Source organism: Ranitomeya imitator, chromosome 4 (assembly GCF_032444005.1).
Source record: "Ranitomeya imitator isolate aRanImi1 chromosome 4, aRanImi1.pri, whole genome shotgun sequence".
NCBI classification, from domain to species: Eukaryota; Metazoa; Chordata; class Amphibia; order Anura; family Dendrobatidae; genus Ranitomeya; species Ranitomeya imitator.
In genome coordinates, this window is record NC_091285.1 from 53,220,056 (window position 1) to 53,463,848 (window position 243,793).

The window sequence follows — 243,793 nt, forward strand, 5'->3', positions numbered from 1 at the left end:
GAAATGTGAATAGCATAATGGCTTGTGAAATCTACGAAAAAACACATGAGATGCTCAGCACAAGATTTGGTCAAAAATTGTGAGCCCATCCACCAAACGTCATGGTAATCTCAGATCGGATGGGTCCCTGACCTGACTGCCTAGTGTGAACACTTACCTTTGGCTAATAACGTGGTAAAGCCTGCTTATATAGGAAGGTCGGAACCAACTGTGTTTGGATGTAATTAAAATAACAGCATGGTGAAGGGCGGGGCGTTCAAGTCAGAAAAAATAGTACATAGTAGATATAGAAAAACTGACTGAACAGCAATCTAGTCTGAACTGGTGCATAACCAAAAAAGACATATAGCAAAAAGATAAATGGCTGCACTCACAATTTTTGGCCAAATCTTGTGCTAAGCATCTCATGTGTTTTTTCGTAGATTTCACAAGCCATTATGCTATTCACATTTCATGTATCGCACATTTCCTTGCTTTAGTACAGTGAAATTGAGTGCAGCCATTGATCTATTTGCTGTATTTCAAAAGTGTACCGGCATCTTTGTCAAGTGAAAAAAACAAATAATGAAACATCATGTTATGTCTTATGTAAAGGAAGTGGATATACCGTGCACATAGTTTGATGAGGCTAAGGCTGGGCTCCCATAGCGGTTTTGTGCAGCTGGCATAAACCGGATACAGACAATGACAGAGTTGTGGACTAGCGGCCACAGTCAAACAGGAAATTGTAACGTGCAACATTTTCTATTTGACTCCTAGACCAGTCTGATGTAACCAGTGATGAATCAGATGCAAAAATTAATCCCATTGAAAACATTAATATCAATTTCTCCCTGACATTCTGTTTCAGCAAAGTTTAATATCTTTCTCAAATCAGCGGGGCTTTATGACAGTCCCCCCTATCAGAAGTCAAGTAAAATCAACCCCCCAAACTGTAATCATGAGCCTGCAGGTCTTTAAAGCAAAAATCCATCAACACCTTTTGATCTTCTATCCTGAGTTATTAAGTGCTCTGGGCATGACAGAGCACTTCCCGAGCAACTGCCTCTTGAGGGTTTTCCATGGCCACCACCAAGTTCTTTAGCTTGTATGATAACTCCACTGTCTGATTTCCTCTCCTGAAACCTGAGGTCACATAGACAATGAGCTATCAATCAAGATAAAGAGGCTGGTGCTAAGGAGGCAGTGACTCCTTAAGTGCTCTGTCACACCCAGAGCACTTAATGCCTCATTTTCTTTTGAGTGAAATTATTATTTTCTCAGGTATGCAGAAGCAGATAGAAGATATACAGGTGTTGACAAATTTACGTTTGAAAGACCTCCATACATATGGTTTTTCCTATCACCTATCCATAGATGATACAGTGGTATCTCAGTACCTGGTCTACTGCTGCTGAAGAAAACAGTTGTCATGTGGCAGTAGATTTGTTCCAGTGTCCCAGAACTACTTTAGACCCTGTGAGTTAGGAGGACTCATTGTGCATTGTACTGTGCTGTCATCTACTGGTCAATGTATGCAGATGACAGGTGATTACTCTCCTCACAACAAGCTGCCATATAAATGGCTGGGAGGAGCCTCCCAGCTCAGTGCACACACTTCCTGTGAGCTGGTGCATGGCTGGGAGGAGCCTCTCAGCTCAGTGCACACACTTCCTGTGAGCTGGTGCATGGCTGGGAGGAGCCTCCCAGCTCAGTGCACACACTTCCTGTGAGCTGGTGCATGGCTGGGAGGAGCCTCCCAGCTCAGTGCACACACTTCCTGTGAGCTGGTGCATGGCTGGGAGGAGCCTCCCAGCTCAGTGCACACACTTCCTGTGAGCTGGTGCATGGCTGGGAGGAGCCTCCCAGCTCAGTGCACACACTTCCTGTGAGCTGGTGCATGGCTGGGAGGAGCCTCCCAGCTCAGTGCACACACTTCCTGTGAGCTGGTGCATGGCTGGGAGGAGCCTCCCAGCTCAGTGCACACACTTCCTGTGAGCTGGTGCATGGCTGGGAGGAGCCTCCCAGCTCAGTGCACACACTTCCTGTGAGCTGGTGCATGGCTGGGAGGAGCCTCCCAGCTCAGTGCACACACTTCCTGTGAGCTGGTGCATGGCTGGGAGGAGCCTCCCAGCTCAGTGCACACACTTCCTGTGAGCTGGTGCATGGCTGGGAGGAGCCTCCCAGCTCAGTGCACACACTTCCTGTGAGCTGGTGCATGGCTGGGAGGAGCCTCCCAGCTCAGTGCACACACTTCCTGTGAGCTGGTGCATGGCTGGGAGGAGCCTCCCAGCTCAGTGCACACACTTCCTGTGAGCTGGTGCATGGCTGGGAGGAGCCTCCCAGCTCAGTGCACACACTTCCTGTGAGCTGGTGCATGGCTGGGAGGAGCCTCCCAGCTCAGTGCACACACTTCCTGTGAGCTGGTGCATGGCTGGGAGGAGCCTCCCAGCTCAGTGCACACACTTCCTGTGAGCTGGTGCATGGCTGGGAGGAGCCTCCCAGCTCAGTGCACACACTTCCTGTGAGCTGGTGCATGGCTGGGAGGAGCCTCCCAGCTCAGTGCACACACTTCCTGTGAGCTGGTGCATGGCTGGGAGGAGCCTCCCAGCTCAGTGCACACACTTCCTGTGAGCTGGTGCATGGCTGGGAGGAGCCTCCCAGCTCAGTGCACACACTTCCTGTGAACTGGTACATGGCTGGGAGGAGCCTCCCAGCTCAGTGCACACACTTCCTGTGAGCTGGTACAAACTAGTGATGGACAGTCCGGCTCTTTTTGGTGATCTGGCTCTCATGGCTCCTACTAAATATGGATTTTCAATAGGTGAATACATATTTAAGCTGAGTTTAATGAGGCCGAATCCCCGCCCATCCACTGCAGAAACTCTGCCTACTTGCTGTAATTTAAATGGATGAGTGGGCGGAGTTTGGTTCTGGGGCGGGGTTACTTCTGGAATTTTATGCCCAGTGAGAGCCATTCAGAGAATTGAGTGGCTCTCATTGCAGTTCCCACCATTCACAGCAGGGAGCTGGTTCTTTGTACCTGATCCACCGCCAGTGGAAATACATGTCCCAGCCGGCCCCTTCAGCAACATCTGGCACCTTCCTCTTGGCTCACCACAATACAGTGACTCTCTCCATCCAATATCACAAATACTTGCTACTATGTGTTGTTATATCAAATAAAATCACAATAAAATACATTTAAGGCCGTGGGTGTAACATGAAAGAACGTGTAAAAGTTCACAGGGTATCAATACTTTTTCAAGGCACTGTAACTTGCTGATTGTTGTGGATCCAATTGCTGAGACCACAAGCAATCCTAAAAACAGTCTGCAGAGCCCGATCTCACTACAGTATAGCAGTGGCCAAGTGAATATTGCGCCATTCATTCCCTATGAGACTTCTGGGAAAAGCTCAGCATTTTACTCAGCTATCTCTTGGCAGCTCCATGAAGAATGAATGGAAAAGGAGTGCACATGTCCATTGTTTGCTCCATTCAGAGGAGGTATCTCATTGCCATGCTATCGAGATCAGAGGTGGTCTCCAGTGGTCAGACCCCTACCGATCAGCAAGTTATCAATTATTCTGTGGATGTGATTGTGTTAGAGCCATTTCTGCGGTTCAAGCCATACTTGAAAAGGCTAAAATAATAGTTCTTCATGACAAGGTCATACTTTACACTCATGATATTCATGGTGTCCTCAGTCAGGTACGGCCTAGACACATTTCAATGGCCCGGCAACTTCACCTTCAATGTGCTCTTCTCATTCCACTAAATGTAGAAGTCAAACAATGTACAGTTTTGAATCCAGCTACAGTTCTGCCAGTGAATTCAAAAGGTGGAAAATATGGGTAAAATTACTTATTCTTACATTCTGTGACAGAGGATAAAATGGCCGGCATCAGGGTCGGACTGGCCTGGCGGGGTATCGGGGAAATCCCCGTTGGGCCCTTGTCTCTGGGGACAGGAGAGGAGAAGAAGGAAAAAAAAAGTCTGCAGTTTTTAGGGGCACAGGCCCTTTAAAAGCGCAGACAGAGAAAGTGCAGGGGTGCGCGCACGCAGCGTTCATTACCTGAACTGCGGCGTCGCGCGTCCCGATAGTAGTTGTCAAGTGTGCGCCTGTCGGCACCGGCATATATGACGTCAGTAGGGTCTGACTGGGGTGTCTGGGGCCGACCAGGGGAATGGACTCTAGGGGCCCACCCTGCAGCTAAATGCAAACATCTGTCATTCGTAATCTCCATTACAGTGGAGCATTGGCTGTAAAACACCGGCAGCTCCTGCCCATCTACTGTGCGCCCTGATATCTGGGATGTATAATTACTGTAGTTTAGATTAATGGGGTTATTTGGTTAAACAAGTAATCACCGATCCATGGGCTCCACAGGATAGGTGATCACTCAGGTCCGACCATTAGAAACTGCACCGATCGGAGGAATGAGGACGTTTTATCCCTGATAGGACACTTATCCTCATTTTAAACTAGAACGGCAGGTGGGATATCTGACCACAGCTCTATTCATTCTCTTTGGGGCTTCTATAAAAAAACAAATGCAGCCGCTGAGGAAATTAATGGATCAGTGATCAAGTCAGACATGTGACTCCAGTCTAATAGGGATAAAAAGTTCCACATTTTGCTGAATGGGTCCAAGTAGTCAAACCCCACCAATCAATACATTATCACTTATCCTGTGGAGAGGTGATTACTTTTTTCCACTGGAAACCCCCTGTAAGTGCATCTCTGCTGCTGTGTACAAAGCATTTAATCTCTAATGGAAATAAGGAATCTTCTCCTAATGAATATCAGAGAGAACAAATGACCGCCATACGAAACACAATCCTCTATACCAAGACTAATACTACCCCATACAGAGAAGAAATACCACCACACCATGACCAGACTACATATTGACCGAATAATAATACATACAAGGGACAAATAATGCCACACCATGACCAGACCACATATTACCACCATATAGTCACCGAATAATATAACATATTACCAGCATATAAGGACCAAATAATACCACAAAGAAGGAGAAATACTGCCACACCCTGACCAAACCACAAATTACCACCACATAGTCATTGAATACTACAATTCTTATTATGAATACAAACCACAATAATAACAACACTGTTATTACCACAAGTGACATTCTATTCAGTACCTCTTTATATACTGTGTGTGTACAGGTAATACAGTGATCACCAGTGACATTATACACAGGAGTTCTGAATATCTGTATATAGTGTCTGTGTATAGGTAATACAGTGATCACCGGCGACAGTATACACAGGAGCTCTGTATATAGTGTCAGTGTACAGGTAATACAGTGATCACCAGTGTCATTATACATAGGAGCTCTGTATATAGTGTCAGGGTACAGGTAATACATAGAGTTGAGCGACTTTTAGTTTTTTAGGGTCGAGTCGGGTTTCGCGAAACCCGACTATCTCAACAGTCGAGTCGAGTGGAATCGGCCGATTATCGCGAAAAGTCGGGGATCGACCGAAACACGAAACCCAATGCAAGTCAATGGGGGAGCATAGTCGGCAGTGAGTGGAGGTCAGGAAAACATGTACAGTGCCCATTTTAATGGCAAAAACATCCATTCTTGTTACTGAAGCTTGTCAATCTTAATTTACCTTATAATAATAGTAAGTATTGGAAATTGGGGGTCATTTGGCTAAAGTTGTGGGGGGTAGGGCTGGTTCAAGTATTTAGTAGGCCCAGGAAATCTGGACCACGTCACGGCAGTGGAGCAGGGAGAGGTAAGTATTTCAACTTTGCAAGTGCTGTGATCCTGAGCAAGCAGGGGGGGCCCACTCGTTGGCATTGACACTTTCACAGGGCCCCTCAAAGTACGGCGGTGTGTTTGCACGGCGGGGGGCGCCTCCCACCGGCAGCGACACTTTTGCGTACTATGAGGGGCCCTGTGCCAGTGACATCGCCAACGAGTATTACTCCCCCCACCTGATGAAGGAACCTGCACTTTCATCTGCACCTTCCTCTTTGTCCCCGTGTAAGGTGGTATGGTATGCGGGAAGAGGAACCTGACTTTCAGCAGGGTCACAATCTTGCTGTGTAGCGTGCATGGGGAATGTTGCGTTATGGGTCAATGTACCAGCAGACTCATCTATCACTGGCTGGGCAATGGGCAGGATGAGGAGGAAACACAGATATAGGCCCAAAGAATAAAGTGGGCTAAATGCAGTTCAAAATTGGTAACAGGACTAACCAGGGGGCATTGCAGTGGAGGACAACTGTAATGAGAGGCTGACACAGAGAGTAGGCCCAAATCAGTAAGTAGTCTAAATGCAGTTCAAAATTGGCAACAGTAGTAAACAGGCGGCACAGCTTTGTTCAGTGGAGGAGAACAGCAAGGAGCGGCAGACACCGATAGTAGGCCCCAACCCAACTAGTAGGCCAAATGCAGTCTAACATTAACAACTACTTAACGAGAGCCTGAAAATGGAATTTCAGGACAGGAAACCAGGAGAACAGCAAGGAGCGGCAGACACTGTTAGTAGGCCCCAACCCAACTAGTAGGCCAAATGCAGTTGTTCCATTTAACAACTATTTAACAAGAGCCTGAAGATAGAAGCTCAGGAAAGGCAACCCGGAGAACACCTTGGAGCGGAAGACACCGTCTCTACAACCCAGACCCAACTTGTAGGCCTAATGCAGTGTTGTTTCAACAACTACTGAACGAGAGCTAGAAGATCGAAGCTATGGAGAGGCAACCTGGAGAACACCTTGGAGCGGAAGACACCGTCTCTACTACCCAGACCCAACTTGTAGGCCTAATGCAGTGTTGTTTCAACAACTACTTAACGAGAGCTAGAAGATCGAAGCTATGGAGAGGCAACCTGGAGAACACCTTGGAGCGGCAGACACCGTCTCTACAACCCAGACCCAACTTGTAGGCCTAATGCAGTGTTGTTTCAACAACTACTTAACGAGAGCTAGAAGATCGAAGCTATGGAGAGGCAACCTGGAGAACACCTTGGAGCGGCAGACACCGTCTCTACAACCCAGACCCAACTTGTAGGCCTAATGCAGTGTTGTTTCAACAACTACTTAACGAGAGCTAGAAGATCGAAGCTATGGAGAGGCAACCTGGAGAACACCTTGGAGCGGCAGACACCGTCTCTACAACCCAGACCCAACTTGTAGGCCTAATGCAGTGATGTTTCAACAACTACTGAACGAGAGCTAGAAGATCGAAGCTATGGAGAGTAGTGTTGAGCGATACCTTCCGATATCGGAAAGTATCGGTATCGGATTGGATCGGCCGATATTCAACAAATATCGGATATCGCCGATACCGATACCCGATCCCAATGCAAGTCAATGGGACCAAAATATCGGAATTAAAATAAACCCTTTCTTTCCTTGTAGGTTCATTCTACATGAAGGAAAACAACAAAGAATAATGCAGGATGTATTTGGGGAGGTGGCGGAGACATTAAAGTCATAGAGGTTTAGCCCAATCAAATAGAATAGCCTTATTTATTTTTTTTTTTAAAGACGTTCGTAGTGACAAAGATATTGACTATGTAATTTTTTTTTTATTTTGTCAGATATTGATGTTTCACTATTCCACGCCCTTCCCTTTTTTTTTTTTTACTTTTCCCACACTTTCATCTTCATCATCATCAGCATCTTTGACATCAACTTCTTCACCTTATTCATCTTCTTCTTCATCTTCTACCTATTTTTTTTTTATTACATTCTTCATATTCATTTTATTCAACTATTATTATTCTTCCTATTCTACATATTCATTTTATTCAACTATTATTATTCTTCCTAGTCTACTTCTTCATCATATTCTCATTTGTGACAGGCATTCCCGTAGTTGTTATCTATAAAAGTTTGAAGATTACACCTTCCGTTCTGCCAGTCACAAAAGTTAAATTTGTCTGCGTTCAGTTTGGCCTGCAGCATCAGGCTTTATCCAGGGGCACCACGAGGAGGAACGGACTCACCCCCATACACTGCTTAGTCTTCTTCTGCATATAATTTAGATAATATCTTTTGCTCTGATATTAAGTGTTATGCTTAATGTTCTTCTGCTCTTTGTTCTGCAGCCTCTTGTTATTTTGCTTCTCGGTCTTCCATGTCGTCGTCTCCAGGGTCGTCGTCTCCAGGGTCGTCGTCTACGCCGTCGTCGTCTACGCCGTCGTCGTCGTCATCGGGGTGGTCTTCCGGGTCGTCGACTTTAGGGTCTTCAACTTGGAAATGTAGCAGAAGGTACAAGAAGGCTGAGAAAATGCCAAGAACCAGCTGATGGAACTGGAACTCGGATGGCTACCCGAAGGTTCAAGAGCCTATGGAACTACCGAGGACCAGCTGACGTTACTGGAACCCGGTTACTAAGCAGGAGGTACCCGTGCTAAAAAGCACTACCAAGGACCGCCTGACGTTGGCGGAACTCGGATACCCAGAAGGAGGCACCTAAGCCAAAGGCTCTGCCCGGAACCAGCTGACGTTACTGGAACCAGGATGGGGAGCAGAAGGTACAAGAGCAAAAGACACTGCCAAGAACCAGCTGACGGTACTGGAACCCGGATGGGTAGCCGAAGGTCCAAGAGCCAATGGAACTACCGAGGACCAGCTGACGTTACTAGAACCCGGTTACTAAGCAGGAGGTACCCGTGCCTGAAAGCACTACCAAGGACCACCTGACGTTGGTGGAACTTGGATACCCAGAAGGAGGCACCTAAGCCAAAGGCTCTGCCTGGAACCAGCTGACGGTACTGGAACCAGGATGGGGAGCAGAAGGTACAAGAGCAAAAGACACTGCCGAGAACCAGCTGACGGTGCTGGAAGCAGGATGTGGACCAGAAGGTCCACAGGAGAGGAGAGAACAGCTAGGCCGCGAGGCAGCCGCAGTTACCGAACCCCAACAGTTCTACAGGGGGAGCTTGGCCTACTGGCACTACAGAACCAGCCTTGACTACCAATTCACGCAGCCCACATAGGAAGCTCCTAAACTGGAGGCACCCTGGAGTTGGCTAACCCGACCGCAACACGACGGGGCAAGCATAGGCGTCTCAGTGAGCTTGACACTACCCGGAAACAGCTGACGGTGCTGGAACCAGGCTGGGCACGAGGGAGTACCCGTGACAAAAACACTGCCGAGAACCAGCTGGCGGTGCTGGAACCCGGATGCGTCGCCCCAGTGTGCAAGAGCCAATGGCACGACCGAGGACCAGCTGACGGTGCTGGAACCCGGTTACTAAGCTGTAGGTGCCCGCGCTTAAAAGCACTACCAAGGACCGCCTGGCGTTGGCGGAACTCGGATACCCAGGAGGAGGCACCTAAGCCAAAGGCTCGGCCCGGAACCAGCTGACGGTGCTGGAACCAGGTGGTGGACCACAAGGTCCACAGGAGAGGAGAGAACAGCTAGGCCGCGAGGCAGCCGCAGTTACCGAACCCCAACAGTCCTACAGGGGGAGCTTGGCCTACTGGCACTACAGAACCAGCCTTGACTACCAATTCACGCAGCCCACATAGGAAGCTCCTAAACTGGAGGCACCCTGGAATTGGCTAACCCGACCGCAACACGACGGGGCAAGCATAGACGTCTCAGTGAGCTTGACACTACCCGGAAACAGCTGACGGTGCTGGAACCAGGCTGGGCACGAGGGAGTACCCATGACAAAAACACTGCCGAGAACCAGCTGGCGGTGCTGGAACCCGGATGCGTCACCCCAGTGTGCAAGAGCCAATGGCACGACCGAGGACCAGCTGACAGTGCTGGAACCCGGTTACTAAGCTGTAGGTGCCCGCGCTTAAAAGGACCGCCTGGCGTTGGCGGAACTCGGATACCCAGGAGGAGGCACCTAAGCCAAAGGCTCGGCCCGGAACCAGCTGACGGTGCTGGAACCAGGTGGTGGACCACAAGGTCCACAGGAGAGGAGAGAACAGCTAGGCCGCGAGGCAGCCGCAGTTACCGAACCCCAACAGTCCTACAGGGGGAGCTTGGCCTACTGGCACTACAGAACCAGCCTTGACTACCAATTCACGCAGCCCACATAGGAAGCTCCTAAACTGGAGGCACCATGGAGTTGGCTAACCCAACCACAACACGACGGGGCAAGCATAGGCGTCTCAGTGAGCTTGACACTACCCGGAAACAGCTGACGGTGCTGGAACCAGGCTGGGCATGAGGGAGTACCCGTGACAAAAACACTGCCGAGAACCAGCTGGCGGTGCTGGAACCCGGATGCGTCGCCCCAGTGTGCAAGAGCCAATGGCACGACCGAGGACCAGCTGACGATGCTGTAGGTGCCCGCGCTTAAAAGCACTACCAAGGACCGCCTGGCGTTGGCGGAACTCGGATACCCAGGAGGAGGCACCTAAGCCAAAGGCTCGGCCCGGAACCAGCTGACGGTGCTGGAACCAGGTGGTGGACCACAAGGTCCACAGGAGAGGAGAGAACAGCTAGGCCGCGAGGCAGCCGCAGTTACCGAACCCCAACAGTCCTACAGGGGGAGCTTGGCCTACTGGCACTACAGAACCAGCCTTGACTACCAATTCACGCAGCCCACATAGGAAGCTCCTAAACTGGAGGCACCCTGGAGTTGGCTAACTCGACCGCAACACGACGGGGCAACGCATAGGTGTCTCAGTGAGTTTGACAGTACCCGGAAACAGCTGACGGGGCTGGAACCAGGCTGGGCACGAGGGAGTACCCGTGACAAAAACACTGCCAAGTACCAGCTGACGTTGCTGGAACCCGGATGCGTTGCCTATTAAAGATTGTCTTCCTAGAGCCCCAACTAGCGGTGTTGGAGCAAAGGGTAAGCAGGGGGAGCAGAGTGTAGGCCGAAGCCTGCACTGGAGGCAGCTTTGTGTCTGCGTTGCGTTTGCAGGACACTTTGCCTGCTACACAGTGGGGGAACAGCTGGCGTTGCTGAACCCCACTGACACAATGGCGGGTGTTTTTCTCTGTGCAGCTAGCACTTCCAGTCAAAAACTAGCGGTGTTAGAGCCCAGGGGCAGCAGGAGGAGGAGAGGAGCAGAGTGTAGGCCGAAGCCTAGTTGAACCAATTTCAAAGGAAACCTTTAACCCCCCCTCAGGTGTTACAAAGTACAAGAGCCACACCTTGTACTTGCACACGCTGAATGAAAGACGTACACAATTTAGCCCATTCTACAGTCAAACTGTAGTGGAGGCGTGACTTGTCTTTTTAAGGAGACGCAGCACAGGTGTCCCAAATAACGCCTTGGTGCTTGGCGCAGCTTCCTGAGCGTTGTTATTTGCTGTACAGGAGTCTGCGCTCTTGTGTTATCCCTTGGCAATGCCCTGTTAGCGCTGCCCGTCTTATGACCTCATTTCATGTTGGCCGGTGCGGTTAACGATGGCCATAAATCCCAGACCCACAGTGCCTTTTCATAAAGTCAAACTGCGGTGCTGGGATTCGTGGCCTTGAGCAGTAAATATTTTCGCCGCTCACACACGTTCTTACACCTGCTTCAGACTGGGCGGTCTCTGCTGATCCCTTCTCGCATGCCGCGGCCATGAGGCTGCATAGTCTGAAGAAGGCGGAAGGAGATGAGTGACGACAGGCGAACATATGCACTGCTCGTGCCCATAAACCACACCCTCGCTGACAAAATAAATAAGACACCGAGGGGCGTTGTTTCGAGCAGGGCGGACGCACAGGTGCAGCCAGCTAACCAATGATGTCAAAAGACGGGAAGCGCTACCAAGGGGGGTGCTGCGTATCATTAGAAAGGAAAGTCACACCTCAGGGAGAGTGGAATGGTCTCAATGAGACACATTTTGTACGTGTTGAGTTCCACGTGGGCAAGTAGAAAAAGTCAGCCACCTTGTACAAATGCAGCATTACTGCTGTACAAGGTGGCTGTTATACATAGAAACACCTGGGGGTGGGGGGCAGGCTCCCTTCAATTTCAGTTCATGTGCCTGCGTGGCGTTTGCAGGTAACGTTGCCGGCTACACAGCAGGGGAACAGCTGGTGGTGCTGAACCCCACTAACACATTGGCTGGTGTTTTTCTCTGTGCAGCTAGCACTTCCGGGCAAAAACTAGCGGTGTTTGAGCCCAGGGTCAGCAGGAGGAGGAGAGGAGCAGAGTGTAGGCCGAAGCCTGCACTGGTGGCAACTTTCGGTCGGTTGTGCCAGCGTGGCTTGTGCTGGACACGATGCCGGCTACACAGCAGGGGAACAGCTGGCGGTGCTGAACCCCACTAACACATTGGCTGGTGTTTTTCTCTGTGCAGCTAGCACTTCCGGGCAAAAACTAGCGGTGTTTGAGCCCAGGGGCAGCAGGAGGAGGAGAGGAGCAGAGTGTAGGCCGAAGCCTAGTTGAACCAATTTCAAAGGTAACCTTTAACCCCCCCCTCAGGTGTTACAAAGTACAAGAGCCACACCTTGTGCAGCATTAATGCTGCACAAGTAAAAGTTTGCTCTATTAATTTTTCTCCTTGCACATGCTGAATAAAACAGTCAAACAGTAGTGGAGGCGTGACTTGTCTTTTTAAGGAGACGCAGCACAGGTGTCAAAATTTACACCTAGGTGCTGGGCGCAGATTCCTGAGCGTTGTTATTTGCTGTACAGGAGTCTGCGCTCTTGTTATCCCTTGGCCATGCGCTGTGAGCGCTGCCTGTCTTCTGACCTCATTTCATGTTGGCCGGTGCGGTTAGCGATGGCCATGAAACCCAGACCCGCAGTGTCTTTTCTTTAAGTCACACTGCGGGGCTGGGATTCGTGACCTTGCGCAGTAAATTTTTTTGCCTGTCACTCATGTCCTTACACCTGCATCAGACTGGGCGGCCTCAGCTGATCCCTTCTCGCATGCCGCGGCCATGAGGCCGCACAGTCTGAAGAAGGCGGAAGGAGATGAGTAAAGACAGGCGAAGATATGCACTGCTCGTGCCCATCAATCACACCCTCGCAGTCAAAATAAGTAAGACGAGGAGCATTGTTTCAGGCAGGGCGGACGCACAGGCGCAGCCAGCCAACCAATGATGTCAGAAGACGGGAAACGCTACCAAGGGGGGTGCTGCGTATCATTAGAAAGGAAAGTCACACCTCAGGGACAGTGGAATGGTCTCAATGAGACACATTTTGTACGTGTTGAGTTCCACGTGGGCAAGGAAAAAAAGTCAGCCACCTTGTACAAATGCAGCATTACTGCTGTACAAGGTGGCTGTTATACATAGAAACACCTGGGGGTGGGGGGCAGGCTCCCTTCAATTTCAGTTCATGTGTCTGCGTGGCGTTTGCAGGTCACGTTGCCGGCTACACAGCAGGGGAACAGCTGGCGGTGCTGAACCCCACTAACACATTGGCTGGTGTTCTTCTCTGTGCAGCTAGCATGTCCGGGCAAAAACTGGCGGTGTTTGAGCCCAGGGTCAGCAGGAGGAAGAGAGGAGCAGAGTGTAGGCCGAAGCCTGCACTGGTGGCAGCTTTTGGTCAGTTGTGCCAGCATGGCTTGTGCTGGACACGATGCCGGCTACACAGCAGGGGAACAGCTGGCGGTGCTGAACCCCACTAACACATTGGCTGGTGTTTTTCTCTGTGCAGCTAGCACTTCCGGGCAAAAACTAGCGGTGTTTGAGCCCAGGGTCAGCAGGAGGAGGAGAGGAGCAGAGTGTAGGCCGAAGCCTGCACTGGTGGCAGCTTTTGGTCAGTTGTGCCAGCGTGGCTTGTGCTGGACACGATGCCGGCTACACAGCAGGGGAACAGCTGGCGGTGCTGAACCCCACTAACACATTGGCTGGTGTTTTTCTCTGTGCAGCTAGCACTTCCGGGCAATAACTAGCGGTGTTTGAGCCCAGGGACAGCAGGAGGAGGAGAGGAGCAGAGTGTAGGCCGAAGCCTAGTTGAACCAATTTCAAAGGTAACCTTTAACCCCCCCTCAGGTGTTACAAAGTACAAGAGCCACACCTTGTGCAGCATTAATGCTGCACAAGTAAAAGGTTGCTCTATTAATTTTGCTCCTTGCACACGCTGAATAAAACACGTACACTATTTTGCCCATTATACTGTGAAACAGTAGTGGAGGCGTGACTTGTCTTTTTAAGAAGACGCAGCACAGGTGTCCAAAATAACACCTTGGTGCATGGGCGCAGCTTCCTGAGCTTTGTTATTTGCTGTACAGGAGTCTGTGCTCTTATTATCCCTTGGCCATGCACTGTTATTGCTGGCTGTCTTCTGACCTCATTTCATGTCGGCCGTTGCGGTTAGCGATGGACATGAATCCCAGACCCACAGTGTGTTTTCAAAAATTCACACTGCGTGGCTGGGATTCGTGGCCTTGTGCAGTAAATATGTTTGCCGCTCTCACACATCCTTACACCTGCTTCAGACTGGGCGGCCTCATCTGATCCCTTATCGCATGCCGCGGCCATGAGGCCGCCCAGTTTGAAGAAGGCGGAAGGAGATGAGTGAACACAGGCAAACATATGCACTGCACATGCCCATCAATCACACCCTCGCTGTCCAAAAAAATAAGACACCGAGGGGCATTGTTTCGAGCAGGGCAGACGCACAGGCGCAGCCAGCTAACCAATGATGTCAAAAGACGGGCAGCGCTACCAAGGGTGGTGCTGCGTATCATTAGAAAGGAAAGTCACACCTCAGGGACAGTGGAATGGTCTCAATGAGACACATTTAGTACGTGTTTAATTCAACGCGGGCAAGGAGAAAAAATCAGCCACCTTGTACAAATGCAGCAGTACTGCTGTACTAGGTGGCTGTTATACATAGAAACACCTGGGGGGGTGGGGCCAGGTTCCCTTCAATTTCAGTTCAGGTGCCTGCATGGCGTTTGAAGGACACGTTGCCAGCTACACAGCAGGGGAACAGCTGGCGGTGCTGAACCCCACTGACACATTGACTGGTGTTTTTCTCTGTGCAGCTAGCACGTCTGGGCAAAAACTGGCGGTGTTAGAGCCCAGGGTCAGCAGGAGGAGGAGAGGAGCAAAGTGTAGGCCGAAGCCTGCACTGGTGGCAGCTTTTGGTCTGTTGTGCCAGCGTGGCTTGTGCTGGACACGATGCCGGCTACACAGCAGGGGAACAGCTGGCGGTGCTGAACCCAACTAACACATTGGCTGGTGTTTTTCTCTGTGCAGCTAGCACTTCCAGGCTACAACTGGCGGTGTTATAGCCCAGGGGCAGCAGGAGGAGAAGAGGAGCAGAGTGTAGGCCGAAGCCTGCACTGGTGGTAGCTTTTGGTCTGTTGTGCCAGCGTGGCTTGTGCTGGACACGATGCCGGCTACACAGCAGGGGAACAGCTGGCGGTGCTGAACCCCACTAACACATTGGCTGGTGTTTTTCTCTGTGCAGCTAGCACTTCCGGGCAAAAACTAGCGGTGTTAGAGCCCAGGGTCAGCAGGAGGAGGAGAGGAGCAGAGTGTAGGCCGAAGCCTAGTTGAACCAATTTCAAAGGTAACCTTTAACCCCCCCTCAGGTGTTGCAAGGTACAAGAGCCACAACTTCTGCAGCATTAATGCTGCACAAGTAAACGGTTGCTCTATTAATTTTGCTCCTTGCACACGCTGAATAAAACACGTACGCTATTTAGCCCATTATACTGTCAAACAGTAGTGGAGGCGTGACTTGTATTTTTAAGGAGACAGGTGTCAAAATTTACACCTAGGTGCTGGGCGCAGATTCCTGAGTGTTGTTATTTGCTGTACAGGAGTCTGCGCTCTTGTTATCCTTTGGCCATGCGCTGTGAGCGCTGCCTGTCTTCTGACCTCATTTCATGTTGGCCGGTGCAGTTAGCAATGGCCATGAATCCCAGACCCGCAGTGTGTTTTCAAAAATTCACACTGCGTGGCTGGGATTCGTGGCCTTGTGCAGTAAATATGTTTGCCGCTCACACATGTCCTTACACCTGCTTCAGACTGGGCGGCCTCAGCTGATCCCTTCTCGCCTACCACGGCCATGAGGCCACCCAGTCTGAAGAAGGCGGAAGGAGATGAGTTAAGACAGGCGAACATATGCACTGCACATGCCCATCAATCACACCCTCGCAGCCAAAATATGAGTCAACGAGGGGGGTTGTGTCGGGCAGGGCGGACGCACAGGCACAGGCAGCCAACCAATGATGTTAGAAGACGGGCAGCGCTACCAAGGGGGGTGCTGCGTGTTATTAAAAAGGAAAGTCACACCTCAGGGACAGTGGAATGGTCTGTAATGAGACACATTTTGTACGTGTTTAATTCAACGCGGGCAAGGAGAAAAAATCAGCCACCTTGTACAAATGCAGCAGTACTGCTGTACTAGGTGGCTGTTATACATAGAAACACCTGGGGGGGTGGGGCCAGGTTCCCTTCAATTTCAGTTCAGGTGCCTGCATGGCGTTTGAAGGACACGTTGCCAGCTACACAGCAGGGGAACAGCTGGCGGTGCTGAACCCCACTGACACATTGACTGGTGTTTTTCTCTGTGCAGCTAGCACGTCTGGGCAAAAACTGGCGGTGTTAGAGCCCAGGGTCAGAAGGAGGAGGAGAGGAGCAAAGTGTAGGCCGAAGCCTGCACTGGTGGCAGCTTTTGGTCTGTTGTGCCAGCGTGGCTTGTGCTGGACACGATGCCGGCTACACAGCAGGGGAACAGCTGGCGGTGCTGAACCCCACTGACACAATGGTGGGTGTTTTTCTCTGAGCAGCCATCACTTCCGTGCCCCAACTGGCGTAGTTAGAGCACAGGGTCTGCAGGAGGAGCAGAGTTTAGGCCGAAGCCTAATTGAACCAATTTCAAAGGTAACCTTTAACCCACCCTCAGGTGTTACAATGTTGAAGAGCCACACCTTGTGCAGCAGCAAAGCTCCACAAGTTAAAGGTTGCTCTTTAAGTTTTGCTCATTGCACACGCAGAATGAAAGACGTACACAATTTAGCCCATTGAACAGTAGTTCAGTTCTGTATTGGAGGCGTGACTTGTCTTTTTAAGAAGACGCAGCACAGGTGCACATAAATAACGCCTTGGTGCTGGGCGCAGCCTCCTGAGCGTTGTTATTTGCTGTACAGGAGTCTGCGCTATTGTGATCCCTTGGCCATGTGCTGTGAGCGCTGCCTGTCTTCTCACCTCATTTCATGTTGGCCGATGCGGTTAGCAGTGGCCATGAATCCCAGACCCGCAGTGTGTTTTCAAAAATTCACACTGCGTGGCTTGGATTCGTGGCCTTGTGCAGTAAATATGTTTGCCGCTCACACATGTCCTTACACCTGCTTCAGACTGGGCGGCCTCAGCTGATCCCTTATCGCCTACCACGGCCATGAGGCCGCACAGTCTTAAGAAGGCGGAAGGAGATGAGTTAAGACAGGCGAACATATGCACTGCACATGCCCATCAATCACACCCTCGCAGCCAAAATATATGAGACAACGAGGGGGGTTGTGTCGGGCAGGGCGGACGCACAGGCACAGGCAGCCAACCAATGATGTCAGAAGACGGGCAGCGCTACCAAGGGTGGTGCTGCGTACCATTAGAAAGGAAAGTCACACCTCAGGGACAGTGGAATGGTCTCAATGAGACACATTTTGTACGTGTTGAGTTCCACGTTGGCAAGGAGAAAAAGTCAGCCACCTTGTACAAATGCAGCAGTACTGCTGTACAAGGTAGCTGTTATACATAGAAACACCTTGGGGTGGGTGGCAGGGTCCCTTTAATTTCAGTTCATGTGCCTGCGTGGCGTTTGCCACTGCACATGGAAAATGGTGGCTCCTAAAATTATGCTCCTTGCAAACGCTAAAGTACACACTCATATAATGTGTCCCCTCACACCGTCAAACCGTCCCGGAAGTGGGACTTTCCTTTGTAATGTGACACAGCACAGCCGTCATTCCAACCCCCTTGGTGCCGTGCGCCACCTCCTCAACGTTGTTTGGTTCTGTCACGGAGCCCGCGCTGTAATGTTATCCCTTGGCCATGCACAGTTAGCGGTGCCCGTCTTCTGACATCATTTAGGTGTCAGGCTGGCAGTGCCTGTGCGTCCAAGCTGCCCGAGATCCAACCTCGCAGTGTCATCTAATGTAATCCCACTGCAGGCCAGGGATCCATGGGCATGCGCAGTGTATATCATCGCCTCTCACTCACCTCCTTCCTGCTTCTTCAGACTGTGCGGCGTCACGGCCGTGGCATGCTATTAGGGATCAGCTGACGCCGCCTAGTCTGAAGAAGCGTGAAGAAGGGGAGTGAGAGGCTAGTATATGCACTGCGCATGGCCATGGATACCAGGCCCACTGTGGGATCACATTAGACGACACTGCGAGGTGGGATTTCGGGCAGCGTGGACGCACAGGCGCAGCCAGGACGACAACAAATGATGTCAGAGGACGGGCAGCGCAAACTGTGCATGGCCAAGGGATAACATAACAGCGCAGGGTCCATGACGGAATCAAACAACGCTAAGGAGGCAGCGCACGGTGCCAAGGAGGTAGCAATGACGGCTGTGCTGCGTCACATTACAAAGGAAAGTCCCACCTCCGGGACGGTTGGACGGTGTGAGGGGACACATTACATGAGTGTGTAGTTCAGCGTTTGCAAGGAGCATAATTTCAAGAGCGACCTTTTCCTTGTGCAGTATTAGTGCTGCACAAGGTGGCTCTTTCAGTAACAAACGCCTAGGGGGGGGGGGACAGGTCCCCTTACATTTTAGTTGTGCCAGCGTGGCGGTCGCATGACACGTTGCCGGATACACAGCTGGGGATCAGCTGACGTTACTGAACCCCAATAACAGAGGAGCGACTGTTGACTGTGCAGACAGCACTTCCAGGCACCAACTGGCGGTGTTAGAGCCCAGGGACAGCAGGAGGAGCAGATTGGAGGTATTGCCGCACACACAGCTGGGGATCAGCTGACGTTACTGAACCCCAATAACAGAGGAGCGACTGTTGACTGTGCAGACAGCACTTCCAGGCACCAACTGGCGGTGTTAGAGCCCAGGGACAGCAGGAGGAGCAGATTGGAGGTATTGCCGCACACACAGCTGGGGATCAGCTGACGTTACTGAACCCCAATAACAGAGGAGCGACTGTTGACTGTGCAGACAGCACTTCCAGGCACCAACTGGCGGTGTTAGAGCCCAGGGACAGCAGGAGGAGCAGAGGAACAGAGTGTAGACCGAAGCCTGATTGGAGCAAGTTGAAAGGGAACCTTTAACCCCCCCCTAAGACGTTTGTAGCTGAAAGAGCCATCTTGTGCAGCACTAAGGATGCAAAAGGAAAAGGTTGCTCTTTTCATTATGCTCCTTGCAAACACAGAAGTAAACACTAAAAATATGTCCCCTTATACCGTAAAACCGTCCCGGAGGTGGGAATTTCCTTCGTAATGGGACGCAGCACAGCTGTCATTCCTATCCCCTTGGTGCCGTGCGCTGCCTCCTCAGCGTTGTTTTAAGCTGTCACGGAGCCTGCGCTGTTCTGTTATCCCTTGGCCATGCCCAATTAGCGCTGCCTGTCTTCTGACATAATTTGGTGTCAGGCTGTCAGTGCCTGTGCGTCCACGCTGCTCCAGATCTCACCTCGCAGTGTCGTCTATTGTAATCCCACTGCGGGCCTTGGATCCATGGACATGCACAGTGCATATCCTCGACTCTTACTCCCCTCCTTCCCTCTTCTTCAGACTGTGTGGCGTCACGGCCGTGGCATGCTATTAGGGATCAGCTGACAGCGCACAGTCTAAAGAAGGCGGAGGGAGATGGGCGAGAGCCCGAGGTGAAGATATGCACTGCGCATGCCCATGGATCCCAGGCTCGCAGTGTGATTCAATCAGAAGACACTGCGAGGCGGGTTCTCGGGCAGCGCGGGCGCACAGGCGCAGCCATCCTGACACCAAATTATGTCAGAAGACAAGCAGCGCAAACTGGCCATGGCCAAGGGATAACAGAACAGCGCAGGCTCCGTGACAGCTTAAAACAACGCTGAGGAGGCAGCGCATGGCACCAAGGGGGTAGGAATGACGGCTGTGCTGCGTCACATTATGAAGGAAAATCCCAGCCCTGGGACGGTATAACGGTATCAGTGAACACATTTTATAAGTGTTAAGTTCTGCGTGTGCAAGGAGCTAAAATAAAAGAGCTACCTTTTCCTTGTGCAACATTACTGCTGCACAAGATGGCTCTTTCAGTAACAAATGCCGAGGGGTGGGGGGGACAGGTTCCCTTACATTTAGGTTCCCTTACATTTAGGTTGTTGTGCCAGCGTGGCGGTCGCAGGACACATTGCCGGCTACTGGGGATCAGCTGACGTTACTGAAACCCAATAACACTGGGTCGTATGTTTAGACTGTGCAGCCTGCACTTCTGAGCCGCAACTGGCGGTGTTGGAGCCCAGGAATAGCAGTTCAGGTGGTAGAAAGATGAACACATCAGGAGACCTGGATGACACCCAATTACTTAATCAGGCAGAGGAGTGGCAAATTCCTGCGAGATCCAGGCCTGGTTCATTTTCAGGAAAGTAAGCCGGTCAACGTTATCGGAGGATAGTCGCATGCGACGGTCTGTTAGTACACCACCTGCGGCACTAAAGACACGTTCCGATAAGACACTAGCCGCAGGGCAAGCCAGCACCTCCAATGCATACTGGCTTAGCTCTGGCCATGTATCCAGCTTAGAGACCCAAAACTTGAACGGGGAAGAGCCGTCTGGGAGTACACTAAGAGGGCAAGCCATGTAGTCTGTCACCATCTGATGGAACCGTTGCCTCCTGCTGACTGGAGCCGCCGGTGATGGTGTAGACATTTGGGGCAAGCACACAAAAGTTTTCCACAGTTGTGCCATACTTAGCTTGCCTTCGGCAGAGGCACTGCTTCTGCTCCCTCTTTGTGCAGAGCCTCCTCCTCCACTGCCTCGACGCACTGAGCTGCTTTGTAAAGCACTAGCAGCACTCCTCTCAGTTGGACTGGAGAAGATGATGGAATTCACCAGTGTGTCGTGGTACTCCCGCATTTTACGCTCCCGTGTCAACGCCGGGATGAGCTTTTGGACATTGTCACGGTAGCGAGGATCGAGGAGGGCGTACACCCAATAATCAGGCACGTTGAGAATGTGGTCGATGCGGCGGTCGTCTCTCAGGCACTGCAACGTGAACTCAACCATGTGCTGCAGACTGCCAACTGGCCCAGAAACGCTGTCCCCTGCTTGAGACATGATCTCTGCCCGCTCTTCATCACCCCACCCTCGCTGTACACACTGACCACTGGACAATGGTGTAACTCCCTCCTCTGGACGTAGTTCTTCCTCGTCCATTGACTCCTCCTCATCCTCCTCACAAAGGGTCCCCTGCCGACCCCTTTGTGAGGAACCACGTGGCGCTGACTGTCCAGAAGCTGATGGAAAAGGTGACTCCTCATCCTCCACCTCTTCCACATCATCCCTTATCCCTTGCAGGGTTTCTTGAAGCAAGCAGATAAGGGGGACAGTCATGCTGACTAGTGCATCATCTGCATTTGCCATCCGCGTGGAATAATCAAAAGGATGCAAAACCTGGCAGACGTCCTTCATAGTGGCCCACTCTGTGGTTGTGAAGTCTGAGCGGCGCTGACTGCGACTTTTTTGCGCCTGATGCAGCTGGTACTCCATTACTGCTTGCTGCTGCTCACACAACCGCTCCAACATATGTAACGTGGAATTCCACCTGGTAGGTAGGTCACATATGATGCGATGTTCAGGAAGGCGAAACCGACGCTGCAGAGCAGCAATGCGGGATCTTGCCAAGCTGGAACGCCGCAAGTGAGCACACTCTAGGCGGGCCTTGTGCAGAAGTGCATCAAGATCCGGATAGTCCCTCAGAAAACTCTGCACAACCAAATTGAGCACATGTGCCAGACATGGGATGTGAGTGAGGTTGCCAAGGCCTAAAGCTGCCACCAGATTTCGGCCATTGTCACACACTACCATGCCTGGCTGGAGATTCGCTGGCACAAACCACACATCGCTCTCCTGCTTTAGGGCATTCCAGAGCTCCTGCGCTGTGTGGCTTCGATTCCCCAAAGAAACTAATTTCAAGACGGCCTGCTGACGTTTGGCCACGGCTGTGCTCATGTCAGTCGTAACAGGTAAATGTTCACGGGTCCATGTGGAGGTGGACTGTGACGGATCCTGCAGCGATGAATCTGAGGAACTGGTGTAAGAGGAGGAGTCAATGCGTACAGACTGGATTCCTGCAATCCTTGGAGTGGGCAGGACACGTCCTGCGCCACTCGCACGGTCTGTACCCGGCTCAACAACATTAACCCAATGGGCAGTGACGGAAAGGTATCGCCCCTGTCCATGTTGACTGGTCCACGCATCGGTGGTGAGGTGGACCTTGCTACTGACGGCGTTCAGTAGCGCATGTTTGATTTGTCCCTCCACATGCTTGTGCAGGGCAGGGACAGCTTGCCTGCTGAAGTAAAAGCGGCTGGGCACCTTGTACTGAGGGACTGCCAATGCCATCAAGTCACGGAAGCTGTCAGTCTCCACCAGCCTGAATGAGAGCATTTCAAGGGACAGAAGTTTGGCAATGCCTGCATTCAGAGCCTGTGCTCGGGGGTGGTTTGCCGAGAATGCCCGCCTTTTCTCCCATGCCTGTACTACCGATGGCTGTAGACTAGGCTGGGAGTGTGAGGATGACTGGGAACGTGGTGCTGTGGGTGGAATTACACTAGGTCTCTGGACAACAGTGCCAGAGGTTCTTCCATGGCGATCCAAGGAGGAAGCCGAACCAGCTGTGCGTGAGCTGGAGGAAGAAGCAACACGAGCTGAAGAGGTGGTAGCTGCCGCTGTTGGTTGGCCTAGGTCTTCAGTGTGTTTTTGGAACTCCACCGCGTGCCTGGTCCGCACATGTTTCCACATATTTGTGGTATTGAGGTTGCTGACACTTTTACCTCTTTTTACTTTCTGATGACACAGCTTGCATTTGACAAAACAAATGTCATCTGCAACTGTGTCAAAAAAGGACCAGGCACTGCAAATCTTGGGAGCGCCCTTTTTGGCTTTTGAAAGAGACAGGCTCCTAACTGGTGCCAAAGTGGAGGCTACAGGCTCCGCAGTCTTCCCCCTCCCTCTCCCTCTTTGGCCCGTTAGGGGAATCTCTTCCTCTGAGCTGCTCCCACCACCTTCCTGTTCCTCACGCCACGATGGGACCTCATCATCTCCACTACCCTCTGCCACCAACTGCTCCTCCTGGGTAGTCTCGGCAGCACAGTACGCATCAGAAAGCGGCACCTGAGTTTCATCATCAGATGCGTACTGCGCTGTGGTCACCGCAGGCACTGACCCACCCGCCTCTTCAGAGTCAGAGAGACAAAGCTGTTGGGCATCACTGCACACTGCCTCTTCTTCCATTTCTCCAATACTGCTTGGCTGGCCCCCTGTTTCCAAGCCAAGAGATTCAGAGAACAGAAGTAGAGACGGCTCCTGTCCTGGGCTCTCTGACTGCCTGGCCAATTTGGCAGGTGGTGAAGAGACAGATGGCTGCTCTCCAGTGGTCTGTGCCTGAGAGGATGTGGCACTAATTGAAGTCGATGCATTAGCTGCCATCCATCCGACAACGGCTTCAATTTGATCTTCACGCAGCAGCGGTGCACGGTGCTCTCCGACAAAGCTGCGCATGAAGGACTGTTCCCTGCTGAAACTGGGTGATGGTGAGTCACCGGTGCCCGCAGCAGGCACAGAATCACCACGTCCTCTCCCTTCTCCTCTCCCTGCTCCACGCCCACGCCCACGACCCTTACTCCCTGCCCTCTTCATCTTGGTTGACAGATAAAGATAAGCAGAAAAGTACTAAGGCCTTAGTGTGCTTATTCCTGAAATGCTCCTCCTAACAGGTGTAAGAAACACTAATGTTGTAAAGTGTGGACTAGACTTTATTATTGATAAAATGTGGCCTACACAAGTGTTAAGTGGTGTTTGGTGAACTTTACTTTTTTTTGGGGTGGCAGATCGGGCTACAGAGCGAGTTTAACTCACACGGAGACCGTGCAGACAGCCGTAAATGGCGCTGCAAGGCCCAAAAACCCTCCTCTAGGTTATCCTATCTAGTGTTTTTCCACTATTTTGCTGGAGACGGGTGGAAAGACACTAATAGGAAATTGTTTACAAAATTTTCAACAGGCTGCACTAGTTGAAAAAAAAGGAAAAGTTATTTAACGGTATGAGGCAGTGACAAACACTGAGCTGAATACAACGGGCTGTCGCTGCACACAGACTACAGGGCGAGCTGCGCTCACACGGAGACCGTGCAGACAGCCGTAAACGGCGCTGCAAGGCCCAAAAACCCTCCTCTAGGTTATCCTATCTAGTGTTTTTCCACTATTTAGCTGGAGACGGGTGGAAAGACACTAATAGGAATTTTTTAAATAATTTTTAAACAGGCTGCACTAGTTGAAAAAAAGGAAAAGTTTTTTAACGGTATGAGGCAGTGACAAACCCTGAGCTGAATACAACGGGCTGTGGCTGCACACAGACTACAGGGCGAGCTGCGCCCACACGGAGACCGTGCAGACAGCCGTAAACGGCGCTGCAAGGCCCAAAAACCCTCCTCTAGGTTATCCTATCTAGTGTTTTTCCACTATTTAGCTGGAGACGGGTGGAAAGACACTAATAGGAATTTTTTTAATAATTTTTAAACAGGCTGCACTAGTTGAAAAAAAGGACAAGGTATTTAACGGTATGAGGCAGTGACAAACCTTGAGCTGAATACAACGGGCTGTGGCTGCACACAGACTACAGGGCGAGCTGCGCTCACACGGAGACCGTGCAGACAGCCGTAAACGGCGCTGCAAGGCCCAAAAACCCTCCTCTAGGTTATCCTACCGTGTTTCCCCGAAAGTAAGACCCTGTCTTACATTAATTTTACCCCAAAAAGTCCCACCCTGTCTTACTTTCGGGGGAGGTCTTACATTAGCCGAAAAAAAGAAAGACAATTTCTTTTTAACCAATAAATTAACATTTATTAACATGCTGAAGAGTCGGTCATCACCAAACAGTAGAATAAAACAAATGTAGCGTATCAAGAATATCTTGTTACTACCGTATTACCGTATGACGGTATTTCCATGTATAACATGTAAAACAACGAACTAACAACAACAAACAGTCTGAATGAGTTATACTGGAAGATAAAACAAGATTTATTCCATCACAACCAGGTCATCATCTTCAGGAACATCATCATAAACATCAACACTCTGAGGTTCCTCTGGATTTTCTTGGGGCTCTTGGGGCTCCATTTCCGCCTGGATCATTGGCCCATACCTGTCATGTGTTGCAACGGCACTGTCCTGAAATGAGCAGGTCTTGTCCAGGTAGCCAGCTCGCAGTGCATTAGCAACGCAGGTGTCAGTTATCTTTCCCCATGAGTTCTTCACCCAGTTAACAATCTCAGGCAGTTTTGGCTTAACAAAGTTCCCACGGACGTTCCTCTCCATACGGTTTTCAATGTAATCATTGATTTCTGCACGGAGATTGTCCTTGAAGGGCTTGTTAATGGCGATATCCAGAGTCTGGAGATAAGCCGTCATCCCTGCCGGAATCATGATCTGGTCGATTCTTCGCTCATGAAGGAAGTTCTTCATGTCCTTGGCGCGGTGTGTGCTGGCTGCATACCAGATCAGCATCCCTCTTTTGTTCCCGCGCATAACAAGCGGCAGCATTAAATCAAGCCACTTCCTTATAACCGCTTGTGTGGCCCAGGCTTTTTCAGTTTCCAGCACATAAATGCCAGACACCCTCTCAATCTTGTCCTTCTTGCCCTTAGCAATGAGTAAAGGTGGGACTTTACTGCCATCCAAACGAATCGCCAAAATGCAGGTGACACGTGCACTTTCATAAGCGGTGGAGGGAACGTACACAGAGGAGGCACCTCGTTGTTCAATGGTGGTTTGAGCTGCTTGGCCCATGAACACGGCAGTTTCATCCAAGGCAATAATGTTGGAGAGACCGTAATTTGAGAAGTCAGTGTCATCCACAAACTTCTTGTATGCAAATGCACGCTTAACAATCTCCGCATCTTCCAGCCTAAAGAGGGTCGTGGATCTTCTCAACGACAGGTCATTGCGCTCAAGAAAGTTATCCACCCAGTGCTGTGATGCCTTGAATTCCTCTGGGGAAATTTCAAACTGGGGTGCAACAGCAAGGGCATATTCCTGAATCTGAGCCCTGGTCACCACCAATGTCTTCGCTCTCCTGTCAGCAACCCACTCACAGACCAGGCTTTCCAGCTCGGTATACATTGGTTGCCGACCACATCCAACCTTGCGCTTTTTAGCCATGCCGCTCTCCACTTGCTCACTGAGGTGACCGTAATCTGCTCGCCATTTACGCACCAATCGTTCACTCAACATTTTTTCCTTGCAGAATTCTGCCATATTTTTGCCCCAAGACTCTTCCACTATTCTTTTTTTATACTCCACGGAGTAGCTCTTTCTTTTACCGCTCCCGGAAGCGCTCATGTCTAGGGGTAAAAATATACGGTACCGTATCAGCATTGTTTATCATTCAGTATCTCTTTTACAGTACAGTACTTAACGTTACACCGTTCAACTGGAAAGCAGACAACAAATCAAAGTACGGTAACAGTAACACACTACGGTACGGTACTGTACGGTAATTGCCGTATACCCTCTGCCTGCATACCATAACAGTGCCGGATCCCACTGCACACAGCCCCATACCCCATAACAGTGCCGTATCCCACTGCACACAGCCCCATACCCTATACAGTACATGTTTCCCTACTTGGTTTTTAAATGCTGGACGTTTTCCTCTGCAGTGCGGCTGTGGGTGCGGAAGGCCTGTGCTGCAGGGAACGCTGTGCCAATCAGCAGGGAAACAGCGGTGACGTGGGGCTGGGGCGGCCAATTACAGCCCGAGCTGCTGGGCCAATCAGCACTCGAGCTGATTGGCCAATCAGCGCTCGAGCCGGGGGCCGGCGGTGACGTGGGGAGCAGGGGCGGCCAATGAGCTGTTGAGCTGGGCGGATTGCGGGGTTAACACGGCGAGTTAACCCCATGAGCGCTGGACCCGCCCAGCTGCACCTGAGGACACCTCTGGAGCCTGGGGACCCAATGGGGGACAGCGGCGGCCCAAAGGTAAGGGCCTTACATTTCACAGCAGCCCCCCCAACCCTGCCTTACATTCGGGGGAGGCCTTACATTGGAGGACCCCCCTGAAACCCCCACCCTGTCTTACTTTCGGGGGGGTCCTACTTTCGGGGAAACACGGTATCTAGTATTTTTCCACTATTTTGCTGGAGACGGGTGGAAAGACACTAATAGGAAATTTTTAAAACATTTTTCAACAGGCTGCACTATTTGAAAAAAGGACAAGTTATTTTACAGTATGAGGCAGTGACAAACCCTGAGCTGAATACAACCGGCTGTGGCTGCACACAGACTACAGGGCGAGCTGCGCTCACACGGAGACCGTGCAGACAGCCGTAAACGGCGCTGCAAGGCCCAAAAACCCCCCTCTAGGTTATCCTATCTAGTGTTTTTCCACTATTTGGCTGGAGACAGGTGGAAAGACACTAATAGGAAATTTTAGAAAAAATGTGCAGCAGGCTGCACTATGAGCAAAAAAGGACAATGGATAGAACTGTGTGAGGCAGTGTGAACCCCCCCTGAGCTGAATACAACCTGGTATATGGCTGCACACAGACTACAGAGTGAGCTGCACACACACACACACACACTGAGACCTTGCAGAACGCTGTTAAAACAGCGCTGCAAGGCAAGAGCAAGGTGAACTGAACAGTGAACACAGCGTTTGCTAAATTAGCCTTGGAAAAGCAAAATAAAGCAATTAGCTATCTCAACTGGCCCTCAGTTAGAACACAGCGTCCTGTCCCTAACTGAAATCACAGCAGAGTGAGCGCAAAATGGCGGCAGCGTTTTTTATAGTGCAGAGTGACATCATTTCAGCAGCCAATCACAGCCTTGCCAGTACTTACATGCCCACCATGCTAAACAGGATGTGCCCACACTTCCATTCATTCCTCATTGGCTGCTGCGTTCAGTTTGAATTATGGGAACTTCCAATTCCGGTATCCGATACGCGGGAAGTATCGGAATTCGGTATCGGAATTCCAATACCGCAAGTATCGGCCGATACCCGATACTTGCGGTATCGGAATGCAGAACACTAATGGAGAGGCAACCTAGAGAACACCTTGGAGCGGAAGACACCGTCTCTACAACCCAGACCCAACTTGTAGGCTTAATGCAGTGTTGTTTCAACAACTACTTAACGAGAGCTAGAAGATCGAAGCTATGGAGAGGCAACCTGGAGAACACCTTGGAGCGGCAGACACCGTTAGTAGGCCCTACCGAAGTAGTAGCCCCAATGCAGTTTTCAAATTCCTATAGGCTGTAAACCAGACTATTGACGCTCAGCTTTTTTCAGAGGACAGCTGGATTGAGTGGCGCAGACAGACACAGGTAGTAGGCCTTAAACAAAAAATTTGGCTCAATGCAGTTTAAAAAAGGTTACAGGGGTACACAGGCAGCATTGTTCTGGTCAGTGGAGGACAATTTCAATTATGGACCGCAGACAGACTTAGTACGCCTACAATTAAAAAAAGGATGCTCTATGCAATTTAAAATAGGTTACAGGGGTACACGGACAGCATTGGTCTGGTCAGTGGAGGACTATTGGAAGGAGGGACCGCAGACGGGCTTAGTAGGCCTAACATGACAAAAGTAGGCTGTAGGCACTTTAAAATAGGTTCCAGGGGTACACGGGCAGCATTGGTCTGGTCAGTGGAGGACTATTGGAAGGAGGGACCGCAGACAGGCTTAGTAGGCCTAACATAACAAAAGTAGGCTATAGGCACTTTAAAATAGCTTCCAGGGGTACACGGGCAGCAGTGGTGTGGTCAGTGGAGGACTATTGGAAGGAGGGACCGCAGACAGGCTTAGTAGGCCTAACATAACAAAAGTAGGCTGTAGGCACTTTAAAATAGGTTCCAGGGGTACGCGGGCAGCATTGGTCTGGTCAGTGGAGGACTATTTGAAGGAGGGACCGCAGACAGGCTTAGTAGGCCTAACATAACAAAAGTAGGCTGTAGGCACTTTAAAATAGGTTCCAGGGGTACACGGGCAGCAGTGGTCTGGTCAGTGAAGGACTATTGGAAGGAGGGCCCGCAGACAGGCTTAGTAGGCCTAACATAACAAAAGTAGGCTCTATGCACTTTGAATTATCTTGCAGGGGTACACAGGCAGCATTGGTGTTGTCAGCAGAGGACGATTGTAATGAGTGTCTGACAGTTAGTACTCCCAAAAAATAAATAGATGTTAATGTCTCGCAATACAACAAAAACAAAAAACAAAAGGGTGGCATACTTAGGTACAGGGGTGGGCTCCTCTGCTGTGTTTCTGACCTAGTAATTTGGCACAAAGTATTTACTGGTGTAAATATAGGACACTGCCCCAGACTATTTTAAGTAGCATCATACATGTCAACACAGGTATTGTCAGTGCCAGGCATTGAAGGATGTCAGCGCATAGACTAAACATTGGTGGAGCTGTGAGAGATAATTTTGCAAATCGTAGAGCACTGTTTGAGCTGGGGGGGGTGGGAAACTGTCTTGTGGCCGGCGGTACAGGCCCAGGGCCCCTCATGTTACAACGGTGTGTCTGACGTTGGTTGCGCGCCACCACCGCCAGAGACACTTTATTGTACTATGAGGGACCCAGTGGCAGTGCCATCGACCAAAAGCGTGCACACCCACCTCTTCAGACAAACGGCACTCTCACGGGTGCTTGCGCCAAATGGCGAGACCACGGCCCCGTGGGGGGAGTTTGGCTATTTAGGGAGGTGTAAACATGTCGTATGCTGGACAAACAGCTGCTGCAAATTACGAGATTGGAAAACTCAGTCAGAGCAGTCCAGAAGCAAGACCTTTTCATTGGAAAGCTAGGTGTCAGCCGGGAAAGGTGGGGCAAAATAATTTGAAATCCAGTAGTGGTTCATTTTAATGAAGGTTAGATCATCAACATTTTGGGTAGCCAGACGAGTCCTTTTTTCGGTTAATATTGAACCAGCAGCACTGAATACTCTTTCTGATAGCACACAAGCTGCTGGGCAAGCAAGCTCCTGCAATGCATATTCTGCCAATTCTGGCCAGGTGTCTAATTTGGATGCCCAGTAATCAAATGGGAATGACGGTTGAGGGAGAACATTGATAAGGGATGAAAAATAGTTAGTAACCATACTGGACAAATGTTGTCTCCTGTCACTTTGAATTGATGCTGCAGTACCTGTCCTGTCTGCGGTCACAGCAAAATCACTCCACAACCTGGTCAGAAAACCCCTCTGTCCAACGCCACTTCTGATTTGTGCACCTCTAACACCTCTGGTCTGCTGCCCCCTGCAGCTCGTGTGAGAACGATCACCGGCGCTGTGTGCTGGGAATGCCTGAATCAAACGGTCAACAAGAGTTGATTGTTTGGTTGCTAATATTTGTTCCAAGTTCTCATGTGGCATAATATTTTGCAATTTGCCTTTATAGCGAGGATCAAGGAGGCAGGCCAACCAGTAATCGTCATCGGTCATCATTTTAATAATGCGTGTGTCCCTTTTGAGGATACGTAAGGCATAATCCGCCATGTGGGCCAAAGTTCCAGTTGTCAAATCTGCGGTTGTGCTTGGTTGAGGGGCAGTTTCAGGCAAATCTACGTCACTTGTGTCCCTCAAAAAACCAGAACCCGGCCTTGCCACGCCACCAATTTCCAGTGGCCCCGGAGAAGCTTCCTCATTAAAAAAATACTCATCCCCATCATCCTCCTCGTCCTCCTCCTCCTGTTCGCCCGCTACCTCGTCCTGTACACTGCTCTGACCAGACAATGGCTGACTGTCATCAAGGCTTTCCTCTTCCTCTGCTGCAGACGTCTGCTCCTTTATGTGCGTCAAACTTTGCATTAGCAGACGCATTAGGGGGATGCTCATGCTTATTATGGCGTTGTCTGCACTTACCAGCCATGTGCATTCCTCAAAACACTGAAGGACTTGACACATGTCTTGTACCTTCGACCACTGCACACCTGACAACTCCATGTCTGCCATCCTACTGCCTGCCCATGTATGTGTATCCTCCCACAAATACATAACAGCCCGCCTCTATTCGCACAGTCTCTGAAGCATGTGCAGTGTTGAGTTCCACCTTGTTGCAACGTCGATGATTAGGCGATGCTGGGGAAGGTTCAAAGACCGCTGATAGGTCTGCATACGGCTGGAGTGTACGGGCGAACGGCGGATATGCGAGCAAAGTCCGCGTACTTTGAGGAGCAGGTCGGATAACCCCGGATAACTTTTCAGGAATCACTGCACCACCAGTTTTAAGGTGTGAGCCAGGCAAGGAATGTGTTTCAGTTGGGAAAGGGCGATGGCAGCCATGAAATTCCTTCCGTTATCACTCACTACCTTGCCTGCCTCAAGATCTACAGTGCCCAGCCACGACTGCGTTTCTTTCTGCAAGAACTCGGACAGAACTTCCGCGGTGTGTCTGTTGTCGCCCAAACACTTCATAGCCAATACAGCCTGCTGACGCTTGCCAGTAGCTGCCCCATAATGGGACACCTGGTGTGCAACAGTGGCAGCTGCGGATGGAGTGGTTGTGCGACTGCGGTCTGTGGACGAGCTCTCGCTTCTGCAGGAGGATGAGGAGGAGGAGGAGGGGGGGCGAACGGCTACAGCCAACTGTTTCCTAGACCATGGGCTAGGCAGAACTGTCCCAATATTGCTGTCCCCTGTGGACCCTGCATCCAGCACATTCACCCAGTGTGCCGTGATGGACACGTAACGTCCTTGGCCATGCCTACTGGTCCATGCATCTGTTGTCAGGTGCACCTTTGTACTCACAGATTGCATGGACGATGCGCTCTTTAACATGCTGGTGGAGGGCTGGGATGGCTTTTCTCGAAAAGAAGTGTCGACTGGGTAGCTCGTAGCGTGGTTCAGCGTAGTCCATCAGGGCTTTGAAAGCTTCGCTTTCAACTAACCAGTAGGGCATTATCTCTAACGAGATTAGTCTAGCTATGTGGGCGTTCAAACCCTGTGTACGCGGATGCGAGGATGAGTACTTCCTTTTTCTAACGAGAGTCTCATGTAGGGTGAGCTGGACTGGAGAGCTGGAGATCATGGAACTAGCGGGGGTGCCGGTGGACATGGCAGACTGAGAGACGGTTGGAGACGGTATTCTTGCCGGTGCCCTAGATGCAGTGTTTCCTACTACGAAACTGGTGATTCCCTGACCCTGACTGCTTTGGCCTGGCAATGAAACCTGCACAGATACTGCAGGTGGTGCGGAAAATGGTGGCCTTACAGTGACGGAAGGGATGTAGCGTTGCTGACTAGCTTCATTGGCCGAGGGTGCTACAACCTTAAGGGACGTTTGGTAGTTAGTCCAGGCTTGCAAATGCATGGTGGTTAAATGTCTATGCATGCAACTTGTATTTAGACTTTTCAGATTCTGACCTCTGCTTAACCCCTTAATCCCATATGACGTACTATCCCGTCCAGGTGACCTGGGACTTAATTCCCATGGACGGGATAGTACGTCATATGCGATCGGCCGCGCTCACGGGGGGAGCGCGGCCGATCGCGGCCGGGTGTCAGCTGCCTATCGCAGCTGACATCCGGCACTATGTGCCAGGAGCGGTCACGGACCGCTCCCGGCACATTAACCCCCGGCACACCGCGATCAAAGATGATCGCGGTGTGCCGGCGGTGCAGGGAAGCATCGCGCAGGGAGGGGGCTCCCTGCGGGCTTCCCTGAGACGATCGGTACACGGTGATGTGCTCACCGTGTACCGAGCGTCTTCTCCCTGCAGTCCCCGGATCCAAAATGGCCGCCGGGCTGCATCCGGGTCCTGCAGGGAGCACTTCCGGGTCAGGATCAGGCTGCAGCTGCAGCTCTAATCCTGCCCGGCTGTATGTCAGATCACCGATCTGATAGAGTGCTGTGCACACTGTCAGATCGGTGATCTGTGATGTCCCCCCCTGGGACAAAGTGAAAAAGTAAAAAAAAAAATTTCCACACTTGTAAAAAAAAAAATAAAAAAAAAATTCCTAAATAAAGCAGAAAAAAAAAATATTATTCCCATAAATACATTTCTTTACATAAAAAAAAAAACAAAAAAACAATAAAAGTACACATATTTAGTATCGCCGCGTCCGTAACGACCCGACCTATAAAACTGGCCCACTAGTTAACCCCTTCAGTGAACACCGTAAGAAAAAAAAAAAAAAAACGAGCCAAAAAACAACGCTTTATTATCATAACGCTGAACAAAGAGTGGAATAATACGCGATCAAAAAGACGGATATAAATAACCATGTTACCACTGAAAACGTCATCTTGTCCCGCAAAAAACGAGCCGCCATATAGCATCATAACCAAAAAAATAAAAAAGTTATAGTCCTCTGAATAAAGCGATGCCAAAATAATTATTTTTTCTATAAAATAGCTTTTATCGTATAAAAGCGCCAAAACATAAAAAAAATGATATAAATGAGGTGTCGCTGTAATCGTACTGACCCGAAGAATAAAACTGCTTCATCAATTTTACCAAATGCGGAACGGTATAAACGCCTCCCCCAAAAGAAATTCATGAATAGCTGGTTTTTGGTCATTCTGCCTCACAAAAAAATCGGAATAAAAAGCGATCAAAAACTGTCACGTGTCCGAAAATGTAACCGATAAAAACGTCAACTCGTCCCGCAAAAAACAAGACCTCACATGACTCTGTGGACCAAAATATGGAAAAATTATAGGTCTCAAAATGTGGAGACGCAAAAACTTTTTTGCTATAAAAAGCGTCTTTTAGTGTGTGACGGCTGCCAATCATAAAAATCCGCTAAAAAACTCGCTATAAAAGTAAATCAAACCCCCCTTCATCACCCCCTTAGTTAGGCTAGGTTCACATTGCGTTAATGGGTTAACGCTAACGGACAGCGTTGCACGGCGAAAATGTCACAATTAACGCCGTGCAACGGGTCCGTTAGCACAACCATTGACAGCAATGTGATTTTCAGGTGTAGCGCATCGCTAGAGCGTGCCATTTTCGGCTCGCGCTAGCAAGGTGCCATTCTTTTGTGGCGCGCCTCAGACGCTGCTTGCAGCGTCCGCGGCGCGCCCGAGGTCCGATCCCCGATCTTCCAGAGCGGGGACGTTAACGCGACCACTAAACACGACACCTAAAAAGACATTGCGTTAGCGCAATCCGCTAGTGCTAAACGGATTTCCCTAACGCAATGTGAACCTAGCCTTAGGGAAAAATAATAAAATTAAAAAAAATGTATTTATTTCCATTTTCCGGTTAGGGTTAGGGTTAGGGTTAGGGCTAGGGTTGGGGCTAGGGTTAGGGTTTGGATTACATTTACGGTTGGGATTAGGGTTGGGATTAGAATTAGGGGTGTGTCTGGGTTAGGTGTGTGGTTAGGGTTACAGTTGGGATTAGGGTTAGTGGTGCGTTTGGATTAGGGTTTCATTTATAATTGGGGGGTTTCCACTGTTTAGACACATCAGGGGCTCTCCAAACGCGACATGGCGTCCGATCTCAATTCCAGCCAATTCTGCATTGAAAAAGTAAAACAGTGCTCCTTCACTTCCGAGCTCTCCCGTGCGCCCAAACAGGGGTTTACCCCAACATATGGGGTATCAGCGTACTCGAGACAAATTGGACAACAACTTTTTGGGTCCAAGTTCTCTTGTTATCCTTGGGAAAATAAAAATTTGGGGGGCTAAAAATCATTTTTGTGGGAAAAAAAAGGATTTTTATTTTCACGGCTCTGCGTTGTAAACTGTAGTGAAACACTTGGGGGTTCAAAGTTTTCACAACACATCTAGATAAGTTCCATGGGAGGTCTAGTTTCCAATATGGGGTCACTTGTGGGTGGTTTCTACTGTTTGGGTACATCAGGGGCTCTGCAAATGCAACGTGACGCCTGCAGACCAATCCATCTAAGTCTGCATTCCAAATGGCGCTCCTTCCCTTCCGAGCTCTGCCATGAGCCCAAACAGTGGTTCCCCCCCACATATGGGGTATCAGCGTACTCAGGACAAATTGAACAACAACTTTTGGGGTCCAATTTATTCTGTTACCCTTGTAAAAATACAAAGCTGGGGGCTAAAAAATCATTTTTGTGAAAAAAAAAAGAATTTTTATTTTCACGGGTCTGCGTTATAAACTGTAGTGAAACACTTAGGGGTTCAAAGTTCTCACAACACATCTAGATAAGTTCCATGGGAGGTCTAGTTTCTAATATGGGGTCACTTGTGGGGGGTTTGTACTGTTTGGGTACATCAGGGGCTCTGCAAATGCAACGTGACTCCTGCAGACCAATCCATCTAAGTCTGCATTCCAAATGGCGCTCCTTCCCTTCCGAGCTCTGCCATGCGCCCAAACAGTGGTTCCCCCCCACATATGGGGTATCAGCGTACTCAGGACAAATTGGACAACAACTTTTGGGGTCCAATTTATTATGTTACCCTTGTGAAAATACAAAACTGGGGGCTAAAAAATTTTTGCGAAAAAAAAATAAATTTATTTTAACGGCTCTGCGTTATAAACTGTAGTGAAACACTTGGGGGTTCAAAGCTCTCAAAACACATCTAGATAAGTTCCTTAGAGGGTCTAGTTTCCAAAATGGTGTCACTTGTGGGGGTTTTTAATGTTTAGGCACATCAGGGGCTCTCCAAACCAACATGGCGTCCCATCTTAATTCCAGTCAATTTTGCATTGAAAAGTCAAATGGCGCTCCTTCCCTTCCGAGCTCTGCTATGCACCCAAAAAGTGGTTTACCCCCACATATGGGGTATCGTCGCACTCAGGACAAATTGCACAACAACTTTTGTGGTCTAATTTCTTCTCTTACCCTTGGGAAAATAAAAAATTGGGGGCGAAAAGATCATTTTTGTGAAAAAATAAGATTTTTTATTTTTACGGCTCTGCATTATAAACTTCTGTGAAGCACTTGTTGGGTCAAAGTGCTCACCACACATCTAGATAAGTTCCTTAAGGGGTCTACTTTTCAAAATGGTGTCACTTGTGAGGGGTTCCAATGTTTAGGCACATCAGGGGCTCTCCAAACGCAACATGGCGTCCCATCTCAATTCCAGTCAATTTTGCATTGAAAAGTCAAATGGCGCTCCTTTCCTTCCGAGCTCTGCCATGCGCCCAAACAGTGGTTTACCCCCACATATGGGGTATCGTCGCACTCAGGACAAATTGCACAACAACTTTTGTGGTCTAATTTCTTCTCTTACCCTTGGGAAAATAAAAAATTGGTGGCGAAAAGATTATTTTTGTGAAAAAATATGATTTTTTATTTTTACGGCTCTGCATTATAAACTTCTGTGAAGCACTTGTTGGGTCAAAGTGCTCACCACACCTCTAGATAAGTTCCTTAAGGGGTCTACTTTCCAAAATGGTGTCACTTGTGGGGATTTCAATGTTTAGGCACATCAGGGGCTCTCCAAACGCAACATGGCATCCCATCTCAATTCCAGTCAATTTTGCATTGAAAAGTAAAATGGCGCTCCTTCCCTTCCGAGCTCTGCCATACGCCCAAACAATGGTTTACACCCATATACGGGGTATCAGCGTACTCAGGACAAATTGGCCAACAATTTTTGAGGTTCAATTTCTTCTCTTACTCTTGGGAAAATAAAAAATTGGGGGCGAAAAGATCATTTTTGTGAAAAAATATGATTTTTTATTTTTACGGCTCTGCATTATAAACTTCTGTGAAGCAATTGGTGGGTCAAAGTGGTCACCACACATCTAGATAAGTTCCTTAGGGTGTCTACTTTCCAAAATGGTGTCACTTGTGGGCGGTTTCAATGTTTAGGCACATCAGTGGCTCTCCAAACGCAACATGGTGTCCCATCTCAATTCCTGTCAATTTTGCATTTAAAAGTCAAATGGCGCTCCTTCCCTTCCGAGCTCTGCCATGCGCCCAAACAGTGGTTTACCCCCACATATGGGGTATCAGCGTACTCAGTACAGATTGTACAACAATGTTTGGCATCCATTTTATCCTGTTACCCTTGGTAAAATAAAACAAATTGGAGCTGAAATAAATTTTGTGTGAAAAAAAGTTAAATATTCATTTTTATTTAAACATTCCAAAAATTCCTGTGAAACCCCTGAAGGGTTAATAAACTTCTTGAATGTGGTTTTGAGCACCTTGAGGGGTGCAGTTTTTAGAATGGTGTCACACTTGGGTATTTTCTATCATATAGACCCCTCAAAATGACATCAAATGAGATGTGGTCCCTAAAAAAAAATGGTGTTGTAAAAATGAGAAATTGCTGGTCAACTTTGAACCCTTATAACTCCCTAACAAAAAAAAATTTTGGTTCCAAAATTGTGCTGATGTAAAGGAGACATGTGGGAAATGTTACTTATTAAGTATTTTGCGTGACATATCTCTGTGATTTAAGGGCATAAAAATTTAAAGTTGGAAAATTGCGAAATTTTCAAAATTTTCGCCAAATTTCCGTTTTTTTCACAAATAAACGCAAGTTATATCGAATAAATGTTACTACTAAAATGAAGTACAATATGTCACGAGAAAACAATGTCAGAATCGCCAAGATCCGTTGAAGCGTTCCAGAGTTATAACCTCATAAAGGGACAGTGGTCAGAATTGTAAAAATTGGCCCGGTCATTAACGTGCAAACCACCCTCGGGGCTTAAGGGGTTAAGGTAGTTGAACATTTTTGACAGATGACTTTGCGCTGATCATTTGGATGTTGTTTAAAAAAATGCCAGACTGCACTCTTTCTACCATTGGATACCTTTTCAGGCATTGCAGACTGAGCTTCTTTAACCGGATGGCCACGCTGTCCTCCAACTGGTTTTGGCTTTGCCATGCGTTTTGGGCCAGATACGGGCCCGGAAGATGGAACCTGTTGCGATGTTGATGCCTGCTGCGGCCCCTCCTCCTCTGCTTCAGAACTACTGCCGCCTGCACCCTGTTCCCCCAATGGCTGCCAATCGGGGTCAACAACTGGGTCATCTATGACCTCTTCTATCTCATGTGCAACTTCGTCTGTGTTACCGTGTAAGCCGGTGGTATAGCGTTTGTGACGGGGCACCATAGTCTCATCAGGGTCTGATTCTGGATCAGTACACTGCGAGGGCAATGTGGTGGTCTGAGTCAAAGGAACAGCATAGTAATCTGGCTGTGGCTGTGCATCTGTGCACTCCATGTCCGATTCAACTTGTAATGGGCATGGCCTGTTAACTGTTTCACTTTCTAACCCAGGAACGGTATGTGTAAAGAGCTCCATGGAGTAACCCGTTGTGTCGCCTGACGCATCCTTCTGTGTTGTTGTTTTTGCTGAACAGGACAATGGAGCGACTTGTCCCTGAGCGTGAACATCCACTAACGACGCGCTGCTTTTACATTTACCAGTTTCAGAAGAGGAGGCAAAAGAGCTAGAGACTGAGTCAGCAAGGAAAGCCAAAACTTGCTCTTGCTGCTCCGGCTTTAAAAGCGGTTTTCCTACTCCCAGAAAAGGGAGCGTTCGAGGCCTTGTGTAGCCAGACAATGGACTTTTTCCCACGACCACCTGATGCTCCACTACCATCATTACCAGCTGGCAATGAACGCCCACGGCCACAACCTCTTCCACCAGACTTCTTCATTGTTTTAAAAACGTAACCAAAGTAACGGTATTTGTTACTGTAAAACAACTTACAAGGTGAACTCAAACTTCTGTAGGATTTAGATATCCCTTTATAGGTGGGTGAGACTGCAAGGAAAATCAGGCACAATGTTACACACTCGGTTTTCTGTGGCACAAAATGAGACAGATGTCACACACGCAGGACTGGCACTGAAGCACAAATGCCAATATTAATCTCCCACTATTTTTTTTTTCAGGGAGAATTTAAAAAACAAAATAATAAAAAAAAACCTAGGATTTCTGTGGCCCACAAATTGAGAGAGATGGCACACACGACTGGCACTCAAGCACAAATGCCAATATTAATCTCCCACTATTTATTTTTTTTCAGGGAGAATTTAAAAACCAAAATAAAAAAAAACAGACACTAGGTTTTCTGTGGCCAACAATTTGAGAGAGATGGCACACACGACTGGCACTGAAGCACAAATGCCAATATTAATCTCCCACTATTTTTTTTGTTTTCAGGGAGAATTTAAACCCCCCCCCCAAAAAAAAAAAACAGACACTAGGCTTTCTGTGGCCCACAATTTGAGAGAGATGGCACACACGACTGGCACTCAAGCACAAATGCCAATATTAATCTCCCACTATTTTTTTTTCAGGGAGAATTTAAAAACAAAAATAAAAACAGACACTAGGCTTTCTGTGGCCCACAATTTGAGAGAGATGGCACACACGACTGGCACAGAAGCACAAATGCCAATATTAATCTCCCACTATTTATTTTTTTTCAGGGAGAATTTAAAAACCCCCCCAAAAAAAACAGACACTAGGCTTTCTGTGGCCCACAATTTGAGAGAGATGGCACACACAACTGGCACAGAAGCACAAATGCCAATATTAATCTCCCACTATTTATTTTTTTTTCAGGGAGAATTTAAAACCCCCCCCAAAAAAACAGACACTAGGCTTTCTGCGGCCCACAATTTGAGAGAGATGGCACACACGACTTGCACTGAAGCACAAATGCCAATATTAATCTCCCACTATTTATTTTTTTTCAGGGAGAATTTAAAAACCAAAATAAAAAAAAACAGACACTAGGCTTTCTGTGGTCAACAATTTGAGAGAGATGGCACACACGACTGGCAATGAAGCACAAATGCCAATATTAATCTCCCACTATTTATTTTTTTTCAGGGAGAATTTAAAAACCAAAATAAAAAAAAAGACACTAGGCTTTCTGTGGCCCACAATTTGAGAGAGATGGCACACACGACTGGCACTCAAGCACAAATGCCAATATTAATCTCCCATTTTTTTTTTTAAAGGGAGAATTAAAAACCAAAAAAAAAAAACAGTATTGCAGACACTAAGCTTTCTGTGGCCCACAATTTGAGAGAGATGCCACACACGCAGGACTGTCACTCGAGCAAAATTGCCAATATTAATCTCCCATATTTTTTTTTTTTAAGGGAGAATTAAAAACCGAAAAAAAACAGTATTGCAGACACTAGGCTTTCTGTGGCCCACAATTTGAGAGAGATGCCACACACGCAGGACAGTCACTCAAGCACAAATGCCAATCTTAATCTCCCACTTTTTTTTTGTTTCTGGGAGAATTGTCAAGAAATCAGGCCCAGTATTACACACTAGGCTTTCTGTGCCCCAAAATTGGAGAGCGATGGCACACACAGGACTGGCACTCTAGCAGAAATGCCAATCTTAATCTCCCACTACTTTTTTTTGTTAGGGAGAATTGCCAAGAAATTAGGGCCAGTATTGCACACTAGGCTTTCTGTGCCCCAAAATTGGAGAGAGATGGCACACACAGGACTGGCACTCTAGCAGAAATGCCAATCTTAATCTCCCACTACTTTTTTTTGTTAGGGAGAAGTGCCAAGAAATCAGGGCCGGTATTACACACTAGGCTTTCTGTGCCCCAAAATTGGAGAGAGATGGCACACACAGGACTGGCACTCTAGCTGAAATACCAATCTTAATCTCCCACTACTTTTTTTTGTTAGGGAGAATTGTCAAGAAATCAAGCCCAGTATTACACACTAGGCTTTCTGTGCCCCAAAATTGGAGAGAGATGGCACACACAGGACTGGCACTCTAGCAGAAATGCCAATCTTAATCTCCCACTACACTAGGTTTTCTGTGGCCAACAATTTGAGAGAGATGGCACACACGACTGGCACTGAAGCACAAATGCCAATATTAATCTCCCACTATTTTTTTTGTTTTCAGGGAGAATTTAAACCCCCCCCCAAAAAAAAAAAACAGACACTAGGCTTTCTGTGGCCCACAATTTGAGAGAGATGGCACACACGACTGGCACTCAAGCACAAATGCCAATATTAATCTCCCACTATTTTTTTTTTCAGGGAGAATTTAAAAACAAAAATAAAAACAGACACTAGGCTTTCTGTGGCCCACAATTTGAGAGAGATGGCACACACGACTGGCACAGAAGCACAAATGCCAATATTAATCTCCCACTATTTATTTTTTTTCAGGGAGAATTTAAAAACCCCCCCAAAAAAAACAGACACTAGGCTTTCTGTGGCCCACAATTTGAGAGAGATGGCACACACAACTGGCACAGAAGCACAAATGCCAATATTAATCTCCCACTATTTATTTTTTTTTCAGGGAGAATTTAAAAACCCCCCCAAAAAAACAGACACTAGGCTTTCTGCGGCCCACAATTTGAGAGAGATGGCACACACGACTTGCACTGAAGCACAAATGCCAATATTAATCTCCCACTATTTATTTTTTTTCAGGGAGAATTTAAAAACCAAAATAAAAAAAAACAGACACTAGGCTTTCTGTGGTCAACAATTTGAGAGAGATGGCACACACGACTGGCAATGAAGCACAAATGCCAATATTAATCTCCCACTATTTATTTTTTTTCAGGGAGAATTTAAAAACCAAAATAAAAAAAAAGACACTAGGCTTTCTGTGGCCCACAATTTGAGAGAGATGGCACACACGACTGGCACTCAAGCACAAATGCCAATATTAATCTCCCATTTTTTTTTTTAAAGGGAGAATTAAAAACCAAAAAAAAAAAACAGTATTGCAGACACTAAGCTTTCTGTGGCCCACAATTTGAGAGAGATGCCACACACGCAGGACTGTCACTCGAGCAAAATTGCTAATATTAATCTCCCATATTTTTTTTTTTTAAGGGAGAATTAAAAACCGAAAAAAAACAGTATTGCAGACACTAGGCTTTCTGTGGCCCACAATTTGAGAGAGATGCCACACACGCAGGACAGTCACTCAAGCACAAATGCCAATCTTAATCTCCCACTTTTTTTTTGTTTCTGGGAGAATTGTCAAGAAATCAGGCCCAGTATTACACACTAGGCTTTCTGTGCCCCAAAATTGGAGAGCGATGGCACACACAGGACTGGCACTCTAGCAGAAATGCCAATCTTAATCTCCCACTACTTTTTTTTGTTAGGGAGAATTGCCAAGAAATTAGGGCCAGTATTGCACACTAGGCTTTCTGTGCCCCAAAATTGGAGAGAGATGGCACACACAGGACTGGCACTCTAGCAGAAATGCCAATCTTAATCTCCCACTACTTTTTTTTGTTAGGGAGAAGTGCCAAGAAATCAGGGCCGGTATTACACACTAGGCTTTCTGTGCCCCAAAATTGGAGAGAGATGGCACACACAGGACTAGCACTCTAGCAGAAATGCCAATCTTAATCTCCCACTACTTTTTTTTGTTAGGGAGAATTGTCAAGAAATCAAGCCCAGTATTACACACTAGGCTTTCTGTGCCCCAAAATTGGAGAGAGATGGCACACACAGGACTGGCACTCTAGCTGAAATACCAATCTTAATCTCCCACTACTTTTCTTTGTTAGGGAGAATTGCCAATAAATCAGGGCCAGTATTACACACTAGGCTTTCTGTGCCCCAAAATTGGAGAGAGATGGCACACACAGGACTGGCACTCTAGCAGAAATGCCAATCTTAATCTCCCACTACTTTTTTTTGTTAGGGAGAATTGCCAAGAAATCAGGGCCAGTATTACACACTAGGCTTTCTGTGCCCCAAAATTGGAGAGAGATGGCACACACAGGACTGGCACTCTAGCAGAAATGCCAATCTTAATCTCCCACTACTTTTTTTTGTTAGGGAGAATTGCCAAGAAATCAGGGCCAGTATTACACACTAGGCTTTCTGTGCCCCAAAATTGGAGAGAGATGGCACACACAGGACTGGCACTCTAGCAGAAATGCCAATCTTAATCTCCCACTACTTTTTTTTGTTAGGGAGAATTGCCAAGAAATCAGGGCCAGTATTACACACTAGGCTTTCTGTGCCCCAAAATTGGAGAGAGATGGCACACACAGGACTGGCACTCTAGCAGAAATGCCAATCTTAATCTCCCACTACTTTTTTTTGTTAGGGAGAATTGCCAAGAAATCAGGGCCAGTATTACACACTAGGCTTTCTGTGCCCCAAAATTGGAGAGAGATGGCACACACAGGACTGGCACTCTAGCAGAAATGCCAGTCTTAATCTCCCACTACTTTTTTTTGTTAGGGAGAATTGCCAAGAAATCAGGGCCAGTATTACACACTAGGCTTTCTGTGCCCCAACATTGGAGAGAGATGGCACACACAGGACTGGCACTCTAGCAGAAATGCCAATCTTAATCTCCCACTACTTTTTTTTGTTAGGGAGAATTGCCAGGAAATCAGGGCCAGTATTACACACTAGGCTTTCTGTGCCCCAAAATTGGAGAGAGATGGCACACACAGGACTGGCACTCTAGCAGAAATGCCAATCTTAATCTCCCACTAATTTTTTTTTTAGGGAGAATTAAAAAAAAAAAAAAAAAAAAAAGGATTATAGACACTAGGCTTTCTGTGCCCCACAATTGGAGAGAGATGGCACACACGACTGGCACTCAAGCACAAATGCCAAGATTAATCTCCCACTATTTATTTTTTTTCAGGGAGAATTAAAAAAAAAAAAAAAAAGGGACTGTCCTACAATTACTATCTCCCTGCAGTAATCTCAGCAAGGTATGGCAGGCAGCAATAACAAGGAGTGGACTGCTGCACAAATTAAATCAAAATTGTGGACAAACAAACAAGATAGCTGTGCAGAAAGGAAGGAACAACAGGATTTGTGCTTTAAAAAAAGCAGTTGGTTTGCACAGCGGCGTACACACAGCAATGCAGCTATCAGGGAGCCTTCTAGGGCAGCCCAATGAGCTACAGCGCTGAGGGAAAAAAATGTAGCTTCCACTTTCCCTGCAAACAAAAGGTGGTGTTGGACAGTGGAAATCGCTACAGCACAAGCGGTTTGGTGGTTAATGGACCCTGCCTAACGCTATCCCTGCTTCTGACGAAGCGGCAGCAACCTCTCCCTATGCTCAGATCAGCAGCAGTAACATGGTGGTCGGCGGGAACGCCCCTTTATAGCCCCTGTGACGCCACAGACAGCAAGCCAATCACTGCAATGCCCTTCTCTAAGATGCTGGGGACCAGGACCTATGTCATCACGCTGCCCACACTCTGCATCCACCTTCATTGACTGAGAAATGGCACTTTTCGCGTCATTGAAACGCGACTTTGGCGCGAAAGTCGCGTACCGCATGGCCGACCCCACACAGGGATGGGGTCGGGTTTCATGAAACCCGACTGTGCCAAAAGTCGGCGACTTTTGAAAATGAACGATCCGTTTCGCTCAACCCTAGTAATACAGTGATCACCAGTGTCATTATACACAGGAGTTCTGCATATAGTGTCAGTGTACAGGTAATACAGTGATCACCAGTGACATTATTCACAGGTGCTCTGTATATAGTGTCCGTAAACATGTAAAACAGGGATCACCAGTGACATTATACACAGGAGATCGGTATATAGTGTCAGGGTTCAGATAATACAGGGAGCTCTGTGTATAGTGTATAGTGTACAGGTAATACAGGGATCACAAGTGACATTATATACAGGAGCTCCGTATATAGTGTTAGTGTACAGATAATACAGCGATCACTAGTGACATTATACACAGGACCTCTGTACACAGTATACAGTATATACAGTAGTGTAAGTGTGGAAGTAACACACTGACTCACGGGTGATGTTTGTAGTTGAAATCTTTCATCTTCATCCAGTGCAGATCATCATTTCTTCCAGCAAGAACTCATCTCTGCAGAAAATAACACAGTTATCTATAGCTGATCGCTTACAGAACACTTTCCCCACTATTTTCTTCGACTTCTACACTATGTCAGATGAAGAGGAAAAAAAGACATAGTGCCACCCTGCACAGTAGTAGGACCCCTTTTTGTTCTCCCTCATGGAAGACAGTAACCTGAAAAGTAAATTGCAGCAGTAATAATGTCCCCGGATTGACCCATACAGTAATTATGTCACCCTGTTATTTACTCTCCCCATCCTGGACCCCAATGTCCACTTTAATATGTAAGGTCCCTATCCTGGGCCCCTTCCAGTAATAATGTCCTCATCCTGGGGCCCTGTGTCCACTTTAATCATGTCCCCTCTCTGGGCCACCATGTCCACCCCTATGGCCAGTGCCCAATCACAGAGGAGGGGGATTCTTCTCACCTTCTTGCGCTCCCCAGCGTCCTCTTGTGGCTTCATATTCAGCGTGGGTTTTAAAATGACTGCCGATTGCCGCTGTGACGGGGCATTCTGCTCTGACAGGCAGCGTGCTGACATCACATAGCAGTAACATTAAAAGGCCCCGGCCTATCAAAGGCTGCAGGAGTCATTTAACAAAACTGCTATGTGACATCGACGCATGGCCTATCACAGAGCCGAGCTTCCGGCAACAGCAGCAGCCGGTATTCATCTTGATGTGCGTTGTCACCAGGGTCAGCTCCAGGTTTTCATGGGCCTTGGGTGATAGCATATCAATGGGCCCCTTTAATACATGCCACGATTCCTGATGCACAGATAAAAAATACAGGTATAGTACAATATATGGGCACCACATAGTCCGTCATACAGTATTATGGGCACCACATAGTCCTCCATGCAGTATTATGGGCAACCACATAGTCCTCCATACAGTATTATGAGCATCACATAGTCCGCCATACAGTATTATGGGCACCTCATAGTCTGCCATACAGTATTATGGGCAAACAAATAGTCCACCATATAGTATTATGGGCAAATCATAGTCCTCCATACAGTATTATGGGCACCACATAGTCTACCATACAGTATTATGGGCAACCAAATAGTCCACCATACAATATTATGGGCACCTTATAGTCCGCCATACAATATTATGGGCACCACATAGTCCTTCACACAGTATTATGGGCAACCACATAGTCTGCCATACAGTAGTATAGGCACCACATAGTCCGCCATACAGTATTATGGACACTACATAGTCCGCCAAACAGTATTATGGGCACCACATAGTCCACCATACAGTATTATGGGCACCACATAATCCGCCATACAGTATTATGGGCAACACATAGTCTGCCATACAGTATTATTGGCACCACATATTCCGCCATACAGTATTATGGGCACCACATAGTCCGCCATACAGTATTATTGGCACCACATAGTCCGCCATACAGTATTATTTTATTTTTTTAAATTAAACGCTCATTAAGGCCTCTTTCACACTTGCGTCGTTACGGGTCGGTCGCTATGCGTCGGGCCGACGTACCGACGCACGTGGTAAAATTTGTGCACGACGTAGGCAGCGGATGCAGTTTTTCAACGCATCCGCTGTCCATTCTGAAGTCCGGGGAGGAGGGGGCGGAGTTTCGGACGCGCATGCGCGGTAGAAAATGGCGGACACGATGGACAAAAAAACTTTCACTTGAACGTTTTTCGTGCTGATGGTCCGCCAAAACACGACGGATCCGTTGCACGAAGGATGCGACGTGTGGCCATCTGTCGTAATCCGTCGCTAATACAAGTCTATGGGTAAAAAACGCATCCTGCGAGCACATTTGCAGGATCCGTTTTTTCCGCCGCATCCGTTTTTTCTCATAGAGTTCTATTAGCGCCAGATTGCGCCTGATGGCCACATGTTTCATTCATTTTTTGCCGGATCCGTCGCTGTGCGTTTTTTCGCCAGACAGAAAAACCGTTCCTCTGTATGTGTTTTCCGTCTGGCGGAAACAGCTTTTTTGACGCATCCGGCAAAAAATGGATGAAACGTGTGGCCATCAGGCACAATCCGGCGCTAATACAACTCTATGAGAAAAAAACGGATCAGGCAGAAAACAACGGATCCTGCAAATGTGTCCGCAGGATGCGTTTTTTACCCATAGACTTGTATTAGCGTCGTGTTTTGGCGGACCGTCGGCACAAAAAAACGTTCAAGTGAACTTTTTTTGTCCGTCGCGTCCGCCATTTTCTACCGCGCATGCCGAAATTCCGCCCCCTCCTCCCCGGACTTCATAATGGGCAGCTGATGCGTTGAAAAACTGCATCCGCTGCCCACATCATGCACAAATTTCATAACATGCATCGGTACGTCAGCCCGACGCATAGCAAGGGACCCGTACCGACGCAAGTGTGAAAGAGGCCTTAATGAACATTTAATTAAAAAAAACGGCGTGGGCTCCTGCGCAATTTTCTGCGCCAGAGGGGGAAAGCCGACGGCCTGGGGCCAATATTTGTAGCCTGCTATGAATATCAGCCCGCAGCTGTCTGCGTAGCCTTTACTGGCTATTAAAATAGGGGGACCCCCAAAAAAATTATGTGGGGTCCCCCTATATTTTATAGCCAGAAAGGCTACGCAGACAGCTGCGGGCTGATATTCATAGCCTAGAGAGGGGCCATGGATATTGCCCCCCCCCCCCCGGCTACAAATACCAGTCCGCAGCTGCCCCAGAAATTCCGGCACTTAGCCCCTCTCTTCCCACTCAAGTGTAGCGGTGGGATATGGGGTAATAAGGGATTAATGTCACCTTGCTATTGTAAGGTGACATTAAGACGAGTTAATAACGGAAAGGCGTCAATAAGACGCCTATCCATTATTAATCCAATAGTAATAAAGGGTTAATAAAACACACACACATTAGGAAAAAGTATTTTAATATTCTTCATTTAACCATACTTACCATACTTTAGCGCCTACAAAAAACATAAAATAATAAACCGTATACTACCCCGTACCTCTTTCCACTTTTTTTGTTTTTCCCGTTTACTTATGTCTTGTGATTTTTGTATGATTAATAAAATTATATTTCTATATTTTCATGAGTTGTGCATTATGTTATAGGTTTAGTATGTAGTATGTATGTAGTATGTATGTAGTATATATGTATGTATGTAGTATGTATGTATGTAGTATGTATGTATACATGTAGCATGTATGTATGTAGTATGCATGTAGTATGTAGTATGTATGTAGTATTTTTCTTTTTACATTCAACACATTAGCCAGATGATGGGACTACTACTGTCCCATCATTGGCTAATGTGTCTATCACTGTCACTATAGTAGGCATCGTCTGATGGGAGTTGTAGTCCCATCGGACGATGCCTGCACACATGCACAGACCCCCGGCAGCCTGCACAGACCCCCGTCAGTCCGCACAGAGCCCCGGCAGCCCGCACAGAGCCCCGACAGGCCCGCACAAACCCCCGGCAGCCCGCACAGACCTCCGGCAGGCAAGAACAGACCCCCGGCAGCCCGCACAGACCCCTGACAGGCACGCACAGACCCCCAAGAGGCCCGTACAGACCTCCGGCAGCCCTTACAGCCCCCAGGCAGGCCCGCACAGACCCCTGGCAGGCACGTACAGACCCCCGGCAGCCCTCACAGCCCCAGACAGGCCCGCACAGACCCCCGGCAGCCCGCACAGACCCCCGAGAGGCCCGTACAGACCCCGCCCACACACACACACACACACACTCCACTATAGTGCATCATTGCGCTATGGGAACTTCCGATTCCAGTATCCGATATCGCGAACGAATTGGAACTCAGTATCGGAATTCTGATACAGCGAATATCGGCCGATACCCGATATTTGCAGTATCGGAATGCTCAACATTACCTATGATCTAATGTCAACTTGGATTAATTATATATGAATTTTTTCTGATTGATATGCGTCACTGTATGTTAATCTTGCTTGAATTTTTAAATCTGTTTTAATATTTGAAATAAATACTTATTATTTTATTTTTGAGTGCACTTAATTTATACACTATATACTAAGTGTACAAGTAATTTGCACAAGCAATAGTCTTTACAGAACTCCTGTGCATATGTCACCAGTGATCACTGTATTACCTGTACACTGACACTATAAACAGAGCTACTGTGCATATGTTACTGATCATCACTGTATTACCTGTACACTGACACTATATACAGAGCTCCTGTGTATAATGTCACCGGTGATCACTATATTACCTGTACAGTGACATTATATATAGAGCTCCTGTGTATAATATCACCGGTGTTAGGAGTCGAGTTTCCTCTGCTGCACAGGGGGAATCTCGATCCGTGTCTGCTGCGGTCTCCCATTCTGCTTCGGCCGCAGTGGGCTCTGCTCAGCGGAGGCGTCGCTCCCAGCGTCTCGCTGGGACTGATTCTGTGCAGAGGGTTACTGCTGCCTTTTCTGGCTCTCCTGTTGTACCCTGCACTGATCTGCGGCGAGCGGGCTTCTCTGGGACTAAGTCCTTATTTGCACACACTGAGCATGCCCAGGGCAAGATCTCCCGTTGGAGATCGAGGGTCACATGCTCAGGTACTGCAGCACATCCCATTGGTCCTCTTGGCAGGTCCTGAAAGGGCAAAACTTCTGGAGCTGCTTCCTGTGCTGCAACTATATAAACTGCGCATGACCGCACGGCCATGCGCTAGTATTGTCTTGATATAATGTGTGTGTAGATGGATGTATGTCGATGGATGAAAGCTCCTAAGTATCCCTCCCTAGTGTTGTTGACTGCTCGCGGATGATGGTAGCTATCTAGCGCCCGACTAGCCATCTGCACGTAACACACATCACAGCGTCCAGTTGCTGTGTCCGCCAGTACGGCGCCATGCGCTTCCTCTGCGCTTTCCTTACCCAAGCCTGGGTGGTTAGTGGCGTCCGTCAGTGCGGCACCGCATGCACTCTCGTGCCTTCATACTCTATTTTATTAGTTTCCTTACACACCCAGTTGCGGTGTTGTGCCTGCAAGTGGTCTAATCGGACTTCAATCCTGAGTTGGGGTTGTGTTCGCTGACTTCTTGCTCGCGCTCTATGTGCGGTATCGCGGTCCTGTGACTCAACAGGATCGCTTCCTTCACGCAGGGTGAAGTTAACCCGTGCGTGTATACTTATAGTACCGCCATATAGTCCGTCTTACTAGCAGCAGGGTTTTTACCTGCACGGTGGACCTCGGACTGCGAACGCACCTAGTTTCATATCATCTATACTTGGTGCGTTCCGCCAGTCCTTAACATAATACTAGCGCCAAGGTCTGGCTAGTAATGACGGACGATCAGCGTCTACAGTGGTACATCCAGCAGCTGGAGGGAAGGTTGCCGGCTCTAGAGCGTTCAACCTCAGCTATGGACGTTGCTGCTGTCGCTGTTCAGGCTGCAAGTGTGGCTGCAGCTACCTTGTCCACTGCCGCCCCTGTACCGATGCTATCTCGCCTCCCGCTACCAGAGAAATTTTCTGGTGACAGTAAGTCCTGTAGGGGTTTCGTGAGTCAGTGCTCAATACATCTCGAGCTTCTGGCCTCTCGTTTCCCTACAGAGCAGACTAAGGTGGGCTTTATCATATCCTTATTGTCGGACAGGGCGTTGCAGTGGGCTATGCCGCTGTGAGAGCGTGGCGATCATGTGGTGCAAAGTGCTCCGTTATTCCTGAGCACTCTGAAACAGGTTTTCTTGGGACCTCGTGTCACCCATGATACGGCGCTCCAACTGTTGGCATTGACTCAGGGCTCGTCCTTGGTCAGCCTTTTTGCCGTCCACTTCCGCATTCTAGCATCTGAGCTGGAGTGGTCGGATAAAGCTCTTATCCCTATATTTTGGAGGGGGCTGGCTGACCACGTTAAGGACGCCCTGGCCACTAGGGAGATTCCCGCCACACTGGAAGAATTAATAACAGTATCTACTCGTATTGACCTCCGTTTTCACGAGCGGAGGTTAGAGTGAGCCCAGTGTAGGCAGAGGTTTCGGCTGGCTCCCACCTTCGCCAAACCTTTGGAATCTCCAGTCCAGGCTCCTGAGTCCCATGAACCTAAGGTAGTGTCACGAGCGGGATCTAAGTCCCGGTCCGCTCGTGCACTCCAGGTTTGCCATGTATGCCAACAGTCAGGACATCTTGCCACCAGATGTCATCAGCGGTCGAGGAAACGTCAGCGTCTAGTGGTAGTAGGTGGAGGTGCACTAGACACTGTGACGTTTGCCTCCAAATTGTCCTTTAAGGGGACAATTACTTTTTGCTCATCCTCCCACTCGGTAGAGCTCTGCGTGGATTCTGGGGCGGAGGGCAATTTTATGTCTTCTGCCTTCGGCCAACGTCACGCAATACCCCTGGTTATGCTATCTCAACCAGTAACGGTACGAGTGGTGAATGGGTCGACACTCCCCGCACAGATAACACATCAGACCATTCCTTTTACTCTGTCCATGTCACCATCCCATCAGGAGATTATATCTCTGCTCATCATTCCTGAGGGGATTGATGAGGTCCTGTTGGGGATACCTTGGTTACGGTACCACTCTCCTCACATCGAATGGTCCTCAGTCAGAATTCTGGGATGGGGTGAATCATGTGGGGGTAGGTGTCACCGAGAGTGCGTTCAGGTTGCTACTACTGAGGTACCCGCAGATCTATCCTCTCTTCCCAAGCAATATTGGTCTTACGCAGACGTGTTCTCCAAAAACGGCGGAGACCCTTCCGCCCCATCGCCACTATGACTGTCCTATCGATCTCTTGCCTGGTGCGGAACCTCCCCGGGGTCGAGTTTATCCATTATCTCTCCCGGAGACGGAGGCCATGTCTCAGTACATTCAAGAGAATCTGGCAAGAGGGTTTATCAGGAGGTCAGTGTCACCTGCTGGGGCAGGGTTCTTCTTCGTGCAGAAGAAGAATGGGGAACTACGTCCATGCATAGACTACAGGGGTCTTAACGCTATCACTGTTAAGAACAAGTATCCTTTGCCCTTGATATCCGAGCTCTTCGATAGGCTTCGGGGAGCTAGAGTATTTACTAAATTAGATCTGCGGGGTGCTTATAACCTGATTCGCATCCGTGAGGGGGACGAATGGAAAACGGCGTTTAACACCAGAGATGGGCACTATGAGTATCTGGTGATGCCCTTCGGGCTCTGTAATGCCCCAGCCGTTTTCCAAGACTTTGTCAACGACATCTTCCGGGATATGCTTTCCACCTCAGTTGTAGTCTATCTGGATGATATTCTCATCTTTTCTCCAGATATTAACTCCCACCGGAGAGATGTTGGCAGAGTCTTCGACCTCCTACGGGCAAACTCTCTTTATGCTAAGTTGGAGAAGTGTATGTTTGGGCAGGAGTCTTTACCGTTCCTGGGCTATATCATCTCCGCCCAGGGATTGGCTATGGATCCTGCCAAACTACAGGCTGTGATGGACTGGCAAGAGCCCCATTCTCTTAAAGCGGTGCAGCGCTTTATGGGGTTCATTAACTATTACCGCCAGTTCATTCCCCACTTCTCAACTCTGGTAGCTCCCTTGGTAGCCCTCACCAAGAAGGGAGCGAATCCCAAATTGTGGTCGGAAGAGGTCTCCAAGGCCTTCACTTCTATTAAGTCCCACTTTGCTAGCGCTCCCATCTTACATCGTCCCGATGTGGATAAGCCATTCCTAATGGAGGTGGATGCCTCATCCGTTGGTGCTGGAGCAGTCCTCTATCAAAAGGATGCTCAAGGTCGGAAGCATCCATGCTTCTTCTTCTCTAAGACCTTCTCGCCAGCGGAGAAAAACTACTCCATCGGGGATAGGGAGTTGCTAGCAATGAAGTTGGCCTTTTCAGAGTGGAGACGCCTTCTGGAAGGTGCGCGGTTTCCCTTCCAAGTTTACACGGACCACAAAAATTTGGTCTACTTGCAAACAGCCCAGCGGCTAAATTCTCGCCAAGCCAGATGGTCCTTGTTCTTTTCCCGGTTCCACTTTTCCCTTCATTTTCTCGCCGGGGAGAAGAATATTCGTGCTGACGCTCTCTCTCGCTCCCTTATGTCAACTGAAGAGGAGGAAGAGGAGCCTCGGCTTATTGTCCCTTCTGAGAGCCTGAGAACCGTAGCGCCGGTTTCGCTGGAGTCTGTGCCACCGGGCAAGACTTTTGTGCCCATTAATTTGCGACCGGAGGTTCTCTCTTGGGCTCATGCGTCCAGGGTGGGTGGACACTTTGGGACAAAGAGGACATCTGAGCTACTGGCGAGGACGTACTGGTGGCCGCATATGGTCCGGGATGTCAGGGATTATATTCTGGCATGTGTCTCCTGCGCCAAAAATAAATCTCCGCGTCAAAGGCCAGCTGGGTTGCTCTATCCCTTGCCGGTGGCAGATAGGCCCTGGGAGATGGTCGGGATGGACTTTGTCGTGGGTTTACCCAAATCTCGCGGCTGTACCATCATTTGGGTCGTCACCGATCATTTCTCAAAAATGGTGCATTTGGTGCCGCTACCACGGTTACCTTCTGCACGGGCCTTGGCAGCGTTGTTCATTAAACACATCTTCTGCCTACATGGTATGCCTGACAAAATTGTCAGTGACCGTGGTCCCCAGTTTGCGTCTCGGTTCTGGAGAGAGCTTTGTCGTCTTCTCAGTATTGAGTTGAATCTCTCTTCCGCTTATCATCCCGAGACGAATGGGTTGGTAGAGAGGGCCAACCAGACCTTGGTCACATACCTGCGACATTTTGTTTCAGCCAGGCAGGATGACTGGGCATCCTTGCTATCATGGGCAGAGTTTGCGCTGAACAACGCCGTAGCCGACTCCACTGGACAAACCCCATTCCTCCTCAACTATGGTCAGCATCCACGGGTACCTGTGCCTATGCCCGTGTCTTCCGCAGACTCCAGGGTGGCAGACTGGGCTGTGGAGGCACGAGATATTTGGGACCGCACTCAGGATGCCATTCGGGCCTCTAAGGAGAGAATGAGGTCCTCCGCCGATGCTCATCGGCGCCCCGCTCCGACCTTTGCTCCTGGCGACTTAGTGTGGCTCTCCGCCCATAACATCAGGCTGCGTGTTGAGTCCACTAAGTTTGCTCCTCGCTACTTGGGTCCCTTCAAGGTCCTCGAACAGGTTAATCCTGTGGTCTACCGTCTGGCCCTTCCTCCACGCCTTGGTATCACCGACACCTTTCATGTGTCCCTCCTTAAGCCCGTATACATGTCCCGGTTTTCTGAGTCATCTGCCGAGACATCGGGTTCGTCTACGGATGATTTTGAGGTGAACGCTATCTTGGGGTGCAAGGTGGTACGTGGCAAAACATTTTTTTTGGTGGACTGGAAGGGTTACGGTCCTGAGGATAGGTCCTGGGAGCCTGCTGAGCACATTCGGGCTCCGCAGCTTATTGCTGCCTTCGAGCGTAGCGAGGCCCAGGGAGGGGGGGGCCCTAGGAGGGGGGGGGTAATGTTAGGAGTCGAGTTTCCTCTGCTGCACCGGGGGAATCTCGATCCGTGTCTGCTGCGGTCTCCCATTCTGCTTCGGCCGCAGTGGGCTCTGCTCAGCGGAGGCGTCGCTCCCAGCGTCTCGCTGGGACTGATTCTGTGCAGAGGGTTACTGCTGCCTTTTCTGGCTCTCCTGTTGTACCCTGCACTGATCTGCGGCGAGCGGGCTTCTCTGGGACTAAGTCCTTATTTGCACACACTGAGCATGCCCAGGGCAAGATCTCCCGTTGGAGATCGAGGGTCACATGCTCAGGTACTGCAGCACATCCCATTGGTCCTCTTGGCAGGTCCTGAAAGGGCAAAACTTCTGGAGCTGCTTCCTGTGCTGCAACTATATAAACTGCGCATGACCGCACGGCCATGCGCTAGTATTGTCTTGATATAATGTGTGTGTGTAGATGGATGTATGTCGATGGATGAAAGCTCCTAAGTATCCCTCCCTAGTGTTGTTGACTGCTCGCGGTTGATGGTAGCTATCTAGCGCCCGACTAGCCATCTGCACGTAACACACATCACAGCGTCCAGTTGCTGTGTCCGCCAGTACGGCGCCGTGCGCTTCCTCTGCGCTTTCCTTACCCAAGCCTAGGTGGTTAGTGGCGTCCGTCAGTGCGGCACCGCATGCACTCTCGTGCCTTCATACTCTATTTTATTAGTTTCCTTACACACCCAGTTGCGGTGTTGTGCCTGCAAGTGGTCTATTCGGACTTCAATCCTGAGTTGGGGTTGTGTTCGCTGACTTCTTGCTCACGCTCTATGTGCGGTATCGCGGTCCTGTGACTCAACAGGATCGCTTCCTTCACGCAGGGTGAAGTTAACCCGTGCGTGTATACTTATAGTACCGCCATATAGTCCGTCTTACTAGCAGCAGGGTTTTTACCTGCACGGTGGACCTCGGACTGCGAACGCACCTAGTTTCATATCATCTATACTTGGTGCGTTCCGCCAGTCCTTAACATAATACTAGCGCCAAGGTCTGGCTAGTAATGACGGACGATCAGCGTCTACAGTGGTACATCCAGCAGCTGGAGGGAAGGTTGCCGGCTCTAGAGCGTTCAACCTCAGCTATGGACGTTGCTGCTGTCGCTGTTCAGGCTGCAAGTGTGGCTGCAGCTACCTTGTCCACTGCCGCCCCTGTACCGATGCTATCTCGCCTCCCGCTACCAGAGAAATTTTCTGGTGACAGTAAGTCCTGTAGGGGTTTCGTGAGTCAGTGCTCAATACATCTCGAGCTTCTGGCCTCTCGTTTCCCTACAGAGCAGACTAAGGTGGGCTTTATCATATCCTTATTGTCGGACAGGGCGTTGCAGTGGGCTATGCCGCTGTGAGAGCGTGGCGATCATGTGGTGCAAAGTGCTCCGTTATTCCTGAGCACTCTGAAACAGGTTTTCTTGGGACCTCGTGTCACCCATGATACGGCGCTCCAACTGTTGGCATTGACTCAGGGCTCGTCCTTGGTCAGCCTTTTTGCCGTCCACTTCCGCATTCTAGCATCTGAGCTGGAGTGGTCGGATAAAGCTCTTATCCCTATATTTTGGAGGGGGCTGGCTGACCACGTTAAGGACGCCCTGGCCACTAGGGAGATTCCCGCCACACTGGAAGAATTAATAACAGTATCTACTCGTATTGACCTCCGTTTTCACGAGCGGAGGTTAGAGTGAGCCCAGTGTAGGCAGAGGTTTCGGCTGGCTCCCACCTTCGCCAAACCTTTGGAATCTCCAGTCCAGGCTCCTGAGTCCCATGAACCTAAGGTAGTGTCACGAGCGGGATCTAAGTCCCGGTCCGCTCGTGCACTCCAGGTTTGCCATGTATGCCAACAGTCAGGACATCTTGCCACCAGATGTCATCAGCGGTCGAGGAAACGTCAGCGTCTAGTGGTAGTAGGTGGAGGTGCACTAGACACTGTGACGTTTGCCTCCAAATTGTCCTTTAAGGGGACAATTACTTTTTGCTCATCCTCCCACTCGGTAGAGCTCTGCGTGGATTCTGGGGCGGAGGGCAATTTTATGTCTTCTGCCTTCGGCCAACGTCACGCAATACCCCTGGTTATGCTATCTCAACCAGTAACGGTACGAGTGGTGAATGGGTCGACACTCCCCGCACAGATAACACATCAGACCATTCCTTTTACTCTGTCCATGTCACCATCCCATCAGGAGATTATATCTCTGCTCATCATTCCTGAGGGGATTGATGAGGTCCTGTTGGGGATACCTTGGTTACGGTACCACTCTCCTCACATCGAATGGTCCTCAGTCAGAATTCTGGGATGGGGTGAATCATGTGGGGGTAGGTGTCACCGAGAGTGCGTTCAGGTTGCTACTACTGAGGTACCCGCAGATCTATCCTCTCTTCCCAAGCAATATTGGTCTTACGCAGACGTGTTCTCCAAAAACGGCGGAGACCCTTCCGCCCCATCGCCACTATGACTGTCCTATCGATCTCTTGCCTGGTGCGGAACCTCCCCGGGGTCGAGTTTATCCATTATCTCTCCCGGAGACGGAGGCCATGTCTCAGTACATTCAAGAGAATCTGGCAAGAGGGTTTATCAGGAGGTCAGTGTCACCTGCTGGGGCAGGGTTCTTCTTCGTGCAGAAGAAGAATGGGGAACTACGTCCATGCATAGACTACAGGGGTCTTAACGCTATCACTGTTAAGAACAAGTATCCTTTGCCCTTGATATCCGAGCTCTTCGATAGGCTTCGGGGAGCTAGAGTATTTACTAAATTAGATCTGCGGGGTGCTTATAACCTGATTCGCATCCGTGAGGGGGACGAATGGAAAACGGCGTTTAACACCAGAGATGGGCACTATGAGTATCTGGTGATGCCCTTCGGGCTCTGTAATGCCCCAGCCGTTTTCCAAGACTTTGTCAACGACATCTTCCGGGATATGCTTTCCACCTCAGTTGTAGTCTATCTGGATGATATTCTCATCTTTTCTCCAGATATTAACTCCCACCGGAGAGATGTTGGCAGAGTCTTCGACCTCCTACGGGCAAACTCTCTTTATGCTAAGTTGGAGAAGTGTATGTTTGGGCAGGAGTCTTTACCGTTCCTGGGCTATATCATCTCCGCCCAGGGATTGGCTATGGATCCTGCCAAACTACAGGCTGTGATGGACTGGCAAGAGCCCCATTCTCTTAAAGCGGTGCAGCGCTTTATGGGGTTCATTAACTATTACCGCCAGTTCATTCCCCACTTCTCAACTCTGGTAGCTCCCTTGGTAGCCCTCACCAAGAAGGGAGCGAATCCCAAATTGTGGTCGGAAGAGGTCTCCAAGGCCTTCACTTCTATTAAGTCCCACTTTGCTAGCGCTCCCATCTTACATCGTCCCGATGTGGATAAGCCATTCCTAATGGAGGTGGATGCCTCATCCGTTGGTGCTGGAGCAGTCCTCTATCAAAAGGATGCTCAAGGTCGGAAGCATCCATGCTTCTTCTTCTCTAAGACCTTCTCGCCAGCGGAGAAAAACTACTCCATCGGGGATAGGGAGTTGCTAGCAATGAAGTTGGCCTTTTCAGAGTGGAGACGCCTTCTGGAAGGTGCGCGGTTTCCCTTCCAAGTTTACACGGACCACAAAAATTTGGTCTACTTGCAAACAGCCCAGCGGCTAAATTCTCGCCAAGCCAGATGGTCCTTGTTCTTTTCCCGGTTCCACTTTTCCCTTCATTTTCTCGCCGGGGAGAAGAATATTCGTGCTGACGCTCTCTCTCGCTCCCTTATGTCAACTGAAGAGGAGGAAGAGGAGCCTCGGCTTATTGTCCCTTCTGAGAGCCTGAGAACCGTAGCGCCGGTTTCGCTGGAGTCTGTGCCACCGGGCAAGACTTTTGTGCCCATTAATTTGCGACCGGAGGTTCTCTCTTGGGCTCATGCGTCCAGGGTGGGTGGACACTTTGGGACAAAGAGGACATCTGAGCTACTGGCGAGGACGTACTGGTGGCCGCATATGGTCCGGGATGTCAGGGATTATATTCTGGCGTGTGTCTCCTGCGCCAAAAATAAATCTCCGCGTCAAAGGCCAGCTGGGTTGCTCTATCCCTTGCCGGTGGCAGATAGGCCCTGGGAGATGGTCGGGATGGACTTTGTCGTGGGTTTACCCAAATCTCGCGGCTGTACCATCATTTGGGTCGTCACCGATCATTTCTCAAAAATGGTGCATTTGGTGCCGCTACCACGGTTACCTTCTGCACGGGCCTTGGCAGCGTTGTTCATTAAACACATCTTCTGCCTACATGGTATGCCTGACAAAATTGTCAGTGACCGTGGTCCCCAGTTTGCGTCTCGGTTCTGGAGAGAGCTTTGTCGTCTTCTCAGTATTGAGTTGAATCTCTCTTCCGCTTATCATCCCGAGACGAATGGGTTGGTAGAGAGGGCCAACCAGACCTTGGTCACATACCTGCGACATTTTGTTTCAGCCAGGCAGGATGACTGGGCATCCTTGCTATCATGGGCAGAGTTTGCGCTGAACAACGCCGTAGCCGACTCCACTGGACAAACCCCATTCCTCCTCAACTATGGTCAGCATCCACGGGTACCTGTGCCTATGCCCGTGTCTTCCGCAGACTCCAGGGTGGCAGACTGGGCTGTGGAGGCACGAGATATTTGGGACCGCACTCAGGATGCCATTCGGGCCTCTAAGGAGAGAATGAGGTCCTCCGCCGATGCTCATCGGCGCCCCGCTCCGACCTTTGCTCCTGGCGACTTAGTGTGGCTCTCCGCCCATAACATCAGGCTGCGTGTTGAGTCCACTAAGTTTGCTCCTCGCTACTTGGGTCCCTTCAAGGTCCTCGAACAGGTTAATCCTGTGGTCTACCGTCTGGCCCTTCCTCCACGCCTTGGTATCACCGACACCTTTCATGTGTCCCTCCTTAAGCCCGTATACATGTCCCGGTTTTCTGAGTCATCTGCCGAGACATCGGGTTCGTCTACGGATGATTTTGAGGTGAACGCTATCTTGGGGTGCAAGGTGGTACGTGGCAAAACATTTTTTTTGGTGGACTGGAAGGGTTACGGTCCTGAGGATAGGTCCTGGGAGCCTGCTGAGCACATTCGGGCTCCGCAGCTTATTGCTGCCTTCGAGCGTAGCGAGGCCCAGGGAGGGGGGGGCCCTAGGAGGGGGGGGGTAATGTTAGGAGTCGAGTTTCCTCTGCTGCACCGGGGGAATCTCGATCCGTGTCTGCTGCGGTCTCCCATTCTGCTTCGGCCGCAGTGGGCTCTGCTCAGCGGAGGCGTCGCTCCCAGCGTCTCGCTGGGACTGATTCTGTGCAGAGGGTTACTGCTGCCTTTTCTGGCTCTCCTGTTGTACCCTGCACTGATCTGCGGCGAGCGGGCTTCTCTGGGACTAAGTCCTTATTTGCACACACTGAGCATGCCCAGGGCAAGATCTCCCGTTGGAGATCGAGGGTCACATGCTCAGGTACTGCAGCACATCCCATTGGTCCTCTTGGCAGGTCCTGAAAGGGCAAAACTTCTGGAGCTGCTTCCTGTGCTGCAACTATATAAACTGCGCATGACCGCACGGCCATGCGCTAGTATTGTCTTGATATAATGTGTGTGTGTAGATGGATGTATGTCGATGGATGAAAGCTCCTAAGTATCCCTCCCTAGTGTTGTTGACTGCTCGCGGATGATGGTAGCTATCTAGCGCCCGACTAGCCATCTGCACGTAACACACATCACAGCGTCCAGTTGCTGTGTCCGCCAGTACGGCGCCGTGCGCTTCCTCTGCGCTTTCCTTACCCAAGCCTAGGTGGTTAGTGGCGTCCGTCAGTGCGGCACCGCATGCACTCTCGTGCCTTCATACTCTATTTTATTAGTTTCCTTACACACCCAGTTGCGGTGTTGTGCCTGCAAGTGGTCTATTCGGACTTCAATCCTGAGTTGGGGTTGTGTTCGCTGACTTCTTGCTCACGCTCTATGTGCGGTATCGCGGTCCTGTGACTCAACAGGATCGCTTCCTTCACGCAGGGTGAAGTTAACCCGTGCGTGTATACTTATAGTACCGCCATACAGTCCGTCTTACTAGCAGCAGGGTTTTTACCTGCACGGTGGACCTCGGACTGCGAACGCACCTAGTTTCAGATCATCTATACTTGGTGCGTTCCGCCAGTCCTTAACAACCGGTGATCACAATATTTCTTGTACACTTACATTATCTACTACCTACAGAGCTCCTGCGTATACCCAATGTGTGAATATCATGTACCTGCTTCTCAGCACGTGACTTGGGGCTGCGCCTGCAAGGGTTAATCTATCTCCTCTCACTCAGTCCAGCATTCAACCTCTGTCTTATGCTGCAACGGGAGCATAAATCACACACTGACACAGGCCACATACCCGCTCATACATGCTGCTACCACTCACCAAACACACAGACGATGAGTCCCGGAAATATTACTAATAGTGTCTGCCAATCATAAGGATCACACACTTTAAGGCTATGGATTCTTTAACGCATGCAAGGTTCTCAGACTTATTAAAGTTTTAAGCTTTAACCCCTTCAAGATGCAGCCCTTTTACGTTTTTGCATTTTCGTTTTTGCTCCCCTCCTTCCCAGAGTCATAAATTTAATATTTATCCTTTAATATGGCCATGTGAGGGCTTGGTTTTTGCGGGACAAGTTGTACTTTTTAACAACTCCATTGGTTTTACCATATCTTGTACTAGAAAATGGGAAAAAATTCCAAGTGTGGTGAAATTGCAAAACAAGTGCAATCCCACACTTGTTTTTTGTTTGGCTTTTTTGCTACATTCACTAAATGCTAAAACTGACCTGCCATTGTGATTGTCCACGTCATTACGAGTTCATAGACACCAAAGATGTCTACGTTATTTTTTATCATAAAAACACACACATATAATCAGCTCACCTGAATGTAGGCTACTCCTCATCTGTTCCTGCACGGAAAGGTTAGAGCAAACGATCCACAGAAAAAAGTAAGTTGAATCCAGCAGGATTGAAGTTAAAACCAGTCTGTTTATTTCTTCATTAAAAATATGGTACACCACTCCAAAATATGAAACATATGAATATGTTAGACTTGGGTCAAAACGCGTCGGAATAACGCTGCTATACTTTGAAATTTTGCGTGACATGCTGTAAAATATTCATATGTTTCATATTTTGGAGTGGTGTACCATATTTTTAATGAAGAAATAAACAGAGGCTGGTTTTAACTTCAATCCTGCTGTATTCAACTTACTTTTTTCTGTGGATCATTTTTTATCATATTGCTGAAAAAAAATTCAAAACTTTGCTTTAAAAAAAAATTGTGCAATTTTCCGATACCAGTAGCGTTTCCATTTTTCGGGATTTTGGGTCAGGTGAGGGCTTATTTTTTGCGTGCCAAACTGACGTTTTTCACTTTTGTGAAGATACGTTCTTTTGATCGCCGGTTTTTGCAATTTACTGTAATGTGGTGGCGACCGAAACAACGTAATTTTGGCGCTATGAATTTTTCTCTCGCTACGCCGTTTAGCGGTCAGGTTAATCCTTTTTTATTGATAGATCGGGCGATTCTGAATGCGACGATACCAAATATGTTTAAGTTTGATTTTTTTTGCTTTATTTTGAATGGGGCGAAAGTGGAGTGATTTAAACTTTTATTTATTTATTTTTTTCATATTTTTTAAAATAATTGTTTTTCACTTTTGCCATGCTTCAATAGCCTCCATGGGAGGCTAGAAGCTGGCATAGGCTGATCGGCTCTGCTACATAGAAGCGATGCTCACAGCTTGACAGCGGCATTTAACTAGTTAATAGCGGTGGGTGGATTGCGATTCCACCTGCCTCAATTGCGCGCACATGTCAGCTGTACAAAACTGCTGACATGTCGCAACTTTGATGTGGGCTCAGCACCGGAGCCCACATCAAAGGGGGAGACACAACATGCGCAGTACTAGTACAGCGCATGTCCTGAAAGGGGTTTAATAGAAAAGGTACAGTGCTTACAATAAAAAAGGGTATAAAAATATGGGAATAAAGAGTGACATACAAATATGCAAAAATAGTTACAAAATAAAATGGAGAAAACTTACCTTCTGATTCTCTGTCCCTGAGGGAGGGAGAAATATGGAATGGATCACATCAGCTTCCAGGCTGCCCTCACATGTGAACATCTTTCTTCGTGTGTAGGCCTAATTTTTAGAGTCAACCTGGGGGTCAAATTTCTAGACCAGCCTCTCAGGTTAATATTATAATTGCTGATTTGTGACTGGACCACTCCACCAATGAATATATTATTTCTTCTGAAACTCTTTGTGTAATGTTTCTCATAGATAGATAGTGTCAAGCTGTAATTGACAAATCTCTTCAAAAGGAGAAGGTGTAAAACATTTCCCCTTCTTCCTGGTTCTTAGCAAGACCCCCTGGTGAGATTGGAGACAGGTGACTGCCTTCTCAGGATAACATATGCCGTGACCCCCTGTGAGACCTGCAGTCTCAGGACAGATGTTAAAATGTTAAATTACTGCTAGACATACATTCATACCTATACATATTTCACTACAGTGAACTTCAAAGAAGCCTATAAGAAGAACTATACCAGGGAATTATTTCCAATGGGAGCAGCCTTTCTTAGCATGCCAAGCAACCATGAAAGACATTTATGGCAATGAAATTAGTGATCAGGAAGACATCAAGCAGAAATGGAAGAAATACCCAGAGAAGCTATGTGCTAACGCCAACGCTGACCATCATGAGTTTCATGGCATTTATGGCATTGCTGCAGAGCTGATCAAACCACCCCCAGAAAAGCAGCACTGACATCACTCAGTCAGACGTTCTGCACATAGCCAAAGGACTCGAAAAGATCAACTACAACCCTGCTAGCAGAAAATGAGAAGGACTTGAAAAAGTTGATCTTGAAATTGAAAGAAGAAAGCAAGAGGATGGTACTTTACCTTAGCATCAAGAAAATTATGGCCGCCATAAACAAGGAAGTCCACATAAAGTTTTACAATGAAGAAATAGAAGTGAAAAAAACACAAAAATTGAGCTTGGTTTAAATTGGTATACAAACAGCACATAATCCCATGTTCACATTGGCCATATAGCATACAAAACCTACAAGAAACAAAATGAGCAACAACCCTACTGTAACTATATAAGTAAAAAGCAAAAATGCATCTACAGTTAGGTCCATATATATTTGGACAGAAACATCATTTTTCTAATTTTGGTTATAGTCCTTACCACAATAAATTTTGAGCAAAACTATTCAGATGCAGTTGAAGTTCAAACTTTCAGCTTTCATTTGAGGGTATCCACATTAAAATTGGATGAAGGGTTTAGAAGTTTCAGCTCCTTAACATGTGCCACCCTGTTTTTAAAAGGGCCAAAAGTAATTGGACAGATTCAATAATTTTAAATAAAATGTTCATTTTTAGTATTTGGTTGAAAACCCTTTGTTGTCAATAACTGCCTGAAGTCTTGAACTCATGGACATCACCAGACGCAGTGTTTCCCCCTTTTTGATGCTCTGCCAGGCCTTCACTGCGGTGGTTTTCAGTTGCTGTTTGTTTGTGGGCATTTCTGTCTGAAGTTTAGTCTTTAACAAGTGAAATGCATGCTCAATTGGGTTGAGATCAGGTGACTGACTTGGCCATTCAAGAATATTCCACTTCTTTGCTTTAATAAACTCCTGGGTTGCTTTGGCTTTATGTTTTGGGTCATTGGTCGTCGTTTCATACTACAAATGGACAATCAGTTTTGCTGCACTTGGCTGGATCTGAGCACACAATATGTCTCTGAATACCTCAGAATTCATTCAGCTGCTTCTGTCCTGTGTCACATCATCAATAAACACTAGTGACCCAGTGCCACTGGCAGCCATGGATGCCCATGCCATCACACTGCCTCCGCCGTGTTTTACAGATGATGGGGCATGCTTTGGATCATGAGCTGTACCACGCCTTCGCCATACTTTCCTCTTTCCATCATTCTGGTAGAGGTTGATCTTGGTTTCATCTGTCCAAAGAATGTTCTTCCAGAACTGTGCCGGCTTTTTTAGATGTTTTTTTAGCAAAGTCCAGTCTAGCCTTTTAATTCTTGATGCTTATGAGTGGCTTGCACCGTGCAGTGAACCCTCTGCATTTACTTTCATGTAGTCTTCTCTTTATGGTAGATTTGGATATTGATACGCCGACCTCCTGGAGAGTGTTGTTCACTTGGTTGGCTGTTGTGAAGGGGTTTCTCTTCACCATGGAGATTATTCTGCGATCATCCACCACTGTTGTCTTCCGTGGGCACCCAGGTCTTTTTGCATTGATGAGTTCACCGGTGCTTTCTTTCTTTCTCAGGATGTACCAAACTGTAGATTTTGCCACGCCTAATATTGTAGCAATTTCTCGGATGGGTTTTTTCTGTTTTTGCAGCTTAAGGATGGCTTGTTTCAACTGCATGGAGAGCTTCTCTGACTGCATGTTTACTTCACATCAAAACCTTCCAAATGCAAGCACCACACCTCAAATCAACTCCAGGTCTTTTATCTGCTTAATTGAGAATGACATAACGAAGGGATTGCCCACACCTTTCCATGAAATAGCCATGGAGTCAATTGTCCAATTACTTTTGGTCCCTTTAAAAACAGGGTGGCACGTGTTAAGGAGCTGAATCTCCTAAACCCTTCATCCAATTTTAATTTGGATACCCTCAAATGAAAGCTGAAAGTCTGAATTTCAACTGCACCTGAATTGTTTTGTTTAAAATTCATTGTGGTAATGTCTAGAACCAAAATTAGAAAAATGTTTTCTCTGTCCAAATATATATGGACCTAACTGTAAATAACACAGGGTTCTTAGTAATACTGTTTTTGATCAAAAATAGCATAAAAGAAGAAATAGAAGTGGTTGAAAGCTTCATTTTTTGAGGGGTCTCACCATTAATCAGAGTGGCGGTTCAACAGCAGAGATCAAGCATTGAAAAACACTGAAGCATGCATCCATGGTGAGTGTGGACCAAATATGAAGGTGAAGAGGTATCTCAACCTCCTTAAAATATTGATCACTGCAATTGTGCCTCCAATTGTGAGATATGGCTGTGAGACGTGGACGCTAATGCAGATAAAGCTGATAGAAGAACAATTGATGCCTTTGAGTTGTGGTTTAGGAGAAGAAATCTTGGAATCCCATGGACAGCTAGGATCACAAACAGATACAGTTTTAACCAGAAGTTTACATACACTATATAAAAAGATAGACATGAATGTTTTTCTCAATATCTGACATGAAATCAGAATAAACCCTTCCCAGGGTTAGGTCAAGTAGGATTACCATAATTATTCATATTTGCCAAATGTCAGAATAAAGTGAGAATGTTTTAAAGCATTTTTATTACTTACTGCAAAGTCAAAAGTTTACATACACTAAGATTACTATGCCTTTAAACAATTCTGGACTGCCTATATGATGATTTCATGTGTTTGAAAGTTTCTGGGTTTTTGGCAAAAATCCGCGTGAATTAGAGACACACCTGTGGATGTATTTTAATGTACACCTGGAACACACTACTTCTTCATGTAGCATAATGGAAAAATCTAAAGAAATCTGCCAAAATATCAGGGAGAGAATTGTGGACTTGCTCAAGTCTTGCTCATTCTTGGGTATAATTTCAAGATACCTGAAGGTGCCTCGTTCATCTGTACAAACAATTATATGCATGTACAAACAAGATGGGAATGTCCAGTCATCATACCGCTCAGGAAGGAGATGGGTTCTGTGTCCCAGAGATGAACGTGCTTTAGTCACGGATATGTAAACATATTGGCAATTGCCCAACGAACAAGCAAAATGGTTCTCATTCATTGGGTGATTGGATTGTGAAAGCATTGGATTTAGGGGCACCTTGCCCGGTGAAAATTGCAGATGTGCTGCTGATAATAGCATGATATGTATGGGGACAGATTCATCTTCTAGTGACTGTTCTGTCCCCATCAATCTTCTTCAACCTGTGAAAGGAGGCCAGGAGACAAGCGCCGAACAGCTTCAATATTCTCAATATTGTTTGTTTAACGGCCTGAACTCATCGTATGTTAATGCGACCTGTTTCTGTGTGATGGTGCAATATGTTTTGCCCATGTGCAATATTTTGCTCATTGCCCCAATTTATCTAACACCGGCCTTGGCCGCAGTAGACCCAACACCGACAACGCTGGAACGGCACCGGTGCAGGAGAGAATAGGGTATTTTTATTTTACAAGGGGGAGTACTTAATTGAAAAAAGGGGTTGCACAGATAATGGACATCCCCTTTAAATAACATTGCAGAAGATTTTTAATAACAAGTGAATTGCAAAGTAATTGTTTTTACAACTTTGTACGTGTAACCATTTATGATGATGAGAACATCCATTTTCAATGTAGCGTGACATGCAGCAAGAGCAGAATTTCCTAATACGGTATATTTCTGGATGAAATCACACAGAATTTGGACTGCAGACTAAACAGGAGGTGAAGCATAAAGAAAACATTTACAACTTGGAGTAATAAAATATTGCACGAGAATAACCTACACTCCATCACCGTCATCATCACAGGCCACATTATACACAACAGATTCACAACATGGAAGAAAAGAGAGGGGTCTTCTTTTTTGGTGAAATTGCAAATACTCCAGCCACATGGTCTGAACGAAATATCAAGAGATCATGATAAAATCCAAAGGACGGGAGTAGGTGCTTGCATTATAAAGGTATGCAGATCTGTAGTGCAAAAAGCCCAAAGTATATTTTTATTATTCTGTTCTCTTTTTTTAAATTTTTGCATTTTCTCTGTATAATTATTATCATTTTTCAGAGGAGCATTACATGGCTTAGTCTCCTTAGACCAACATTGAAAAAATTAACCCATCAGATTCCTTATTATAATTTTATCATCATATATTTCCCTGGTGAAAAAAACACCACCCTTTAAGATAAAAAAATAAATGTTATATTATTGTGTCTTTTCGTGCAGTTCCTTTTACTTACCCTTTTGTTGGTTGGATCCCTCGGATAAACAATCCGCATACATACATACATACATTATAGGTGATGTAAAAAGAACACCAGAGGCAAATACCATAAGTGACACAGAGACACCTTGTGGTGATAGTGAGTAATTACAAAGCACAGCTCTGTCATTGAAGTACTGGGTCTAGTAGTTCCTCACTACTGGTGAAGAAGAACTTTTGCACACAAGATATATATCCATAGGGGAATTGCAAAGCGTATTTTTATTACTTGTATCAGAAGATCACATAGAGAAGTTAAAAACAGACTGAGTACACAGAGGGAGGCGACAGAACTTCCCAGAGTCTGATGTATAGCCATCAGTCACTGAATATGCACACCATGGTGCTGTCATATGGATATTATACTGGCATATAATGATTTAATAAAAATGATTTAATTGCTAAGGCTCCTTTGATTTGCTAGTTCCTCACGACAGTATGGTCCAGGTCTACATGTCCTGTTATTTGCCAGAACCATCTGTCCTTTTGGACACTAGATCAGGGTGGCTTCATTTTATTTTTCTGGTGCACTGTGCATTTCTCCCGACAGTCCCAGATCCAGCGGGACTATCCCACATTCGGGGGGCTGTCCCGTTGTCCCTGGAAGTCAGGGGGATACCACAACTTCAGCTGTCTCCTGGCAGCACACTAAGAAGATGAGGTGGGGCACAGGTCGTTTCAGCAGCATCAATAATTCTTGTTTTCATAGAAACTTTACAGGGAGATCGTGAAGCTGATCAGGTAGATGCTTCAGTGAAATTAGTTTTTCACTTGCCCCACCCCCTCTCAAAAGCTTCAGTCATCCAGTTTTACTCTCTAATCCTGTCACGCACAGTGTAGGACAGTCTAAGAGCAACACAAAGGGGAAGGGGAACCAAACACTAGGGAAGGGGGGAGTGTAGACCTGTAGACAGATCTAATGTCACCCTGTCTGCCCTATCATCCCTTTATAGGTTCTGCACCTATTGCCGAGCAGGATACCTAATCCCTGCCTGACCCTTGGCGATAAGCCCTGCATTGGTAAGGACAGGTTGAGCGCTTACTACACAATGTAAGTGGCAGAAAGTGGCTGGCTGATATACGACAAACTAACAGGACTGAAGTATATCCACTTTGTGACAATTTAAATCTCCCTTTTTTGGGGGAGACTGAACCAAAACTCAGGCCCAGTGTATATAACAACACAATGTAAGTGGCAGGAAGTGGCTGGAAGATATATGAAAAAATACAAGGACTGTACTACAATTTGAATCTCCCTACAATGATCTCAGGACAAGTATGGCAGCAATAAAAAGGACTGCAGCCCACAAAAGTGTGGACAAATAAACAAGATAACTGTGCAGAAAGGAGCAACAGGATTTTTGCTTTAAAAAAAGCAGTTGGTTTGCACAGCGGCATCCAAACAGCAATGCAGCTATCATTATAAGGCAGCCTAATAAGCTACAGGGCTGATGCACAAAAATATAGCCTCCACTGTTCCTGCAAAAAAATGGTGGTGTTGGACAGTGGAAATCGCTACAGCACAAGCAGTTTCGGGGCTTAATCTTCCCTCCCTAACTATATCCCTTCTTCTGATGAAGCTGCAGCAACCTCTCCCTATGCTACGATCTGCAGAAGAAAGATGGCGGTCGGCGTGCACGCCCCTTTATAGCCCCTGTGACGCCGCAGAAAGCAAGCCAATCACTGTCATGCCCTTCTCTAAGATGGTGGGGACCAGGACCTATGTCATCAAGCTGCCCACACTCTGCGTCCTCCTTCATTGCCTGAAAAATGGCGCTGAAAGCGTCATACGAAACGCGACTTTGGCGCGAAGATCGCCGACCTCATGGCCGATCCCACCTTAGGATCGGGTCCGGGTTTGTCTGATCCGTTTCGCTCAACTCTACTCCTTGGGATGTTTAAAGTTTTGGAAATCATTTTGTATTCAAATCCGGCTTTAAACTTCTCCACAACAGTATCACGGATCTGCCTGATGTGTTCCTCGGTCTTCATGATGCTCTCTCTGCTTCACACAGAACCCTGAGACTATCACAGAGCAGGTGCATTTATACGGAGACTTGATTACACACAGGTGGATTATATTTATCATCATTAGGCATTTAGGACAACATTGAATCATTCAGAGATCTACAATGAACTTCTGGAGTGAATTTGCTGCACTGAAAGTAAAGGGGCCGAATAATATTGCACGCCCCACTTTTGCGTTTTTGAATTTCCACAAAAATTTAAAATAACCAATAAATTTCGCTCAACTTCACAATGATCTATGATCTATCTATGATAGATAGAAGGAATGAGATAGATAGTTAGTGGATAGATAGAGAGCTAGAAGGAATAAGATAGATATATCTATGGATAGATGTAGATATATGGATAGTTAGATAGATATATGGATAGATATATATTTGTATCTAGATATATTTATAGATAGATATATTTATCTGTAGATAGATATATCTATCTATGCATCACATTCCTTCTATCTATCTATCTCAGTCCTTCTATCTATGATAGATAGAAGGACTGAGATAGATAGATAGATAGATAGATAGATAGAAGGAATGAGACGCATAGATAGATCTATAGATATATAGAAGGAATGAGCTAGATAATAGATAGATCTATACATAGATCGATAGATATCTATAGATCTATCTATCTGTCTATCTCTGTGTGTAATGGAGTGTGGGTTGGACAAATGTAAAAGAGGAGGTTGGACAAGAAATGACATAACAAATCTTTTTTTTTGTTCAATAATAGATCTTTATTTAGCTTTCAAAAACGCATACAAAAAACGCTTAAAAAATGCATCAAATCCGCACAAAAAACGCATCAAAAACGCACCTGCATTTTCTGCTAAGAGATGCAGATTCAGTGCGGAAAAATCCGCAGGCAAATCCACAACGTGTGCACATAGCCTCAAATCCCCCCGCCAAAGCCGCGCAGCTGCAGCACCCCGGGTGACTGATTGCTGCAGTGATGTTGCTTTTCCTTCGGGGAGAGTAATGTCATGCTCAGGGGCAATAGAGTTCACTTTTCCAGGTAAGGCACACACATGCAACACATTCTGAGTCCAGGCCAGGAGGGGGAGCTCAGCACCCGGATACAGGGGAGCTTCCCTAGGCTTTATGTATCCTGACCTGGAGGAGGAGCTAGTTTAGTCTGGGAGAGACACAGAAGGAGAAGGAAGTCTGGAACTGAGTGCAGACAGAGAGGCCTGGCAGCCACGAGGGAGCTGCAGCCTCTGGAAGGACAGGAGAGGAACAGAGCTCAGAGGGGAAGTGTGGCAGGGCACCGTCAGAGCTGAAGCGCAGTAGCCGTGAACCGGGAGCCCGAGGCTTTTGTGGGACGCTAGGACACAGAGCAGAACCGGAGGGCACGACACTACATGTTACCTGCCCGCACCACGCCTGAGACGCAGCAGCACCTGAGGAGCCCGGGGCATGTTAGAGTTCCTGTAAAAAAGCTCAAGCTGCCCGTCGTACAGGTACCTGTCCCATGACAGGGGGAAACTGGAGAACCCTGTAGGAAGCTTCAGGCAGCAGGGACCTCACCTTGAAAGGTGCTAGTTGAAAAGGCTCACGGATCTCTACTGAAACAGGAGAACTCTCACTTGCCTCTGAGCTGGCCGGACCACCATCCTCCGTGCCTGGTACCCTGGACTGTGGCCAACAACCTACAGTAAACCAGGTAAAGACTTATAACTTGTCTCCTCCATTTATTTACCGGCCTTACCATCTACGCCACACACCATAGGACCCCTGGGGACCCCGCTTCACCTTTGGGAAATGTCAACTGGGCTGCCACAACATCCCCCAGGGGACCCCTCTAATGCAGCGTCGGTCTCCCAATTGACCGAACTCCACAGGTGGCGTCACAACAAACTTTGAACATTTGACTCCTTTAACGTTGATGCCCAGGGCCACAGACCGGGTCGCAGCCACTGTGACATCCCCATTTGTGACCAGACCCGGTACCGAGTATCCCACTGCCCTGTGGGCGTGTCACGGCACCACTCATTGGCTGAGGCTCCCCTGGCAGCTTTGGCGGGGATTCAAACCCTGCGTGGCACCGCTCATTGACTCAGCCGGCGGGGCGGGGGATTTGAATCCTGCGCCGCTCATTGGCTGAGCGCCAGGGGCGGGGGATTTGAGGCTATGTGCACATGTTTCGGATTTGCCAAATCCCCCACCAAAGTCTGGCACCGCTCATTGGCTGAGCCACCTGCTGGCTGAGCCAATAAGCGGCGCGGGATTCAAATCCCCTGCCCCGCTGGCTGAGCCAATGAGTGGTGCTGCACGGGATTCAAATCCCCCATTGGCTGAGCAGTGCCGAGTGGCTTTGGTGGGGGATTTTAATCCCGCGCCGCTCATTGGCTCAGCCGCCAGCAGCTCAGCCAATGAGCGGTGCTGCGCGGCTTTGGCGGGGGGATTTCCATCAGGCACTCCAGATGTAATAGCATCGGGCCTATTTCTAGTATATTATAGCAGAGATTAGATTATGACTTGAAATAGACAGACATTTAGGATTAAGATACATTTTAGTTTTGGACCACCCCTTTAATGATCTGCAAATGATGAAAAAATAGAAACAAAATTTTTGAAACATTTAGATTAATTTAATGTCGAGTATGAGCACTACATGCAGAAAAACCCACACTTTCTCACCGTGTAATCTATGGGGTTTTTATGGTTCTTTTATTAATATTTTGCCCACTGGATGCACTTGGACACTCAAAGCATAAAGATCCGCTGCTGGCAGCTTCCTTTGTAATTGCTGACCAATGACATCCTAGATGTGCATGATAGGAGACAAGTCCGCAGTTGTTGTAGGCCATGGTAACCCGTTTAGGGCACGTTAGCTACTCACAGTTACATGAACAACATCTGGTCCGGTGTTGCTGTGTTAAAAAATGGCCCCTGAGACACTTTCACGTTCTCATGTGAAGAAGATCTCTTCATGGCATTGGGAGTGGTTGTTAACAGCCATCAACAGACAACATTGACACAGTTCGCAGACTTACGGCCAGGCTCAGACTGGTCCACAGGTTAACAGGGGAATCCCCCGGTGGGCCCCTGTCCAGATCTGGGCCCCCAACCCCTCTGTATGGGCAGTCCTTGACATAATTCACCCGAATTACTCTGTACAGAAAAAAAGCAGCATCTCACTATTCATCATATCATCATTCATTAACCAATCTACTTAGTTTATTATTATGTAGAGATATAGGTAAATTTGTGAATGAGGGTAGTATAATAATTGTATGCAGGTGAAAGTGGGACCCCCAAAGTCAATGTTACTGGTGGGCCCTTGGCATGCCAGTCCGACACTGCTTACAGCCATATGCCACCTTGTATCATCTGACTTCTGTCAGTTTACTGCTATGGAGGGAAGCCGAACACATCTAGATGGCGCGTGACCGCAAAATGCAAACCACATCCTTGTGGTCATGTGACCGACCGCTCGTCCCAGCAATACCAGTAAATCATGGCAGTGTGCGGTGTGCACACCACATACAGTGACTAGAGTTGAGCGACTTTTAGTTTTTAAGGGTCGAGTCGGGTTTCGCGAAACCCGACTATCTCAACAGTCGAGTCGAGTGGAATCGGCCGATTATCGCGAAAAGTCGGGGATCGACCGAAACACGAAACCCAATGCATGTCAATGGGGGAGCATAGTCGGCAGTGAGTGGAGGCCAGGAAAACATGTACAGTGCCCATTTTAATGGCAAAAACATCCATTCTTGTTACTGAAGCTTGTCAATCTTAATTTACCTTATAATAATAGTAAGGCATTGGAAATTGGGGGTCATTTGGCTAAAGTTGTGGGGGGTAGGGCTGGTTCAAGTATTTAGTGGGCCCAGGAAATCTGGACCACGTCACGGCAGTGGAGCAGGGAGAGGTAAGTATTTCAACTTTGCAAGTGCTGTGATCCTGAGCAAGCAGGGAGGGGCCACTCGTTGGCATTGGCACTGGCACAGGGCCCCTCAAAGTATGGCGGTGTGTTTGCACGGCGGGGGCGCCTCCCACCGGCATCGACACTTTTGCGTACTATGAGGGGCCCTGTGCCAGTGACGTCGCCAATGAGTATTCCTCCCCCCACCTGATGAAGGAACCTGCACTTTCATCTGCACCTTCCTCTTTGTCCCCGTGTAAGGTGGTATGGTATGCGGGAAGAGGAACCTGACTTTCAGCAGGGTCACAATCTTGCTGTGTAGCGTGCACGGGGAATGTTGCGTTATGGGTCAATGTACCAGCAGACTCATCTATCACTGGCTGGGCAATGGGCAGGATGAGGAGGAAACACAGATATAGGCCCAACGAATAAAGTGGGCTAAATGCAGTTCAAAATTGGTAACAGGACTAACCAGGGGGCATTGTAGTGGAGGACAACTGTAATGAGAGGCTGACACAGAGAGTAGGCCCAAATCAGTAAGTAGTCTAAATGCAGTTCAAAATTGGCAACAGTAGTAAACAGGTGGCACAGCTTTGTTCAGTGGAGGAGAACAGCAAGGAGCGGCAGACACCGATAGTAGGCCCCAACCCAACTAGTAGGCCAAATGCAGTCTAACATTAACAACTACTTAACGAGAGCCTGAAAATGGAATTTCAGGACAGGAAACCAGGAGAACAGCAAGGCGCAGCAGACACTGTTAGTAGGCCCCAACCCAACTAGTAGGCCAAATGCAGTTGTTCCATTTAACAACTATTTAACAAGAGCCTGAAGATAGAAGCTCAGGAAAGGCAACCTGGAGAACACCTTGGAGCGGAAGACACCGTCTCTACAACCCAGACCCAACTTGTAGGCCTAATGCAGTGTTGTTTCAACAACTACTGAATGAGAGCTAGAAGATCGAAGCTATGGAGAGGCAACCTGGAGAACACCTTGGAGCGGAAGACACCGTCTCTACAACCCAGACCCAACTTGTAGGCCTAATGCAGTGTTGTTTCAACAACTACTTAAAACGAGCATGAAGATTGAAGCTATGGAGAGGCAACCTGGAGAACACCTTGGAGCGGAAGACACCGTCTCTACAACCCAGACCCAACTTGTAGGCCTAATGCAGTGTTGTTTCAACAACTACTGAACGAGAGCTAGAAGATCAAAGCTATGGAGAGGCAACCTGGAGAACACCTTGGAGCGGCAGACACCGTCTCTACAACCCAGACCCAACTTGTAGGCCTAATGCAGTGTTGTTTCAACAACTACTGAACGAGAGCTAGAAGATCGAAGCTATGGAGAGGCAACCTGGAGAACACCTTGGAGCGGCAGACACCGTCTCTACAACCCAAACTCAACTTATAGGCCTAATGCAGTGTTGTTTCAACAACTACTTAACGAGAGCTAGAAGATCGAAGCTATGGAGAGGCAACCTGGAGGACACCTTGGAGCAGCAGACACCGTCTCTACAACCCAGACCCAACTTGTAGGCCTAATGCAGTGTTGTTTCAACAACTACTGAACGAGAGCTAGAAGATCGAAGCTATGGAGAGGCAACCTGGAGAACACCTTGGAGCGGAAGACACCGTCTCTACAACCCAGACCCAACTTGTAGGCCTAATGCAGTGTTGTTTCAACAACTACTGAACGAGAGCTAGAAGATCGAAGCTATGGAGAGGCAACCTGGAGGACACCTTGGAGCGGAAGACACCGTCTCTACAACCCAGACCCAACTTGTAGGCCTAATGCAGTGTTGTTTCAACAACTACTTAACACGAGCATGAAGATTGAAGCTATGGAGAGGCAACCTGGAGAACACCTTGGAGCGGAAGACACCGTCTCTACAACCCAGACCCAACTTGTAGGCCTAATGCAGTGTTGTTTCAACAACTACTTAACACGAGCATGAAGATTGAAGCTATGGAGAGGCAACCTGGAGAACACCTTGGAGCGGCAGACACCGTCTCTACAACCCAGACCCAACTTGTAGGTCTAATGCAGTGTTGTTTCAGCAACTACTTAACGAGAGCTAGAAGATCGAAGCTATGGAGAGGCAACCTGGAGGACACCTTGGAGCGGCAGACACCGTCTCTACAACCCAGACCCAACTTGTAGGCCTAATGCAGTGTTGTTTCAACAACTACTGAACGAGAGCTAGAAGATCGAAGCTATGGAGAGGCAACCTGGAAAACACCTTGGAGCGGAAGACACCATCTCTACAACCCAGACCCAACTTGTAGGCCTAATGCAGTGTTGTTTCAACAACTACTTAACACGAGCATGAAGATTGAAGCTATGGAGAGGCAACCTGGAGAACACCTTGGAGCGGAAAACACCGTCTCTACAACGCAGACCCAACTTGTAGGCCTAATGCAGTGTTGTTTCAACAACTACTGAACGAGAGCTAGAAGATCGAAGCTATGGAGTGGCAACCTGGAGAACACCTTGGAGCGGCAGACACCGTCTCTACAACCCAGACCCAACTTGTAGGCCTAATGCAGTGTTGTTTCAACAACTACTGAACGAGAGCTAGAAGATCGAAGCTATGGAGAGGCAACCTGGAGAACACCTTGGAGCGGCAGACACCGTCTCTACAACCCAGACCCAACTTGTAGGCCTAATGCAGTGTTGTTTCAACAACTACTGAACGAGAGCTAGAAGATCGAAGCTATGGAGAGGCAACCTGGAGAACACCTTGGAGCGGCAGACACCGTCTCTAAAACCCAGACCCAACTTGTAGGCCTAATGCAGTGTTGTTTCAACAACTACTGAACGAGAGCTAGAAGATCGAAGCTATGGAAAGGCAACCTGGAGAACACCTTGGAGCGGCAGACACCATCTCTACAACCCAGACCCAACTTGTAGGCCTAATGCAGTGTTGTTTCAACAACTACTGAACGAGAGCTGGAAGATCAAAGCTATGGAGAGGCAACCTGGAGAACACCTTGGAGCGGCAGACACCGTCTCTACAACCCAGACCCAACTTGTAGGCCTAATGCAGTGTTGTTTCAACAACTACTTAACACGAGCATGAAGATTAAAGCTATGGAGAGGCAACCTGGAGAACACCTTGGAGCGGCAGACACCGTCTCTACAACCCAGACCCAACTTGTAAGCCTAATGCAGTGTTGTTTCAACAACTACTTAACACGAGCATGAAGATTGAAGCCACGGAGAGGCAACCTGGAGAACACCTTGGAGCGGAAAACACCGTCTCTACAACCCAGACCCAACTTGTAGGCCTAGTGCAGTGTTGTTTCAACAACTACTGAACGAGAGCTAGAAGATCGAAGCTATGGAGAGGCAACCTGGAGAACACCTTGGAGCGGCAGACACCGTCTCTACAATCCAGACCCAACTTGTAGGCCTAATGCAGTGTTGTTTCAACAACTACTGAACGAGAGCTAGAAGATCGAAGCTATGGAGAGGCAACCTGGAGAACACCTTTGAGCGGCAGACACCGTCTCTACAACCCAGACCCAACTTGTAGGCCTAATGCAGTGTTGTTTCAACAACTACTGAACGAGAGCTAGATGATCGAAGCTATGGAGAGGCAACCTGGAGAACACCTTGGAGCGGCAGACACCGTCTATACAACCCAGACCCAACTTGTAGGCCTAATGCAGTGTTGTTTCAACAACTACTGAACGAGAGCTAGAAGATCGAAGCTATGGAAAGGCAACCTGGAGAACACCTTGGAGCGGCAGACACCATCTCTACAACCCAGACCCAACTTGTAGGCCTAATGTAGTGTTGTTTCAACAACTACTGAACGAGAGCTAGAAGATCAAAGCTATGGAGAGGCAACCTGGAGAACACCTTGGAGCGGCAGACACCGTCTCTACAACCCAGACCCAACTTGTAGGCCTAATGCAGTGTTGTTTCAACAACTACTGAACGAGAGCTAGAAGATCGAAGCTATGGAGAGGCAACCTGGAGAACACCTTGGAGCGGCAGACACCGTCTCTACAACCCAGACCCAAGTTGTAGGCCTAATGCAGTGTTGTTTCAACAACTACTTAACACGAGCATGAAGATTGAAGCTATGGAGAGGCAACCTGGAGAACACCTTGGAGCGGCAGACACCGTCTCTACAACCCAGACGCAACTTGTAAGCCTAATGCAGTGTTGTTTCAACAACTACTTAACACGAGCATGAAGATTGAAGCTATGGAGAAGCAACCTGGAGAACACCTTGGAGTGGCAGACACCGTCTCTACAACCCAGACCCAACTTGTAGGCCTAATACAGTGTTGTTTCAACAACTACTGAACGAGAGCTAGAAGATCGAAGCTATGGAGAGGCAACCTGGAGAACACCTTGGAGCGGCAGACACCGTCTCTACAATCCAGACCCAACTTGTAGGCCTAATGCAGTGTTGTTTCAACAACTACTGAACGAGAGCTAGAAGATCAAAGCTATGGAGAGGCAACCTGGAGAACACCTTGGAGTGGAAGACACCGTCTCTACAACCCAGACCCAACTTGTAGGCCTAATGCAGTGTTGTTTCAACAACTACTTAACGAGAGCTAGGAGATCGAAGCTATGGAGAGGCAACCTGGAGAACACCTTGGAGCGGCAGACACCGTTAGTAGGCCCTACCGAAGTAGTAGCCCCAATGCAGTTTTCAAATTCCTATAGGCTGAAAACCAGACTATTGACGCTCAGCTTTTTTCAGAGGAGGACAGCTGTATTGAGTGGCGCAGACAGACACAGGTAGTAGGCCATAAACAAAAAATTTGTCTCAATGCAGTTTAAAGAAGGTTACAGGGGTACACAGGCAGCATTGCTCTGGTCAGTGGAGGACAATTTCAATTATGGACCGCAGACAGACTTAGTACGCCTACAATTAAAAAAAGGATGCTCTATGCAATTTAAAATAGGTTCCAGGGGTACACGGGCAGCAGTGGTTTGGTCAGTGGAGGACTATTGGAAGGAGGGACCGCAGACAGGCTTAGTAGGCCTAACATAACAAAAGTAGGCTATAGGCCCTTAAAAATAGGTTCCAGGGGTACACGGGCAGCAGTGGTCTGGTCAGTGGAGGACTATTGGAAGGAGGGACCGCAGACAGGCTTAGTAGGCCTAACATAACAAAAGTAGGCTGTAGGCCCTTAAAAATAGGTTCCAGGGGTACATGGGCAGCAGTGGTCTGGTCAGTGAAGGACTATAGGAAGGAGGGACCGCAGACAGGCTTAGTAGGCCTAACATAACAAAAGTAGGCTGTAGGCACTTTAAAATTGCTTCCAGGGGTACACGGGCAGCAGTGGTGTGGTCAGTGGAGGACTATTGGAAGGAGGGACCGCAGATAGGCTTAGTAGGCCTAACATAACAATAGTAGGCTGTAGGCCCTTAAAAATAGGTTCCAGGGTACACGGGCAGCAGTGGTCTGGTCAGTGAAGGACTATTGGAAGGAGGGACCGCAGACAGGCTTAGTAGGCCTAACATAACAAAAGTAGGCTGTAGGCACTTTAAAATAGGTTCCAGGGGTACACGGGCAGCAGTGGTGTGGTCAGTGGAGGACTATTGGAAGGAGGGACCGCAGACAGGCTTAGTAGGCCTAACATAACAAAAGTAGGCTGTAGGCACTTTAAAATAGGTTCCAGGGGTACACGGGCAGCAGTGGTGTGGTCAGTGGAGGACTATTGGAAGGAGGGACCGCAGACAGGCTTAGTAGGCCTAACATAACAAAAGTAGGCTGTAGGCCCTTAAAAATAGGTTCCAGGGGTACACTGGCAGCAGTGGTCTGGTCAGTGAAGGACTATTGGAAGGAGGGACCGCAGACAGGTTTAGTAGGCCTAACATAACAAAAGTAGGCTGTAGGCACTTTAAAATAGCTTCCAGGGGTACACGGGCAGCAGTGGTGTGGTCAGTGGAGGACTTTTGGAAGGAGGGAACGCAGACAGGCTTAGTAGGCCTAACATAACAAAAGTTCGCTGTAGGCACTTTAAAATAGCTTCCAGGGGTACACGGGCAGCAGTGGTGTGGTCAGTGGAGGACTATTGGAAAGAGGGACCGCAGACAGGCTTAGTAGGCCTAACATAACAAAAGTTGGCTGTAGGCACTTTAAAATAGGTTCCAGGGGTACACGGGCAGCAGTGGTGTGGTCAGTGGAGGACCATTGGAAGGAGGGACCGCAGACAGGCTTAGTAGGCCTAACATAACAAAAGTAGGCTCTATGCACTTGGAATTATCTTGCAGGGGTACACAGGCAGCATTGGTGTTGTCAGCGGAGGCAGATTGTAATGAGTGTCTGACAGTTAGTACTCCCAAAAAATAAATAGATGTTAATGTCTCGCAATACAACAAAACCAAAAAACAAAAGGGTGGCATACTTAGGTACAGGGGTGGGCTCCTCTGCTGTGTTTCTGACCTAGTAATTTGGCGCAAAGTATTTACTGGTGTAAATATAGGACACTGCCCCAGACTATTTTAAGTAGCATCATACATGTCAACACATTGGTATTGTCAGTGCCAGGTATTGAAGGATGTCAGCGCATAGACTAAACATTGCTGGAGCTGTGAGAGATAATTTTGCAAATCGTAGAGCACTGTTTGAGCTGGTGGGGGGGGGGAAACTGTCTTGTGGCCGGCGGTACAGGCCCAGGGCCCCTCATGTTACAACGGTGTGTCTGACGTTGGTTGCGCGCCACCACCGCCAGAGACACTTTATTGTACTATGAGGGACCCAGTGGCAGTGCCGTCGACCAAAAGCGTGCACACCCACCTCTTCAGACAAACGGCACTCTCACGGGTGCTTGCGCCAAGTGGCGAGACCACGGCCCCGTGGGGGGAGTTTGGCCATTTAGGGTGGTGTAAACATGTCGTATGCTGGACAAACAGCTGCTGCAAATTACGAGATTGGAAAACTCAGTCAGAGCAGTCCAGAAGCAAGACCTTTTCATTGGAAATCTAGGTGTCAGCCGGGAAAGGTGGGGCAAAATAATTCGAAATCCAGTAGTGGTTCATTTTAATGAAGGTTAGATCATCAACATTTTGGGTAGCCAGACGAGTCCTTTTTTCGGTTAATATTGAACCAGCAGCACTGAATACTCTTTCTGATAGCACACTAGCTGCTGGGCAAGCAAGCTCCTGCAATGCATATTCTGCCAATTCTGGCCAGGTGTCTAATTTGGATGCCCAGTAATCAAATGGGAATGACGGTTGAGGGAGAACATCGATAAGGGATGAAAAATAGTTAGTAACCATACTGGACAAATGTTGCCTCCTGCTACTTTGAATTGATGCTGCAGTACTTGTCCTGTCTGCGGTCATAGCAAAATCACTCCATAACCTGGTCAGAAAACCCCTCTGTCCAACGCCACTTCTGATTTGTGCACCTCTAACACCTCTGGTCTGCTGCCCCCTGCAGCTCGTGTGAGAACGATCACCGGCGCTGTGTGCTGGGAATGCCTGAATCAAACGGTCAACAAGAGTTGATTGTTTGCTTGCTAATATTTGTTCCAAGTTCTCATGTGGCATAATATTTTGCAATTTGCCTTTATAGCGAGGATCAAGGAGGCAGGCCAACCAGTAATCGTCATCGGTCATCATTTTAATAATGCGTGTGTCCCTTTTGAGGATACGTAAGGCATAATCCGCCATGTGGGCCAAAGTTCCAGTTGTCAAATCTGCGGTTGTACTGGGTTGAGGGGCAGTTTCAGGCACATCTACGTCACTTGTGTCCCTCCAAAAACCAGAACACGGCCTTGCCATGCCACCAATTTCCAGTGGCCCCGGAGAAGCTTCCTCATTAAAAAAATACTCATCCCCATCATCCTCCTCGTCCTCCTCCTCCTGTTTGCCCGCTACCTCGTCCTGTACACTGCCCTGACCAGACAATGGCTGCCTCTCATCAAGGCTTTCCTCTTCCTCTGCTGCAGACGCCTACTCCTTTATGTGCGTCAAACTTTGCATCAGCAGACGCATTAGGGGGATGCTCATGCTTATTATGGCGTTGTCTGCACTTACCAGCCGTGTGCATTCCTCAAAACACTGAAGGACTTGACACATGTCTTGTACCTTCGACCACTGCTTACCTGACAACTCCATGTCTGCCATCCTACTGCCTGCCCATGTATGTGTATCCTCCCACAAATACATAACAGCCCGCCTCTGTTCGCACAGTCTCTGAAGCATGTGCAGTGTTGAGTTCCACCTTGTTGCAACGTCGATGATTAGGCAATGCTGGGGAAGGTTCAAAGACCGCTGATAGGTCTGCATACGGCTGGAGTGTACGGGCGAACGGCGGATATGCGAGCAAAGTCCGCGCACTTTGAGGAGCAGGTCAGATAACCCCGGATAACTTTTCAGGAAGCACTGCACCACCAGGTTTAAGGTGTGAGCCAGGCAAGGAATGTGTTTCAGTTGGGAAAGGGCAAGGGCAGCCGTGAAATTCCTTCCGTTATCACTCACTACCTTGCCTGCCTCAAGATCTACAGTGCCCAGCCACGACTGCGTTTCTTTCTGCAAGAACTCGGACAGAACTTCCGCGGTGTGTCTGTTGTCGCCCAAACACTTCATAGCCAATACAGCCTGCTGACGCTTGCCAGTAGCTGCCCCATAATGGGACACCTGGTGTGCAACAGTGGCAGCTGCGGATGGAGTGGTTGTGCGACTGCGGTCTGTGGACGAGCTCTCGCTTCTGCAGGAGGATGAGGAGGAGGAGGAGGGGGGGCGAACGGCTACAGCCCACTGTTTCCTAGACCGTGGGCTAGGCAGAACTGTCCCAATATTGCTGTCCCCTGTGGACACTGCATCCACCACATTCACCCAGTGTGCCATGATGGACACGTAACGTCCCTGGCCATGCCTACTGGTCCATGCATCTGTTGTCAGGTGCACCTTTGTACTCACAGATTGCCTGAGTGCATGGACGATGCGCTCTTTAACATGCTGGTGGAGGGCTGGGATGGCTTTTCTCGAAAAGATGTGTCGACTGGGTAGCTCGTAGCGTGGTTCAGCGTAGTCCATCAGGGCTTTGAAAGCTTCGCTTTCAACTAACCGGTAGGGCATCATCTCTAACGAGATTAGTCTAGCTATGTGGGCGTTAAAACCCTGTGTACGCGGATGCGAGGATGAGTACTTTCTTTTTCTAACGAGAGTCTCATGTAGGGTGAGCTGGACTGGAGAATTGGAGATCGTGGAACTAGCGGGGGTGCCGGTGGACATGGCAGACTGAGAGACGGTTGGAGACGGTATTCTTGCTGGTGCCCTAGATGCAGTGTTTCCTACTACGAAACTGGTGATTCCCTGACCCTGACTGCTTTGGCCTGGCAATGAAACCTGCACAGATACTGCAGGTGGTGCGGAAAATGGTGGCCTTTGTTATGACCTGGTGGTCAGGACAATAATGGACCTGGTGGTTAAGAGCACACGGAATGACCTGATAGGTACTGATAATAAAGGACGAGCTCTGGGACGTGGGAACTCTGCTGACCGCAATCCCTAATCCTATCAAACACACTAGAAATAGCCGTGGATTGCGCCTAACGCTCCCTATGCAACTCGGCACAGCCTAAGGAACTAGCTAGCCCTAAAGATAGAAAAATAAAGCCTACCTTGCCTCAGAGAAATTCCCCAAAGGAAAAGGCAGCCCCCCAGACAGCACAAAAACCTACAAAAAGACCACGCAGAGGGAGCAAAAAGACCCTCCGCACCGACTCACGGTGCGGAGGCGCTCCCTCTGCGTCCCAGAGCTTCCAGCAAGCAAGACAACAATAAAAATAGCAAGCTGGACAGAAAAATAGCAAACCAAAGAAATACAAGCTGGAACTTAGCTTCTTTTGGGAAGACAGGTCACAAGAACGATCCAGGAGTGAACTAGACCAATACTGGAACATTGACAGGTGGCATGGAGCAAAGATCTAAGTGGAGTTAAATAGAGCAGCAGCTAACGAATTAACCTCGTCACCTGTGGAAGGAAACTCAGAAACACCCACCAGAGGAACTCCATGGACAGAACCGGCCGAAGTACCATTCATGACCACAGGAGGGAGCCTGACAACAGAATTCACAACAGTACCCCCCCCTTGAGGAGGGGTCACCGAACCCTCACCAGAGCCCCCAGGCCGACCAGGATGAGCCAAATGAAAGGCACGAACCAGATCGGCAGCATGAACATCAGAGGCAAAAACCCAGGAATTATATTCCTGACCATAACCCTTCCACTTGACCAGGTACTGGAGTTTCCGTCTCGAAACACGAGAATCCTAAATCTTCTCCACCACATACTCCAACTCCCCCTCAACCAACACCGGGGCAGAAGGATCAACGGATGGAACCACAGGCGCCACGTATCTCCGCAATAACGACCTATGGAACACATTATGGATGGCAAAAGAAGCAGGAAGGGCCAAACGAAATGACACAGGATTGATAACCTCAGAAATCTTATACGGACCAATGAAACGAGGCTTAAACTTAGGAGAGGAAACCTTCATAGGAACATAACGAGACGACAACCAAACCAAATCCCCAACACGAAGTCGGGGACCCACACAGCGCCGGCGGTTAGCGAAACGTTGAGCCTTTTCCTGGGACAATGTCAAATTGTCCACCACATGAGTCCAAATCTGCTGCAACCTATCCACCACAGTATCTACACCAGGACAGTCCGAAGACTCAACCTGCCCTGAAGACAAACGAGGATGGAAACCAGAATTGCAGAAAAACGGCGAAACCAAAGTAACCGAGCTGGCCCGATTATTAAGGGCGAACTCAGCCAACGGCAAAAAGGACACCCAATCATCCTGATCAGCAGAAACAAAGCATCTCAGATATGTTTCCAAAGTTTGATTAGTTCGTTCGGTTTGGCCATTTGTCTGAGGATGGAAAGCCGAGGAAAAAGACAAATCAATGCCCATCCTTGCACAAAAGGATCGCCAAAACCTCGAAACAAACTGGGAACCTCTGTCAGAAACGATGTTCTCCGGGATACCATGTAAACGAACCACATGCTGGAAAAATAATGGCACTAAATCAGAGGAGGAAGGCAATTTAGACAAAGGTACCAAATGGACCATCTTAGAAAAGCGATCACAAACCACCCAAATGACCGACATCTTTTGAGAGACGGGGAGATCCGAAATAAAATCCATAGAAATATGCGTCCAGGGCTTCTTCGGGACCGGCAAGGGCAAAAGCAACTCACTGGCACGAGAACAGCAGGGCTTAGCCCGAGCACAAGTCCCACAGGACTTCACAAAAGAACGCACATCCCGTGACAAAGACGGCCACCAAAAGGATCTAGCCACCAAATCTCTGGTACCAAAGATTCCAGGATGCCCAGCCAACACTGAACAATGAATTTCAGAGATAACTCTACTAGTCCATCTATCAGGGACAAACAGTTTCTCCGCTGGGCAACGGTCAGGTCTATCAGCCTGAAATTTTTGCAGCACCCGCCGCAAATCAGGGGAGATGGCAGACAAAATTATCCCCTCTTTGAGAATACCCGCCGGCTCAGGAACACCCGGAGAGTCAGGCACAAAACTCCTTGACAGGGCATCAGCCTTCACATTCTTAGAGCCCGGAAGGTACGAAACCACAAAATCAAAACGGGAGAAAAATAACGACCATCGAGCCTGTCTCGGATTCAACCGTTTGGCAGACTCAAGATAAGTCAAATTCTTGTGATCTGTCAAGACCACCACGCGATGCTTGGCTCCTTCAAGCCAATGACGCCACTCCTCGAATGCCCACTTCATGGCCAACAACTCACGATTACCAACATCATAATTACGCTCAGCAGGCGAAAACTTTCTAGAAAAGAAAGCACATGGCTTCATCACCGAGCCATCAGAACTTCTTTGCGACAAAACAGCCCCTGCTCCAATCTAAGAAGCATCAACCTCAACCTGAAACGGAAGCGAAACATCTGGCTGGCACAACACAGGGGCAGAAGAAAAACGACGCTTCAACTCCTGAAAAGCCTCTACAGCTGCAGAAGACCAATTGACCACATCAGCACCCTTCTTGGTCAAATCAGTCAACGGTTTAGCAACAGTAGAAAAATTAGCGAAGAAGCGCCGATAAAAATTAGCAAAGCCCAGGAACTTTTGCAGGCTCTTCACAGACGTCGGCTGAGTCCAATCGTAAATGGCCTGGACTTTAGCAGGGTCCATCTCGATAGTAGAAGGGGAAAAAATGAACCCCAAAAATGAAACCTTCTGAACTCCAAAGAGACACTTTGACCCCTTCACAAACAAGGAATTCGCACAAAGGACCTGGAACACCATTCTGACCTGCTTCACATGAGACTCCCAATCGTCCGAAAAGACCAAAATATCATCCAAATACACAATCAGGAATTTATCCAGGTACTCTCGGAAGATGTCATGCATAAAGGACTGAAATACTGATGGAGCATTGGAAAGCCCGAATGGCATAACCAGGTACTCAAAATGGCCCTCGGGCGTATTAAATGCTGTTTTCCATTCATCGCCTTGTTTAATACGCACAAGATTATACGCCCCTCGAAGATCTATCTTGGTGAACCAACTAACCCCTTTAATACGAGCAAACAAATCAGACAGCAACGGCAAAGGATACTGAAATTTGACTGTAATTTTATTTTATTAAGAAGGCGGTAATCAATACAAGGTCTCAAAGAACCATCCTTCTTGGCCACAAAAAAGAACCCTGCTCCTAACGGTGATGACGACGGGCGAATATGGCCTTTCTCCAAGGATTCCTTTATATAACTCCGCATAGCGGCGTGTTCTGGCACAGATAAATTGAACAATCGGCCCTTAGGAAACTTACTACCAGGAATCAAATTAATTGCACAATCGCAATCCCTATGAGGAGGTAGGGCAATGGCTTTGGGCTCATCAAATACATCCCGATAATCCGACAAAAACTCTGGAACTTCAGAAGAAGTGGAAGACGAAATAGACAAAAATGGAACATGACCATGTACCCCCTGGCAACCCCAGCTGGACACAGACATAGATTTCCAGTCCAATACTGGATTATGAACCTGTAGCCATGGCAACCCTAAAACGACCACATCATGCAGATTATGCAATACCAGAAAGAGGATATCCTGCTGATGTGCAGGAGCCATGCACATGGTCAATTGGGTCCAGTACTGAGGCTTATTCTTGGCCAAAGGCGTAGCATCAATTCCTCTCAAAGGAATAGGATACTGCAAGGGCTCCAAGAAAAAACCACAGCGCCTAGCATACTCCAAGTCCATCAAATTCAGGGCAGCGCCTGAATCCACAAATGCCATAACAGAAAAAGATGACAAAGAGCAAATCAGAGTAACGGACAAAAGAAATTTAGACTGTACCGTACCAATGGTGGCAGACCTAGCGAAGCGCTTAGTGCGCTTAGGACAATCGGAGATAGCATGAGTGGAATCACCACAGTAAAAACATAGCCCATTCCGACGTCTGTGTTCTTGCCGTTCAGCTCTGGTCAAAGTCCTATCACATTGCATAGGCTCAGGCCCATGCTCAGATAGTACCGCCAAATGGTGCACAGCTTTACGCTCACGCAAGCGTCGATCGATCTGAATGGCCAAGGACATAGACTCATTCAGACCAGCAGGCATGGGAAATCCCACCATGACATCCTTAAGGGCTTCAGAGAGACCCTTTCTGAAGATTGCTGCCAGGGCACATTCATTCCACTGAGTGAGCACAGACCACTTTCTAAACTTCTGACAATATATCTCCGCTTCATCCTGACCCTGACACAGAGCCAGCAAGATTTTCTCTGCCTGATCCACTGAATTAGGTTCATCATTAAGCAATCCAAGCGCCAGGAAAAACGCATCAAAATCACGCAATGCCGGATCTCCTGGCGCAAGGGAAAATGCCCAGTCTTGAGGGTCACCACGTAACAAAGAAATAATGATCTTTACTTGTTGAACAGGATCACCTGAGGAACGAGGTTTCAAGGCAAGAAACAATTTACAATTATTTTTGAAATTCAAGAACTTAGATCTATCACCAAAAAACAAATCTGGAATTGGAATCCTAGGCTCTGACATCGGATTCTGAACCACAAAATCTTGAATGTTTTGTGCCCTTGTAGTGAGATTATCCATCCAAGAGGACAGACCTTGAATGTCCATGTTTATACCTGTGTCCTGAACCACCCAGAGGTAAAGGGGAAAAGTGAGACAAAACACACTGCAAAGAAAAAAAAATGGTTTCAGAACTTCTTTTATCCCTCTATTGAGATGCATTAGTACTTTGGGCCACCTGTACTGTTATGACCTGGTGGTCAGGACAATAATGGACCTTGTGGTTAAGAGCACACGAAATGACCTGATAGTTACTGATAATAAAGGATGAGCTCTGGGACGTGGGAACTCTGCTGACCGCAATCCCTAATCCTATCAAACACACTAGAAATAGCCGTGGATTGCGCCTAACGCTCCCTATGCAACTCGGCACAGCCTAAGGAACTAGCTAGCCCTAAAGATAGAAAAATAAAGCCTACCTTGCCTCAGAGAAATTCCCCAAAGGAAAAGGCAGCCCCCCACATATAATGACTGTGAGTAAAGATGAAAATACAAACACAGAGATGAAATAGATTTAGCAAAGTGAGGCCCGACTTACTGAACAGACCGAGGATAGGAAAGGTTACTTTGTGGTCAGCACAAAAACCTACAAAAAGACCACGCAGAGGGCGCAAAAAGACCCTCCGCACCGACTCACGGTGCGGAGGCGCTCCCTCTGCGTCCCAGAGCTTCCAGCAAGCAAGATAACAATAAAAATAGCAAGCTGGACAGAAAAATAGCAAACCAAAGAAATAAAAGCTGGAACTTAGCTTCTTTTCGGAAGACAGGTCACAAGAATGATCCAGGAGTGAACTAGACCAATACTGGAACATTGACAGGTGGCATGGAGCAAAGATCTAAGTGGAGTTAAATAGAGCAGCAGCTAACGAATTAACCTCGTCACCTGTGGAAGGAAACTCAGAAACACCCACCAGAGGAAGTCCATGGACAGAACCAGCCGAACTACCATTCATGACCACAGGAGGGAGCCCGACAACAGAATTCACAACAGGCCTTACAGTGACGGAAGGGATGTATCGTTGCTGACTAGCTTCATTGGCCAAGGGTGCTACAACCTTAAGGGACGTTTGGTAGTTAGTCCAGGCTTGCAAATGCATGGTGGTTAAATGTCTATGCATGCAACTTGTATTTAGACTTTTCAGATTCTGACCTCTGCTTAAGGTAGTTGAACATTTTTGACAGATGACTTTGCGCTGATCAATTGGATGTTGTTTAAAAAAATGCCAGACTGCACTCTTTCTAGCATCGGATACCTTTTCAGGCATTGCAGACTGAGCTTCTTTAACCGGATGGCCACGCTGTCCTCCAACTGGTTTTGGCTTTGCCATGCGTTTTGGGCCAGATACGGGCCCGGCAGATGGAACCTGTTGCGATGTTGATGCCTGCTGCGGCCCCTCCTCCTCCGCTTCAGAACTACTGCTGCCTGCACCCTGTTCCCCCAATGGCTTCAAATCGGGGTCAACAACTGGGTCATCTATGACCTCCTCTTCTATCTCATGTGCAACTTCGTCTGTGTTACCGTGTAAGCCGGTGGTATAGCGTTTGTGACGGGGCACCATTGTCTCATCAGGGTCTGATTCTGGATCAGTACACTGCGAGGGCAATGTGGTGGTCTGAGTCAAAGGAACAGCATAGTAATCTGGCTGTGGCTGTGCATCTGTGCACTCCATGTCCGATTCAACTGGTAATGGGCATGGCCTGTTAACTGTTTCACTTTCTAACCCAGGAACGGTATGTGTAAAGAGCTCCATGGAGTAACCCGTTGTGTCGCCTGACGCATCCTTCTCTGTTGTTGTTTTTGCTGAACAGGACAATTGAGCGACTTGTCCCTGAGCGTGAACATCCACTAACGACGCGCTGCTTTTACATTTACCAGTTTCAGTAGAGGAGGCAAAAGAGCTAGAGGCTGAGTCAGCAAGGAAAGCCAAAACTTGCTCTTGCTGCTCCGGCTTTAAAAGCGGTTTTCCTACTCCCAGAAAAGGGAGCGTTCGAGGCCTTGTGTAGCCAGACGACAAACCTGGCTCCACAGCTCGAGACTTAGGTGCTATATTGTTTTTCCCACGACCACCTGATGCTCCACCACTAGGGTTGAGCGACTTTAACTTTTTTAGGGTCGAGTCAGGTTTCGCGAAACCCGACTATCTCTAAAGTCGAGTCGAGTGAAATCGGCCGATTATGGCGTAAAGTTGGGGATCGACCGAAACACGAAACCCAATGCAAACTCAATGGGTTTTTTTTTTCTCTCTCTCTGTCTCTCTCTCTCTCCCTCTCTCTCTCTCTCTCTCTCTCCTCCGTCCCTGAACAGAAACGCTGGTGTTACACATTTCAAATCGCTACAGCGCACAAGCGACATGATGACGATAGGTGTCCACGCCCCCTAAGACCTATGTCATCACTCTGCCCACGCTCCTTCATTGGCTGAAAAAATGGCGCCAAGCGTGTCATACGAAACGCAACTTTGGCGCGAAAGTCGCGTACCGCATGGCCGACCCCACACAGGGATCGGGTCGGGTTTCATGAAACCCGACTTTGCCAAAAGTCGGCGACTTTTGAAAATGAACGATCCGTTTCGCTCAACCCTATCCACCACCACTACCATCATTACCAGCTGGCAATGAACGCCCACGGCCACGACCTCTTCCACCAGACTTCTTCATTGTTTTAAAAACGTAACCAAAGTAACGGTATTTGTTACTGTAAAACAACTTACAAGGTGAACTCAAACTTCTGTAGGATTTAGATATCCCTTTATAGGTGGGTGAGACTGCAAGGAAAATCAGGCACAATGTTACACACTCGGTTTTCTGTGGCACAAAATTAGACAGATGCCACACACGCAGGACTGTCACTGAAGCACAAATGCCAATATTAATCTCCCACTATTTTTTTTTTTCAGGGAGAATTTAAAAACCAAAATAAATAAAACAGACACTAGGCTTTCTGTGGCCCACAATTTGAGAGAGATGGCACACACGACTTGCACTGAAGCACAAATGCCAATATTAATCTCCCACTATTTATTTTTTTTCAGGGAGAATTTAAAAACCAAAATTAAAAAAAACAGACACTAGGCTTTCTGTGGCCAACAATTTGAGAAAGATAGCACACACGACTGGCACTGAAGCACAAATGCCAATATTAATCTCCCACTATTTTTTTTGTTTTCAGGGAGAATTTAAAAACCAAAAAAAAAAAAAAAAAACAGACACTAGGCTTTCTGTCACCCACAATTTGAGAGAGATGGCACACAGGACTGGCACAAAAGCACAGATGCCAATATTAATCTCCCACTATTTATTTTTTTCAGGGAGAATTTAAAAACCAAAATAAAAAAAAACAGACACTAGGCTTTCTGTGGCCCACAATTTGAGAGAGATGGCACACACGACTGGCACTCAAGCACAAATGCCAATATTAATCTCCCATTTTTTTTTTTTGAAGGGAGAATTAAAAACCAAAAAAAAAAAACAGTATTGCAGACACTAGGCTTTCTGTGGCCCACAATTTGAGAGAGATGCCACACACGCAGGACTGTCACTCAAGTACAAATGCCAATCTTAATCTCCCACTTTTTTTTTGTTTCTGGGAGAATTGTCAAGAAATCAGGCCCAGTATTACACACTAGGCTTTCTGTGCCCCAAAATTGGAGAGAGATGGCACACACAGGACTGGCACTCTAGCAGAAATGCCAATCTTAATCTCCCACTACTTTTTTTTGTTAGGGAGAATTGTCAAGAAATCAGGCCCAGTATTACACACTAGGCTTTCTGTGCTCCAAAATTGGAGAGAGATGGCACACACAGGACTGGCACTCTAACAGAAATGCCAATCTTAATCTCCCACTACTTTTTTTTGTTAGGGAGAATTGCCAAGAAATCAGGGCCAGTATTACACACTAGGCTTTCTGTGCCCCAAAATTGGAGAGAGATGGAACACACAGGACTGGCACTCTAGCAGAAATGCCAATCTTAATCTCCCACTACTTTTTTTTGTTATGTAGAATTGCCAAGAAATCAGGGCCAGTTTTACACACTAGGCTTTCTGTGCCCCAAAATTGGAGAGAGATGGCACACACAGGACAGGCACTCTAGCAGAAATGCCAATCTTAATCTCCCACTACTTTTTTTTGTTAGGGACAATTGTCAAGAAATCAGGCCCAGTATTACACACTAGGCTTTCTGTGCCCCAAAATTGGAGAGAGATGGTACACACAGGACTGGCACTCTAGCAGAAATGCCAATCGTAATCTCCCACTACTTTTTTTTGTTAGGGAGAATTGCCAAGAAATCAGGCCCAGTATTACACACTAGGCTTTCTGTGCCCCAAAATTGGAGAGAGATGGCACACACAGGACTGGCACTCTAGCAGAAATGCCAATCTTAATCTCCCACTACTTTTTTTTGTTAGGGAGAATTGTCAAGAAATCAGGCCCAGTATTACACACTAGGCTTTCTGTGCCCCAAAATTGGAGAGAGATGGCACACACAGGACTGGCACTCTAGCAGAAATGCCAATCTTAATCTCCCACTACTTTTTTTTGTTATGGAGAATTGCCAAGAAATCAGGGCCAGTATTACACACTAGGCTTTCTGTGCCCCAAAATTGGAGAGAGATGGCACACACAGGACAGGCACTCTAGCAGAAATGCCAATCTTAATCTCCCACTACTTTTTTTTGTTAGGGACAATTGTCAAGAAATCAGGCCCAGTATTACACACTAGGCTTTCTGTGCCCCAAAATTGGAGAGAGATGGTACACACAGGACTGGCACTCTAGCAGAAATGCCAATCGTAATCTCCCACTACTTTTTTTTGTTAGGGAGAATTGCCAAGAAATCAGGCCCAGTATTACACACTAGGCTTTCTGTGCCCCAAAATTGGAGAGAGATGGCACACACAGGACTGGCACTCTAGCAGAAATGCCAATCTTAATCTCCCACTACTTTTTTTTGTTAGGGAGAATTGTCAAGAAATCAGGCCCAGTATTACACACTAGGCTTTCTGTGCCCCAAAATTGGAGAGAGATGGCACACACAGGACTGGCACTCTAGCAGAAATGCCAATCTTAATCTCCCACTACTTTTTTTTGTTATGGAGAATTGCCAAGAAATCAGGGCCAGTATTACACACTAGGCTTTCTGTGCCCCAAAATTGGAGAGAGATGGCACACACAGGACAGGAACTCTAGCAGAAATGCCAATCTTAATCTCCCACTACTTTTTTTTGTTAGGGACAATTGTCAAGAAATCAGGCCCAGTATTACACACTAGGCTTTCTGTGCCCCAAAATTGGAGAGAGATGGTACACACAGGACTGGCACTCTAGCAGAAATGCCAATCTTAATATCCCACTACTTTTTTTTGTTAGGGAGAATTGCCAAGAAATCAGGGCCAGTATTACACACTAGGCTTTCTGTGCCCCAAAATTGGAGAGAGATGCACACACAGGACTGGCACTCTAGCAGAAATGCCAGTCTTAATCTCCCACTATTTTTTTTTAGGGAGAATTAAAAAAAAAAAAAAAAAAAAAAGGATTATAGACACTAGGCTTTCTGTGCCCCACAATTGGAGAGAGATGGCACACACGACTGGCACTCAAGCACAAATGCCAAGATTAATCTCCCACTATTTATTTTTTTTCAGGGAGAATTAAAAAAAACAAAAAAAAAAACACAGGGACTGTCCTACAATTACTATCTCCCTGCAGTAATCTCAGCCAGGTATGGCAGGCAGCAATAACAAGGAGTGGACTGCTGCACAAATTAAATCAAAAGTGTGGACAAACAAACAAGATAGCTGTGCAGAAAGGAAGGAACAACAGGATTTGTGCTTTGAAAAAAGCAGTTGGTTTGCACAGCGGCGTACACACAGCAATGCAGCTATCAGGGAGCCTTCTAGGGCAGCCCAATGAGCTACAGCGCTGAGGAAAAAAAATGTAGCTTCCACTGTCCCTGCAAACAAAAGGTGGTGTTGGACAGTGGAAATCGCTACAGCACAAGCGGTTTGGGGGTTAATGGACCCTGCCTAACGCTATCCCTGCTTCTGACGAAGCGGCAGCAACCTCTCCCTAAGCTCAGATCAGCAGCAGTAAGATGGCGGTCGGCGGGAACGCCTCTTTATAGCCCCTGTGACGCCGTAGACAGCAAGCCAATCACTGCAATGCCCTTCTCTAAGATGGTGGGGACCAGGACCTATGTCATCACGCTGCCCACACTCTGCGTTCACCTTCATTGGCTGAGAAATGGCGCTTTTCGCGTAATTGAAACGCGACTTTGGCGCGAAAGTCGCGTACCGCATGGCCGACCCCACACAGGGATCAGGTCGGGTTTCATGAAACCCGACTGTGCCAAAAGTCGGCGACTTTTGAAAATGAACGATCCGTTTTGCTCAACCCTAACAGTGACCATAAAATGCAAATCACATCCTTGTGGTCATGTGACCGACCGCTCGTCCCGGCAATACCAGTAAATCATGACAGTGTGCGGTGTGCACACCACGTACAATGACCACAGACTTTTTTTCCCAAGCCTGGACAAATTCTTTAAGCAGATTATTGGCTGCTATGCTTGAGCCAAACTGTCTGAGCTGTTTTCTTAGCTATTTATTGATCCTTTATGGTGATATTATAAAAGCTCTGCAGCCAGGGGTGTAACTATAACAAGTGAAGGGGTTGCAATCGCACCGGGCCCTGGAGCCTAGGGGGCCCTAAAAGTTTCTCTGACCTATAGAAAAAGACTATTGCTATTAAAGATTTAAAATATATGGTGCCCCGTTGAAGATTTCGCATTGGGGCCCATGAGTTTCAAGTTACGCCACTGTCGGTGGCGCACTGTCTCGTGTATTTTTTGTGACTGGTAATAAAATGGTTCGTGGATTCCTAATCGCCGTTATCAATAGAGCCTGGTTCTGTAGGGCCGTCCTCACACCATGGGTTCAGAATGGGATGCTTCACTGATTTTACTGCGTTTCCTGAAAATCACATATCGGAGATGTCACGGGGGCGACCAGTCTGTTAGTGACATATCTTCCCTCCTAACACCACCTGTGAGCACGCGACTAGTCTGTGGGTGACATATCTTCCCTCCTAACACCACCTGTGAGTACGCGACTAGTCTGTTGGTGACATATCTTCCCTCCTAACACCACCTGTGAGTACGTGACTAGTCTGTTGGTGACATATCTTCCCTCCTAACACCACCTGTGAGTATGCGACTGGTCTGTTGGTGACATATCTTCCCTCCTAACACCACCTGTGAGTATGCGACTAGTCTGTGGGTGACATATCTTCCCTCCTAACACCACCTGTGAGTACGCGACTAGTCTGTGGGTGACATATCTTCCCTCCTAACACCACCTGTGAGTACGCGACTAGTCTGTGGGTGACATATCTTCCCTCCTAACACCACCTGTGAGTACGCGACTAGTCTGTTGGTGACATATCTTCCCTCCTCACACCACCTCTGAGTACGCGACAAGTCTGTGGGTGACATATCTTCCCTCCTCACACCACCTGTGAGTACGCGACTAGTCTGTGGGTGACATATCTTCCCTCCTAACACCACCTGTGAGTACGCGACTAGTCTGTGGGTGACATATCTTCCCTCCTAACACCACCTGTGAGTACGCGACTAGTCTGTGGGTGACATATCTTCTCTCCTAACACCACCTGTGAGTACGCGAATAGTCTGTGGGTGACATATCTTCCCTCCTCACACCACCTGTGAGTACGCGACTAGTCTGTTGGTGACATATCTTCCCTCCTAACACCACCTGTGAGTACGCGACTAGTCTGTGGGTGACATATCTTCCCTCCTAACACCACCTGTGAGTACGCGACTAGTCTGTGTGTGACATATCTTCCCTCCTAACACCACCTGTGAGTACGCGACTAGTCTGTGGGTGACATATCTTCCCTCCTCACACCACCTGTGAGTACGCGACTAGTCTGTTGGTGACATATCTTCTCTCCTCACACCACCTGTGAGTACGCGACTAGTCTGGGGGTGACATATCTTCCCTGCTAACACCACCTGTGAGTACGCGACTAGTCTGTGGGTGACATATATTCCCTCCTGACACCACCTGTGCGTACGCGACTAGTCTGTTGGTGACATATCTTCCCTCCTCACACCACCTGTGAGTATGCGACTAGTCTGTTGGTGACATATCTTCCCTCCTAACACCACCTGTGAGTACGCGACTAGTCTGTGGGTGACATATCTTCCCTCCTCACACCACCTGTGAGTACGCGACTAGTCTGTGGGTGACATATCTTACCTCCTCACACCACCTGTGAGTACGCGACTAGTCTGTGGGTGACATATCTTCCCTCCTCACACCACCTGTGAGTAAGCGACTAGTCTGTGGGTGACATATCTTCCCTCCTCACACCAACTGTGAGTACGCGACTAGTCTGTTGGTGACATATAACACCACCTGTGAGTACGCGACTAGTCTGTGGGTGACATATCTTCCCTCCTAACACCACCTGTGAGTACGCGACTAGTCTGTGGGTGACATATCTTCCCTCCTCACACCACCTGTGAGTACGCGACTAGTCTGTTGGTGACATATCTTCCCTCCTAACACCACCTGTGAGTACGCGACTAGTCTGTGGGTGACATATCTTCCCTCCTCACACCACCTGTGAGTACGCGACTAGTCTGTGGGTGACATATCTTCCCTCCTAACACCACCTGTGAGTACGCGACTAGTCTGTGGGTGACATATCTTCCCTCCTAACACCACCTGTGAGTACGCGACTAGTGTGTGGGTGACATATCTTCTCTCCTAACACCACCTGTGAGTACGCGAATAGTCTGTGGGTGACATATCTTCCCTCCTCACACCACCTGTGAGTACGCGACTAGTCTGTTGGTGACATATCTTCCCTCCTCACACCACCTGTGAGTACGCGACTAGTCTGTTGGTGACATATCTTCCCTCCTAACACCACCTGTGAGTACGCGACTAGTCTGTGGGTGACATATCTTCCCTCCTAACACCACCTGTGAGTACACGACTAGTCTGTGTGTGACATATCTTCCCTCCTAACACCACCTGTGAGTACGCGAATAGTCTGTGGGTGACATATCTTCCCTCCTCACACCACCTGTGAGTACGCGACTAGTCTGTTGGTGACATATCTTCCCTCCTCACACCACCTGTGAGTACGCGACTAGTCTGTGGGTGACATATCTTCCCTCCTAACACCACCTGTGAGTACGCGACTAGTCTGTGTGTGACATATCTTCCCTCCTAACACCACCTGTGAGTACGCGACTAGTCTGTGGGTGACATATCTTCCCTCCTCACACCACCTGTGAGTACGCGACTAGTCTGTTGGTGACATATCTTCTCTCCTCACACCACCTGTGAGTACGCGACTAGTCTGTGGGTGACATATCTTCCCTGCTAACACCACCTGTGAGTACGCGACTAGTCTGTGGGTGACATATATTCTCTCCTGACACCACCTGTGCGTACGCGACTAGTCTGTTGGTGACATATCTTCCCTCCTCACACCACCTGTGAGTACGCGACTAGTCTGTTGGTGACATATCTTCCCTCCTAACACCACCTGTGAGTACGCGACTAGTCTGTGGGTGACATATCTTCCCTCCTCACACCACCTGTGAGTAAGCGACTAGTCTGTGGGTGACATATCTTCCCTCCTCACACCACCTGTGAGTACGCGACTAGTCTGTGGGTGACATATCTTCCCTCCTCACACCACCTGTGAGTACGCGACTAGTCTGTTGGTGACATATCTTCCCTCCTAACACCACCTGTGAGTACGCGACTAGTCTGTGGGTGACATATCTTCCCTCCTCACACCACCTGTGAGTACGCGACTAGTCTGTGGGTGACATATCTTCCCTCCTAACACCACCTGTGAGTACGCGACTAGTCTGTGGGTGACATATCTTCCCTCCTCACACCACCTGTGAGTACGCGACTAGTCTGTTGGTGACATATCTTCCCTCCTAACACCACCTGTGAGTACGCGACTAGTCTGTGGGTGACATATCTTCCCTCCTCACACCACCTGTGAGTACGCGACTAGTCTGTGGGTGAGATATCTTCCCTCCTAACACCACCTGTGAGTACGCGACTAGTCTGTGGGTGACATATCTTCCCTCCTAACACCACCTGTGAGTACGCGACTAGTCTGTGGGTGACATATCTTCTCTCCTAACACCACCTGTGAGTACGCGAATAGTCTGTGGGTGACATATCTTCCCTCCTCACACCACCTGTGAGTACGCGACTAGTCTGTTGGTGACATATCTTCCCTCCTCACACCACCTGTGAGTACGCGACTAGTCTGTTGGTGACATATCTTCCCTCCTAACACCACCTGTGAGTACGCGACTAGTCTGTGGGTGACATATCTTCCCTCCTAACACCACCTGTGAGTACACGACTAGTCTGTGTGTGACATATCTTCCCTCCTAACACCACCTGTGAGTACGCGACTAGTCTGTGGGTGACATATCTTCCCTCCTCACACCACCTGTGAGTACGCGACTAGTCTGTTGGTGACATATCTTCTCTCCTCACACCACCTGTGAGTACGCGACTAGTCTGTTGGTGACATATCTTCCCTCCTAACACCACCTGTGAGTACGCGACTAGTTTGTGGGTGACATATCTTCCCTCCTAACACCACCTGTGAGTACGCGACTAGTCTGTGGGTGACATATCTTCCCTGCTAACACCACCTGTGAGTACGCGACTAGTCTGTGGGTGACATATATTCCCTCCTGACACCACCTGTGAGTACGCGACTAGTCTGTTGGTGACATATCTTCCCTCCTCACACCACCTGTGAGTACGCGACTAGTCTGTTGGTGACATATCTTCCCTCCTAACACCACCTGTGAGTACGCGACTAGTCTGTGGGTGACATATCTTTCCTCCTCACACCACCTGTGAGTACGCGACTAGTCTGTGGGTGACATATCTTACCTCCTCACACCACCTGTGAGTACGCGACTAGTCTGTGGGTGACATATCTTCCCTCCTCACACCACCTGTGAGTAAGCGACTAGTCTGTGGGTGACATATCTTCCCTCCTCACACCAACTGTGAGTACGCGACTAGTCTGTTGGTGACATATAACACCACCTGTGAGTACGCGACTAGTCTGTGGGTGACATATATTCCCTCCTGACACCACCTGTAAGTACGCGACTAGTCTGTGGGTGACATATCTTCCCTCCTAACACCACCTGTGAGTACGCGACTAGTCTGTGGGTGACATATCTTACCTCCTCACACCACCTGTGAGTACGCGACTAGTCTGTGGGTGACATATCTTACCTCCTCACACCACCTGTGAGTACGCGACTAGTCTGTGGGTGACATATCTTCCCTCCTGACACCACCTGTGAGTACGCGACTAGTCTGTGGGTGACATATCTTCCCTCCTCACACCACCTGTGAGTACGCGACTAGTCTGTTGGTGACATATCTTCCCTCCTCACACCACCTCTGAGTACGCGACTAGTCTGTGGGTGACATATCTTCCCTCCTAACACCACCTGTGAGTACGCGACTAGTCTGTGGGTGACATATCTTCCCTCCTAACACCACCTGTGAGTACGCGACTAGTCTGTGGGTGACATATCTTCCCTCCTAACACCACCTGTGAGTACGCGACTAGTCTGTGGGTGACATATCTTCCCTCCTCACACCACCTGTGAGTATGCGACTAGTCTGTTGGTGACATATCTTCCCTCCTAACACCACCTGTGAGTACGCGACTAGTCTGTTGGTGACATGTCTTCCCTCCTAACACCACCTGTGAGTACGCGACTAGTCTGTGGGTGACATATCTTCCCTCCTCACACCACCTGTGAGTACGCGACTAGTCTGTTGGTGACATATCTTCCCTCCTAACACCACCTGTGAGTACGCGACTAGTCTGTGGGTGACATATCTTCCCTCCTAACACCACCTGTGAGTACGTGACTAGTCTGTGTGTGACATATCTTCCCTCCTAACACCACCTGTGAGTACGCGACTAGTCTGTGGGTGACATATCTTCCCTCCTCACACCACCTGTGAGTACGCGACTAGTCTGTTGGTGACATATCTTCTCTCCTCACACCACCTGTGAGTACGCGACTAGTCTGTGGGTGACATATCTTCCCTGCTAACACCACCTGTGAGTACGCGACTAGTCTGTGGGTGACATATATTCCCTCCTGACACCACCTGTGCGTACGCGACTAGTCTGTTGGTGACATATCTTCCCTCCTCACACCACCTGTGAGTACGCGACTAGTCTGTTGGTGACATATCTTCCCTCCTAACACCACCTGTGAGTACGCGACTAGTCTGTGGGTGACATATCTTCCCTCCTCACACCACCTGTGAGTACGCGACTAGTCTGTGGATGACATATCTTCCCTCCTCACACCACCTGTGAGTAAGCGACTAGTCTGTGGGTGACATATCTTCCCTCCTCACACCAACTGTGAGTACGCGACTAGTCTGTTGGTGACATATAACACCACCTGTGAGTACGCGACTAGTCTGTGGGTGACATATCTTCCCTCCTAACACCACCTGTGAGTACGCGACTAGTCTGTGGGTGACATATCTTCCCTCCTCACACCACCTGTGAGTACGCGACTAGTCTGTTGGTGACATATCTTCCCTCCTAACACCACCTGTGAGTACGCGACTAGTCTGTGGGTGACATATCTTCCCTCCTCACACCACCTGTGAGTACGCGACTAGTCTGTGGGTGACATATCTTCCCTCTTAACACCACCTGTGAGTACGCGACTAGTCTGTGGGTGACATATCTTCCCTCCTAACACCACCTGAGAGTACGCGACTAGTGTGTGGGTGACATATCTTCTCTCCTAACACCACCTGTGAGTACGCGAATTGTCTGTGGGTGACATATCTTCCCTCCTCACACCACCTGTGAGTACGCGACTAGTCTGTTGGTGACATATCTTCCCTCCTCACACCACCTGTGAGTACGCGACTAGTCTGTTGGTGACATATCTTCCCTCCTAACACCACCTGTGAGTACGCGACTAGTCTGTGGGTGACATATCTTCCCTCCTAACACCACCTGTGAGTACACGACTAGTCTGTGTGTGACATATCTTCCCTCCTAACACCACCTGTGAGTACGCGAATAGTCTGTGGGTGACATATCTTCCCTCCTCACACCACCTGTGAGTACGCGACTAGTCTGTTGGTGACATATCTTCCCTCCTAACACCACCTGTGAGTACGCGACTAGTCTGTGGGTGACATATCTTCCCTCCTAACACCACCTGTGAGTACGCGACTAGTCTGTGTGTGACATATCTTCCCTCCTAACACCACCTGTGAGTACGCGACTAGTCTGTGGGTGACATATCTTCCCTCCTCACACCACCTGTGAGTACGCGACTAGTCTGTTGGTGACATATCTTCTCTCCTCACACCACCTGTGAGTACGCGACTAGTCTGTGGGTGACATATCTTCCCTGCTAACACCACCTGTGAGTACGCGACTAGTCTGTGGGTGACATATATTCTCTCCTGACACCACCTGTGCGTACGCGACTAGTCTGTTGGTGACATATCTTCCCTCCTCACACCACCTGTGAGTACGCGACTAGTCTGTTGGTGACATATCTTCCCTCCTAACACCACCTGTGAGTACGCGACTAGTCTGTGGGTGACATATCTTCCCTCCTCACACCACCTGTGAGTAAGCGACTAGTCTGTGGGTGACATATCTTCCCTCCTCACACCACCTGTGAGTACGCGACTAGTCTGTGGGTGACATATCTTCCCTCCTCACACCACCTGTGAGTACGCGACTAGTCTGTTGGTGACATATCTTCCCTCCTAACACCACCTGTGAGTACGCGACTAGTCTGTGGGTGACATATCTTCCCTCCTCACACCACCTGTGAGTACGCGACTAGTCTGTGGGTGACATATCTTCCCTCCTAACACCACCTGTGAGTACGCGACTAGTCTGTGGGTGACATATCTTCCCTCCTCACACCACCTGTGAGTACGCGACTAGTCTGTTGGTGACATATCTTCCCTCCTAACACCACCTGTGAGTACGCGACTAGTCTGTGGGTGACATATCTTCCCTCCTCACACCACCTGTGAGTACGCGACTAGTCTGTGGGTGAGATATCTTCCCTCCTAACACCACCTGTGAGTACGCGACTAGTCTGTGGGTGACATATCTTCCCTCCTAACACCACCTGTGAGTACGCGACTAGTCTGTGGGTGACATATCTTCTCTCCTAACACCACCTGTGAGTACGCGAATAGTCTGTGGGTGACATATCTTCCCTCCTCACACCACCTGTGAGTACGCGACTAGTCTGTTGGTGACATATCTTCCCTCCTCACACCACCTGTGAGTACGCGACTAGTCTGTTGGTGACATATCTTCCCTCCTAACACCACCTGTGAGTACGCGACTAGTCTGTGGGTGACATATCTTCCCTCCTAACACCACCTGTGAGTACACGACTAGTCTGTGTGTGACATATCTTCCCTCCTAACACCACCTGTGAGTACGCGACTAGTCTGAGGGTGACATATCTTCCCTCCTCACACCACCTGTGAGTACGCGACTAGTCTGTTGGTGACATATCTTCTCTCCTCACACCACCTGTGAGTACGCGACTAGTCTGTTGGTGACATATCTTCCCTCCTAACACCACCTGTGAGTACGCGACTAGTTTGTGGGTGACATATCTTCCCTCCTAACACCACCTGTGAGTACGCGACTAGTCTGTGGGTGACATATCTTCCCTGCTAACACCACCTGTGAGTACGCGACTAGTCTGTGGGTGACATATATTCCCTCCTGACACCACCTGTGAGTACGCGACTAGTCTGTTGGTGACATATCTTCCCTCCTCACACCACCTGTGAGTACGCGACTAGTCTGTTGGTGACATATCTTCCCTCCTAACACCACCTGTGAGTACGCGACTAGTCTGTGGGTGACATATCTTCCCTCCTCACACCACCTGTGAGTACGCGACTAGTCTGTGGGTGACATATCTTACCTCCTCACACCACCTGTGAGTACGCGACTAGTCTGTGGGTGACATATCTTCCCTCCTCACACCACCTGTGAGTAAGCGACTAGTCTGTGGGTGACATATCTTCCCTCCTCACACCAACTGTGAGTACGCGACTAGTCTGTTGGTGACATATAACACCACCTGTGAGTACGCGACTAGTCTGTGGGTGACATATATTCCCTCCTGACACCACCTGTAAGTACGCGACTAGTCTGTGGGTGACATATCTTCCCTCCTAACACCACCTGTGAGTACGCGACTAGTCTGTGGGTGACATATCTTACCTCCTCACACCACCTGTGAGTACGCGACTAGTCTGTGGGTGACATATCTTACCTCCTCACACCACCTGTGAGTACGCGACTAGTCTGTGGGTGACATATCTTCCCTCCTGACACCACCTGTGAGTACGCGACTAGTCTGTGGGTGACATATCTTCCCTCCTCACACCACCTGTGAGTACGCGACTAATCTGTTGGTGACATATCTTCCCTCCTCACACCACCTCTGAGTACGCGACTAGTCTGTGGGTGACATATCTTCCCTCCTAACACCACCTGTGAGTACGCGACTAGTCTGTGGGTGACATATCTTCCCTCCTAACACCACCTGTGAGTACGCGACTAGTCTGTGGGTGACATATCTTCCCTCCTAACACCACCTGTGAGTACGCGACTAGTCTGTGGGTGACACATCTTTCCTCCTCACACCACCTGTGAGTATGCGACTAGTCTGTTGGTGACATATCTTCCCTCCTAACACCACCTTGAGTACGCGACTAGTCTGTTGGTGACATGTCTTCCCTCCTAACACCACCTGTGAGTACGCGACTAGTCTGTGGGTGACATATCTTCCCTCCTCACACCACCTGTGAGTACGCGACTAGTCTGTTGGTGACATATCTTCCCTCCTCACACCACCTGTGAGTACGCGACTAGTCTGTTGGTGACATATCTTCCCTCCTCACACCACCTGTGAGTACGCGACTAGTCTGTTGGTGACATATCTTCCCTCCTAACACCACCTGTGAGTATGCGACTTGTCTGTGGGTGACATATCTTCCCTCCTCACACCACCTGTGAGTACGCGACTAGTCTGTTGGTGACATATCTTCCCTCCTAACACCACCTGTGAGTACGCGACTAGTCTGTGGGTGACATATCTTCCCTCCTGACACCACCTGTGAGTACGCGACTAGTCTGTGGGTGACATATCTTCCCTCCTCACACCACCTGTGAGTACGCGACTAGTCTGTGGGTGACATATCTTACCTCCTCACACCACCTGTGAGTACGCGACTAGTCTGTGGGTGACATATCTTACCTCCTCACACCACCTGTGAGTAAGCGACTAGTCTGTTGGTGACATATCTTCCCTCCTGACACCACCTGTGAGTACGCGACTAGTCTGTTGGTGACATATCTTCCCTCCTCACACCACCTGTGATTACGCGACTAGTCTGTTGGTGACAAATAACACCACCTGTGAGTACGCGACTAGTCTGTGGGTGACATATATTCCCTCCTGACACCACCTGTGAGTACATGACTAGTCTGTGTGTGACATATCTTCCCTCCTAACACCACCTGTGAGTACGCGACTAGTCTGTGGGTGACATATCTTCCCTCCTCACACCACCTGTGAGTACGCGACTAGTCTTTGGGTGACATATTTTCCCTCCTCACACCACTTGTGAGAACGCGACTAGTCTGTGGGTGACATATCTTCTCTCCTCACACCACCTGTGAGTACGCGACTAGTCTGTGGGTGACATATCTTCCCTCATAACACCACCTGTGAGTACGCGACTAGTCTGTGGGTGCCATATCTTCCCTCCTAACACCACCTGTGAGTACGCTACTAGTCTGTTAGAGACATATCTCCCCTTCTAACACCACCTGTGAGTACGCGACCAGTCTGTGGTTGACATATCTTCCCTCCTCACTCCACCTGTGAGTACGCGACTAGTCTGTTGGTGACATATCTTCCCTCCTCACACCACCTGTGAGTACGCGACTAGTCTGTTGGTGACATATCTTCCCTCCTAACACCACCTGTGAGTATGCGACTAGTCTGTGGGTGACATATCTTCCCTCCTCACACCACCTGTGAGTACGCGACTAGTCTGTTGGTGACATATCTTCCCTCCTAACACCACCTGTGAGTACGCGACTAGTCTGTGGGTGACATATCTTCCCTCCTGACACCACCTGTGAGTACGCGACTAGTCTGTGGGTGACATATCTTCCCTCCTCACACCACCTGTGAGTACGCGACTAGTCTGTGGGTGACATATCTTACCTCCTCACACCACCTGTGAGTACGCGACTAGTCTGTGGGTGACATATCTTACCTCCTCACACCACCTGTGAGTAAGCGACTAGTCTGTTGGTGACATATCTTCCCTCCTGACACCACCTGTGAGTACGCGACTAGTCTGTGGGTGACATATCTTCCCTCCTCACACCACCTGTGAGTACGCGACTAGTCTGTTGGTGACATATCTTCCCTCCTCACACCACCTGTGAGTACGCGACTAGTCTGTTGGTGACAAATAACACCACCTGTGAGTACGCGACTAGTCTGTGGGTGACATATATTCCCTCCTGACACCACCTGTGAGTACACGACTAGTCTGTGTGTGACATATCTTCCCTCCTAACACCACCTGTGAGTACGCGACTAGTCTGTGGGTGACATATCTTCCCTCCTCACACCACCTGTGAGTACGCGACTAGTCTTTGGGTGACATATTTTCCCTCCTCACACCACTTGTGAGAACGCGACTAGTCTGTGGGTGACATATCTTCTCTCCTCACACCACCTGTGAGTACGCGACTAGTCTGTGGGTGACATATCTTCCCTCCTAACACCACCTGTGAGTACGCGACTAGTCTGTGGGTGACATATCTTCCCTCCTAACACCACCTGTGAGTACGCTACTAGTCTGTTAGAGACATATCTCCCCTTCTAACACCACCTGTGAGTACGCGACCAGTCTGTGGTTGACATATCTTCCCTCCTCACACCACCTGTGAGTACGCGACTAGTCTGTGGGTGACATATCTTCCCTCCTAACACCACCTGTGAATACGCGACCAGTCTGTGGTTGACATATCTTCCCTCCTCACACCACCTGTGAGTACGCGACTAGTCTGTTGGTGACCTATCTTCCCTCCTAACACCACCTGTGAGTACGCGACTAGTCTGTTAGAGACATATCTCCCCTCCTAACACCACCTGTGAGTACGCGACTAGTCTGTTGGTGACATATCTTCCCTCCTAACACCACCTGTGAGTACGCGACTAGTCTGTGGGTGACATATCTTACCTCCTCACACCACCTGTGAGTACGCGACTAGTCTGTGGGTGACATATCTTACCTCCTCACACCACCTGTGAGTAAGCGACTAGTCTGTTGGTGACATATCTTCCCTCCTAACACCACCTGTGAGTACGCGACTAGTCTGTGGGTGACATATCTTCCCTCCTCACACCACCTGTGAGTACGCGACTAGTCTGTTGGTGACATATCTTCCCTCCTCACACCACCTGTGAGTACGCGACTAGTCTGTTGGTGACAAATAACACCACCTGTGAGTACGCGACTAGTCTGTGGTGACATATATTCCCTCCTGACACCACCTGTGAGTACACGACTAGTCTGTGTGTGACATATTTTCCCTCCTAACACCACCTGTGAGTACGCGACTAGTCTTTGGGTGACATATTTTCCCTCCTCACACCACTTGTGAGTACGCGACTAGTCTGTGGGTGACATATCTTCCCCCCTCACACCACCTGTGAGTACGCGACTAGTCTTTGGGTGACATATTTTCCCTCCTCACACCACTTGTGAGTACGCGACTAGTCTGTGGGTGACATATCTTCTCTCCTCACACCACCTGTGAGTACGCGACTAGTCTGTGGGTGACATATCTTCCCTCCTAACACCACCTGTGAGTACGCGACTAGTCTGTGGGTGACATATCTTCCCTCCTAACACCACCTGTGAGTACGCTACTAGTCTGTTAGAGACATATCTCCCCTCCTAACACCACCTGTGAGTACGCGACCAGTCTGTGGTTGATATATCTTCCCTCCTCACACCACCTGTGAGTACGCGACTAGTCTGTGGGTGACATATCTTCCCTCCTAACACCACCTGTGAATACGCGACCAGTCTGTGGTTGACATATCTTCCCTCCTCACACCACCTGTGAGTACGCGAATAGTCTGTTGGTGACCTATCTTCCCTCCTAACACCACCTGTGAGTACGCGACTAGTCTGTTAGAGACATATCTCCCCTCCTAACACCACCTGTGAGTACGCGACTAGTCTGTGGGTGACATATCTTACCTCCTCACACCACCTGTGAGTACGCGACTAGTCTGTGGGTGACATATCTTCCCTCCTAACACCACCTGTGAGTACGCGACTAGTCTGTGGGTGACATATCTTCCCTCCTAACACCACCTGTGAGTACGCGACTAGTCTGTGGGTGACATATCTTCTCTCCTAACACCACCTGTGAGTACGCGACTAGTCTGTGGGTGACATATCTCCCCTCCTAACACCACCTGTGAGTACGCGACTAGTCTGTGGGTGACATATCTTCCCTCCTAACACCACCTGTGAGTACGCGACTAGTCTGTGGGTGACATATCTCCCCTCCTAACACCACCTGTGAGTACGCGACTAGTCTGTTGGTGACATATCTTCCCTCCTCACACCACCTCTGAGTACGCGACTAGTCTGTGGGTGACATATCTTCCCTCCTAACACCACCTGTGAGTACGCGACTAGTCTGTTAGAGACATATCTTCCCTCCTCACACCACCTGTGAGTACGCGACTAGTCTGTGGGTGACATATCTTCCCTCCTAACACCACCTGTGAGTACGCGACTAGTCTGTGGGTGACATATCTTACCTCCTCACACCACCTGTGAGTACGCGACTAGTCTGTGGGTGACATATCTTCCCTCCTAACACCACCTGTGAGTACGCGACTAGTCTGTGGGTGACATATCTTCTCTCCTAACACCACCTGTGAGTACGCGACTAGTCTGTGGGTGACATATCTTCTCTCCTAACACCACCTGTGAGTACGCGACTAGTCTGTGGGTGACATATCTTCTCTCCTAACACCACCTGTGAGTACGCGACTAGTCTGTGGGTGACATATCTTCCCTCCTAACACCACCTGTGAGTACGCGACTAGTCTGTGGGTGACATATCTTCTCTCCTTTTTTGCCGCCGCTGGACACAACGTGTCACAATTGAAATATCAGGTAATTGAGCACGTAGCTTTGCCCAGACGAGGGGGAGATAGGATCAAGAGGCTTAAATCTAGGGAATCTTTTTGGATTTTTACGTTACAAACACTGGAACCGTGGGGGCTAAACAGGGAGTATGAGATTAGTTACTGAATATGTTATTATTTAATACATATCGCATGGTTTAATCCTTGCTTATTTTTATATTAATATTTTTTTCTTTTTGTCTTGTTATTATAGGTGTCTTGATGCACTGGTACTGTATCCCCTCTCATATCTTTTCTTTTCTTTTTTTCTTTTTCTGTTCCTTTTTTGGTGTTATTTCTTTTTTATGTTCGTTTATTTTTTCTATTCATTAGCGGTATCTTATTTGCTTGCGGCTGCGCGGTATTTCACTTTTCCTGTTTCTTCGCCGCGCTCTTCGGCTTTCTTCGGTTATCTCCGGCCTTATATCAGGACGCATGCGCATTTCTCTGCGGCTTTATATTCTTTGGCGCTTGCGCTGTGTCTCTCTCTTTCTTTTTCCTTTTTCGGCTTACTTCGGATGTTCCGGTTTCACCGCCAGTACGCATGCGCACCACTTCGTGTCCTATTTCGGCTTGTCTCGGGGCCTTTCGGCTTTATCACATGACAGGCAGGATATTACATCACTGCCCTATATAAGGTCCTCTCGCATGCCGGTATACTACCGCTCTGGGACAGCCGTCTGGAACTTTGTTTCTTATACAGGTAACATTTTCATTCCACACATTTGGATCTTTTTGTCTGCTATTTGTTTCTCTCTTTTTGGTTCTTTGGGCTTGTCGCTGGGGATACATTTCCATTAGCTCTCGAGGGTTCATCTAGATTGTGGTCGATTCACCACATTGTTTGTTTAGGACCTGCATAGTGCGGATCCTTTATAATGTTAATCATTTTATCAATTGATATCTGTTTTTTGCCCGATTTTTCACAAGACTGACTTCTTATGGGGCTATAGTTTTCATTTTTATTTGTATTATTTTTCATTTGTATTATTCACTTTGAAGGACTGGTTTTGTGAACCACGCTTTCTTCTGCCCTTATTGATCCTTGATTGGAGTATGTAAAATGCTTATTTGCTCGAGTAGAATATACCCTATGTGTATATACATATATATATACATATGTATTTGAGTGTATACAATTTTTCTTTTTCTTTTTTCTTATGAGAGTTCACACATATATAAATAATTTAGGTTTATTGTGTAACAGTAATATTGAACACTCGTGTTTGTTACAATAATTTTTCCTTTTTTATTGTTGTGTACTTATACTGTACTATGTTTTTTTCATATAGATTGTACCCTTGACAAAGACCATTTTATGGTCGAAACGTTGGGAAAATTTTCTGTTATATCCCGTTGTTATGGCTGTGAACTCCCAGAACAAATGACTATAATAAAGAATTGAACATTTGATACAAGACCCCTTTTTTTTCTTTCATGAGAGTGCTGGAGGTTGTTCTATTATATTGTACTATTTTTTCCTCTTAAGCACCAGGACTTTAAAGTGTGCGGTTGACCCTGGTCATTTATATCTTCTCTCCTAACACCACCTGTGAGTACGCGACTAGTCTGTGGGTGACATATCTTCCCTCCTCACACCACCTGTGAGTACGCGACTAGTCTGTGGGTGACATATCTTCCCTCCTGACACCACCTGTGAGTACGCGACTAGTCTGTGGGTGACATATCTTCCCTCCTCACACCACCTGTGAGTACGCGACTAGTCTGTGGGTGACATATCTTCCCTCCTCACACCACCTGTGAGTACGCGACTAGTCTGTGGGTGACATATCTTCCCTCCTCACACCACCTGTGAGTACGCGACTAGTCTGTTGGTGACATATCTTACCTCCTCACACCACCTGTGAGTACGCGACTAGTCTGTGGGTGACATATCTCCCCTCCTAACACCACCTGTGAGTACGCGACTAGTCTGTGGGTGACATATCTTCCCTCCTCACACCACCTGTGAGTACGCGACTAGTCTGTGGGTGACATATCTCCCCTCCTAACACCACCTGTGAGTACGCGACTAGTCTGTGGGTGACATATCTTCCCTCCTCACACCACCTGTGAGTACGCGACTAGTCTGTGGGTGACATATCTTCCCTCCTAACACCACCTGTGAGTACGCGACTAGTCTGTGGGTGACATATCTTCCCTCCTCACACCACCTGTGAGTACGCGACTAGTCTGTGGGTGACATATCTTCCCTCCTGACACCACCTGTGAGTACGCGACTAGTCTGTGGGTGACATATCTTCCCTCCTGACACCACCTGTGAGTACGCGACTAGTCTGTGGGTGACATATCTTCTCTCCTCACACCACCTGTGAGTACGCGACTAGTCTGTGGGTGACATATCTTCCCTCCTGACACCACCTGTGAGTACGCGACTAGTCTGTGGGTGACATATCTTCCCTCCTGACACCACCTGTGAGTACTGCTCACTTCCATAATGTGCACGGTCCCTATGTTGCGTTTTTTGGACATGTTTGTAATCAGTGCAGTCAGTACAGGAATTCTCAGTGCCTGCAGATTTGCTGTCTACCGCCAGGTGGCGCCGTGTGTTAGTAAATACAAGGGACTGACTGAGGAGACGGCAGCCAGACAACAGCGTCTTGATTCAATATGGGGGCGTGGAAACATGGCATGATTATAATAAGGAGGCGTGGTTTATCGTGGGATTTTACAATGTTATACACGGTGCTGGGCGGGGACTGTACGGTATGATTAATAAGGTAGGCGGGGCGAGAGTGAGTAGCTATAAGGGACGGGGCGTGGCTTACACGCCGGGATCCACGGTGTGGGCGGGCTGAGCGGGATGGGGCGGGCGCTGGCGGAGGTGAGCGGAGTTCCGGGCTACCTTGTCCTGTCAGTGCCGGAGAGTCTGGAGCCGCCGTCGGGATGCAGCCTCCTCCCAGGAAAGTGAGTACGAGCAGCCGGGAGCGGTGCCCTGGTCACCCGGACTGCGGGACACATGGAGCCGGGGCACCGCGCTACCTGCGCCTTGTTTACATCACACAAGCCGGGAAATCCCGGACAAAGGCTAAACTGGCGCTTCCAGACGTTGTAATGGCGCAGGCGCAGACTCCTGTGCATTGCTGCATTATTGATATTACCGCACTGTGTCACCCGGCTGTGCTGTGCACACACTGGCAGGAAAGACGCGGCTAGGAGCAGGTTATCCCCCCTGTGTGTGAACACTGCACGGCCTGAACCTGCTGCCATGGCCTGCGAGGTCTCTGGACATCACTGCTCAGCAAAGGCAGCTGCCAGCAGAGGATCTTGATAGTTTGTGTGCCTCATCAGGGATAGAGAGTCATTTCTCACCTCTCCTGTGTTCTCTTCTGTCCCTCATACTAGGTATCTTGATGCTCAACAACTCTTCCTTAAAACAGTCTCTGTGTAAGATTTGTTATTATTACGAATCAGTGTTGAACCTTTTTGGCTTCTGCAGCCTCTAAGTATCACAGTACATAGCAGACTGCGTAAACGTTGAAGCCATCAGCGAGCTCGCTCTATTTATCTCTCTACTCCTTGAACAAGCCTGTAAGTTGATGTATATGTCGGAGTCCTTACTTTGGCTCCCTGACTGTACAGCTCCATTAGCGAGTGAGGCTGCGGAAACACAGAGTTCCCTGCTGGATTTGTTATTGACGATGCTACTAAACTCTTCTGGAGGAATGGAGAGGGGGCAGCGGTTGGATAATTGCTTTTATTGTGGATTTGTAGGTGAAAGTCACGCAGGAGGTGAAGGTTCGGTTTGTGGAGCAGTTATCCAGTCTGCAGAATAAGCAGCAGCAAGACACCGAACTCCTGGAAGACATCAGGTGGGGAGTGGGGAAGTCTCGCTATTGGAGTCATTGGTTGTTCTGTAATATTAATACCAGATGCTTGATATCAATAATTTGGGCACCTTTTTGCTTTTTTTTATGTAAATACATGTTTTTATAAGCATTTTTGCAATAGGTATTCATTTAAAATGTTGGACCATTTCTCTTCTACAGCCTCTATGAATCACAGTGCATAGCAGATTGTGGTAAGGGTAAATCCACAAGTGAGTTAATATGACAACATTGTCTATCACTCTTATCTCTATTCTCCTCAGCTCTTCCAAGCGGATATTTGAAGGAATGAAAGCTCAGCTTTTAACTGTCCTGAAGATCTTTCAGGAGGGCTGAGATAAGAGTTATAGACAATTGTATTTATTATTTATCTTGTCACACAATCTCCCTGAAGGATCATCCTGTTACCTCATTCTGTCAAGTGATATGCCAAACTGGCAGAAGAGCTCACTGAGAGACTAGGCTGTTAACTCATTCTGCAGCCTGGTATGTACTGTGTTACATAGAGGCTGAAGAAGATAAAAGGTTCAAAATTAATCCCTATTGTAATGTTTTTTTAAAGCCATAAATATATTTTTAATAATAATCTGTGCCCTCAATAAAGTAAATTTCCTTTATAGGTGTTGCTTGGTGAAATGATATCAATGAGGTCATCTTTATCAGATCAGTGGGGGGCGGGGGGGGGTCCGAGACCCGGCACTTCTGCCCATCAGCTGTTTTAGCTCTCACTGCGGCTGGATGTAATTTGCACTACAGAGCTACATTTGATGTGTAGCATCCACTGCCAAGTGCTGTAGATTGGCTACAATTCGTGAGAATACGAGCTGATCTGCAGTGCTGGGCTGCATTTTGCTGCTCATTATGATACTATAGTGAATCCTCTTTTGAAGAATATGTGAGAAAAATAGGTGAACCAAGAGAAGAGAATAGGAGCAGTTCTGCAGGACCTGGCAGTGGTCGCTACTAGTGAAGAGCGAACGTGCTGGGATAAGGTGAAATCTAAGCATGCTTGGGTGCTATCCGAGTATCTTGGGTATGCTCACAAAACGTGTTTGAGTCTCCGCGGCTACATTTGTTGTTGCTGTTAGACAGCTGCTACACATGCAGGGATTGCCTGTTTGCTGGTCTAACAGCTGCGACACATACAGGGGACTCTAACATATTTTTTGAGCACGCCCAAGATACTCGGATAGCAGCCAAGCTTGCTCAGCACATTTGCTCATTTTTCAAAATGTGCTTGGTAGTTGCAAAAGCAGTTGAAGATGGGGGGACGGGGGCAGTTTTGGGCAATATATATATATATGTATAGTATATATTCATCTTTTACATTTAAAAAGTTACAAAAAGGAAAATGGACCAATGCAAAATTGGGGACATCCTGCATGGTTAGTGATAGATTTTCAATGATGTTCAGATCAGGGGACTGTGAGGGCTATTGTAAAACCTTCAGCTTGCGCCTTTTGAGGTGGTCTATTGTGGATTTTGACGTGTGTTCAGGATCATTATCCATTTATAGAAGTTATCCAGTTTTCAGCTTTTATACAGCACCTTTTTATGTTTGCATCAAGAATTTGTTGAAATTTCATTGAATCCATTCTTCCCTCGACCCGTGAAATGTTCCCTGTGCCTTTGGCTGCAACATAGCCACAAATCTTGATCCAAATGATTGATCCACCCTCATGCTTAATGGTTGGCAAGGTGTTCTTTTCCTGAAATTCTGTACCCTTTTTTTTTCTCCACACATACCTGTGATCATTGTGGCCAAAGACTTTCAGTTTATCCTCAGTAGTCCACAGGACTTATTTCCAAAATGCATCAGGCTTATTTAGTTCTTTTTCATACTTCTGACACTTAATTTTATGGTGAGGACGCAGGAGAGGTTTTTCTCTTCGCCACGACAGCACCCACTGAGAGAGGGGATCCGCCACTAGGAACAGGAAACCCTACGGAGAGATAAAAGGGGCGGTCCCCCTCGCTCCCACAGTTTGGTTTCCTGTTCCTACGGGAAGATACACGGAGAAGAGGATTCCCAGCCTGGACGCCGCTTGCGCAGTTTACCTGTGAGGACGGCAAGGGCTCCAGGACTGGATGCAGCGTCGGGGGTGCTGATTCAGTTTTCCCCCCTCTGCTGGCAGACGTCGCGAGACCGGGTCGTGGGGCCGGTTCGTGGCAGATGTCCGGCGGTCTGCGGGGCAAGCACCAGGTGGTAGCGTCGCGCCGTCCTCGGCGGACGCCTGTGCGGTGTGGAGCCCAGTGTATGCCCCTGGAAGTGCTGGTAAGCTTCCGGGGTGCGGAGGAGTGAGACGCTGCCGGCGCTGAAGCCGGTAACAGCGCCGGAGTATCCAATATGGCCGCGACCCGGAAGTGGTTAGCACTTCCGGGTTCAACAGGAAGAACATGGCGGCCCCCATGTGAAAAGGACGCCGGCGCTGCATCCCGGCGTCCAGAATGGATTCTGCAAGAGAGCCTGCGGTACCTTCTCTAGAGGTTACCACCGTCACCCCTCGCAGCCATGCCAGCAGCAGCAGCCGCTCTAGGCAGAGCGGATCGTCCAAAAGGAAGCCACCTGCATCTGTGTCTCCTCCTCAGCCGGTACCTGATCGGTCAGCTTCTGAGTGAGTGTGCATCTACCCCACTAGTCTGATTATTATCCCTCTCCCTTTATAATAGGCAAAAAGGAAGGAAAAAGCGAAACACAAGCAGTGTGCGTTATGTATCCAGCCCCTTCCGGATAGTTACACTAAAAGGCTATGTGATTCATGTATAAAATCAACGTTACGTGAGGAAGCCTCAATTAAATCAGAGGATATAAGGGCCATGATTAGGGAAGAATTACGAGCCCTACAAAGCGTTGACAGAGAGCCACGTATTAAGGAGAAAAGAGGATACGTTTCACCTGTATCCGATCAGCCGTCTGAGTTAGAGGAAGCAAACTCACATAGATCGCAGCAGGAGATATCCTCAGATGAGGATCAGGATACGTGCTTCCCCACAGATAGCATTGACAATCTGGTGAGATCAGTTTGCAATACCATGGGCATAGAAGATCTTAAAGTCCCTAAAACACAGCAAGACATTATGTTTGCTGGCCTATCCGAAAAGAAGAGACCCTCTTTTCCGGTAATAACTGCAGTAAAAAGTCTGATCAAAAAAGAGTGGGAAAGCCAGGGGCAGAGGGGGTTACCACCATCCTCAAAGAGACGCTACCCCTTTAATGATGAAGAATTCACAACATGGTCAAAAGCCCCAAAAGTAGACGCAGCTGTGGCGTCTACATCAAAGAAATCCTTACTGCCTGTAGAGGATTCAGGCTCGTTACAAGATCCTCTAGATCGCAAAGCCGATTCGCTCCTTAAAAGTGCATGGGAGACTTCTGCAGGGGCCTTTAAACCGGCAATCTCAGCCACATGCACCGCAAGATCCATGCTTGTTTGGCTGAGTGACTTGGAAGAAGGGCTGAAAGGAGGTCTCTCTCTCTCGAGAGAAATTATTGTCCTCTATACCCCTAATTAGAGGTGCCACAGCCTTTCTAGCGGACTCATCTGCCGACTCTATACTCCTGGCAGCCAAGTCGGCATGATTAACCAATGCAGCACGTAGGGCCCTATGGCTTAAGGGCTGGAAAGGTGACCCTCAGACCAAGTCTAAGTTATGCAGCCTCCCATGTCAGGGTGAGTACCTGTTTGGTACCAAACTGGATGAGATCTTAACTAAAGCAGGGGAAAGGAAGAAAGGCTTTCCAAATAGTAATAATTACGTTCCATTTTATAGGAGAGCGTTCCGAAAGCCCGCATTTAATAAAAGGAAGGAGTTTAAGAACCAGGATCGCTGGGCCACAAGAGACACAAAACAAAAGGGTGCGTTCTTTGGGAAGCGCCCTTTCAAGTTTGAAGAAAAACCCCGTTAGGACAGATCTACCTGTGGGAGGCAGATTGTCCTCCTTCGCTAATGAATGGCGGGCCATAACAGCAAATATTTGGGCAAATAACCTTATTGCTTCTGGGTTACAATTAAAATTTTCCCGAGTCTCTCCGGACTCATTTCTATTGACTTCATTAAAGTCTCAGTTACAACAAGAGGCATTGGAGCAGGAGGTAATAAATCTCCTAGCTAAGGGAGTCTTGGTGGAGGTTCCATTCCTACAGGAGGGAAAGGGATTCTATTCCCCGTTATTTTTGATTCCAAAACCAGATGGAACATTCAGAACTATTATTAATCTTAAAAAAATTAAACATCTACCTAGAAAATCAAACCTTTAAGATGGAATCTATCCGGTCCACCATTAAACTCCTGTTTCCCTATTGCTTTATGACAGTTCTCGACCTTAAAGATGCGTATTACCATCTACCTATTTATGCAGAGCATCAACAATATCTACGGGTAGCGATTGTATTGAATGGGTGTGTCTGACACTTTCAGTATACTGCAATGCCTTTTGGGCTATCTATAGCCCCAAGAGTATTCACTAAACTAATGGCGGAGGTAATGTCATATCTAAGACTAAAAGACACTCTCGTAATTCCCTACTTAGATGACATCTTAGTAGTAGGAAATTCTCCTTCGCAATGTCAACAACGGTTGTGTGATATGATAGCATCTCTGCAAAGATTGGGTTGGATAATAAACTGGGAAAAATCTAGACTTATCCCAACAACTCGGCAAATTTTCCTAGGGATTATATTAGATTCTACAAGCCAGAAATGTTTCCTTCCGGAAAATAAACAGATAACGGTTAGGAATAAAGTTCAGTCGGTAATAGATAAACCCCTAATTTCTTTGAGAGAAGGCATGTCCCTTCTTGGCTCCTTCACGTCATGTATTTCAGCGGTTCCATGGGCCCAATTTCACTCGAGGCATTTACAGTATGCAATTTTACATGAAGAAGAAAAATCTCATGGTCATTTAAATATTAAAATTTCCCTTTCTAATAATGTAATCCAATCTCTGATATGGTGGCTAGATCCAAAAAACCTGGTCAGTGGAGTCCCCTGGGTAGTTAAACCCTCAAATATAATATATACTGATGCCAGTCCTACTGGCTGGGGCGCACATTTAAAAGACCATTTAGTCCAAGGATTATGGTCAGTCACTGAGTCAGACGACTCTTCTAATATAAGAGAGCTAAAAGCTATCTATCATGCTCTATGTGAATTCCTTCCGCAGCTACACGGGACACATACCAGAATTCTGTCCGACAACATGACCTCAGTCGCCTATATCAATCATCAAGGAGGAACAAGATCAGGAACGCTCATGTCTATAACCGAAGACATTCTAACCATAGCCGAAGAACATCTTCTGTCCCTGTCAGCGCTACATGTCAGAGGAGTGGACAACTCAAGAGCAGACTTCCTCAGTCGTCATACCCTCCACCAAGGAGAGTGGGTCCTAAATCATCAAATTTTCAAAATGATAACTATGAAATGGGGTACACCCGAGAGATCTCTTTGCCACAAGACAAAACTGACAACTAAAAAGATTCGCTTCAATGTTCCGGGCCGACAATCCCGACATTCTCGATGCCCTTCAGACTCCTTGGACATTTCAGAAAGCATACGCTTTTCCTCCTCTGATTCTTCTACCAACAGTAATCAGGAAGATAAGGGAGGACCGGGCAAATATAATCCTGATTGCCCTATTTTGGCCAAAAAGACCATGGTTTTCCCTGCTCAGAGCCATGTCCATCTCGGATCCGTGGATCCTCCCGGAGGATCAGGATCTTCTTTCCCAGGGGCCCTTCAACCACCCTCATGTGAAGGGACTAAGGTTGACAGCCTGGAATTTGAGAGGCAGCTGTTAAAACTAAGAGGCTTCTCCGATAGTGTAATTAATACCTTGTTAACAAGTAGAAAAAGATCCACTACTGACATATATGTGAGAGTGTGGAAGAAATTTTTAAATCTCTATCCATCGGCGTTATCTAGTGAAATTCCCGTCTCCACTATTCTAGAATTTCTTCAAAAAGGACGTGACCTAGGCCTTTCAGTTAATACTCAAAGTACAAGTTTCTGCTCTAGGGGCCTTGTATAGTCACAATGTTGCGGGTAATAGATGGATAGCTAGATTTATTTCAGCTTGCCAGAGATCAGAGCCAGTTCAGATTCCGCAGATGCCTCCTTGGGATATTAATTTGGTCCTGGAAGCCTTAACAGGTCATCCATTTGAGCCTCTAGACTTAGCTCACATTAAATATATTTCACTTAAGACCGTTCTTCTTGTCGCGTTAGTATCGGCAAGAAGAGTAGGTGACATACAGGCGCTATCAGTAGATCCTCCCTTTATGTCAATATTTCCTGATAGAATTGTCCTGAAAACAGACCCTTCCTACCTACCTAAAATGTGTACAAAATTCCATAGATCTCAAGAGATCTTTCTTCCTTCTTTCTATAATAATCCTACAGACCAGGAAGAAGAGAAGTACCATACTTTAGATGTGAGAAGGGCTATAATAACTTATCTGGATAGGACTAGCGCCTGGAGGAAGAGCAGGGCTCTTTGTTTCCTTCCAGGGTCAAAGGAAAGGATCTGGTGTTACAAAAGGCACACTATCCCGATGGATTCAGGAGGCGATATACCTGGCCTATTCATCTAAAGGGGAGAATCCACCTGAGACTGTGAAGGCACATTCCACCCGGGCGATAGCATCATCCTGGGCTGAACGAGCGGAGGTTCCTATAGAACTCATATGTAAGGCCGCAACCTGGTCTTCTCCTTCTACCTTCTATAGTCACTATAGATTAGATCTATCTGCCTCCACTGACTTGTGTTTCGGTAGATCAGTCCTTAATACGATAATCCCCCCCCAAATAACTATCTCTGAAAGTCTCTCAGTGGGTGCTGTCGTGGCGAAGAGAAAACACCGGATTACGTACCGGTAATGCTCTTTTATAGAGCCACGACAGCACCCCTTCACTTCCCTCCCATTTACATATATTAGTGTACATATGAGCACTGTTAAGGGTGGTGGATTCTTGTACTTATACATAGTTAAATTATAATGAATGATGATAAAGAATTGTCTACTAAAACTGGTGGGCGGTTCCTCGCAATCTCTGTAACCCAAACTGTGGGAGCGAGGGGGACCACCCCTTTTATCTCTCCGTAGGGTTTCCTGTTCCTAGGGGCGGATCCCCTCTCTCAGTGGGTGCTGTCGTGGCGAAGAGAAAACACCGGATTACGTACCGGTAATGCTCTTTTATAGAGCCACAACAGCACCCCTTCACTCAGTGGGTGCTGTCGTGGCTCTATAAAAGAGCATTACCGGTACGTAATCCGGTGTTTTCTTCTGATGACTCTCCCATGAAGGCCATATTTGTGCAGGTGTCTCTGAACAGTAGAACATTGTACCACAACTCCAGAATCTGCTAAATCTTTCTGAAGGTCTTTTGCAGTCAAGTGGGGGTTCCGATTTGCCTCTCTAGCAATCCTATGAGCAGCTCTCACTGAAATGTTACTTGTTCTTCCAGACCTTATCTTGACCTCCACTGTTCCTGTTAACTATTTCTTAAATACAATTCAAACTGAGGAAATGACAACTTGAAAAAGCTTTGCTATCTTCCTATTACCTTCTCCTTCTTTGTGGGCCTCCACCGTTTTAATTTTCAGAGTGCTAGGCAGCTGCTTAGAAGAACCCATGGCTGCTGTTTTTTGGCACAAGGTTAGAGGAGGCTGGGAAATTTTGCATCACAGGGCCTTTCCTTAGGATGATGGAGAACAAGCCATAACCCTAACAGGCTAATTAAGGTCTGAAACCTTGGTCAAAGTTATCCGAGCACACACCTCTAAGGGTGCCCAAACTTTTGCATTGGCCCATTTTCTTTTTTTGTCCTTTTTAAAAGTAAAAAAAATGACATATATACCGTATTTGCCTAAAATTCAAAGGAAATGTGTCATCTTTAACTTTATGCCTTTTAGAGATCATTGGCTCCCATTTTCAACTTGCTTAACTGATCACAATAACAGTAATTTTGATCAGGGGTGCCCAAACTTTGCGCCTCTATAGGTAACCCTTAAATTCTTAAATTGGCAGTTTTGAGTGGACCTAATATCCCTTGAATTGGAGGAAGCAGCCTTGCGGGATTGCTGCAGAGATCCTGCCCTGTGACTCTCTATGGAGCATACTTTAGCCGTGCATTCACTTCCTATCAGTGGGAAGTTAAGTAAACTTTGTAAAAGTTCCTTGTTTCTTTCTTACTGAGTGGGTGGATAGCAGCACATCACAGCAGCGTTCCCATTTTTAAATTGACCTGAATAGTCTGAAAAGCGAGAGTTTAGAAGGTAACATTTTTTTGTTGTTCTATTCTACATGAAAGTGCTAGGAAATTACTTACTTTGTAATGCCTTGTATCAAAAAGTGTAGTCTGCAATATAAAATCATAAAATAAAAAAAATCTGGTAAAGATGGTGTTAGGGATAACTCCGGCGAGATCACGCAGATCACACCGCTGCCAACAATTAGTTAGGGGCCGCCGCTCTGCTGACTCCAATCGTTTACATTTACATCAATATTCGGTGGATTTGTTCGGCCGTCCTTACGGTGATGTGTTGTGTCCGTCTTTTCGCTACTACGCAAAAATATATCTCCTATAAGTATCGTATGAATGCAAATTGCTCCAATATTCTTCACTGACGACTTACTCCCAGAGTGTCTGAGTCAAATCCTTTGAATAGAGGGAGTCCCTGTATTTCTCTGGGTACACGAATCCTATTCTTATTGGCTGGTTCTCATCAAATCCCCTGTGGTAATTACCTGTTTACGGCAGGAGGTTCTACTTCAATGGTCAATGGAAGTTAAAGGCCATGTTCACACGTTGCGGATTTTACCGCGGATCCGCCGCGTTTTTGACGCTGCGGATCTGCAGCAGTTTTCCATGCGGTTTACAGCACCATGTAAACTTATGGAAAACCCAATCCACTGTGCACATGCTGCGGTAAAAAAACGCGCGGAAACGGAGCGTTGTTTTTTCCGCAGCATGTCAATTCTTTGTGCGGATCTGCAGCGTTTCTGCACCGATTGACTTGCATTGAGTCGGACACATTCGCTACAAAACCGCAGATGTAAAAAAGATCTGCGGTTTTGCTGCGGGGGAAACGCTGCAGATTGGGAGGAGGGAAGTGTGTGGGCGGAGACTGTGCGTGTATATGCATGTATGTGTGTGCGGGGCTGTCGGGGGTCTGTGCGGGGCTGTCGGGGGTCTGTGCGGGGGAGTGTGTGTATGTGTGTGTGCAGGCATCGTCCGATGGGACTACAAGTCACATCAGGCTATGCCTGCTACAGTGACTGTGATTGACACAATAGCTAATGATGGGACAGTATTAGTCTCATCATCCGGCTAATGTGTTGAATGTGGAAAAAAAACCAGAAACATATAACAGTACATACAACATCCAACATATAACAGTACATACAACATATAACATACAACAGTACATATAACAGTACCTACAGCATACAGTACATACAACATATGACATATAACAGTACATACATCATACAGTACATACAACATACAGTACATATAACATATAACAGTACATACAGCATACAGTACATACAATATATAACAGTACATACAGCATACAGTACATACAGCATACAGTACATACAACATAACATAACAATACATACAACATACAGCATACAGTACATACAACATATTACAGTACATACAGCATATAACAGTACATACAGCATATAACAGTACATACAGCATATAACAGTACATACAACATATAACAGTACATACGACATATAACAGTACATACGACATATAACAGTACATACGACATATAACAGTACATACGACATATAACAGTACATACGACATATAACAGTACATGCGACATATAACAGTACATGCGACATATAACATATAAAATTCCCACGCAGCTTTTGCCATAAAGTGAGACCCTGAACTAAGGTAACCTCTTCAGTGATGCACTGCAGTAGCCATTGTCTCCTGTCAGTGTCTCACTGAGGGTCCTATAGAGCTGTGACATCACCCGATGTCACTGTTCTATAGGGGAGATTGTCGAGGGACACTCATTATTAATTGGACTACGTTGGAAAGTGAGTATATGGTTTATTATTTTCAATTTTTTGCTGGCGATCGAGTATGGTAAGTATGGTTATATTAACATAGTAACATAGTAACATAGTTAGTAAGGCCGAAAAAAGACATTTGTCCATCCAGTTCAGCCTATATTCCATCATAATAAATCCCCAGATCTACGTCCTTCTACAGAACCTAATAATTGTATGATACAATATTGTTCTGCTCCAGGAAGACATCCAGGCCTCTCTTGAACCCCTCGACTGAGTTCGCCATCACCACCTCCTCAGGCAAGCAATTCCAGATTCTCACTGCCCTAACAGTAAAGAATCCTCTTCTATGTTGGTGGAAAAACCTTCTCTCCTCCAGACGCAAAGAATGGCCCCTTGTGCCCGTCACCTTCCTTGGTATAAACAGATCCTCAGCGAGATATTTGTATTGTCCCCTTATATACTTATACATGGTTATTAGATCGCCCGATAAGTATTATTAAAATACTTTTTTCAGGGCTGTCTTTAATTTTTTTTAACTCTTTCACTACTACAGGATTAGTAATGGATAGGCGTCATTATTAACCGGGCTTAATGTCACCTAACATTATCAAGGTGACATTATCCCCTTATTACCCCATATCCCACCGCTACTCGGGAGTGGGAAGAGAGAGGCTAAGTGCTGGAATTTGCGCATCTTACAAATGTGCCATTTCTGTGGTGGCTGCGGACTGGTATTTGTAGCTGGGGGGGGCAAATATCCATGGCTCCTCTCTAGGCTATGAATATCAGCCCGCAGCTGTCTGCGTAGCCTTTCTGGCTATAAAATATAGGGGGACCCCACGTCATTTTTTTTTTGGGGGGGTTGCCCTATTTTAATAGCCAGTAAAGGCTATGCAGACAGCTGTGGGATGATATTCATAGTCTGGGAGGGGCCATGGGTATTACCCCCTTACTAGGCTACAGATATTGGCCCCCTACCGTTGGCTTTCCCCCTCTGGTGCAGAAAATTGCGCTGGAGCACACACCATTTTTTTTTCAGTTTTTTTTGCTTTTTTTAAATTAAACGTTCATTAATAAACATAGGCCTTGCTATTATGTATCTATAAATGGATAACTATGGATATATGTATAGATAGATAGTTATATCTATAGATACATAGATATATGTATCCATATATCTATCTGGCTACTTTCACACATCAGGTTTTTGCCGTCAGGCAAAACAATCCGTTTTTTTTCCGCCGGATCCGTTTTTTTTCCTCATAGAGTTGTATTAGCGCCGGATTGTGCCTAATGGCCACACGTTTCATCCTTTTTTTGCCGGATCCGTCAGAAAAGCTGTTTCCAGGGGACAGAGAAAACGTACTGAAGAACGTTTTTTCTGTCTGGCGAAAAAACGCACAGCGACAGGTCCGGCGAAAAACATACGAAACTGAGATGTGATCTATCTATATCTATCTATATCTATCTATATCTATCTATATCTATCTATATCTATCTGTAATGGAGTGTGGGTTGGACAAATGTAAAAGATGAGGTTGGACAAGACATGACATCACAAATCTTTTTTTTTTTTTTAGTTCAATAATACATCTTTATTTAGCTTTCAAAAACGCATCAAAACCGCGCAAAAAACGCACCTGCATTTTCTGCCAAGAGCTGCAAATTGTGCAGAAAACTCCGCAGGCAAATCTGCAACGTGTGCACATACTTAGTGTTAGCTCTTTCTCATTTCCCCAGTTATAATGAATCACATATGTTCAATTGGATATGTCCCCTCTCCAGAAGTGTCTTTATGGATTTTACAATTCTTCTCTACGACATTGCAAAAGGTCACAGCACTCTAGACCTCTTCCCCAGTGCCAAGGTTTGAAGCACCAATTTTTAGGACAGGAGGACTGCCATGATTGTATGATCAATTTGATGAATGTGTCATATAATTACTAGGGTCCGTATCAGTGGCTGGCTCTCATCACTTTTTCAGTGGTGTCTGTAAAATTAAAGGTTTTTACTCCACATGATGTTGTGTTAGAGACCCTGATTCCAGCGATGTATCATTTACTGGGCTGATTGCTTTGGTTTTGAGTAAACTCTTTTCTCTGCTGCAGATCTAGCAGTTCACTGAATGCTGAGCGTTGTATAATGCAGCTTACACCAGTGGCGGCTTTCCTTGTACACTGCATAGGCAGAAAGCTACCAATCAGTGATAAGGGCGTTGTAAGGCTACATGGCAGCATGTCCTCTAGTGATAATCTCCTGCTGAGAAAAATTCTGTCAAAACTACAGCAAGCAGTAAGTGATGCATCTCTGGAATCAGGGTCTTTCTCTCTGCATCATACTGACCAAATACTGAATGTGTGAGTGTGGCCTTAGGTAGACAACCGTACAATTCAGACTGGTGCTAATTTTGGTTTTGGCAGACAGCACTTGCCCCCATGTTATTCTATGGGGCCGTGCACATGTTCGATTTTTTTTGTCACAATTTGCCTCCAACAATCTCATGGTACTCATTTAACCGTACGGGTCCCTGGAAAAAGTCACTTCTAGAGAAAGTGGAGAAACTTTTGTTTTTATTTTCGCTCCACTTTCAAGAAAATCAGTTCTGATCAGAGTGTGATTGCAGGCATAATCGGACTGATTTTCTCAGATGTGGAGAAAATGGTCATCTGTACCTGCCCTAATGGATGCTCTGGACTTATTAGCTGTATTGTGTATTTAATCGTCCCTCTTAAGAGCTCGATGGCACTCTGTTTTGTGCTATTGTGGGTAACAGGAGAGTGGACTTGCCTTAAAACGAATCTGTCAGCAGGATTTTGCTAAGTAAACTACAGGCACTTTCAGGTTGGTGCTGTTCTACTGATTAAAATAATACATGGGGTGAAGAAATCTGTCTTGTGGTTCTTGTGTTATCATTGTTAGAAGTTTTCAGTTAATGAGATGCTCGTGCTCTGGGTGGACCTGTAGTCATTACGAGTTCATAGACACCAAACATGTCTAGGTTCTTTTTTATCTAAGTGGAAAAAAAAATCCAAACTGTGTATAAAAAAACAAAAAAACAAAATAAAAATAAAACATAATAAAAATAAAAAAATATAAAAAATTGGCCATTTTCCAATACTTATAGTGTCTTCATTTTTCCTGATCTCTGGTTAGGTGAGCGCTTCTTTTTTGCGTGGAGCTGACGTTTTTAATGATACCATTTTGGTGCAGATACAATCTTTTGATCGCCAGTTATTGCAATTGAATGCAATGTTGCGGCGACAAAAAAAAACGTAATTCTGGCGTTTTGATTTTTTTTTTCTCGTTACGCCGTTTAGCGATCAGGTTAATTCTTTTTTTTATATAGATCGGGCGATTCTGAAAGCTGCAATACCAAATATGTGTATGTTTGATTATTTTTTTTATTGTTTTATTTTGAATGGGGCAAAAGGGGGTGATTTAACTTTTATATATTTTTTAATATTCTTAAAAACTATTTTTATTTTACTTTTGGCATGCTTCAATAGCCTCCATGGGAGACTAGAAGCTGTCATAACCCGATCGCCTCTGCTACATAGAGGTGATGATCAGATCGCCTGTATGTAGCAGAATTGCTGACTTGCTATGAGCACTGACCACTGGGCGGCGCTCATCGCTATCCGGCAGTGACAACCATACAGGTCTGCTGGAGACCTCTGGTTGTCATGCCAGCCCATTGTCGACCTGTGGTCATGTGACACGGGCCGGATTTCCGGCGCGTTTCCCGGAAGCGCGTGTTAAATGCCGCTGTCAGAGTTTGACAGCGGTATTTAACTAGTTAACAGCCACGGGTGGTTATCGATTCCACCTGTGGCTGTTAGAGGCACATGTCAACTGTTCAAAACAGCTGAAATATACTGGAAAAGATGTGGGCTCAGCGCCGGAGCCAACATCAAAGGGAGGGTGTCCGACATCGGCGTACTATTACACTCGATTTTGGAAAGGGGTTAAAAAAAGTAACTCCAGCAAAATGGTGGAAGCACATGCGCAGAAGCATCCATCGCTTCCTGACGCTGCTGCGCATGTGATGGCGCCATTTTGCTGGAGCCACTTTTTTTTTGCTCTATCAAAATGGCGTATGTGCAGTAGCATTTATCAGCAAGTGATGCTCAGTCTGCTCGAGCGCCGCCCACCAAGCATTAGATGCTACTGCGCATGCGCCGGCGCCGTTATTTTAGTTATTTTTTTAGAAACCTTTAATATTATTTGTGCAAGCACAGTATTTAAAATAGAAGGCAAGTTGCTGAAGGTTCAATTAACCTGTTATTCAATGCCAGAATGATGATGATGAGGCCAGAGAACCAAAAAAAAGCCTCGCCCACAGGCCGCCCCAGAGCACCAGAAACACAGATTAAACAAGAACCACAAGACAAATTTCTTCAACCTCGGTATCATTTTAATCAATGTAACTGCGGAAACCTGACAATGCCTGTAGTTTACATCTACAGGCAGGTTCACTTTAACATTTGGCTTGCTAAATCAATTTGTTCTCCCACAAAATCTGAGTGCCGGCGATTCTGCTGTGTCGACAGCCTCTCAAATGAGGCTTTGATTTGGGGTTGGGAGCCTCGCGGTCCGTCTAGGTTTTATGAGCGGTACATGGATCCTGATGTGTGCATTTAGCCCATACCTGCATGCATCGCACCATATTAGGGAATCAATAATGATCTTTGTTGTCTTCTGTAAATGTTAAGTCTAAGCTTTACAGGATCAGACGCCATCACCCGGGATCACTTCTGCTTTCTAAGCTGTTCATTATGGTTTATGAAAAAACTACAACCACAGGAACATTTAGGGTCGTTCGTTAAGGCTTCACCATAAAATATACCGTAATTAATTCTGCATACTGGCAGTGATCTCAGCGGTATTATTCCGCTACAAGAAAATGATCATAGAGTTTAGGTATAAAAAGATGACACTGAGAAAGCGGGAGATTTCCATAATCTCCTACCTGCCGGGTGTGACGGCCGCGGCAGACGTCTGCTGTAAAGGTGGATTAGGTGTCATGTCACCCAAGAGTCATTGGTCGCTGTTGTACCGACAGTGAAGTTAAATAGGAAATATCCTGCCTCAATGGATCATTTCTTTGTTCTGCTGCTGAAGCAGTGAAAGCCTATTATACTCTATTGTGTCTGAGCTCAGACTCTGGTGGAGACGCCAACGTCCAGACACCTGTTCATCTCACACACAGGATCACAGTCAGTTTTTTATAAATATCTACTTCTACATGTATGTCATCGAAAAAACATCATTTTTACCTTTAAATGAAACCCTTTAAAGGGAATCTTTCACCTGGTTTAATCTGAGAACAGCATAATTTAGAGGCAGAGACCTTGATTCCGGTCACAAACTGGTCTGCATGAAAATATCACTAGAGGATTGCTCTGCCTGCTGCTAGGTAATCCATTCACGCCCCCACCACTGATTGGCTGCATTCTGCCTATGCACAGTGTATACAGAGAGCTGGGCGGGGTTATACAGAGCTCCGCATTCAGAAGACCTGCAGCAGATAAAACAAGGATTTTATCAAATCTGTAGCCAGCAGCCCAGTAAGTGATACATCATTGGATTCCTTGTTTCTACCCCTATATCATGCTGCTCTCACGTTGGGCAGCAAAAACCTGGTGACTGTCTCCCTTTAATTTTGTACACACCACTCAACAAGTGATAAGCGCCCAGCACCGATACTGTCCCGACAGGACTCGTTGTTATATGACACGTTAATCATTCAGTCCTCCTTTGGTACTTGTCACACCTTGCCACTGGGGAAGGACTGTCTTCATTGTAGTCCTCTTGTCATCTATATCCGATTCTGGGGGTCTCAAAAACCTGGTAAGGCTACGTTCACATTAGCGTTTTGCGTGTTTGCGTCGGGCGACGCAGCGGCGACGCATGCGTCATGCGCCCCTATATTTAACATGGGGGACGCATGCGTTTTTGTGTGCTGCGTTGTGCGACGCATGCGTTTTTTTTGCCGCAAGCGTCGGGCCAAGAAAACGCAACAAGTTGCATTTTTCTTGCGTCCAAATTTCGGCAAAAAACGACGCATGCGTCACAGAACGCAGCGTTTTTGCGTGCGTTTTGGTGCATTTTTATTTGCGTTGTGCGTTGCGTCGCCGACGCAGCGGCGCACAACGCAAATGTGAACGTAGCCTAACAGATTCCCTTCAAAGACTGTTTTCATTTTGTGCAACTTAGAATTTTTCTCTCCTTATTCCAAAAGCCAATATATTTCCTTTTCGGTTGTTCTAGCCTTATGAGGGCTTTATATGTGGCACAATTTGTAGTTTTAAATGATATTCTTCGCTTTACCATAAAATGTACTGTAAAAAAATTGAGGTGAGTATGAGCCAAGGTGAAGTGATGAAGAAGTCTTCGGTATTTTTTTTTCGGTATTGTTTTTATTGTGTTCACTGTGCCATACATTCTTTTTTTAATACTGTAATTTTAGTGGCTTAAAAAAATTCTGAACTTTGGAAAATAAATTTTGTTTTGTCGTCCTGTAATTTTTATTTTTATTTTTTCACTGGTGAAGTTGTGAGGTATGCTTAAAGGTGATAGTATTTTTTTTTTTCGCCATCTTGGTTGCTTTTTATAGCATTTTATGGGGCAGGTGCAGTGACTTTTCAATTCTTTTCTTGCTTTTACCTTGTGACTTAAATGATATTATATTTTGATCAGACTTTTGCAGATGTGACAATTCCAAATGTACTTATTTTTTCATTTTTCTTAATTTTTTTTGGATGGAGAAAGTGATGCATGATATGTTTTTTTTTAATTTTTTTAACTTTTCAATTTTTTTATCTCCTATTGTATTGGAGCCTGCGATCATTCGATCACTTGTACTGTTTACTGCCTGAAAGGACTAGTGCTAACAGGGCCCTTCAGCAGGCCGCCATCTGCCATGGCAACCCATCGGCACTCCGCAATCACTGAGCTGACGTCCCGGTAGGATGACGCCATTTACACGCTGTTATCAGAGATTGACGGCGCCGTGTAAGTCGCTAAGCAGAAGCGAATGGAGAAGGCTGCAGTCTCTGTGATTGGTGGAGTGTGCTGGCTGTGTAACGCAGATGGCCCCAGCTTTGTAGGCAATGGGTTTAGCATAAAGATACGTCTAAAATGTACAAAGCTTTAGGGCGAATGATCGTTTGGCCAATTGCGACTTCCTACAAGATTCCCCTCGTAGTGGCTTATATCCTGTTGTGAATTCAGCTTTTGGTCTCTCTCCGGTGGTTGTAGAGGGTAATGCAGTTATGCCTGGACTGCAGGATTGGACAGGTGTATCTACTAATTGCAAAACTGACTGGGGTATATAGCTTTGCAGGACTCTTTAGTCCCTGCCAGTTGTCCATTGTTTTTGGAGGATTCACATCCCTTCTGGTCTCTCCTGTTCGCTGTGCTTTTCTTCAAAGATAAGTCCTGGCTTTGTTTTTGCTGTCCACCTGCTGTGGACCTTATGGTTCTGTGCATTTCCATGTTTTGTCTTGTCCAGCTTTTTCTGTGAAGTATTTTTTGCAGCCTTGCTGTGTCTCTGGAGATGCAGATATACCCTCCATGTCTTTAGTCAGATGTGGTGTTTTGTATTTTCTGTGGTGGATATTTTCTAGTGTTTTAGTACTGACCGCATAGTACTCTGTTCTATTCTTTCTATTTAGCTAGTATGGCCTCCTATGCTAAATCCTGATTTCATGTCTGCGTATGTTTTTTCCCTCTCCTCTCACAGTTAATATTTGTGGGGGGCTGTTTGTACTTTGGGGATTTTCTCTGAGGCAAGATAGGTTTCCTGTTTCTGTCTTTAGGGGTAGTTAGTTTCTTAGGCTGTGTCGAGGGGTCTAGGGAGTGTTAGGTACCCCCCACGGCTACTTCTAGTTGCGCTGCTAGGTTCAGGGTTTGCGGTCAGTACAGGGGCCACCTTCTCCAGAGTACATCTCATGCTGCTCCAAGGCCACCAGATCATAACATATCCATGCTTAACGAAAGGATCAGCCAGTGGAGATCCTAAAATGCCAACCTTTACCCCCAACATCATCCATCTGGGAAGGGCCTAAACAAGGGAACATACTTTCAGGTTGTGGTGTACTGGTGGCTCTGAGGGGCCAGATAATCTGTCCCTATCTACAGACTTCATAGACATAAGTCCTTTACCACAATATCATAGAATGGTCGAGTTGGAAGGGACCTCCCAGGTCATCTGCTCCAACCCCGTGCTCAAAGCAGGATTCACTAAACATGTCTGCTCTTCCTTCACCCAGTAATGACGGTGGGATAGGGTCCATTTCGGCACCTGAGCAAAAGATGTGAGTGATGAAAATATCTCATCAGAATATGTCAGACATGTATTTTTAAGCAGCATGACGTAAACTGAAACATTCCCTATTTTGTGTCTTGGGCTGGGGTGAGCCATGTTCCTGTTTGCATGATTTCCTTCCTTAAAATCGCACATTAAAAGGGACCTAAACTATATAAACAGAACAGGTAACATTGTCCTTGTGGTTTCCCACTTTTTGACTTTCTGGCCGGCTAACTAATCCCTTTACAAAGAATTCTGCCGAACATCAAACAGAACGTGAACTTTACTTTCCCTAATGATATTAAATCTCAGCGTCACTGGTGATGTGAAAACTCAGGCTGCAGCCACAATTCTGTCTGAAGTGAGGATTAAGGTACCTTCACACATAACGATATTGTTAACGATATCGTTGCTATTTGTGACGTAGCAACGATATCGTTAATGAAATCGTTATGTGTGACAGCGACCAACGATCAGGCCCCTGCTGGGAGATCGTTGGTCGCTGAAGAAAGTCCAGAACTTTATTTCGTCACTGGACTCCTGCTTACATCGCTGGATCGGCGTGTGTGACACCGATCCAGCGATGTCTTCACTGGTAACCAGGGTAAACATTGGGTAACTAAGCGCAGGGCCGCGCTTAGTAACCCGATGTTTACCCTGGTTACCATGCTAAAAGTAAAAAAAAACAAACACTAGATACTTACCTACAGCCGTCTGTCCTCCAGCGCTGTGCTCTGCACTCCTCCTGTACTGGCTGTGAGCCGGAAAGCAGAGCGGTGACGTCACCGCTCTGCTTTCCGGCTCACAGCCAGTACAGGAGGAGAGCAGAGAAGCAGAGCGCAGCGCTGGAGGACAGACAGCGGTAGGTAAGTATCTAGTGTTTGTTTTTTTTTTACTTTTACGCTGGTAACCAGGGTAAACATCGGGTTACTAAGCGCGGCCCTGCGCTTAGTAACCCGATGTTTACCCTGGTTACTGGCATCGTTGGTCGCTGGAGAGTGGTCTGTGTGACAGCTCTCCAGCGACCAAACAGCGACGCTGCAGCGATCCGGATCGTTGTCGGTATCGCTGCAGCGTCGCTTAATGTGAAGGGGCCTTAAGGGACTTGTTTGGTCAACACGAGAAAGCTAAAAGATCATGTTCTGTCCTATCGGGAATCACTCATGGTCTCAGAATGCTGAGATTTGGGGAGTTAATAGTAAGGGTACCGTCACACAGTGGCATTTTGATCGCTACGACGGCACGATATGTGACGTTCCAGCGATATATCCGTGACGTTCCAGCGATCTCGCTGTGTCTGACACGCTCCTGCGATCAGGGACCCCGCTGAGAATCGTACGTCGTAGCAGATCGTTTGAAACTTTCTTTCGTCGTCTATTGTCCCGCTGTGGCGGCATGATCGCATGGTGTAACAAAGGTGTGCACGATATTGTATACGATGTGCGCATAGTAACCAACGGCTTCTACATCGCACATACGTCATGAAATTATCGCTCCAGCGTCGTACATTGCAAAGTGTGACAGCAGTCTACGACGCTGGAGCGATATTGTTACGATGCTGGAGCGTCACGGATCGTGCCGTCGTAGCGATCAAAATGCCACTGTGTGACGGTACCCTAAGGTAATGCTAATTACTTATTTAGTTTCTTGGCCTAATTACCGCCGTAAACTGGCTACGATGTAAATATATATTTATTGTCCCGGCGCAATCAAATCTTAAAAAGAATTCAACAACTTTTGTGTAGCTGTTAGTTAAATATGTGCCAAATATTTGTTTCTACAAGCCATGTGTTTCCTTGACAACAGACCACAGAGTAAACCCAATGTAGTCAGACCCTGCTGTCAGAAGTTAAATTTTTTATTTCTTTTTAATACTCTTAATTTTTCCTTTATTTGAATTTACTTAGCAATATGGGGAATAAATGGAATGGAACGTGAATGCGGGATCAGACTACATGGTGGCTTATTTGTGGTCTGCTACCATGGGAACACATAGGAGCAATAAAATAATTTGGAAAAAATGTTGTTTTTTTTAATTGTAAATTTTCTCCTTTTTTAATTTTATTAAAAAAAAGTATTTCTAATGCTAAGTTCTTATTTGCGTATATGTGCACAGCGTATCATCTGCATACGCAAACGCATGCCAAAACGCATGCAAGCATGTTTACGCAGCGTTTTTTATCCGCATCAGCTTACATATGATCGCAAAAAAAGCTCTGTGTGCATGCGTTTCTATGCGTTTTTTGCCTGCGTTTGCATTGTTTCAATATTTCCAGGAGGGCGTGTCTCAATGGGCGTGTCTCAATCGGTTCCTGGACATGCACAGTCCAAAGTACGCAAGAGCATCAAACGCATGCGTACGCATGTCCTTGCATACGCATGCGTTCCCATAGACAGTAATGCGTTTTTTTTACGCACTCATGCGCATGGCTGCGCATATTTGACGGATTGTTGATGCCTAAAAAAATGCAACATGTTGCATTTGCCGCGCCCCACCGCACACCGCAAAACAACGCATGCGTAAACAAATGACCATTCGTACACCATGTTAAATGTATGTACGCATGATGCATGTGGATCAAACGCTGCGCGCACAGATGCAAATGTGAAACTAGCCTAAAGCAGAACATCTGTGTCTATGTAAAGTGTAAGGTTCTTTTGAAAAGGTTTTCCTGGAATTATAATATTCAATGCCTAAATGTAAAAAACAAAAATTGCTATATATGTTAATTAATATTTAAAGGGGTTGTCCAGGTTCTGGGTTCAAGTCATCAGTCACTATATATGACCGCATACTTGTGAATCTTCATAACGTGCGCTTTCAGTATTCTGGTGTAGTGAGCTGTTGATCATGTGACCGCAAGTATTCAATTTGGATAGTTAGGCCACATTTCTACTAGACATGTCTGTCCTTACTCAACTCACTTGACTGCAAACTTCTGGATCTACGCAGTTCACTGTCAAGATTCGCTGATGTCAGAAGCAGGCGGGGGCGTATCCGCAAGTATGTGATTTGCATATGTAAGGGTAGTGGACTGCTGTCGCGCTTCTGACCCTGAAGAGACCAATCGTGTTGTGTTGTATTGTAATGTGTATTGTGTCATGAGTTTTTTGTGTGTAGTGTGATAAGTAACGCTAGTAATATACAGTGTAGGATGTGATAATGTAAGGCATAGTGTCAATATTATAGTGACATTAGGGTAAGATAGAGTTAATATTTGGGACTTACCTATAGCGGGAGGGGTTTAGCATTATTGCAAGAATCTGCTTCCTGTAGTTAGGGTTTGGAGAGTGAAGATAGCAGTGCTGCTGTTGGGGTGATTCACAAAAACAGAGGAGACTTAGGGCCTGGGATAGTGAGATCCTGAACTTACTGACAAGACAGACTGGCCTTCTGGAAGAGGGTCCTTTGATAGGACGCAGAGTCATGAAATCCCTGAGCTTTCAAACACTAAAGGTAATGGGCCTAAACAGAACTAAGTTCATCGGAATAGAGGGGGGTCCCGAGCGGTAGACCCAGCAGTGGAAGAAATAGGACGTGGAACTGCTGAGAGAGTAGATGGACTTGCTGATCAGGATTGGGGCATAGAAGCTGGGTTGTGACGAAGTAGGGCGAAACAGTGTGCCTCACTAGCACTGGAGTAGACTACAGATGATGGATACTTTATGAAATAATGCTTCATACTCTACAGGAAACATCTATAAGAGTTTGTACCCGCTATCCCTTGAATATAACACTTACCAAATTACCCTTCAGTAAAGACTTTATTTTTGAACGGAGGTCTCCTTTACTGAACTGTGGAAGCTGTGGTCCTGGGCAGCCAACACCAGGCAGCCTGCAAGAGCGCAGGGCCCTCATAGCACGAGTACAAACACCCAGCCAGGACCCACACTTTCATGAAGCGGGCCAGGATGTAAAGGGAGAGGAGTGCCTCGCCCACGCCGTGCTACTCATGCATGGGGTCACATGTCGACTAGACATAAACAGCCTTGTTCAATACAAGTGTATTGAGCGAGGCTAAATAAGTCTAGTCGGAATGTGGCTAAAAGGACGCATGTCACATACTTGTGACGCTCCAAGTGGTGGCACTGGATAATCCTGACATGGTGACTGCAGTCTTGGACCCCAATCCTTTACAAGCACTTTAAGCCTAAAGGGATTTTCCAGAGCTGCAATATTGATAAGCTATCCTAATGAGTGCTGTCATAAAAATCATATTGGTAGGCAAGGGTGTGCCTAATGGACGGGAGCAAAATATGGCCCCAGTTTCTGTGCTTCCTTATGGCATCTCCTCTATCTGTAGAAAGGACCAAAATGTGTTAACCCTTCATCCCCATCCCATGCATATTGGAAAGCGCATGGTCTGTTTTCCTCCTAAAGTATTGTGTCCTACAGGCACAGAAAGCCATTATAAGCACCTTAGGCAGCAGAGGAGAGCACAGACGCATCCAGAACGGCTTTGCTTTATAGAGACAGACAATCAGACAATCGGTGGCGTACGCTTCCTCGCTTCCTTTGTAGTTTGTACATAATGGACACAATTACTGCAGCTAAAAGCAGGATAAAAATAGTGCAGTGCCAGGTAAGGTGGATTTCTGAGCTGCCCGTTCTATTTTTATGGATGCGCAGCAGTTGTGGGACAACAGAGTCATAGAGTCAGCAGGTCATTAATCTGCGGACTGGAGGAATCTTCTCGGACAATATGTGACGAATGCAGCAGAACAGTAAGTTGGATCCAGTTGTACAGTCAGACTGTATGTTTTATATTTAAAAAGGTCAACATTTTTACGCAAATGAACTCCGGACTCATCCCCCCCCCATCCCTCCATCCATGGAGTGATTTTATGTACATTTGATATTTTTTGAACAAATTATTAAACTTTTTGGTAAAAGATGCAACGATTTGCTCTAAAAAGGCTTAAAAAGGTAAGAGACACAGAGCCTTTTTAGGCTTTGGGCAAAATTCTTGAACTGCGTGTGACATTTAAATAATCTGGTGCAAAAAAAAAGTCAACAAATGCCAGAAAAAAAGGGACTTCAAAATGTTTTTTAAATGAATAGCCCTTGAATTAGCATGCCTCGCTGCCTCCTTGCATTTTGTAGGGATTCACACACTCAGGTAGACATTAAGTAGCGTTCACACAGGCAATGCAGTTTGGTCCAAATGTGTGCAGTTTTATTGCTTTCATAAACCTCGAATTGATTCACAACCAAAAATGGCCTCTTCTGGAGTTCATTCAGTAGGAACATGACAGTGCGGACTCACCTGAACAGATTAGTCCTTTCTCCCAGAGAAAACGTTATACACAGAAGAGTCACAATCCCACCAGACACTCCAGTGCCAAACAGAAGTATTCAACTCCATTCACAATTCACACTGAACAGGCTGCAGTTTCCACATGTTACTCTTCACACAGACTGCTCAGCTTGCCTAGCTGACCCATGCAATTTCCATTCAGATAGTGACTCTGGCATGTCACTCTTCCAGCTACAGCTCTCATTTTGGCTGGGTACTCGCCAGCTTCAGCACACTCTACTCTGCTTCATTCAGTGCACTGACACACCCATTGAACACAGGCCCTGGTTCTTAGTTGAAGCTAGTCTGTTGTATTTAATTAAGACCTGCAGTGCTGGGATTTAACCCAGTCCTACTTGGCTTTGCTACATAGTTTGACAGCACTCACTTGGCTTGCGTGAGCACGACCTAAACTGAAGGCGCCGGTGTGGGCATACACTGCAGATCTTGAGCATATGGCGCAAACATCTCTGTTCCCTGTTGCTTGCTAGACTCGCACATTTAGAAGCGTAGCAGAGAGGTCTGTGTGCACTTGCGCTCGGCTCCTGCATTGTCCGTGTGCGCACACTCCGGAGGTTTCTGTTCAGGCAGCGCTCACTCTGGGCTGTTAAAGGGGTTGTCCGGTCAAAACCGATAAGGCCGCAGTCATTCTGTGTGACTGCAGACTTATGACCCTCCCCCCGTGCGCACAATGTGTGCTGCGGGGATTCTCAAGTTTCAGACCGGCAAGCGGAGGGCCTGTATGAGCTATACATACCCGACCAGAGGGCGTGCCCTCACTCCATACACTTGTATGGCACCAAGGCCATACCCTGACCAGTGACACGGACGACCAGTGGCATGGCAAACTAGAGGGCGACGCCTCACTCCATAAAAGTGTATGGAAGAAGGCCGCACCCATTGGCCATGTATAACTCAAACATACCCTCTGTTCCCCAGTCTGAAACCGGCGAATCCCTGCAGTGCACACAGGGTGACTACAGACTTATCCGTTTTGACCTGACAACCCCTTTTAATCAACATTCAGGGAGGTGACAAGGCAAGATAATTTGAGGGGTGGAATGGTGCACATAGCTCTCCGCCATGCCACACAAGGCAAATTTTACTCTGCTTTTTGTAGGTGCTGAATCACCATCAATATGACGTACTGATTAGTTTGATTTGTGAATTGGAGGATGACATAGTACCTTTGTAAAGGCAGTGTAAACCGGACGGGGAAGAGCAGGGCTGGCGTAGGCTTTGTTTGTACACAGTGTTACTTTTGCTGACAACATGGCAAACCTAACTGAGCGAGGTTCACCACACGCTGCTGTTATCAGTTTGCTATAAACAGAAGGCACAGAGCGATATGAGCATAGCCTGCAGTCCAGGCGCCCTACAGTGAATATAATTCAGGTGCTACGTTACTTATGCTCACCCACCAAATTGTTGGTCAGCTGGCAGTTCTATGGTGGGGTCTTCATACTGGAGTTGTATCCTCTGTCACATATCCCTGTCCATAATGTGGGGGAAAGATTTTGGTCTCCACACATTTACATTCCCCTATTTGCCTCATTTACACATCCGTGTTTCACGTAGCAGTTCTTTACATTTTTTTTCTTCATAGTTAGAACATATGGGTCTGTTCACATGTCCATTTTTTTTTTTTTTTTGCAAAAATGAAGACTTGTCCAATTTTTTTCCCGATCCGCTGATCAAAATCGCTTATTCAAGGTAGTCGGTAAAAATGTATTAAATTGTAATGCATTTGATCATTTTTTTCATCATTGCAAATAAAGTAAATCTAAGAGGAATCATAAGGAAATTCACCTGTCCTCCCGTGGGCCGTCCGTGCCTAGATATGAGGATGGTGAGAGCAGACATCGCTTCTTCCAGACATCACACAGTCGTCCTTGGTGCTGTAGACTCGGCTCTGTACGTCTCCTATAAATACATCCTCTGCTTTTGACCACAATTAGTAACTCTTCCCACCGCCATTGCAGCAAGCTTTTCTCTGTTGCAACATTAGATCTCCATTGATTTCAAGGCACAATAAATGGTTACTTTCTGCCTCCATTTAATACCTGCATGCGGGGAAGTTCTGACTAGTGATGAGAGAACGGGCTCGGATAAAGGTGTTATCTGATCATGCTCGGGTGCTATCAGAGTGTTCGACAGCCGCAACACCTGCAGGGGTCGCCTGAGCAACAGGTAATACATACATGTGTTGTCAAAGAGCCATGAGACATGCAGCCGTGGGGACTCGAACATAGTATTCGAGCACGCTGAAGACACTTAGGATATGTGCACACGTTGCGGATTTGGCAGCAGTTTTCCATGCGGTGTACAGTACCATGTAAAGTTATGGAAAACCAAATCCGCTGGGCACATGCAGCGGAAAATTCCACACGGAAACGTTGGGGATTATTTTCCGCAGCATGTCAATTTGTGCGGATTCTGCAGCGTTTTACATCTAATCCATTATATGCTCCTGCAGGTGTGAAAACGCAGGCAAAATCCCCAAGAAACCCCCAGGGAATCTGCAGGAATAAAGGTCGTTTTACCTGCGGATTCTGCAGAATCTGCACGGAAAAATCCGCAATGGAATCATCTGCAGGACAGCATAGGGGGTGGCAGAAAATTTATGTCTCCCTTTTTGAGCACGTAGGCACTTAGCTCTCCAAACAAGCAGGTCCCCTGATGATTCGCTTGGAGGAAACGCGTTGGGACTGACCACAGGGAGAGTGCAGGGCATGTTTGTACAACGGTAGCTGTGGACTGCCCTTGTAAGGGCAGGAGCTTGGGGGATAGACTACTGTTAGCCCCATAGGGAACGACAGGGTATTGTCAGTTCCCTGCATCAATCTCCGGAGTGTTCCCTTCCTGGTCTTCCGGTACTCCTGCTCATGCACCCTGGAATTGGTGAGATTGTTCCGTTTTCCATTTTCATTAGTGACACCATGATATAGGTGTCATTATTTGCTACTCTGTGATAATTGTTGTTTGCATGCAACCTACTGTATGAAATGCGTAGCATGATTCATATGTATTTGTTTCTGGCTGCTATTTGAACCATACGGTGGTGCATTTTTCATCCGCAAGTGCCTCTGCAGGCGGAGTTTGTTCAATCCTATTAGGGGCTCTGTTGTGTGTCTTAGTTGAGACCCTACCCCTGGTGTTTTTATATCACGTGGGTGACCTTTTTGTTTTGACTTTTATCCATTTCTAGTAAAAGTTATGTTTTAATTCCACTTGCGCTGTATTTATTTATTCCGCAATGGAATCAGCAACCTGTGCACATACCCTTATTTGCTCATCACTATTTCTGATATATTATGTAAAACTAGTCTTAATAGCCAAGTGGGCATGGTCATCCATTATATTTTTAATGGGGTCTTCTTAAGGACCACGCGCATTAAAAAAAATAGATTTACATACGGTGAAGAGGCAGCCATATCTCAGGAATGGAGAAATGTAGAAATATAAAACGTCGGATTCAGGAGATCGGGGATGTGTGTGTGTGTGTGTGTGTGTATATATGTGTGTGTGTGTGTATATGTATATGTATATGTGTATATATATATATGTGTGTATATATATATATATATATATATATATATATATATGCATTGCTTTCATGAGTCACATTAATTTTCAAGCTTGTCTGCTTTAATTTACTACATTTCACAGACAAAAACAAAAAAAAAGAAGTATAAGGCTCGTTAAAAGAAGTGTGTTATACCGACCGGTGCGGAGAGCACACTCTCGCATGGCCCAGTTCGCCACAATGACCCATTATCTATGTGGGGAAATTGGAGCATGTCCTACTTTGGTCCAATTTCTAGGCCAGACTAGTGTATGTTTATGGCGAGCAACACTTGCACCCATCCTCTAGGCGCATAAGCGGGATCTGCACACTGAGACAGTCGTGCCCACAATTTGTGAGCGTGATTGACCCAAGTTCCAGCAGTGCCATCCCGGCTGTACAATGTAGACACAGCACACACATGGATCATTTCCTGAATACTGGATCCCCTTCCCCCTAGGAGCCCTTTCATGTCCGCATTGTGTAACACAAATCACCTTGTTTGTTTGCCAGGTCTTTCTGCAAGCAGCGTGCTGCCATTGAAAAGGAATATGGTCAGGTAAGATTGGTGACTTTTGGGATCATTTTGGGGGTATAAGAACTTAATCACTTTAAACATTTTTTTTAATTTTTAGAAAAACAAACAGCTTACAGACACATACAAGTCATTGGGCTTTATTGTACATTTTTTTTTTTTATTATTATTTCGATAGCGTGGTGTAGGGATTCACACTCTTTGGTAGCCACTGAGGTCCACACAGGCATACAGTTTCCTTGCCAAACCGGATAAAGTTTATTTTCTGACATAATCTTTCAACATAAAGTAAATTAGCTTTTCTATAGCAAAAACGTTCAATAAAAACCCCCCAGTCCTTTCTCTGGGTAGGCACAGTAACGGTAGGCACAGTAACGTAGCACGATCTCACCCACAGAGCAGTACAGGCAGCACTTATCCTCCGGCACAGTCTGTCCACCATTAAGGATCTTTTTTCTCTCCAATACTACAGACCCTGGCTTCTCAAACACACCTGAACTGGTCCCAATTTGGTCACACAAAACGGTCATCATCTATATCAGAGGTCTCAAACTGCATTCCTCGAGGGATGCAAACAGGTCATGTTTTCAGGATTTCCTTGTGTTGCACAGGGGATAATTTAATCACCTGCACAGAATGATTCCAGCACCTTGTGCAATGCTAAGGACATCTTGTAAACACGCATGGTCTGAGGCCCTCGAGGAATGCAGTTTGAGACCCCTGATCTATATCAGCCAGTGATACTTGCAGTTTAGTGCACACGGCCTGTGCTGTCTCCTCGGAGAGATTCTGGCTTTGCTTTCTGCAGCTCCAACACAAATCCACTCTGCTCAGCTCCTCCAGCTGACTGACTAAGGCTGTGTGCACACGTCGGGATTCCTTGCAGAAATTTCCTGCACAAAACCGGACATTTTCTGCAAGAAATCCGCATGCGTTTTTTTCGTGTTTTTTTTTTTTTTTAGCTGTTTTTTTGCGGGATAGTACGTCATATTGGATCAGCCACGCTTACGGCCGGGTGTCAGCTGACTATCGCAGCTGACATCCGGCACTATGTGCCAGGAGCGGTCACGGACCGCTCCTGGCACATTAACCCCCGACACACTGCGATCAAAGATGATCGCAGTGTTCCGGCGGCATAGGGAAGCATTGCGCAGGGAGGGGGCTCCCTGCGTGCTTCCCTGAGACCCCGGGAGCAACGCGATGTGATCGCGTTGCTCCGAGGGTCTCCTACCTCCTCCTCCCTGCAGGCCCCGGATCCAAAATAGCCACGGGGCTGCTTACGGGTCCTGCAGGAGGGAGATGGCTTGCAAGCGCCTGCTCAGAGCAGGCGCCTGCAAGCCTCCAGCAGTGCACGTCAGATCGCTGATCTGACCCTAAAACATGATGCCCCCCGGGGCAATGTTATAAAGTAAAAATAAAAAAAATTATTCACACATGTAAAAAAAATATATATATTGTTCCCATAAATACATTTCTTTATCTAAAAAAACAAACAAAAAAAAACAATAAAAGTACACATATTTAGTATCACCGCGTCCGTAGCGACCCAACCTATAAAACTGTCCCACTAGTTAACCCCTTCAGTGGTCACAGTAAAAAAAAACCCCAACGCTTTATTATCATAACGTCGAACAAAAAGTGAAATAACACGCGATCAAAAATACATATATAAAAAACCATGGTACCGCTGAAAACGTCATCTTGTCCCGCAAAAAACAAGCCGCCATACAGCGTCATCAACAAAAATATTAAAAAGTTACAGTCCTCAGAATAAAGCGATACAAAAATAATTATTTTTTATATAAAATAGATTTTATCGTATAAAAACGACAAAATATAAAAAAATGATATAAATGAGGTATCGCTATAATTGTACTGACCCGAAGAATAACACTGCTTTATCAATTTTACCAAACGCGGAACGGTATAAATGCCTCCCCCAAAAGAAATTCATGAATAGCTGGTTTTCGGTCATTCTGCCTCACAAAAATCGGAATAAGAAGCGATCAAAAAATGCCAGGTGCCTGAAAATGGTACCAATAAAAACGTCAACTCGTCCCGCAAAAAAACAAGACCTCATATGACTCTGTGGACCAAAAGATAGAAAAATTATAGCTCTCAAAATGTGGAGTCGCAAAAACTATTTTTTGCAATAAAAAGCATCTTTTAGTGTGTGACTGCTGTCAATCATAACAATCCACTAAAAAACCCGCTATAAAACTAAATCAAACCCCCCCTCATCACCCCCTTAGTTAGGGAAAAATAATAAAATTTAAAAAAATATATTTATTTCAATTTTCCCGTTAGGGTTAGGGTTGGGGCTAGGGTTAGGGTTGGGGCTAGGGTTAGAGCTAGGGTTGGGGCTACAGTTAGGGTTGGGGCTAAAGTTAGGGTTAGGGTTTGGATTACATTTATGGTTGTGATTAGGGTTAGGGGTGTGTCAGGGTTAGGGGTGTGGTTAGTTTTATTGTTGGGATTAGGGGTGTGTTGGAGTTAGGGGTGTGGTTAGGGGTGGGGTTAGGGTTAGGGGTGGGGTTAGGGTTGGGATTAGGGTTGTTGGTGTTAGGGGTGTGGTGGGGATTAGGGTTAGGGGCATGCTCGGGTTAGGGTTGTGGTTAGGGTTATGGTTAGGGTTGGGATTAGAGTTAAGGGTGTGTCTGGGTTAGAGGTGTGGTTAGGGTTACCCTTGGGTTAGGGGTGTGTTTGGATTAGGGTTTCAGTTACAATTGGGGGCTTCCACTGTTTAGGCACATCAGGGGCTCTCCAAACGCGACATGGCGTCCGATCTCAATTCCAGCCAATTCTCCGTTGAAAAAGTAATACAGTGCTCCTTCCCTTCCGAGCTCTCCCGTGCGCCCAAACAGTGGTTTACCCCCACATATGTGGTATCAGCGTACTCAGGACAAATTGGACAACTTTTGAGGTCCAATTTCTCTTGTTACTCTTGGGAAAGTAAAAATTTGGGGGGCTAAAAAACCATTTTGGTGGGAAAAAAATATTTTTTATTTTCACGGCTCTGCGTTAAACTGTTGTGGAACACTTGGGGGTTCAAAGTTCTCACAACACATCTAGATAAGTTCCTCGGGGGGGGTCTAGTTTGAAATATGGGATCACTTGTGGGGGGGTTCTACTGTTTAGGTACATCAGAAGCTCTGCAAATGCAATGTGACGCCTGCAGACCAATCCATCTAAGTCTGCATTCCAAACGGCGCTCCTTCCCTTCCGAGCTCTGCCATGCGCCCAAACGGTGGTTCCCCCCCACATATGGGGTGTCAGCGTACTCAGGACAAATTGGACAACTACTTTTGGGGTCCAATTTCTCCTGTTACCATTGGGAAAATACAAAACTGGGGGCTAAAAAATATTTGTGAAAAAAATAAAGAATTTTTATTTTCTGGGCTCTGCATTATAAACTGTAGTAAAACGCTTGGGGGTTCAAAGCTCTCACAACACATCTAGATAAGTTGCTTAGGCTGTCTACTTTCCAAAATGGTGTAACTTGTGGGGTTTTTCAATGTTTAGGCACATCAGGGGCTCTCCAAACGCGACATGGTGTCCCATCTCAATTCCAGTCAATTTTGCATTGAAAAGTCAAACGGCGCTCCTTCCCTTCCGAGCTCTGCCATGCGCCCAAACAGTGGTTCCCCCCCCCACATATGGGGTATCAGCGTACTCCAGACAAACTGCACAACAACTTTTGGGGTCCAATTTCTTCTTGTACCCTTAAGAAAGTAAAAAATTAGGGGCGAAAAGATAATTTTTGTGAAAAAATGATTTTTTATTTTTATGGCTCTACATTATAAACTTCTGTGAAGCTATTGGTGGGTCAAAGTGCTCACCACACATCTAGATAAGTTCCTTAGGGGTCTACTTTCAAAAATGGTGTCACTTGTGGGGGGTTTCAATGTTTAGGCACATCAGGGACTCTCCAAACGCAACATGGTGTCCCATCTCAATTCCAGTCAATTTTGCATTGAAAAGTCAGACAGCGCTCCCTCCCTTCTGAGCTCTGCCATGCGCCCAAACAATGGTTTACACCCATATATGGGGTATCAGCGTACTCAGGACAAATTGTACAACAACTTTTGGGGTCCATTTTCTCCTGTTACCCTTGGTAAAATAAAACAAATTGGAGCTGAAGTAAATGTTTTGTGAAAAAAAGTTAAATGTTCGTTTCTTTTTAAACATTCCTGTGAAACACCTGAAGGGTTAATAAACATCTTGAATATGGTTTTGAGCACCTTGAGGGGTGCAGTTTTTAGAATGGTGTCAAACTTGGGTATTTTCTATCATATAGACCCCTCAAAGTGACTTCAAATGTGATGTGGTCCGTAAAAAAAAATTATGTTGTAAAAATGAGAAATTACTGGTCAAGTTTTAACCCTTATAACTCCCTAACAAAAAAAAATTTGGGTTCCAAAATTGTGCTGATGTAAAGTAGACATGTGGGAAATGTTACTTATTAAGTATTTTGTGTGACAGATCTCTGTGCTTTAAGGGCCTAAAAATTCAAAGTTGGAAAATTGCGAAATTTTCGAAATTTTTGCCAAATTTCCATTTTTTTCACAAGTAAACGCAGGTAATATCAAAGAAATTTTAATACTATCTTGAAGTACAATATGTCACGAGAAAACATTGTCAGAATCATCAAGATCCGTTGAAGCGTTCCAGAATTTTAATCTCATAAAGGACAGTGGTCAGAATTGTAAAAATTGGCCCGGTCATTAACGTGGAAACCACCCTTGGGGGTAAAGGGGTTAATGAACAGGCTGCGTTTTTTACCGCGATGCACATATGCGCAAAAATTGCGGAATGCATTATAAATGATGGGATGCATATGTATGCGTTTTTTAAGCGTTTTTATAGCGAAAAAATGCGAAAAATCCTGAACGTGTGCACACAGCCTAAAACTGAACACAGGGCCTGGCTCTAGACTTGGTTATACAGGTGCACGTACTCCGTACCTTCCGCACTAGGTTTTAACCTTGTGCTACCTGGCTTTCCTAACGTCCTCAAAATATTAAAGTTCAGAGTTACAGTTACAAGTCTCGTAAATCAACTTGTCAGAAATACTGTATGTTAAATATGATTTATGTCTAATCACACTTTTGGTGATACACTTGTCATTGATAATTTTAAGAATTATTTTGTTTTTACCTTCCTACATTAACAACCATTGGTGGCGTAGTGGTGTGCGCATGTCCAAGTGGCGAATCCCCTGTGCAGCTTGAAGGAAAATAGCACGATCTGCTCTATTCAGCCGTTTATCGTGGGCGCGGCCATCTTTGTGAGGCCGCGCGTGCGCAGATGGTTCTTCTCGGCTTCACGGGGCTTCAGGAAAATGGCCGCGGGATGCCGCGCGTGCGCAGATGGCGATCTCGACAGCCATTTTCCTGAAGCTGAGTTCGCATCTCGGCTTCAGGAAAATGGCCGCCGCGATCTCCATCTGCACATGCGCGGCCTCACAAAGATGGCCCACCGATGAACGGCTGAATAGCGCAGATCGCGCTATTTTCCTTGAAGCTGCGCAGTGGATTCGCCAGTTGGACATGCGCACACCACTACGCACCAACGGAAATCTGGGTGAGAAACAGCTCTGTCACCACGCCCATATGACCTGACCAGCGTGAGTGACAGCCCAAAACGGCGACTTTACGAAGGTATTTCGGCAGCATAGGTGGGGAATAAAGGCTCCAAAATACACTAATGTAAAGCCCAGCTCTGCCCCTATTTAACGCTATTTTTAGCTCTTCTTAAAAAAAGGGGTGACAGGTTCCCTTTAAATTGGTGTGACCTTATGAAATAATACAGCATATCTCAACCTATGTTACCCTGTCCTCATCCAAGAGTGAATGGAGAGGTAATAGTTGGGGAATCCCATTGTTGAGCTCTATCAGACATAGGTCGTAATTGTCTAAGATGGAAATACCTCTTTAACCCCAAAATAACACAAAATGCACTTAACACCCCCTGGTGGTAGTTGAAGGTAGACAACCTGTTATCTTTTACATCAGTTTTAATGCAGACATTGTAGATCTCTGTATCCGATTAAACTGCTATATTATAATTTGAAATAGTTCTGTAAAGAATTAAAACTTATAAACCGCAAGATAATAAAATACTTCTTCAATTTAAAGGGGGTTGTTTACTGCCTTGGACAACTCACTCTTAAATGACAGTGTTTGGTGAGTAAAATAAAAAAAAAAAAGCCTATACTCCCCTCCTGCAGTGGCGTAATGTCGGTGCTGGATCTCACAGCGCTTCCGTGATAATCAGTGACTGATCGTCTGCAGCCTGTACTGTTCTGTCAGGATGACGTCCACTCTGGTGCAATATTGATGAGCAACCACCAGTCATGATTGGCTGCAGCGGTCACATTGCGCAATGTCACGTCTCTCGTAGGGAACGAAAAAGCTGAAACCGTGCTGCTGCAGGAGATAAGTATACATTTTTTTTTTTATTCTTGATGGTGCACTAAATTGATTAGGCAGTGGCTATCCAGTAATGGATGACTCTTTTAAAAGGGGTTGTCCAGACTATGTGACTGCAGACTTTTGAATCCTCACAGCGTGCAGTGTGTACACTGTCAGGATTCTCCAGTGCTGATGCGTGGAGCGGGCGGGTGCATACGTGCGCTCACATGCCAACTAGACTCTGCATGGCCTCGCTCAGTACAAGTGAAGTAAGCGAGGCTGAACACGTCTAGTTGGAATGTGGGCGGAAGTTTTCAAATTGCATACTTGAGGTCACATGACCACCTGCTCCCATCACCGGAGAATCCTGACACTGCGTATACTGTGCGCTTTGAGAAATCACAAGTCTGCAGTCACACAGAGAGACTGCAGACTAGAGCTCCAAGCCAGGGCAACCCCTTAAAAGCTGCAGCTTTCACGGGTTAAATAGCTGACTAATTGATTTTGGAGCTGAAATCTTAGAGTAAATAGAGTTAAATGACAATAAGTCTCTCCGGTGGCCAGTGTCATCTCCATGAGACTGTAGATAAACAGTAGGGAACGGATCGATGGACGCATGCCATGAGTGACACAGGGTGGTGCATACAGAAGAGCAGCCACAAACCATGGGGTGAATAAGAGGCTCCTGTGACATTAGCAAACTGCCTACCGCGCACATTAAAATTCCCTTTATCGACGGACAGATCCGTCTAAAAGACACAATAAAACGACTTTGAAGTTGAATAAAAGTGACTAATAATTGTGTGTTGGCACAAAGCTCACGGATGGATCACGTCCAAGGGAAATGTAAAGTAGGCCCTTCATTACTTGCCAATAAATCATCTTTCTTGAAACGAATCCTTTATTACATAGCTGTAGTCTGTTTATCACATCCTAACATTATAGCTAAATGCGTAAAAAAAAATGTTTCCTTTGTGCTGATAAAAAGTTATGTTCAATGTTTCTGTCGTCAGACATTACATACTGTAACTCCTGTTCAGAATTTAAAGAAAACCTTTCACCAAGTCGAGCGTGTTTTATTTTTTGCTCGTGTTTCATTCCCGCTGCTGCCTTGAGCATTTGGTTTTTTTTTTTAATTAAAATCCGCCATACGGTTGAATACTTATGGGCTTTTATTTATTGCTTATTTTTGTGTTCTTTATGATGGGGGCGTGGCTCTTAGGAATCTCTGGGGGCGTGGCTAATGGGAAGCTTTGGGGGCGTGGCTCACGGGAATCTCTGGGGGCGTGTCTTTATGACGACTTCTGTAATTACCCTATTAGCCACTCCCTCTTTGTAAAGATCATAGAAGCTAGCACTGAATAAAAAGGCCTATATCTCTGGAAGTATATGGCGGATCTAACAACAAAACAAAAAGGAATAGTCAGGGGAACAGCAAGAATACACCATGAGCAAAAAATTGACACTTTTGACCAGATGATAGGTCCCCTTTAAAGGATTATTCCCAAACTTTAAAAGTTGTGCGTGTAAGGCCATTGAGAATAACACTAAAGGGGACCTGTCACCAGATCAGAAGTGACTATTTTTTGCTCTTACTTTATTCCTTTTTTTTTCTGAGACTGCTGGAAAAAGCAGAGAACCATGCTAACTTTGGCAGAAAACGGATGGAAATGGCTCTCAGACGGCCACTGTTCCTATACTATTCCACTAGAACATGTGAGCCCCCTTTTTTTTGGGGGGGGGGATCATTGGTGGCATCCCCAGTTGCTAAACAAAAGGTGATAACCTTTAACATTGTGACCCTTTTAAGAGAACCTCGGTATAAAGCTGGGAAATCTCAGGACTTCTATCAGCATCATGTATAGTAGGATTGGCACTAAGTGAGTGGAGGTCTCGGTTACTAGAGCCCCATAAATGTCAGTTTCTGTCATGTCGCCACATGTGAGAAAATAAGACGACTAAAGAGTAAGGTTTATTGGTTTCCTCAGCCAGATGTGGTTTGCAGAGCAGGATGTCTCTTTAAATTTTTAAGCCTAGGAGTAAGTCTACTCTGAGAAAGGGGTTTCCTGCTAATGTCTTCTGGCCCCCTACTAAGGCCTTCACAGCAGCTCCACTGTTACCGAACAAGCAGGGGTCAATGTGCCGTATATTCCTAATTAATACATAGAGAACCCTGTACTTCATGCCACCCACTTATTTTAGCCCTTCTAGGGCTTGGTGGCTCTCATGGACCTCGACCATAGTTAAATAAAGGTAGTAGGTAATACTGTCAGGGTATGGGTAGAATAGTCATCACTAACGTCAATGCAATAGTGTAGAAAAAAACTGTACTTTTCTACAAACTTTGCTGAAATAGTATATCTGATTGTAAGAAACTTTGACAGATACGAGGAGAAGGACCTGATTTCTCTGATAAGATATATTACACTTTTTCCTCTCCCCCCTTCACCTCCTGAACTTGTCATTCTTTCGAAAACCGTTGTAATTCATCTTGCCCAGAGAAGATGGACTGCAGGCTCACTGCATTGTCATACCCCGCACATTATACCATATGGGGGGTGAGGAGCAGGCAGAAGTAAACATAGAAAATTGTGGTGAGCTTTCTAACAAGTCTTTCGCCTCACTCCAGAACTGATTCACATCCAGGCAGCTGAACCCTGCTGTACAATATTCTCCTTGTTGCTGTAGTTTGTCTACGTTGCCTTGCCACAATACTGTCTCTGAGCTCCTTGGCCAGTTCCTTTGACCTCATAATTCTCATTTGGTCTGACATGCACTGTGAGCTGTGAGGTCTTATATAGACAGGTGTGCCTTTCCAAATCATGTCCTATCAGTTTAATTAAACCCAGCTGGACTCCAGTGAAGGAGTAGAACCATCTCAAGGAGGATCACAAGGAAATGGGCAGCATGTGACTTAAATGTGAGTGTCTGAACAAAGGGTCTGAATACTTATGACCATGTGATATTTCAGGTTTTTTTTCTTTTTTATTAAATATGCAAAAATGTCTACATTTCTGTTTCTTTTCAGTCAAAATGGGGTGCAGAGTGTACATTAATGTGAAAAAAATGAACTCTTTTGAATTTACCAAATGGCTGCAATGAAACAGAGTGAAAAATGTAAAGGGGTCTGAATACTTTCCGTACCCACTGTAGGAACCTTTAGTGTCAGTGCAGAGTTTAATTTTTTTTTTTTTAAACCAAAATACCGTAATTGTGTTTTTCTGTCCAAAAATATGGGAAACATATTAAATCATTGAGGTCTTTTGGGAATTATTAACATAATTTACTGATTTCATACATATTATTGTTAGCGAAAAAGATGTGGTAGCAGGTTGTGAGCTGCCGCGCGCTCTCTAGATGTAGATCAGGTTTGCAGGTCCCCTCCGTTATCATGTTTCTGGCGTACAGGGCTGATTTTCATCTTGCTGAAATGCATCCACATTTGTGGTCACGGGTCAGTCGTGTTCCTGTGTGAACTATGTTACTGGCAGCTCACGCACACATCCCTTTTGGCTAGAACTAATATTTGTCCGAGCATTTCTAACCCTTGTGTCTGTTGGCACAGATCGGACTGGTACTGGAATGTGTGCACGAAGTGCAAGTGCTAAATGTGGCGGGGCAATGTTAAAAAAGCAATATGTGCCTGTAAACCCCACGGCCAGACACAGGACATTTATCAACTTGCTGTTTTTGTGCCCTTCAGGCTTTACAGAGGCTGGCGAGTCAATACCTGAAGAGAGACTGGCATCGCGGAAAGAATGAAACCAGTGAGTGCAGGTAGGTGGGTCCTCATGACTAATGTGTAACACCGCAGGAAGCCAAATAATGGTCCGACGTGATATATTGCCTGTGAAAGTAACTAGACGCTCATATCTGGGCTCATTTACAACTTTCAAATGTTCTCTTGTTTTCCTTAAAGGGATTATCCAGGGCTATCTTTTTTACTATGGGCCTAAAACTAACAAGCAGGTAGTTGCTACCTACCGTACATGCCTGTTGTGACCATCGCCGATCTCTTTCGGCACAGAGCAGTCACAGACCGCTCCTGCAGCCAGTTCAGCAGTTTCCACTGATGACACGTCAACAGGGCATCAGATTGTCTTCCGCCTCTCTCTGCTCTGTCAGTGGGGCGTCATGCTGATTGACAGTCGTCTTAACAATCTATGATTTATTCTCAGGATAGATTATCAATATGAAATAAATGGGAGTCCACCACCTGACACCCCGACCCCCTGAAATAAGCATCAAGTATATCCAGCTTCTGTCAGATCAGTTTTTAGCTGATTGGGAAGATTTTGGGGTGTTAGACCCCATTGATTTCATACAACAATACAAAAGCGGTCATCACTTATTAATTCCCAGACAAGTAGTACAAGTAGTAGTAGTAGCAGTTTCCTTTCCAACACACCAAGATATTTAGGCACCAGCCCTAAACAACCTCAGACCCCCATTTTTGGGGTAGTACATGTACCTTTTTTGCAGTTTGGTTGCTGGAATTGTCATCAAAATTGGGCCTGTTGGCAAATCTATTCCTTTGGATCGTGAGCGCTACTTATACTTTGTTCTAAATCCTTTTCTCCTACAGGTTTACCCCCATGCATTCATGACTCCATTTACCCTTTACAGGCAAGTGCAACATAAAACAGCTGTATACATGGAGTACTGAGTGGTATCATGGCCGCAAACTATGATGGCTCTATCAAACCTTGAATCCTCTAGTAGACCATTTGTCTGCCTCGTGATGTGAAGACAAGTGGTCCTAAAAAAGCAGAGGAAACGCTTTTACAGAACTTGTTTACCAGTACCTAAACGCCCTCCTGGAGACTTACTTAGACCGTATGAACATTATAAAGACTGGATTTCCAATTCTGACCCCTTCTGAGAGCCACAGTGGGGATCGAGTACAAGAATCAGCTCCTGCTTTGGAGACTTGATGCAATTTTCGGCTTCATGTTCTCCCATGGATATCCATTGTTTTCCTATCGCCACGACAGCACCCATACGAGAGAGGGGATCCGCCCACCATCTGGACAGGAACCTACAGGATTTAAAGGGGCGGTCCCCCTCACCACTCCAGTTTGGGTTCCTGTCCGGATGGTAGGACCCTGCAGGATGTCTCTTACCCAGGTCCACCAGGCCTCTGCGCGGTATCCTTGAGAACGGCAGAATCGGGGACTCTGGAAGCAGCGTCGGGGGTGTTCTTTTTCAGACCCCTCCTCGTCTGGCCGTATGGATGCGATCCCAGGGGTCGGGCAGTGCCGCCCTGGGTCGCGTGAGCGCGGCTGGCTCAGCGTCCCTTCATACCGATGACCCGGAAGTGGAAGGTAGGACTTCCGGGGGAGGCTGGGGGAGGAGGCGCGGCTGCTGGTTTTAAGCGGCAGAGGCTGCAGAGCAACGTGCGGCAAAGAAATGTCCTCGGTTGCGGACACAGAGCACCTTCAGGTGGAGGTGCCTGACCAGCGCAAGAAGAGCGACAGCAGCCGCTCCAAAAGCAGCAGCAGTGTGGTACGGGGGCAGCAGCATGCGGGTGCCTCAACGTCACATACGGATTCCCCTCAGAGACCGGTACTGCTCAGTTCAGCCTTGGTGAGTGTCATGATGAAAATCACCTGGTAGCTGATATAGTCTGTCTGTCATTGTGCTTTGTTTTAGGCAAAGAAATCAGCCAAATCTAAGCACAGGCAATGTGCCCTATGTACAGTTCCCTTACCTGATAGTTATCAGAAAAGGCTCTGCCAAACTTGTATTTGCCAGAAGACACAAAAGAGAATAGTAAAACCAAAAACACTCAGTTTGAAAAAATGTTGCAGTAATCTGCAAGTGCTAGTAAAAGATGTAAAAAACAGGGTATTTGGTTGATACGTTTTTTGCAAAAAATGTATACTAAGCTGCTCTACCAATCTTCACGGTATACCCTTATCAGAGCAGTCCTAACTAATGTATGCAATCCCTATCTGATGTATTTAAAAACCTGATCATCTGTATATAACCTGTGTGAACAGGGTTCAGAGAGGAAAAATCCATGTGTGCATACAGGGTAGAACAGCTTTTGTGCAGATAGCCCAAGAGGAGTGGTGGAACTCCCCAGTCTTGTAGACACAAGAGAACAATTATGGAAACAGGAACACATGGGCTACTTGCACAGTGAACAAGTCTGTATGATCATGTTCACACACCACCAAGAAACCTGAAGACACAAAATTTGCCAGACCTTAGAAGAAGAGGCTCCCCTTCGTGCATCAGATCTCAGAGCAGTTATAAGGGAGGAAATTGATTGTTCCCTTAGAAGCAGTCGGCATGAGAGATCCAGGGAAGTATCACCAGGATCCAGTCCGTCGTTGCAGGATGGTGAATGCTCACGTTCATCATCACCGTCCTCTTCGGACGAAGAAGGGAGACCTTGTTTTTCAGTAGATGGAATGGACGTACTGGTTAAGGCAGTTCGCACAACCATGGGGGTTGTAGAGAACAAAGAGCCAAGGTCAACCCAGGACTTAATGTTTGCAGGGTTGTGCCAGAGAAGCCGTAAATCGTTTCCTGTGGTAGATACTGTGAAGGACCTTATTAAGCGTGAGTGGGACAAACAGGATAAGGGTTTCCTACCATCATCAGCAAAGAGAAGGTACCCTTTTGATGATAAAGTCCTAGCAGAGTGGGTGAAAATACCTAAAGTGGATGCGGCTGTGGCCTCCACATCTAAATCAGGCACCTTACCACTGGAGGATGTAGGTCTTCTGAAAGACCCTTCGGATAGGAAAGCAGACATGTTTCTTAAAAAAGTTTGGGAAGCATCGTCAGGTGCTTTTAAACCAGCAATCGCAGGTACCTGCACAGCCAGATCAGTTATGGTCTGGGTAGCCCAGCTGGAGGAGCAGCTTAAAACTAAAATACCTCGTGATAAGTTGCTGGATTCACTATCCCAGATTCGGGATGGTGTGGCGTATTTGGCGGATGCCTCGGTGGATTCCTTGAAACTGGCGGCCAGATCAGCAGGACTTTCAAATGCTGCCCGGCGGGCTTTATGGCTTAAAACCTGGAAAGGAGACGCACAGGCTAGAGCTAAACTATGTACCATTCCATGCAGGGGTGAGTACTTATTTGGCCCGGTGCTAGATGACATCCTAGCTAAGGCTGAGGATAGGAATAGAGGTTTTCCTAAAGTGTTCAATCCCACCTTTAGGAATACCTTCAAGAGACGCTTCCCGTACCGGAGACCCTACTCAGCCCGAAATTGGGAGGCACCAGAGCCGAAGAAGAGAAGTTCAGACTTCAATACATCATCTTCCTCAAGACGTAGGCGAAACTATCGTTAATTCAAATCTTCCTGTAGGGGGCAGACTAAAACATTTCTATACTCAGTGGGCCAGAATAACTTCCAGTAATTGGATCCTGGGTATAATTAGGTCAGGATTGAGATTAGAGTTCCGGGAAAAACCTTCAAATTATTATATATTGACTGCCCCTGGTTCCTTAGACCAACAGAAGGCCCTGGAAAAAGAGATTCAGACACTGAGACAGAAAGAAGTTATTGTAGAGGTTCCAAAAGAGCAGGAGGGGGAAGGATTCTATTCCCCTTTATTTTTAATCTCCAAACCTGATGGTTCCTTTCGAACCATCATAAATTTACGGAAACTGAACAAATTCCTACAATACCATGCTTTTAAGATGGAATCAATTAAATCAGCGACTAAACTTCTTTTTCCCAGGTGTTATATGACAGTCCTGGATCTAAAAGATGCGTACTACCATCTGCCCATTCACGAAGATCACCAACGGTTCCTCAGAATGGCGGTGTGCTTAAACAATCAGGTCAGGCACTTTCAGTTTACGGCAATGCCATTTGGATTATCTATGGCGCCAAGAGTGTTTACTAAAGTCATTGCGGAAGTAATGGCTCATATCAGAGAACAGGATACATTAGTTATACCCTACTTGGATGACTTCCTAGTAGTGGGTAATTCGTTTGTTCAGTGTAAAGATCGCCTAAACTGTATAATATCTTCCCTACAGGACCTAGGTTGGCTGGTCAACTTAGAGAAGTCAAAACTAAACCCATCAACAAATCAGATTTTCCTGGGTATTTTGCTAAATTCAGAACATCAGCTGTGTTTTCTTCCAGAGGAAAAGAAGCAGAAGATTATACACAAAGTCAGGGCTGTGATAAAGAAACCGGATCTGACCTTAAGAGACGCAATGTCCCTATTGGGATCGTTAACATCATGCATACCGGCTGTTCAGTGGGCTCAATTCCACACTCGGATATTGCAAGCCCAGGTCCTGGATACAGAGAGGAGTCTTCAAGGTCACTTAAGCGGAAGACTCAAGCTATCTACCACCACTCTAAAGAGTCTAGAATGGTGGCTAAATATGGAACATCTGGCAAAAGGGGTACATTGGGAAATAGTTCCAGACAACACGGTCACAACCGATGCCAGTCCAATAGGATGGGGAGCTCACATAGGAGATGTTTGGGCTCAAGGACAATGGTCTCTCTTAGAGGCCCAAACATCCTCAAATTGGAAGGAGCTTATGGCAGTAAAAAATACCCTGCTCAGATGGCTACCGTTCCTGCGGGGCTCGCATGTAAGAGTTCAGTCGGACAACACGACAGTGGTCGCATATCTCAACCATCAGGGAGGAACGAGGTCAAAGTCTCTGATGATCACCACCGCAGACATATTCAACATAGCCGAAGCTCATTTTCATTCTCTGTCAGCGGTTCACATACGAGGAGAACACAACATAGAGGCAGATTACCTCAGCCGTCATTCTCTGCGTCAGGGAGAGTGGGTCCTAAATCGGCTAGTTTTCAAACAGATAGTGGGTCTCTGGGGGTTACCTGTTATAGATCTGTTTGCTACGAGGGAAAACAGACAAACCAAGAAGTTTGCATCCCTTCGGGTAGCGGACAAACCTTCTGTAGTAGACTCCCTTCAGATTCATTGGGATTTCCCTCTAGCCTACGCATTTCCCCCACTATGTCTGATCCCTCTAGTTCTCAGGAAGATCAGGAAGGAGGGGGCGAGAGTAATCCTAATTGCCCCCTTCTGGCCCAGAAGGGCATGGTTCTCCTTACTCAGGGCAATGTCCGTGACCGACCCCTGGGTGTTGCCGGTGAGTCCGGAACTCCTTTCTCAGGGTCCATTTCGTTATCCGAATGTGGAATCTCTGCATTTGACGGCATGGAATTTGAGAGGGGAATTATTAAAAAGGAGGGGTTTTTCTGACGCTTTAATATCTACCATTTTAAGTAGCCGGAAAGAAGTCACTACTAAAATTTACTGTAAAATCTGGAAAAAATTCCTTGCCTTTTATCAACAGCCCTTTACGGATAAAATTCCAATTCCGGCTATTCTGGAATTCTTGCAGAAAGGCCGAGAATTGGGTTTGGCGGTAAATACCCTTAGAGTTCAGGTATCTGCCCTGGGGGCATTATATAATAGCAATGTGGCAGGAAATAGATGGGTATCTAGATTCATGAGAGCTATGGAACGTAGTAACCCTGTACATATTGTTAGATTACCGCCATGGGATCTAAATTTGGTTTTGGATGCTTTAACAGAACCCCCCTTTGAGCCATTAGATTCTGTCTCCATTAAAAATTTAACTTTAAAGACGGCTCTGCTAGTGGCCTTGACTTCTGCTAGAAGAGTGAGTGATATGCAAGCGTTGTCGGTAGACCCTCCTTATCTAATGGTCTTTCAGGATAGGTTAGTTTTAAAACCGGATCCAGCATATCTGCCAAAGGTAGCTTCTAAATTCCATAGAAGTCAAGAAATATATTTACCATCATTTTGTGATAATCCAGTTTCAGCAGAGGAGCAGAAATGTCATATGCTAGACGTTAGAAGAGCAGTATTACAATACCTGCACAAAACAGAACCTTGGAGGCAGAGTAGGGCTCTGTTTGTTTCCTTTCAGAATCCAAGGAAGGGGGCGAGCGTAACAAAGGGCTCTATTGCCAGATGGATCAGAGATGCGATATGCCTTGCCTATACTGCCAAAGGTCAAATTCCACCAGAAGGCATCAAGGCCCACTCCACCCGAGCCATGGCCTCATCCTGGGCGGAGAGAACGGACGTCTCCATAGACGTGATATGTAAGGCGGCAACATGGTCATCTCCTTCCACCTTTTATAATCATTACCGTCTTGATCTATCATGTAAGGCCAATTTAGACTTTGGCCGTTCAGTACTTAGTGCTGTAGTCCCTCCCAGGTGATTGGTCTTTTAAAGTCTCTCGTATGGGTGCTGTCGTGGCGATAGGAAAACCGGTTTTTACGTACCGGTAATAGGATTTTACAGAGTCCACGACAGCACCCGCACATTCCCCCCCCGTAGTTAATCACTGGTTTCCTGCACTCTATTGGAAGGTGTGCTTTTAATTGTCACTCTCTAGAAGGTGATGGTATTTAGTAATGTTTAAGTATTAATGATTGTGTACTAACTCAATGGCGGTGTCCCTTATACTCTGAAACACAAACTGGAGTGGTGAGGGGGACCGCCCCTTTAAATCCTGTAGGTTCCTGTCCAGATGGTGGGCGGATCCCCTCTCTCGTATGGGTGCTGTCGTGGACTCTGTAAAATCCTATTACCGGTACGTAAAAACCGGTTTTTCAATGGCAGCTTGGATATGCGTAATTTTCTTCTATTGTTGTTAATGAAGATACAAATGTGACCGGCACATATCCAAATAAGAGACTTCTATTAGGAAGGGTTTCCAGGTGTAAGACCATCACTGTCCACCACAAGAATTACATGAGTATCCATCCATCGGCTAAGAAAATCCGCATGCGAATTGCATGCTCAAGTCGTACCGTCAGCACGGTGTAGCTGGGTATTTATGAAATAAGAAGAAGCAATTCCTATAATCGGCTCCATTGGTTCCTATCACCATCGGAGCCTTTCGACCCCATTATGGCTGATTTTACTAGATTATGCTTGGGTGGATCAGTCCGACCCCATGTCAGCACTTTTTGCGAAAACATCTCTGTCCTTGCAGTTTAAAAATAAGATGTAGGGATTTTCACAATATTTTTTCACAATATGCATTTTAATATGCTGATAATAATGGAACCAGTTTTGGATGTGGAAATCCTTAGCTATTTTCTGTGACCTGCAGGATCACAGAGGCTAAATAAGTAAATGGCTCGCGCTTACCGATGGATGGCCTGCAGCACCTCCGTCCCTCTGATCAGGTTCCCTGCCGTTCTCTTCTCCTTCTTTCATGTAACCGCTGCAGGTTTTCAGTGATCCCCACCGCTAACGATGCACCAGTGCTGTAGTGCTAGATTGGCTTTAGCGGTCATGCATCGGCGACACTGGTAGAGTAGAGGAGACTGGTGGAGGACCTGGTCAGCAGGACAGAGCAGCGGCAGGGCATCCATAGTTAGCATGTGCTGTTTCTTCTTTTTTCTCTGCAGCACACACTTCTATATAAATGGAAAGAAGTCCGTCTACACCAAATCACGTCTTTATGGTGCTCTCTTTCTGGAAAGGGGACTTTGCTGAAATAGGACATGATCTTCCCAAAACTTTTAGACTGGTCGTACACATCAGATGGCTGTTGGCCGAACCGTGCTTCTCCATCTCAGCCAACCCTCCCATACGCAGTTGCCCTCCCTCGGTCAAGTGCTCCTGTGTTTTCTGTGATAAAGCTGCCGACAGACACGCTGGCTGGCGGTTTATCTCAGGGAATACAATACAGTTGGCCGTCCGAAAACATTCCACAATAAATAACATACTCCAAAAAACCCACTTCCGTTACTTCACTGCCTTACACCACTCTGGTCGACACTTAGTATTGTGCTTGGTAATCTTGAGATCCATTTGCCGTATATTTTTTTCCATTCAGAGGAAAGCAGTGAGGAGCAGCAGTTCTCACTTCTTCCGGATATCCGTTTCATCCTAAGGAAGCGCGAGTGAACTGGCCCATTAGCGTATAGCGAGCTCCAGGACAACGGCACCGACATCGCTCGAATTGCAGTGGCACTGGAGATGACATCTGAGTTTTCTGCACTAATTTTGTACTGTCAGAATTCATTTTCCGTTTATTTATTTTATAAGGGCCAGATAAGATTTGGCAGAAGGCTATAATAAAATCCTGCGGTAACTAGATGCTTTGTACTTTGGCCGAGAGAGTATTCTGGCAAACAGAGCAGATGACAATCAGTCGTGATAACAGTGACATTTTATATGATGTAAAATAAAAAAGTGAAGAGGACGGAGTTACTAAGTTACTCATTTCAATTAACAATTTGTATACGACATTAATTATGATTGTTTCCAGCTTCTGTGCTTATCGTGGCTGACAATGGAAAGATTATTCTTCGAATTATGCCAGTTTTCTGATGTAACCCTAAAAAAGAATCCATCCTGAACTTCATATTTATTAGATGGGTGGTCTGTGCGATTATAGGGCAGACCCACAGAGCAAAGAGCCACGGTAACGATCAGGTGGACCCGGCATTGCACTGACATTCATTATTCGGCCCGAGACACACTAGCAATTTTAAAATTGGTCCGATTTTGTTCCTGCAAAGTCAGATGAGTGTCATGCTTGTGTACAATCTGATTTTTCACACCTAGCATCCGATTTACATCCGAATGCGATGTGATTTTAATATGAACTTTTACATAGAGCAATTCTCTGTCATTTACACACCATTTTCAAGGGAAATATTCTTCAAAGTACATATATATGTATAGAGATAGATATATGGTAGATGAGGAGCCGGCATTTCAGCAGCCACGTACCGTAAAATTACAGCGGGATCCGACAGGATATAACAGATTACACACAGTAAATGCACATAGAATACATAGATATACAGAGGTCAGTGACCTATACAATTAGTACAGTGTGTGTGCAGCTTACTGTACAAATGATTATTTTTCTGAATAGTCGCATCATGCAGCCATACAGCCTGCCATCTTGATGTAGCAGAGCTAGACCCGTCGTGGGACAAATGGATTATTATCTTCTCCCCAGACAGATGAGGAATATTGTTGTTTATTATTTTAATACTCTTACAGGGGACAATGGCTTCACTGGAATGGACAATGTCATAGGTATGGTTTAATTAAGATTTATTAAAGGAGTCTGTGTCATTCTTTCAATTAAAGGACTTTATTCTGAGTGTGTGTTTTTATACAGTGTGACTATGGGGTTAGTAAGGGGGCGTCTTATTGACTCCTCTCTAGTACTAACCTCGGGGCTTGATGTGTTCTGGACCTGGTGGTTAGGAGCACCCGGAACGACCTGATGGTTAAACTCACACAGGGCAAGCTCTGGGAAGTGGGAGCTCTGCCGACCGCAACCCCTAATCCTATCACACAACTAGAAATAGCCGTGGAGCGTACCTAACAAGACCTAGACGCCTCTTCACAGCCTAAGAGCTAACTAGCCCTAAAGATAGAAAATAAAGCCTACCTTTCCTCAGAGAAATTCCCCAAAGGAAAAGGCAGCCCCCCACATATATTGACACTGAGTTAAGATGAACGTCACAAACACAGAAATGAAACAGGTTTTAGCAAAGGGAGGCCAGACTTACTAAACAGACTGAGGATAGGAAAGGTATCTTTGCGGTCAGCACAAAACCCTACAAAAAGACCACGCAGAGTGTGCAAAAAGACCTCCGCACCGACTCACGGTGCGGAGGTACCACTCTGCATTCCAGAGCTTCCAGCTAGCAGGGCAAGATCATGATAGCCAGCTGGACAAGGAAACAATGAACAAATAAATAACTAGCAGGGACTTAGCGTCTGCTGGAGTAGACAGGTCACCAGAAAGATCCAAGAGCGAACTGAACCAGTACAAGAACATTGACAGCTGGCATGGAGAAACGATCTGAGTGGAGTTAAATAGAACAGCCAGCCAAAGAATAAACTACGTCACCTGTGGAAGGAACCTCAGAAGCAGCAGCTCCACTCACAGCCACCAGAGGGAGTCCATGGACAGAACTCGCCGAAGTACCACTCATGACCACAGGAGGGAGTTCGATAACAGAATTCACAACATTGATGGCACCTAACAATACAAAGGTGACATCAACCCCGCCAACTATTACTACTTTTGCCGCCGCTCCAGGGCAAGAGGGAAGAGCGGAGCTAAGTGCCAGAATTGGCACATCTTATAGGTACACCTTTTCTGGGGCGGCTGAGAGCTGATGTATTTAGCCTGAGGGGAGGGGTGGAGGCAGTATCCATGGCCCTTTACTAATCTATTAATATCAGCCCGCAGCTGTCTGACTAGCCTCTGCTGATTATTAATTATAGTGGGACTCTATGCCATTTTTTTTATAGGGGTGTGGGGAGATTTTAATAGGCAGTAAAGGCTAAATATACAGCTGTGAGCTGATATTAATAGCTTGGTAAGCTCCATGGGTATTACCCCCTTCCCAGGCTATAAACAGCAGCCCCCAGCCATCGGCTTTCCCTCTGCTGGTTAAGAAAATTATTCTGGAGCCCTCGTCATTTTTTTTTCAGAAAAATAATCTAATTAAATACATTTACAGTAAGCTGCACACACACTGTACTAATTGTATGTGTCATTGACATCTTTTTATCTTTCTATTCTATGTGTTTGTACTGTGTGTAATCTATCTATTCTATCCTGTTGGGTCCCGCTATGATTTTACTCTACTCGGCGGATGAATTGCCGGCTTTTCTAAGGACATTGGTATGTAAAAGTAATGTGCGATTTTTTTATTTTTTATTTTTTTTTAATTTATTTATTTTTAATTTTATTGAATTTTTTTTTTCTCCCACCCAGTGACATCTATTGCCAATTGCATACTGCAATTTTTTATTTTTTTTCCAGTCCGATCGTGATCGATTTGAGCTGGAAAAAAATTGCAGATGAACACACAATGATAGAATAACATTAAAGGGAACCTGTCACCCCAAAATCGAAGGTTAGCTAAGCCCACAGGCATCAGGGGCTTATCTACAGCATTCTGTAATGCTGTAGATAAGCCCCCGAGGTATCCTGAAAGATGAGAAAAAGAGGTTATATTATACTCACCTGGTGGGGCGGTCCGATCCGATGGGCGTCGCGGTCCAGGGCCTCCCATCTTCTTTTGATGACGTCCTCTTGTCTTCACGCTGCAGCTCCGGCGCAGGCGCATTTTATCTGCCCTGCTTAGGGCAGAGCAAAGTACTGCAGTGCGCAGGCGCCGGGAAATGTCAGAGAGGGCCAGCACCTGCGCACTGCAGTACTTTGCTCTGCCCTCAACAGGGCAGAGAAAGTACGCCGGAGCCGCAGCGTGAAGACCAGAAGAGGACATCATCCTATAAAGATGGGAGGCCCCGGACCGCGACGCCCATCGGATCGGACCGCCTGCCCAGGTGAGTATAATCTAACTTCTTTTTCTCATCTTTCAGGATACATCGGGGCTTATCTACAGCATTACAGAATACTGTAGATAAGCCCCTGATGCCGGTGGGCTTAGCTCACCTTCGATTTTGGGGGTGACAGGTTCCCTTTAATCCGAATGCAATCCGATTTTTTTTTAATTGGATTGCACTCGTCCGATTTCATCGCATGTTGGAATGAGCACCTTGACTGCCATTCATTTAAAATAAGGTTTTATTTCAGTTTGTTCTAAGTATTCAAAGCTCCCCAGGAGTTTTTAGGTCGGTGAAGGAGTCTTGTAGAGTAAAGTGTCCAAGCACTTATGCCACTGTGCGCTTTATATCTGAGCTGCCTGTGCCGAAAGGGTGATGTCAGTCCAAGAACAATGGGCAGACCAGTAGCCAGAAGATTGTAACTCCACATCTCCAGCACTGCTCTGATGAACCCTAGTAGTACTTTTAGCATGCTCTTGGGCAAAACTTACTTCTCCTAGTTTCATGTTCCCTTTAAAGGAATAAAATAACGTTATCCCACATCTGTGGAATCCCGAGAACAAAATTCTGCGCCGTCATCCAGCATGTAGCGAAGGTGTTCATGTGTGGCCTCCGTTTCATTCTTTGTCTATTGACTAAAATGGCTGAGCTATGTGCTTGACAGTCCCATAGACAATGAAAGGAGGGCCATGCATGCACACTTCTGCTCCATTCAGGACCGGTCTGCAGAACTCTGTTCTTGGGGTTGCAGAGTTCCATTCTCAGGATCGTTGGGTGGTCATACCTCTAGTAATCAGCAGGTTATCCCATATTCTATCTGTAACTTATAACTTCCCTATAAGGGAATCTGGCACCACCTCTCTGAAGGCAGCATAATGGTACTGATCTCAACATTGTGTCTATTACAGGTACAAACTAGGCAGTTTTAAAGGGAATCTGTCATGTCCCCAAGCTCTATTGACTTGCATATGTAGAATTAATCTGCAGGTTAATATCATTCCAACGTTGCCTGGATGCTTTACTGAAAGTGCAATGAATGGAAGAATACTGGAAAGTATAAAAACCTCAAATAGGGTCTTATCTGGATTAAAATGTTAAAGGAACACGGACAATGGTGCTTAACTGGTCTGGTTGTATGCAAACAGCCACTGATTATAGTTTGAAGCTGCTGCAGACCCACGAGGATAATCGGAAAGCAAAAAAATGGAAGCAAATGATTAATTTGTGCTGCCATTGAAAAAAAACTGAAGAGATGCTAAATCCAAGTATAAGCAGTTTATTCGTCAATACGTTTGCAAGTTTTACAAGTTCTTCATCAGGACAAGCGACGATATAGTCACAATCCGCATGAGCAGAAATAAATAGACAAGGAGTTCAAGGAAAGGCATGTAAAAACGGGGTCAAAAAGATCATGTGATCATGATGGAATATTCCTTGGAATGATTCATACTTGTTTTTAACCTTGGACGTGTCATCCCTATGCGCCAATATTCCACAAAACTTGGGAATCATCTGTTTTTAAACATTTTCTTCCCATTGATGAGAGGATTTCCATGCAATAGAAATAAAGTTTATTTTGATGGGGCTTTCTTTTATTCTGAAAAACTATTATTTTACTTTTCTTGAAAAAATATATAATCAGATTCATGGCACAGCGATGGGCTCGACAGTAACTCCAAGTTATGCTTACTTATTTTTGGGGGTGTCTGAGAACATTTATGATACTAATTTTAATATTATTTTCCACGAACGCTACATCAATGACATGTTTATCAACTGGGACAACTCTAGTTCTCGGCAGCGCAGATTAACCCATTTGCTTCCAGTTTTTTGTTTACTAAAAGTATTTCTCCGGTGATCTGCTGGCTTTCAGTCATAGAGCGATACCTGTTCCTGGAGTGGCTACAGCCACAGTGAGCGACGGCTGTAAGCACATTGATGATATCTCATGGTGCTGAAAGCCACCAGTAGTGGAGAGCTTTCAGACTTGCAGCATGTTCGTGTATGTGTGGCTTTTCAAATGATTTGATCCATTTCAGTGCTTTGTAGGGAAAGATCTACCACCAAATCTGTGTCTTGAAACTGCATGTAAAACGGGATTAGGATGTTACACGGATTTTATCATTGTTTCATTATGGAGTTTTCATGTATTGGAGGCCAAGTCTGCCACAGAAATTTTCAGCTACAAACGAACACTGTCTTGTGAGAGAAGCATAGGGTTGAAAAAAACTTATCGTTGTTGAAAAATGTGTTGTTTTTTCTTCTCTGTTTATCATCCTTGTGCGTTTTTTTGACATCCCAGTAATATCAATTTTTTTACATTCACAATTAAAAATAATAAAAAAATAGAAATAATATAGTGTAATGGAATAGTTAAAAACTGATATCATACATAAAAAAAAAAATAGAGATGCTGCAAGTGTCCTTGAGAAGAAACCGTTTTGGTCACTGACACAAAATACGCCTGCCTGAACAAGCCCTTGCAGGCATAATGGCCATATTGGGCGCTCTGACACTAAATGTGCCTCTCCCACATGAGCGCACATTATTTCTATTAGTTAATTATGCTGCATGTTGATCTAAAACATATTTTATATTCTTTTTTCACTTTACAATACTTAAAAATTGACCACACTTGAGAAAAATTAAAGACACCCCCTTGTTTTTTTTTTTTTTTCTGTTGCATTTATATAATTTGGCGCGTCATGTTTATTTGTATTTAGTCCATGTTTTTGGATGTTAGCTGAATGGTCTCTTTCATCCTTGTAGGAGCGTGATTTCAGTCTGGAAGTGTATGATGGAAGGAACGGCCTTTATAGGACAAACCCGAGTCACAGCTGCAGAGAATTATAGAAACTTGACGACGGAAACCGCAAAAACAGCTAGAATTGCAAAAGAACAACTCTTGAAAAAGGTGAAAAAACAGAACATAAATATATAATCTCAGGAGTCAGGACGTTGTATGTGTAAGCTAGCTGGATCCTAAAGGTTATGTACACTTCAGCACAGATTTTCTTTCATGATCTTTTGCTTTCTAATTACAAAGTTCTAAATACTCTATTCTTTAAAAACTGCCAACCATCTTGCTGCTGTAGTGTCTGTATTGCTACTTTCACACTTCCGTCTTTTGTATCACGTCGAAATCCGACTTTTTTTTTAAAATGCAGGGGTGTCCGTCGTCGGCTATAATGGAAGCCTATGGACGCAGGATCCGTCGCTGACTGTCACACACAGGAATCCAGCGACTGATCCAGTTTTTCCCCTTTGAGCATACCTGGAAGGATCTCTCTCTCTCGCTCTCGCTCGCTCGCTCTCTCTCTCTTTCTCCTCTCTCTCTTTCTCCTCTCTCTCTCGTCCCCGGTCATTTGAATCTCGGAAATTTCTCCATTGAACTTGTGGCAACAACACAAACGATGCATCCGTCATTACCCTGGAAGCGTCACACACGTTTTGACCTATTTTCGTGACGTCCGTTGATTTACGCCTTAGGCTTCTTTCACCCTTGCATCGTCTGCGGTTACGGCGTTGTGCAGTAAAATGACGTGTCGACGGATGTTACGAAAATTGTGAAAAACGTGTGTGACGCATCTAGTGTAATGACGGATGCGTCGTTTGTGCGAGAGAGAGAGACTTTTTCCCGGATTTGAAAATCCTTCCGGGCATGCTCAGAGGGGAAAAACGGGATCCGTCGCTCTGGATTCCTGTGTGTGACGGTCAGCGACAGATCCTGTGTCCATAGGCTTCCATTATAGCCGACGACGGGCAACGCAGGATGCGTCACTGACCGATTTTCCGACGTGCAGAAAAAACGTTCCTATGAACGTTTTCTCCGCACGACGGACTGCTATTTTCCGACGGATCGATGGATTGATGGATTGTGACGGAAGCTGGAAAAACGCAAGAGTGAAAGTAGCCTTTAGGATCCTGTGTCCATAGGCTTCCATTGTAGCCGATGACGGGGTAGCCGATGACGGGCAGCGCAGGATGCGTCGCTGACTGATTTTCCGACGTGCACAAAAACGTTCCTATGAACGTTTTCTCCGCACGACGGACGGCTATTTTACGACGGATCCAGTGCACGACGGATGAAACGGATGGCCATCCGCCACAATCCGTCGCTAATACAAGTCTATGGGAAAATGCAGGATCCTGCAAATTTTTTTGCAGGATAATGCATTCACAAAAAACGACGGATTGTGACGGATTAAAAAAAACGCAAGTGTGAAAGTAGCCTAAGCCCCTTATCTAGCTGGGCACTATCCAAAAATGTTACGAACCCATCCGAGCTCCTGCACAGTTCTGACTGCTCTCCCCGCTCTCCACTCTCTGCTGTCAGTGGCAGAGAAAGGCTGCACATTAAAGGGGTGGCCTCTCCTTGGCCATCAATGTCTGATCAGTGGGAGTGCAACCCCCATACACCTCCCGCCGATCAGCTATTCTTGGTGTCGGCGGGCAAACTGTTCTGTTGCAAAGCTGCACAGCTCTGTCGACTGTATATTGGCCGCGGCTGGGTACCGCTTATCGGACCCCTATTCCAATCAATAGGGGCTGCATGTGCAGTACCCGGCCGGTGCCCCTATTCTGTCGACAGAGTTGTGCTGTGCAGCTCTGTAACTGAGCAGTTCCCAGCTGATCGGTTGTTGCACCCCCACTGATCAGACATTGATGACTAATCCTAAGCATAGGTCATCAATCGTAAAGACCTGGAAACCAATTTAAAGGAGTAAAAGAACTAAAAGTCATGCAAGAATCAAAAAGAATGAAAAAGTCTGCAAGACTAATACAAAATAGTAAGCTGTATTCCTTTATGTAATCCATGAAACTTGATTAAAAGCCCAGCACGTACACAGACAATAAATGTGGTTGAGCCACATAAGTCTAAGCCATCAAGTTACAAAATGGAGTTTAACTTCTTAAACTGTGTATAAGATGAATTAGTGGGCTACACTCCCTGATTGATGGTATCAAATTCTACTACTCTCACGTAAATATGCTATTAAGATTTGGCTTTTATTGATAAGTCATACAATGAACCAGAGGACACAGGATGTGATTAAAGGGAATCTTCCAATATGATTGCACCCCCTAAACTATTTACATGACATTAAAGTCCAGCAATACCTTTACATGGCCAGTCCATTTTGTCAGGGATGGTGGATAGCAATATCAATAAGGAGGTGGTTGTACATAGATCTCCACAACACAGAGAGTGGAGAAAGTATGTACAGTCTTAGGGAAGGCATATATACAGTGGGGCAAAAAAGTATTTAGTCAGTCAGCAATAGTGCAAGTTCCACCACTTAAAAAGATGAGAGGCGTCTGTAATTTACATCATAGGTAGACCTCAACTATGGGAGACAAACTGAGAAAAAAAAATCCAGAAAATCACATTGTCTGTTTTTTTAACATTTTATTTGCATATTATGGTGGAAAATAAGTATTTGGTCAGAAACAAAATTTCATCTCAATACTTTGTAATATATCCTTTGTTGGCAATGACAGAGGTCAAACGTTTTCTGTAAGTCTTCACAAGGTTGCCACACACTGTTGTTGGTATGTTGGCCCATTCCTCCATGCAGATCTCCTCTAGAGCAGTGATGTTTTTGGCTTTTCGCTTGGCAACACGGACTTTCAACTTCCCTCCAAAGGTTTTCTATAGGGTTGAGATCTGGAGACTGGCTAGGCCACTCCAGGACCTTGAAATGCTTCTTACGAAGCCACTCCTTCGTTGCCCTGGCAGTGTGCTTTGGATCATTGTCATGTTGAAAGACCCAGCCACGTTTCATCTTCAATGCCCTTGCTGATGGAAGGAGGTTTGCACTCAAAATCTCACGATACATGACCCCATTCATTCTTTCATGTACCCGGATCAGTCGTCCTGGCCCCTTTGCAGAGAAACAGCCCCAAAGCATGATGTTTCGCTGCACGGCCAGCTCTACCCTCACCTACTGTATCCTCACCCATCCCTTGTAGATTGTGAGCCCTCGCGGGCAGGGTCCTCTCTCCTCCTGTACCAGTTGTGACTTGTATTTTTCAAGATTATTGTACTTGTTTTATTATGTATACCCCTCCTCACATGTAAAGCGCCATGGAATAAATGGCGCTATAATAATAAATAATAATAATAATAATGTTTCCACCACCATGCTTTACAGTAGGTATGGTGTTTGATGGCTGCAACTCAGTATTCTTTTTCCTCCAAACACGACAAGTTGTGTTTCTACCAAACAGTTCCAGTTTGGTTTCATCAGACCATAGGACATTCTCCCAAAACTCCTCTGGATCATCCAAATGCTCTCTAGCAAACTTCAGATGGCCCCGGACATGTACTGGCTTAAGCAGTGGGACACTTCTGGCACTGCAGGATCTGAGTCCATGGTGGCGTAGTGTGTTACTTATGGTAGGCCTTGTTACATTGGTCCCAGCTCTCTGCAGTTCATTCACTAGGTCCCCCCGCGTGTTTCTGGGATTTTTGCTCACCGTTCTTGTGATCATTCTGACCCCACGGGGTGGGATTTTGCGTGGAGCCCCAGATCGAGGGAGATTATCAGTGGTCTTGTATGTCTTCCATTTTCTAATTATTGCTCCCACTGTTGATTTCTTCACTCCAAGCTGGTTGGCTATTGCAGATTCAGTCTTCCCAGCCTGGTGCAGGGCTACAATTTTTTGTTTCTGGTGTCCTTTGACAGCTCTTTGGTCTTCACCATAGTGGAGTTTGGAGTCAGACTGTTTGAGGGTGTGCACAGGTGTCTTTTTATACTGATAACAAGTTTAAACAGGTGCCATTACTACAGGTAATGAGTGGAGGAAAGAGGAGACTCTTAAAGAAGAAGTTACAGGTCTGTGAGAGCCAGAAATCTTGATTGTTTGTTTCTGACCAAATACTTATTTTCCACCATAATATGCAAATAAAATGTTAAAAAAACAGACAATGTGATTTTCTGGATTTTTTTTTCTCAGTTTGTCTCCCATAGTTGAGGTCTACCTATGATGTAAATTACAGACGCCTCTCATCTTTTTAAGTGGTGGAACTTGCACTATTGCTGACTGACTAAATACTTTTTTGCCCCACTGTATCTGCACATAGAAAAGAGGAAAGCACATAAACCGGAAAAAAAAAGTACAGGGTGGAAGCAGTGCTGAAATATAGATTATTAATGAAGATTATTAAAGATGATTATATTAAAAAAGACAGCAGCAAACTGGATACACACAGAGCTCACGTCCAGCCTATATTACTGGGAAGAGACAAATCTGAAAATTGTATCAGGCTTCAAATTGCATATTGCGGCATCTGAAAGTCAATTTTCAGTTCTTCATCCATCCACGAAACTTAGTGCAATTGTATTAAGTGAAGGTAGACACTAACATATTTAACACGGGTTTTTCTATGGCCGATAATGCCTAATAAATAGGGAATTTCTAATGTGTTCAACCATTGGATCAAGTAAGAGGAATTTTAGAAAATTATGAATACATTCACCTTACCTTACCACTGATTGGCTGCAGCGGTCACTTGGATAGTGGGTGACAAAATGGTGCAGGACAAGATTGGGAGTGTTAGAATGGCATCAGATTTATCAGGTAATGATTGGGTCTTTTCTTTTTTCCGCACTCCCCCTTGCCAAGTTTTGGTGCGGCGTACAGCGCCGGAGTTTGTGCCGGTTCCTCCAAATGGCATGTAGAGCTTTAGAGATGAGTAAATGCGCCATGTCGTTTTCCTCAAGAAACCATTCCCTTGTGTCTTCCCAGAGCATAGAGCAACTCTTGAAAGTTCAGAATGAATTACTAGACACTGTGAAAGATGTCAGCAAAACCAAGAAGCGTTACGTCCAGATGGAACGTGTCAGCGAAGTGGCGAAAGAGAAGGCTGCTGATGCTGAGGCAAGGTGAGAAACGTTCCACTGGAGCCAGAGGACAAGGGAAACCTGTCCGCAACCTTCACTGCGTAACCATCGTGTATTATAAGAGGTTAATAGTACACCCGAAAATGGGAAAATTTGTAATATATTACAGAAATCTGCTTTTTTGTTTTCCCTTTCCTCCTGGACTGACTATTCATTCTCACCATTCTCAATATACACACAAAATCTGGCTTCGTTGAATACAGACTTTCCTACTAGTGAGAGAATAGGAGATGACGGTTGGTGCTCATAAAGTTCTATGGAGAAGTTTCTAGCTCCTCCCCCTCCATAGAATTTTAAAGGCACCAACTGCCTTCTCCTTTCTCAGTAATATGATTATCTGTTATCAGTGAACACAGATTTTTTTCCTGTAAATTGAGAGTGAACGTTAAATCTAAGAGCTGGAAGAGGCAGGTTTCTTTGCTGCTTTTCATGTGTACTATTGATTAACAAAATAATAATTAAAACTCTGTTAGTTTTAGTGTTTTGTATCTTTTTCTTCCATAAATATTTATTCTAAGAATCACGGCCCAGTAAATGTTTCCTTGCTGGCGCTGATGATGCCAGTGCGAGGCTTATAAAGCAATAGATTAATACAGTGACAAGATCTGTTCCCCCTGGAGAATAATAGTAAATGACCTGCGCAGGTTTTATGTATTTTTGTACATCCTGATCCACTTCGGAGTATAAGTGTCAAATGACTTGGAGCCTGTGAGACTTTCATCCTGCGCACAGTACATGGTGTTAAGGAGGGGATCTCTAATTACCTTCCTCCCATTAGTGGAGGGTTTTCCCAGGGGCTCATCCTGTGGTTGTCGCTGGCTGCGGGGCTTCTCCAACACTGCCCTGATCCTGGCTGTGACGCCACATCCCCGTACAGGGTCGGCCTGGGGTGCCAAGGGCCCACCTGTAACATTGGCCCCATGCAGGTATTCCATTACACATTTACCTGCGCTTCTAATACTCTGGGCGGCTTGTAACATGAATGATGAGATGCTGCCATTGTCTATACAGAGTGCATTCATTATACTATTGCTCATGTAGGACGATGGGGACCCTCCCCTGCACAGGAGCCCACCGGGGGATTAACCTGTGGGCTAGTCCAGACCTGTGCTGGTAAGAGATGTAACCCTGGGGTCTGGTATACTGAAGGTGTGACATTGCTGGTGTCAGAGAAGATCATGTTCACAGGCCCCAAGGCATGATTTACCTAAAAGACGTAACACCGTGATGAATGTGAGTTCGGATACTGCAGTATATACTACCTGCAGTCCTATGTAACACCGCAAATAACACCGTGATGGCTCTCTTGAGTAGATAAAGTAGTAGGTGATACTGCAGTCCTATGTAACACCACAAATAATACAGGGATACCTCTGAGTACAGATGATGAAGTAGATTTTACCTGCAGTCCTATGTAACGCCACAGATTACATATTGATAACTCTCCTAGTATAGGTAATGTAGTAGCTGATACTACAGTCCTATGTAACACCTACGCCTCCCTGTGTAGTGGGATTCGACCCAACAGACCTGCCTAGAAGACTGGGCATAATGGAGGAGTGGGACTTTCCCAGTAGCACCAAGGACCTCCTGTGCGGGAGCTAAGCAGCCCCCTCATACATTAATAGCACAGCTGTAGCTTGGCTGACCGCGCCGTCACATGTAAGCGAAGTACCGGCAGCCATTGTGCAGAGGTATGGGCACATCACCCGGAGAGCGCTGACTACAAGATTGGGGATTGTTCCCCTTCCTGTGAGAGCTACTGTGCGGACTCCTCCCGAAACAATGGCCCTAGCAGGGGTCACCGGTCCTACCCGCTAGGCCGCAAGTCCTCCTGAGTCTCACAAAAGGATGTTGGGCCACCTTCACTTCAATTAGCTGTCTTCCTGCACCAGTATCGGGGTTTTTCAGGATTATGGTCACTTCCTCTTACACAAGCACAAAAGGGCAGCAGCATCAAAAAACCTTTTCAGTCTTCCGGATTCTCCTGGTCTGTGTTCATACAGTGCCTTGTGAAAGTATTCAGCCCCCTGGAACTTTTCAACCTTTTACCACATATCATGCTTCAAACATAGATACCAAATGTAAATTTTTGGGTGAAGACTCGACAACAAGTGGAACACAATTGTGAAGTTGAACGAAATTTCTTGGTTATTTTAAATTTTTGTGGAAATTCAAAAACTGACAAGTGGGGCGTGCAATATTATTCGGCCCCTTTACTTTAGGTGCAGCAAACTCACTCCAGATGTTCATTGTGGATCTCTGAATGATCCAATGTTGTCCTAAATGCCTAATGATGATAAATATAATCCACCTGTGTGTAATCAAGTCTCCGTATAAATGCACCTGCTCTGTGATAGTCTCAGGGTTCTGTTTGATGCATAGAGAGCATCATGAAGGCCAAGGAACACAACAGGGAGGTCCGTGATACTGTTGTGGAGAAGTTTAAAGCCGGATTTGGATACAAAATTATTTCCAAAACTTTAAACATCCCAAGGAGCACTGTGCAAGCGATCATATTGAAATGGAAGGAGTATCATACCACTGCAAATCTACCAAGACCCGGCCGTCCCTCTAAACTTTCATCTCAAACAAGGAGAAGACTGATCAGAGATGCAGCCAAGAGGCCCATGATCACTCTGGATGAACTGCAGAGATCTACAGCTGAGGTGGGACAGTCTGTCCATAGGACAACAATCAGTGTTACACTGCACAAATCTGGCCTTTATGGAAGAGTGGCAAGAAGAAAGCCATTTCTCATAGATATCCATGAAAAGTGTTGTTTAAAGTTTGCAACAAGCCACCTGGGAGACACACCAAACATGTGGAAGGAGGTGCTCTGGTCAGATGAAACCGAAATCGAACTTTTTGGTAACAATGCCAAACGATATGTTTGTCGTAAAGGTAACACAGCTCATCACCCTGAACACACCATCCCCACTTTCAAACATGGTGGTGGAAACATCATGGTTTGGGCCTGCTTTTCTTCAGCAGGGACAGGGAAGATTGTTAAAATTGATGGGAAGATGGATGGAGCCAAATACAGGACCATTCTTGAAGAAAACCTGTGCCGACTGAAGTTAGTTATGGGGCTTCTGCACTAGATCAAAAAGTGCATAAAATTCTTTATGTATTTCAACTTTTATTTTGATCTTGGTTCATGTCAAATTGCGGCTTCCATACTGAGTATGAGCAGATATGTGATGGCTGGAAGCAGATGTTTCCTCTGTACGTTTCTCACACTTATGGGTGGGTGTCACACATTGCTTAATGTCTGCTTAGCGGGATCACAAACCAAGTCTTGGGCTAGATCCTAATATTTGTGGCCAGTGATTCGTACTCTTAGTGTTCCCGACTTCCTAGCCATAAGAGGTGCACCCCAATGTTTGGTGTGGGGGCCGTTGTTATTACATTGACATTGAGCTGCTATACATCCAGTAATGGTCTATGGACGAGGCCCCGGACTCCCTGTTTGTGTGGGAATTCACTACATGAGTATATGTACAAATGGGAGGTCACTACTGGGGACCTGGGAGTACTCAAGGATCATAGACTAACTGTCTGCCATGTCAGTCTGACACTTTTTTAAAGGGAATTTACCACCAGACTTGCGACCTCATCTGAGCGCAGCATTATGTAGGAAAAGAGACCCTGATTCCATCTATGTAGTTTACTCGGTGCAGCAGTTGTAAAACGCAAAGTTCTTAAATGTAGAATGCAGCAGAGCTGATAAAGCTGCCCCTGCCCACACCAGGCTCTGTATATGAACATTGTCTATGAACAGAGAGCTACTTATCAGAGGAGGGGACGGAGTCGGACAACTTGACAGGAGGCAGCTAGTCCCTGCAATGATAATGTCCTAGTGATAAAACCATCATTGTAAGTAGCTTAATAAGTGACACATCGCTGAAAGCTGTGCCTCAGCCCCCAACTTTTGCTGTCTTCACATTACATAGCAAGCGCCTGCTGACAGATTCCCTTTTAAGGAGCGTGCGGCTACATTTATTGCTATACAGCCGCACACTCCGCTCCCGAAGGCCGGCCGCAGTTCCGGGTATTCACATGCGAGACTCGGCCGTGTTTCTCGCATGTGTGATCCCGGCCTAAGGCAGGATGCTGCGAGAGGAATGAATGTTGGGGGCCATATTGTTGGTTCAATGTTGGCCCATATATAGGATAAGCTATGTCCTGTGACTCTCTCCAGCTGTGGGGGCACTGGAGATCTCAGCATACCATGAAAGTTTCTTAATATTTCTTGACATTTTATTCAAAACTATAATTTGTCATTACACTTAAAGCTGGAGCGTCACCAGATTCCATCATGCAAACTGCACACATTATTAAATAGATCTCGTAGACCTGATGAGGCTCGTTCACTTACTTTGATATTTCATGTCAGAATGACTGTATCATGCTGCCACCAGGTTTTGCTTTGTAATCTGGGAGCAGCATGATGTAGGGGCCGAGACCTTGATTCCAGAGATGAGACACTCGCTCATCTGCATGCTGTCAGTTTGATGCAATCACTGTTTCCTCTGCTGCAGATCTAGCAAAGGTCTGAATGCTGAGCGCTTTATAACTCCACCACACCGCTGATAGGCAGCTTTCGGTGTACACTGTGCATAGTCAGAAAGCTGCTAATAAGTGGTGGTGGCGGGGTTACATACAGCAGCTGACCAGGAGGCATGGGACACCTAGTCCTTTAGTGAGAGTCTCATAATGATAAAACACTGATTTTATGGACGCGGCAGCACACAGCCTGAAAACAGACAAATCACTGCAATCAGGTTCTCTACCCCTATATGATGCTTCTCTTGGATTACATGTATACAACTGCTGACGGATTGCATTTAAGCATAAATTCAGTTAGTCTTGCTGTACCTTTACACTGGGATGGGAGTCGGAGTGTTGTCTCAGGGTGATTGCCTGCCATGGAGGGTAGCCAGAGGAAGGAATAAAAGCTGGGCATTGGTGTCTGGTAGTCAGAAGGAGATGATGGAAGATGAAACGAGCATAAGTAGCTCTACTCCCTGATAATGTATATATATGGACTTTGTATAGGGGGTTTCCTGAAGAGTTGGTGACTATGGGCAGTTCCCGCTATGGTGGACACGACCCTTCACTGTATGCCATGTACATTTTTCTTGAAATATAGGAACGTTTTCATTGATTGGGTGACGGAATCCAAACTTGCAGGAATCGGAGCAGCTTCATCACAATGGTGACTTGATCGTTGCATAGACTCTTTAGGCCACTGGGCTTGGTCCTCAGCTCTGTGGAAGTCTACTTGAAGGCCACACTCTGTTCTCTTCAGGCCACTGGGCTTGGTCCTCAGCTCTGTGGAAGTCTACTTGAAGGCCACACTCTGTTCTCTTCAGGCCACTGGGCTTGGTCCTCAGCTCTGTGGAAGTCTACTTGAAGGCCACACTCTGTTCTCTTCAGGCCACTGGGCTTGGTCCTCAGCTCTGTGGAAGTCTACTTGAAGGCCACACTCTGTTCTCTTCAGGCCACTGGGCTTGGTCCTCAGCTCTGTGGAAGTCTACTTGAAGGCCACACTCTGTTCTCTTCAGGCCACTGGGCTTGGTCCTCAGCTCTGTGGAAGTCTACTTGAAGGCCACACTCTGTTGGCTGACGAGGCTAGACCTCTCTACAGGAAGCAGAAGGCCATATTTTAGGATTGAGAGTTGCAGGAACAAAATAAAATCACAAATAACAGGTCCTCTTTAATTTTGGCTACCAGAATATTGGGAAATGCTGATAACGGAGTTTAATGTTCTTTAGTATTGCAGTTGTCGTGCCGTAGGTGATCCGGGCTCTTGTGTGTTATTCTCACCAGGTTAAAGAAGAGTCACCAAGGTATCTTCCACTCCAAAGCCAGTCTGCAGAAGCTCAGTGCCAAGGTACGAAGAATATTAAGATCTTGGAACAGTTTCCTGGCAGGACAGAAGGGTTTAATACATCAGGTTTACTTGTCAGAACACCATTATTCTAAAGACCCTAGAGAAGTCCAGACAAATTAATGCCCGTATTGGTGCCAGCAGCCTGGGAACCAGCAGACCGCAGCCAGCCATTGCCTTCTTCAGGTGGAAACAGGCTCCCGGTAGTGAGCGCATTCACATGTAGATTTCCATATATTTATTTATATGTTTTTTATTAATTTGCCAGATATTTGCTTACCACCAGTATCGGACCTTCTTCTTGCCGTGATTGACGGTACAAGCGTCATTGAATCGTATTGCTGCCTTGCGGCAGTTGGATTGTAGCAGTGTCGGGAGCAACATTTGCATGTTCTCCCCATGCTAGGTGAATATTCTCTGGGGATATTCTGGTTTCCTTCCACGTTCGAAAAATATACGGATTGGATATAAGGTGTTTGAGTTTATCCTGGTGAGAAAGAAATATGTCCAATATAATCACGTACAATACCATTCATAGTCCTGACATACTGCAAACTTGACGAAAGGAATCATTTGCGGATGCCTCCCGCACCGCCGTGTATGGAAGACGTCAATTCTCACCAATTTATTCAGACATGTGGTTTTTATTTTAAAAATTAAAAACAAAAACCACATGTTTGAATAAATCGCTGAGAATTGACATCTTCCATACACAAATTATCCCTATCTTCATACTGGTCGGTTTTGCAACCAGTAGATCCTCAGCAGCTGTGCAGATGATTTACGCCTTTTAAGCCCAAAATCAGATTAGGACAATGTGATAAATAACAATTATAGACCAGACCTATTTGTGCTACTTTCTCCCTAGTATTTTATAATCCAAACTTGTCATAATGAAAATAACACTTTGTAATGCATCCTTTTTGTATTATTTTACTAGCCTACATGTCACCATTACTTCCAAAAGCGCTTTACAGACATTACCACTGTCCCTATTGGGGCTCACAATCTTAATTCTTGATTAGTATTTCTTTGGGGTGAGGGAGGAAACGCACGCAAACACGAGGAGACCATACAAACTCCTTGCAGATGTTGTCCTTGATGGGATATGAAACCAGGATCCAAGTGTGGCAGTGCTAACCACTGTGCCACCTTACTGCCCCTATTAAGCTTTTTTTGTCCCGTCCAATTGCATGTACAGTGAGTGATGTGCAAAGGTGTGTTAGACATTATCTAGTGTGCAAATTGCCTCTTCAGAGAGGAAGAGGATTCAAACTCTAGCGCCACATATTGGAAGTAGTAATCCTAAAAGTCAATAACGACGTAGGATAATAGCTAAACTAGAATCTCAATTTGCAAACACATGTTTCGTGATGTTGCTCCTCTTCAGTGCAAAGCATGAGGTCTGATTTGGCTGTATCTAGTAAATGGAATGTAGTAATCCTAAAAGTCAATATCGACCCTTTAACGGCGTAGTATAAAAGCTAAACTAGCATCTCAATTTGCAGACACATGTTTCGTGATGTTGCTCCTCTTCAGTGCAAAGCATGAGATCTGATTTGGCTCTATCTAGTAAATGGAATGTAGGAGGAGGAATCCAGCTCAATGCTATAAAATCTTCAGTTTTATTTGTATGTGATCAGAGCATCTTTGCATGTATGATTAGTCCAAAGTTGTAAACATCAACGCGTTCCGGGTGCACCCCGCACCCTTAGGCTTCTTTCACACTAGCGTCGGGCTCGGCCCGTCACAGTGCGTCGGGCCGAGGTTACCGACGCTAGCGTTGTGAGCGCCGCACAACGGGTGCAGCTTATGCAGATTTTCATCGCATCCGCTGCCCCATTGTGAGGTGCGCGGTCGGAAAAAGCGGTCCATCGGCAGCAAAAAACGTTACATGTAACGTTTTTTGCTCCCGACGGTCCGCCAAAGCACGACGCATCCGTCGCACGACGGATGCGACGTGTGGCAATTCGTCGCAATGCGTCGTCAATACAAGTCTATGGGGGAAAAAACGCATCCTGCAAGCACTTTTGCAGGATGCGTTTTTTTCTGCAAAACGACGCATTGTGACGCATTGCAGTTAACGCTAGTGTGAAAGTAGCCTTACTCTTGATCTAGCTTCAGAGAGAGTAGGCAATTGCGGTGGGATGGCTTTTAATCCTTTTTCCAATTACCTAGTAAATGCCAAATCTTTCTGCCTATGTAAGGAAATTTGGGCTTGTGAAAGCATGATTTTTTTTTTTTACACTTACCGTAGTTAACTGATGTAGAAAACCCTTTTTTTTTCTTTATTTTTCTTTCAATTTAGCAATTTTATGAAGACGGTAAAACATCAAAGCAACACAATTTTCAGTAAGAAAAAAAGAAGGAAACGTAAAAAAAAAAAAAAAAAAAGTCGAATAGTAATACAACCACTGGTTAGCACTGCCAGGGATGGGGAATTTCTAAAGTGACGCCAGAGTCGCGTGAACGTTCCGACCTACATTTTGTAGGGTGAGCCACACCGACAGTAAGGCTAGCCATACCCATTAGATGGCTGAGGCCGAACAATGCTTGGGACAATTATTTGGCCAACGGCCATGTCAGCCGACTCTCCCATACACAGGAGCGCTCGTTCGTCTGAGCGCTCCTGTATTCTATATGAGAAAACCGCCAACTAACTTATTGTCCAGCTACTTTATGCAGTCGACATCAGTTGGCTGATTCACCCTTACACATTTGACTGTAGGTCGAACCATTCGATATCGGCAGGTTCAGTCAACAGCATTAGTTTAATGTGTATGGGGTCCTTAATTTGAGTCTTCATACAAGGCGTGTGAACGGACGGTGTTTACAGGGTTCACCCGAATCACCTACAAATAGACGCTCTCTCCCTCCAGGATCTGGTGGATCTATACATTACTTGAAAAGTCAGCTTACTGTGTAATACTTTCCTTGTCCTGTGGTGGCGCTGTAGGGAAATGAAATACTTGCTGTCTGGTTCTTCCACCACTGGTTGCGGCTGATGGTCATAGTCCCAGCAGCAGGACCTCCTGAGGTTATCTTTATGGACTAAACCTAATAAAACTTGGGTTTTCCATCACATGCCACATATTTGCCTTTTTAATACTACTCTACCATGTAAGTATCATAAGTTTGTCATGTGTTTTATGCATTGATTTGTCTTCCTTAGTTTTCATCACAGTTGTTAGACTGCACACAGCAGTTGGCGGAGGCACGGAACGAATACCTTTTTGCCCTGACTGCTGCAAATGCTCATCTTGATCTTTACTACCTGTCCCACCTGCCTGACATCATGAAGGTCGGTAGTGTTAAATATTTCTTTATTATTTTTATATTTTGTGATGCTGTAATTTAGAAACAGTCCTTTGCAAAACTTGTAGGCAGGTGTGGAAAAAATACTGCAAAGTTGGAAGGATTTCAAGAATGGAAGTTTTTGCATTTTCTTAATTGGTCAAAACAAAACTGTAAAGTGAATGAACCTAAATCAGATCAATATTTGGGGTCACCACCTGCACCCAAACATCTTGGAGAACTGACCCCAGATCTTCTGTGGATGTCACTCGTTAACTTCCTTCTTCTTCATGTAATCCCAGACAGACTGGATGATGTTGAGATCAGGGTTCTGTGTGGGGCATAACATAACACAAATCGGTTGACCAATTCCCTTTAAACTGCAATTTAGCCCCATCTCTGAAGGTTAATAGCACTATCTGATGTAACGGGATGGGCGAACCCGAGCAGTAAAGTTCGGCGTCTGTATCAAACGCCTACCGTTTGGCACGGACACCGAACACGGACTTCACCAGGAAGTACGTGTTACTCTTCGGGTTTGCCCCACCAAATGCCAGGTGTTTGTTGCGCTGTCATGTGCATGACCGTGCAGCAAACACTGCTTCTGTTCTGCGGTAAAATAATCACCGCCCGTCAGATAACCACGGTTCCCAGGTTGTCATATGACAGCGTCATCGCCCTCCAGTCACTGCTGTCAGCTGATGGGACTACAGCTCCCATCAGCTGACGCCTGCTGCTGCTAATAACAGAGCAGACAGCAGCTGATGAGAGTATTCAGCAGCCGCTCCTGTGCTGTAAATAAATATTAAAAAATGAAATAAAATAAACACACCCCCCTCTATTTTTGATTATCGGCTAGGCAAAACTCACGGCGGGGGGCTGCAACTCTTAGCTGTCATCGTTAGCAAGGCTAGTTATCAAGAATAGAGGGGTCACCACGCTGTTTTTTTAATTATTTAAATAAATCATTTTTTAAAAATTACACGTGGTCTACCCCATTTTTGACAACCAACCTTGCTAAAGATAACAGCCGGGGGCTAGTATTTTCAGGCTGGTACGGGGCCATGGATATTCTGATTCTTTGCCCAGCTCTTCCCATTTGCCCTGTAGCAGTGTCAAGTGGGATTCATATTTGCGGGGTTGATGTCACCTTTGTATTGTCGGGTGACATCAGGCCAACGGCTTAGTAATGGAGAGGCGTCTTTAAGACACCTATCCATTGCTAATCCTATAGTTGTATTGTAAATAAAGACACAACAGGAATAAAATCGTTTATTTGAAATATAAACAAAACACAGTTTTCCTTTTTTTATTTAAAAATAACAAACAGAGTTATACTCACCTAACATCCATTTCATTGAATCCCTTGTCTCCTGTAATAAAACAAAAATAAAAAGCAACAATATACCTCACCTGTCTGTCGTTCTGTCCAATTCCGTAATCCATGTCTGGGGATTAATAGTTTTTAACCTGGACGGTGCCAGGATGCGACCGTCCAGGCTGAGAACCACTGATGAATGAGATTACTGCCGGTCACTGAGGCTGCGTTACCAGACGGGCTGAACTGCGGTGACCTCGGTGACATCCACGCTAGCACCGTGTGAAAGTCTCATGGTGAAGAGGCTAGTTCACCGGGAGAATTTCACTGCGGTGAACTGGCTCTGCACTGTGAGACTTTTTCTCACTGTGCTAGCGGTGATCTCTCCGAGGTCACCGCAGTTCAGCCCGGCTAGGAAAGCGGCCTCAGTGACCGGCAGTAACCTTGATGACGTCAATGAGGCTGCACTTGCAGCAGCTTATTTATCAGTGTTTCTCAGCCTGGACGGTCGCATCTTGGCACCGTCCAGGTTGAAAATTTTTATCCCTCAGACATGGATTACGGCATGGGACAGAACGACGGACAAGTGAGGGATATTGCTGTTCTTTTTTTGTTTTCTTACAGGAGACGAGGGATTCAGTGGAGTAGGTGTTAGGCAAGTATAACTCTGCTTGTTATTTTTAAATAAAAATGGAAAACTATTTTGTTTTATTTCAAATAAATGACTTTATTCTGGTTGTGTGTTTACCATACAACTATAGGATTATTAATGGATAGGTGTCTTATAAACGCCTCTCCATTACTAAGCCATTGGCTTGATGTCACCTGACAATTCAAAGGTAACATCAACCCCACAAATATGAACCCCACTTTCCATTTCTACAGGGAAAGTAAGAAGATGTGCCTTTTCTGGGCAGCTGCAGACTGCTATTTTTAAGCTGGGGGGGAAATATCCATGGCCCCTTACCAGCCTGAGGATACCAGCTGTCTGCTATAGCAAGGCTGGTTGTCAAAAATGAAGGGGGGTCCCATTCCGTTTTTTTAATTATTTAAATTATTAAAAAATTTGGCGTGAGGACCCCTCTATTATTGTTAATCAGCCTTGCTAACGCTGACAGCTGAAGGTGGCAGCCCTGAACTGTGAGGCTTGCCCGGCTGGTTATCAAAAATACAGGGGAATCCATGCCGTTTTTTTTGTTTTGTTTTTTTAATTGATTTACAGCGCAGGCAGCGGGTGATGAATACTCCCATCAGTTGCTCCTGCTCTCACTGTTATTAGCGGAAGCAGGCGTCTGCTGAATGGAGCAGTTGTTCCATCAGCTAATACCGGTGACCGGCGTTAAACTTTTATACCTCCGATCACAGCTGTGCACTCATACTGTCATTTAACAGCGTGGGAACGGTGGCTGTCTGATCGGTGGTGATGATTTCACCATTGATCAGAAGTGGTGTTTGCCGCGCTGTCATGTACTTGACAGCGTAACAAACACTGGTGTTCAGGCCCCCCATACAAGTGAGTGGGTTGTGGGTTCGGGTCTAGGTACTGTTCTGGTACTGATCCCAAAGTTTTTGTAACCGTTCAGCCGAACCTGCCAGACCTGAACCCCCAGATGTCCGCCCATCTCAAGTTGTAATGACATTGGCTGTATGTCTGCAGTCATCCTGCTGCAGAATACATTTGGAACCAATCAGAAGCCTCTCTAACAATATTGCTTCATGATTAAGTATCTCGGCATTGAGAACTTAACATAAATAACTGCTGCCCTCGTAGAATGGTAGTCAAATGCTTTTCATAAAATATTCAATAAAGTCCATTACTGCAGAGTGACAAGATATAGTGTAGACAAATATCGCCCACACGTATTTCCAAGGAATGTTCCTTTTTCCACAAGAGTTTACAGAGTTTGCCGTATGAGCAACCTCAGCTGTAACAACGTTTCGGGCCCACACATTTTGTCAAGCTTTAGAATTGTAGGTTGATGATTTAGGGTTATTGAGAGAGCCTGATTACAGCACTTTTTTCAAGATGAAACCATGTTAAAAAAAACACCATTGATCCAAACCAAATCCTCAATTCTATTTGCAGAAATGCGGCCTCAAACCCGTAATGACCCTCCACCATGTTACGCTGTTGCAGATACTCATAATTGTGTTGCTCTCTAACCCTTTGACAAACTAATTGCCTTCTATTACAGCCAAATATATCAAATGTTGATTAACCAGTCCAGAACAACTAGTACCATTTTCTGCACCCAAGTTCCTGGTTTCATTAATAATTGAATCACTTGGCCTTGTTTCCATGTTTTTGGCCACATTTTTTTTTTTTTTTAAAGACCACTTCTGGCCAGACTTTTCTGAACACTATATGGGTATAGCTGATATGTTTATGTTGTCAAGCCATATCCTTTGTGTTAGACACAAATATTCACAGAAATGTAAGTAGGGTAAGGGAGAGGATAATTACACAACCTACTGGTTGCTGACAGTTCTGAGTTGATGGCACTGCTGGACATCTTCTGATTTTGGAAGGAAGTAATCACGTGTCTTTTATACAGTTGTGGCCAAAAGTATTGACGCCCCTGCAATTCTGTCAGATAATACTCAGTTTCTTCCTGAAAATGATTGCAATCACAAATTCTTTGATATTATCTTCATTTAATTTGTCTTAAAGAACACAAAAGAGAATGAAGCAAAAAACAAATCATTGATAATTTCACACAACTCCAAAAATGGGCCAGACAAAAGTATTGACACCCTCAGCCTAATACTTGGTTGCACAACCTTTAGCCAAAATAACTGCGACCAACCGCCCCCGGTAACCATCAGTGAGTTTCTTACAATGCTCTGCTGGAATTTTAGACCATTCTTCTTTGGCAAACTGCTCCAGGTCCCTGATATTTGAAGGCTGCCTTCTCCAAGCTGCCATTTTTAGATCTCTCCACAGGTGTTCTATGGGATTCAGGTCTGGACTCATTGCTGGCCACCTTAGAAGTCTCCAGTGCTTTCTCTCAAACCATTTTCTAGTGCTTTTTGAAGTGTGTTTTGGGTCATTGTCCTGCTGGAAGACCCATGACCTCTGAGGGAGACCCAGCTTTCTCACACTGGGCCCTACATTATGCTGCAAAATTTGTTGGTAGTCTTCAGACTTAATAATGCCATGAACACGGTCAAGCAGTCCAGTGCCAGAGGCAGCAAAGCAACCCCAAAACATCAGGAGACCTCCGCCATGTTGACTGTTGTAAGATTGCTCTAAGTGTATTGGGGGACACTCGCTTGGCACGGGATTGACGCACAATTTTTGAACACAAAACAGTCCATACGGTTTATTAAAGGGTCATAAACCGGGTTATGCACAGTTCACATTATACATTCCATAGAACACAATAGGCACCAACTGGTGATATTAACTTGCAGCTTTGTCTTCACACTTCATTTACGGCTTTGACTCACGGACACTAAACATGCTGGGCCTCTCACTTCATCCAGTTCCCATGGGTGTCTGTACGCCGTACACTTCACCAATGTCCATGGAGCACAACAGGCACCAACATACGACAATACGGTTTTAACTCACGTTTACGGCTTTGTCTCACAGACACTAAACATGCTGGACCTCTCACTTCGCCCAGTTACCATGGGTGTCTGTACGCCGTACACTTCACCAATGTCCCAAGTCACATACAGCGCATATGACACTGGGTCGCGGTCTCTAAACACGCCGAACCTCACTCCGTTCAGTCACCGTGGGAGACCACACAGTTCATGGAACATCACAAGCACCAACAGTCTGTAAGGTACCTGACGGGAGCTCCTGCTCCACCTGCTGACTCCTTGTCAGTCCACTCCTTCGGGAAAGCTGCCTCACAGGGATCACCAACTTGCCTTGGCGGCATATCTTAGTCAGTCCAGACCCACCGAAGGACGGTAGCTTCCCCACATGAACCGCACATGTGACCTGTCAAGGTGCTATTCAGGACCTCGTCCAACACCCCAGGCCACCTGCAAGTCCAAAGCCCCACCATGTGCTATTCAGAACGCCTACTCCCAGGAAATTCCACACAGGTTGTTCAGTGTGCTATTCAGGACTCCTACTCCCAGGAAAATCCAACACACCAGGCTCACCAGGTCCAAAGCCCCACCATGTGCTATTCAGAACTCCTACTCCCAGGAAATTCAACACCGGTGGCTCAGTGTGCTATTCAGGGATCCGGCCCTACTCCCAGGACCTCCCAACACACAGGCTCTTCAGGACCTTCCACTGGAACCACACAGGGACCCACACGGGAACATGTGACCCACACCCTGGTCACATTATATACCCTTAACCACTCCCCTGGATGGGAGTGTGGATGTTTGGCTAGTTTGTCCCACCCATCTCACACAACTAGCCTAGTAAGTCACCCTTACAGCTACACCATACATATACACACTTGAGGGAATACAGGTCCCAGAACAACAAATTTGCATCAGACTTACTATGCAGACTCCCTCTGCGACACATATCGGCCATTCACAACACAGCCAGTCACTGTTTCACCACGATTATCACAATAGATATGCCTCCATGCACATCCCAAAGAGCACTCACAGCGCCCCCTAGGTGTCACAGGGGTCACTGCGTCACACTGTAGGGACCGTGTTCTTTTCTTTGAATGCCTCTTTTTTTCTCCTGTAAACTCTATGTTGATGCCTTTGCCCAAAAAGCTCTACTTTTGTCTCATCTGACCAGAGAACATTCTTACAAAATGTTTTAGGCTTTTTCAGGTAAGTTTTGGCAAACTCCAGCCTGGCTTTTTTATGTCTCAGTGTAAGAAGTGGGGTCTTCCTGGGTCTCCTACCATACAGTCCCTTTTCATTCAGATGGCGACGGATAGTATGGTTTGACACTGTTGTACTCTCGGACTGCAGGGCAGCTTGAACTTGTTTGGATGTTAGTCGAGGTTCTTTATCCAACATCCGCACAATCTTGCGTTGAAATCTCTTGTCAATTTTTCTTTTCCGTCCACATCTAGGGAGGTTAGCCACAGTGCCATGGGCTTTAAACTTCTTGATGACACTGCGCACAGTAGACACAGGAACATTCAGGTCTTTGGAGATGGACTTGTAGCCTTGAGATTGCTCATGCTTCCTCACAATTTGGTTTCTCAAGTCCTCAGACAGTTCTTTGGTCTTCTTTCTTTTCTCCATGCTAAATGTGGTACACACAAGGACACAGGACAGAGGTTGAGTCAACTTTAATCCATGTCAACTGGCTGCAAGTGTGATTTAGTTATTGCCAACACCTGTTAGATGCCACAGGTAAGTTACAGGTGCTGTTAATTACACTAATTAGAGAAGCATCACATGATTTTTTGAACAGTGCCAATACTTTTGTCCACCCCCTTGTTTATGTTTGGTGTGGAATTATGTTCAATTTGGCTTTAGGACAATTTTTTTTGTGTTTTTTTATTTAAAACAAATTAAATGAAGATAATAACAAAGAATTTGTGTTTGCAATCATTTTCAGGAAGAAACTGAGTATTATCTGACAGAATTGCAGGGGTGTCAATACTTTTGGCCACAACTGTAATACTGCACGAAGCTTCTTTGACTGATCACTGTGTCCACTGTCCTCAACATTGCCCATTTCTCGATGCTGCTTGAAATCAGTCTGCTTTGAAATTTTTGCTTGGAAGAACCTTGATGATGTAGTATAACTACCTAATGTCTTTTTGCTGTGCTCAGTATCGCCATGGTGTGACAAGAAACAGTCGTCTTTGTAACATGGTATAGCTTGTCAGTTTCTCACTCAGTTTTAAATCTCCTTCCCAGCTGTTTCAACCTACATATGAAAATGATGATCATTGTCATCGGTATGATGTACTCATACACCCAACTGTAATCCTACAAAATTCCTGGTTTTGTGCAAGTGTGCCTAGAAGATGTGATGCTGTTTTGGTCACCCCAATTATTGATTTGATTTAGTTTTCTCTTTTGATCATTTACTTTGCATTTTGTTAATTGATACAAATTATTAACATTTCTAGTTTTGAAAACATTTGTATTTGGCAGCATTTTTGTCACACCTGCCTAAAACTTTTGCACAGTACTATTACATGTAATTCAGTTGTGTAATACAAGGTTACCTTTCTGGTGGACGCATATTATTTGTACATTACTTGGTAATTATCTAACTGCTGCATTGAAACTTCTACAAAGAAGTAGGACACAGGCAACAATGCACAGCACACAGCAGTAGGACTCAGTCGGCAATACACAGCACAGAACACCGCAGTAAGACCCAGGCAGCAATACACAGCACGGCAGTAGGACACAGGCGGCAATGCACAGCACACAGCAGTAGGACTCAGGCGGCAATACACGGCACAGAACACTGCAGTAAGACCCAGGCAGCAATACACAGCATGGCAGTAGGACACAGGCGGCAATGCACAGCACACAGCAGTAGGACACAGATGGCAATACACAGCAGTAGGACACAGGCGGCAATACACAGCACACAGCAGTAGGAGACAGGCGGCAATACACAACACACAGCAGTAGGACACAGGCGGCAATACACAGCACAGAACACAGCAGTAAGACCCAGGCAGCAATACACAGCACACAGCAGTAGGACACAGATGGCAATACACAGCAGTAGGACACAGGCGGCAATACACAGCACACAGCAGTAGGACACAGGCGGCAATACACAACACACAGCAGTAGGACACAGGCGGCAATACACAGCACAGAACACAGCAGTAAGACCCAGGCAGCAATACACAGCACACAGCAGTAGGACACAGATGGCAATACACAGCAGTAGGACACAGGCGGCAATACACAGCACACAGCAGTAGGACACAGGCGGCAATACACAGCACAGAACACAGCAGTAAGACCCAGGCAGCAATACACAGCACACAGCAGTAGGACACAGCAGTAGGACACAGGCGGCAATACACAGTACACAGCAGTAGGACACAGGCGGCAATACACAGCACACAGCAGTAGGACACAGGCGGCAATACACAGCACACAGCAGTAGGACACAGGCGGCAATACACAGCACACAGCAGTAGGACACAGGCGGCAATACACCGCACACAGCAGTAGGACACAGGCGGCAATACACAGCACACAGCAGTATGACACAGGAGGCAATACACAGCACACAGCAGTAGGACACAGGAGGCAATATACAGCACACAGCAGTAGGACACAGATGGCAATACACAGCACACAGCAGTAGGACACAGGCGGCAATACACAGCACACAGCAGTAGGACACAGATGGCAATACACAGCACACAGCAGTAGGACACAGGCGGCAATACACAGCACACAGCAGTAGGACACAGGCGGCAATACACAGCACAGCAGTAGGACACAGGCTGCAATACACAGCACACAGCAGTAGGACACAGGTGGCAATATACAGCACAGTACACAGCAGTAGGACACAGGCGGCAATATACAGCTCAGCAGTAAGACACAGGTGGCAATGCACAGCAGTAGGATACAGGCGTCAATACACACCACAGTACACAGCAGTAGGACCTAGGCAGCAATACACAGCACACAGCAGTAGGACACAGGCGGCAATACACAGCACACAGCAGTAGGACACAGATGGCAATACACACCACAGTACACAGCAGTAGGACCTAGGCAGCAATACACAGCACACAGCAGTAGGACACAGGCGGCAATACACAGCACACAGCAGTAGGACACAGGCGGCAATACACAGCACACAGCAATAGGACACGGGCGGCAATACACAGCACAGCAGTAGGACACAGGAGGCAATACACAGCACACAGCAGTAGGACACAGATAGCAATACACCGCACACAGCAGTAGGACACAGATGGCAATACACAGCACACAGCAGTAGGACACAGATGGCAATACACAGCACACAGCAGTAGGACACAGGCGGCAATACACAGCACACAGCAGTACGACACAGATGGCAATACACAGCACAACACACAGCAGTAGGACACAGATGGCAATACACAGCACACAGCAGTAGGACACAGGCGGCAATACACAACACACAGCAGTAGGACACAGGCAGCAATACACAGCACAGAACACAGCAGTAAGACCCAGGCAGCAATACACAACACACAGCAGTAGGACACAGATGGCAATACACAGCACACAGCAGTAGGACACAGGTGGCAATACACAGCACAGAACACAGCAGTAAGACCCAGGCAGCAATACACAGCACACAGCAGTAGGACACAGATGGCAATACACAGCACACAGCAGTAGGACACAGGCGGCAATACACAGCACACAGCAGTAGGACACAGGCGGCAATACACAGCACACAGCAGTAGGACACAGGCGGCAATACACAGCACACAGCAGTAGGACACAGGCGGCAATACACAGTACACAGCAGTAGGACACAGGCGGCAATACACAGCACACAGCAGTAGGACACAGGCGGCAATACACAGCACACAGCAGTAGGACACAGGCGGCAATACACAGCACACAGCAGTAGGACACAGGCGGCAATACACAGCACACAGCAGTAGGACACAGGAGGCAATACACAGCACACAGCAGTAGGACACAGGAGGCAATACACAGCACACAGCAGTAGGACACAGATGGCAATACACAGCAGTAGGACACAGATGGCAATACACAGCACACAGCAGTAGGACACAGGTGGCAATATACAGCACAGTACACAGCAGTAGGACACAGGCGGCAATATACAGCTCAGCAGTAAGACACAGGTGGCAATGCACAGCAGTAGGATACAGGCGGCAATAGGCAGCACGGCAGTAGGACACAGGCGTCAATACACACCACAGTACACAGCAGTAGGACCTAGGCAGCAATACACAGCACACAGCAGTAGGACACAGGCGGCAATACACAGCACACAGCAGTAGGACACAGATGGCAATACACAGCACACAGCAGTAGGACACAGGAGGCAATACATAGCACAGCACACAGCAGTAGGACACAGATGGCAATACACAGCAGTAGGACACAGATGGCAATACATAGCACAGCACACAGCTGTAGGACACAGGCTGCAATACACAGCACACAGCAGTAGGACACAGGTGGCAATATACAGCACAGTACACAGCAGTAGGACACAGGCGGCAATATACAGCTCAGCAGTAAGACACAGGTGGCAATGCACAGCAGTAGGATACAGGCGGCAATAGGCAGCACGGCAGTAGGACACAGGCGTCAGTACACACCACAGTACACAGCAGTAGGACCTAGGCAGCAATACACAGCACACAGCAGTAGGACACAGGCGGCAATACACAGCACACAGCAGTAGGACACAGATGGCAATACACAGCACACAGCAGTAGGACACAGATGGCAATACACAGCACACAGCAGTAGGACACAGGCGGCAATACACAGCACACAGCAATAGGACACGGGCGGCAATACACTACACAGCAATAGGACACAGGCGGCAATAGGCAGCACAGCAGTAGGACACAGGCATCAATACACAGCACAGCAGTAGGACACAGGCGGCAAAACACAGCACAGCACGGCAGTAGGACACAGGCGGCAATACACAGCACGACAGTAGGACACAGGCGGCAATACACAGCACACAGCAGTAGGACACAGGCGACAATACACAGCATAGCAATAGGGCACAGATGGCAATACACAGCACACAGCAGTAGGACACAGGCGGCAATACACAGCACAGAACACAGCAGTAAGACCCAGGCAGCAATACACAGCACACAGCAGTAGGACACAGATGGCAATACACAGCAGTAGGACACAGGCGGCAATACACAGCACACAGCAGTAGGACACAGGCGGCAATACACAACACACAGCAGTAGGACACAGGCGGCAATACACAGCACAGAACACAGCAGTAAGACCCAGGCAGCAATACACAGCACACAGCAGTAGGACACAGATGGCAATACACAGCAGTAGGACACAGGCGGCAATACACAGCACAGAACACAGCAGTAAGACCCAGGCAGCAATACACAGCACACAGCAGTAGGACACAGCAGTAGGACACAGGCGGCAATACACAGTACACAGCAGTAGGACACAGGCGGCAATACACAGCACACAGCAGTAGGACACAGGCGGCAATACACAGCACACAGCAGTAGGACACAGGCGGCAATACACAGCACACAGCAGTAGGACACAGGCGGCAATACACCGCACACAGCAGTAGGACACAGGCGGCAATACACAGCACACAGCAGTATGACACAGGAGGCAATACACAGCACACAGCAGTAGGACACAGGAGGCAATACACAGCACACAGCAGTAGGACACAGATGGCAATACACAGCACACAGCAGTAGGACACAGGCGGCAATACACAGCACACAGCAGTAGGACACAGATGGCAATACACAGCACACAGCAGTAGGACACAGGCGGCAATACACAGCACACAGCAGTAGGACACAGGCGGCAATACACAGCACAGCAGTAGGACACAGGCTGCAATACACAGCACACAGCAGTAGGACACAGGTGGCAATATACAGCACAGTACACAGCAGTAGGACACAGGCGGCAATATACAGCTCAGCAGTAAGACACAGGTGGCAATGCACAGCAGTAGGATACAGGCGTCAATACACACCACAGTACACAGCAGTAGGACCTAGGCAGCAATACACAGCACACAGCAGTAGGACACAGGCGGCAATACACAGCACACAGCAGTAGGACACAGGCGGCAATACACAGCACACAGCAGTAGGACACAGATGGCAATACACAGCACACAGCAGTAGGACACAGGCGGCAATACACAGCACACAGCAATAGGACACGGGCGGCAATACACAGCACAGCAGTAGGACACAGGAGGCAATACACAGCACACAGCAGTAGGACACAGATAGCAATACACCGCACACAGCAGTAGGACACAGATGGCAATACACAGCACACAGCAGTAGGACACAGATGGCAATACACAGCACACAGCAGTAGGACACAGGCGGCAATACACAGCACACAGCAGTACGACACAGATGGCAATACACAGCACAACACACAGCAGTAGGACACAGATGGCAATACACAGCACACAGCAGTAGGACACAGGCGGCAATACACAGCACAGAACACAGCAGTAAGACCCAGGCAGCAATACACAGCACACAGCAGTAGGACACAGATGGCAATACACAGCACACAGCAGTAGGACACAGGCGGCAATACACAGCACACAGCAGTAGGACACAGGCGGCAATACACAGCACACAGCAGTAGGACACAGGCGGCAATACACAGCACACAGCAGTAGGACACAGGCGGCAATACACAGTACACAGCAGTAGGACACAGGCGGCAATACACAGCACACAGCAGTAGGACACAGGCGGCAATACACAGCACACAGCAGTAGGACACAGGCGGCAATACACAGCACACAGCAGTAGGACACAGGCGGCAATACACAGCACACAGCAGTAGGACACAGGTGGCAATATACAGCACAGTACACAGCAGTAGGACACAGGCGGCAATATACAGCTCAGCAGTAAGACACAGGTGGCAATGCACAGCAGTAGGATACAGGCGGCAATAGGCAGCACGGCAGTAGGACACAGGCGTCAATACACACCACAGTACACAGCAGTAGGACCTAGGCAGCAATACACAGCACACAGCAGTAGGACACAGGCGGCAATACACAGCACACAGCAGTAGGACACAGATGGCAATACACAGCACACAGCAGTAGGACACAGGAGGCAATACATAGCACAGCACACAGCAGTAGGACACAGATGGCAATACACAGCAGTAGGACACAGATGGCAATACATAGCACAGCACACAGCTGTAGGACACAGATGGCAATACACAGCACACAGCAGTAGGACACAGGTGGCAATATACAGCACAGTACACAGCAGTAGGACACAGGCGGCAATATACAGCTCAGCAGTAAGACACAGGTGGCAATGCACAGCAGTAGGATACAGGCGGCAATAGGCAGCACGGTAGTAGGACACAGGCGTCAGTACACACCACAGTACACAGCAGTAGGACCTAGGCAGCAATACACAGCACACAGCAGTAGGACACAGGCGGCAATACACAGCACACAGCAGTAGGACACAGATGGCAATACACAGCACACAGCAGTAGGACACAGATGGCAATACACAGCACACAGCAGTAGGACACAGGCGGCAATACACAGCACACAGCAATAGGACACGGGCGGCAATACACTACACAGCAATAGGACACAGGCGGCAATAGGCAGCACAGCAGTAGGACACAGGCATCAATACACAGCACAGCAGTAGGACACAGGCGGCAAAACACAGCACAGCACGGCAGTAGGACACAGGCGGCAATACACAGCACGACAGTAGGACACAGGCGGCAATACACAGCACAGTACACAGCAGAAAGACCTAGGCGGCAATGCACAGCACACAGCAGTAGGACACAGGCGGCAATTCACAGTACACAGTAGTAGGAGACAGGCGACAATACACAGCATAGCAATAGGGCACAGATGGCAATACACAGCACAGTACAGAGCAGTAGGACACAGGCGGCAGTACACAGCACAGCAGTAAGACCAGGTGGCAATACACAGCACACAGCAGTAGGACACAGGTGGCAATTGACAGCACAGCACGGCAGTAGGACACAGGCGGCAATACACATGCAAACTGTAAAGCGCTGCATAATATGTTAGCGCTATATAAATATAAAGATGATTATTATTATTATTATTATTAATACACAGCACAGTACACAACAGTAGGACACAGGCGGCAGTATACAGCACACAGCAGTAAGACACAGGCAGCTATACACAGCACAACAAAGTAGTAGCATACAGGCGGTCACGGAGCTTCGGCCATCTGCATTGTAGCTGTTTTGATGATACAAGCTATGCTGTGGCTTTGCGCTTGTTAGGTGTGGTTGCTTGTTCTTTTTGGTTTGCTGTTCCAGTTATTTACTGCAGCATCTAGATATTCTGTTGTAGAAAATAGGATTTCAAAGCCGCCTGGTAACAAAATGTCATGAAAACCATGTTTCCATTCATATTTTGCGATAAAGCTAATGATAATGAAATACTACACCAGCAAAGAATCCCATTCATTTTAAAGAATCACATTTCACGATAATCTGTCATGTATGTATATGAAGTGACACTATTTCTAGTAATCATGTGACTTGTGTTCTGTATATTTCACTGTTTTGCCATCTGCCGGCTCCATCTCTAATTAATTTACATTTGTCTCTGAGCTATTGGGAAGAGACTGGCTGCCATGATGTTTCCTATCCTGCCTGAGCAGTGTGGCTGTGAGTCCAGCTCTGGGGTCAGATCAAACTCTAGAAAGTTTAACATTCAACAGAGGAGAGCTAAGTGTTGCCAACCTGAGCTGTAAGAGGAGCTCGCTGTCAGACTGTCTCGTACTGCAGTCTGCTATGTACAGTGGTACATTGGAGCTGTAGAAACCAAAAGGTCAAACATTCATATTGAGATCTTCATGTAGTAATGCTTTTTAACCAAGTGTTTACCCCCCCAAAAAATGTCCATAAAAAAAGATTGGTGATGGGGAATGTAACCATTTCATTGTCCGCGATGAGACTGGGACAGTTTTGTTTCTGACATCGAGTCGGTTTTGCTATTTTTATGAATTCTTGAATTATTCGCCTGTTGAGAATTTATCAGGTGACACACTTGTGTCTGAGTAGTCGCCTTACTTTTCCATTTATGTTCATGTTTCATTGTGAAGTAATGGCGTGACTGTGCAAGGGGAAAGCACCCGTGAGTCATTATATTCATTGCATCATCACACAAAGTAGATCTAATCTGAATGGTGCAATAGGAGGGAGTTTATACTTTAAAGGGACGCTGTCCGAAACGGCTGTGCCCCAAAACCATTTATATGTCTATATTTAAAAAAAGTGATCAGGTTTCCCCCTAGGCGATGTTCCACCAGTGAGATGTCGCATTTTGAAGGTCTTGATACATGTCTGTAAGTACTGGAGAGTGCGGATGCACTTACAGGTCCTCAGCCTCATACTGTGTTTCCAGCCTAGCGCCACTCTCTGGAGCACAGCGTGAGGCCTAGGAGCTGTAAGTGCATCCACACACCCCAGTGTACTTCCAGTTAGTTATATACAAAGCTTCAAAATGTGATTCCTTGCAGGAGCATCGCTTTGGGGGGGGCATAAAGGGATCAAAAAGCTTATCTTTTAAAGGGCTACACAGTCATATAAATGGTTTGGGGGCGTAGAAGTTTATTATTGATTCTGAAGGTTACACACTGTCTATGTAACATTGGGGTAGGTGATATCCTGATATATTGCGTCAATGAGAACTGGAATCTGATTACGGTAGTTGCTCCCCTTTTGCTGTAGAACCGGTTTGGTTATGTCGTCTACCCCAATGTTTTGGCTTTTTTAGGATTATGATAATTGCTTCCACCGTTAAATGTTAGATTTGCATTTACAATCTAATAATTGATATGAAGTCCGGATTACAGGAATTGTTCCCGGCGCTACAAGAGTGATTGGCGCGGGAAGTTTTTTCCTTCACTAGATCTTTTGGTTCTCAATCGTACAAATTTGCTGACTATGAAGAAACTAGATCAAAGAGAATTTTGTCACAGTGCTTGCGATGCACTTGGCTTTTCATCCCGTGATTTCCTCTGATGTCTGCAGACGCACCAAGGGTTAAACCCGGAGGCACCAGCTCTGCAGACACTGCAGCCTTCCCCTCGGTGGTCTCCATGCTTCCCCCATGACGGAGAGGTGCTGGTAGACTTGGTGCAGGCCCGGTCCATCAATACCCCGATCCATAGGACAGAAATGGAAAGTCTGTTGTTGTGTTGCAGTGGAGCGGCCAGTAATACCGTCGCTGTGTGACCAGCAGGATATTGATCACATAGGATATTGATCACATTGACATTTTTCTTACTCGCAGACGCTTTGCTTCCAGTAACACCACTTACCTTTTATTGCTTCCTGAATATTCATTTTTTATTGCTTCTTGCACAAGAATATGTCTTTTTTTTGTGTTTATCCTCTAGAAGTTGCGTTTGTTCATTAGCCTTGTGGTTATGGACAGGTGAGGGCGACTGAATTGGGACTTATGTCTCCAAATCGTCTTTAGAGAGTAGTTTTACCCAAAAAATCAGGTCACGCTCTTCTTAACTTTGTTATTGCCATTTGCACACACTAATACTGAAAATACAATCAGTCGCGTTATGCAGCAATGTTGGAGGGGGACATGTTCAGCCATAGCAAGGATATTCTTTACCCAGAAATAAGGTGAAAGTGGCATAGTGGTGCGCTCCCAGGCATATTTTCCAGAAAAAAGTTTAAGGGGAGTCTGTCAGTAGGATCACCCCTCCTAAGCCATCTATATGGGCATGTAGGTCATAGGAAGCTGATCAAAATGACACCTTGATATCTGTGATGTGATGCTCCAGGGTTACACACATTTTTCTTATATGTAAATTAGCTGTTAAGATCTATGGGCCAGACATAGATCTCCCTGAGAATCTGCCTCTAGGGATTCATTTAAATGAAAGGTGGAGTTACCAGTCTGAGACATGTAATGACTGACCGTCTGCTCTTCTGAGCTATATGTCTCACACTGGTAATGTCTCCTTTCATTTACAATGAGCTCTAGAGGCAGATTCTCAGAGAGATCTATGTCTGGCCCATAGATCTTAACAGCTCATTTACATATTAACAGAAATGTGGATTACTGTGAAACAAGACATCAGATCACAGAGATCAAGGTATCATTTTATTCAGCTTCCTATGACCTACATGTCCATATAGATGGCTCAGGAGGCTAATCCTACTGACAGATTCCTTTTATAGCTAAGGACTAGGTCATTAATATAAGATTGGTTGGGGTGTAACTCCCAGCACCAGCATTGATCAGTTAATAGGTCCTGTAGCCTCCAGAAGAATAGTGTTGTACGCTGTAGTGGCTGTTGTGAATTCTGTTATCGAACTCCCTCCTGTGGTCATGAATGGTACTTCGGCGAGTTCTGTCTATGGGCTCCCTCTGGTGGCTGTGAGTGGAGCTGCTGCTTCTGAGGTTCCTTCCACAGGTGACGTAGTTTATTCTTTGGCTGGCTGCTCTATTTAACTCCACTCAGATCGTTACTCCATGCCAGCTGTCAATGTTCTTGTACTGGTTCAGTTCGCTCTTGGATCTTTCTGGTGACCTGTCTACTCCTGCAGAAGTTAAGTCCCTGCTAGTTAATTATTTGTTCATTGTTTCCTTGTCCAGCTGGCCATCATGATTTTTCCTTGCTAGTTGGAAGCTCTGGGATGCAGAGTGGCACCTCCGCACCGTGAGTCGGTGCGGAGGTCTTTTTGCACACTCTGCGTGGTCTTTTTGTAGTTTTTGTGCTGACCGCAAAGATACCTTTCCTATCCTCAGTCTGTTTAGTAAGTCTGGCCTCCCTTTGCTGAAACCTGTTTCATTTCTGTGTTTGCGACTTTCATCTTATCTCACAGTCAATATATGTGGGGGGCTGCCTTTTCCTTTGGGGAATTTCTCTGAGGCAAGGTAGGCTTTATTTTCTATCTTTATGGCTAGTTAGCTCTTAGGCTGTGAAGAGGCGTCTAGGTCGTGTTAGGTACGCTCCACGGCTATTTCTAGTTGTGTGATAGGATTAGGGCCTGCGGTCAGCAGAGCTCCCACTTCCCAGAGCTTGTCCTGTGTGAGTTTAACCATCTGGTCGTTCCGGGTGCTCCTAACCACCAGGTCATAAGAAGTGGCCAGTGCCGAGTAACTGCGGATCCGCTTCTGTTGCAGTGAATGAGAGCTGGGCTGCAGTACCTGATAGCGGCCACTGCACAAAGTGTGGTGCTGTGCTGTCCCACTCTACACTGTGACCTGCGATCAGTGGTGCTGGACCGCACCTGTTAATAATGATGACCTACCTAAAGGATAGGTCTCCATATAAAAGTTTTAACCAAATGTATTACTGTAATGTGATGTGTAGTGCGTTTAGTGGTGTGCTATTATATGTAGAGTAGTGTGCTGCCCAACACTGAATAGTTAACAGGGAGAGACCTGGTTAATGTTTGGGACTAGCCCGGAGTGGCAGGGGCTAAATTGAAGGGACCCGAGGCAGTTTCCTGTCAGGAGCCAGATAGGGCTCTGCCTGCAGTAGAAGCAGACCTACGGTCTGACCATGGAGCAGAGCCGCATGAAATGAGTGTCCGTGAAGTGAGAGGAGACCGAGGCAACGGATAGCATGAACCAATACAGATGATGAAAATGGATGGTTGGACTGAGTGATTCTCCGGAGACTGCATCTGGGGCAGGAGGACTAGTGAGTGGGACTGTCCCGAGTTCATAAGCCAAAGAGGTAAAGGGGCACATAGGATCAGGGGACGCGAGACAGAGAGAGTGCCCCATGTGGTCGTTCTTCATGCGGTCTGCACGGGCATAGTGCCCCCATGACTAAAGCGTGCCAGGGCAAAAATATGAGTATCTTGCCCATGGCTAATCCCCAGCGCCACATTATAGCTGTATAAACTTTGCTTCTATCCACTGATAAGGCCAGAAAGGTTTATACATGCCTTCAATCAGACTCCCATCTCCCGTCTTATCTTCACTCACTCAGTTACTAATGATGGAGAAGTTCTGATACTAAACTGTTTTCTTTGGCTCAGGCCTTGTTTGTTCATGTGGTTGGTTGGGTAATGGTGAGCTGTGAGGTTCCTGCTCAGTGGCGGCAGTGTCTTCAGGCTGCACAAGACCAAAGAAGGATTCTGGCGCCGCACAGTGTTTGCTTTGTGGTACTGCAACATATATTTTGTTTTCTTTATAAATGTCTTTTTTCGTTTCTATACCCCATAATTAATACACAGCAACTTTATCACTTGCTACATAGTTCAGTGTAAATCCTATAGCGAGCACAGTATGTGTGCATATGATTGCAACGAGCAGATCTTGCTGTTTTTAATAACATTGTACATTGTCTGCAGGTCTTGGACGGGGATCTGTACGAGCGTTTACGAGATTATCTTTCACTGATCAATAAGACTGAGCTCAGTACCTGCCGATCCACTCAAGAACGACTCCGCGACACCCTGGAGATGTCTCTTCAGGTAACAGTTTTCTGTCTGCTGTTCCCATGGACTAAAAAATATAGTAAAAAATATGTATATAACAGTTTGAATCGTACTTCTTTTTCCACCTTAAAAAATGTAAAAATATATAAATGAAAAAATATTTGGTATTTCTGCATCCGTAGAAGGCTAATCTACCAAAGATCAAATTAAATAATGCCGTAAAGAGAAAAAGTCGAAATGCTAAAAATTATATTTTTTTTATCGCTACAATCAATAAGACATAACACAAATACGTAGGCATAAACCTGGAAACACTCATCTCAAATAACAAGCCGTAATAGCAAAACTCAGATTTTTTTTTTTATACAGTCTTGTGACTTTCGCCTACGAGATACCTTGGATAATTTATTCAGACACCTGGCAAACCACTCTAGTAAAAATATTGAGACATTTTTCATATATTTTAAAGGGAATATTTCAGCAGGTTTTTACAAAGTACACTGAGAGCACCATGATGTGGGGATTGAGACCCTGATTCCAGTGATGTGTCACTTACTGTGCTGTGTGTTGCTTTTTCAATAGAATCGGTGTTTTATCAGCAGGAGATTATGATTAGAGGACTAGGTGTCTTGCGCCATGTAGTCCTCCTGCTCTGTGTAACCCTGATTCTTATTGACCGCTTTCTGTCAGTGTACAGTGTACATAGAACGCAGCCAATCAGTGGTGTGGGCGGGGTTATACAGAGCTCAGCATTCTGAGCACCGCTAGACCTGCAACAGAGAAACCTGCCAATCAGTGGTTTGGGTGGGGTTATACAGAGCTCAGCATTCTGAGCACCGCTAGACCTGCAACAGAGAAACCTGCCAATCAGTGGTGTGGGCGGGGTTATACGGAGCTCAGCATTCTGGGCACTGCTAGACCTGCAACAGAGAAACCTGCCAATCAGTGGTGTGGGCGGGGTTATACGGAGCTCAACATTCTGGGCACTGCTAGACCTGCAACAGAGAAACCTGCCAATCAGTGGTGTGGGCGGGGTTATACTGAGCTCAGCATTCTGGGCACTGCTAGACCTGCAACAGAGAAACCTGCCAATCAGTGGTGTGGGCGGGGTTATACTGAGCTCAGCATTCTGGGCACTGCTAGACCTGCAACAGAGAAACCTGCCAATCAGTGGTGTGGGCGGGGTTATACAGAGCTCAGCATTCTGAGCACCGCTAGACCTGCAACAGATAAATCGGTGATTGAATCAAAATGAAAGCATGCAGCCCATTAAGTAACACATCACTCCAATCAGGCTTTCAGCCACAACATCATGCTGCTCTCAGATTATATAGTAAAAATCTGCTGATTGATTCACTTTAAAACCTTGTCTAGCAAAATCATTCTACTTGTGTAGAAAACAGGTTGTGGGTCCCAATAATTATAATTAATGTCACAAGTTGCTATACAGGTTCTCCAGAGATATGATAATGAGCAATTATATTTTAATGGAAATGATACAATGCTGTAATTGTTGACTTCCTGCTATAAAATTAATATTTAGCTTACTGTCCATAGATCACATGTCCATTGGGCTGGTAATAAATTGTTAGCTGCCATAATATTTTAGTGTGATAATATGCAGGTGACTGCATAAAGAGCAATCCCCTAGTACAGCACCTGTAAGCATTTACGTGATCATTCCAGTGTAATGTAGCTGAGTTTATGATGGCCGGCAGCTCCTAATAGGCTTCCATGCACATATTTTGTATTTTGCAATGGCCACTTTGTTTAGCAGGTCCCTGAGGAACGATGGGCTTCTCTCTTTAACCCCTGTACAGGGATCTGTGGTTACACAGGGTAAGCTTGGTTATCGTCACTGAGTGGACGCTGGCCAGTGTAGCTGGTTGGCAGAAAAGGGTCAGAAAACAAGTCGGAATCATCAGGGAAAAGCGAGGGTCAGAACAATCCACGGTCAGCAACTGAATAACACACAGAATCCTAGCTGCAGAGGTATAAGGACACAACCAGGGTCCGGTATAAAGTATAACTGGTCACTAGAGGCAGGGAGTTAGCATTTTACATAATGCCTGCCGTTCCCAAGGCTCACAGAACTGAGGGAATCTGTCAGTAGGATCGACCCTCCTAAGTCGTCTGTTTGGGCATGTAGGGCATAGGAAGCTGAATAAAATGATACCTTGATATCTCTGATCTGAGGTTTTATTCCAGAGATATTCACATTTATCTTAATATGTAAATGAGCTGTTAGGATCTATGGGCCGGACATAGATCTCCCTGAGAATCCACTTTCTAGGACCTTCATGGCCATATCGAAAGCTGAATTCGGATGTATCATATTTCACTGGAATATTCCCTTCTAGTGAGCAGTTCTGGGAATAGTATATTGTAGAAATTCTGTTAGCTGAATATTATAGAATGTTGGGCTTCCTCCAGATTGTACCCATCTTCTGCAGACCAGCCTGTGTATGTTTCAGTCTTCTCTCTGTCCCTCAGGTCTCCCGGCAGCAGAACCTACAGCTATTTTTGAAAGACACCAATGTTTTTTCCCCAACGCCGATTCAGCAATTCCAGCCGTCAGGAGCGGACAAGGTGCGAGATTGTATTGAATCCTGTTCAGATTGTGAAAGGATAAACCTCAAACTAGTGACCGGTTAATAAAGGTGCTTTAATACTGAGTAAATCCTTACCTTTCTTGTAGGAATCGGTTTTGCTGTTTTAGAGAAATCCATAGTTGAAAATGTATGTTAGTGAGCTGCAAGTGCAGTGGGCGGTCAGTCAGAGACAGGAGGCAAGCAGTGGGGGGAACTAAGGGGAGGGGCAGGAGAGCTGTAAGTGCAGAGGGCGGTCAGTCAGACAGGAGGCAGGCAGTGGGCGGGGACTATGGAGAGGGGCAGTAGAGCTGCAAGTGCAGTGGGCGGTCAGTCAGAGACAGGAGGCAGGCAGTGGTCGGGGACTATGGAGAGGGGCAGGAGAGCTGTAAGTGCAGAGGGCGGTTAGTCAGAAACAGGAGGCAGGCAGTGGGCGGGGACTATGGAGAGGGGCAGGAGAGCTGTAAGTGCAGAGGGCGGTTAGTCAGACAGGAGGCAAGCAGTGGGTGGGGATTATGGAGAGGGGCAGGAGAGCTGTAAGTGCAGAGGGCGGTCAGTCAGAGACAGGAGGCAGGCAGTGGGCGGGGACTATGGAGAGGGGCAGGAGAGCTGTAAGTGCAGAGGGCGGTTAGTCAGACAGGAGGCAGGCAGTGGGCGGGGACTATGGAGAGGGGCAGGAGAGCTGTAAGTGCAGAGGGCGGTCAGTCAGAGACAGGAGGCAGGCAGTGGGCGGGTACTATGGAGAGGGGCAGGAGAGCTGTAAGTGCAGAGGGCGGTTAGTCAGAGACAGGAGGCAGGCAGTGGGTGGGGATTATGGAGGGGCAGGAGAGCTGTAAGTGCAGAGGGCGGTTAGTCAGAGACAGGAGGCAGGCAGTGGGTGGGGATTATGGAGGGGCAGGAGAGCTGTAAGTGCAGAGGGCGGTCAGTCAGAGACAGGAGGCAGGCAGTGGGCGGGGACTATGGAGAAGGGCAGGAGAGCTGTAAGTGCAGAGGGCGGTCAGTCAGAGACAGGAGGCTGGCAGTGGGGGGGACTATGAAGAGGGGCAGGAGAGCTGTAAGTGCAGAGGGCGGTCAGTCAGAGACAGGAGGCAGGGACTATGGAGAGGGGCAGGAGAGCTGTAAGTGCAGTGGGCGGTCAGTCAGAGACAGGAGGCAGGCAGTGGGTGGGGACTATGGAGAGGGGCAGGAGAGCTGCAAGTGCAGAGGGCGGTCAGTCAGAGACAGGAGGCAGGCAGTGGGCGGGGACTATGGGGAGGGGCAGGAGATCTGCAAGTGCAGAGGGCGGTCAGTCAGACAGGAGGCAGGCAGTGAGCGGGGACTATGGAGAGGGGCAGGAGAGCTGTAGGTGCAGAGGGCGGTCAGTCAGAGACAGGAGGAAGGCAGTGGGTGGGGATTATGGAGAGGGGCAGGAGAGCTGTAAGTGCAGAGGGCAGTCAGTCAGAGGCAGGCAGTGGGGGGGACTATGGAGAGGGGCAGGAGAGCTGTAAGTGCAGAGGGCAGTCAGTCAGAGGCAGGCAGTGGGGGGGACTATGGAGAGGGGCAGGAGAGCTGTAAGTGCAGAGGGCGGTCAGTCGGAGACAGTAGGCAGGCAGTGGGCGGGGACTATGGAGAGGGGCAGGAGAGCTGCAAGTGCAGAGCCCGCCCACTGCACTTGTGACTCATTAGTATACAATTTAAATTATTGATTTCTCTCTAATAGCAAAACCGATTTCTACAAGAAAGGTAAGGATTTACTCCGCATTAAAGCACATCCTCAATGACTGTGCATCAGGACCTCCATGGTATGGGTTTCCAATGCCAAGCAGCTGCATGCAAGCATTACATCACTAAGCACAATGCCACGCATCACAGGGGAGTGGTGTAAAGTATCAAAAACTGAACCCCTGAGCAGAGGAACTTTGTTCTGTAGAGTGATGAACCATGGTTCTCTGTCTGACAGTCCTGGTATGGTGAATGCCAAGAGAACTTTACCTGTCCTACTGCATTGTGCCTACATTAAAGTTTTGGTGGAGGAGGGATAATACAATTGGGTTGTTTTTCAGGGTTTGGACTCAACCCCTTAGTTTCATTGATGAGGAAGCTTAATACAGTACTTCAGCATATCCAGATATTTTGGACAATTTCCACTTTGTTGGAACAGTTTGAGGAAGGTCGTTTTCAATATCCATATGATCCTACAGCACAAAGCAAGGTCCATAAAGTCATGGTTGGAGGAGTTTGGTTTGGAAGAACATGACCAGCTTGCTGAGAGCCCTGACCTCAATCCCATCCAATATCTTAGAAATTAACAACAATAGAGATTGCAAGACCCGCAGTCTCCTCCAACATTCCTGGTTGACCTCACAAATGGTCTCCTGGATGAACGGGCGAAAATTCTCATAGACCCCATCAAAATCTTGTAGAAACCCTTCCCAGAAGAAGGTTTGTTATAGCTGGAAAGGGCAAACCGCTCCATATTAATGCCTATGGATTTGTCGTGCAAGGTCAGAAGAGCTCCTGTAGGTGTATTGTGGAGGTGACCTAATCCTTTTATCCATAGTGTATGTGTGATGGAATGACTGTATCCACAGTGGATAAGTCCCACACGGACTAACCCTCAGAACGTGTGCTGCCCCTGTGTGTCACAGACATCGAATAGAGTTTATACAAGTTAATTGGTCATTTCGTGATGTTGCCCCCTTCCCCAATAAGCTGTAAATGGAAGAAAACATGAGGGCCGATAGCATCAAGCAGAAGTGACTTTTTTAATTTATGGTTTCCAGAAGCTATTTTAAAACTTTTGATAAATTGGAAAATGTGCCCAATTTTTTCCGAAATGAGAATTCTCTATTCTCCAGGAGTCATCATTGGTGACACATCATCAAACAGGAGAATAATCCCTAATCCTGAGATCTCACTTCTCATCGTGGTCCACAGCCCGTGCAGTACACTTGTAACTTGCCTTCAGATATCAGACCTAAAGAAATAGTAATCTGCTCCTCGATGTATAAAGTCGGTTTACTGAATGTATAAAGCGATGGAAAATCATCTCCGATCACCAAGGAAAAGTTCTGTATGAAATATTCTGGCAACCTTTTGTTTCTACTTTGAATGTTTTCTTTTTTTTCACAGATACTAAAGTTAGTGACCCTTATAAAAGCGCCCGACGAAATGAACGTCTTGGATAAGGAGGCACGTAGGTGGACGAGCAGATCTGCCAGAGATTATAAACTGAAGACTCATGGAGAAAGGGTTAGTAGGAATGTGCTGAAAAATATTTAGAATTGAGAGTCCTCAGTGGTTGATACCTTTTAATGGCTAACTGAAAAGATGGTAACAAATTGCAAGCTTTCGAGACTACACAGGTCTCTTCATCAGGCAAAGACTAAAAGAAATTCTGAAGAATCACATATTTATGCACAACATAGTATAGGAAAAAAAAAAAGGGGAAAAAAAAACCATGGATAAGCCAGGTGACATGAAGCAGAATTACCATGGGTGATAAACAGTTACGTCCATAAATATTGGGCCAATTCTTAGATAAGGATTGTTTTATTGTCCTGTGATTAGGGTCTCTGTTGTAATGACCCTTCATGGTCTGAGGGGCAAGTTCCTTAGTTGATGTAAAAAGACATAAATCCATGTGACACATTCATTCCTGCATTAAGACTGTCAAAGGTCGTCATTAGTTTATATTCCCAGACTCTCCTGTCTTTCTGCGATTTGAAGTTTCCTTTCAATACAAGTAATTTCATGTCCATAATGTTATGATTTGGGAGACAGAAATGTATTGCCACCGGTAGATCCATTCTTTTTTCTCTTATTGTATGGCGATGGGAGTTCATTCTTGTTCTAAGCTTCTGCCCTGTCTCCCCCACATACAGACCCCCAGTTGGTCATTTAGTACATATAATTAGGTACACCACATTAGAAGTGACGCAGCTGAAAGTACCTGGGATCTTGTAGTCCTGATGTGAATTGGGGATCTTTATCTTGTCCATGGTCATTATAAATGGACAGGTTTTACATTTTTTCTGGTTGCAAGGAAAGGTTCCTGCAGCTGTTGGAGAGGACAGGGAGCTCTTGACAATGATGCTTCTTAGATTTGGGGGCTGCCTAAATCACAGTAGTGGGGGGTCTGGAAAAATGGATTGTAAGTGGGCATCTTTTTGCAGTAAAGGTTGCAATTTCCGTGCAGCTCCCCTTAGCACCTCCAGATTTGGATTGTAGGTAACTACTAGAGGTTCCCGGTTATTTTCTTCTTTAGTTTTGTAATGTAGCAGGTGATTCCTTGATATTCTGGTGGCTCTTGTGATCTGGTTTTCAATTGTTCTTGGATGGTAGCCCTGATTCAATTAACTTTTTGGACACCATCATTAAGCTGCAGAACAATAAAATAGAGACATCCCTGTATCAGAAGCCAATCGACCGCCCAACATACCTTAAATGGGACAGTTTCCATCCAAAACACATAAAAAACTCTATTGTCTACAGCCAAGCCATCAGATACAATCATATTTGTTCCAACTCCATGGATAGGGATGAACACCTTGGTCGCCTCAGAAAGATCTTTTTGAATCAGGGCTACCATCCAAGAACAATTGAAAATCAGATCACAAGAGCCACCAGAATATCAAGGAATCACCTGCTACATTACAAAACTAAAGAAGAAAATAACCGGGTGCCTCTAGTAGTTACCTACAATCCAAATCTGGAGGTGCTAAGGGGAGCTGCACGGAAATTGCAACCTTTACTGCAAAAAGATGCCCACTTACAATCCATTTTTCCAGACCCCCCACTACTGTGTTTTAGGCAGCCCCCAAATCTAAGAAGCATCATTGTCAGAAGCTCTATGTCCTCTCCAACAGCTGCAGGAACCTTTCCTTGCAACCAGAAAAAATGTAAAACCTGTCCATTTATAATGACTACGGACAAGATAAAGATCCCCAATTCACATCAGGACTACAAGATCCCAGGTACTTTCAGCTGTGTCACTTCTAATGTGGTGTACCTAATTATATGTACTAAATGTCCAACTGGGGGTCTGTATGTGGGGGAGACAGGGCAGAAGCTTAGAACAAGAATGAACTCCCATCGCCATACAATAAGAGAAAAAAGAATGGATCTACCGGTGGCAATACATTTCTGTCTCCCAAATCATAACATTATGGACATGAAATTACTTGTATTGAAAGGAAACTTCAAATCGCAGAAAGACAGGAGAGTCTGGGAATATAAACTGATGACGATCTTTGACAGTCTTAATGCAGGAATGAATGTGTCACATGGATTTATGTCTTTTTACATCAACTAAGGAACTTGCCCCTCAGACCATGAAGGGTCATTACAACAGAGACCCTAATCACAGGACAATAAAACAATCCTTATCTAAGAATTGGCCCAATATTTATGGACGTAACTGTTTATCACCCATGGTAATTCTGCTTCATGTCACCTGGCTTATCCATGGTTTTTTTTTTTTTCCTATACTATGCTGTGCATAAATATGTGATTCTTCAGAATTTCTTTTAGTCTTTGCCTGATGAAGAGACCTGTGTAGTCTCGAAAGCTTGCAATTTATTACCATCTTTTCAGTTAGCCATTAAAAGGTATCAACCACTGAGGACTCTCAATTCTAAATATTTTTCTATCTACTGGCTAACACGGTACCAAGATATATTTCTTTCCTGTATAGGAATGTGCTGGACATTACTGCTGTCTTGGGACATTATGTCCTCCCTTTTCTGACATCTTTGCCCTTGTTTAATAAAGGGTTTGTCATGGTGAATATTGGACATGTGATGCTCCTTAATAATAAGAGTTTTAAAATAGTTCTCATTATCACTTGCCTACAACTTTGTTCTACACTTTAGTCGGTATCTGTCAGCAGGATGTCAGTTGGCCCCTAAAACTATTCGTATACTATTTAAATAAGTCCAGCAATACTTTTACGTGGCCAAGTCCGTTCCTCCATTACTGAGAAATTAGTGTTTGGATTGATATGAAGAGCTCTTTGTAGCATCTAATGACCTTTTGCATACGCTCCTTAGATGCTTCTATGCAAAAGATCGTGTCACGATCCATGTTTGGATCTGTGGCAGATCTGGTTTCCTTCAGATTAAAACCTTTTTTCCTTTCAGGTCATCGGGGGTTTATGCAGTTTTTCCCCGGTGGCTGCTGGTGTAATTGCATTGCAGCTTGTTCTGCTGATTTGGGTGGTGACCACTCCCACCTTCCTTTAAAAGGTCACCTGGTTCATCAGCTGACTGTTGGTTACACAGGTTCTTTGGATACCAACCTTGGTGGAATAGGAGCTTGCTGAGTGCTGTTGTTCTACAGCTGAATACTTATTCCTGGTGCCTTACTCTGCTGTGCGGTGCATTGCAGCAGAGAAAGCGAAGTGTGGTGTTATTGTTTCTTTGTCCCTTTGTTGTTTGTAACTTTCCCAGTGTTGTATTAGTGCAGCGGTGGGACCAGTGCTCTCACCTGCCAGTTCCCTAAATAGGGATTAGAGCAGGGCAAGTGAGGGACTAGGTATCCTGGTCGGCGACGGGTTGAAAGAACCCGTATAGGGACGGTAGCAAGATCAGGGCACAGCCTCAGGTGAGTGCAGGAGGTGCCCATTCCCCGTTCCCTACCGACAGGACCCACCGTTGTTAAAGTGTCCCAGGTGTACCCTTGTGTGTTTCGTCGTTTTGTGATTGACCACCCACCAGGTCGTGTCACACCAAGACAGTCACAGCGTGACAGATCGGGTCTGAGCCAGTTTATTGCTTCACATGCTTTTTTTTTTTTTTTTATTTCTTCAAGGAACAAGGAGTATATATCTAGAATTTTTCCAGTGGTCAGTGTGAAAAGGAAAAGATTTCTAATTTTCATCATCTGAAAGGAAAAAAAACAAATACCCCAAATTTTTGGAAAATACATTTTATCATAAAACTCTGATTTAAACTTTCCCTTTAAAGGAGTTGTATGAGAACACCTTTTTAGGTTGAGGATGCCAAATGATGAACCTCATAATATAAAACAATGGATGTCTTTTGAATAGGGTACTTTTTGTACATGGTGTGCCCGCAGTAGAGGATCTAATGCTACATCTATGCTACAATATTGATAATAGTGAATGTGTTTGGATAAGGTGTAGAAGGCAGTCAGATTACAGAATGTAATGGACCTCCCTAAAAAGATGTGTTTTAAAGGCACAATACAACTGTGGGTGGTGGTATTTAATCTGATTGCCCTGGGGTAGCGCATTCCAGAGAACTGGTGCAGCATGAGAGAAGTCTTGATGGTGCAAGTGGGAGCTTCCCATTATGGAAAAATCTTTGTAAGAATATAGGGTGGTAAACAGGGAAGAGTGAGGAGATGTAGGAGGGTGCAGCATCATGGAGAGCTTTGTGGATGAGAATGAAAAGTTTAAATGCACTCAAATAGTAAAGGCAATGCTCAAAAGTTTCACTGACTACTGACCAAATCACCTTCTGCCCCAGAGTATCAGGAGCACTGCAGTCCGCCCTGTGTCCATAATGTTGTACAAGTATTCACACCTGCGCTCTGACTTTCAGTAGGACAATGATGTAACGGAAGAGTGGATATGGCAGATGTTATAGGGGTCCAGCGTCTGGAGAGCCCACCGCTGTGAAATGAGGAGACAGAAAACCCTGCCATAAGCGACCAGCTGCATTCTACTGTGTGCAGCAATAAGGCTACGTTCACATTAGCGTTTCGCTAATGTGCGTCGCTGTTGCGTCGGCGACGCAGCAGTGACGCGCCCCTATGTTTAACATGGGGGACGCGTGCGTTTTTTTGGTAGCGTTTTCCGACAAGTTGCATTTTTCGTGCGTCCGATTTTCGTCAAAAAACGACGCACGCGTCGCAAAACGCAGCGTTTTTGCGCGCGTTTTTGGTGCGTCGTGCGTTGCGTCGCCGACGCACCGGCGCGCAACGCTAATGTGAACGTAGCCTTAGTAATGGAAATCCTCAGCAAAGTGAAGCTTAGGTAGATTGTGGGAATTACTATTTATGCAATTATCTAATATGAATAGTGTATGGCTTTTAAAGGGAAAAGTTGCCTTTTGTCTCGTTAGTTCCTTACTCTTGTCGGTTTAGGCTCTTGATGCTGTTTCAGGACTGGCATTGATTTCATGCGGTTTCTCTTGACCGCCCATTACCGTGTCTGGGGCTTTTTGACCTTGCATTGAAAGTTTCTCCAGATCAGATATCCAAGGGCGCAGGAAAGCAGCCCCAGTTGGACTGAACAGATGCCAACTTTGCTGTTACGTCCTCTAAATATATGTGCATATTGCAGAGCGCATAAATATTTTAGTTGAGGCACAAAAACCGATCCCAGCATGTGAGCACAATGGGAGATTTCGGTGTCCAGGAGAAACGTAAAACAAAACCCTCCGCGAAGAAGAAAAGTGATTGTTGATAAAGCAGATCTGCTTATACGACCGCGACCTTCATTCTTATGAAGGGCAAATGTCTGCCGTGCCCGCTGTGTAGCCCACATTCCTTCTATCCCATCATACTGTGGCAAGTTAGTTTTATTCTTGACCAAGGCAACAATGACTGAAAATTTCTGTACAATCTCTGAATTGCTCTCGTTCCAGCAATAGATAAATGACAAGACTGTAAACCTGCGCTGCTGCCTTTATCTGCACTTACATTATCCATTATAGATTCCTGTTCCAGTATTTCAGTAATGTATATGTATTCCATGCAGCACCCGTGACTCTGTCACGTCTGTCACATGTGCTCAGAGTGAACCTGCTTTCATCTGTGAAGAGCACAGGGCGCCAGTGGAGAATTTGCCAATCCTGGTGTTCTGTGGCAAATGCCAAGCGTCCTGCATGGTGTTGGGCTGTGAGCACAGCCCCCATCTGTGGACGTCGGGCACTCAGACCATCCTCATGGAGTCGGTTTCTAACCGTTTGTGCAGAAACATGCACATTTGTGAACAACTCTAGCGAACAGCCAAACATATGATCACCAAGTGATCCCTTCCACTAATGAGCATAAGTCCAATAGAGAACAAGGGAGGTGCAAATATGTAAAAATATATAAATTTATTGAACAAACATATAAAGACATATACACTCTGAATATTAGAGATAATAAATACAAATACAGTAACACATCATTACCCTATTTAGGGAAGAACAAGATAGGCTGTGAATAAGAGAAAAACCGATAAGGCTCACTACTAAACTAGGGTAAATACCACAATGACTAAGGATAAAATAGATAAATAACAAATGCCCATTATAACCACTTGGGACTCTCTCACGTCGCTTTGAAAGTAACACAGTCCGCCACTATCGATAGAATATCAAATGTCAAAACACGGTATCCCGTGAAAAAAATATGAATACATAGAGGCAAAAAAGATAAAAATATATACAATTCAGGCAACCTAGGTGGTCATAATATTAGGGTCCCAGAAAAAAGCCTATCCAGCTGCGACCTTCGAGAACCGATTACTCCACCTGTGACACTCACCACAGAGAGGAGGTAACAACAAGCTTAGGAAGATGACAGTCCAATGAGGTACAAGACCAGTTGACCCGTGCGTCACAACCTGGCTTCTCCAAACATCTCCATGGAGCCAGGCGACCGGCTTTTTCCAATCCTTACTTTCTCCAAATGTATCAATGGTTCGGCAATTGTCAATGGAGCAGATCTTTATTATTCCAACCAGGGCCGAGGTCCCCAAGGTTGTTTCCTGTAGAATGATAGATCCATATCCCTCGTGATGGAGCCATGGTCTATTTGCTACTGTCCTGTCTCTTGTCCTTTGCACGTCTAGGCTAAATCTGTCTCTCTAAACACAGGCAGATCCTCCTTTCTATAGGTCACAACTTCTCATTCAGTCATTCCACCACATGCTTGGGGGAAGGTGGAAGGAGGCCATCTTCACTGCTGGAGTGTTCAAACAACATGCATAGATTGACCTTCATATTGCAGAGCACCAATGGGTCATCAACATATTAACAAATATTCAAACACTGTTGCCTTTGTTTCCCAAAGATAGTAGAACAATAATAGGACATATACATATATATAATCAGCAGCCAGTCAACAAAAGTCAGCCATTGAACATTGACTCAATGACAACAAGGTTAATGGTCATTCTCACATGATCTCTAGCTCATCTCCCTAGGCCTACTGAAATAATAGCCGTCTGGTTAATTAAGGTACAATGCTGTGTCTCCACAAAATGTATAACTGCAAATAAACAGCTCATTCAGCAGGCACATATGTCATTGTGTGCTCAACAGATTAGTCCTTTCTCCCAGAGCATGTATTTATACACACAAACACAAAACAAAAGATGTAGTAACCATAACCCACCAACTAAATAAAAAACATATTTTTATTGAAAAAGGTATTACAAAATTACAGAACATTTATAAGTGAGACCTCTTATAGGAGGAAGAGATGGGGGACCCTTCCGTATGTGGTGTCACCCAAGGTGGTATATGCAATGGAACATCATATATCAAACTACATACAGTACAGACCAAAGGTTTGGACACACCTTCTCATTTAAAGATTTTTCTGTATTTTCATGACCATGAAAATTGTAAATTCACACTGAAGGCATCAAAGCTATGAATTAACACATGTGGAATTATATACTTAAGAAAAAAGTGTGAAATAACTGAAAATATGTCTAATATTCCAGGTTTTTTAAAGTAGCCACCTTTTGCTTTGATGACTGCTTTGCACACTCTATGCAAACAGATAATCAGAGGTAACAAATTATGTGGTGGAGACAAACACAAGTGTTTTATTTCTCTTAATGTTGATGATTATGGCTTACAGCCAATGAAAGCCCAAAAGTCATTATCTCAGTAAATTAGAATAATAAACAGAAAATACCTGCAAAGGCTTCCTAAGTGTTTTAAAAAGGTCCCTTAGTCTTTTACAGTAGGCTCCACAATCATGGGGAAGACATATAAATGGTCACTGTACTTTCAGACAGCTTGGTCTTACTTGTTTTTAAAAATATTTTATTAATTAATCATTACAAAGTCCTAAACTATATCTCCTTAAAAAAGGCACAGATTCTGACCTGCGTTTTCTGCCGAGAAATTCAGAATCTGCACAGAAAATTCCACAGTCAAATCTGCAACGTGCGCACATGCCCTAACTTGTTGCCTGCACATTTTCTGTTAGTACAATAAACCTCATTTCAAGGCAGAAACATTACTGTGTCCAACAGTTATTAGACATATGAAACTGAAATAGCTGTTGCAAAAAAAACAATTTTTATAAAACATTAAGCTTAAGATTAATAGGGGTGCCCAAACTTTTTCATATAACTGTAAGTACTGCATTCACAATTAACTGGGAGATTTGGTATTCGTACAGGGCAGGGAAGCCATTAGACAGGTACAATGCATGCTGGAGAGTGAAGGTTAAGTTCCAGCACCTATAATGCTGGCAGAGTGATGATGAAAAGGATCTCTGACCAGCTAAAAAGCATGGAAATCAAGACATTTAATGTTTGTATTGGTCATGTATAGCAATTTTAACTTGTTATGGGAGAGAATGGCAGCAAGACCATGCTTTTTTTTTTTTTTTACAGATTTTCTGTGAAAGGACAAGAGACTGTATGAAATTAGAAAAAAAAATCTACTTATCTTTTTGAGACTAGATTGCTATTTAAACCGTTCCTATGTCTATTATTGCATTTAAAGCTAAGTAAATATCAGCCCATGAGTTGAGAAGGCAAAGCGGAGAGTAGTTATAAAGAGCGCCTCCGGAGGGCCGGTCTTGTATTGCATTATATTCATGGAAGTAAATGAGCTCTGTGTAATGTCTAATCTCCCCTGTGGTGGCGCTACAACTGCTGACAGGTTTACCCACAAATCACCAGGGGTCCCAGCAGGACCAGCGAACACGTTTTTTGTTGAGGCTGAGACGTTCTAAATTACAGGACCATCATAAAAATTATTATAAAACTACTTGTAAACCTACAGAACCTTTTCAGGAACACGGTCCAAAAGAAAATGTTATCACAAAATCTGCTAATATTCTAGGTCCTTCAACGATTGGAAGACAGACGAAAGAACACATCTGAAGAAGAGGTCCTCGGCATAGTCCAGAAAATGGAGGAAGTAAAAGAAAGCATACGAAAAGCTGAGGTATGGGAAGATTGCACGACGTTTGCGTCCATTGGCTTTAAGATGACACCACCATTAGTCCATTCTGCAATGTTGACTTAAGGTACCGTCACACTGAACGATATCGCTAGCGATCCGTGACGTTGCAGCGTCCTGGCTAGCGATATCGTTGAGTTTGACACGCAGCAGCGATCAGGATCCTGCTGTGACATCGTTGATCGCTGCAGAAAGTCCAGCACTTTATTTGGTCGCTGGATCTCCCGCAGACATCGCTGAATCGGCGTGTGTGACACCGATTCAGCGATGTCTTCACTGGTAACCAGGGTAATCATCGGGTTACTAAGCGCAGGGCTGCGCTTAGTAACCCGATGTTTACCCTGGTTACCAGTGTAAACGTAAAAAAAACAAACAAACACTACCTACTTACATTCCGGTGTCTGTCCTCTCCGGCGCTCTGCTTCTCTGCACTGACTGTGAGCGCCGGCCGGAAACCGCTGTGCTCTGCTTTCCGGCCGGCGCTTACACAGTGCAGAGAAGCACAGCGCCGGGGGACAGACACCGAAATGTTACCCAGGGACCTCGGCATCGTTCGTCTGTGTGACAGCTCTCCAGCGACCACACAGCGACGCTGCAGCGATCGGCATCGTTGTCTAGATCGCTGCAGCGTCGCTAAATGTGACGGTACCTTTAGAAGGAGGCAAGTCCTCCTTGATGCATTTTCAATCATTTTGGGGAAAAAATCCTTCCTGACTCCTTTTTTTTTTTTTTTATGAATTCACCATAGTCTCACTGCTCTTACGGTAAAGACCCTCTTTGATGTCGGTGTGGAAACGTTCTTTGCTCTGGACTTGGAGGAGGTCCAAACCATGTTCTAGTCTTGGGTATATGCGAAATAACTGTATACAAGAAATACATGCAAATAGGCTCTTCAGAGAGATGGGGACTGACCTCTAGTGCCACCTGTTTGAGGTAGCCTATCCTAAACCGTCAATATCGACCCTTTATTAAGCCTGGCCACATGACTTGGGATAAGGAGTAAGTCTGGTTTTGCTGGGTGAAAGGCCTTTGTAAGAGAGAATGTTTCTCATTGTGGAGAGAAGTGCCAAGTCATCGTAAGGAGACTTATAGGCCATGCAATGCTTCCCTAGAAATTTTAATATGAAAATTTTGCTTCTTCAATAGCTTGCACTATAGTTCCAGTCCTTTTCCTCCCTGGAAAAAGCTGTTTGCTTATTTAATCTGTATAATAGTGTCAATAAATAAGTTCACAAAGTAGCAGTGCATGGCCTATAAGTCTCCTTATGCCGACTTGGTATCCTGCACAAGGAGAAACTCTACCGGTTACATCTTTTATATATTTATACATCTTAAAATTACATGGTCAATTTACAGTCCAAATGACCTAAATAACTATACATAATGCCAACTAAAGGAACAGCCCAGAACTGAGCCAAGCGTCTGAATGGAGGGAGTCCACATTGATCCTAAGAATGGCAGTAAACTAGCAAAAGGTGTTTATAGAGCCTTAAAGGGCATCATTCGGCAGGATTTCACCACCCCTAAACTATATACACATGTACTACTTTCAAAGACTAGTCCATCAATACCTTTACATCCATTCCTCCACTACTGAGAAATCAGTGTTTGCATTGTTATGGAAAGAAGGCTGAAGAACTATGGTTCATACATTGTATTCAGACTATTATTTTTTTTATGTGTTTTAGGTCAGCAAGGTAAAAGCTGATGCTCGAGTGGAACTGCTCCGTCAGGTTGGGGTGGATGTAGACACATGGCTATCTGGTGCCATGACACAAGCTAATGAAGAACTAGAACAAGAGAGACGTCTGAGTGAGGCCCGCATGTCTAATGGAGAAGTGTCTCCTTCTGTAAGTTTTCCAAATTATATATGAAGTTCACCCAACAATTCTGAACAACGCGATCCATTTGCTGAAAATATGAACTTTTTAATGTACTATGTTACTTGTGTAACTTTTCCATATTGGAAGTATGTATGGAGACAAACTGTGTTTGGAGACTTGATGGCAATGCTCCTTGGGTGAAACCGTATGCAGATTTGCTCTATCTCCAGTAGGGGGCACAAGTGAGATACTTTATGCAGTGGTGCCCTGTTGCAATTTTGTGTGTTAGACGTCCCATTGGTCCATTGTCCTGACCATCCCACAGTCACTGCATGCCTAGTAGAGCGTGCTCAGTCCTTAGTGTCGCCATCTGTACGTTCTGTGCTGATTTTGATATTCTGAAATACAAGATGCAGCCCCGGTACAAGAGCTGTTTCTAAAACGAAAAAACAAACAAACATCCTTTTTTATAAACTCTATCACTGTATATGCCCTGTTCTCTTATTGTACTACAATACAACATTTCATGTATTGTATACTACTCCTCATTGGGACCGATAGTCCCAAAGTTATGACTATATTGCATAGCTCCAAACTGTCCAGGATGCAGTGGGACAGTGCCGATAAGAGGTCCTGGGCACATTGTACAATGATAAATGTAAGGTTATACACATGGGAAGAAGGAATCAATATCACCATTACACACTGAACGGGAAACCACTGGGTAAATCTGACAGGAAGAAGGACTTGGGGATCCTAGTTAATGATAAACTTACCTGGAGCAGCCAGTGCCAGGCAGCAGCTGCCAAGGCAAACAGGATCATGGGGTGCATTAAAAGAGGTCTGGATACACATGATGAGAGCATTATACTGCCTCTGTACAAATCCCTAGTTAGACCGCACATGGAGTACTGTGTCCAGTTTTGGGCACCGGTGCTCAGGAAGGATATAATGGAACTAGAGAGAGTACAAAGGAGGGCAACAAAATTAATAAAGGGGATGGGAGAACTACAATACCGAGATAGATTAGCGAAATTAGGATTATTTAGTCTAGAAAAAAGACGACTGAGGGGCGATCTAATAACCATGTATAAGTATATAAGGGGACAATACAAATATCTCGCTGAGGATCGGTTTATACCAAGGAAGGTGACGGGCACAAGGGGGCATTCTTTGCGTCTGGAGGAGAGAAGGTTTTTCCACCAACATAGAAGAGGATTCTTTACTGTTAGGGCAGTGAGAATCTGGAATTGCTTGCCTGAGGAGGTGGTGATGGCGAACTCAGTCGAGGGGTTCAAGAGAGGCCTGGATGTCTTCCTGGAGCAGAACAATATTGTATCATACAATTATTAGGTTCTGTAGAAGGACGTAGATCTGGGGATTTATTATGATGGAATATAGGCTGAACTGGATGGACAAATGTCTTTTTTCAGCCTTACTAACTATGTTACTATGTATGTTACTATGTGGTGAGGTGACACATTATATTGTTTGTTGGGTGCGTCTGATTATTATAATGCACCTTTATCTATTTACTCTAGATTTTGTTTTCATGCATTAAATTGCACCAAAGCTCTATATATCTATATAACCTGCAGAATATGTACCTAAACATACCTGCTATCATCACTCCTTGGTGGTATTCTGCCATCTTGTGGCTACTCTTTGTATTGCGTGCTTATATATTTTTTTTTTGTAATCTGCAACATTTTAAACTTCATTTTTTGTGGAGTTTTTTCTCTATTCCACTATGTGAGAAAAAAAATTAACTGTCGAAAAGACTCCAACTTTGCTTGGACAATGAAACGCAGCAGATTATCTGAGTGCAAAAATGTAGCATTTACATCAGCATGTTTGGGCACCCCTGGTCAAATTACTGTTATTGTAGTCAACTTGAAGTTTAAATGATCGCTAAAAGGGCTAAAGTTAAAAATGCACATTTCCTTTGTATTTTAAGAAAAAAAAAAAGTATGGTGATTTTTTTTTTTTACATTTTAAATATGACGAAAAGGAAAATAGGCCAGTGCAAACATTTGGACAGCCTTGAAGATTTGTGTGCTCAGATAACTTTGACCAAGATTTCACACCTTAATTAGCCTGTTAGGGTTATGGTTTGTTCACTACAGTTGTTAGGAAAGGCCAGGTGATGCAAATATCCCAGCTATATAAAAACCCAGCCTCCTCTAACCTTGTGCCAAACAGCAGCCACAGGTTCTTCTAAGCAGCTGCCTATCACTCTGAAAATTATGGAAGCCCACAAAGCAGGAGAAGGCTATAAGAAGATACCAAAGTGTTTTCAAGTTGCCCTTTCCTCAAATGTAATTAAGAAATGGTAGTTAACAGGATTAGTGGAGATCAAGATAACATCTGGAAAACCAAGCAAAATTTCAGTGTGAACTGCTCCTAGGATTGCTAAAGAGGCAAATCAGAACCTTCTTGACTGCAAAGGACCTTCAGAAAGATTTAGCAGACTCTGGAGTTGTGGTACATTGTTCTACTGTACAGAAACACCTTCACAAATATGGACTTCATGGAAGAGTCAACAGAAGAAAACCTCTCCTGCCTCCTCACCATAAAATACAGCATCAGAATTATGCAAAAGAACATCTAAACAATTCTAATGCATTTTGAAAACAAGTCCTGTGGAGGTATGTGTGGAGAAAAAAGGGCACAGAATATCAGGAAAAATGCACCATAATTGCACTAGCTGATTGATTACAAAGCCATGCTATTGTGGCACGAATATCCTAATTGCTTGATTGCACGTTCTTCTTTATTATTTTCTGGAGATGTCTGCATATACAAATTCTCTTTTACTACTTGGATCTGTAATCTATTGTATATGCCCCCCCCCCTGTTCTTGGAAGCCTATTGCCTTTTTTTTTAATGCATTCTGGTTTTTATGCATTGATAACTAATAAAATACTTTAATGATCAAGTTTGAATCTCTTTATATCTAACAGCACGGTAATTTGCTGTAAGGGATACGTGTTTTGAATCTATTGGTGTCTAGCATTATGAATTTTCTTTTGGACATATAGTATATGATTATTCAAAATAGCAGTGCATGCAAGAGGACCCAGGAGTCTCTCAGAAGTTCAAGAATTTTCCAAGGAATAATGGAAGGAAATCTCTCAAACAAGAATTGAAAGATTCTTCACCGGCTACAGAAAGCGTTTACAAGCTGTTATAATTGTAAAAGGGCATGCAACAAGGTATTAACCATGCAGGATGCCCAAACTTTTACATTGGCCCATCTTCCTTTTTGTAATTTTTAACATGTAAAAGATGAAAAAGTATATAAATTTGAGTGTGTGTGCATGTATATGTATGTATGTGTGTGTTATTTATATATATATATATATATATATATATATATATATATATATATATATATATATATATATATACATATACATATACATATACATATATATATATATATATATACACAGTACAGACCAAAAATTTGGACACACCTTCTCATTTAAATATTTTTCTGTATTTTCATGACTATGAAAATTGTACATTCACACTGAAGGCATCAAAACTATGAATTAACACATGTGGAATTATATACTTAACAAAAAAGTGTGAAACAACTGAAAATATGTCTTATATTCTAGGTTCTTCAAAGTAGCCACCTTTTGCTTTGATGACGGCTTTGCACACTCTTGGCATTCTCTTGATGAGCTTCAAGAGGTAGTCACCAGGAATGGTCTTTCAACAATCTTGAAGGAGTTCCCAGAGATGCTTAACACTTGTTGGCCCTTTTGCCTTCACTCTGCGGTCCAGCTCACCCCAAACCATCTCGATTGGGTTCAGGTCTGGTGACTGTGGAGGCCAGGTCATCTGGCGTAGCACCCCATCACTCTCCTTCTTGGTCAAATAGCCCTTACACAGGCTGGAGGCTGTTTGGGGTCATTGTCCTGTTGAAAAATAAATGATGGTCCAACTAAACGCAAACCGGATGGAATAGCATGCCGCTGCAAGATGCTGTGGTAGCCATGCTGGTTCAGTATGCCTTCAATTTGTAATAAATCCCCAACAGTGTCGCCAGCAAAGCACCCCCACACCATCACACCTCCTCCTCCATGCCTCACGGTGGTAACCAGGCATGTAGAGTCCATCCGTTCACCTTTTCTGCATCGCACAAAGACACGGTGGTTGGAACCAAAGATCTGAAATTTGGACTCATCAAACCAAAGCACAGATTTCCACTGGTCTAATGTCCATTCCTTGTGTTCTTTAGCCCAAACAAGTCTCTTCTGCTTGTTGCCTGTCCTTAGCAGTGGTTTCCTAGCAGCTACTTTGCTGCACAAAGTCTCCTCTTAGCTGTTGTAGAGATGTGTCTGCTGCTAGAACTCTGTGTGGCATTGACCTGGTCTCTAATCTGAGCTTCTGTTAACCTGCGATTTCTGAGGCTCGTGACTCGGATAAACTTATTCTCAGAAGCAGAGGTGACTCTTGGTCTTCCTTTCCTGGGGCGGTCCTCATGTGAGCCAGTTTCTTTGTAGCGCTTGATGGTTTTTGCAACTGCACTTGGGGACACTTTACACTTTATTGAATCTGTCCAATTTCTTTTGGTCCCTTTAAAAACAGGGTGGCACATGTGAAGGAGCTGAAACTCCTAAACCCTTCATCCAGTTTTAATGTGGATACCCTCAAATGAAAGCTGAAAGTCTTATCTTCAACTGCATCTGAATTGTTTTGTTTAAAATTCATTGTGGAAATGTCTATAACCAAAATTAGAAAAATGTTGTCTCTGTCCAAATATATATGGACCCTTTAACTTAATACTTTGTTGTCCCACCTTTTACTGCGATTGCAGCTGTAGGTCGCTTGTGGTTTGTCTCTATCAGTTGTGTACATCGAGAGACTGAAATTCTTGCCCATTCTTCCTTGGCAAACAGCTCGAGCTCAGTGAGGTTTGATGGAGATCGTTTGTGAACAGCAGTTTTCAGCTCTTTCCACAGATTCTCGATTGGATTGTGGTCTGGACTTTGACTTGGCCATTCTAACACCTGGATACGTTTGTGAACCATTCCATTGTAGATTTTGCTTTATGTTTGAGATCATTGTCTTGTTGGAAGACAAATCTCCGTCCCAGTCTCAGGTCTTTTGCAGACTCCAACAGGTTTTCTTTAAGAATGGTCCTGTATGTGTATCCATCTTCTCATCAATTTTAACCATCTTCCCTGTCCCTGCTGAAGAAAAGCAGGCCCAAACCATGATGCTGCCACCACCATGTTTGACAGTGGGGATGGTGTGTTCAGGGTGATGAGCTGTGTTACCTTTACGCCGACATATCGTTTGGCATTGTTGCCATAAAGTTCGATTTTGGTTTCATCTGACCAGAGCACCTTCTTCCACATGTTTGCTGTGTCTCCCAGGTGGCTTGTTGCAAACATTAAACAACACTTTCTATGGATATCTTTGAGAAATGCCTTTCTTCTTGCCACTCTTCCATAAAGGCCAGATTTGTGCAGTGTACGACTGATTGTTGTCCTATGGACAGACTGTCCCACCTCAGCGGTAGATCTCTGCAGTTCATCCAGAGTGATCATGGGCCTCTTGGCTGCATCTCTGATCAATCTTCTCCTTGTTTGAGATGAAAGTTTAGAGGGACGGCCGGGTCTTGGTAGATTTGCAGTGGTATGATACTCCTTCCATTTCAATATGATCGCTTGCACAGTGCTCCTTGGGATGTTTAAAGTTTTGGAAATCATTTTGTATCCAAATCCGGCTTTAAACTTCTCCACAACAGTATCACGGACCTGCCTGTTGTATTCCTTGGTCTTCATGATGCTCCCTGTGCTTCAAACAGAACCCTGAGACTATCACAGAGCAGGTGCATTTATACGGAGACTTGGTTACACATAGGTGGATTATATTTATCATCATTAGGCATCTAGGACAACATTGGATCATTCAGAGATCCACAATGAACTTCTGGAGTGAGTTTGCTGCACTGAAAGTTAAGGGGCCCAATAATATTGCACGCCCCACTTTTCAGTTTTTGAATTTCCACAAAAATTAAAATAACCAATACATTTCGCTCAACTTCACAATTGTGTTCCACTTGTTGTTGATTCTTCACCAAAAATTTACATTTGGTATCTTTGTTTGAAGCATGATATGTGGGAAAAGGTTGAAAAGTTCCAGGGAGCCGAATACTTTCGCAAGGCAGTTCGTGTGTGTTTGTGTGTATAATATATATATATATATACCAAATAGAAAAAAAAAAAAGGCAGCACTCCCAAGTCCTTTTCAAAATGGAAAAAGTGTGTACTTTATTCAAACCCACATCTCTGTGCGACGTTTCGGCTCACACTGACCCTTTCTCAAGCCTTGAGGCTGGAAAGGTCAGAGGCCCGGCGCCTGCGCACTGCAGTACTTTGCTCTGCCCTCAACAGGGCAGACACAGTACGCCTGCGCCAGAGCCGCGGCGTCAAGACCAGAAGAGGACGGCATGGAATGAAGATAGGAGGCGCCGGAGCGGACCTGAGACACCCATTTGACCGGACCGCAGCGGGACCGCCCCTGGGTGAGTATAATCTAACCTCTTTTTCTCCTCTTTCAGGTTATATTGGGGGCTTATTTACAGCATTACAGAATACTGTAGATAAGCCCCTGATTCTTGTGAGCTTACCTCACCATCCATTTTGGGGGTGACAGGTTCCCTTTAACTGTTCACAATAACAGTAATTTTTACCAGGGCTGACCAAACATTTACATGCCACTGTACACTGCATGTGAGCACAGACTTGGTCATTATTTTATACTTATTTCTGGGAGATGTGTATTGTGCTAAATATAGTTTAATTGTCCGAAAATAGACAACCCCCTGTGTAGTTGTCATTTAATTGCAGTACCTCAAATGAGCGCATGGTGTCTCCATGAGCTGCTGACTCCACTCTTCACAAGGGAGATTTCCTTTCTTTGCTGTTATCTAGTTCGGAGTTAAATATATGGATGAGACGCTTCCTTGATGCCCTTTTACTAATTAGAAAATGTAATCCCATAAAATGTCCGTCTCTATGGTGATCAGTTAGTGAGAAGCACAATGTCCTTCACAATTTAGCAATAAAGCAAATCTTTATTAATATCCTTATTAGCGGTCCTTTCCAAGAGGAACTCATAGCAACAAAACCACAACAATTACTTGCTCTCCATAAATCAGTTTAAAAAATAACTATAATAAAATACAAAATACAAATTCTAATTTTTTTATATATATATATAATAGAAAAAGTCCTAACATTTTCCAAAAGACTTTTAGTATCAATTCCTCACTGTGCTGTTAAATAGAAATCTTCAGAGTTTACTTAAAGCATAGCCGTCTTTTTCATTTTCTTAACCTAAACCATTAGTGCGCATGAAAATAAGAAACTTTATACTATATCTCATCAGAGAAAACTGCTTCTTTCTCTTCCAAGACTGATGTTTCACTTTCCATTCATGGGGAAAATCTGTATTCAACATTGCTGAAATAGGAGGTGACAGTTGGTGCTTATAATATTCTATGTAGAGGGGAGGAGCTGAGGACAGACAGACATTCTGCTGCAAGTTCTCCTAAATCTATGGAGATCTGTAACTGTGATTTAGGAGAACTTGCAGCAGAATATGTGTCTGCCCTTATCTCCTCCCCTCTACATAGAATCTTATAAGCATCAAGTGTCATCTATGTAGAGGGGAGTAGCTAAGGGCAGACAGAAAATTCTGCTGCAAGTTTTCCTAAATCACAGTTACAGATCTCCGTAGATTTAGGAGAACTTGCAGCAGAATGTCTGTATGAAATCAAGATTGAAACAACGGTCACCCTTTTAAATAAAGAACAATTTAGCCCGGCCATGTGATGTGCCCTCTTTAACGATAGCGGACAGTCCCAGGGGGGTGACTGTTCTAATTACTATTCAGGCATATTGAGTAACGTTTCTCTGATGCGACCACCTACTTGATGCCCTACATATATCCGTGCAGCCATGCATACACTTCTGTGAGTCACATATCGGACTGTGGACTGCGTTCTGCTTCACTTGTCATTTTGGTTCCTACTCGGATCATTACATTTCAGCTTTATTCTTCGCTGAGAATCTCGTCTGTAATACCGTGGCCCCTGCTGTGCTTTTGCATTATTTGCAGGGTTCATTTATAGTAATTAGCAAAAAAAAATTGTATATTTTCCAGATGGAAGACTTTGATTTCTCAGAGTTCGAGGATATGGACGATGGTGGCGAAATCTTTGAAGAATCCCCTCTTAGCCTCAGTGGCAACCGCTCCTATCCCACTCCATGTCACGTGCTGTATAACTACAAGGTAGGCTGCATGTGCTGCAATAGCCACCCGCTAACATTGCAACCTTGTATGGGGATCTGGACTTACCCGGGACCCCAGAGTTAACTGCTGGCCAGTAGTGCTGGCTGTTAGGAGTAGTCAGGTAGCCGGGTCAAAACCAGGAGGACAGTAGTGTACAAAATCAGCAAGAAAAAACTGGCCAGGAAACGGGCCGTGGTCACACAACAGGGCTACAACAAAACAAGAGGAGCGGAGACCACAGGACTGAACCAGAGTAGACAGAACAGTATCTTGCAACAATCTGGGAGCTTAAGTAGGGTGTGGTGCTCAGTATTGGGCCAAAGCATGGAGCTGATTACTCCAGCTGAACAGCCAGACTGGACGGCAGTATAGATCCCAGCCCCCGAACCCTAAATCTTAGTGGCTGGACAGATCCTGCACTGCCCAGAGCTTCTGGTCCCAATGACTTCTCCATCACCAGTGCTGCCTGCAGATTGAATATAGCGTCTCCTGGTGACAGAAAAAGATGCCACAAGGGTAGGTCCTAGGGAACATGTGACAGGGATCGTCCTGCCCTCAAGAATTGCACAGAATTACATATCTGGAGAAGTGATGTTAATGTTTTTGGTACAGCTTCTGCTTAATATCAGAGGAGCAGCACAAGGTGAGCTAGCTGAAATGGTGCAGCACATGGTGAGCTAGTTGAAATGGTGCAGCACAAGGTGAGCTAGCTGAAATGGTGCAGCACATGGTGAGCTAGCTGAAATGGTGCAGCGCAAGGTGAGCTAGCTGAAATGGTGCAGCACATGGTGATGTTGCAGAAGTGGTACAGCATAAGGTGGAGTAGCAGAAGTGGTGCAGCACAAGGCGACATAGCAGAAGTGGTGCAGCACAAGGCGATGTAACAGAAGAGGTGCAGCATAAAACTGTATTAGAAGTGGTGCAGCACAAGGCGACATAGCTGAAGTGGTGCATCACAAGGCGGAGTAGCAGAAGTGCAGCACAAGGCGACGTCGTAGAAGTGGTGCAGCACAAGGCGACATAGCAGAAGTGGTGCAGCATAACGCGATGTAGCAGAAGTGGTGCAGCACAAGGGGACGTAGCAGAAGTGGTGCAGCACAAGGTGACATAGCCGAAGTAGTGCAGCACAAGGCGACGTAGCAGAAGTGGTGCAACACAAGGCGAAGCAACAGAAGTGGTGCAGAAGTGTAGCACAAGGCGACATAGCAGAAGTGGTTCAGCATAAGGCGAAGTAGCAGGAAGTGGTGCAGCATAAGGCGAAGTACCAGAAGTGGTGCAGCATAAAGCGACGTAGCAGAAGTGTAGCACAAGGCGACGTAGCAGAATTGGTGCAGCACAAGGCGACCTAGCAGAAGTGGTGCAGCATAAGGCGAAGTGGTGCAGCATAAAGCGACGTAGCAGAAATGCAGCATAAGGCGGCGTAGCAGAAGTGGTGCAGCACAAAGCAAAGTAGCAGAAGTGGTGCAGCCTAAGGCTGCATAGCAGAAGTGCTGCAGCAGAAGGCGACGTAGCAGAAGTGGTGCAGCATAAGGCGGCGTAGCAGAAGTGGTGCAGCACAAGGTGACGTAGCAGAAGTGGTGCAGCACAAGGCGGCATAGCAGAAGTGGTGCAGCATAAAGCGACGTAGCAGAAGTGGTGCAGCACAAGACGAAGTGGCAGAAGTGGTGCAGCATTATTGCAAATCATCCCACTTGATCTAAAGAAAAGATAAAAAGGGCACCTCTCCAGCTCATATGGGGGCGCACATCTTATTGAGCTGATCTTTTAATCTGCTGCCTTCTTTTTTATTATATGACTGTTCTTGTCTTGAGTTTTGAGATTTATAAAGGAAGGCAGCAATGCAGAAAAGATGGAAAGTGTCATAATGAACTGCAGTCACCTTTTGATGTTCGTATCCTTAGGCTTCTCAGACGGATGAGCTGACTATCACTCAAGGTGAAAGACTGGAGGTGATTGAGGATGGAGACGTGGAGGAGTGGGTGAAGGTCAGTCTGGATCTTTTGGTCAATTTCTGAGATCACTAAATCTGTACTTTTACTATCAGTCATAGACATCATTCATACCAAGCTTTTACATAGGTGCAGAGTTGTGTCACAAAGTGGCAGCCAGTGCCTGCTGGTAGATCAGTGTCAATATAACTGTACATTGCTCATATGTTTGCGGGGAAACGTCTGAGAACTGAATTCTATACAGTCCTGAAAGCTATTCTGTTTACAAAGGGAGCAATCCGATTGACAACCTCAAGGAATTGTTAATGTTATGTCTTAATACATGTGGACATAGTTGGCAGCAACCCCATGGCAAATCTAGTGTCACGGGGCTACCGCGACTAAGAGGCTTCAGAGAACCGCAGCGCTCTGGGCCTCGTTCACACACAGCGAACAGAAGCTCTTCTCCTGAATTCTGACCTGGCTGCCTTGTGCCAGCAGTGCAGGAGTTAACCTTGTTGCTGAAGTTGCTGAGAGCTTGGTCTCTTAGCTGAATTGGATTTTGTAATCTCATCCTCTATATAGACCTAGCTTTGACTACAACTGTTGTCAGTGATCAGTTCAGCTGCCTGGCTTGGAGTGTGAAGGAGCGTAGTGTTGGAGGTTTATCTACTTAGATTGTTGTCTGCTTATTTGGTTGCATGTTAAACCTGTTTTCTCTCCTTGTTCTTCCCCCCCCTTTTTTCCTACTCCGTGTTTCCTCTGTGGTTGTGTGAGTTTTCAGGGTGTTTGCTATTTAAGTTACTTTGTCTGTATTCCCTGTCAATCTGTCATTTTGCTATTTTTGTGCAGTTTTCTTTCTTGGGGGGGAGAGGGGGTCACTGATGGGGTCTACACAGGAGACAGGGATACGCTGGCGGCTCAGGCCTCCTAACCATTATAGGTACCCCTGAGATAAGGCCAAGTCAGGGCCCCTTTATAGGGTCAGGAACAGGTGCGGGTCCCAGTACGCCGTCCTGCCCCATTATCGCCGTTTACGGCGTGACATCTAGGCTCCTGTCGAGCCCATGATCCATTTCCACCCTGTTGCAGAAGATAAAGGTTTTCTTTGATATTACCGCTCTGTCTCTATTGTGATTTTGTTGGTCCCAGCTACAGAAAAGGATTAAATAGGACATTAATGAGTTATTCGTTAATCAGCCACTCCCAGCCTTTGCAGCGATTGGAATCAGTAGACACAGGTAGGTGAATATCCTGATGTCTGGCATTGCGAGGCAGAACACTGGCTATCTTTATAAAGCAGGGTAGGAGTGTAGTGCTCCAATCTACTGGAAGCCTAAGCCAACCCTGCTTCTGTGCTTATAAAAAAGCAAAGCTTAAAGGGGTTGTCCAGGACTTTAATTTTGACGGTCTATCCCTAGGATAGGTCATCAATGTCTGATGGGTGGGGGTGCTACACCCGGCACCCTTGCTGATTACGTGTTCCCGGTATCGGTGGCAGGCAGAATTGCTCAGTCACAGCTCAGTCATCGGAATAGAGGTCATGGATACTGCAATATCCAGCCGAGGCCGCTATGCTGTAGACAGAGCTGTGCCTCGAAACACCATAACTGAGCAGTTCCAGCCGCCATCCGGAACAGCTGATTGGCAGGAGATGATCTATCCTAAAGATAGGCCATTAATGCCTGGACAACCGCTTTAAGGTGTTCTCCCAATTATCCACTTTATCAGTTACGCACATCAATGTGTAAAATCGCGTTTCTTTTGTAAATGTAGAAAATCTATTCAGAGTGTTTTTGTATTGTTTGGTCACTTACTCTTGTAGGTTGTAAACTCCATTTATTTTTTAATGTGACAGAGAATGATGAATCTTGAATTACTACAACCCTTTACTTTCTCTGCTGAGAGGGATTGTAACGTAACTAAAATAACCTAAATATCTCACCTAAAAAGCCAAATGCAGTCAGACTGTACGGTCCTGTGATCGAAGCAGCATCAGCACCATTTCGATCAGGAGGTCTCTTCCTCCTCTGCTGTGTAGGGATAGCCGTAGTAGCCGAAGATTGCCTAGTGCAAAGACCGATGTAACGTAAAGTGACAGACAGTAAGAACAGGAGGTAGGAGACAGGAAAGGTCTGCAGCCCAATCTGCAGATCTCTGAAGATCCATGCCTAATTAGATCATATCTTCTTGGTAGATCTATAGATTTACTTGTTTAAGAAGGTCATGAAACTTTTCTGTAATGGTCTTTGTAGGACTTACTGAAATGGTGCCTATCATTTTGAAAGCACAAGTTATTATCAGAACAAACAGAAGAGAACACAGAGTCCACTTCTTGAGTAAATGGAAATCAAATTCATTTATCTCATAATAGGCTCTTAGGGTAACAGTCTGTTCTTTTCTACACTTTGTCTTAAGGCACGGAATAAAACCGGACAAGTGGGTTATGTCCCAGAAAAGTACATCACTTACATTAACCATAGGATGGCAGAATGTCTGAGTGCCGGTCACATGGAAGGACTTTCGGGGGCACAGTCCCTCGCTGGGATTCTGGAGCTGGAACGTTCTGATGATGCAGGTAGATATAAACACTTTATTTGGTAGGGAAGGAGGGGTATCCTAATATTTGATAACAGAAGCAGATCTGTGTGGAAAAGTGGGATGATTTTTTTCTCACTTGTCATCCGTGAGTAGTCCATGTGCAAGGAGATGGACATATTGCCCACATTCGCCCTTGAAAACACGAGTACTGTTATGGTGTATAATGTGTATTGTTATATGTGTTATTAGTGTTGATGCTGTGTTCTGCACAACAATAAGGGGAGTTACACAGTTAATGATTGGGACTAGCCCAGAGGTGGAGGAGCTAAGGTGAATGGATAGAGAGCAGAGGTGGAGGAGCTAAGGTGAATGGATAGAGAGCAGAGGTGGAGGAGCAAAGGTGAATGGATAGGGACCAGAGGTGGAGGAGCTAAGGTGAATGGATAGAGACCAGAGGTGGAGGAGCTAAGGTGAATGGATAGAGACCAGAGGTGGAGGAGCTAAGGTGAATGAATAGACACCAGAGGTGGAGGAGCTAAGGTGAATGGATAGAGATCAGAGGTGGAGGAGCTAAGGTGAATGGATAGAGACCAGAGGTGGAGGATCTAAGGTGAAGGGACAGAGACCATTTCCTGTCAGGATATCAGATAGGGCCAAGCTTGCAGTAAAGGCAGACCTATGGTCTGACTAGTGAGCAGAGCTGCATGACGTGGGTGACCCTGACGTGACTGAAGACTAAGACAATGGATAGCATGATCCTGAGTAAAGAGGAAGGGAAACTGAGAGAAGGAAAGAGTGTTCACCTGGACATGGGTCCTGGCATAGGAAGCCTAGCAGTACGTTCTTGAGTTTATAGTACGGGCCAAGATGGAACAGAGAAAGTGAGATGAAAAGAGTGGGAGTTCCAAGGTGTCTGAAGCAGAGTAGCTAAGTACCGGCCACAGTGGCAAACTAGTTCCTTGAAGAGGAAGAGGCAACTTGGAACCGCGGGTTGAGAATAGGACATTTTCTACCTGGAAATGTAGTATCATGTCGGTGTGTGGTTAAGGAGATGGCACTAGTTGAGTCAGAAACAAGTAAACTTTAGGAAATAAATTAACTGTGTGTGGAAATGCTCTGTGTTGTGAAGGAAACATCTCTGATGTTAATCACCAACTATCTATTGTACATAATTCCCTCCAAGGTACTGTTTAGTAAACAGTTTATTTTTGACTGGTCTTCTCCCTCATCGAACTGTTCAACATCTGGCCCTGGCCAAGTAACGTCATCAGTAACATGCGGCCTGCTAGGACGTATCACTCCCATACACGAGGTCCACAAAACCAGCCATGACCCCCTCTTTCATGTAACCTGCCTGGGTGTAAGAGGCGAGTACCTTGCCCACGGTAACAGCCCCCCACCCAATCCATTTTTTTCTTTTGACGCACCAATAGACTTGAATGTCCAAGTCTCATCTGATTAAGGGTGCTGTAATATCGCTATTACAGTTAAGTCTATATATATTTGGACAGAGACAACATTTTTCTAATTTTGGTTCTAGACATTACCACAATGAATTCAGATGCAGTGGAAGTTCAGACTTTCAGCTTTCATTTGAGGGTATCCACATTAAAATTGGATGAAGGGTTTAGGAGTTTCAGCTCCTTAACATGTGCCACCCTGTTTTTAAAGGGACCACAAGTAATTGGACAATTGACTCCAAGGCTATTTCATGGACAGGTGTGGGCAATCCCTTCGTTATGTCATTCTCAATTAAGCAGATAAAAGGCCTGGAGTTGATTTGAGGTGTGGTGCTTGCATTTGGAAGGTTTTGCTGTGAAGTAAACATGCGGTCAAAGGAGCTCTCCATGCAGGTGAAACAAGCCATCCTTAAGCTGTGAAAACATAAAAAACCATCCGAGAAATTGCTACAATATTAGGAGTGGCAAAATCTACAGTTTGGTACATACTGAGAAAGAAAGAAAGCACTGGTGAACTCATCAATGCAAAAAGACCTGGGCGCCCACAGAAGACAACAGTGGTGGATTATCGCAGAATAATCTCCATGGTGAAGAGAAACCCCTTCACAACAGCCGACCAAGTGAACAACACTCTCCAGGACGTCGGCGTATCAATATCCAAATCTACCATATAGAGAAGACTGTATGAAAGTAAATACAGAGGGTTCACTGCATGGTGCAAGCCACTCATAAGCATCAAGAATAAAAACTGTAGACTGGACTTTGCTAAAAAACATCTAAAAAAGCCGGCACAGTTCTGGAAGAACATTCTGTGGACAGATGAAACCAAGATCAACCTCTACCAGAATGATGGAAAGAGAAAAGTATGGAGAAGGCGTGGTACAGCTCATGATCCAAAGCATACCACATCATCTGTAAAACACGGCGGAGGCAGTGTGATGGCTTGGGCATGCATGGCTGCCAGTGGCACTGGGTCACTAGTGTTTATTGATGATGTGACACAGGACAGTAGCAGCCGAATGAATTCTGAGGTATTCAGAGCCGACATACTGTGTGCTCAGATCCAGCCAAATGCAGCCAAACTGATTGGTCGTCGTTTCATACTACAGATGGACAATGACCCAAAACATAAAGCCAAAGCAACCCAGGAGTTTATTAAAGCAAAGAAGTGGAATATTCTTGAATGGCCAAGTCAGTCACCTGATCTCAACCCAATTGAGCAGCATTTCACTTGTTAAAGACTAAACTTCAGACAGAAAGGCCCACAAACAAACAGCAACTGAAAACCACCGCAGTGAAGGCCTGGCAGAGCATCAAAAAGGAGGAAACACAGCGTCTGGTGATGTCCATGAGTTCAAGACTTCAGGCAGTCATTGCCAACAAAGGGTTTTCAATCAAGTACTAGAAATGAACATTTTATTTACAATTATTTAATCTGTCCAATTACATTTGGTCCCTTTAAAAACAGGGTAGCACATGTTAAGGAGCTGAAACTCCTAAACCCATCATCCAATTTTAATGTGGATACCCTCAAATGAAAGCTGAAAGTCTGAACTTCAACGGCATATGAATTGTTTTGTTTAAAATTCATTGTGGTAATGTCTAGAACCAAAATTAGAAAAATGTTGTCTCTGTCCAAATATATATGGACTTAACTGTATCTCCACGTTCATGGGTCTCATCAGGGCCTGTGTCCGAACCTCCCCCAACGCTGACACTGCCAGAGACTGTGATCATGCCTGCAGAGCATATGTGTCTGTCTGTCGTGTATCATTTTCGGGTGTATACGTCTACTGGAGGCGGGCACTCGGACACAGTCTGCGCAAGCCCCGACGGGACCCACGAAGAAGATAAGTGCAATGTGAAAGCACCCTTGCTGAAGAAACTAGTGCATGCTGCCTTTTTCTTTTTCATTCACACACAAAATTGGTCAGTAAAAAAAAAAATCACTCCCCTACACTGCCCCGCTGAATAATCGAGTACGATTGTAATCCGTTTTTACCATGGACCACACATATGGTCACGTGAACGAGCCATTAATGTGCCTGATGAAAGGGTTTTTATCTTTTATAAACTTTCAAAAATGGTTTTTCTTGTTAGCTAATAAAGATATCACTTTGATAAATTATTATTACAAGTTATCCAACTTAATTAAAGTGGTTCTGCACAGTGACGCCAAGCTGAAATGAAAATCTGGGCCAAGTGTCCGCCATAGTGTCGCTTGCTGGAGATCACCTGGCTCTGACACCTGCCCTGGTACATAGCTCCAATCTTCTGTATAAAGTTATCATTGCTATGTTATTCCTCCTATATTGTTAGGACGAGCTACAAAAATCCAGGCTCCCTTAAGAATGAGTGAAGCGATCAGGCGGTGAGGTCACCGAGACTTCTGCAGCTTTTTAGGGTATTTAAAAGCGAGTCTAAGGAAGTTCTAATTATGTGGATCCAATGGCACAAATGACCTGTATGTAGAGGACCACAACACCATTTATGATTAGAGTAACGTTGCTGACCATTATAATGACTCCCAATTCGTGTAATAATTGGAAATACTAGGTCCATCAAAATGTTTCTCCTTTCTGGCTCATAGGAGAGTCCTGAACGAGGGACCTGGGGAGTATGGATGGGGTTGTCTTCATCAGACCTCTGAATTCATTATATTGTTACTCTACTGTGGAAGACGGCTGTATCACTGGTTACCGTCTTTCCCCCAAGCTCATTTGTAGACTTTTACCTGACATTTAGTATTACTCTCTCCAGTGTCTCTCGCCAGAGCTCTTTACGACTACGAAGGTCAAAGTGAAGAAGAGCTGACGTTTCCCGAAGGATCCATCATCCAAATTATCCGCAGGGAAGAAGGTGGAATTGACGATGGCTTTTGGAAAGGGGAATTCAATGGCCGAGTCGGAGTTTTTCCATCACTTGTTGTTGAAGAATTAACAGGAGATGATACAGACTCTCAGCAGGTCTGTACCGAAAATGCTAAGTGGTATGCACAATTTACTGACCCCACTGGTGAATGGAGGTCTGTATGTTCTGCGAATTGTCAGGGTGTTACAAATGCCATCTATGTATTCTTTTACTCATGAACACTTATTTATGGTTCACAATAAAGGGTTATTCCCACCACAGGATGACATGGCGATCATCTACCCCCTGTGCAGGGGCGGTGTCACTAGCTGGAGTATCACTTACATTTACAGAAAAACCACCACATAAAATCATATTTTAAGGCATATTATAATATGAAAAAATACACATATTTGGTATCTCTGCTCTCGTAAAATTCCAATCTGACAAAATATCAAATAAATTAATATGTTCGGTAAGCGGTGTAATCAGAAAATAAATCGAAACACCAGAATTACATTTTTTGGCTGCCACAACATTACACTAAAATACAATAAGAGGCGATCAAAACATCGTATCTACCCTAAATTCATATAAGTAAAAACGTTGGCTCGGGCGCAAAAAAAGTCACCTGGCCCCAGATCCTGCAAAATGAAAACACCTTGGAAAATAGTAGCACAAGAAAGTTTGTTTGTTTTATTTTTATGAAATTCCAAGTTTATTTTCACTACTTAAAAAAACAACAACAACAAAAAACTATGTATCTGCATACTCGTACTGACCTGGAGAATCATATTGGCAGGTCAGTTTTACCGTTTAGTGAACATGGTAAATAAAAAAAAAAACACTTGTGAGATTGCACCTTTTTTGCAATTTCTGCACGTTTGGATTTTTTTTCCTACTTTCCAGTGCATCACATTATAAAATGAATGCTGTAATTCTAAAGTACAATTCGTCCCACAAAAAAATTAGCTCTCATACGGCAATATTGATGGAAAAATAAAAAAGTTATAACACCTTGGAAGAAGGGGAGGAAAAAAGGAAAAGAAATAAAAAATGGCTACGATGTGAAAGGGTTAAAGAGATCTGGTCAATCTGCATCTATTTTAGTTATACACAAGTTAAGCCATGACATGCCCAGTCGGAATACAGGTCAGTTATACTCAGGTAAAGCCTTGATGTCTTGCACTGTAAATAGAGACACAGATCCATATTAGTTTGTTTTCTGTATCACTATGTCTGAACTATAGAAGTCCTCAAAATCCCTATTGTAACGTGATCTTAGTCCCTGACTTGCCACAGAGGCTGACACCCCTAAAATGAGCATCTAATGGTGACCCTGCTCAGTCAGCTGACTGTATTATGTCCAATGCTGGCTTTTCATAGAAAGTCATGGTGGGAAGCAATGTGAGCAGCCTCTTCTTACCTCAGCATCTCTAGTATTGCCAGTAATAGAGCAGACAGGCAGATGGACAGCAGTGTGAGCAGCCCCCTCTTATCTCAGCATCTCTGGTATTGCCAGTATTAGAGCAGACAGGCAGATGGACAGCAGTGTGAGCAGTCTCTTCTTACCTCAGCACTCCTTGTATCTCCAGTATTAGATCAGATAGATATGGTGGACAGCAGTGTGAGCAGCATCTTCTTACCTCAGCACTCCTTGTATCTCCAGTATTAGATCAGATAGATCTGGTGGACAGCATTAGGAACAGCCCCTTCTTACCTCAGTACCCTGATATCTCCAGTATTAGATCATATAGACAGGGTGGACAGCAGTGTGAGCAACTGCTTCTTACATGAGCACTCCTGGTATCTCCAGTATTAGATCAGATAGAAACGGTGGATAGCAGTGTGAGCAGCCTCTTCTTACCTCAGCACTCCTTGTATCTCCAGTATTAGATCAGATAGATATGGTGGACAGCAGTGTGAGCAGCATCTTCTTACCTCAGCACTCCTTGTATCTCCAGTATTAGATCAGATAGATCTGGTGGACAGCATTAGGAACAGCCCCTTCTTACCTCAGTACCCTGATATCTCCAGTATTAGATCATATAGACAGGGTGGACAGCAGTGTGAGCAGACTCTTCTTACATGAGCACTCCTGGTATCTCCAGTATTAGATCAGATAGAAACGGTGGATAGCAGTGTGAGCAGCCTCTTCTTACCTCAGCACTCCTGGTATCTCCACTCTTGGATAAGAATATCATCTTTGAGCACATTTTTCTACATATAAAGGGGATACATTAAACAAATGAATGAAGCATGAAGTAATGAAAAAATTACTACAGTTCCCCAAAGAGATCCCATATATTTATTAATTTACAAATACCGTAATTAAAATTAGTACAATAACAAAATGTCATGTAGGGGACGCTGTTGTAAAAAGACACTATTACATCCATTATATAGAGACAGATGGAGAAGGAACATTATATATTGTTCATTTATATCTGTTAACATATTTTGATCAATCCATCTATATGTAATAACAGGCATTGCACATTATATCAATCTTTTTAAGATGTAATAATAAAACTTTAAGGTGCCGAATAATTTGCTTGCTAAGAGACCAGACCCTCAAATATTATCTCATAAGGTGCTGTTGTGCAACATGTATCCTATAAGTAAAGGGGCTTATGTTTCCTAGCCAGACATTAATTATATAAATAGTGGCATTACCTTACAAGGATGTAGAAGTAGTGAAAGTGTCTCACACAGCGTCCCCTCACCCCGACGCGCGTTTTGCTGTCCGCTTCTTCCGGAGGCGTAAAAGGGGATAGCAGAGCTTCCTACGGCACATGCTGAAAGTCACCATCCTGTCAACATTCTAGTGCAGGTTACAGCTACATTTTAGTTCTATAGTGATCACCTCCGTAGACCAAACTATTGTGATTTACTAATTAAACAGGTTGCCCACTACTCCGATAACCATTTCCCAATCACCAAATTCCCTCACGTAAATTAATAACTCCTTGTCCTCCCCTCCGGTGCTGGTGCCATTCCAGCAATGTGAATGCCGGGTCTCCTGGAGCTTTCTTGACTTTCTTCTGTCCTGAGAGCACTGCAGATAATCAGCTATCTCACAAAGTTTCTTTGGAATTGACTGACATGCGGAGGAAGTCACAGAGCAGCAGCACCGCTCACTTCCCCGGGATGTCAGTTTTGCCTAAAAAAGTGAGAGCAAGTGGCCCATGGGCGACATCTGGTAGGTTGCTGATTTAAAGGTATTTAGAAATGTATTTACAATGATATTTCCTTTTTTAATGTGTAGAGAGCCTTTTTAACAGTACCATTAACAGTGTATGTTGTAGCCACCAAGTACTAAAAATGACAAAGGCCCACCATGGATGTGCACTTATTCACCAAGAGTCCTATTATCTGCCTCTATCATATGTAGTTTTGGAATGCCTAGGAAATATATGCAGAGCAGAAAATGTTGTATTTTGTAATACCTACATCCACCACATGGTGGTAGAATATTGTGCTGCAGAAGTGCTAGATACACAATACACACAAGTGCTGAATGTTCGGACATCATACCTATAGATACAGTCACAAGCTCCATGTCAGAACAAGAGACTTTGCTCATTGTACAGAGTAGAAACAATTGAAGACGACTAATGATGAGAATGCATTATAGGAGAGCAGAGTTCTGCCCCCAGCACACATTATTGTCTCTTTTAGTCCAGTAGGGTCACATTCTGCTCCTTCTTTTTCGGCAGGACTTACCGTCTCCGGCCCCGCCGCCCTTCTTACCTCCCATGCTTTCGCCGCTCTCCAGCCAAAGACTCTCTACAAACGACACAGGTATTTTATTATTTTCGAGCAGCACCCCTCTTCATGTCACACAGGGAATGTAGCTCAAAAGTTGCTGCATCAGCATGTTATTTTGGGTTTCGGGTATTGGGGGCGTCATGGTGGGAACTTAAGGGCACATTGGTGTACGCTGCAGGGTGGGACCTCTCTGGCATGAAATATTGTGATGCACTGTGACTGCATAATGGGGGGAATGTAGTTGGAACTTGGCTTGTCCCCTTCATGGAGGCCCGGTCGCTGGCATTTTATGCTTCTATGTGTGGCCACTTATACTCTTGTACTATGGCTGGCACTATTGTGCGAGAACTATGGCATCTGAAAGAAATGCTGCATGTACATGTACAGTACCTCTGCGTCATGACTGTGTGTGTAAGTTGGGCGTTGTGCACCCCAATGCCTCTGCTTGTCAAATGGCCTGATCTGGGGTTTGTAGAAAGGTGGGCTACCGCTTGGGAGGGGGGGACTCTGAATGGGTGTGCGCGTGAATGAACAGTTCTGTCCTACGGTTTGTAAAAAAAATTGGTGTTTGTTTGATGGTCTTCATTAAGAGTCTTTGTATAAAGGGGGTCTGGTCTGGGGTTTGTAATAAAGGAGGTGTAAGGTGGGTGTATAGCAAAACAAGATCACTGATGGATTCTTAGTTAGCTCATTGTATAGACAGTTCAGCACAGATGCTTTCAAAGGCAACCACAAAAAATGCATTTAGGTGAAAATAAATAAATAAAAAAGTGGACAACCCCTTTAAGAAAGGTTTTAAGCTCTGATTCATCAAGACCAGCATTTTTCTTTTTTTTCCCCATTGTTTTAGTTGCCAGCATTGATGATTGGGCGTGCTGGAGTCACACCTCAGGTTTCTGGGGAATGCAGAAGTTCATAGTGAATTGGACAAGCTGTGGCTTCCTGCCCTGGTGCACCTCCGTCTCATCCCACACCACTTGCTTTGACCGAGCTGGGAGAAAGTGGCGGGAAAACGCCAAAAGATGCGATTTTTTTTTTTTTTTTTTTTTTTGCGCAACTCCAAACTGCACTAAATCCTACCGAATTTTCAGAGCAATTTACACCAAATTTATTTTGCCGTCATTGAGACTATTTTAAAAATGGCAGCACCCATTCAGGACATGACATAAGCGCCAAACGAAGCTCAGAAGCGCCTGGTTGGGGGACGCTGTACAGGGGGCACTTCCATAAGGGGTGGGATGTCTTTGCCTGGCGGGTGGCAGATTCCTTTCTATCTCTGGGAAGTTTCACTGCTTGTAGGCAGCCTGTATAAATGGCAAATTCCTGGCAGAGTAATGTCAGAGTAATCAAAGGGATTTTATCTGTTTACAGACTCCAGACCGAACGGATCGGGGAGCGCTCATAGCTCTCCAGACTTTGCAGCCACACGTCTGAGACCAGTAAGTGTCTTCATAAATGGATTAAGAGAATTTCCACACCTCCTCTGCTCTGCCTTCTATATCTATCTATTATCTATCTATCTATTATGTATCTATCCCATCAATCCATCTTTCCAGCTGCGCTTCCTATTAATATATGGCAAATTTGCTGCAGAATCAACTCATTCCAGGCAAAACCGATTTTCCGTTGCATCAGTTTTGTGTGTGAATATATCTTCAGGGATCCTAAGTGATCAATTTCAAAACCGGGGGGAGTTCATCCGCCTGCAGCCCCACCGAATAGCTAAATGAAGGGACTTTGGCACCAAAACCTTACTATTTACCAGCACAGCACCATACACGCGGCAGTGGTTGTCTGGTATTGCAGCTCATTTCTATTTAAAGAGCACTGAGGATATATTACATTGTACTGAAGAGTGGAAATAGTAACTGGAATTACTAGCTGCACATGTTCTGTGTATGTTTAGTGCTTATTTTGGCTGCACACGCCAGCTGGCAGGACCTGTGGACTCGGGTCATGTGACCCTGGTAACATCATCACAGGCCATTCTGTACGTCTATGTTGCTGCCTGTTTATGATTGGTCAGAGCCCTACAGGATGCAGAAGTACACGCCCCCAGTGAAAACTGTTTGATATCTTTAGTTAAGTCCAAGTAGGTGTTAACTCATTAGGTGCCAAATATTTGATTGCCAATATCTCTGCAATAGAAAGGCGAAACTAAGGGGAAAAAATAGTTTTTTTCAGCTCTGCAGCTACTATTATATCATGTACAATTCAACTTGAAATATTTAGCGAAAGGTCTGCTTTACATGAATTGAAGTGAGTTGTTGTACCATGCAAGGGTAGGAAATATTCCTAGAGTAGTAGCTTCATTGAAAACTGAACATGGGTGAGAGGGCTACAACCTCCCTGGTGCTTATTCATCCTATGCCCCAACACAGTCTAATTCTGCAACCAAATTTTCAGCTTTAATATAAAATATCAGTAATAGATGGCAGTGGAAACAATATTGCCATAGTGTTCCCTATGCTTATGCTTAGAGGGGTTTTCTCAGCTCGAATATTTATAGTGTATCAGAATGATGAGGGCTGTACCCCTGAGATACTGGGAGTCTCATGACATCCACTCACTAGCCTAAGGCGGCCACATACAGGAGGAGGCTACATAGGGATGTGTCTAAGCATGTGCGTTTTATGGGAGTGAGAATTCATTAACATGAAAGGTAGAAATAGACTTCAGTACAACCCTGGTTGGTCTTGAGAGGTGGAAAGAGAAGGGGGTGAGAAGCGATTCTCGGCTAGTTTTGGACAATGTGTTGAAATCAGTAGCGCAATTGCAGGAGGAGATTGATCTAAGTCGAAAGGATTTCTACAAATATCTTCAGTTGCGCCACTTGTGTAATGCTGATTTCTCGGAGACTGGACAGAAAGTGTGTGAACAAAATGCTGTTAAATAGTTAATTAGTAAATCAAGTAACTCATCTGGGGTAATATCATTGTTATATAGATGTTTGTTAACATTTGTGCTAAGGAAGTACCCAGTACATAGCAGAGGGAGGTGGGATGCTGAGGTTGACCCAATAGAAGAAGGACAGTGAGTAGATTACAGGCTTGGACTGGCCCTCAGGAGAACAGGAGAATCCTCCGGTGGGCCACCACCCTCTTATATGAGCAGTATTTGGCACAATATACGTGAATCACTATGTGCAGACAAATGCGGCATCTTATTCATGTAGAATCTACCCAGCTCATTGTTAAATGCATGTGTGATTGAGGATAATGTCACATTTGCAAGTAGCTGAGAAGTGGGGCGCTGGAGTTGGTTACTGGTGGGCCCTTGCCCGACACAGTGTAGAGATATTGAAAAGGATCGGCCCAGCTCTCTTAGTGAGGTGCCTAGACTTTCCCAACCTTATTTGATACGTAATGTATACAGGACACCAGCGTTTCTGGGGTTAGAGTGGACGCATGTTGCCCTCGGTGCCCTCATATGATGTGGTCACGTCCTGAACTGGAGAGATATTGGAGGAAAGTGATAGCATTGATTGGACGAGCCTTCATGGTGCGTCTGGAAACAACGCACTAGTCTGTGTACTGGGGTATGTGGAAGACCTCTAGATAACTGAACCGGGTAAGGTAGCAATAGCACATTGGTTGGATGATAAGAACCCAATAAAAAAGGAAAATATTAACAAAATAAATTGGTTTTTTTTTTAATATTGAAAAGGGGTATACAAGAAAAGAGGGACTATCAATAAATTTGAACAAACGTGGGCTCCGTGGATTGAGGAGTCAGGGTTAGCCTCTAGGGAACTGGTAAGCTGTAGGTAGGGCTTGATCTAATATGGAGGATTTTGGGGCATTGGCTCTATGCATATTTCAGGTGTAATAAGTTTGTACATATTACAGTGACACCCAAAGAGATGTATCTCTGTAGGCTTCATCAGTGAGGTGAGGACTGTTTGTGTTGCTCTTTATTGTTCTAGCCCTCTTGTCTCTACCTTCACTTTACCCTCCTACATAGCTTTTTCTTATTCAATATGATTTTGATAGGTTTTAATCAAGCATAATACATTATGTTGGAAAATTTCAATAAAAAATCTTTAAGAAAAACAAAGGAAATGGACTGCAATGTACAGAGATGTGCGCACATACCGCCACTTTTGTATTGGCTCTGCTGCTGTATATGACCATATGCCAAACGGTGATCACTCCTGATTTTGTGATAAGTGGGTTCTGAATATTACCCATCCACGTATTTTCTCCTTCGGTGAAGTTTTGCTCTGGAACCACCAGGCGGTAATCATTGTGGCACCAATCACAGATCCTGGGGCAGGGATTGCATCGGTCTTTTAGGAAGACTTAAGTGGCCATATTGGTTGTCGTCAAGATTTCCCAGAAATAGATTTAACAAAGAACCACCAAGTATAAAGTTTTACCTTGGCAATTAGGAAGTGATGTTGGAATTATGTATAAAAAAAATAACAAAATACATTTATTAGTATTTTTCATAAAAAAACAGAGAATGATGAATGGAGTGAGGGATGTAAACTCAAGTAGTGCGCAAGCAGAAAAATAAGGCATAATTGAAAAGTTTTTAATGTAAACAATTGTGGAAATCATTGTAATGAGTGTGATAAGGTTTTGTAGTGTGTAATACTGATTATTGGTAAAAAGCAGATATAACATTTCCTCCTGACATCAGCCTTCAGCAAGGCTACCTAGTGCCAGAAAAGTGTGATGTTACCAGTAATTAATCCCAAATAATCCAATTCATTGCAATGTCTTCCAACAATTCATAATGTTGCTTACTTTGTATTGAATGAAATATGGTGAGACCGATGGTTCAATTACATCATTACTAACGCAAGATTTGACACTGTGATATTCATATAGCGGAATGTGGGTAATTAACAATCAGTCGCGAGCAGGTACACAATCAGGCATAGCACTGCTGGCTGGTTCTTTATTGCTATAACCCATAGGTTATAGATTTAAAGCTAATGTATGGAATCAAACATTCCCACCCAAAACAATCAGATGAAGAGATGATAAAGAAGGCATTTACAGCTATTAAGAAAGTCTAAGGAGTTAAATCCCTCTGCTCCGACGCGCGTTTCGCCCAGCTTCTTCTTTCTTTCTCATAAATACAGAAAATCAACAGGTGAATTTATGTTGAAAAATGTTGGCAGACATGCGTATAGATAAAGTAGAATTTCTCTTTGATTTGCCTCATTTTACACATTCTTTCACTTAATAGATGCGGGCAGCACCACCACCGCCAACAAAAGGAAGTGAGAGTACGTCATCAGATCACTAATGTGCGGAGAACAGCGGCACCTGCATGTTTTATTAACTTCTGCTGGACAATCACATTGCTCTCGCTCACAAGATGCTGGTGGGATGCAGTTACATGTACAGTACGTGGACTTATTCACAAAACTGGAAAGAATCTTCTCGAGATTACCAAAGAGACTGACACTTTAGTAGGCAGTATTCCACGAGACGTGATGTTTAATGCGTTGCTATAATGAACTCTTTTTATTACGCAGTCTTTGCACTTTTCGTATAATGTGAGGGATTGTATCTTGTGCGTTAGTGTAATATATATTGTACTTTAAGGGCTTTGTTTATAGACTGAAAGATCGTAAAATAAAGCTGCTTCATGGGACAGCAATAATCCTCCATGCTTCTCTTCTGTTGATTGTGTCATGGAAAGCTGAGTCATTTTTGTGAAGGTATTACAGCTAGTGTTATAATACAAAGGTGAATTCACACATTGCAGGCTTCAGAGCTGAAATCGCCCAGAATTCCTTGCTAGGAACATTTGTATAGAGCCCATAGTGATGATTTGCATTGTGGTAAATGTTATCCAGGATCTGTATGATAATCACATGTAGGGCAAACTAAAGGCAGCCATACGTATCCAATAACTGTCAGCCATTCCTCCTGACCCGCACCGCCTCCATACACATGTACGCTCTATTCAGTCAAGCGTGCATTCAGGAGTTGGCACTTTTCTCTGTGTCCACTGGGACTTTTTTAGACTCCTACTTCTTGTCCTTTCAACAAAAGTTTTCACCAGGCTCATTACAATCAGAGGCAGGATTACAGTGACAGGTAACAGCTCTATACACAGCTGATATCACAGAAGAACCTGCTCCCTCTCCTTTCAGAATGACCTTTGCACACCCTCATTAGATGCGTCAAAAAAAAAAATATGGTTGAAATCTGTCCATTTCGGCTATGTACATATGTTGTTTCCTGAACCTAAATCTAGAATCTCAAAAAAAGCATTGGCCACTGTAAAAATCTCAAGATTTCCTAATTTTAATACAGATTGCAATATGTAAAAAAAAAGGGAAAAATAAAATTAAAATAGATTTAACACAAAAACCTAAAGGGTCAATTTTTGATGATGGTTACCCTTTACATGGTCAGCCACTGCAATTGGTGAGTTTTGCAAATGTTAGTCTGTGTTTGTTCACCTTGACTCTATTATAGGAGTTTCGCTAAATTGTTAAAGAAGTTGTACCAGAATTAGAACTTGCTACTTATCAGTCACTGGGACCCCCACGATCACCGGAAAGGGGGTAAAAAGACTATAAGACTGATGGAAATATCCTAGTAAAGCACTTGCCTATCTCAATCAGTCTCACATGATTGGTATGGAGCTGCAGCGTGTATGCACGACCAACGATCCATTTTTGATTGAGGGACTCTTGGGCCCCATTCTTGTGATAAGTGGGGCTCCAGTAAAATATCACCTATCCAAGCTATTTAAAGGAGGACTTGTTATTGCCTAAACCTGTGCAAATGTGTATGTAGTGTAAGTGGGCAGCACGGTGGCTCAGTGGTTAGCACTGCAGCCTTGCAGCTCTGAGGTCCAGGGTTCAAATCCCACCAAGGACATCATCTGCAAGGAGTTTGTATGTTCTCCCCGTGTTCGGTGGGTTTCCTCCGGGTTCTCCGGTTTCCTCCCACATTCCAAAGACATACTGATAGGGAATCTAGATTGTGAGCCGCATCGGGGACAGCGATGATAATGTCTGTAAAGCACTGCGGAATATGATAGGGCTATATAAAAAGAAAAAAAGAAAAGAAGTGCAGTAATATTCCTGCCAGTCGCAGTTCCCCAGTTTATACTTCCTCTCCAGTCCTCTTCTGGTTCACATGACTTTTTTTCCGACTTGCGGGCTCACATTGGGGTTTGTGTGATCTGGAACTGGCTTTAACAATGTAAGCCCATGGAGAACCAGAACCAGACTCCATAGACTTTGCCACGGTTCACGGGGAGGATACCTTTATCATCCCTGCCACTCACACCAATTTGTCATGGACCGGGGTTGTATGGTTGCCCCTGGTAGCCAAAAGGAAAAGGAATGTTATACAAACATCTGATTGAAAAAAAAAAAAAAAAAAAAAAAAAAAATATATATATATATATATATATATATATATATATATATATATATATATTTACATATATACCTATGCAGAGGTGTGTGCATATATTACATGTACATAAATTGAAACTATACTATCTGAATAAGATAATTTGTGTATATAAGACCACAGTGATATGTATAAATTATGTAATCATATATTAACAACCTAAAGTGCATATGCAAAAGATGAATAATACATATATATATATATATATATATATATATATATATATATATATATATATATATATATAATTTTTTTTTTTTTTTTTAATTATTATTTCTGTAAGATTTCCAAGTATGTGCACAATTAGTGCTATGTTTTGCCAAATACAAAAATACAATAAAGGAATATTTTTTATTATACATATATATTAAGGTGATTTTTCTTTATTTTAATTTTTTATTTGATTCTCCATATGACGGTATTTTTGTTTAACTATATAGCGGGGGTAGGGAGGGACGGTGGCTTAGAATTCCAGCCTTCTGCAGGCAGACAGCGGAAACTGCAGCTGAGAGCTCTGTATGTGTAATTGAAGTAATCAGAACTTCTTCCTATTTCCTGACAGACTTACATTGTAAGGCCTCGTTCATACGTTCAGTATTTTACCTCAGTCTTTGTAAGCCAAACCCAGGAGTGGGTGATAAATACAGAAGTGGTGACGTGTTTCTATTAGACTTTTCCTCTGGTTGTTCCACTCCTGATGCAAAGACTGATGTAAAATCCTCACCCAATACTGATGTGTGAACGTGGCTTTAAAGTGACTTCTGTCTCACACACCGAGCACAGAGTGATCTGGATAGAAGTCATGTGACTGAGAAGAGGACCGGAGCCGCGCTCTAAACCCGGAAGGACGGCAGTCGGTGAGTTTATTATGGTATTCACACAGGTTTAGGCAATAAAAGGCTTAGTGGGAATGCTTGGGTAACTTTTGATCTTTTCTGTAATGGCTTTTATCTTATAATGCTGGAATATGAATATGAATTATTCTGGATTATTACACTCCTGGTTTTGGCTTCCCAATACTGATATAAAGTACTGACCAAATACTGACCGTGTGAATGTGATCTTAAGATCAAAAATGTCATGGCATCAAAAACATGCAAAAAAACACTCATAATTGATTTTGGGGTTTTTGGCCATAGCCTGCAGAGAGGAGAGAATGCATCAAAAACTCTACGTGTGATATACTGTTAGGGTGCGTGTCCACTGTCCGGATTACATCCGGATTAGCTGCGGATTGAACGCTGCGCGCAACCGCAGCGTTCAATCCGCAGCGTCCAGTTGTTACCGCATAGTGGAGGGGATTTGGATTTTATGAAATCCCGTCTTCACTACGCGTGCGCACATGCACCCGGCGGCCCTGCGCTTCCGGACATGCGGTGCGTCTTTTTAGAACGCAGCATGCCCGTTTACCTTGCGTCGCCGCAAGATAAATCACAGGGCCCTATGAATGGGGTGCGGAGATTCCGGATGTGTGCAATGAACACATCCGGAATCACCGCGGGT

The 243,793-nt window shown here is 45.9% G+C and overlaps 1 protein-coding gene across 3 annotated transcripts; it reads left to right on the forward strand.

Annotated features, from left to right (window-relative positions):
* The first annotated feature begins 110,389 nt into the window (after positions 1 to 110,389).
* FCHSD1 (FCH and double SH3 domains 1) lies at positions 110,390 to 240,520 on the forward strand. Of its 3 annotated transcripts, XM_069763635.1 has the most exons (20): positions 110,413 to 110,528; positions 111,336 to 111,433; positions 139,180 to 139,225; positions 149,318 to 149,391; positions 163,731 to 163,875; positions 168,714 to 168,850; positions 174,705 to 174,768; positions 177,938 to 178,066; positions 197,384 to 197,506; positions 199,964 to 200,059; positions 203,170 to 203,289; positions 212,085 to 212,189; positions 213,893 to 214,054; positions 222,218 to 222,346; positions 224,248 to 224,331; positions 226,693 to 226,852; positions 231,036 to 231,241; positions 234,845 to 234,929; positions 236,268 to 236,335; positions 240,096 to 240,520. In XM_069763635.1, the coding sequence occupies exons 1-20, from the start codon at positions 110,508 to 110,510 to the stop codon at positions 240,153 to 240,155; spliced, it is 2,112 nt and encodes a 703-aa protein (XP_069619736.1). In that variant the 5' UTR covers positions 110,413 to 110,507; the 3' UTR covers positions 240,156 to 240,520. The 3 variants fall into 3 exon arrangements, with proteins under 3 accessions (XP_069619737.1, XP_069619736.1, XP_069619738.1); XM_069763636.1 differs by lacking the exon at positions 139,180 to 139,225 and having other exon boundaries at positions 110,390 to 110,528; XM_069763637.1 differs by lacking the exons at positions 110,413 to 110,528; positions 111,336 to 111,433 and having other exon boundaries at positions 139,177 to 139,225; positions 149,318 to 149,381.
* Positions 240,521 to 243,793: the final 3,273 nt, after the last annotated feature.

Bases quoted from the DNA above. Each gene is read 5' to 3' on its own strand.
- FCHSD1 (XM_069763635.1), top strand. From the start codon at position 110,508: ATGCAGCCTCCTCCCAGGAAA. The intron at 139,226-149,317 runs GTAAGATTGGTG...TGTGCCCTTCAG, and splicing joins TTGAAAAGGAATATGGTCAG to GCTTTACAGAGGCTGGCGAG. The intron at 214,055-222,217 runs GTAAGTTTTCCA...TATATTTTCCAG, and splicing joins ATGGAGAAGTGTCTCCTTCT to ATGGAAGACTTTGATTTCTC.